The sequence below is a fragment of the Dromiciops gliroides genome, chromosome 4 (genome assembly GCF_019393635.1).
Source record: "Dromiciops gliroides isolate mDroGli1 chromosome 4, mDroGli1.pri, whole genome shotgun sequence".
Lineage (NCBI taxonomy): Eukaryota > Metazoa > Chordata > Mammalia > Microbiotheria > Microbiotheriidae > Dromiciops > Dromiciops gliroides.
Window position 1 is genome coordinate 167,253,893 of NC_057864.1, and position 229,830 is coordinate 167,483,722.

A 229,830-nucleotide genomic window follows, 5' to 3' on the forward strand; every position below is an offset into this window, starting at 1 on the left:
CAGTGGATAAATCACCAGCCTTGGATTCAGGAGTACCTGAGTTCAAATCTGGCCTCAGACACTTGACACTTACTAGCTGTGTGACCCTGATCAAGTCACTTAACCCCCATTGCCCTGCAAAAAAAAATAAAAGAATGATGAAAAATACCCTTACATGTAACTGGAAAAAATAAAATAGATGTTTGTTGCTAAAAAAAAGAAAGTATCCATAGCTTTTGCTTTTACATCAACTTACTCTAAACATACTCCTCTTCCCTTTTTCTCCCCAGAAAGCCATTCCCTATAACAAAATACAAAAGGGAAGGTACCTTCCCCTCTCAGGTTACCTTGCATCTACTCTGTGTATATCATGTATGTACCTAGTTGTTGACATGTTGTCTCACTCATTAGAACATACTCTCCTGTCCGGGCAGAGACTATTTTTTTTCTTTCTCTGTGACCCCAGCACTTGGCACAGTGCCTATCATATGATAAATGTTTACTAAATGCTTGTTGACTGACTCCATCTCTTAGCATGCCTAGTTTCCTTCAAAACTCAGTTCAACTGTGTGACCCTGGGCAAGTCACTTAACCCCTATTTCCCTGAAAAAAAAAAACAACCTCAGTTCAAGAACCGCCTTCTACATAAAACCCTTCCTAACCATCCAACCCTACTCCAGCTACTTGTACCAAATTTACCTTTTATTTATTTTCTTCTTTTGGATTTACTAATATATGCATACTGTATCATCCTATAGAATATGAGCTCCTTGAAGGAAGGGATAATATTGTTTGTTTGTTTGTTTGTTTGTTTTGGTGAGGCAATTGGGGTTAAGTGATTTGCCCAGGGTCACACAGCTAGTAAGTGTCAAGTGTCTGAGGTGGGATTTGAACTCAGGTACTCCTGAATCCAGGGCCGGTGCTCTATCCACTGTGCCATCTAGCTGCCCAGGAAGGGATAATATTGTAAAGCACTTAGCATAGTGTTTAGCACATAGTAAATGCTTAACAAATGCTTGTTTCTTTCCTTTCTTAGGATCACCAGTGCTTAGAATGGTGTCTTGCATACAGTAGGCACTTCATAAATGCTTGTTGATTAAGTGGCCTCTAATGGCTTGTGTTCATCGATACAAGTATACACAGAGAAGTATAACCCAAGGGAAATTGAGGAAGGAGAGTCTATTATTGATTGAGGAGATCTGAAATAGCTTGAGGGAGGAAGATATAGCACCAAACTGAGTCTTGAAGGAAGACAAGGATCCTGAGTGACTACAATGGGGAGAGGAGGAGGAGAGAAGAGCTTGTTTAAATATCTACCTGGAAGATATAGAAAATGCTTTGCTATAATGCTAGCTATTGTTGTGGAAGGCCTCATTTGCCAGGCTAAGGAGTTGCTTTTTATCCTGAGGAAAATGGGGAGGCATTGAAGGATTTTGAGCACAGGAGCAACAAGATCAGATCCATGCCTTAGGAAAATTATGTTTGCCAATGTGGAGAGGATGAATTGGAGAAAGAAGAGAGTGGAAGCAAGAAATCCCACTAAAAAGCTATTACAGGGGCAGTTAGGTGGCACAGTGGATAAAGCACTAGCTCTGGATTCAGGAGGACCTGAATTCAAATCTGACCTCAGACACTTGACACCTACTAGCTGAGTGACCTTGGGCATGTCACTTAACCCTCATTGCCCTGTACAAAAAAAAATATATATATATATATGTGTGTGTGTGTGTGTGTGTACATAGAAATGAAAATAAAAGGCTATTAATGAATAAATAAATTAATTAATTAATTAAATTAATTAATTAATAAAAGGCAGTTGTCCCACACTGTGGGGAGGGGGGGTGGAGAAGGGGCAGAGAGGCAGCTTAGTAGCACAGAGAGTCTGTGATCTGGATAATCCATGTACAAATGTTGGAAAAACTCTTTACATGTAACTGGAATAAAACAAAATATTATTAGTATTGGAAAAAATTAAGTATATTTGATCTGCATTCAGGCTTCACCAGTTCTTTCTCTGGAGATGGATAAATGTTATTCTTCCAAAACACCTCCAAGTGATTATCACTGACAGGCAGATTCTGGAAATACAGTACATAGAAGTCATTGATAAACAGTTCCCCAGATCTAGTAACCCTTCGCAAATTCCACATGTTCACCTCAAAACAAAGTCATCTCAGAGGTAGAAGGCTACCTATCACCTCATCGTGTATCACATTGTGATACACAATACATGAGAGCTGTGAGAGCTGGACCAAAAGCAAGTGAAAGGATTTGGGTCAAGAAAACTGAAACCTTCTATTATAGGAAGAGTACAAAGGAGTCTATAATATCTAGGTAGGGTAAATAGAGATGAGGCAACTAGGTGGCTCAGTAGATAAGAGTACCAGGCCTGGAGTCAATAAGGCTTATCTTCCTGAGTTCAAATCTGGCCTCAGACACTAACTAGTTGTGTGACTCTGGGCAAGTCATTTAACCCTATATGCCTCTGTAAAATAAACTAGAGAAGGAATAGCAAACCACTAGTATATTTGCCAAGAAAAAAATCCCAATGGGGTCACCAAAAGTCTGACATGACTGAATAACAAAATAAATAGAATTCTAGGTCTCTCAGAAATACCCCAAAATCACTTCAATGGGAAATACAAGGCATTCCTCCCATTTCTCACTATAATATCAGACCTGAGGGGGCGGCTAGGTGGCACAGTGGATAAAGCACCGGCCCTGGAGTCAGGAGTTCCTGAGTTCAAATCCGGCCTCAGACACTTGACACTTATTAGCTGTGTGACCCTGGGCAAGTCACTTAATCCCCATTGCCCCGCAAAAAAAAAAAAACACAAACAAAATATCAGGCCTGAGCTTTATATAATGCAAAGAGCACTGCCTCTAGAATCAAAGGTTCTTAACCTGGGGTAGGGATGGAAAGTGGTCTATGAACTTTAAAAAAATATTTTGGGGGCAGCTAGGTGACATATTGGATAGAGCACCGGCCCTGGAGTCAGGAGGACCCGAGTTCAAATCTGGCCTCAGATACTTAACACTTACTAGCTGTGTGACCCTGGGCAAATCACTTAACCCCAATTGCCTCACCAAAAAAAATATATATATATATATATATATATATATATATATATATAACCATATTTCACTATAATTTATTTCCTTTTATTTTTTTTTAAATAGGGCAGCTAGGTGGTGCAGTGGATAGAGCACTGGCCCTGGATTCAGGAGGACCTGAGTTCAATTCTGGACTCAGACACTTGATACTTATTAGCTGTGTGACCCTGGGCAAGTCATTTAACCCCAATTGCCTCACCCAAAAAAATTTTTTTTAATTATTTCCTTTGTAAATCTATGCATTTATTATTATTATTATTATTTTGAAGGGCAATGGGGGTTAAGTGACTTGCCTGGGATCAAACAGCTAGTAAGTATCAAGTGTCTGAGGCCGGATTTGAACTCAGGTCCTCCTGACTCCAGGGCCGGTGCTTTATCCACTGCACCACCTAGCTACCCCCTAAATTTTAAACATTTAAAAACATTGTTGTGAGAAGGGGCTTTGCCAGATGGCCAGATAGATGCAGGACACAAAAAAAGGATTGCTCTTGAGTCAGAACACCTGGGTTCAAATTCCCCCTGACAGTTCTACATGTGTGACTTGGGGCAAGTCACTTAATCTCTCTAGGTCTTGGTTTTGTTACTTATAAAATGAGGTGGTTGGATTAGACAGCCTCTGAAGTACCTTCCAGCTCTAGTTGTAGGTCCCAAGAGGGGAAATGGGAAATGCCCAGGGCAGAAATTGCATGGAATGATGTCCTGTTCAATAAAAAATGTTCTACTGAATAACAAGATTTGTGTGAAACTGGCCCCAGATGCAGTCTGCCTACTTATCCTGGTCTTTTGCTTAGTGAATTTCTGGGAACACTTTGCTAGGTAGGTGTGTCTAACACAGTATAGAACAAAGAAGATTAGCTCTGGAGAGAGATAAGGAATAGGGAATGGACCTTTAATTCATTCATAAAGTCCCCCAGATGAGGGCTCTCTTATCAGTACAGGTAAGCACCTGAGTCACCTAGAACATTACGAAGTTAAGAGATTTGCCCAAGGATCACATGGACTATTTGTGTCACAGGCAGGATTTGAACCCGTGTCTTCCTGGTATCAAGGTCAGGTTTCTATCCACTACTGGCCACACTGCCTTCCTATGTCAGATGACCCAGTTGCACATTCCACATGTGCTATTTACTGCTCACTTAACTGGGCAACTCACTTTGGATAGCTAAGCTTCCATTTCCTGCTCTATAACTGAGGAGGTTGGACATGATGATGATGATGATGATGATGATGATGATGATGATGATGATGATGATGATGATGATGATGATGATGATGATGATGATGATGATGACGACGACGACAACAGCAACAACTGGTATTTACATGGTGCTTTAAAGTTTGAAAATGCTTTACATATATTAAATCATTTGATCAGCCCTTGAAGGTAGGTAGTATTATTATCCTTATTTACAGATGAGGAAACTGAGGCTGAGAGTAAGTCAATAAACATCTATTAAGCACTATGTGCTTATGTGTCAAGCACTGTGCTAAACCCTGAGCATGTGAAGGCAGAAAATAGTCTCTGCTCTCAAGGAGCTTGAAGTCTAACTAGAGAGGTAACATGCAAATAACTATGTATATGAGGCAGCTAGGTGGCACAGTGGATAGAGCACCAGCCCTGGATTCAGGAGGACCTGAGTTCAAATCCAGCCTCAGACACTTGACACTAGCTGTGTGGCCCTGGGCAAGTCACTTAACCCTTATTGCCCCTTGCAAAAAAAAAAAAGGTACAAACAAGTTCTAAATAGGATAGTAGGATAGACTGGAAATGACAGAAGAATGGCATTAAAGTAATAGGGATCAGTATCACACAGTAATTATGTGAGGCAAGACTGGGACTCAGGTCTTCCTGACCCTAAGCCCTGCATTCTATACATTGTGCCACCATACTAAAGCAAGACTTTCTACAAATTTTCTCTTATAGGTTTAAAAAGGGGGGGCAGAGTTTATGAAAACTTTTGATCATTGAAGAAAAACAGGAAATACTGAGTTATGGGTGAGTTATCTTGTTTGACTGGCTAAGTTAGACATAACAAGCAGGTGCTGTACCTTTTTTGACTTCCTTGGTGACTGACTGTGATCATTGTTATGGTGGCTGGTCAGAGCTTAAGGGTCAGTCTGTCCCGAGAAGTTAACAAGTTCACAGGAGAACCAAACCCCCAGCCTTCACTTCCTTGGCAGGGCTTTCTCACTCACTGAACTTACCAGGGCTGGAGAAACCATAGCCTCAACACAGGAAAGTTAGAAATATAATCTGAAAGAAAATGAGGAGAGAATGTATTCTGCCCAAATCCCCTGAATGGTATTACATCAGCTGATCATGGGGAAAACTAATTGGAAAAATTACTAATGTCAAATTCATTATTTCTAGTTTCTTCTTCTTGTTGTTTTTTATAGTAACTTTCATCCAAGGATCTCCAAGCACTTAACCATTCATTCATTCATCCTCTCAACACCACGAGGAGACAAATTCAATTTACCAAAATTCAACCAACATTCTCTAAGCACTTAGTATGCATGAGGTCCCTTGATTTCAATAGAACACAAACCTCAAAGAGCTTACATTATTTTGTTTGGTTTTTGTTTTTTGTTTTTTGCAGGGCAATGAGGGTTAAGTGACTTGCCCAGAGTCACACAGCTAGTTAAGTGTCAAGTGTCTGAGGCTAGATTTGAACTCAGGTTCTCCTGAATCCAAGGCTAGTGCTTTATCCACTGTGCCACCTAGCTGCCCCAAACTTACATTATTTTTAAAAGTGTTTCATTTTATTTATTTTTTTAATCATAAAAGTATTTTATTATTTTCCAGTTACATGTAGAGATTGTTTTGAACATTTTTTAAATAAGAGTTCTAGTTCCAACTTTTTCTCCCTTCCTCCCTTCCCTCCCCAAGACAGCAAGCAATCTGATATAGGTTATATATGCACAATCACATTAAACATATTTCTGCATTAGTCGTGTTGTGAAAGAAAAATCAGAACAAAAGGGGAAAACCTCAACAACAAAAAAGTAGAAATAGTATGGTTCAATCTGCATCCAGATTCCACAGTTCTTTTTTTCTGGATGTGGAGAGCATTTTCCATTATGTGTCCTTTGGAAATATCTTGGATCATTGTATTGCTGAGAAGAGATGATCACAATTGATCATCATACGATGTCGTTGATACTGTGTACAGTGTTCTCCTGGTTCTGCTCATTTCACTCAGCATCAATTCATGTAAGACTTTCAAGGTTTTTCTTAAATTTGCCTGTTTATCATTTCTTACAGGACAATAATATTCCATTACATTCATATACCACAACTTGTTCAGCCATTCCCCAACTGATGGGGATCCCCTCAATTTCCAATAATAGGACACAATCCTTACCCTTAAAGAGCTTACATTCTTTTTTTTTTTTTTTAGTGAGGCAATTGGGGTTAAGTGACTTGCCCAGGGTCACACAGCTGGTAAGTGTTAAGTGTCTGAGGCCGGATTTGAACTTAGGTACTCCTGACTCCAGGGCCGGTGCTCTATCCACTGTGCCATCTAGCTGCCCCAAAGAGCTTACATTCTAATGGGAGAGACAACAGATAAATAAATAGGTATACAGAAGGTACATCCAGAATAGATAGAAGGTAACCTTAGAGAAGGCACTAGGAGCTGAGAAACCAAGGAAGGGATGTGTGGTATTTGAATTATCCTGAGGGAAGCCACGGCTTCTAAAATGCAGAAGTGAGAGGCAGAGCATTGCATTCATGGAAACAGCCAGTACAAAGGCCCACAGACAGAAGATGGAGCAACATGTGTAAAAAACAGCAAGTCAACCAGTATGGCTGAACCATAGGATGAATGGAGGAGAGCAATACATAAGAAACTGGAAAGATAACAAAGGGCCAAATTGTAAAGTTTAAAATGCCAGACAGAAGGGTTTATTCTGAACCAAGAGCTGGGATCCTTAACCTTTTGTTTTTCATGGACCACTTTGGTAATCTCGTAAAGCCTGTGGACTCCTTAGATATGTTTTTAAATGAAAGTACTTCAAAGGAAAACTTTCAAAGGAAACCAATTATACTGAAATAAAAATAAATTTTTTCCCATTCAAGTTCTTGGACCCTCTGTAATCTATCCACAGACTGTTTTTGGGGGGGTGTCAATGAACCCCAGGTTAAGAATCCCTTTTCTAGAGATAATAGGGAGCTACTTGCCTTTATAGAGTAGGGGATGTGTGTGATATGGCCTTAATAAAGTCACTTTGACTGCTGTGTGAAAGATAGAGGGTAATGGGGAGAGCCTTGAGGTAGGGAGGCCAATTATAGTGTAGTTATTGCAATAATCTAGGCAAGACATAATGAGGGGAAGCTAGGTGGCGCAGTGGATAGAATACCGGCCCTGGATTCAGGAGGACCTGAGTTCAAATGTGGCCTCAGACACTTAACACTTACAAGCTGTTGTGACCATAGGCAAGTCACTTAACCCCAATTGCCTCACCCCAAGAAAGAGACATAATGGGAGCCCCAACTAAGATGATGGTTATAGGAATGGAGAAAAGGGAATACATCCAAAAATACAAAGGACAAGAGAGAGTTAAAGATGAAACCAGTTCTTTTGAATCTAGGTGACTAGAAAGATAGTGGTGTCCTTACCCAAAAAGGAGGTGTCAGAATGATGAATAAAATTTGAGAAAGGATAATGAGTTTTATTTTGGACTGGTTATGAGAGAATATTCAGATTGAAAGGCATAAATGCAGGCAAGATGTCATGTTGGAAATAGAGATCTGGGAGTCAACCACATAATTATGACAGTTCAAGTAAGCCAACTCATTGAGAATGCCAAGGGAAAGTGTTGAAAGAAAGGTGTTGAACAAAGAGCCTGGGGGAACACCTTCATTTAGGAGAGAACAGGAGCTGATGAAGAGAAGGCAAAAAAGGAGAAGGAGAACTGTCGTGGAAGAAGCCAAGAGGAGTGTGCAGTCAGAGGACTTACTTTATATTATGGAATGCTATAGAGAGATCAAGGCAGATGAAAGGGGCGAAGGTCAATGGATTTGGGCACAGATACCATAAATTAGATGATGGGGAGACTGTAGAAGGGAAGGGTGCCAAGATATTCAAAGAATCACAGAATATTAAGAGGTGAAAAAGATGTTAGAAATCACGTGGTCCAGTCCTCCTTTGACAGATAGGGAAACTGAGAGGAAAAAGAACTTGAATGAATACCATTGAAATAGTTGATCAGAAAGTTAAGAAATTTTGAAATGAAATTGACATAAAACCAAAAGATATCAATTTTTAAATTTAAGCATTTAACCTTTTTTTTCTTTTTAAAGGCATTCAAATAATATACAAGTGACACCACCTTTATCATTTTCAGTCTCATCAATTGTGCTCTGGATCTCTGACCTCAGACTCCAGAATAAAGGGGAAATCAGCAGCTCCCTTTGCTCAACTTGTTACTTTGATTACTGGCCAGCCAGGGCCCCAAATGAATGTGTTTTTTTCTTCTCTAGTCAAGCCCTACAAGAGAGGCCTTAGCCATTGTGGGCAGACTTATTCTAAGCCTTTGGAGTAGCATGAACCTCTCACTCCACTGCATTCCCATTTCCCTCTTCCTGGGTCATGAGGCCCCTGTGTCCTTAACATAACTCCCCTCCCCCACCCCACCCCCCAACACACACACTCTGGTTCCAAAGCCTACTTATTACAGAAGGAAAAAAGGGTCAGATAAATACATCAAGATAATGGGCCATGATTATTTCACACAAAAGAAAACATTTTACCCATGCTGAGCATCATAAGAGGCTTACAGCTATCTTAACTCTTTGTGAAGCAGGTTTTATTTAGCTAATCCCAAATCTGGGATTAATAACACCATCTGAAATGTTTAAACCCAGAGGACTCTATTTTTCCCCCCAAGAAAAGAGACCAACTGCTATGACTCCACATGTCACAATAGTTACTCCTTTCTTGCAGTTCTTTCTCTCTGCATATGTGTTTAAATATTGCGGCATCATGAGGAGAAACTAGAACTGGTTGAGTCTGCTCTATACCTCAGAGGAAAGAGTCTCAGCAGGCTATTCATAGAATCAGGGATCTAGAGATAGAAGGGAAGGCCGAGACTTTCCAACCCCTTGTTTTACAGAGGTCTGAGAAGATGAGGTGATTTGCTCAGAGCATGCTGGCAATAAGCATTAGAATGGGGAGATTTGAACCCAGGTCCTCTGATTACAGAGCCAGTATACTTTTCACTGTACTGAACTGGTTTTACTATCAAAAGCTCCAGTACTTCAAAGTCTTGTTACAAATGGAATAACCTCAAATAATCTCATGTAAGCATTTAATTGGTGACATGCAGAAATAGAAAAAAAACAGCAGTCAACAAATTTAAAAAGTTAGACCGACCTTTCTTTGTATCCCCAGCTCTTAGCTGTGATGTTTAAAATCTAAATTGTGGTTGCCTTAAATTAGAAGCTTTAGCACCAGTCCTTGGGCATTAAACATTTATTAAAGCATACAGATATTCCCATGGAGTTCAGAAAGTTAAGAAAAAAGCCTATTTAGCCTAGAGTTCCAGCCTGGTCTGGTTCTTCCTCAAGTTCTCTGGCACAAGCCTGCTTTAATCACGAACTCTCTCCAGCAAACTGATTGTGGAAGCTTTTTATAGGTCTGGAACAGAGGCGGTCCTTACACAAAGCTTCAAGCTGATTGGTTGGCGTCATCCAAATCCATTGGTTCTGAAGGTGTTCTCAAGGTGTGATTACAATCCAGTTAACTTGAAGTAGGCTAATCAGCAGTTAATCACTCTCACTTGATTCAAACAGTCTTGATTAATCTCCAGGTGGGTCTTTGAGTATCTGCTAAATCCCATTATTTCATCACATAGCACAACACTTGACATATAGTAGGTGCATAATAAATGTTTATTGAAAGACTGACTATACAAAGGAAGGAAATATTTTTAAATGAGTCAAGAAACTCCCCAAGAACTTCCCCAAGTAATATCAATTCTTTATAATTATGGGGTACCACAAGAGATTGGCCAGGTTCAGTATCCCACCACACATATCATGCCTTTCTATCTTTATTTGGGGCAATAACGTGGCACAGTATATAGAGCTCAGGGCCTGGACTCAGGAACACCAAAGTTCAAATTTGGCTTCAGACACTAGCTATGTGACCCTGAGCAAGTCACTTAACCCTCATTGCCCTGCCTCCCCCGCCCTGCCAAAATAAAATAAAATAAACATACTTCCACATTAGTTGTGTTATGAAAGAAGAAACAGAACAAAAGGGAAAGACCATAAAAAATGGAAATAGTATGCTGTGATCTGTACTCAAACTCCATCATTCTTTCTCTGGATGTGGATGGCATTTTCCATCAATGCATCACTTTCTTAAGCATGCTTTCCCTGACTAAACAAGCTCTTTCCTTTACTGTACATTCCCTCAACACTTGCCTTATGTTTTATCCTCATCTCTTGTCTTTGCTTACACTTTCCAGCTTTAGCATATGTATGTATATCTTGTCTCCCCCATCTAGATCTAAAACTTCATGAAGCCAAAGACTGTATCTTTTTCTTTTTGTGTGTCCCTTTTAAAACATTGCCACCCTGGGCCATTGCCAGTCGCCTTGACCTTTGTCTTGCTTCTGAATTTCAGTGACTCAGGAAGAGAGAGGGAGGCTGACAACCCTATGAAACTCTGCTTCGCTTAAATCCTATTCATGGCAAGTCAAGACTTTATCCATCAAACATTGAGATACAAGGGGCCTACAGATCATAGATCATAGAATGTTTAGGCTGGAAAGGAACTAAGAATGCAGAATATTCAAGCATAGGCCATGGAATGTTGAAGCTGGAAGGGACCTGAAAGATTATCCGGCCTAACCTTCTCATTTTACAGATAAGTGGGCCCCTTTGAAACAAAACTAGAAGTAGAGGAAGAAGCCAATTGGGTTGGATACATAGAAGATATTCAATAGGTCTATTGAATGTATGAATGAATGAATGAATGATAGACTTGCATTTCTTTTTTAAAGTAATAAACAGGTATTTATTCATATATTCATTCACTTTTCCTTTATTTATTTATTCATTTATTTATTTATTATTCATTCATCTATTTGTTTATTTATTTACTTGTTTTGGCAGGACAATGAGGGTTAAGTGACTTGCCCAGGGTCACACAGCTAGTAAGTGTCAAGTGTCTGAGGTCAGATTTGAACTCAGGTCCTCCTGAAACCAGGGCCAGTGTTTTATCCACTGTACCACATAGCTACCCCAACATTTTTTTTTGTGGGGCAATGGGGGTTAAGTGACTTGCCCAGGGTCACACAGCTAGTACGTGTCAAGTGTCTGAGGCCGGATTTGAACTCAGGTACTCCTGAATCCAGGGCCAGCGCTTTAACCACTGCGCCATCTAGCTGCCCCCCACCAACATTTTTATTTATAGTTTTGGGTTCCAATTTTATCCTTCCTTCCCTCCCTCCCTCCCTCCTTTCTTCCCTGAGGTGGTAAGCAATCAGATATAGGTTATACATGTATGATTATGTAAAACATTACCATTTTAGTCATTTTGTAGAAGAAAACTTGAATAAAAGAAAAAAATGAAAGTGAAAAATAGCATGCTTCAGTATGTGTTCCATCAACATCAGTTCTTTCTTTGGAGGTGGATAGTATGTTTCATCAATAGTCCTTTGGAATTGTCTTGGATCATTGTATTGTTGAGAACACAATTCTTTCACAGTTCATCAAACAATATCGTTGTCTCTGTGCACAAAATTCTCTTGGTTTTGCTCACTTCACTATACATCAGTTCATACAAGTTTTTCCAGGCCTTTCTGAAATTATCCTGCTTCTAATTTCTCATAGCACAATAATATTCCATCACCATCATATACCACAGCTTGTTTAGCCTTTCCCAAATGGATGGGCATTCCTTTGATGGGCAGCTATTTGTACAAATAGGTCTTTTTTTCCTCTTGGGGATTAGACTTGCATTTCTAATGATTAAATCTAAACTAAAGATTACTAGGACAAACATTAGAACTATAGTTTAATTGCTTGACCTAATAGCCACTGACAAGAGATAAATCAGTCCTAGAAGAGGCTGCTGATAACTAAATAGGGAGAAGAGAGATCATCTCCCTCCAGATCTATCCCATGACAGATCAAATCCTAGCATTTTTCATCATGAATTCTTTGTAATGGCTTAGACAATTATTTATAATCTCAATGGGTCCCAGTTTTCTTACCTATATAATTAATGATTCCAGGAATGTGCTGAAGTCAGCTTGAACCAGCTCAGGAGAGCCAATGCTACAAATCAGGATTTGGTTTATTGTTTTGTTGGGTATCTCAACCTAAGAAAGTGATTGAAGGGGCAGCCAAGTGGCACAGTGGATAGAGCACTAGCCGTGGAGTCAGGAGGACCTGAGTTCAAATCCAGTCTCAGACACTTGATACTTACTAGCTGTGTGACCCTGGACAAGTCACTTAACCCCAGTTGCCTCACCAAAAAAAAAAAAAGAATTGAGAATATTATAATAATAAAGATTACACTTACAGATGTGTCCCTTGTACATTCCCACCCCACAAAGTGCCAGTTGTTACACGTGTATCAGCACACACACCCCTGCTTCTAGGTCCTCTTCCCATTCTGAAGCTATGATTATATGATCCTACTTATAAATTTATAAATGGAATTTGCTTTTTTAAATGTCTTTAATTTTTATCACAACTGCAACTCTGATGATAGTCTGGATGGCCTTGTCATCAGATGAGAGATATCCAGCTGAGAACCAGAGGAAGTTATTTCAAACTATCCTAGCAGGTGTGCCAGCCTTATAGTACTAAAGAGCCAACCAATAAATAGCCTGTATGTTTCAATGGTATCCATGCAATGTCAGAACACTTACTAGTGTCTGAGGTGAGATTTGAACTCAGGTCTTCCCAACTTCAGGGCCAATGCTCTACCTACTGCACCACCTAGCTGCCTCCCTCTTCAACATTAAGCAAATATTGGAAGAATGTGGGGTTTTTGTTGTTTTTTGTTTGTTTTTTAATTTTTTTTAGTGAGGCAATTGGGGTGAAGTGACTTGCCCAGGGTCACACAGCTAGTAAGTGTTAAGTGTCTGAGGCCAGATTTGAACTCAGGCACTCCTGACTCCAGGGCCGGGGCTCTATCCACTGTGCCACCTAGCTGCCCCAAGAAGAATGTGTTTTAATTTTTTTCTTTTCAAATGTATTTATTTTAATACTAACTTAAAAAAAGTTTTGAGTTCCAAATTATCTCCTTTCCTTCTACCCCTCCCCCACCCATTGAGACTAGAAATATGTCAATTATAATGTGAAATCATGTAAAACATATTTCCATATCAGCCATGCTGCCAAAAAAAAAAAAGGCAAGAAAAATATAAAATGAAAAAAATTTGCTTTGATCTTCATTTAGACCCCATCAGTTCTTTCTCTGGGGATGAATAGCATTTTTCATCATAAGCCCTTCAGAATTATTTTGGATAGTTGTATCAATCAGAATAGCTGTCATTTACACAGTTGATCAATCATACAATATTGCTGTCATTGTGTATAATGTTCTTCTAGTTCTGTTCACTTCACTTTGCATCAGTTCATTTAAGTTTTCTCAGGTTTTTCTGAGAGCATCCCGCTTGTCATTTCTTAAAACACAATAGTATTCCATAACAATCATATACAACAACTTGTTCAGCCATTCCCCAATTAATGGACATCCCCTCAATCTCCAGTTCTTTGCTTTTCAATTTTCTTTGCCATGACTAAAAGAGCTGCCATAAATATTTTAATACATAGAGGTCCTTTCCCCTTTTTTCTTTTCTTTTTTTTTTTAATCTCTTTGGGATACAGACCTAGTAGTGGTGAAGAATGAATTTTCAGAGAAGGAACATAAGAACATTCCTCTCCTCAATCATTAAATACAATTTTGGCCAAATGGAATTTGTCTGTGTGAGGGAAAAACCATCCTCTTCTCAATAATTCTCAGAACTCAGCAGCGATGTGACAAAGGCTGTTTATTTCCTTCTCATGAGAAGGAGGTACCCTAGTGTCCAGCTAGTGGGTTCAAAGAAAGGGGGCTCACAGGCCCTGTTTTATACCCTAGTCCCTAACGCAAATGGACCTTCCCCTTTTTCATCATTGGTCTGATTACTCAAGGGTTACAATCTACGCACAAAAACTAGCTAATCGGAACACAGTATTCCCACACCTCTTCCTTGTATGGGCATAACCCAGGAGTGGACCTTATACTTCCTCATATGGACACAACTCTGGAGTGGACCTTTTTGAGACCAGGGCTCCTTGAACCATGTGACCTTGCTAGCCTGAAGGGCAGGAGGGGATCTGAGACTTTTGTCCTACAAATAGGTCAGAAGGAGTATGATTAACTGTTATACCTACATTGAGAGGAGACAACTATCCATTTTCTCACATCTGGTTGATACCTAGTAGTAATTTCTGCTGCTCCTGAGCAAAGCTTAATTTTTATTACCTTCTAATTCTTATTACTTTCACAGTTGTCTGATAGCTAAAAGTTTTCCCCAAACTGATATCAACTTTTCTATTCTTTCCCATGTTAATTTATTTCCTGATTTGGGTGTGAGTATTTCTTTTTTTTTTCCATAAAAGTATTTTATTATTTTCCAGTTACATGTAGAGATAGTTTTGAACATTTGTTTTAATAAGATTTCTAGTTTCAAATTTTTCTCCCTCCCTTCCCTCCCTCCCCTCTCCCCAAGACAGCAAGTAATCTGATATAGGTTACATATGTACAATCACATTAAACATATTTCTGCATTAGTCATGCTGTGAATTAGAGCAAAAAGGAAAAACCTCAAAAAAGAAAAACAATAACAATAACAATAGAAACAGTATGGTTCAATCTGTATCTAGATTTCATAGTTCCTTTTTTTTCTTGATTTGAAGAGCATTTTCCATCATGAGTCCTTTGGAACTATCTTGGACCATTGTATTGCTAAGAAGAATCAAATCTATCACATTTGATCAACACATAATGTTATTGATAACTGTGTTCAATGTTCTTCTGGTTCTGCTCATTGGGTGTGAGTATTTCTAAACAAAGAACAATTCATTTTATTTGCACAAGATGGGGGAAAATAAAGTGGGAGAGAAGCAAAAGGAATATGAAATTGTTAGTTAAAATCGAGGGATGCTTGTTAAGATCTCTGACTTATACACACACGCACACATATGCAGGAGCATCCAAGCATCATAGAATATTCTATAGAAAACTCTTTGTCTTACCTTTTAGGAATCACAACACAGGCAATCATTTTCAGTAGCAAATATGTGAAAATAGGTTCATCTCCATTTAGAACTGCAAAGGTCCTTAGGGGTCATTGAGTCCAGCCTCTTCAATTTATAGGTGAGAAAACTAAGACCCCATGAGTTTAAGGGCACTTACCCAAAGTCACACAGGTGATAAACAGCAGACCTGTGATTTATACCCATGTCCTCTGATTCCAAGTCCAGTGCTCTTTCCATTGTATGGAATCTTAAGATGAACATTTTATTCATTGTTTTTTGTTTTTTAGTGAGGCAATTGGGGTTAAGTGACTTGCCCAGGGTCACATAGCTAGCATTTTATTCATTGTAAAAAATAATCATCCAGGAAGATCTGGGTTCAAGTCACAACTCCGACTCATGCTGGTTAAGTCAATCAGCTTCTCATTGTCATTATATACAGGTATCAGTTTGAATTGGCAAAGGAAGTCTCCTTCACTAATGAGATCGCAGGTCTGGTCAAATAAACAAACACAGAAAACCCTCAGGAAAAGAATCTCAACATTTAAGAATTTTCCCCTTATAGTTCCCTAGGCTATCATATAGTACCTACTCAGTTTCCTCATCTGGAAAATGAGTTGGAGAAGGAAATGGCAAACCACTCCCGTATCTTACCCAAATAGGGTCATGAAGAGTCAGAAATGACTGAGCAACAATATGCACCAGGCATTGCACTAAGTGCTTTCTACAAAACAACCCTGTGGAGCAGGTGCTATTATCATGCCCATCTGACAACTAAGGAAACTGAGGCACAGAAAGTGACTTGCCCAAGATCACACAGCTAAAGTGTCTGAGGATTAGTCTTCCTGACCTTGTTACCCACACTAAGCATTCATTTATTTGGCTTGTTGTTGTTGAAGTCTTCAGAACACTTGGGCTCTTCATTTTTAGTCAATGACATTTGATCTATAAGATCATGGGAGACAGAAAAGGCAACGTTCTCCTGTAATGCTTTCTATAATCTTTTCCCTACCCCCTCACCATGAAAAAGCACCACTCTTCAAACCCAGAGATCCAGGTCCAGCCTTCCATTCCCCCCACCCTCCAATATCTGGTCTTCCTTAACCCTGGTAAGAACACTATAAAAAACATGGAGTTTAACTGAAACCCCCTTCCTCTGGGAATTCTAGTGGGACCTGACCTGTTTCCATTCACCCTGGTGGCCCTTTCTTATTATGGGTATTTCCCTTCAATAGAGCTGGCTTGTGGGACTCTGCTGTGCTTTGTCTTGTGGCACACCATCCTTCCTTGTACTGCACCTTGCAATATGAGTACAACCTCATTCAGACACTACATTAAAATATGAACCTCCAATAGGTATTTTAAAATCAAATCCAAGACTCAACTCAAGCTCTTCCTCCTTCTACTTTTGTTGTGGATTCCTTGAGAGCAGGAACTGATTTTTTTTTTTTAATTTAATTTTAGGGCAGCTAGGTTGCACAGTGGATAGAGCATCGGCCCTGGAGTCAGGAGGACCTGAGTTCAAATCCGGCCTCAGACACTTAACACTTACTAGCTGTGTGACCCTGGCAAGTCATAACCCCAATTGCTTCACCAAAAAAAAAAATTTAATTTCTTTGTATCCTAGGCATTTAGTACGGTGTCTGGAACACAGTAGGCACTTAATAAATGCCAGTCAATTGACTGACTACTTCAAGATTTTCCTGATCTTCTCAGCTACCAATGCCCTTCCTCCCTTATAGTAATTTTGTATTTTCTTCTGATTATAGTATATATGTACATATTATTTCACTCAAGAGAATATAAGGTCCTTTAGGACAAGAAAAGTTCTATTTATGTCTTTTTTTATCCACGAAGTCTGGCATAGAGAAGGCACAAATAAGTGTTTCTTGAATGATTGAACGCAATCCCAATAGTGCTTTCCTTCCTCAGGAGACCTGTTTTTTTCTAAGCAAACTATTAGAATAAGGAAGTGAGAAAACCACCACTGAATGACATTTGGAAGAGACAAACAGAGGAACCTTCCACACATTTTCAGATAAGAAAAAAATCTTACTGGAGATGGGGCTGTAGAGTGTGTTGTAAATGACACATGAGTCAGTTTGATCATAAACTTTCTCTGCTCTGTCCTAAGAGGGGAGCATGTAGGAGTTAAAGGGGTCTGATTTTGAGCACCTTCAGGTCAGGAGCAGAATATTCTCCACCTGTAGCTCTCAACACCCTTTATTCTAAAGCTTTTGATAACCACCTTGCTTTGGCTTGGGGAGGAAGAGCTGTTCAGCTACTCATTAAGAGGAAGGACAGGAGCAGCTAGGTGGTGCAATGGATACAGCACTGGCCCTGGATTCAGGAGGACCTGAGTTCAAATCCGACCTCAGACACTTAATAGGTAGGTACTAGCTGTGTGACCCTGGGCAAGTCACTTGATCCTCATTGCCCCGTCAAAAAAAAAAAAAAGAGGAAGGGCAAAGATGAGAGGAGATATAAATCTCTGGAATAGGCTTACAGGAGAAACTAGACCAGCCTCAATGGAAGACTTTACTTGGATATATTGAAGGGTCTGTAATTTCATCAGGGTGGGTCTTGTCCCTGTTTCCCTATAAACTTCCTTGTGACAGGGATTGATCAGGCATGCTGTGAGTCACTTCATTGACTGGTTGCCAGTGACTGGGTCTGTCTCCAAGATAATTGGTGACTGGGAGGCAGAGAGGACAGGCTCTCACCAGAAGATCTTTTTACTAAACAACCCTGTGAGGTAGGTGCTATTATTATGCCCATCTTACAGCTGAGAAACTGAGGCGCAGAGAATAAGTGACTTGCCCAAGTATCTGAGGATTAGTCTTCCCAACTTTGTTACCCACACTAAGCACTGCATATGGACTCATTGAATTGGCATATAATCCCTGTGGCATACAGAGAAGCTGAGACTTGTTTTTACTTTGTCTCATGGTCTTTCTCTCTCTGTCTCTGTCTTTCTTTCCCCTCCTCTTCCACCACCACAACTGTAGTCCTTCAGAACAAAGTGCATGAGAAAAGAGAGAATTTTTCTCCTTCTTGCCCCACTTCTCCAGGAGCAGAAAATGACAAATAGCAGAAGGATTTGACAAATTGCCTATGTTTGTCCACGTGGCCTAAGAGTGCGGTTCTGTTGCATTTTTTTGAACACAGGTCAGCAACTAAAGTTCCAGGGAACAGTCTTTCCATGGAATTTGGAGAAATCCCAAGACATAAAGAGTTCCTGATGATTTCAGTCCTTGCCTTCTAGAGGGAGACAGGCATTTAAGACTAAAGCCATGGGGCAGCAAGGTGGCGCAGTGGATGGAGCACCGGCCCTGGAGTCAGGAGGACCTGAGTTCAGATCTGGCCTCAGACACTTAACACTTACTAGCTGTGTGACTCTGGGCAAGTCACTTAATCCTAATTGCCCTGCCAAAAAAAAAAAAAAAAAGACTAAAGCCATGCTATGATGGAGCAAGAGATATGGCCTGACTAACTTTGGGCTTGTTACAAGTCCCTAGGATGATGCAGATTTCATGTGAAGGGAGAATTGTTTGTTCAACAGCTTCACAAAGTATGACTCCCTTCGGGGATTGGTGGAGGGAGTCTAGTTAGTTTTAAAGGGTCATTTGAGTACTTTATATTTCTGTATTTTTTTTATGGCTTCCTAAGAATCTTCTGAGTCACCTGTTTTCTATAGGGGGTGAAATTAAGGTTGATTAAGTACTTATGCAGGTCTTAGAGATTCAATTACCTACTTCTGGGGAAAACTAGTTGCAAACTATACCTAACCTTTTATTCAGGAGATTTCCCCAGAGTGTCTGAGGTAGAAGCAAAAGCTACAGAAAAGAGCTGACCACTTGTGGTCAGCACATAGGATCAAACCTGGTCTAGGGGTTGAAACTCTGGGTTTACTCTGAAAGCTCTGTGACAAATCTCTATGAGTACCTTCCTTTCACACCCTTTCAATAAATGTGAGTCCCCCATAAATCGCCCACAGAGGAGACAACATGCAAGATGGAGGACTTCTGGCTCTTCTAGTATCTTGGAAATACCATTGCACCACTTGAGCTTGCCTCATTTTTTTTTTTTTTTTGGTGAGGCAATTGAGGTTAAGTGACTTGCCCAGGGCCACACAACTAGTAAGTGTCAAGTGTCTGAATCAGGATTTGAACTCAGGTCCTCCTGAATCCAGGGTCAGTACTCTATCCACTGTGCCACCTAGCTGCCCCTAGGTTGTGGTGGGGTTTTTTTGAACTTGCCTCATTCTTGACCTATGACCATGTCTTAAAACACAATTTTTTAAAATCCAGGAAATCTTGGCTTTGCTACCCTGGGTGACAGAGGCAACGCCATGGTATAGAGTGCTACATTGCTATTTCAGGACCATGAGGGAAAATGAATGGGCATTTATTACCTAAGAGGAACAGGAAAATAAGTAAATATGGCAGCAGTTTGGGGCAATGGAAATTGGAGGTGAAGGACGTGGGTCACTTTGTCTCTATGGTCCTCAGTTTCCTCATGTGCAAAATGAGGGATAGGGACAGCTAGGTGGCACAGTGGATAGAGTACTGGCCCTGGATTCAGGAGGACCTGAGTTCAAATCTGGCCTCAGACACTTAACACTTACTAGCTGTGTGACCCTGGGCAAGTCACCTAACCCCAATTGCCTCACCAAAAAAAAAAAAAGCAAAATGAGGGGTGAGGACTAGATGACCAGAAGTCTTTTCTAGCTCTAAATTTATTATACTAACACCTGATCTCTGGTCCTGTTTCGGATATATATGCACTGGGTAAACATGAACAACTTACTTAACTTCTCAATGCCTCATGGAAAATAAATAAGTAGTTGATCTCCATCAGTGGAGGGAGTTTCCATGTTGGAAGTCCCCTACACAAAATTACAGGTATGGCCTGACAAGGAACAAAAACATCGAGCAATGGTATCATTTACTCATGGGAAAGTTACCATCTCCAGAGGGTGAAATTCATATTCTCTGCCATTTGAATTACTCTCTTCTTCTTCTTCTTCTTTTGCAGGGCAATGAGGGTTAAGTGACTTGCCCAGGGTCACACAGCTAGTGTCAAGTGTCTGAGGCCGGATTTGAACTCAGGTCCTCCTGAATCCAGGGCCAGTGTTCTATATACTGCACCACCTAGCTACCCCCCCCCATTTGAAATATTTCTTCCATGTTTGTTACTTATTTATCTGTCTATCCATTCATTCATACATTTATTTGTTTGCTTGTTTATTTAGAAGCAATATGTCAATTGAATTGATTAATAGGCAGTGTTAGGAGTCACTTATGATGCTTTATAGACAAATGAGTCCACTGGATTTGGAGTCAGAAGGTGTAGGCTTAACTCCCTAACACTTGCCTGCTATATGACCTTGGGCAAGTCACAGCTATGCACAGATTTTCAGCATTTTTCTTAGTACCAGCTTATACAACAAAACTTTCAAAAGACATAATGAATCTTGCTAAGATCAGGTCTCTAAAGGAATAGTTTGGGAGCAGGCATGAAAATAAAAATCTGCCCTATGAGTAAGTGAGCTTTGTGTTTATTCTATTACCACCTGTGGGAGGGTATGGATTTATTTCCTTCAGGGGTGGGGCATTCACCACCAAGGAATTTGGGAGGTTGTAGGAAAAGTTTAAAGAAGTTGAGTCCCTGAAACATGGTCAAATGGAGTTCTAAGGCAGATCTGGCTATCCATGCAAATAGGCACTCTGGGGACTGCAGGAAGAGGCATTGTGCCTGCTGATGATTCAGTGGGAGGAGGATGACTGTACCCTGTCCTTTGGGTGTGGCTCTTGAAACCAGGGGTTGTAAAAAGAGCTGATCAATCTGACCATCTTATGAGAATGCTAACAAAATTGTATTGAGACATCCATGACAGATTGGTGAGTGTCCTTCTGCTCAGCCCAAATTTAGGGTATCTCTGAAAGTCCCCACACCACCTGTTTTTTTTTTATTGTTTTTGTTTGTTTTTTTAAGCTGGACAATGGGGGTTAAGTGATTTGCCCAGGGTCACACAGCTAGTAAGTGTCAAGTGTCTGAGGCTGTATTTGAACTCAGGTACTCCTGAATCCAGGGCCAGTACTTTATCCACTGTACCACCTAGCTGCCCCAGCCTTAAGTCATTCTTAAGGGAATTCTGGGATGAGTCTCCCTAAGGCAAAGGCAGAGGTTCCCCCAGGTCTTAAGTCAATCCTAACTACTGTTAGGACCATGAAATCTAATTCCCACATCAAAATGGTATAGAAAATATGTGTGGAAGGGGAAAGGCTTGCCAAATACATAAGGGGTTTATGGATAACAGCAGCCAGATGCCTATATTACTAGGGAACAGCCCCAACTAGTGGGCTTTGGGGGGTGAGGCAGACCACCAAGGGAAAAGGTATACTTGCTTAGGTGAAGGTAAGTGGAAAGTCCTTTTCTGTGTTTCAGTTTTGGTGGCTAATCAGGGTGAATATATTTGGGACATTATGAATGGACATCATGAGCCCCTGAGAGTCAGAATCTGTCTGAGTATTTCCATTGTGAGAAAATGGGTAGTTGTCTCCTCTCAGTGAGAATATAACAATCATACTCCTCCTTACCTGTTTGTAGGACAAAGGTCTCGGATCCCCTCCTCCCCTTCAGGCTAGCAAGGTCACATGGTTCAAGGAGCCCTGGTCTCAATAAGGTCTGCTCCTGAGATGTGTCCATATAAGGAAGAATAAGGTCCACTCCTGAGTTATGCCCATATAAGGATTCCGATTAGCTAGTTTTTGCTCGTAGATTGTAACCCTTGAGTAATTGCACCAATGATGAAAAAAGGGAGGGTCCATTTGAGTTAGGGACTAGGGTATAAAACAGGGCCTGTGAGCCCCCTTTCTTTGCACCCACTAGCTGCACACTAGGGTACCTCCTTTTCACGAGAAGGAAATAAGAGAGCCTTTGACATATCGATGCTGAGTTCTTGAGAATTATTGAGAAGAGGATTGTTTTCCCTCACATCCATTAATCTATATGCTGGGGGAAGTTAGGTAGACAGAACACTGGCCCCGAAGTCAGGAGGATATGAATTCAAATCTGACCTCAGATATCTACCAGCTGTGTGACCCTGGGCAAGTCACTTAACCTCAACTACCTCCAAAAAATAAACTCTATGCCAGTTATTGTAGGTAGGGTCAAATAGAAACCCTTATAGTTACCTGAGGAACCATCCCATATGTAATTAACATCAAATAATACTATGTTCTGGGAAAGTGAAAGGTATTTTCTCCTTAGTGATGAGGATGGGGATTGAGAGGAAAAACAACCCCTGCTCAGTAATTCTCTGGAACTCAGTGGCGATGTGTGGAAGGCTCATTTCTTTTCATTCTCTCAAGAGTGGGCACATGATCAGTGTGAAGCAGGCAGGTGCAGAGAGTGATGGCTGGAAGGCCCAGTTTTAATCCTTAGTCCCTAATGCAAAATGGACCCTCCCCTTGTTCATCATTGATCACGTAAGGGTTATAATCTACTCACAAAAGCTAGCTAACCTGAAGGCAGTATTCTTAACTTTAATTTCCATAATTATTTTTAGAGTTCTTAGGTAATGGAGAGGGGACACAGATACATTCCTTCAATCCTCCTGGGAAAGGACCTGGTTGAGAGCAGCTCAGAGCTACTTGACCCGTCTACTCGGGGAAGGGGAACTGAGACCTTTGTCCTCAAACAGGTCTGGAATGGTGGTGGTTATAGTCTACTGGCAGGAAACCACTACCCATTTCTTTTCTTTTCTTTTTTTTTTTTTTGCAGGGCAATGGGGGTTAAGTGACTTGCCCAGGGTCACACAGCTAGTAAGTGTCAAGTGTCTGAGGCCAGATTTGAACTCAGGTACTCCTGAATCCAGGGCTGGTGCTTTATCCACTGTACCACCTAATAAGTGAAGAGCTCTTGCCTTATTTTTGTTTGTTTGTTTTTTGTGGGACAATAAGGGTTAAGTGACTTACCCAGGGTCGCACAGCTAATAAGTGTCAAGTGTCTGAGGCTGGATTTGAACTCAGGTCCTCCTGAATCCAAAGCCAGTGCATTATCTACTGCTCTACCTAGCTGCCCCCTCCTACACAAAATCCCCTTATAATAACCCTGCCTAACTGATAAAGAAAGCAGATGGCACCTGGAGGTTGTGAGAAATTATTATTATTAATAACCAATATCTTGGGGAGATTCAGAGGCTATCTTCTTCTAAATTCCTCATTTTAAAAGTTCAGTTCTTGGGCAGCTAGGTGGCACAGTGGATAGAACAGGCTGAATAGAGCTTTTGGCAGGCACCAAAGGGTGGCCAGGTCAAATGACCAATAGACTTTTGGAACCACAAGCTTTCCAAATAGACAGTTCTTATACCATTTTTGAAAAACTGCTGCTCAGCTATTACCTGCCCCCATTTGCTACTGAACAAATGCAAAATCATGATACCCTTCACCCAGAGTTGTCTGTTATGTGTTTGATGTAGGAGGTAAAGAAGGGGTTAACAGACAAACCTAAGACTCAAGCTCTAATTTAGATCTGAGCTCTGAAAGGAATTAATGGATAACTTAAGACTTGGGCCCTCATCAATATAAGTCAGGGCCTAGGTTCTTGCTAACCCCATTAATCATCACGCATAACAAAAACATAGAGAGGCAGGTCACAGAGATTTTAACTACAACAAAAACATAGAGACAGATTATGGAAATGCTAACTGATAAATGTTAATACACAGAAACTAGATCTAAGAATGAAAGACACAGGGACACTCTGACCTTGGCAAGTTGAGGTAACATGGGCAGAAAAGTCCAAATTTGTCCCCAGATTCACCTTATGATGGGTAAACCCCCAAAACACACCTTCTCAGAAAAAGGTACCTTCCTTGGGGGTTGGCTTAGCCCCCAGGAATTCCTAAGTAGGATAGACCCTTCCCTGTACCTGCCTAAAGTGGAGATTATTATAATGAAACTGATAATCAATTTATCCATACTTATGTGGACTGAATTTGGAGTCAAATTGATCGTGAGTCATCCCAAAAGAATTACAAGACTCAGTGACTCAGTTTCCCAAGTTTTATTACGATACTGTGAGTGACCACAGGGAGAGAATCAGAATAGTAGAAAGGTATCTCTCAAATAAGGAAAGGAAAGACACTTGTATTTATAGTATGAATAAATTGATTATCAGTCTCATTATAATAATCTCTACCTTAGGGAGATACAGGGGAGGGCTTATCCTAATTTGGAGTTCCTGGGGTCTTAAGCCAACCCCCAAGGTGGGTACCTTTTTCAGTGGAGGTGTGTTTTGGGGGTTTACACGTCATAAGGTGAATCTGGGGACAAATTTGGCCTTTTCTATGCATGTCTCTTTCTGTTTCACATGACTAGTTTCAAAATATCTTCATTTTTCATTTATTTCTAGTCTAAGTTTCTATAGCCTGTCGATTTCTTTATTGTTATAGTCTTAGGCCTTCATGGCCTAGCTCCCTCTGTTCTGTTATGGGCACTGATTTCTGTGGGTAAGAGAACCTAGCATCCTGACTTGTAAATTATCCATTAACTGGGGTCTAACTCCCTTTTGGAGCTAATATCTGAATTAGAGCTTGGATCATAGTTTTTTCTATTAACCCTTTTTTTCACCTCCTATATCACATACTATAAATATAAGTGTTTTCTTTCCCTATTTGAGAGATACCTTTCCATTTTTCTAGTACTCTCTCTGTGGTCAATGGTCTTTCAATAAAACTTGGGAAACTGAGTCACTAAGTCTTGTAATCCTTTCGGGATGCCTCATGATCAATCTGATCAATTTAATCAATTAAACCCACCTCCCACATCAAGTTGAGTTGCAAGATGTTCCATCTAACAAGTTAGGTAAGGGTGCAGGAGGCTCCCACTGTTAAATGAAAATGGTGCATTCAAGGTATTGATTGTCTGGGGTCCACAGGTATTACTGCTGTTTGTGAAGAGTTTGCTATCTTGCCAGAGGTTGAAGCCTTCAGGCTCAGCTCGGAAGTCTTCCCTTCTTGGCTAGTCCAATGTACCCTTAAATATGAAGATCTGGTTCTTAAAGAATGTCATTTAGCCTGGTTCACCTATGAGAGATGTCTATTAATCTGATAATAGAGGAAGGGCATACCTTGACAGATAAAGGTCTTGGCAGCAGCCTGAACTTTGAGCTGCATGGCTGGTGTTTGAGAGTGTTTTGAGAGATGACATGGATAAGAGCTTTATCTATCCTGATTCCCGGGTGGCACAAAAAGAGTAGGATTGGATAATTCAAGACACTCCCTTTTAAAGCCAGCAATAATGAACTTTATTAGTCTCCTATCACACAGTTTTTTGTAAGGCATATCAGTGCTGATCAGAGATGTACATATTCTGCTGAACTGAACAATCAGGTTGATGAGAATAGACATAATTCCAATTGACCTCTTCCCTCTCTCCCCAACCATCCCCTCCTTATTCTGTTCCCTGTGTGGAATAGCATGGATCTCTGGGGTTCTTCTTACCCCCTCAAAGGGCTCCATATAACCCAAGGAAATGGCTCAGGTTCCCCCTTTAATTTGTAATCTGACTTTTCTCCATGATGATTTAGATATCTCCTTCCAAGAAAGAGCTTAGGGACCGTAGGCCATAAAATTCCAATCTGTAACAAAAATCACTGAGAATTCCAAGAATGATAAATCAATTTATTAAGGAGTCTGGGGCTCCTTAATAAATTGGGTCCAAGACCTTCCTCATAATCAGGGACCCCTCCCCTTGAGTGCTACCTACTTTTATACACTTGCTCTCACACTAAAAATAGAAGGCGTTACAATTCACTGATTGATCCATTCCAGAAGTGTATTAATCTTATAGTTGGCTAAGGGAAATGTCCATCAATCATAACCACTTTATCAACAGACCTTTAACGGTCATGAGACCTTCCACAGGACATCAACTTCAGGTCATCTCAGTAAGGACTTTTTTTGGGGGGGGGGGCAATGAGGGTTAAATGACTTGCCTAGGGTCACACAGCTAGTAAGTATCAAGTGTCTGAGACCAGATTTGAACTCAGGTCCTCCTGACTCCAGGGCCAGTGCTTATCCACTGAGCCACCTAGCTGCCCCAGTAAGGACTTTCTAAAGGTCATAAGACCCTTTCAACAATATCTCAGGGCCTTCCACAAGTCATAAGATCCTAGTGTTTGACCAACAGTCTCCTAGGGTCCAAGGAAGTTGTGGGTTTGAAGTAAAGGTCATGAGAGAATGGATAGTAGTGACTCATAGGAGTGAGGGGCTTTGCAACAGCAAATGAACCTTATTACAGAACATTTATAGACTAGGGGGTAGCGAGTGCAACAATTACATTCTTATTACATTTCTAACAATCAATATGAATCTAGCTGATAAATATAATCACCAATATATAGTGGATTAATCATTCATAACTCTTATCCTAACATCATTTACATAATTTAAACTTACTCTTATTCTGCTTAATTCACTAATACAATCACTGATGGCCATCAAATCACAATAAACTAAATAAATACTGATTCATTTGAGTAGGGGATATCAAAATTATCACAGGACTGAGGTGAAATGAGGAGTGGGATGTCTTTATTTTCTAATGACATTGGGGAGATGAAACTTTCTTTGTGAAACTATAAGTGAATTCCACTTTACCTGGAAGAAAGGGGTGTTCCTTTGCCAACTTGCTAGCATTTTGAATCTATGGTGGAAGGTGGGGGAATGTCTCGATACAGCCCCTGCTGAAGGGAGAAGCCCTTTGCCTCTAAAGGGGCAAAGAATTAGCATCATCCCCTGGTGGGACTTCCAGGAAAGGAGAAAAATTCAGGTTGGTGGGCAAGTGATCACCAAGTGGGTGACAGTAGATGGGGAGTCTCAGTAGTGACTCGGACCCCTGGACAGGCTACATACAAGAGTCATATGACCTGTTACCTACCTACCTTATTACAGATGATGCTGACTCATGATGGGGACTGATGACTGGGCTAAAGATGTCTGGCTTTGATAGTCCTGGTACTATTCCTGCTCATAGTTATTGCTCCTTATCAGGATATCCACTATGAATTGGCGTCATGCAATACCTTCTACGTGGATTACATTTTTTCTGAGGGCTGTTACCTTTGAAAATGTTTTATTTGCACTAAGTTCCTTCTCTGGTACTGCCTGTGTCAGGTTTCACCAACCCCTAAAGAGTTGTTCAATAACAGCTTTAAAGCTTTTAAAGTGGCAGAAGGTCCCTTAGACTTTTAGCACCTTGCCTCTAAGGGGTAGGATGTGGCAGGAGAAATATTTGTTTCCCATAGGCTGGGCTGGTTTCTTTTTACAGGGTAGGGAAGTCAACACTGACTTGACTAATCTGAGGGACTGGTGCTTAAGCCACTGACATGGTTTCCTGGTCACGGGAGATATAAAAGGCCAAGCCTTTGAGGATCACATTCCTCAGTCTTAATGGAACTGATACCAGAACCAGCACATTGTTTTGACCAGGTGCTACTGCCATGACAAGTGTGGAGGAAGAACAGGGCTATGTGCACTTTGGCCAGTACTGTATCTCTAATGAGTTTTCTTTCTATTAATAAGTAGACTACTTTTTATAGAAGGTTATGTGGCCTTTGAGTGTTTTGTTGCATCCCAATTTTGAGTCTAAACCACTGATCTGTTTTAAGTTAGGCTGGGCCTATAATACTTCCCTAGACCTACCAAGAGCCTCCTTCTAGACAAATCTAGGGATTTTTAGCCTTTGTATTGTATCATTATCTATAGCAGATAGAATAGAAAACCTTTTAAAAATTTTCTACTCAGGGCATCTAGGTGGTGCAGTGGATAAAGCACCAGCCCTGGATTGAGGAGGACCTGAGTTCAAATCCGGCCTCAGACACTTGACACTTACTAGCTGTGTAACCCTGGGCAAGTCACTTAACTCACATTGCCCCACCAAAAAAAAAAAAGAAAGAAAGAAAGAAAGAAAAATTCTCTACTGTGTTTGTAGCATTGTCTTTTTCTGGTTCTTCTAGCTCAGTGTGTCCTCTTCTTCCTCTGGTCCTTCAACAATGGTAATTTTCCAAGGCTCAGTCCATTTCATTTCTTCCTCACAGGGCTCATCCATTTTCATATCTCTGATCATCAATAAGATGATTATTTAATTGGAAAAACTGGTTTATGGTTTTCTAGAAAATGTTTATATATATGCATATAAATATACATATAAAAATAAACACACACATATGTAGGAGCCATTCTTGATTCCTCACTATCTTTTACCCCACTCCCATTCAATCTGTTTCCAAGGCCTGTCAATTGCACCTTTGAGACATCTCTTAATTATGCCCCCTTCTTTCCTCTGACACCACCCATCACTCTGAGGCAGACCCTCATCATCTGACACCTGGATGGTTGAAATAGACCGCTTGTGGGACTTCCTGTCTTAAGTGTCTTCCCACTTCAATCTATCCTGCATATTTCGTGTGTGTGTGTGTGTGTGTGTGTGTGTGTGTGTCTCTACACACATACACATACACATACTCAATGAATTCCAGTTTATAAATTCCCTTTTGCTTCCAGGATTAAGTACAAAATCCCCCATTTGGCATTTAAAGCCCTTCATAACCTATCCCCCTGCCCACTTTTCAGTCTTCTTACATCCAACCCTTCAATATGGATTCTGATTCGGTGACACTCGGCCCCAGGGAATTTTCTTGGGCTGTCCCCCATACCTGGAATGCTTTCTATGATCATCTTCACCAGCTTTCCTGGTTTTAAGTCCCTACTAAAATCCCATCTACTATAGGAAGTCTGTCCCAACCCCTCTTAATTCTAGTGCCTACCCTCTGTTCATTATTTTTCCTGTACATAGTTTGTTTGAACATCTTTTGCTCGTTTGTCATCTCCATGGCAAGTACTGTCCTTTCTGTAGCTCCAGAGCTTACACAGTTCCTGGCACATAGTAAGCACTTCATATTTATTGCTGATATATAGTATCCCAAAAGTCTTATTGTCATTTTAAGCTGTTAAAGCTACACACACACACAGTTCGTGTGTGTGTGTGTGTGTGTGTGTGTGTGTGTACATTTTGGACCTGAGACTTCTTCAAAAGTTATTCTGGAAAATTCTGGGACAAAGAAGCAGGAAAAAGGGGAGTCAGAAATGCAGAATTTGTGAGTTGGTGGTCTGAGAGTTTGTTCTGTATCATAGACCCATGTGGGTAGGTACCAGGGGGTTTGAGTCTACAGTATCTCTCTGATATCAGAGATCTGGCCTTGGCCTTCCTTACCAACAAAGGAATGATATTTTCAGACTTGAATGTGACTTTCAGTTTTTCTGTGGGGATGCTTAAAAAAAAAAACTCAGTAGAGTCCCCCTGCTTTCATAAGCAGCTCTCCCAACTCAGAAGAGGGTCAGCTTATTAGTTCCCAGGCACTATCTCCTACTCCTAGCCCATCATGAATAGATGAATGATCAAATAAGTCAGGTTATTCACAGAGCAACCCCATCTGGCTTGAGATCACTATATGTTCCTTTGCAGTACTCAAAGTCTTTTCACATTCTTTTGCTACATTTTTAGAGTATCTTTAGTATCACAGTCTGAATCAGCTCCTAACATTGGGAGACCTCTGTGATATTTATTGCCTGTAATATGACAATAAATTTCAATGACATAAGCACTCATCCTTCTAAGAGATGACTCTATGTTTAAGAGATTCACCAAGACCAGTAATTGTTACTTAAGAAGAAAATATGTAGGGTTATACCATAGTATTATAACAAGCAAGATTATATATAATTGATGCCCAGTACATAAACATTAAGACAATATGAAGGGGCTGCTAGTGGCAAAGTGGATAAAGCACCAGCCCAGGATTCAAGAGGACCTGAGTTCAAATCTGTCCTCAGACACTTAACCTTCATTGCCCCATAAAAAAAAAAAAAGACAATATGCAAAACAATATCAATGCAACAAAACAACACTGAAAATCAAGGTATCACATATAGCAAGTAGCCATGCAAATATACCACCAAAAATCTGCTCATAATTATATAATAGTAATTTAAATAATCAATAAACAATGTTTTCTTGTTAGCAGCAGATAGAATATGGGAAAAATCAAAATGATATTGGAAATAAAGGGACTTTCCTGGAATAAACAGTGTAAAAAATTATAGTAGATAACTTGAAAGTATAATAAAGTCTGTGAACCAAAAGACCCCACTGATACCTCCCCTCCTCCCCAACTAAAATTTTTTTAATGTATTCAAAAGACACATGAGAAAATTCCACTAATAGTGAAAAAAAGAATTACAAAATAAAATACAATTTTTCAGGCTGGGGAAATACATCTCTTTTGGAGGCAAAGTAAAACAAAGTTTAAAAAATACAAAAATGCAAACCCATACAAACCCAAACCACCAACAACAATGCAACCCCTTTGGACTCACTCTCCCACTCTCACATTGATAGTGTGATGTTTAAAATCTAAATTGTGGTAGCCTAGAGTTCCAGCCTGGTTGGGTTCTTCCTGAAGTCCTCCTCCACAAGCCTGCTTTAATCAGGAACACTCTCTAGCAAGATGTTTGTGGAAGCTTTTTATAGATCTGGAACAGAGGCGGTCCTTACACACTCCTTCAAGGTGATTGGTTGGTGTCATCCAAATCCATTGGCTTTGAAGGTGTTCTCAAATTGAGTTCACAGTCTAGCTTCTGAGAACAATACCTTCTTAAGGGATAGCCAGGTGTGATTACAATCCAATTAACTTGAAGTAGGCTTAATCAGCAGTCAATCACTCTCACTTGATTCAATCAGTATAGATTAATCTCCAGGTGGGTCTTTGAGTATCTGCTAAATCCCATTATTTCATCACAACCTCTAGCTCTGACATTTGCTTCTCCTGAGAAACTTTCCTGGGCTCAGGGCTGTGGTTTTATAGTACTATCAGTCATGAACCTACATCTGATAAATTCCCTTCTATATAGACTTAATTAACTTTTGTTGTTGTTGTTGTTGGTTTTTTCGGGGCAATGGGGTTAAGTGACTTGCCCAGGGTCACACAGCTAGTAAGTGTCAAGTGTCTGAGGCCGGATTTGAACTCAGGTACTCCTGAATCCAGGGCCAGTGCTTTATCCACTGCGCCACCTAGCTGCCCCCTGACTTAATTAACTTTTAGAAAAGAGGTATCTACTAATGTGGGGCAGCAAGGTGGTACAGTGGTTAGAGCACTGGACTTAGAATTAACTCATCTTCCTGAGTTCAAATCTAGCCTCAGACACTAGTTGTGTGTTCCTGGGCAAGTCACTTAAGCCTGTTTGCCTCAGTTTTCTCATCTGTAAAATGAGCTAGAACAGGAAATGACAAACAACTGTATCTTTGCCAAGAAAACCCCAAATAGGGTCACAAAGTGAGACACAACTGAAAAACAACAAATAATAAAAATAATTGGTACAAAAACATGCTCCTCAAAATCTACTCCTCCTGGGGGCAGCTAGATGGCGCAGTGGTTAAAATGCTGGCCCTGGATTCAGGAGTACCTGAGTTCAAATCCGACCTCAGACACTTGACACTTACTGGCTGTGTGACCCTGGGCAAGTCACTTCACCCCCATTGCCCCGCAAAAAAAAAAAAAAATCCACTCCTCCTGGGGAGGGTGAGCTCAAGATTAGGAAGCATAGGTAGTAAAGGGATCATTCAGAAGGTAGCTTCTGTTCTCTGCTTTTATAGTTCTCATGAAGTTCCCCTCTGGAGTGTGCATGTTCTATACTGGGCTTCTTGGGCTTGTAGAATCCTGAAACTATTTTTACTTGGTTTGTCCAGTTAGTTCTCAGACCCCAAAACAGATGCTGCAGTCAACAACTGTTATGCAGGTAATGCTACCAACAGACACTGATGGTAAGTCCAGATCTTTCAACCTTTCCAAATTCACAAGGTCATTTTCTGGTCAAGCATAGAGAGGGTGGTTCAAGAGCAAGGAGAGAGAAAGTCATCTTTCCCATCCAGATTGATTCCCTTTCAGGGGCTTGGCTGGTGCTGGTCCACTGCCAGGATGGCCTGCCATTGGAACATTGGATTATGAATTGGCTTGCTGTTCAATACAAGCCCTACTAAGTATAAGTGACATTTTCAACCAATCATATTTCCTCTAATGTGGTCTATCTGCCTTCAAGCAGTTGGTACTTACTTTAGACCAAAGAGGTTTCTAGAAATTGTTCACACCAAATTTACCTGTGAGAGGCTAAAATTAGCCCTAGACTCTCAGGTTTTTTTCTCTGAGCGGGGCTGGTGCCCCTCCCTCTCTGCTTCAGCGGCCAATCTGAGAAGCCCTGTGGGCCTTGGAGCCTTCTGGGCACCCGGCCTGGCTGGACAGCTGTGGAAAGCCCTAGCTTGCTCTGCCCTGAGGAGATCCCGGGCTCTACTGCCCCAGCCCCTGGCATAGTCAGTGTGGATGCGCCGGGCGCGCAGCAGGGGGCACGGTTCCTTCGAGCCCTGGGTGTAGTACGCATAACTCCCTCAAGCTCCCTGGCTTTGGCTCTAGCACGGCCAACCAATTAGCTTGGTGTGGGGGGGGGGCTTAGCCCCGGGGTTCCCAATGAGAAAGGCCTTTTATATACCAGGGAAGTTGGATGGTCAGGGGGGACTCTTCAGAGATGCTACAGAGACACAGAAAGGAACGGAGCAGTGAAAGCAAAGAGAAGCTGGAGATGTTGGGGGGGGTGGTGTCGCTACAATGAAAGAGGGAAGGTAGTGAAAGACACGATGGAAGAAAAAAGTGCAAGCAGTGAAATAGAGAGGGGGGGTCACTTCAGTGAAGCAGGGATCACTACAGAGAGAGAAGTTAAAGAGTGAAAGGGAGAGGACTGAGAAAGTTGGAGAGGACTGAAGGCAACTGGTCGGAGCAAGGCATGGCTGCAGGCCCACGCTGCAGCTGCCAGCATAACCTCAGGTGAGAGACGTGCAAACAGCAGGAGAGAAAGTTTAAAACACAGGTTGTATTTCTTTTCTTTGTATTTAACTATAAGTTTATCCATATAAATAAACTCCTGTGCTTTAATTGAAAAAAAAAAAAAAGGTTTTTGCTTATCAATTTGGGAGAAGCAGTTGTGGGAATTTATAAATGGCCCATATTAATTTAAAAGCAGTCAGATAGCCAGCCAGGAGTTCACAGATTAGGCCCCCCAGTTAATACAATTTTTTACCCCCAATTGCCTCAATAACAACAACAACAAATATATATATATAAAATTTTTTACAACCCCTTTGATTGACTGGGGCAATTAAGGCAAGGTGACAACTAAAAAGGCACCTTCTGATAAAAGTTATCAGGAGGTACCAGAATAAAATATATTTTATTAGGCATATTAATTGGGATCGAGGGGTGTGGAATGTCTCTCTTACTCATGGAAGAAAAGGCCCAAAACACCATTTGAAATGCCCCACTAAAACAATTAAAACAATGCATAAACAAAGATATTTTAAAAGTTAAACAACTGAGGAATAAAAACAGAAATTAAACTGTCACTAATAAACCCAATAGGTTAAAATGACCTTAAAATTAATAAATCATAAACACCAATAACAGTAGAGAAAGCAATAAGGAAATTTAAAACAACACACTTTCAAAAGTTTGTTGGACAGAACCAAGGACAGCATATACAGGTAATTACAGATGGGCAATGAGGTATGCCTAGATGTGTGGGTAAGGTAGTATGGCATAGTGTACATACAGCACCGGACCTAGTCAGGAAGACCTGGGTTCAAATCACACTTCAGACACTGAATAGCTGAAGAAAGATATGTCTGTCTCTCACTCTATCCAAGCCCAAACATTCCCCAAACTTCTCTTCAGTAACCAGCAATTTTCTTTTATGCAAAAGACAATAACAATAGAAACATAGAGCAAAGAGCAAAGGAAGGATGTAGTTTGTTGGTTAACAGCAGCAGCCAGGGCCAAATGCTGTTAGCCAGAACAAAAATGAGCTTTTCTTACTTTATACTCTTCCCTTCTGCCCCCCACTTTTGTGTTAAGAAGGGAGACAGAAAACTCAAGAATTATTTCTCAGTTAATGGGAGTAATTTCCTTCTCTACTGGGAAGCAAGGAAGGAGGAAATTGTCTGAGGAGTAAGAGGGGTGGTAGCAGTCAGGAATGCCTTATCTCACTCACCATCATTAGCGACATCCTCATCAACTACAGCAGAAGCTGCAACAATAGTAATTCATCTTAGTCTTTTAGAAAAGGAAGGCTGGGCAACAAAATACCAGGACACTTGGGCTCCTGCCCACAGGATCCCAAGAGAGAAAACAATCTCTTGGACCATTAACTCACAACTCTACACTCCTGACTCCCCATTCTGGTTTTTTTCTCCAAGGAATCTTCACAAAAACCCTTCTAGAAGTCTGTATGAAAATATTACTAATTGGCGGACTTCCAAGGTAGTGCTTGAGCATCTCATGATTCCATGGAAACAATAGTGGTACAATAATAAATTGTATATGTATATACATACACAGGCACACATATATATAGATAGATACATATATACACATACCCATATACAATTTTTACACATACATTTACATATATATTTACACATGTGTATACATGTATGAATGTATGTATGTATGAGCTAGGAATTTAGAAACTCAAAGCTTCTTGTAGAGAAAGGTCAGGCTTGTATCAAAGATCAGGCTGTAAAAACTGAAGAGGAACTAGAACTATTCTCTAAAGGACTTAATTATATGATCATTTATAGAGATCTGATGGGAGACTGAGAGAAAGCGGATGGGACGTGGAAGCCAGCTGCCAAGAAAGTGCTGATTAGAAAAAGACAACCAAGGGCAAATACTGGATTATTCACAATGAAACCTTGGGTTAATCTGCTTCCTTTCTTCATTTACAATACAATACAGGGACCATTTAAAGGGTTCCCTTGCTGAGATCTAATTCTCCCCAAAGAGCAGTGAGAATGTTGCAGCCACTAACATTGAGTGGGCAATGTTTATATTTCTACAATAGCCAAGAGTCTTATCTAGTCGCCAAGTGCAAAATGGTCTCTTTCCTAGAAAGGAAAATAAAGGGTTTCAAGGGATACTTCTTTACACTCAAGGTTAGGAGGATCAGTGAATAGAAAGGATGCTTAATTTCAAGTCAGAAGATCTGTGTTCATATATATCACAGCTCTGCCATTTGATATAATGCTCATTTCTCTGGGCCTTGGTTTCTTCATCTGTAAAATATTGCTTGACTAGATCCCCCCCCTTTTTTTTTGGTGAGGCAATTGGGGTTAAGTGACTTGCTCAGGGTCACACAGCTAGTAAGTGTCAAGAGTCTGAGGCCGGATTTGAACTCAGGTACTCCTGAATCCAGGGCCAGTGCTCTATCCACTGTGCCACCTAGCTGCCCTGGACTAGATGCCTTTTAAAGTTCCTTTAAAGACTTTTCTGAGGCAGAGCCAAGATGGTGGAGTGAAACCAGGAAGCTGCCTGAACTCTCCCAAATTTCCCTCAGAAACAATATTAAATCAAGCTTCTCAACAGATTCTGGAGCAGCAAAACCTGCAAAAATACAGAGTGAAACAATCTTCTGACTTAAGATAACCTAGAAGATCTTCAGGAAAGGTCTGTTTCATCTGGGTAAAAGAGAAACACAGCTCAGTGCAGAGAGTACCTGGGCAAGCCAGCAAAAGGCTCTTACTCACAGCACAGATCAGCAGCTAAAGACCCTTGGTCCTAGTTCAGCAAGCTAGTGGCACAGCAGGTCAGTTGTGAGGCCTTCAGTCCCACCACACAAGGCAATCTGCCAGTTGCCAACAGGCCCAACTAGGCTGGGCCACTCCAATGCAGTAAGCAAGCTGCAAGCAGCTGAGGCCTCAGAGCAGAAAGCCAGTGACTAGGCTCCTGGCCCCTAGGAAAAGAAGCTTGGGACAGTACACACTGTACCCCAGGAGCAGAACTCAACTTTAAAAGGCACAAAAGAGGCTAAAATATGAATAAGAAACAGAAAAGAACCCTCACCATAGAAAATTACTATGGTAACAGGGAGGATCAAAACATAAACTCAAAGGACGACAATATCAAAATGCCTGCATGTGAAGCCTTAAAGGGGAAGAGGAATTGGTCTTTAGACCAAAAGGACTTTCTGGAAGAGCTCAAAAAGGATTTTATAAACCAAATAATAGAGGTAGAAGAAAAATTGGGAAAAGAAATGAGAGTTATGCAAGAGAGAGTCAATAGCCTGGAAAAAGAAGGTGTGGTAAAATATGAAAGTTTTTAACAGTCGGTTAGGATAACTGAAAGACGCCAGTTTTTCAAGGACCACCCTTTTGGGGAGGAGATGAACAGTCCGCCTGCTGCGCATGTCAGACTGCCTGCCGGGTACAGTCCGCCTGCTGTGCATGTCAGACTGCCTGCCGGGTTTTTTGACTTCCGGGGTGGAGAGAACGAGAGTAGCCTTTTTGCCGGCTTGGCGGGACTCCTGGCGGCGCGGCACAGACGGTCTCCTGCACTCCAAAGGTGGCTTTTTTCGGTTTGGTGAGTTTTTATAAGGAATATAGACTAAGCCTAGATTTAAGACGATTTGTACTGTATTTCTATTTTCCTATCTTTCTAATCAACAACACCTTATATACAATAAAGGCTCTATCTAGAAAACCAGAAGCTTCTTCCATTTACTAGTCTGGGAGATAAATTAAGGGAAGGGTTAAGTAGGGGAGATTTATGATCTAATATCCAATTTTAAATCTCACAAAGGACAAAAATTGACTAAGGAAAACAATTCATTAAAAAAAATGCAATTGGCCAAATGGAAAAGGAGGTGCAAAAGCTGACTGGGGAAAATAATTCCTTAAGAATCAGAATTGGGCAGGTAGAAGCTAATGACTCTATGAGACAACAGGAAGAAGTAAAGCAGAATCAAAATAATATAAAAGTAGAAGAAAACATAAAATAGCTCTTCAGAAAAACAACAGCTCTGGAAAATAGATTCAGGAAAGACAATCTAAGAATAATTGAACTAACTATCTGAGGACCATGATCAAAAAAAGAGCCTGGACAGTATATTTCATGACATTATCTTTTTTTTGGGGGGGGGGCAAGGCAATGAGGGTTAAGTGACTTGCCCAAGGTCACACAGCTAGTAATATGTCAAGTGACTGAGGCCGGATTTGAACTCAGGTCCTCCTGAATCTAGGACCAGTGCTCTATACACTGCACCACCTAGCTGCCCCAATTTCCTGACATTATCAAGGAGAACTGCCCAATATCTTAGAACCAAAGGAAAAAATAGTCATTGAAAGAATCCACCAATCACCTCCTGAAAGAGACCTCAAAAGGAAAACTCCAACAAAGATCATAGCCAAATTCCAGAATTATCAAGTAAAGGAGAAAATAATGCAAGCAGCCAGAAAGAAAAAACTTAAATATCAAGGAACAACAATCAGGATTACACAGGACCTGGCAGCTTCAACATTAAAGGATTGGAGGGCCTCAAATGATATTCTGGAAGGCAAAGGAACTGGGATTACAACTTAAGAATGTACTACCCAGAAAAATTAATCATAATCTTTCAGGAGAAAAGTTGGGCATTCAATGAAATAGGGGACTTTAAAACTTTCCTAATGAAAAGTCTAGAACTGAACAGAAAATTCAGTCTATAAATACAAGACTCAAAAGAAAGGGGCAGCTAGATGGCACAGTGGATAGAGCACCGGCCCTGGATTTAGGAGTACCTGAGTTCAAATCTGGCCTCAGACACTTGACACTTACTAGCTGTGTGACCCTGGGCAAGTCACTTAACCCCCATTGCCCTGCACAAAAAAAACCCAAAGAATTAATTGTTATTTGAGGTTTTTATGCCTTGGTGAGCAGTGGCCTAGGGCTCCGCAAACCATACGGTGCTCCACCCACTGGTTGTAGCCGTTGCCAGGGCTCTGACATCTCATGTCATCACCACCCGCCGACACCTACATGGGCCTGGCAAAATTATAATGATTGGAAGCCTAGTGAGGGCAGTCATGTGACTGTCAGAGCGGCCATCCCATTGGCTGGGACTGTGTGGGGTGTTTCTAGGTTTGGGGGAAGAGAATTGGGCATTCTAGGTGGAAGCTGGAAAGCTACAGGCATTCTGCTGCGTATTTTCAGCTGATTCCTGGGCGGTGGTATTTTTCAGGTATTAAAATTTCCCTTTCCCCATTTTTATTTCCTTTCCCTTGATCCTACTGATCCTGTTTGTGTTTGGTTTTTTTTTAAGTTCGTTCTTGTTAAAATAAATCTTGTTCTGTTTTGAGGGAGGCTGCCGGTTCCCTTCCTTGCCCCAATATTGCGGCGAGCTGCTTAGCTAGCACTCCCCAATTAAAAATTGGTCCCCACACTAGCTGTGTGACCCTAGGCAAGTCACTTAACCCCAATTGCCTCACACACACCAAAAAAAAGAAAAAGAAAAAAAGAATAAATTTAGGGGTAGCTAGATGGAGCAGTGGATAGAGCACCGGCCCTGGAGTCAGGAGTACCTGAGTTCAAATCCGGCCTCAGACACTTAACACTTACTAGCTGTGTGACCCTGGGCAAGTCACTTAACCCCAACTGCCTCACTAAAAAAAAAAAAAGACTCAAAAGAAGCAAGAAAAGGTAAAAGGGGGGGGGGGAACCAAAACATGTTATTCAATAAGGTTAAAATATTTACATCCCTACACAGGAAGAAGATACTTGTAACTCTTGAGAACGGTATCTTTATTAAGGCAGATAAGAGGAGTACACACAGACAGAAGGTGTGGGTATAAGTTGATTCTAGGGGCAGCTAGGTGGCACAGTGAATAGAGCACCAGCCCTGGATTCAGGAGGACCTGAGTTCAAATCTGGCCTCAGACACTTGACACTTACTAGCTCTGTGACCCTGGGCAAGTCACTTAACCCTCACTGCCCTGCAAAAAAAAAAAAAAAGTTGATTCTGATGTGATGATATTTACCTTAAGAGGTAATACCAGTCTGTGGTAGAAAAGGGTAGGCAGACTGGGGTAAATCACATCACATGAAGAGGCACAAAAGACCTATTACACTAGAGGGAAAGAAGGGACAGATGAGCATTGTTTCAACCTTACTCTCATCTGATATGGCTCAAAGAGGGAACAGTGTACAAATAGAGTTGGATATAGAATTTTATCTTACCTTATAGGGAAATAAAAGGGGAAAGGGGAAAGAAAAGGGTGGGGTGCTGATAGAAGGGAGGGTAAAACTAAGAGGTGAAAGGGGAAAGGACAAAAAAGAAGTGAGACTGATAGAAGGGAGGGCATAACTAAGAGTTGAAAGGAGAAAGGTCAAAAAGGAGTAAGGGCTGATGGAGGGCAAAGGGAAAAAGGGAGGTGGGGCTGATCAAAGAGAAGGTACACTGAGGGAGGCAGTGGTCAGAAGCAAAACACTGGTGAGAAGGGACAAGGGGAAAGGAAAGAGAAAAGTATAAACAAGGGGAAAAATACACAGGGAAATACACAGTAACCATAACTGTGAATGTGAACTAAATGAACTCACCCATAAAACAGAAGCAGATAACAGAGTGGATTAAAAACCAGAATCCTACAATATGTTGTTTACAAAAAACACATTGTGGGGGGGGGCGGGGTGTCAATGAGGGTTAAGTGACTTGCTCAGGGTCACACAGCTAGTAAGTGTCAAGTGTCTGAGGCTGGATTTGAACTCAGGTCCTCCTGAATCCAAGGCCAGTACTTTATCCACTGCGTCACCTAGCTGCCCCCACAAGAAACACATTTGAAGCAGAGATAAACACAGAGTAAAGGTAAAAGGCTGGAGCAGAATATCTCATACTTCAGCTGAAGTGAAAAAGCAGCAGTTTATCCTTATCACAGATAAAGGAAAAGCAAAAATAGATCTAGTTAAAGGAGAAAAGGAAAGGGGCAGCTAGGTGGCACAGTAGATAAAGCACTGGCCCTGGATTCAGAAGGACTTGACTTCAAATGAGGCCACAGACACTTGATACTTACTACCTATATGACCTTGGGAAAGTCACTTAATCCTCACTGCCCGCAAATAAATAAATAAATAAATAAATAAATAAATAAATAAATAAATAAATAAATAAATAAATAAATAAACAAACAAACAAACAAATAAATAAATAAATAAATAAATAAGGAAAGAAACTACATTTTGCTAAAAGGCACCACAGGGGGCAGCTAGGTGGCGCAGTGGATAGACCACCGGCCCTGGAGTCAGGAGTACCTGAGTTCAAATCCGGCCTCAGACACTTAACACTTACTAGCTGTGTGACCCTGGGCAAGTCACTTAACCCCAATTGCCTCACTAAAAAAACAAAACAAAACAAAATAAATAAAAGGCACCACAGACAATGAAATAATATCAATACTAAACATATATGCACCAAGTGATATAGCATCCAAATTCTTAGAGAAGTTAAGGGGCAGCTAGGTGGCACAGTAGATAGAGCACTGGCCCTGGATTCAGGAGGACCTGAGTTCAAATCTGGCCTCAGACCCTTTATACTAGCTGTGTGACCCTGGGCAAGTCACTTAACCCCAATTGCCTCACCTCCCCCCCCTAAAAAAAAAGAGAAGTTGAGTGAGCTATAGGAAGAAATAGACAGTAAAACTATATTAGTGTGGGACCTCAACCTCTCCCTCTCAGAACCAGATAAATCTAACCACAAAATAAGAAAGAAGTTAAGGTGGTGAATAGAATTTTTTTTTTTTTAGTGAGGCAATTGGGGTTAAGTGACTTGCCCAGGGTCACACAGCTAGTAAGTGTTAAGTGTCTGAGGCCGGATTTGAACCCAGGTACTCCTGACTCCAGGGCCGGTGCTCTATCCACTGTGCCACCTAGCTGCCCCCTGAATAGAATTTTAGAAAAATTAAATATGCTAGACCTCTGGAAAAATTGAATGGGGAAAAGAATAAAGTTCCTTTAAGCTCCAAAGTGTCCTTAGAAATTGAATAGAAGGGTTTCAATAGGGCTTGGTGGGGGTGGAATGAAGAGGCAGGGCAGAACCTGTGTCAGAAGTTGGAGGGTTATACTAAGATAAAGGAGAAGGATCAATGAGCCTAAAGGAAACAACACCGAGACTTTCCTAAAGAAGAGGAAACTGGATTCTCTGAAGCAGCAACAGCTACTTGCTCTCCAAGGAATAATGATGTGGATACATTGTTTGTTGTTAGTTGGGAGAACAATTAAGAAGGGTCAGAGGAAGAAGAGCCAGGTAGTACTGGTTGGTAGAGGCAGTTATTGGTCAACATGATAACAAGGGAGGTCTGATGTCTTTGAGGACATGTGAAATAGAATGACCATAATCTATGACTGTTGATTCAATTAGGTACAAAAAAATATTTTCAGAAAGAACCTGTTAGGCACTACTAAAATTTATAAAGTTTAAGATAAAAAACTGACATTAGGAATAGAGGTGTTTTCGCCACTGCTACACATTGAAGGCAAAGGAGTCATATGGGAAGTAAACAGTGGATTATGAAAATGGTTGAGATTTGGATTTCTGGACTACAGCTTAAAATATAGCAAAGATGGTTATAAATAACATTACTGGCCAGAGATAGAGTGCACTTAAGAGCTGATAAGAATGTATTTACCTGGAGTTTTAGAAATCTAATCAAAAGTGAAAGGGGAGGGAGAAAAATCCCGAGGCATGTGCGCTGAAAGTATTAAAAAAAAAAAAAAACACCAACCTAGTAAAACAGATTGCTAAATCACTGTTATTGATCTTTAAAAGGCTGTGGCAAGTGATGGTAGTAACAAAGATTTGGGGTAAACAGTATCCCAGTTGTTGTTTTTAAACAGGGAGGGGGAGGGAAAATAGATTTTGCAGACAATAGGCCAGTAAACCTAATTTCAATTCCTGGAAAAATTCTAGAATTTACTATTAAAGACACTGCTAGTGAAAATCTAGAAAAAGAAACAATGATCAAAAAGTGCCTTGTAACTTTATTAGGAGGCATGTTAGACTAATTTTATTTTATTCTCTGACAACTTTACTAAACTGGTCTATCAGTAGAGTTTACTTAGATTTTAGGAAAGTTTTGATAAAGGGGTATTCAGTCCTGACTTTTTTTTTTTTTTTTTGCGGGGCAATGAGGGTTAAGTGACTTGTCCAGGATCACACAGCTAGTGTCAAGTGTCTGAGGTTATATTTGAACTCAGGTCCTCTTGAATCCAGGGCCGGTGCTTTATTTACTGCACCACCTAGCTGCCCCACCACTTGAAGTTTTCTTAGCAAAGATACCGGAGTAGTTTGACATTTCCTTCTCCAGATCATTTTACAGATGAGGAAACTGAGGCAAACAAATTAAATGACTTGCCCAGGGTCACATAGCTGCTGAGTGTCCGAGGCAGGATTTGAACTCAGTGAAAAGGATGGATGGGGGCAGGTAGGTGGTACAGTGAATAGAGCATCAGTCTTGGTGTCAGAAGGATCCTAGTTCAAATCTGGCCTCAGACACTTATTAGCTGTATAACCCTAAGACAAGCTATTTAACACTGATTGCCGGAAAGAAAGAAAGAAAGAAGGAAGGAAGGAAGGAAGGAAGGAAGGAAGGAAGGAAGGAAGGAAGGAAGGAAGGAAGGAAGGAAGGAAGGAAGGAAGGAAGGAAGGAAGGAAGGAAGGAAGGAAGGAAGGAAGGAAGGAAGGAAGGAAGGAAGAGATGGACCAACTGTTTTTCATTTTTTGGATTATGAACCCTAGTTCTTAGTAAAAAAAAAATTCTGAGCAAGTGTCCTCAGTATATTATACATTTTTTCTGCATTGACATAGTTTATATTATAAAACATAAAGAAAAACAGATGTTTTGAGAGGAAAAGAAAATGAAATAAATGTTTTAAAAGGAATGGTATAAAACCTCATTGTTTTTCCTAAAATATTAACATTTTTAGCAAAAACAATGTAATTTATGTTTTTTAAATTCCTATCTATGTCCTGGAGGATAGGAAGGACTTGGACATAGTAGTTGTTATTATTCAGTTACTTTGATTAAAGTGGCTAGTAAAATAGGTGAATCTTTTTTTTTTCCCCAGAGCAATGAGGGTTAAGTGACTTGCCCAGGGTCACACAGCTAGTGTCAAGTGTCTGAGACTGGATTTAAACTCAGGTCGTTCTAAATCCAGGGCCAGTGCTTTATCTACTGTACCACATAGCTGCCCAGGTGAATCTTTTTAAGATTCTTTTTATTGAAAGATGCACAATACAAGTCAGTACATCACTATAACTATTAGTAAACAAAATTTCCAGAAGGATTTTTGTTTTTTTCTGTATGTATTCACTATACAGAATGAAAAAAAAAAAAAGCAAAAGCAAGCTTTCTCTGGTTTCAATTCAGTAGAAAAATGTCAGTATAAATCCATTCTTTAGGTGGTAAGCTTAAGAGGTAGTGTTAAACCTTAATTTTCTATTGTTTGGGTATTTTCATTGTGTTTTTGTACAAAAAAATAAGGTAGACAGTTTGGCTGTATGGTAGCATGCAATTAGTGGAGGGTAACATATAATAAATGCCTAAAATTGGAGTTCATATACAATCCTAGAAGCACTGGGGATGGACACACACACACACACACACACACACACACACACACAGAGTTTGAGGAGGGTAGGGTGGGCTAGGGGTGTGTGACATGGTTGTATTGGCACATTGGGAAAGTAGATCACTTTGGTCATTCCTGAGTGGAGTATGATTTGGAAAAAGGGGAAGACGAATTAGGACACCATTGCTATAGTTCAGGTGAGAGATGATGAGGTTCTGAACCAGGATGTAAATGCAGCAGGTGGGACAGATTCAAGAGATATTGTTCTTTCCATACTTTGGAGATCATTGCACTAAAAATACAAGTAAGTGGATTAGGAAGTGGCTGGAAGTCCAGTTACTTGGTTTGATGTTTATTTCTTTTGGCGGGGGAGGGGGGGGTTCTTTGTTTGGTTTTTGGTGAGGCAATTGGGGTTAAGTGACTTGCCCAGGGTCACACAGCTAGTAAGTATCAAGTGTCTGAGGTCGTATTTGAACTCAGGTCCTCTTGACTCCAGGGCCAGTGTTTTATCCACTGCACCACCTAGCTGCCCCATTTGATGTTTATTTCAACAATGGAGTACACCAGGGAGCTTAACTTAACCTGGAACTATTGATATTTTTCTACTGGTTTAGACACAAGACAGGCAATACAGCTTAGGTAAAGTATCAAGGTATCCTGAAGGAGAGTTAGGAGATATACCAGGTCAAGTCAAACTACCACTACCAACTTGACTAACATTTCCTCTCCCACCCCAATGAAGAAAGACAGCCCAAAACTCTGAACCCAAGAGTCTGGGAAAGAGTAATCAGTCCAGTACCCATGGCCATCATCCTGGGAAACAACCAAACCCTATGGAGATGTAACCTGGCAACTGCTTCTGCAAGGGCTCCAGTCACAGCTACTGAAGACCCAGCAAAGAAAGCTCTTGCCACCAAAATCCTTGCCACTCTCAAATGGCTCATCAAACCCTGATAGAATTTTATACATGGAAATAACCTTCTCTTAAGAAAAGGCATTACCATCTGCTTTGTTATGGGACCTTTCCCTCTAACTTGCAGCTGAAACCTTCATAGGTGTTGTTTCCTCCCGTTAGAAGCTAAGCTGCAAGGGCAGCTAGGTGGCAATGAATAAAGCACAGGCCCTGGATTCAGGAGTACCTGAGTTCAAATCTGACCTCAGACACTTGACACTTACTAGCTGTGTGACCCTGGGCAAGTCACTTAACCCCCATAGCCCCACAAAAAAAAAGGGGGGAGGGAATGGGCTGCCTCTGGGGGTAATGTGTTCCTCCTTACGTTGTGGTCTGCAGTCAAGGGTTGGTTGATCATTTGTAAAACTACTATTTGGGAGTGAGGGAGAGGAACATTTTTTTTTCTTTTTTTATGTATAGGTTGGTCTAAGGTCTTTTCCGATTTTTGATATCTGTGAAACACTAAGAATTTGTAGTGTATGATGCTTGGGTGACCTACAAAGTTTAGACACTCTCCTCGAGGGATGTTGTTTGGAAGTATAGTGTCTGAGGATCAGAAAACCGATAGAGGCATTCAAGATCTCTTGTCCAATCCTCTCATTTTTACCAGTTAGGACACTGGAGCCCATAGGAGGCAAGCAACTGAACATCTTTCACAGTTTTGTTGTTTTTTAAAACAAAGAGCAGGCCTAGAACTGAATTTGCCTTGAAAATCCAAATTTATCCCAACTCTACTGAAAACTGGTTTAGAGGTTTACCCATGATAACTCAGTTCCTACAGGATACTTTCATCTTTTATTCCAGGGATCAGTGGGTCTGCTTAAGTGATCACTAAATATACAGAAGAAAGAGCAATAGATTTGGAGTCCTAAGACCTGGGTTCAAATCACAGCCTCTATTTCATACCTGTACGGCTTGGGGGAAAAGTTAAACCCCTGGGTTTCTCCTCATCTGTGAAGTAAGGGAGTTGAAGTAGGTGACCTTAGATTCCTTCCAGTTCCAAATGCTATATATGTATCCATTCAACCAACAAAATCTAAAAGATACAGGCTTGAGTGAAACTTTTTGTTCCTGTGAATAATTATAGAACTTGAAGTTGGGCATCATTAACAATTTACAACTCTTTTTTTGGTCTTTCTTGATCATCAAAATTAGATGTTCTATAGGATTTCAAACCTATTCTGATTGAGAGCCAACGTCTCTACAAGAAAGTCTATGATCCTTAGAAATTTCCCCTGAGGATTTCATAACTGACACAAATAATAACAATACAAAATAATGCCTGGCTGAGTGCCAAAGAGAAATACAAACAAAATGTTGAGTGTGAGGTCTAAGGGCAGTATAAGTCATTACTGGGAAATGAAGGAAGGCTTCATGGAAGAGGCAATATTTGAGTTGAACTAGGGAAAGTTTCCAGGAATATGAAACAGGGTGTGGAGGCAAGAAAAATGGGGTGTATGCAATGGCAAAGTCTTAGGTTTGCCAGTAGAGAACCAGACAAAGATAAGGCTGTTTGTGTTATCAAATTCATAGGGGCCTTGAATGGCAGGCAAAAATGCTTGAATTTCCCATAGTCTGCACTAGGAGAAGAGGGGATGAGTCTGAGAAGAGGACCAGATCTGTTCATAAATTTAGCTTGGCAGTGGTGGTAGACTGAAGGATGGAAAGTGTGAAAGAAATGGGAAGAGAGTGGAGACAGACCTCTTAGGTAAGATGATGGTTGGGTATCAGTGAAGACCTGTAGCAGTGACGTGATAACAGTGGGAGTAAAGAGGTGGGGAAAGAGTTGAGAGACTGCAGAGGACTAGATGGTAATTCAATGCAAGGGGAAAAGACAATACAGATTCCAAATATGGGAGACTGCCACTGACAGAATAGAGTTTTCCAGGAAAGGCAATAAATTTAGTTTGGGGGAAGCGGATAGTCAAGAGATATGAAATTAGGGTTTGGGTTAGTGATAATATGGAAGAGTCTTTTGTATAAAGAGCCAATGGATATAACAGTGTTGATGAAATTGTCACAGACCCCCAAAAGAAGACTACAGAAAAGCTCATTGTAAATATCATCTTATAGCAAGCTTGACTCATACATATATGACCTGGAAGGGATATTGACAAAACAAAACAAAACAAAAATCAAAAAAGTTCAAGATAAATTAGAAAACTTCTGCTCCAGTCTGAGAGAAAAACAAAGATGAACACAATTCCCAGGTGTATTTCTTGAAACAGTCTATAGGGAAAAGGTTTAAGAACCTTTTGTTTATAGGAGGGGAAAAATCATTGCAGGCAGGTAGAGGTTATAAAATATAGGTTGGCTAAATATATCACCTCATTGTTAATTAGCTAGGCTTGTCAAATGTAATCTTAATTGGAGAGTTGAGTCACTGGGCACTAAGCATGACCCCATGTTTTCTTTAAGGCAGCTTTAAATTGTCTCTCATCTCACCTTCTTTCTGTAAGGATGTGTGAAAGAACAAAGGAGGAAAAAGAGAAGGAAGCAAAGAGGGAGGTAATGGCAAAGAAAAGAACAGCTAATTACCAGGGAAGTTAGTCCCAGAGCTCATTAGGAAGTAAAGATAACATCTTACTCTGAAAAGACAAAGGCTGGAAGAAAGCTGCTCACAAGGTTTTCTCATCTCTGGGATCACTGAGCAGGGAAGGATTCTGACCCTGAGAAGTATCTCAGAGTGAGCTTGAGGCTCCATTTATTAAGTCAGTAGCTATTTTTAAATATTAAGTAGAGATGAAAGCAAAGGCACCACTCTGTGCCTTAGTGTGATGTTTCTTTTAAATCTTGTTTTAATTGGTATTTTCTTTTCATGTTAATAGGTCATTTGTGATTAATCAATATTTATACGATTAAGTTTTCAGGGGCTATTAAAAAATTTTAAAAGAATTTCCAGCTGAATGAGCTACAACTTTTCCTGCATCTGGAGAGGGTTTAATCATTTGGTCAAAACAGTTCACACTCCAAAGTAGCATCATCCAGCTGGTACTGGTTACCTTAATTAGGAGCACACATTCCTGAAAGAAGGAAATTATCTCACTCTAAGGAGTACATCTGCCTTGCAAATCTAAATCTATTTCTAAGAAAAGCCATAGTACTTAATAAGTGCTGGTAGAATGAAGTATTTTGCTACCCCATATTCCTAGTTAAGTTCACTTTAAAACATAATTTCATCCCAAAATAAGAAGTCATTGACTAAATGTGACCAATCTGAAACAAAACACTTAATGAGGATTGCTCCCATAAGTTGGATTACCTATTACACACATACACACACATCTATATAAAACCACACAGGACCAGCTTGAGTACCTACCACACACACATCTATATGGCACTACACCAGACAGTGGGGATAAAAGAAAGTATAAGACTTGGGTCCCTGCCCTCAAGAAGCTTTCAGTTTAAATCGATAATTTCTCATAGAAAACAAAATATTTAAGGAACCCTCTTTTCCACAGTAGATACTGGGGTGGTTTGCCATTTTCTATTCTTGCTCATTTTACAGATGAGGAAACTGAGGCAAACAGGGTTAAGTGACATGCCCAGGGTCACACAGCTAGGAAGTTCTGAGGCCAGATTTAAAGAGGCCCAGCTCTCTATCCACTGTGCCACCTAGATGCTCAAATAATATTATCAGTAGCTAATAAAAAGAGCACTTGTATTTGGAATCCTGAAACTTAGGTTCGGTCCTAGCTGTACCATTTATTTACTGGACAGATGACTGACTATAAGCAAGATACACAATTTCTCTGAGCCTCTATAAAAATCTACACCCCAAGGGCTGTTGTCAGTCTCAAAAAAACAAACATCCACAAATAATAAAATGCTAGCTATAGCAACCTATTTATCCAAAACAGACCTTCAGCAAATTTGAGTCTTGCCTCAGGATACCATTTCAAATTCAAATGAAAAAGGCTGTTGAACAACTCAAATAGTAGTCCCAAGCTTGTACACTAAAGCCAGGTAACTTTAGGCTCTCAGAGGTTTGGTTTGGTTTTTTTTGGGGGTTGCTTCCAGACATATGATTTCATAGGTTTGGGATAATCAGATTCTAGTCCATGGTCTTCCCACTGTGTAAAACTACCTCTCATCACCAACATACAAGGCTTCCAATGAAAAAAGTCCTTCCCCCAATTCAGCTTTCTATTCACTTTCCCACACACTGCTTCATCATTTATTTAATGATTTATCGTTAATTCAGAACAAGCTTGGCTATCTGGCTTTCTGGTCCTCAAGGAGATCAGACACAGCAAACCAGAGGTGCCACAGAATTCGTAGGGATGGGTGTCAGCTTGCAGAAGTGTCAGCTGATAGCTGGAAGATGAGAGAGGTGGTCGAAACACTCTAACCGCACATGCAAAACTGCATTACCACTGAGTTCAAAGACTAGATATTCAAAATGATGACCTTGCAACGCCAAGGAAAAATCAAATTACATTCAGTATCTTCTCTTTTAAAGACATGTTGAAATGTATAATGCATTTCAGAAGGCTCCCTGTCAACAATGCTCATGATAAACCCAGGTGTGGCATTTGAAGTGGTCACAATTGCAACCATGGACAGTTGGACTACTTCACTAGAATAATAACTTTTAAAGCTTGCAAAGAACAACAAATATGTACTTCATTTCATGTGACCCTGACTGACAGTCCTGTGAGATAAATACTACAGATATTAGGATCTCCCTTTCATAGATGAAGGAAACAGGCAGAGAAGTAGTTAAGACATATAGTAAGCATCAGGGGATTGGAGCCCAAGTCCTTGTGGACTCTGGCTCAGGCACCTGTTCCTCTATATCACATTATTATATGGGGTGCTTTGTTACCTATTAGAACAGGGTTGATGAGATATTACTATTCACAAAGACTAAGGTGTCCTTGAGGTCCCATTTTTCCCTTTTCCCCCACTATATCTCCAGTCTTCCCATTAACTAAACAATATTAAGTTATTAAGCATGTTAGTTAGCTACTTCCTCCTTCCCTTTCTTTAGTTTAGAAATAAATTTCAGGTGTATGGGTTCACCTTTATCAATTAATTCACCAACTATTAAGTTCAGTTAAAAATGTCAAAACTTGTTTGGTACTACAACAGTTAAAAACAAACACACCAAGAGACTTCAGCATGTCCTTGGAAAACTTTATTTCTGTTCCAAAAAAAAAAATGCTATTTTTACCCTCATGGGAGAGAGTGATTATCCTTCATGAGAAAATGGTTTACAAATGACAAGTGTCTGAGATCTCACCTGCCCTATTGTAGAGCATGGTCTACTGCTGACCAATGGTCAGAGACCCCAACTGTGACAAATACTCAAAAGGATTAGGAATAGATTTACACATAGTTATAGAAGAAAGGCTGAGAGAGGGAGTCTTAGAATGTTGGGAAATCTTCTTTCCAGCTAACACTCAAAAGGGACTACTTGGTTAGCAAAACAGTGGATACAGATCAGGTGGAGTTATCCAAAAGTATGGAAACAATGATGTCACTTTCTTTAACATAATGAAGATGCTGAAGAATCAAAGTGGTTTTGTACATCCAGAAACAGGCCTACAAAATACAATTAGGCCTTTTTACAAATTGTAATCTTCCGTTTCTTGAGAGGCTCTAGTCTCAATAATAACCTACAAGTCTACTTTGCAATGTTTACAATGAAAACAAAGTTAGCCACAGAGTTGATGGTACGTACATATGTGTACACACACACACACACACACACACACACACACACACACCCCAAAAGACTTCAAAGATTAGTCTCTAACATTCTTATTAACAAAAGTATATAACAACAGCCAAAGAAAAATTAATTCAGTCTACAGATTTTGTTTCTGGTCAAGTGGTGGTATTTCCAATTACTTCTATGAGACTCACTACTGATCTTGTCTTGTCAGACAACTACATCACTGTTGTGTTTGTTTTTTTGACTGCTCCTTCTACTGGTTTCTTTTTCACAGTGCAGGCTAGCAATATGACCAGAAATAAAAAGAATGACTGAAGTTTTCCAATAATTTAGTTTTGCTGATTAACTGTTCTCAGCCCAGTGAATGTCAAGATCCTTCAAAGTCCAGGATTTTACCAAGTCCATTAGTGTTAGTCTGTGATTTGCAAATTGCTTGCAATAGATAGAATGCAGAAATCTTGATCCACAATAGGTAGAATGCAGAAATCTTGATCCCCTATTCATCTTCTACCTGCCCTATCCCAATCAATGTTAGCTTTCTAAACAAACCATGTACAAACATAAAATCTGGAATATACTTTAAAATAAATATACATTATAGTTTCTACACTGTGAATCAGGCTTAAAAATGAGGTAATGAAACTCAATTGATTACATCTTTTACCATTCTAGAAACGGCTTATTTATGTGGTGCTGAAAAAAAGAATATTCCTTAGTCTTCTTCGAATGCCTTTTTTATGTTGACTTATGCATAATTGTGTAAAAATTCCTTAAGCTTTGTTGGATAGTCTGTCATCACCCCAGTTGCTCCCAAATCAAAAGCTTTTTTGTATTCATGTTCTTCATTTAGTACCCAAACATATACCTAAAGGTAGAAGAATAAGAAAAAATGTAAAAACAGAGCATACTATGCCTTCTCGTGATAGCACTTCATCACTGCAATCCCAATGCATTTGGTCAGGAGTCTTATATGAAGTTTAAAAAATTCATTGACCACTTCAGAAAAATTCAACCTTGATCCCACTTACCAAAGGTCAAGATTGGGATCCACTCCCCTTAGCCATTCCTCCCTTTACATATACATGAAAATCTAACTTAAGATAATATATCCTTGAGGGGGGACTAGGTGGCGCAGTATATAAAGCACTGGCCCTGGATTCAGGAGGACCTGAGTTCAAATCCAGCCTCAGACACTTAACACTTACTAGCTGTGTGACCCTGGGCAAGTCACTTAACCCTCATTGCCCCGCAAAAAAAAAAAATTAATTTAATTTAAAAAAATTTTAAAAGATAATATATCCTCTACTCCCAACTGCCCCACCTTCCAAAATAAATTTCCACTGAATTCTTACTAAAAACAAGGCAGGACACCTAAAGCCTTTTTGTGTCATGCATTCAGTGAGCCAGAAGCATTAAAGGCAGAGGCAGGCATAAAAAAAGCTCCTCCCTTAACGCTGTTTGTCTGAAATACAAACTTCCTTTTTCCTTCACGGTCTGACTTCTAAAAAAGCCTGTTTCTACCCCCTCATCAGGCAGCTAGGTGGCACCATGGTGCAGAGTCACTTGTCACAGGACCTAGAGTCAGGAGGACTCATCTTCTTGAGTTCAAATATGACCTGAGACACTAGTTGTGTGACCCTGGGCAAGTCACTTAACCCTGTTTGCCTCAATTTCTTCATCTGAAAGATGAACTGGAGAAAGCATGGCAAACCAAAACCCCAAATGGGGTCATGAAGTGTAGGATGCAACTGAAGATGACTGAACAACACCTCCTTACATGCAATTTACTCGTCAATTCCTATACTCTGGCTTCTATCACCCCATCCCCTTTTTATCTCCACCATATACCAGACCATTCTCTCTGACAGCACCAATAACCTCTTACTTGCCAAATCTAATGGCCTCTTTTGCTAATTACTGTGTTCCTACATGTTCTCTCCTCTCCTCTTCCCCCCTTCATTACTCTGACCTCTCCATCTCTACCTACTTCTTTGATTCCTCATTCTTCTCCTAACTGTGACTGTCCCCCAAGGTCATCTGGCAATTTCATGGCTTTAATGATCCCTAACTGGATGATTCCTCAATTTATAGCTTTAGAACTCATCCTCTCCCTGACTTCCAATCTAGAATTCCCAACTATGAACAGCTCTAGCTGGATGTTCCACAAACATCTATCTTAAACTTAACACACTCCAAAATGAATCCATCATCTTCTCTCGAAAGTCTGTCCCGGTTACCAACTTCCTTTCTTTCTGCAGACAACTGCACCATTTAACTTTGGAATTATCTTTGACTAGTCCCCTTCTACATTTAATCAGTTGCCACTTGTGTCGGTTATATCTGCACTAAGCTGTGAATCGTCAACCCTTTCTTTTCCATTTCCACTGCTGCTAGCCTAGTTTAGACCCTATTACCTGGACTTGTGCAATAGCCTCCCAACTAGGTCTTCCTGTCTCTCATCTCTCCCATCTTCAAATCAGCCTTCACTGCCAAAGTAAATTGACAATGCAAAAATCCCATTGTTCCCTTTTTTGGGTTTGTCCCAGAATCCTCATTTAAGGAAGGCCCTGGGCTGGCCTCTTCTTATTGCTCTCTAGGTTGTACTTCAAGACTTCTCTTCCATGGCTCTGCACCAGGTGTCTTTGTTTAGCACCCCCACCCCAGCCCTGCCTCGGGCTTCCTTTTATATGTTGTATTCCCTCATTAGATAACATGTAAGTATCTTGAGCCCTGGGACTTGCCTGGTTTTCTTCTTGAATTTGTCTTCCCAGCACTTAGATACTGTGCCTGGAACACAACTGTTCCATAACTTACAGTCTTAAGAGAGCTGTGTGGGTCACTCAGAAGACAGGTGACTTGCTCAGGTTCACCCAGTCTGTGTTGCCACATGCTAAAATCCTTTTCTTTCAAGGCTCAGCTTGTCTGTCACCTCCTCCGTGAAGCCTTCCCTGTAACCTTCCTCTAACTGTAATGATATTCTTTCAAATCCAGCCTCTGACACTTACTAGCTGTGTGACCCTGGGCAAGTCACTTAACTCTGTTGCCTCTGTTTCCTCATCTGTAAAATGGGGATAACAATAGCCCTTATTTCCCAGGGTGGTTGTGAGGATCCAATGAGATAATAATTGTAAAGTGCTTGGCAGAGCACCTGGCACACAGGAGGCGCTGCATCAATATTAGCTGTTATCACTACCTTGTATTATAGTTGATTATTTGTATTATGAATTATAGACTCCTTTCAAGGAGGTGTTGTTCTGCATCCTTGTATTCTCAGCACCCGTATTTGCCTTAGCAGGCATATTAATAATTAATTGATATGAGGATTAGCTAGGTGGCGCAGTGGATAAAGCACTGGCCCTGGATTCAGGAGTACCTGAGTTCAAATCCAGCCTCAAATGCTTGACACTTACTAGCTATGAGACCCTGAGCAAATCACTTAACCTTCATTGACCCACCAAAAAAAAAATTAATTGATAAGAATTCCAAAGTTTCTTTTTTTTTTTTTTTTTGCGGGGCAATGGGGTTAAGTGACTTGCCCAAAGTCACACAGCTAGTAAGTGTCAAGTGTCTGAGGCCGGATTTGAACTCCGGTACTCCTGAATCCAGGGCCGGTGCTTTATCCACTGCGCCACCTAGCTGCCCCCGAATTCCAAAGTTCTTAACCCTCACTAAAAGTTCTTGTCTATGCTACAATGAGCTATCCTAAGATCAAGTTTAAGTGAAAAAAATTGCTCTCCTGCTTGTAAGAACAAGACTAGAAAACAGCCTTTGTATATTTTCCAGAAATATACCTGAATGCCTCGGGCAGTGAGGTGGTCAAATAAGGCTTTCCTCATTAGCAACCTATAAAAAGAAAAACAGAATAGCATTTAGGACATGATCTTCCACCCCACATTTCCCTTTGTCTAGCCAACAGCATAAGGTCATCCAAAGAATTGTATTCTTTAAGTACCTGGTATGGATACTAGGGATACCACTGCAGACCACTATGGTACTGGGGATACAAAGACAAACAAGAAAGTTCCCACTTTCAGGGAATTAATATACTATCTGAGGAAACACCATTTGTTCTCAAAAGCAAATAAAACCAAAAAAGTCCCCTTGGCATGGTGAAGGGCAGGAGCAGCTGAGCTTGAAGGGGGCTGGGGGTTCTATGAATGAGGAAAGTGAGGAAGAAGGGTCTTCTACATAGTCCTGATGGAATCTAAGTCCTGACCACCTAGGTTCAGAAAGCTGTCCCAGCTTACACCAGCTTGTCACAGGTGCTGAGACCACCCTCTACTTCAAATCTGGGGAAATGAGGTTTCCATCCCCCAGAGTCTATGCAATCCAGTTCCAGCTATTGTGACTAGATGCAGCACGAGAAAACCAATCCCTCTTCTCCCTACTCCAGCTACAATGGGAAGAGATAGATTACTGGCCTCCCAAGTTTTCAAAGAGAAAATAAGTTATCACATTTGGGGGCATGCCACAATTTGGATCTTCCACTTATGTTTCAATTGGAAAATGTGTTTTCAGTTCCAAACACACTTAAGTTACAAAGGAACTTTTGGAAAACAGCATGTGTCTTTAAAATGAGAAACTTCCTTCACAAGGAAGTATGCACCTGGATTTCAAGGCCAAGCACATTAATCACAGGAAGTGAGTTGCATCACAAATTAACAGTTAAATGAGTATAACATTTGTCATTTATACTTTTCTTGTATCATGCTAATGAAACTGATAAACACCCTGTAACCAATGAGCAAAGAAACCTAATATAGCCTTAGAAAGAGGGAGTCTTTGAGCTCCTTCTTTGGAAAGGGTCTCCAAATGATTCATGCTTGCTTGTTCTTGGGACAAATAAACTGGTACTATGTTTTTCCTGTCTGTCTCTGATCTGGTTTTTCCTGTAGGAGACATTGTGTTCTCTGATCTGGTTTTTTTCATAGGAGGGCAGGCATGGAAAAAAATTGTAGGAGACATTATAAAATTAATTTCTCTGATCTGGTTTTTCCTGTAGGAGAAATTATGAAAATAACTTCTCTGATCTGATCTGTTTTTTTTCTGTAGGAGACAGGTAATAAAAACAATTTTTGACACATGTAAGCAAATAAACTGAGCCTTAGTTTCCCTGTTTTTAAAAAGGAAGGTATTAGATTAGGGGCAGCTAAGTGGTACAGTGGATAGAGCACTGGCCCTCAGACACTTACTAGCTGTGTGAGCCCAGGAAAATCACTTAACCCTGATTACCTCCAGAAAAGAAAGAAAAAGAAAGAAAAGAGAGAAAGAAAAAGAAAGAAAGAAAAATGAAGGCATTAAGACTAGATGATTCTAAGGACTGTTGTAGGTTTCTTTAAAAATTCTATGGGGGCTAGGTGGCACAGTGGATAGAGTACCAGCCCTGGATTCAGGAGGACCTGAGTTCAAATCTGGCCTCAGACACTTAACACTTACTAGCTGTGTGACCCTGGGCAAGTCACTTAACCCCAACTGCCTCACCCCCAAAAAAATAAATAATAAAATGCTATGATATTACAGTTCTCTGACTCATCTAGTAAATAAGTCTTAAAGTGATTCACTTACATCCATTGGCATACACTGTAAATATACAATCCTTAAAATGTTTTCATCAATCGTTTACTTTAAAATCACCTTCCTTTCCAAATGCAACAAATACAAAAATGGTATTTAATACAAAAGTTTTTGAGTAAGCCATATTTTTTAAAAAAAGAAATTAGGGGGCAGCTAGGTGGTGCAATGGATAAAGCACTGGCCTTGGATTCAGGAGGACCTGAGTTCAAATCCAGCCTCAGACACTTGACACTAGCCATGTAACCCTGGGCAAGTCACTTAACCTTCATTGCCCTGCAAAAACCAAAAAAATAAAACAAAAAACAAAAAAGAATAACAAAAAAGAAATTAAAAATTTTACCTGTCAGCCAGCCAGATGAGAAACTTTTGACTTCTTGATATGCTCTGTGGTTCCTTCAGTCTGAGAAAAAAATAATCAAGGTACAAATTAACAACCTAAGCAACTTACCAATGAACTAAACAGCCTCCACACCCCTTATTTCCCCATCCCTTATCTCTGCTCCCAAGAGGTAGCTACAGTTAATGCTGGTTTCAGGTTAACTTTTCTGTTGCCAAGGCCCAGGAGTAAAGCAGGAGTAAAGGGGTTCCTGTCCTTTCCTCACTTTCATTTTTTATTGGCACCCTATTCTTCTAAATGATCTATTATAATTCAGCACAATTCAGGTACTTCATTCCAACATGAGAAAAGTGTGTGCTACCAACTTGGTATACCTTGGTATACTGGTACTTTCTGTTATTTTCTTTTTGAGTATGGGACTCTTTGGGGATCCTCTTCTTGCTAGTTTTTATCTCTTAATTTCCACCATTAAGCCTAGGATAAACTTTCTCTTCCTCTCTCCAAATGCCTTTCTCCAGGTTAAAGAGAGACATATCACCTTCCAAACGAAAGTTACCTGAACTGAGCCAGCCATATCTATCAGTACATCATGGGTTCCATTCCCTAGCCTTCCCCCTAATTCCACTCTTCCTGTTTTCTATCTGTTGTTATTGCACTTTAGAGTCACCTAGACCCTCCTCTCTGGAACAATTCACTTTATATTCTCTTTCTCTATAACTCCAGTTTTTCTCAAATATTCTGTTATTTACAATGTTCACTCTCAGAAATTCCATCATCTCTTGTCCAATTCAACCCACCTGGCCCAAACTACAGCTCTTCTTCCTTTTGAAGGAATGAATTACCCTCCCCCTCTTTAAATGGTTCTGTAGCTCAAACTCAAACCAGCATGTTAAATACAGTTAGGGTCTTGCCCTAGGAAACCCTTATAATTGTTCACGTTTTGAAACAACTAAAAAATACTTAAGGCTCTAAATTAACATTTAGGAACATATTCACTGCTGCTCCCCTCAAAACACAAATCACTTCTTGGAAAGAGGAATCTACCTGTACATACATAAAATTCCTGATCTCCCTAGCACCTGCTTCTAAAAAGAACACTCAGAAATACTTAAAAGAATTAAGATTCTAATCTGTGCTAAAGGAAAGTAGAAGGTTAGAGGGAATTTGTGGCTTAAGTGCCAATTTTAAAAATACATCATCGAGGGAGCAACATTCTTTTGTGAGGAGGGGTTTTTTTGTTTTCAGAAATGCCTACCAAGAAGAAACATGCTAATGAATATGAGTAGAATAAACAAAAACCAAATTAGAAAACTGAAACCATAGTAGGTAAACACAACAGCATCCACTAATATTTTTAAATAAATACTGCACACATAGTATATTTGTTATTTTTATGTTTCTGCTTTGGGTTTGATGCAATATTTAATACAGGTAAAATCCCAACATAATGAATTCTGCAATTGCTCCAAATTCTTTTGTTGCAAGTGAATTGTTATGGTGAATACATGGCTCAATATCACATTCCCAGTCTGCAGGACCTTGAGATAAAGCTGATCTGTTCCTTCAAAAAGCAAGGCTTTGTATTCAGTGGGGGACTTGGGGAGGTATCACATACACACCTTCCCTACCCTTTTCTTTCTCCAAGCTCCAGATCTTTTGGGTAGTTGTTTTGGTGGGTGATTTGAGAGTCTGATAAACTTTTCAGGTGAGGCTGTTGGGATGTTTGAAGTGAAAAAGGATGAGTAACATGGAAGGGGCCAGAGCTGCTTGATGGCAGAATATGACCCCATATTTATACTTAAAACACATCCACCTCTGCCCCCCACAATCGCTTTTGTACACATTAGTAGAATAATAATAATAGTAATAATAACTATTCATTTTAAGCTTTAAGGCTTATAAAAAGGCTTTGCTCACAGAAAGCTTGTGAGACAGGCAAGTAATACAAGTATTATTATCCACATTTTACAGATGATGAAACCAAGTCACAGACAAGTTGAAGTGACTTGACCACAGTCACACCATGAGTATCAGAGCCAGAATTCAAACCCAAGGCTTCTGACTCCAAGGATCAGGTAGTTTTGCTTCAACTCAAGGCATCTCTTCTCCTTTCCCTCTCGTCCTACTTACAAAGTATGCAGCACAGACACACACACACACACACACACACACACACACACAAATGATTGTCAACTTAGAAGCACACTGAGCATTTATTATAGTCATAAAGAATTTACTGTGACTGGTTAAGTAGAGTAACAAAGTATCAACATGAGTCACAGTAGAATGTGGAAATAGGTTTGTATACAAAGCTTTCCTTTGCAATGGTATTGATTTTTATGGGATTTTACCAGCAACTCTCCTGTCATTTAAAATGATAAATCACAAAAACAAAAACAGGGTGGCCACTTACTTCAATATTATAGAAGGCATTGGAATTTCAAAAAACTGCTCACAGATGGGCACAAAGGGCAAGAGGCCAGTGTAGAACAGGCCAAGAATGAGCAGAACACGTTGTAGACTGAAGAGAATGGGGATATCTGAATTCTACAAAACACACATGTATAATATTATGCATTATTTCACAACTACTTAACAAGACAGGCCTAGTAGGTAATCCTTAAAATTTCAGTAGGATACGTATTAAAACTTAATACAAAGTATTTTCCAGTTATAAACAAAACAGTCTTGCAAATATTCATACACATGAATGGCTGGCCCATGGGATACTGAGGTGACCCAAGGCACTGAGTTCCCTTCTCCTGACAGACACAACCTAGAGATGCCTAAGAATGAAGCCACTGCTATGGTGAAAAGCATTCCCCAAGCCCACCATACGTCTGTCTTACTTAGTGCAGGGTGGCCTGCAGGTGCCAATGCTGAGGTCCAATTTAGCGATAGTTATTAAGCATTCATATGGACATTAAGGTTCTCAAGGCCAGCCGGAAAAAGTTTAAACCACAAAGTAACTGGAATACTGTATAATGACCATGAAAATGAACAATTAAGTAGTAATGACCTGCATGCTTATAAAGCCATTGGTGATTGTTGGTCACAAGTAAAAGTTACTGAATGAATTAGAATAAAATATATGATTCAATTACAAAGCAAGCTGACAACTTATTTTACATTTTTTGGGGGGTGGGGCAATGGGGGCAAGTGACTTTCCCAGGGTCACACAGCTAGTACATGTCAAGTGTCTGAAATTGGATTTGAACTCAAGGCCCTCCTGAATCCAGGGCTGGTGCTTTACCCACTGTGCCACCTGGCTGCCCCGACAACTTGTTTTACAATGTAGTCAAGAGGCCAGAAAGAAAAAAGCACAGGATAAATAGTCCACTATATTAGGGATTGTGATTGTTGCTAAAAATTGTGGATGTTTGAGATCTGGGCTTTTTAGTAAGAATTTCCCCAAACCAGAGGCTTCTAGCTCTTAGTAACAGAACTGGGACTGACCAGCTGGGGCTAGGTCGGCTTTCTCTCCCTCTCTTCTCCATGCACTGCAGGGGGCAGCCCTCCCCTCTCTCAACTCATCATGCCCATTTTGTCCCACATTGTATGAGTATCACACTCAATTCAGTAAAGGCCTAAACAGAATTCTAAGACTTTTGGATTTTCACATTACTTTTCTATACAAGGAGGCATTACACAATTGTAATCCTTAGTATTTTAGTATTACTACTTGGGATGGGAAGGTGGGGGATGCACTGGGACATATTCTATTTTGTATACCCAAACATATAACACACTTCTTTTCTGACCAGAAACTATTCAGTTGGTGGAATGCCTTTTCAACTTTATTTGACAAGGCGTAGGAGGAGAAGGAAGAGATACTTAGGCTACAAAGCTTAAATTACAATCCCTCCTCGGTTCCAATTAAACAGGAAATTTCTAATTAAGACAAACATCTAATAGATGCATGTGAACAAGAAAACAGTTCTTAAAAAGTAGGGTCTAGAGTCTCCCTCTATTTTGAACTCATTTTCGATGTCAAGAATTCTGACATAAACTTAAAGATTCATGACCCAAATCTAAGGCCTCCACCATAAAGCAAAATGTCTCAACTGTGTCTGCTGACCCACTGCTTCCACCCAATGTTATGTTTATTGCTATGTAAGTACCAGAACAACCGCTCTGGAACTACAAGAAAAAAATAACCACTGTAATCTTTCATAGGCACAATAACAAAATAACAAAAGAAGTGAATAGTTCTGATTTTGGGAAGGTGCTTACCTCTTTGTGACACTTTTCTACAATTTCATATTTGGCATTGCCCCACACTGTCAAGTGTTCTCGTTTGTACTGAGTTACCAACTCTGAAACCTGCATTTGAAAAATCAAAACCTCGCAAACTTGTCCAATTCCACTCACACTATTTTCATTAAAAAAAAATTCATCCCCACCCAACTATATTTTAAAGTATGTGAGTGATCTAAAATTAAACTACCTTAAATACCAAACTTGAAATTTTCTCACAAACTAAAAATTATCTACATTTCTCACTTTTCTGATGAATTAAATAATGCCTAAACATAAATTTCTTCCTAAAGAGCCGTAAAATGCAGAAACTAGTTTAAAATGGCATAAGTCAATTACTTAAATAGCAAATGGCCAGGCCTTTAATTTGAAAGCTCATTCTAAAGATAGGCTCTCCCATAAAAGGGCTTTAAAACAACACTGACTCCGGACCCACAGTCTGTCTCACTCTAAGAGATCCATTCTAGCTCCATTTGGATATGCTACATTATAGCCAGAGGGAGTAATAAAGTTGATAATAAAAAAGATACCTTCTTAATCAGCAGATTGTTGTTGACTTTGATATCAATGTTTACTGGAGTGTGAGGAAAGGCCTCAAAAACTTCCTTTAGTAATGGAATGCGTTTGTCTTCTCCCTCACTTTGGCTTCCTGAGAAAATAAGAATTATTATCATAATGATTGTATCTGGTCCTACAGATCAGAGGAAAGTAATCCCTCTCAATCACTCAATTATGGAGGATATATTTAAGCTCATCTACCTTAATTATATGAAAGTTAGTTCACCTCAAAAACCCCCCAAAATCAAACACTATACTTGCATCTTCAATTGGTAGAACCATGTCTATTTTCTTACTACTTGGACAAAGGCAGAGCTTTTAAGAGGCTTCCCTAAAATATCTTCATCACCATCACCACCTAAAATTCATGTTCTAAAATGTCATCAATTGGGGTAGCTAGGTGGTGCAGTGGATAAAGCACAGAACCTGGATTCAGGAGGACCTGAGTTCAAATCCGACCTCAGACACTTGACACTAGCTGTGTGACCCTGGATAAGTCACTTAATCCTCATTGCCCCACAAAAACAAAATAAAATAATAAAATGTCAGCAGTTGTTTATTAAGTCATTGAGGCTAACAACTAAATGTTCAGATACAGGGAAGAGATATTTAATCCAGGTTGTTTTGTTGAGGAATCAACCTAGGCCTTATACTCTTCAAAGAAAAAAACAAACACATTTCATGAAAAACTGGAAGCATCTTCCACCTGATACTTGTGTTTCTGAGGGAATATTCTAAGTAGTATTTTCATTTTACTTTCCCAAAGACCTTTGGTCCTGTTCATTTACCCAACCAGTCAGCCAGGTCAATTATATTCCCTTTCCTGTCTGCACAGCCCCTTTTAATCCATCTCAAATCCTAAAATAAATGAACATGTTGGGGTTTCTTTCTGTTACAGATTTACAGAGTGTGCTAATTACTTTTCTTAGGAGAGGAGCACCAGATGAATAAGAAAAGATTGATCTCTATTTTGTAGTTATCTGGAAAAAAATATGCATAATCTAACTTAATAATAGCTAACATTTTTATAATGCTTACAATGTGCTAAATGCTTTACAATTGCTATCTCATTTGATCCTTACAACAACCTTGGGAGGTAGATGCTATTATTATCCCCATTTTACAGGTGAGGAAATTGAGGCAAACAAACTTGTCCAGGGTCACACAGCTAATAAGCTGGGTAAGATGGGTTTGAATTGAAGCCTTCCAGAACAGACCCAGAGCTTTAACTACTGTACCACCTAGCTGCCTTCAATTTAAATTTTCAGTTGATATCCCATAGACATAGATAATATAAAATCAGCATGATAACCAAACACAATTCCTACAGGATGTAAACAATGGTTACTAGAACCTGAAGTAAGGTGCAATCCAGGATGGATATTAGGAAGGGGAAAAAAATGTGAATCAGAAAAAGATTAAATAAGCAAGAATGGCTAGGGCATTAACCTCAGTAGTCCATCAAAGAGAAGAGGTATGTGGGAAGAAAAAGGTGTTCAAATTAGGTAGATGTTAAATTAAGTGATTTTTTTTTTGGGCAGGGCAATGAGTGACTTGCCCAGGGTCACACAGCCAGTAAGTATCGAGTGTCTGAGGCTAGATTTGAACTCAGGTCCTCCTGAATCCAGGGCCAGTGCTTTATCTACTGCACCACCTAACTGCCCCCAGGTAGATGTTAAATTAAAAGCTGTCTAGGCCAGCAGAAAATCTAGGAGAGTTAAGTAAGGGAAGTGGACACACAAGGAATTTGAAGACCAACTTAAAGAGTTTTAGAAGACATTAAGAATATGAAAGAGGGGTCCGCTAGGTGGCGCAGTGAATAAAGCACTGACCCTGGATTCAGGAGTACCTGAGTTCTAATCCGGCCTCAGACACTCGACACTTACTAGCTGTGTGACCCTGGGCAAGTCACTTAACCCCCATTGCCCCACCAAAAAAAAAAAAAAATATATATATATATATATATATATATATGAAAGCAGGGGTAGATCAGAACAGTGTCACGAACACAAAAGCTGGTTAGGAAACTGTTGGTTTTTTTTCTTTAAGTTTGAAAAAGAGGAACAAAGAGGGACAGAACTAGCACTAGAGATCTGGGGAGTGGGAAGGGAGGATGAATAATGAATGAGGAAAGGCAGGGCTACTCAACTTATTTTAATTTTTTTTTTAGGCTAAGCAGAATGGTCCTTGAACTAGAAATGATACAACTACAACAAGAAAAGGCTTATATGGAGTTGAAACTGTTGAGAAAATGGTTAGGTTCCTTGCTATAACGACAGCCCAAAAAGCTAGCAAAGGATACAGAAAGAAAGGAGGTAAGTTGGCCTAGATGAATTCTGCTCTCTACTCCTAAGGTGCTGGCTGTACCCCATTTCTGGAATGCTCTCCCCTTCCCTTTTATCTTCGTCTCCTAGGTTCCCTGGCTTCTTTCAGGTCACAGCTAAAAGTCCCACCTTTTGCAAGAAGCCTTTCCCAGTCCTCCTTAATCTTAGTGTTTTCCCTCTGTGGTTACCCCTATTTTAACTGGTCTGTAGATTCCTCATTTGCACATGATGCTTATGCACGATGCAGACCTTATTAAGGCAGCTAGGCTCCACAGTGGATAAAGTGACAGGCGTGGAGTCAGGAAGGCTCAACAACAGACTGAACAACAAATCAGATTTGAGGGAAGCCCCTAGGTGGAATGCCCCAGTAATCTGCACTTTGCCCTCAGCTATTTAACAGTTAACATTTAGATTGTGCCTTATGTTTAGCAAAGGGCCTTCACCTCATCTGACCCTCACAAAATAGAGAGGTGGATAACAGAGGTTCAGAAAGAAAAGATAGCAGGAAACTGCTCAGACTCCAGGGGCTTCAGCCCTAGGTGGTAGTCAAAGCCCCACACCACATTTTAGCTCCACATGGTGCTTTGTAGGGGGCTAGTGGTTTGAATTATAAAAGGATTAGCCTGAGGACAGGATGGCAGGTGGGAGGGAGTGAAATGGTTTTCTCAAGTTTAAACCACCTGCAACAAGCTTTCTATTTCTGACTTCATAGAGGGAAATTGTGGTTTACGTCTTTTTTATTCTAGAATTCTATCATGAAATTTTAAACTTGAAATATTAGTTTTAATTGGATTTTCATGGTTAAAAGTTCTTGCTGCATTTTAAATGGGAAAAATCTTAGATCTAAAGGAAAAACTAGCAACCAGGAGAATAGGTTAGGTAGCTTGCCCAAGGTGGGACTTGCAGGGGGTGTGCACTGGAAAAAAATTTAACTGATTTCTGGGAAAGCAAAAAATGAGCATACTTTTAGGTTTAATTTGCTTTATTCATATTTTCCTCCATTTTCTTATGTCTGGAGAATCAAAAACGAATAAATCAGACACAGATCTAACCTACAGGCCAGTGCACAGGAACAAGGGTGGGCCAAGATCACAGAATCAGCACCCAGGGCTCTGAGATAGGCCCACAGCTCAAAAACACCCAGAGCAGATCCTAGACTGAACCCCAGGTTCAGGCCAATACCTAGGGGTATTCCTAGAGGCGCCAAGAGCCCAAACTCAGTGCCCAGAGCTCTGAGCTAAGCCTACATAAATCTCAGAGATGTTAAAGATGATGTTGGATTCTGCCCCAGCATGGGCCAGCAGTTTAAGATCTGAGGGACTCTCCTTCCATGAGATCTCCCAGAGCAGATTTTGCTCAGTCCCTCAGTCAGGAAAGCAGCACCAGAGGAAGGTCTCTCAGAAGGGCTGGGATGACAAACTTAGGTCCCAGAGTTCCCAGCTAAGCCAGCAACTTCAGGCTGACCAGACCAGATAACTAGAAGAAGGCTTATAGAAAAAAAGAAAGAACTATTACAAGGCTCAGGGAAGCCTAAGACATAAACTCTAATGAGGAAAATAACTCCAAAATATTTACAAGCAAAACCTAAAAAAAAACCCCTGGTTTGCCCTTAAGATCAAAATAAAATTCTTAGAAAATAAAAATGATGTTTTTGAAAAATGAAACAAGTGACAGAGGAAAGAAACTAAAGGTATGGAGCCTTGGAAAGAGAATTAACAGACTGGCACAAGTACAAAACCTTACTCACCAAATAGCAACCAAACAAGAAGTATTAAAACAAAGTCAAGGGGGCAGCTAGGTGGTGCAGTGGATAAAGCACGGATCTTGGATTCAGGAGTACCTGAGTTCAAATCCAACCTCAGACACTTGACACTTACTAGCTGTGTGACCCTGGGCAAGTCACTTAACCCTCATTGCTCCGCAAAAAACCAAAACAAAACAAAAAAAAAACAAAATCAAAAGATATTTAAAAAAGAAAATATAAGGCATCTCATATCGATAGCAACTAACCTGCAAAACAGATCAAGAAGAGATCATTTAGAATCTCAATTTTAAAATTACCTGAAAGCCATGACCAAAAAAGGAGCCTTGATAACATAATTTAAGAAATTATGAAAGAAATAAGGTAAGCCAGCACAGCTTCATGAAAAACTGTTCAAGTTAGACTAATCTCATTTTCTATTTCAACAGAGTTTCTAGGCTGGTAGAGATCAGAAGAATGATATAAATATGATTTACTTTGATTTCAGCAAAGCATCCAACAGTCAGATGAGGTGAAAAGATGTAGGTGAGAGGTCTACTTGGAACCTATGTCTCTTAGAGCCAAAAAGTAAAGAGAAAAAAGAACGAGTTCACTTTTCTGCTCCTGAAAGAAACCTCAAAATAATAACTCCTAGGAACAACATAGCCAAAATCTGGAACCTTCAGGTCAAAGAAAAAAAAAATACTGCTATTAGGGTGACTGTGATTTTGAAATCTGAAGTTCAATTGAATAACAAAATTCATGTAGCTTTTCTTGAGCATGGATTATGTGGAATGAATGCACAGTGTCAGGACTCAAGTAATATCTAAAGATGTATAATGCATTATCCATTTCCTCATGGAATTTATAATTTAATAGGGGAACAAGGATAAGACATACTCAAATGGATATAAAACAGAGTAAATAAAAGAATTTCAATGTAATATCAGATTTCTTTTTTTTTTTTTTAAGTGAGGCAATTGGGATTAAGTGACTTGCCCAGGGTCACACAGCTAAGTGTCTGAGGTTGGATTGGAACTCAGGTACTCCTGACTCCAGGGCCAGTGCTCTATCCACTGCGCCACCTAGCTGCCGCTAATATCAGATTTCAAAGGAGGGAACTTCACATTTCTGTCTGGGAACCAGAAAACATTTCATGAAGAAAAATACAGTTTTAAGTCCTGAAGGAGACACAAACTTTTATTCCCTTTCTAAAAAAAATTTTTTTTTTGGGGGGGGGTGGGCAATGAGGGTTAAGTGACTTGCCCAGGGTCACACAGCTAGTAGGTGTCAAGTGTCTGAGGCCGGATTTGAACTCAGGTACTCCTGAATCCAGGGCCGGTGCTTTATCCACTGTGCCACCTAGCTGCCCTTCTTTTATTCACCTTTTTTTTTTTAGTGAGGCAGTTGGGGTTAAGTGACTTGCTCAGGGTCACACAGCTAGTAAGTGTTAAGTGTCTGACGCTGGATTTGAACTCAGGTACTCCTGACTCCAGGGCCGGTGCTCTATCCACTGCACCATCTAGCTGCCCCCAAAGAGATAGAACCTTTTTTTTTTTTTGCAGGGTAATGGGGGTTAAGTGACTTGCCCAAGGTCACACAGCTAGTAAGTGTCTGAGGCCAGATTTGAACTCAGGTACTCCTGAATCCAGGGCCGGTGCTTTATCCACTGTGCTACCTAGCTGCCCCTCTTTTATTCACTTTTTTTTTTTTTTAGTGAGGCAATTGGGGTTAAGTTACTTGCCCAGGGTCACACAGCTAGTAAGTGTTAAGTGTCTGAGGCCGGATTTGAACTTAGGTACTCCTGACTTCAGGGCCGGTGCTCTATCTACTGGGCCACCTAGCTGCCACTTTTATTCACTTTTAATAAATTCCTGTCCTCAAGAAGTTTGCATTAGAGAATAGTGGTGTTTTGTTAATATGCAAGTGAACACACACACAAAATAAAGAATATATTGCAGTTATTCAGCATTTCTTCTGTGACAATGTTCACTAAAATAATTAAATATTTTGGGGTTTTTTTGTGGGGCAATGGGGGTTAAGTGACTTGCCCAGGGTCACACAGCTAGTAAGTGTCATGTGTCTGAGGCTGGATTTGAACTCAGGTACTCCTGTATCCAGGGCCAGTGCTTTATCCACTGTGTCACCTAGCCACCCCCTTAAAATAATTAAATCTTAAAAGTTCTATTTTTCTATTATAATTTGTTAATCATTTTTCTGTGTTCTCAGGAATACTAGAACTTATAAACAAACACATTTTTATTGGGGAGATGGTGGAGGGAAATGCAAGTCAGGAATTATTTCCAACATGAAGCCTCTTCTGGTTTCTCCAACTGCTAGTGCCCTCCCTTCCAAACTACTTTATACTAATTACTTTGAATATAAAATTATTTATTTGCTTTATGTTTGTTCTGCATATATTTTTATATGTGCTCATAGTCTCTCCCATTAGAATCTAAGCTCCTCATGGGTAGACATTGCTTCATTCATGTGTCCTCAGGGCCTAGTACAGTGCCCAGCACATGTTTCATACATATGTGATTGTGGACGGATCTCAATTTAGTCTCCCAAAATGCTCCTGCTAGGAAGAGAATGCATTGAATGTCCAACATAACATTCAGTTTATTTGACAATTATGATTCCTCCCTATGAGGTAATAAATTTGGCAAGTGGGTACAATAATCCCTAGGCAAATTTGGATAAAATGAACCCATTCTCTCTGGGCTTAATTACTTTTGGACAAACTGGAAGTTTCAGTCAGAAGAATCCAGAGATCTCAGTTCAATAAATCAGCCAACCCATGAGGCTCCACCCAAAGTCACTGACAACTTATTTATATTACTAGAGTCGAGTCACTACTGAGCAAATATTTGTTTCTGTTTCTAGATACAAAACAACACAATAATTTACGTGGGGCTTAGGATAAATTAGAAGAAGTTTCTCCTGTGAGAAGCAAAAACAAAGATTATCAGATAACAGGACAGACTATGGAGGAATCAAGGGACTATTAAAGTTTACATTGACCAATGAGGGCAACTATAACACAAAAGGAAAATACTGGATGTTGGAGGGGATGTGGGAAAGCTGGCATACGAATTCACTGTTGGTGGAGTTGTGAAAAGATCCAACCATTCTGGAGAGCAATTTGGAACTATGCCAAAATGGCTACAGAACTGTGCATACCCTCTGATCCAGCAATACCACTGCTAGACACATCCCAAAGACATTTCCCAAAAGAGCAAAATACCCATTTGTTCAAAAATATTTATAGCAGTTCTTTCTGCAGTGGCTAAGAATTGGGAATCAAAGGAATGGCCATCAATTGAGGAATGGCTAAACTAGCCGTGGTATATGATGGTGATGGAATATTATTGTGCTATAAGAAATGACAAACAGGATGATTTCAGAAAGGCCTGGAGAGACTTGTATGAACTGATATACAGTGAAGTAAAAAGAACCAGGAGAAAGTTGTGCACAGTGACAGCAATATTGTTTGATGACCTATGAATGACTTAACTATTCTCAGGAATATAATGATCCAAGACAATCCCAAAGGACTAATGAGACTGTCCACCTCCAAAGAAAGAATTGATATTGATTGAACACAGACTGATGCATGCTATTTTTCACTTTCTTTCATTTTTTTTCTTTTATTCGAGTTTTCTTGTATATAATGACTAATAGGGTCATGTTTTACATAATTGCACATATATGACCTATATCCGATTGCTTACTGCCTGGGCGGGGGTAGGGAAGAAGGGATAAAATTTGCAACTCAAAAGTATAAATAAAAATGTTCAAGAAGGTTGACCTACTAGATATCAAGACAGACATACCTAAGAATTAAGGGGAGAGGGGGCAGCTAGATGGCGCAGTTGTTAAAGTGCTGGCCCTGGATTCAGGAGTACCTGAGTTCAAATCCAGCCTCAGACACTTGACACTTACTAGCTGTGTGACCCTGGGCAAGTCACTTAACCCCCATTGCCCCGCAAAAAACAAAAACCAAAAAAACAAAAAACAAGAATTAAGGGGAGAAAAGATTCTATAGAAGGAAAGTCAATTAGGTGTGGCTACTACCTGATCCAGAGCCAGGAGAGAGAGATAACCCCAAAGGTCAGGACCATCATTTCAAAAAAATACTCCTTGACTCTCAGGAATATGACAAGCATCCAAGCTTTCCCAACTCTACCCCAAAAGGGAACTTTCCAGTTTTCAAGTGGACACCCCATCTATCCTCTATAAAAGCTTTCCCCCTGTTCTAAGGGGAGGAGAATATTTCTAAGCCCTCCTCCCTGAGAGGTGAAGAAGTCTTTCACTTCCTACTCAATCACTTTTCCTAGCACCAAATTAAAAAAAAATTTTTTTTTTTAAATTCTAATTGGACAGTGTTCAAGAGTGTAAATCTTTATTGAGGAATACATAAGGACCACCACAAACCTCCCACCCCCACCCCATGACATTAATGAAACAAGGGTTTAAGATGACAGTAGAAAGTATTACCTTTTTGAAATGTTACCTCCAATTTGCCAAGGTAAGGTGGGAGTTCCTTTAAAAGATAAAGAGAATGTTAGCTTTAGGAAAAAGAAACAATTAGTCTTGTCTTCAAATACAATGGAGGGTAATTTAGGAAAATATGAAAAATCTTTAATAAATGATATTTATTGGTACACAGCATCTCTCAGCAAAATTTCCCTAAAGATTACTTCTGTCTACCACTGAAAACAATCTATAGCACTGACAGAAAATGGTTAGTATAAGGACAGAAATTAAAAACAGACATGGACTGCCATTCCCTTAAATGATCCTTTTAATATCAGAATTTCAGTAATGTCCTTACATTCCTATCTTTAAGATTGAGGTGGCTTTCCTTGCCCAGATTGCCAAGGGTCACTGGTGTCTTATGACCTGGCTTTGCTATCTCATTTATCTCCTCCTAAAACCATAAAAACTTTTTCATGGGTCTCTGGTTGGGAAAACCCACTACACATCCCCCAACGTGGCAGGTTTGCTACCCTGATATCTCAATTAAAGATGCTTTATTCCTCAATTCATGGCTTTATTTCAGGATTTGACAGTACTGTTAAAAGTTGGGGTTTTTTTTTAACAATTAAGAACTAAAATTAATAAGAAGTTTCATCTGATTGTTTACTACAGGATGTAACAAACACTTAGATAAAGAAGTTATAAATAAATTTGAGTTTAGAAAACAAGGTAATTTTCATTAAATTATTTTAAAACAATTTTTAAAAAATAAATATGATTTTAGAAAACAGGGCAAGTTTCACTGAATTATTTATTTGTTTTCAGGAGTCTGCATTCACTAAACCTAGGATACCAGGAAGAGGTGTCAGTTACATATTATTTCCTACTCCTATTTACAGACCTTTGTTCTAACATGATCAAGGTCACTCAAGAACCTTCCCAACCTATGTAGTTCACAAGGGTCTGATTAAATTAACCATTTTGGATTCTTAATTCTAACACCTATCTACCTCTATGACATTCTCCTACATTCTTCTGACAACTTTATCAACTTCCTTACCGACACATTTTCATTCCTGTTCCAACACTGTTCTTGGCGACTTCATAACAGCTTCATAACAATCTGAACTTTCAGCTCCTTAACCTCAATTCCCATTCTCCCCTCCACTTTCATCAGTCACCGGAATAGTGCCAACCCTGGACCTTTCCATCACTGGAAACTACTCATCAAAAGAACTTATCTTCCAGCTATCCTGAACAGCCTCTTCCAAAGTCATCATAACCATCAGTCTCTGTGTTCTGGTCCATCCCGGGCTTAATTTTCCCTTTCGTGATGTTAGGATCTGAGATTTAGAGTTAGAGGAAACTCAGAAGGCATCTAGTGAAGCCCCTTCCTGAGGCCAAGAAAGATTAAATGACTTGTCCAAAGACACTCAGGTAAGAAACATCAGGGCAGGTTTTCTAATTCCCAATCTAGCAGTTTCAGCAGACGGCTCTCTCCCTGTCCTCAGGGTCAGCCATTTCAGTGGTATTCTCCTCATCTTTCATTCTCTGCCATTTTAATCTTCCATTATTCCTACCTCACTAGTGTAGGGAAAAACTTTATTATATTTGTTCGTAAAATCTTATTTGTTAAAATTTTTTGACCATAATTTGTTGTGTGGCTATAAGTTGGCTGAACTCAGACAAGCACCCCCCCCCAAGCTGGGATGGCAGCAGGAATGCTTGGATCCCAGCCAAGGTATAGGGTCCACAGGTAAGTTTTGGGTTTCCCGAATTTGAATGTATATGTTTGCTAATATACATCTCAATGGACCTTGCCAGGGAACCACCCTCTCTACAAAACAGCTATCAAGGCTATTAAGTTAACAGTGGGGTTCCAGTGCTAGTACTCACCTCTAAAACCCAATGTAAAGCAAGCCTTGCAGAGACCAGCTTTCCACACATTTGTGTGTGTATCTATATCTATATCTATAGCTATAGCTATAGCTATATCTAGTGGGCTTTACTCACAGTGGGGATTAGTGTTAGTCATGAAAAGGAATCCTAAAATCTGAAATAGTTTTACAAAGAAATTTATTTGGTCCTTTAGAGGCAGAGGTGGAAAGCTAGAAGATAGGTAGATACAGATAGTACAGATAGATATAGATATATCTTTCTTCTCTACTCCTACACCCTAGAGAGATGCCAGAGAAAGGCTTGAAACTGAGCTAAGTACATTACATACTAGGTTCAAGCTTTCAAACCTCAAGGAAGGCTTCATTGCCACGTGACAATCTTCTATATTATTGACTTCCTATCACATCACCTACTGGGTTGTTTCCAAACCTTTTCTCTCAAGGCCCTTTCCAAATGACTGTGCTTCCTATTTCACCAAGAAGCCTGAGGAGTTCCTCCAATATGAGCTCTACCATTCTTGCCTTTTCCCATTCTCTCCTTGTTCCCTCTACTCTGGGGCCCACCTCCTTGCTAAAGTCAACCATCCATCCTATGCTCCATTGCCTTCTCTAGCTCCTTCTTTTTTTCCCTTTTTTTTTTCTTTCTTTTTTCCCCCTAGCTCTTTTTTAACCTACAAACATGCTGAAGTCTACACTGTCTTATAAACAACAAATTTGAAAATCCCTTCCCTTGACCCAATTATCCCTTCAAGGTATCTTCTGTTTTTTCATTTCCCCCTTCCAGGCCAAACTTCTAAAAAGTCTGATCTACACTCACTGTGATGTAGGAGGCAAAAAAGGGGTTAATAGAAAAACCTAAGGTCTAAGCTCTAATTCAGATATTAGCTCCAAAAGGGAGTTAGACCCCAGTTAATGGATAACTTACAAGTCAGGATGCTAGGTTATCTTACCCACAGTGATCAGTATCCATAACGGGACCATAAAGGGTCAGGTCAGATAACAATAAGACACAAGACAGGGTATAGAAATTCTAATGAAAAATGTGAAACTAGCCATGGGAAACAGAAACAGACATGCTTAGAAAAGGCCAAATTTGTCCCCAGATTCACCTTATGATGAGTAAACGCCCAAAACACACCTCCATTGAAAAAGGTACCTGCCTTGGGGGTTGGCTTAGGACCCCAGGAACTCCAAATTAGGATAAGCCCTCCCCTGTACCACCCCAACAAGGAGAATATTATGAGTAGGACAGGCCTTCCCTTGTACCTCCCCAAAGTGGAGATTATTATAATGAGACTGATAATCAATTTATCCATACTATAAATATAACTGTCTTTCCTTTCCTTATTTGAGATACCTATCTACTATTCTGGTTCTCTCCCTGTGGTCACTCACAGTATTGCAATAAAACTTGGGAAACTGAGTCACTGAGTCTTGTAATTCTTTTGGGACGACTCACAATCAATTTAACCCCAAATTCTATCCCACATCAACTGCCTCCATTTCCTCCTAACTCATTTACTTCTGAATCCCCCCAAACCTAGATTCCATCTCTATTCCTCCATACTAAAACTTCTCTCTCCAAGATCTCTGATGCGTTCTGAATTAACAAACCCAATGACCTTAGTTCTCATGTTCCTCTTCCTGCACCCTAAGTGTGGGTACCTCCATAGACTGTCTCCTCAGTCTTGTCTCTCTACACTTTCTTCTTTGGCAACCCACCACAAGAACTTCAAATATTACCTCTATGCAAATAATTCCTACATCTGTATCTCTTGCCTCAAATTCTCCTCTGAGCCCATAACCAGTGTTTTCAATTATCTGCTGGGGAGGGGCAGTTAGGTGGCACAGTGGATAAAGCACTAGCCCTGGATGCAGGAGGACCTGAGTTCAAATTTGACCTCAGACACTTGATACTCAATAGCTGTGTGACTCTAGGCAAGTCACTTAACCCTCACTGCCCCGAGGGGGGTGGGGGTGGGGAATATATATATATATATTTATTTATTTATTTATTTGCTGGGTATCCACACTTGGATGGTTCCACCAGCACTCATTCTATTAGCTTACTAAAGAATAAGGAAGACTGCTTATGGGTAGCAATATCAGCATCCTAGGGTACAGGCTTGGCTTTTTCAGAACATGCAGCTTAGAATACACAATAAGCAACATCCTGTGGCATTTGAATGATACAGCCTGTCCCTAGGGGAGAGTTGTTCTGGAAAGTCCCTAGTTTTCTGTTAGGTAAAACATTTAGGACATTCGTGTGATTGAGAACAGCTAAAGTATGTCTACAGAAAGGTTTTATGTATTCAGCCTAAGTAGGAAGGAGGTAGTTGAGTCAAGTTTTGTTATTCAGTCTACAGCAGAATGGGGGGAGGGGGCAGAAGGGAGGAGGAGGAGTATTTCAGTCAAGGGGCACATTTCCAGAATGAAGATGCTTTTCCTCTACAATGGTATCATGGATTATCTTGGTCACTCCAATTTATTTCAGAATCATCCTTGCTTCTTCTCCTTACTCCCCATCAGGTACATTTAAATCATGTCGATTCAAATTTCACAATAGCTCCAACATCTGTCCTCTCCTATCCACTCACAATACCCTCAAACCTTCATCCCTTCTTATTCTAACTACTTAGGCAAATATAATACTCTCCTGTTTTCCTTCCTCCAGTTCCTTCTCCAATCCATCTTTTCTCTTCACATTGAAATATATCTTGCTAAAGCACAGTTCTGACCATGTTCCTTTCCTGCTCAAACATCTTCTATAACTCTATTGCTTACTGATGAAAATCTAAACCCCTTACCTAGTGATCAGGGGCCCCAGCAACTAGACTTCAACTGAGCTTTGCCATTTTATTTCACATTCTGTGTTCCAGCTTCACTTAACTCTTTGCCATCTACTGATTTCTTCACCTTCCCGCGTGCGTGTATGCGTGTGTGTGTGTGTGTGTGTGTGTGTGTGTGTGTGTGTGTGTGTGTTTAAAAATCCTTTTCCAACCTTTTCACCCAGGCTCACATGCAATGCTTTTTCCCAGATCAAGATTACCCCATCCCCTTCCTAAATTCCTCCAGTCATTCAGCTAGCTCTGAAGCAAGCCACTTAATCCCCTCCTACTTTATGTTAATCAACAATACACATCTCATCCCACTACCCCCTTCCTACTTAGGCTGTGTTCCCTGAGGCTACAGACCTCTCTAATTTTATCTTATCTTCTGCATTAAGCAGGATTTCTTAATCATAACAGGCTGAATTTATTAAGGCATTTAGCCAGATATGGAGAGATACTGAAGATACAGACAGTCCCCACCCTGTCAGAGGGGAATCAGGAAAGCCTTTGCTGAGGACATGGCAACTAAGCTGAATCTAGAAGAAAGAGGGAGATTCTAAAACATAAAGATGAGGAAGGAAGGCACTGAGTGCAAGTGACAAATGACGGTGTAAACACAAAGATACTATCAATGGCCTGTTAAGTTCAGGAAACAAGCATTAGCCCAGTTTGGCAGGAAGTTAAGTGTACAAGTTCCTATTGGACAAAGTGTTTAAAAGTTCCAGATGATCCCCCCACCCCCACCCCCCCTGCCCCATTCGCTGCTTAATGGACTTCACACATGCTAAAATCATGCTATCCCAAAGCATATGCTCCAAATGCATTTTTACTTACACAATACTTCAGGTCAGAGATGTTTACATTTATTCCAGTTGATCTCTTCAGATTCCCATCATGAGACACCACCACTTGTTCATCTTTTGTAATATGGCAGTCCAGTTCCAACATATCAGTTCCCATATTAACAGCACTAGAGACAAAACCAAACAAAATCATCCTGGAAACACTAAGAATTTAAGCAAGCATTGGAAAACACCTAAGGGGTTATTTGCCTCAGAACAACATTCAGAATATTGCAAGAGTGAGTTAAAATGGTGAAAAGTGAAAGAAAATATCACCTCAATAGCCCACAAATTCTTTTAGCTATTTACTTAAAAATTAATTGAATCAGTTCAAATCTGGCTTCAGACACTTGACACTTACTAGCTCATTGCCCTGGCTGTCCCCCCACCACCAAATTAATTGAATCGACAAGAGAGGAATTCTTGAATTCAACTCCATCACTTATTATTCATCTCTTCTTACTATATTGAAAAGGAGAAAAGACCTTCAGTCCTTGCCCTTGGTTAGCTTCAGTTTTACTGGTGGAATAGTATAAACACAGATAAATAAATACAAGGAAATTGAAGCTTGGAGATCTCTGCTGCCTGGCCAATTAAGTCCAATCTCCTATGTAATATAATGGAAAGTGTAATATAATGAAAAGAGTGTCAGTCAAGGCACCGTTCAAATCCAATCTTCCCTGTGATCCTGATCAAGGCACTTAACCTGCCTGGGCCTCAGTTTTCTTATCCATAAAATGAGGTTCCTCCCCATCCCCAGGGATGTTGTCTTGTGGGGAGCCCAGCTCAAACTGGATCTCAGCTCTTAGTGTTCTTCCTTCTTCCACTGGGATTGATGAGCAGGAAGAGCAAAACAGTCAGAATGAAGTGGCTTTCCTTGCTTGGATGGCCAAGGGCCATTGGGCTCTCATGACCAGGCCCTGCTACCTCTCCTTCTAAAAGGTATAAGAAGCTTTTGTATGGGTCTTGAAGTGGGGAAATCCACTGGATATCCTCCAAGATGGCAGGTTTGCTACCTGTTATTTCAGTTAAAGATGCTTTATTCCTCAACTCATGGCTTTATTTCAGCACTTGACACCCTCCAAGTAGGTACCAACCTACATTTTCAGATTTTCCTTCTGGCAAATACTTTCCGGAAGGCAGCTAGGTGGCATAGTGGAAAGGGCACTGGGCTTGGAATTCGGAAAACTCATCTTTCTGAGTTCAAATACAGCCACAGATACTTACTAACTAACTGCGTGATTCTGGGAAAGTCACTTAACCCTGTTTGTCTCAGTTTCATCATCTGTAAAATGAGTTGGAGAAGGAAATGGCAAATCCATTCCAGTAGCTTTCCCAAGAAAACCCCCAAAAGAGGTCATGAAAAGTAGGACATGACTGAAACAACTCAACAACAAACCGCCCTTCCAGTTCCAATTTATGTTGTTATCCTCCATTAGAATGTAAACTTCTTGAGAGATTATCTTTATTTGCTTATATGTATACCCCTCTCTTTTTCTTGTCTCAAAGTTAGGTATTCATTAAATATTCCAGTGGCTTCAATGAAGTCACTATTATGGGTACTCCCTCCATCAGTATGGACTGGAAATGTTCCATACTTTATCCATGATTTTTCATAAATCTATGAAAATTGACCAAATATGCTGTAGGCCCTCCTCCCATTCTTTGATATTTTGTGCATGGCAGTGTGATATGGGAGCAACATCTATCCCACAAAGGCTAAGCTAGTTTTCCATTAAAAGGTAATGAAAGGGGGAAGCTAGGTGGCGCAGTGGATAGAGCACTGGCCCAGGAGTACCTGAGTTCAAATCCTGGCCTCAGACACTTAACACTTACTAGCTGTGTGACCCTGGGCAAGTCACTTAACCCCAACTGCCTCACCAAAAAAAGAAAGAAAGAAAGAAGGTAATAAAAAAAAGAAAAAAGAAGAAGGTAATGAAAGGGGGGGGGCAGCTAGGAGTCACTGTTAATACACTGTTATCTTTCCCTGAAGAAATCTGTGTGTCAGCCTGCTTTTGTTGCAGTTTTACTCTACACAGTGGCCAGAAAGACAAGTTATAAGGACTCCTAGGGGCAGCTAGGTGGCGCAGAGGATAGAGCACTGGCCTTGGATTCAGGAGGACCTGAGTTTGAATCTGGCCTCAGACACTTGACACTAGCTGTGTGACCCTGGGCAAGTCACTTAACCCTCATTGCCCTGTCCCCCCCCACACACACACCCCCCGAAGGTAATGAAATCATCCTAAGGACTTCACTGGTCCAGGGGACTAAGATTAAACTACTGACATAGCTTCCAGGTCACCAAAGAACAAAAGACAATGTGTTGGGAACCAGGATCTTCTCTGAAGCCTGACATAGCTTCTGACCAGCATATCGGTGTGGAAAATGCCACAGAACAACTACCCAAACAAATCAGTGCTGCATGGCTGGTGAACACCCCTTTCAAGCCATTGCTATGTAAACCTCCTTTTGATATTTGTTAAGTGACTCATTTCATTCCAGGTTTGAACCTGAACCAGCCACCATCCTGAGCCAGGCCTGGCCTACAATATTTAGAGTGATTTGGCAGGACTAGATTGGAATAATGACTTCAGGGTTGCGAGGAGGAAAAGGGCAATGTGGAGGAAGGAGAACCTGGTCAGATGCCCTGAAGTAGGAGTCCTTTTGGTAAATATTTTTCGTGGGGAGGTAAGGCAGCAATTGGGGTTAAGTGACTTGCCCAGGGTCACACAGCTCGTAAGTGTCAAGTGTCTGAGGCTGGATTTGAACTCAGGTCCTCCTGAATCCAGGGCCAGTGCTCTATCCTCTGTGCCACCTAGCTGCCCCTAGGAGTCCTTTTAACCTGTCTTTCTGGCCACTGTGTAGAGTAAAACTGCAACAAAAGCAGGCTGAGACACAGTTTTCTTCAGGGAAAGATAACAGTGTATTAACAGTGACTCATAAACTGTTAATAAAGTGGGTAACACTGGCCATCTCAGCCAAAAGGCCAGGGACCCCAAAGAGGAGAGAAAGCACCCACAAGAGGTCTCTGGGCGGTTGAAAATGTCATAATTGGCTACAGCTAGAAAAGGAGGGTTGGCCTTCAGGTGTAGATGATCATGCCCCTCTGTGGCAATAAAGGTGAATTCCTTCATTCCAACTGCCCCTGGCAATCTTGGCTAGAAAAACAAAACCACCCTACTGAGAATTACCCCCCCACCCATCCCAAGCTTGGAAGCCTCAATCACCTCTAACTATCTTTTTTTGTTTTTTGTTTGTTTTTTTTTTTGAGCGGCAATGGGGGTTAAGTGACTTGCCCAGGGTCACACAGCTAGTAGGTGTCAAGCGTCTGAGGCCGAATTTGAACTCAGGTACTCCTGAATCCAGGGCCGGTGCTTTATCCACTGCACTACCTAGCTGCCCCCACCTCTAACTATCTAAGGAAGAGATGGACAAAAGAGTTGCCCCCTCAGCCCAAACTGGTTCTATGTTTGTTTTTTGTAGTTCTTGAAGAGGACCAATAACATGGGGGGGGGGGGGGCGGGGAGAGGAGATATCTTAACTTGCAGGTGAATTGTATTTAAGTGAGGCTCAGTTGTTCAAAGTCATAAGCCTCACTCTCTCCTCCAGTCATCTGAGTTCAGTAGCAAGACATAGGTCAGGATGACTAGAGATGATCCTGGAGGCAATGGGAGACCTTGGCCTTTTTAAGCTAAGGTCTTTTCCATGTCTCAATTTGACTGAGGCAACACTTAGTGATTTAAGGCTAGGTAAGAACTGAAGCTCAAAAGAATCAATCTGGGAGGGGATCCAAGGAGACTAGAAAGATAGATTAAGGACAATATATGCTTCAGTGAAGGCCCAGATCAAGTTAGATAAATGGATTGCACTTCTCACAGTTGTGAGACTTGGGCAGGATCTGGAGAGGTTAGCAAGGTTCCCAATGACCTGGGGATTAGTATGCAATAGCCACCATGATTTGTATCAAGTAGACAAATGTATTTGAATGTACTTTAAAGGTGTTAAAGCTGTTGAGCAATGGAGGTAAAGGGTGAGTCTGAAAGTTGCAGTGAAGAGAAAGGAGTAAATACTTGTAATGTGTGCCTGGGTATAGTCTCATAAATACGAGGATAGTAAGAGCAAGAGGTCCAGGATCAAGTGGGTTGTTCATCATGGATCTCACATTTCTGAGGACACAGTGAGAGAAGTGGGTAGGGTTGGTGTGGGATATGGATGACAGAAAGCAGAGAGTGAGGATGCGGATCATAGAAGAGGTGGGGTAGGGAGCTATGAATTGTTTTCTCTTATATAGGAATGTTATACAGAGGGTACTGGGCTGGGCCTGAGTCTGGGTTTGGCTTAGTCTGCTGTTACAGTTGCTCTTTCTCCAGGGTAGCTGGAAGAGGAGGAAAAAAGATGGGGCATGGGGTAGGTGAGGGAGCCTGCTGGCTGGTGATGGGCAGGTTCTTGGATGGTGGGACAGTGAACACTTGGGAATAGTGGTATAGGACAAGTTCTTGTATTAAACCACCTAACCCTGGGACAAGCTGGATGCAAGAGGGTAATGACCCTAGTTTTAGCTCCCTTACTATAGATAACCCTTATCCATATTGAGGACTGGTGACAGTTTTAGAAGTGTCTTCATCTGTGCTATGACCCTGATATGAAACTGATTAAAAGATAATTACATTTATGATTTATATTTCTTCAAGGTTAGGGACTTAACCACCCAGCTTTCCCATCTTCCCAAGGGTTTGAAACTCAGGGTAAACAAGGAGAAAAACAAGTCCAGTGATTGCTGAACAAGGAGATACTCTTGAAAGTATCTAGATGAATTTATGAGCCCGCAAACTATAGGCCAGTAAGCTTGTCTTCAATTCCTGGAAAAATTCAAGGACAGATTATTACAAGGATGGCCAATGGATATCTAGAAAAGGAAGTGGTGATTACAAAAAGCTAGCAAAGCTTCATCATGAACAGATAATGCCAGATTTATCCTATTTTCTTTTTTAATAGGCTCAACTAGTATATCAGAGGAATGTTGGTTGTAATTTACCTATTTTTCAGTAAAGTATTTGATAAAATATCATATTATTCTTGTAGAAAAGATAGAAATGTACTAAAAGTTAATATAATTAGATGGGTTTAGAGTTGTTTGAATGGCCTAATTGATTGAACTTTTATCCCCATGACTACCATGTGATTTCATTTCTAACTACTAAGAAGATTCTTTTTTTTTTTTTAATATTCTGCTCAATACTTTTTTGGGGGGGGGCAGGGCAATGGGGGTTAAGTGACTTATCCAGGGTCACACAGCTAGTAAGTGTCAAGTGTCTGAGGCTGGATTTGAACTCAGGTACTCCTGAATCCAGGGTTGGTACTTTATCCACTGCGCCACCTAGCCGCCCCCAGAAGTTTCATTTTTAAGTAACTTGAATTTTACTCTACTCTTGTAAATTAATCCATATTACTTAGAGTTTAGTCTGAATTTAACCTCAAGTAAATCATCTATCACAGGGGTTCTTAACTTAATATTTTGATAACTGTGTCAATATAACTGGTTTCCTTTGTAATTCTATGCATTTTATTCTATACATTTAAAAATATCATTTTGATAAAGCTTTAACAGACTGCTGTCAAGGGGTCCATGACACAAAAATGATAAAGAAAATCTTTGACCTATCAACACTTTTTCATAAAAAAGAAAAATAAACTTAACCACCATCAAAAACAATCAAATAAGTATATAAAAGAAATAAATCACACAAAAAACTAAAATATGCAATCACACATTTGAACAACAGAAAATCAGGCAAATTAACAAAAAAATTTGCTGTCCTCATCTGAAGTGCAATTTCTTTCTACCTTGACACTTTTTGAAAATTATTCCCTACTATCAACCTACTATCTTTCTCATTAGCTCCCCTAAAAGATGTACAAATATTAGCTTATGATATTCATTCACTATTACTTTGAAAATTCCATTTCTGACTAAACAACAAAGGAATGCTGTTTGAGCACTTGAACCACTGCTAAAGAAGAATGTATTTTAGCTGAAACAACTCATTTCCTTGGGAAGCCCACTTGGTCACAGAGTTCCTAGTTCAAGTCATGGTTTTCTTTTCTCTTTTTTTTAAGCAGGGAAAAACATACAATTACTTATTTAGGATAAAATTTTGTTATGTTCCTTTCAAAATGTGGGTGTGGGTGAAACATGGGAATATGGAATGCTATTTATCCTACAGTATACAATATTGTATTTAGTGTCTGAATGATATAGTTTTCCAATTATCTTGTAAATTCCTAAAAATATATGATGATGGTGATGATGACAGCCCATATATTTGTGTTTTCCGTCCCCCACAGTACAGGACAGACACATTATAGTTATTCAAGAAAAGCTCATTGAATAAACCAATGAAAGCCAAGTTTTAGATCTCAAATTTTTAAGGTATACTCACAAAAAAGATAGGATTTACTGTCACCAATGTTTTATTAACCAACAGGAGTTTAAGACAGGAATTTAAGCATAAGGAAAACTGTTATTTTCTTTCTGTCTACAGATGGCTACTACTGAAAAATGAAGTCTGCTTATGAAACTCTAGAGACTGATGCATATATTTTTCTAGAAGATCTGTGCTGGAAGAGACCAGAGATATCAACAAATCCAATATTCTCATTTTACAGGCAAGGGAAGAAACTGAGGTATGCTTATACTTTAAAATTCATAGTGTTAGCTAATGAATGCCTAATTGAATTATAAATTCAGGGAAAGTATTAGTTTCTTATAATCACAGAAAATGGGGCAGCTAGCTAGGTGGCACAGAGAATAAATTGCTGGCCCTGGATTCAGGAGGACCTGGATTCAAATCTAGCTTCAGACAGTTGACACTTACTAGCTGTGTGACCCTGGGCAAGTCATTGCCCTGAAAATAAATAAACAAATACAGGAACAGAAAAATTAAAATCACACAAAATTCCCTCAAATATATAACACTTTTTTTAAAAAAAAGGTTCCAATACTTTAGAAAACTGACTATGAAGCAACCCTCTCTCTTTCTCGACCAAGGGGAGAGGGGGAGTATCTGTAGGTGTAGAACGAGTCATGATGTTATTACTACGTTGTCAATTATGCTCAATGTGTTCATTTGTATTGCCTGACTGTACCTTTGTGGTGCAAGGTGTATGTGTGTGGGGGGGGGGAGGGGGGGCGGGGATGGAAGGCAGTAGAGGAGGGGGTCAGAAGTCACTGGGAAGTAATAGCAAGGCTAAAAAAAGTCCACCAATTTTTAAAAAGGTTCCCACAAAGCAGAGATTATCCCTTTTTTTTGGTGTCATGGACCCATTTTGCAATCTGTTTAAGCCTATCAGCCTCTTCTCAAAATGTTTTAAAATGCATATGATACATCAGATTACAAAAGAAACCAATTATACTGAAATCCAGTTATCAACATATTAAGAAAACATTCACATGCCCTTGGTTAAGGACCCCTGCTAGAGATTTATTATTTACCAAAATGGCAGGTTATATGTGGTTCTTTTAAATCTAAATATGATAAATATATTAGGATCTTTATTGTATATAAACTTGCAGTGATATTTTATAAATGCAGCTACATTATTGTGAAGGAACAAAGTCAAATCAGCAGACTTAGTGTGTCTAGGACAGTTTGGGAAGCCAATATAAATTGAGAAGAATCACCAAATCTGACCCCTGTCACCTTCCTACCCATGTAATTTGGGGAATATTACTTAACCTTTCTGGGCCTCAGCTTTTTCAAATGCATATATTTAGTAACAAATACATTTAATATTTAATGAAATGTTTTAATATAAACATATATACCAGATATATGCTAAATCTATTATATATCTAATTTGTGAAGTTGACACTGCTAAAAATGAAACATTAGTATATTTAAGATATACTTTATCACTGTCCTTCATATTGTTTCAGAAATAGCAACAGTATGTGTCTATTCTACCTTAAGAAGCAGATATGTTCTAGCTAAGTTTCCACTGGGTTGTTGATAGAGAATGAGAAAAAAACTTTAGGGAAGCCAAAGGCAAGGGAAGAGCAGTTCCCTGGGGGGGGAAGAAAATCTCTAGTTCTGAACAAAGATGTATATAGTTTCTGAATGAAACTCTATTCAAATGTTATATTGTTACTTTATTAATCAAGTGTTCTCTAGAGGGTTACATAAAATAAACAGATCTATGGCTAGTATTGACTGAAAGCAAAAAACCATCTTCTATTGTTAATAACCTTGATTGTGTGCCAATGTGTAATCCTAGCTGTTAGAAATACAATTTGCTTCCTTCCTTCCTTCCTTCATGCTCAAAGTGAACTACTATAGGGACCAAGGAGCCCTGTGGGTATTCAGATATGATCACCTGCTCTGACAACCTGGTTTTTATTAGCTCTAATGTAACAGGATCCCTGTTACATGATTCCCCTACTTTCCACCTCCAAACTTAGTATGTGTAGGGATCTCTCCTCTTCAACTGCCCTCTGCTAACACCTGACTTTGCTCGTTGGCTCCCAATTGCTTTTTGGGGGGTGGGGGCAAGGTATGGGAGACTGAGTCCTTCTTTATCTTACCCAACCTGGAAGTGCATGGGCACTTCCCAATACTGAGCCCAATCCTTATAATCATGGAAGTTTTAACCAGAGCTCCCTCCCTCTCTCTCCCTCTCCCCACCTCCTGTTTCCATCTCTGTTTCTTCTTCTTTCTTTCTTTCTCTGTTCCATACTGTACCAGTTCACCCCGCCTTAGACAGTCTGGCTGTTCTCCACTCCTAGGAGTTCACAGTCTTTGTGTCAAATGTATTGGACACCCAGTGGGTCTTAGCCCTACTCCAGCTCAGTGCTTCTCTGGTTTCAGCCTCTTCAGCAGCAGGGATACCAGGCACACACTCCCACACCTAACCTCCACGAATTCATTAAAAAAAATTTTAATTAACCTAACTTTTAAGTATCCACAAAACCAATTAAGCATACTTTACACTTTACCACTTTGGCAGGTGAATGGGAAGAAAGACTGTTGAGGGGAGAGACTTGAAGTTGGAAAGTCAATTAGGAGATTAATGCAATAGTCCAGGTGAGAGGTGACAAAGGGGCCCTTATCTAGAGAGAAGGATGTAGAATCAACAAGATTTGGGGGGGCAGCAGTGGATAGAGCATCGACCCTGGAGACAGGAGGACCTGAGTTCAAATCCAGCCTCAGGGGGCAGCTAGGTGGTGCAGTGGGTAGAGCACCAGCCCTGGATTCAGGAGGACCTGAGTTCAAATCTGGCCTTGGACCCTTGATACTTACTAGTTGTGTGACCCTGGGCAAGTCATTTAACCCCAACTGCCTCACCAAAACAAACAAACGAAATTTGGCAACTGTTTTCCTTAGTGGAGAGAAGAGGCTGTTGACTCTGAGATTACAAATCTGGGTGTATAGATGATGACACATTCATGAGAACAGATAAAACTCCTGGAAGTGTTAAGTACCAAGTATCTATTTTCATCACTACTTAGACATATTTACATTTGACTCCAGGAACTCTAACATATAAAGTATCTATAAACACTTGATCAATGACTCTATCTCCTCTTGAACTTTCATTCATTCTTTGTGTGTATGTGTGTGTGTGGGGGGGGGGGGGAGGCAATTGGGGTTAAGTGACTTGCCCAGGGTCACACAGCTAGTAAGTGTCAAGTGTCTGAGGCCGGATTTGAACTCAGGTACTCCTGACTCCAGGGCCAGTGCTCTATCTACTGTGCCACCTAGCTGCCCCACTTTCATTCATCCTTACATATAGGCATATACACAATCACATATACACACACTTTTCTCATAGTTTAACCAATCAAACATTTATTCAGCACTGTGCTAAGTGTGTTGGGGATACAGTGACAAGACACTGAGAGTCTCTGCTTTTAAACAGCTTATAGAAGAGATCTGGGAGAAAGGCCACCCAAACAAGTATATACATAAGTATATACATAATGTAGACAAATTAATTACAAAGGAATTTTGAGAGGGCATGCTCTACAGCTTGGGGAATCAGTAATGGACTTTTCTGGCTCTGATTTTTGAAGAAAGAGCAGGAAGAGAAGAAGGAGGGAGTGCTAGCCAGGCACAAGGAGAGCCAGAAGCAGCACATGGGATGGTGTGTGAAGAAGAGCAAAGCAGTCAGGAAACCAGTAGAATGTACTAAGCAAGGGTGGCATGGTCAGACCTGTACTTTGGGAATGTACCTTTGTTAGCTCTAGAAAGGGTACATTGAAGAGAGGGAGATCTGAGGCAGGGGTGATCAATGAGAATGCCATTGCAATAATCCAGGTGAAGGGAAATAAGGTCCTGATCTAGTCATGAAAGCTATGTAAAAGAAGGATATAGAAACCATAAGACTCGGCTAGTGATTAGATTATGTGAGGAGACAAAGAGATTTGCTATGAGTTGTAACTAAGTGATGACATGTATACATAAGTGTATAAAACTCTCAAAAATAACACTATTATATGGATATTATATTTAGTATATGTTTATTTAGACAGCATATATATCAGCCACTACATAGACTACTGTTGGTCAGTCACCTATTATCATCCAGATTCTAAGCTCTCATAGGCTGATGATTATGCTGCACTTTAAAATTCAGATTACCCATCACCAAAACCCCAGCACCTTTCAATCAACAAATATTTATTACGCATCTACTATGTGAAAGACACTGCACCTGCTCAACCCCCCACCCCCATTCCTGATGACCTGATTGGCCAGATGAGTAGCATAGTAGACAGAGCATTGGGCTTGAAATCAGGAAGATTCATCTTACTAAGTTCAAATCTGGCCTCAGAAACTTATTTGCTGTATGACCCTGGATAAGTCACTTAGCCCATTTTGCCTCAGTTTTCTCATCTGTAAAATGATCTGGAGAAGGAAATGGCAAACCACTCTGTATCTTTGCCAAGAAAACCCCAAAATGGGGCCACTGAAAGTTGGACACAACTGAACAACAAAAATTCCTGATGAAAAGGAGGGGAGCTTACATCCTACTGGGAGAGGCAATATGTATATATAACAAGTTAATGCCTTGCACACAAGGATTCAAAATTTGATTGTTATTCAAAGGTAAACATTGCTTCTACCACCTTATTGTCCTGAAATAACATATAGTCATAGCATGAACTAATAATTCTTCAACTCTCTGTTATACTTTTACACAAATTATCTGGCTTCAAGATTACACCCACTCCCTGTAAAGTAGGTAATTATGCCCATTTTACATAAGAGGAAACAAGCTCATACAAGTTAAGCGATTTAGCCCAATATTACACAGCTAGTAAGTGGTGGAACTGGGGCTAGACCATTTCTTCTGACTCCTTTGGTCCAAGGAAAGGACTAGCTCTTCCCTGACCCAATTCACAGAAAAGTAGACAAAGAGTAAATTAAGCAGGAAGGCTGCTCACCTCCTCTCCTGATATCCTGATCATGTAAAGCTTTTAACTTCCAAGAGGGGAAAAATAATTATATAATACAGGGCCTGTAATTACAGAATCTAGGAGAAATATATGAAATATGCTAAGAAAAATTAAAACAAAACAAAATAGTGGTCAATAAAATGAAATTTGAGGCCAAGACCACTGAATCACAAGGCAAAAAAGATTAATACACAGAAAAACAAGGAAAAATTGAAATTTACGGCCATTTTATATAGAGAATTTTGAAGCCAGTAACTGACAATGCTTCAATTTTAAAAAATGTATCTTCAAAGTCATAAGGAACCTAAAATAGTAACTTCCTTCTTTTGAAATACTAGAAAGATTCAAAGAAAAATTAAGAAATCCAAAAAGCTATATTAAGATTTACGGAGAAGGCTATATATAAAATTATTTTTTATGCTTACTATTTGATTTGAATAACAGTACTGCTGAAGAAGAAAAATGTGTTCTTCTCAAGAAAATGTTCTGCTCCAGAAGTGCTATGTCTAGCAAGAAAAAAAAGCCCACCCAAATTAGATGCTTTTTGAAGACTGGGAAGAATTTCAAACGATAATTTTCAAAGACCAAACCCTAGTCCTTATAACATTTGTTATTTAAAAACCTTCTGTCTTTACAAATGCCTTCTTAACTGCAATGGTTTGGGTTTATATTTCATAGGGATCAGTTTTGGGTAAGAGCTTCAGAAAAATTAGTTTGTAAAAGACACTTTAACAACTTTCAAAGAAATGTCAAAAACAATCTGACACTTAAAATTTAGTCTACACACAAAGGTGCCACTTCTCATCCCTTCCAAGGATAATGAGAATTTAAATACGATAAAGGTTTTTGGGCCACAGACCATCTCATATGAATAAAGGGTTGCAATTTCACAATGATGAAATCACAAGACCTTGAAGTAAATAAATACTGTAAAAAGAGTAATTTAAAACTGTTTTTCAAAGTACAAAGACAAGGGGAAATTTTTCTAATTGCCTAATTTTATAGAAGGAACAGAGAATATAAAGTGTAGGAAAAAAATGTATTTTTCAGAGGAGCCTTGGAAAATAAAAAAGCAGAACCACTGGATCAAGTGAGAAAACAGACATAGAAATGGGGAAATAATTTGCAAGAAAAAAAGGCATTAAATAGGCCAGAGAGAACCAGAAATAAAATCCAGATTTCCTGATATCCCAACCCAATATATCTCCTTGTACAAATACACATATATTCAACAATTATGCAAGAAAAGATTATTCTTCATATAGCCAAATAATTTCCTTTCACAGAGTTTTTTAAATTTTCAATTCACTTTTAGTTTTTAAGGGAAAAGAAAACCTCATTAGATTAATATTAACCATTTAGTCACTTAAGACAAGGGAACAATATACTCAGACTTCATTTCAGTCTCCTTTCAGCTTCCCCTTTAAGTATTTAAAAACATATATACTATGCCATCTTTTCAAAGAAGATAATATTTAATGATAATTTTTAAATGAAGTTTTAAAAACAAGGGATAAAGAAGATCATAAGATATAAAATAACTACATGAAATTAAAAAGCTTTTGTGTGAGTAAAATCAAAGAGACAATTAAAAGAGAAATGGTTAAGAAAAATATTTGAATCAAATCAAATCACTGATAAGTCTAATATCCAAACTATGTAAGGAATTCACGGAATTGTATGAAACCCTAAATCAGCCATTCCCCAATAAAAATGATCAAAGGATATGAACAAATAGTTTTAAAAAAAAAAGGTATGCAAACTATAGAAGACCACATCAAAATATAATCCAAATCGGGGGCAGCTAGGTGGTGCTGTGGATAAAGCACCAGCCCTGAATTCAGGAGGACCCGAGTTCAAATCTGACCTCAGACACTTGACACTTACTAGCTGTGTGACCCTAAGCAAGTCACTTAACCCTCATTGCCCACAAAAATAAAAAAAGCATTTAGTCCTTTAAAAAAAAATACATATATTTGTATATATAAAATCCAAATCTCTCTCTCTCGATATATATATATATATATCCAAATCTCTAGTGTAAGAGAAGCGGAAGTTAAAACAACTCTTGAGATTTCATGCCATGAAAATTAGCAAAGATGAAAAACATTATAATGGTTGATATTCATGAGTTGTGGCAAGAAGGGCACATTGTGGCAGAGTTGTGAAGTATTAGAGCACTTTAGATTTCAAGATGGAGTTGAAGAAAAGTGATTAAATTGTCCATACCCTTTGACTCACCAAACTCAAGGAGGTCAAACATTAACAAAGTTCTAACACCAAAATATCTATAGTGGCAATCTTTGTGGTAACAAAGAACTAGAAACAAAGTGGCTGCTAATCAATTGGAGAATGGGGTAAAAAAACCAAACCACTATGGTATTTTAATATAATGAAATTTTTTTTTCAGTAACAAATAGTGGGCAGCTAGATGGCACAGTGGATAAAGCACCAACCCTGGATTCAGGAGGACCTGAGTTCAAATCTGGCCTCCAACACTTGACACTTACTAGCTGTGTGACTCTGGGCAAGTCACTTAACCCTCACTGCTCCACCAAAAAAATGCTCCTCAGTAACAAATAGTGAATATAAGGTCTTTAAAGAAACAGCAAGATTTCTATAAAATGATGTGGTATGAAATAAGGAGAAGAGAACGATTGTATACAATAACTAACAATTTAAAGATCACTGAAAGAAAGTTGAACTAAGGATTACTAAATAAAGTAATGGAAACACCAATGAAGGTTCTGGAGAAGACATGATGAAACACCTTCCTCTCAAAGAAGGGAAGGGGAGGACTACTGGGACAGAAAACCAATTATGTTGTATGGTCTTTGTATTAGGTATTTTTATTTAATTGTTTGTAACAATGGAGAGGTTAGTAGGGGGAGGGGCAAAATGACTGATATAAAGAAAGACAGGGCATCAATTAAAAAAAAATTTTAAGCAGTTTTATAAAAACAGGGATACTACTACCACTACATAGCTTGTTTTCTCAGTGAAGGCAATTCTCTGCCACTATAAAGGCATATCTAACATAGGAATATCTTTTTAAATACTTACTGCCGAAAGGCTGCCATTGTGTTCTCCAAGTTCTCTCCAGCACCTGTAGAAACATCAAACAAATGATCACCTATTCGTTTTCCTAATATAAAAGTGAGATTCTTGTCTGAATTGCTGTATTTTAAGAAGATAAATCTAACTTGTCTATGAACATCATATAGTCATCAGACTGCAACCTAACTCAAAACACACTCTTTGAAGAGGTTAATGTTTACCAAGCTTTGTTTCTTCAGCTGCCTTCAGGAGCAAGCAATCATTTTTAAATGGCCAAAGCAATACTGGCAGATAGAATAACTAAAATGCCCTCCAATGACCCAGTTACACATTCCTGCTTTCTTACAAAAGAAGGGATGACAAAGAAGATGGCTTACCACAGTATAATTTTAAAGAAACACCAAATGTTTAAATGGAATTAGTTTCTGTTAAGTACAGGTAATGGGGGGGGGGGGTTAGGGAGGAGGAAGTAGTCTAAAACTAAAGTGACTAGGTTCACAGATAATCCAGAAAATAGCCTCATACAATGGAAATTCATTAAAGTTAACAAAATGTATAAAAACTAAAAGATTAACAAAAATTCCAACTGTTAGGATATACATATGGGAAAACATTCTGGCAACATAATAGAAATACGGCACTAATTCCTCCCTAGCAAAGACAGCCTGGACACCTTGAAGAAAGTTGCATCGAATGATTTCATAGGTTATTGCTTCAAAGTACATTTACAAGTGCTTTAAGTGACCATTTTTAACTACTTGTTTTCTGTTGCTTGTTAGTTTAAAAAACAATTTAACAAATAACAATACAGCATTAAAATGCAAGTTTCAACTAATGTACTTGAAGTTAAGTTGTTCATGAAGACAAAATCAGAGCTATTCCAAAAGTGAATAGGATAGGAAATAGAGAATAGGATGAGGAAGGAAGATAATTTCAATCTGAGTCTTCCTCCAATAGACACCAGGAAAGATATATAAAATTAAATGAGAAATATCCCCTTTCTACATGGAATTCAATGTAGTATATTTAGAAATGACACATAAAATGTTTTTTCTTTATTTCTAACATTCATTTAAAAAAATTGTGACTTCCTATGCCCAAAGGGCTATGGGGCTGTGTATAACCTTTGACCCAGTAGTACCACTACTAGGTCTACATCCCAAAGAGATCATAGAAAAGGGAAAAGGACCCACATGTTCAAAAATATTTATAGCAGCTCTTTGTGGTGGCAAAGAACTAGAAATAGAAGGAATGCCCATCAACTGGGGAATGGCTGGACAAGTTGTGGTATATGAATGTAATGGAATACTATTGTGTTGTAAGAAATGATGAGCAGGAAGATTTCAGAAAAACCTGGACAGACTTGATGAACTTGATGAACTGATTCTGAGTGAAGTGAGCAGAACCAGGAGAACATTGTACACAGTAACAGCAACATTGTGTAAAGATCACCTGTGACAGACTTCGTTCTTCTCAGCATTGCAATGATTCATAAAATGCTCTCCACATCCAGAAAAAAAAAGAACACTGGAATCTGAATAAAGATTGAACGTACTCTTTCTACTTTTTTTTTGTTTTATTTTCTTTTTTGAGGTTTTTCTCTTTTATTCTGATTCTTCTTTCACAACATTGACTAATGAAGAAGTATGTTTAATGTAATTGTATAAATACAGCCTATATCAGATTGCCTTCTGTCTTGAGAAGGGGGAGGGAAATGAGGGAGGGAGAAAAATTTGGAACTCAAAATTTTACCTCAGACACTTATTAGCTGTGTGACCCATTTCTTTGGATACAAACCTAGTAGTGGAATTGCTGAGTCAAAGGGTACATACATAGTTTTATAGCCCTTTGGGGGCATAGTTCCAAATTGTTCTCCAGAATGATTAGACCAGTATATAACTCCATTAACAGTGCATTAGTATATCTACTTTTCCACATCCCCACCAACATTTATCATTTTCCTTTTCTGTCATGTTAGCCAATCTGGGGTTTTTTTGTTTTTTGTTTTTCAGGTTAGCCAATCTGACAGATATGAGGAGGTACCTCAGAGTTATTTTAATTTGCTTTTCTCTTTGGAGCTATGCCCGAGGGGCTATGGAACTGTGCATGCCCTTTGATCGAGTAGTGCCACTGATGGGTTTGTATCTCAAAGATATCCCCAAAAGATATTTATGGTGGCTCTTTTTGTGATGGCTAAGAATTGGAAATCAAAGGAATGCCTATCAATTGGGGAATGGATAAACAAACTGTGGTGTATGATGGTGATGGAGTATTGTTGTGCTATGGGAGATGACAAGCAGAATGACTTCGGAAAATCCTGGAAAGACATGTATGGAATGACATATAGTGAGGTGAGTGGAACCAGGAGAACATTGTGCACAAAGACATCAATATTGTTTAATGAAGAACTGTGAATGACTTGACTATTCTCAAGCAATGCGATGATCCAAGATGATCCCAAAGGGACTAATGATGAAGCATACTATCCACCTCCTTTTAATCAAGTTTTCTTGTCCAAAATGACAAATATGGTAATGTTTTACCATAATGTTTTATCATACATGTATCTGATTGCTTGCAGCCTCAGGGAGGGTAAAGGGGAGGGAGGAAAAGAGGGATAAAAATTGGAACCCAAAACTATAAATAAAATGGTTATTATTTTTTTAAAAAAGACGCTTCCTAATTCATCTGCACTGTCTGCCACCAGAGTGTTGTCTATATATGTGAGATTGTTGATATTTCCCTGGGCAACCTTAATTCCACCATTTGATTTATCCAGAGACTGGGGGGGCGAACCAAGATGGCAGAGGAAAGACATTTAAACACACAGAGCTCAATTACCCCAAAATAACATTTGATTCATCCAGCCTGGCATTTTGCATTATATACTCTGAATATAAGTTAAGTAAATATGGTGACAATATAAAAAAAATTTACATTTCTCTAATCAATAGTGATTTAGAGCATTTTTTCATGTGACTATTAATAGCTTTGATTTCTTCCAATGAAAACTGATTGTTTATATTCTTTGACCATTTATCAATGGCTCATTTTTATAAATTTGGTTTACTTCCCTAAATATTTGAGAAATGAGGCCTTTATTAGAGAAACTTATTAAAAATTCATTCCCCCGAAATAAAATTTTTTTAAAAATTGATTCCCCGTTTCCTGCTTTCCTTCTAATTTTGGCTTTATCAGTTTTGTTTGTGCAAAACCTTTTTAATTTAATGTATTCAAAATTACCCATTTTACTTCCTGTGATCCTCTTTAGCTCATTTGGTCATGAACTCTTCCATTATCTGCAGATCAAATAGGTAAATATTTTTCCATGTCCCCCAGTTTATTTATGATATCACCCTTTTTATCTAAATCATTTACCCACTTTAACTTTACTTTGGTAAATAGTGTGAAATGTTGATCCATGAGAAGTTTCTGACAAACTTTCCAATTTTCCCAACAATTTTTGTCAAATGGTGAATTCATGCCCCAAAAGGTAAACCTTAGTATCAATTACTAGCTATAATAATTCCTTCTTGTGTATTGTGTACCTACTCTATTCTACTGATCCACCACTCTGCTTCTTAGCCAGTACCAGATTGTTTTGATGATCGCCACTTCTGTACTATAGTTTGTATACTTTTTTTTTTAGTGAGGCAATTGGGGTTAAGTGACTTGCCCAGGGTCACACAGCTAGTAAGTGTTAAGTGTCTGAGGCCGGATTTGAACTCAGGTACTCCTGACTCCAGGGCCGGTGCTCTATCCACTGCGCCACCTAGCTGCCCCTGTAATATAGTTTGAAACCTGATATTGCTAAACTACTGTCCTTCATATTTTTTAATTGATTCCCTTTATATTTTTTATTTTTGTTCTTTCAGATGAATTTTGTTTTGTGTGTGTATGTGGTTTTTTTTTTAGCTCATACACACTAACTATAATACAAAATTATATCTATTTGCATTGTATGCTCTCTAGGGATAGATACTATGTGATTTTTTCATCTTCCTACTTCCCAATACCTAACACAATGCCTTACACATAGTAGGCTATTTAACATATATTTGTTCTCTAGTTGAGTTTACCAGAATCAGAAGAAGCTAAGGGTGGGTAGTAAGGTTAAGATCAACTTGGATATAAGTTGGGGAATATCAAGAGAGAGGCTTATTCTAGCAAGGCTTTAAAGGATGGGTAAATTTCCATTATGTAGATATGAAGGAAGACAAGAGGTCATTACTGGTATAAGAAATAACCACAGAGGAAGAACATGTGAGAACAGCAAGTCTATTTTGGCTGAACTAGAGCACAAGTTCTAGTATAGGACTCTAATATCTCTCCTTCCTTTTGTAGATTATCATTTGTTATATTGTTTAAATCTAACTTTATGCGACTAGAGATTATTTGAACCCAGAATATTAGCCTGGAATGGCAGAGATACTAAGAATTTTAGGTTATCCCAGGTCCTGGATACACCCAAAACATTCTTCTTTTGGGCCCCCCTCACCCAAGTCTTGTTTGGGGTCCACCCAAGCTTATGTTTTGGATTCCTTTGTGTTCTGCCTTAACCCAAATTTTATTCTTTTTTAATTTTTTTATTGCTGTTTGTATTTTTTTTAATAAAAGTATTTTATTATTTTCCAGTTACATGTAGAGATAGTTTTCCCTTCTTTTTTTGTTGTTGTTGTTTACTTTTTTTTTGGTGGGCCAATGGGGGTTAAGTGACTTTCCCAGGGTCACACAGCTGGTAATTGTCAAGTGTCTGAGGCCGAATTTGAACTCAGGTCCTCCTGAAACCAGGGCCAGTGCTTTATCCACTGAGCCACCTAGCTGCCCCTCGGGATAGTTTTCAACATTTGTTTTTATAAGATTTCCAATTTCCAATTTTTCTCCCTCCCTTTCCTCCCCCCCTCCCCAACAGCAGGTAATCTGATATAGGTTATATATATATATATATATATATATATATATATATCAGCAGGTAATCTGATATAGGTTATATATATATATATATATAAAACATTAAACATATTTCTGTATTAGTCATGTTATAAGAGAAGAATCAGGGCAAAAAGGAAAAACCTCAAAAAAGAAAAACAATAGCACCAAAAAAAAAAAAAAAAGAAATAGGATGGTTCAATCAGCATCCATATTCCACAGTTCTTCTTTTTTTCCCCTGGATTTGGAGAGCCTTTTCCATCATGGGTCCTTTGGAACTTTCTTATACCACTGTTTTGGTGAGAAGAATCTAGTCTATCACAGTTGATCAACACATAATGTTGATGATATTGTGTACAATGTTCTTCTGGTTCTGCTCATCTCATAATCCAAATTTTATTTAATGTTTATGCTTACTAGTATCTATCTCAATCTATCTTTCTTCTAAATTGTCCTCTCTGCAGTGTGTGGGCACATAATAGAAATCTCCCAAAGCCTAGATGAGAGGTAGTACATCTTCTTTCTTGCTCTCTCCTCTACCAAACAACCTAATAAATTTCTTTCTAAAGCTCTTTCAGATTTTTGGCTTTGTTCTCACTAATGACTTCCCACATACACACACACTTTGATATATTTTTATTTATATAATTAAATATTTCCCAATTACATATTAAAAAACAAACCTTGACATTCATTTTTTAAAAATTTGAGTTCCAAATTCTCTCCCTCCCTCCCACACCTTGAGAAGGCAAACAGTATAATATTAATTATACGTGAAGTCATACAAAATATATTTCCATATTAGCCAAATTGCAAAGAAACACACACAAAAAGCAAGAAATATAAGTGAAGAAAATGTTTCAATCTGTACACAAGAGTTCATAAGGCAAATGGCTTTTTCTTGATTGACCAAAATCCTTGCAAAAGCTGTCTACACACTATCCTTCTACTTCTCATCTCACTCTCTGCTCAACACTTTATAGTCTGGCTTGCAACCTCATCACTCTCTCCAAAAATTCCCAATGATTTCTTAATTGCCAAATCTATTTTTTTTTAATGTCTTCACCCTCCTCTTCCTTTCTAATACAGTTGATTGACCATCCTCACCCATGGGATTCTCTCTTCTCTTGATTTTTGTGATAACATTTGTTATTCATCTCTTTGCTCCTCAGTCTTCTTTGTTTGCTCATCATTCGGTTACATTTCAAAGCTGTGGTTTTCTCAAAGTTCTGTCCTAGGCCCTTTCTCTTCTCTTTTCCCTTGATATTCCCTCTTAATCTCAGCAGTTCCAAAGGGTTTGACTTGTCTTTAAGCAGATGACTCACATCTCCTGTCCTACAACACCAATTACTTGTTGGACATTTCAAATTGGATGGCCTTATTGTCTATCTCAAACTCAACGTGTCTAAAATTGAACTTAATATCTTTTCCTCAAACTCAACCCTCTTCCAAACTTCTCTAGTTCTGGAAAAGGCATCCTGGAAGCCTCCCAAGTTCACAACCTTAACAACCTTGACTCTTCATTCTTCCTGAACCCCACCATAGCCAATCAGTGGCCAAATTTCCTGTTTCTACCTTCATAGCATCCTCCCATCTGACCCCTTTTCTCTATTTATACAGCTACTACCTTAGTTCAGGCCCTTATCACCTCTAACTTAGATTTCTACACCAGCTTATCTCTATCCTTCCAGCCTCACTGAATAGTACTTCTACACTCCAAGATTCAGCTAAACTGACCTTCTCCCTGTGCTCTTTACAGGACGCTCCACCTGCATCCCACATGCCTGGAAGGTACTACTCCCTACTCGCCTCTGCCTCTAGAATCTCTCTTCTAAGATGCAACACAAATACAATCTTCTGCATGAAGCCTTAAACCCTCATACCCTGAAATACTGATGCTCTTCCCTCCCAATCTGCCTTGTAGTTAACCTCTTTGTACATACTTATTGCTAAGTTTATTCACTTTATATTTATACTGAATATATTTATATACATACTTATCTCTCCCATTAGAACATAAGCTCCATTCTTTGTATTCTTATTCCTGCATGGAGCACAATGCTTGGCACATAGCAGAAGCTTAATATATACTTGTTCACGGATTCACATTTTAGATGTTCTAAAAATAAGAGTCCTCTTGTTTGGTGATTTTTCAAAAAGTCTTCTTGAGTTTTGCCATTTGTCAAAATGTAATAAAATCATAAATATTAAAAAAAACAACTAAAGAATAGGAAAGAAAAGAACACTAAGATATTTACTACTAAAACAATACTGCTATCAGTGACTGGCTACAATGCTAAATGCCCTATAAAACCAGGGTGATAATACTATCATATAGGTTGGCTTTGAAAAAAACACTCGGTATACTTTAAACTGTAAAAGCATAAGTTATTACTATCTCTATTAGATGCTAATAAGATCCTTGAAGGTAAGGACTGTTGCTGATGCTAAATAAATTTCTCCTGAATAGTTTTAAAATCTCATTTAGCCCCACATATTGTAGTTGGTAGAATCTCTCAATAAAATTTCATTTCTACTACTTTTTCTGATAAAAAAGATCCAACTTCTCCAACTCTTGTTCCATCATCCCTTGCCCCGTGTTCTAATTACTTATTACAACCACCTATAAAGATGCCACTTGACCAGGATGCACTGGTATCAGTTCAATTCAAAAAAATTTCTTCATCAGAATTGGTTCCTCTTATCTCAACTGCCCCATTTCAATCATTGCTACCATTATTTCTCCAATTTTCCAGCCTAGAAACCCTGCAGTTGCCTTAGATTCTAAAGTTAAAACACACACCAATTAAGTACCTACCTACTAAGTAATGTATATTATACTAGGCAACAAGGATAAAAAAGATTTAGGGGAAACAGATGCCTATGTCCTCAAGAGCTAATTTTTTTTTTTTTGCGGGGCAATGGGGGTTAAGCGACTTGCCCAGGGTCACACAGCCAGTAAGTGTCAAGTGTCTGAGGCCGGATTTGAACTCAGGTACTCCTGAATCTAGGGCCGGTGCTCTATCCACTGTGCCACCTAGCTGGCCCAAGAGCTAAAATTTTAAGGTGGGGTGACAACTACAAATCAAGTTATACTGGGTGTCCCAAAAGACTTAGTCCAATTTTAAGCTTTAATAGCTTAAGTATTAGAAGTTTAGAATCATAATGTACAGAAGAGATAGATCATTTAACTAGCTTGTGTACCTTGGGGGGGAGATGGGATAGTCCCTTTCATGGGCCTGAAAGGGAAGGATTTAAACAGACAAAAAACTGGGGAGAAAGCATAGTGTTCATTGAGGTATAGAGAAGAGTGAGTACCAGAAGAGTTTAACTAAAAGTGTGTGAAGAAGAGTCCTATGTACTAACACTAGGGCCAAACTATAGAGAATCTCAAATGATAGCCTAAGGAGTATGTATGCTATTCAGTAAGGAATAGGGAGACTCTAAACAATTTTAGAGGGGCAGTGTTATAATTAGACCCTATGCTTTAGGAACAGTTTAGAAGGGTGTGAAAGAGACTGGAGGCAGGGAAAACAGTGAGGAAATAGATTATGGCTGGAAAGAGAGTAGAAGATGAGATAGTATAGAGGTAGAATCTAAAGGATTTAGCCATTGATTAGATTAGGAAGGAAAATCAAAGATGACTATGTTTTGTTTTGTTTTGAATTTATTTTTAGTAGTCTCAATCAGTCAAGATGTACCTTCTCCCCCACCCTGAGTTGAGATCATGAGAAAAACACAACTCGTTACGAATATATACTCAATCAAAACAAATCGCTACATTGGCCATGTCCAATTTTGCATTCTGAGTCCTTTACCTCTGTCAGCACTTTAATATTCCATTCAAATTTATAATGTAAAGTGTTCATCTTATGTCTATTTTATGCCCCCTTCCCCACTTCCATTCTTTGCCACTTCAAAAGGATTAAATTTTTTTGTACATCCTTAGTGTTTGTTTTGCTTAGGACCAATCCCTCCCTTAATATGTCCTCTCTCTAATTCTCCCTCCCTCTTTTTCCCCTTTCCCCATTTTTCTGTTGAATGAAATGTTTCTGTACACACAAATGTAACTATAAACACAAACTCTATGTCTCTGTGTGTTTATTCTCTTTTGATCAGTTCTGATGAGAATGAGGTTTAAGTGTCAGCTGCTTCCACCATTTCCTCTTCTTTGTATAGACTTCTAACTTGTGCATCATCACTGTGTGAGGCAATTTCCCCTAACTTTTCTTTCCCTGCTTCCTCACTCCACAGTGTATTTCTCCTCCCCTTCTTTGCACTCTTTTCTTTTTTGTTTGTTTGTTTGTTTGTTTGTTTTTGTGGGGCAATGGGGGTTAAGTGACTTGCCCAGGGTCACACAGCTAGTAAGTGTCTGAGGCCGGATTTGAACACAGGTACTCCTGAATCCAGGGCCGGTGCTTTATCCACTGCGCCACCTAGTTGCCCCGAACTCTTTTCTTAAGATCAAGACATTGTCTAATTGGACTTCCTCTTTGAACCCTAAGGACGGTAGGGTTCAGTGAGGGACACACTTATCTCCCCATATTTGAATGTAAGCAGTTTATCCATATTTAATCATTTATCATTGTTTATTCATGTATACCTTTTTGTGATTCTCTTCACTTCTCTATTTGAGCTTCAGTTCCTCCAAAGCTCTGGTCTTATCATCAAAAATGCTTAGAAGTCCTCTATTTCATTAAAGATCCATTTCCCCCCTGTAATATGATATTCAGATTTGCTATGTAAGTTTTTCTTGACTGTAAGCCTAAAAAGCTGTGTGTTTTATCTGTCTGTGTGTTCATGGAGATATATCTAAAAAACTTGTGTGTGTGTGTGTGTGTGTGTGTGTGTGTATTGTGATGTTTAAAATCTAAATTGTGGTCACCTTAAATCAGAAGCTTCAGCACCAGTCTTTGGGCATTAAACATTTATTAAAGCATACAGGCATTCACATGGAGTTCAGAAAGTTAAGAAAAGACCTATCTAGCCTAGAGTTCCAGCCTGGTTGGGTTCTTCCTCAAGTCCTCCACCATGAGCCTGCTTTAATCAGGAACCCTCCAGCAAGCTGATAATGGAAGCTTTAAATCATGCAATGAAAAATCTAATGGTCCCGCCTGGACCATAGCTCCTGCCTCATGGAGTTCACATAGCCTAGTTTGTAATTCCTGTATATAGGAGGCAACAGAAGTATCGCCTCCCACCAGTGATGTATAAACTGGGGATTACCATAAAAGAACTTGAGCAATATAGCCCATGCAGTATGCCAGGCTTAAAATAGATGGATGGGATATATGTCCATGCCACCTAACATACTGGAGGAAACTGAGTCAGGCTAATCAGCAGTCAATCACTCTCACTTGATTCAATCAGTCTAGATTAATCTCCAGGTGGGTCTTTGAGTATCTGCTAAATCCCATTATTTCATCTGTGTGTGTGTGTGTGTGTGTGTGTGTGTGTGTGTGTCCATCCTTTTCTCCTTTGCTTTCTGGAATATCATATCCCAAGCTCTCTCTGCTCCTTTATAGTTTGGTGGTTGCTAAATCATGTGTGATCCTGTGACTCATCAGTACCTGAATTCTTTCTTTCTGGCTACCTGAAGTGTTTTGTTTTGGTTTTTTTTGCAGTGCAATGAGGGTTAAGTGACTTGCCCAGGGTCACGCAGCTAGTAAGTGTCTGAGGTCAAATTTGAACTCAGGTCCTCCTGAATCCAGGGCTGATGCTTTATCCACTCTGCCACCTAGCTGCCCCTGCCTGCATTTTAATTTGTCCTGGAAGCTCTGGATTTTGGTGATCTTCCTGGGAGTTTTCATTCTGGAGTTTTTCAGGATGCAATTGGTAAATTCTTTCTATTTCTACTTTGTGCTCTGGTTCTAAGAGATCTGGGCTGGGTTTTTTTTAATATTTCTTGAAACAGGATGTCTAATGAGCTTTTTTGGACCTGATGTTCAGACAGTCCAAAGATTCTCAAGTTTTTTTCTCCTTGATCTGTTTTCCTGGTCACTTGTTTTTGCTATGAGACACAAACATTTTCTTCCTCAGTCTTTTGACTTTGTTCTAATATTTCTTGTTGCCTCATGAAGTCAGTAGATTTTGTTCAGTCCAATCAAATTTTCAGGGAGTTTGTTGCTTGGGCAAGGTTTTATACCTCTTGTGCCAAGTTGTAAATTCCCTTTCCAATTCTTTCTTCTCGTTTCTTTCCAGTTTTTTCAAGCACTCTCATTCCACTTATAAAAATATTTTTTTATTCTTTTTTTTCCCCTTAACTCCTGCTTCATATCTCTTCCAGGAAGTCTAGATAGTTTGTGTCCAAGCTGTGTTGTTTGTTTTTTTTTTCCCTGAGGCACTGCTGTTAGGTGGAGTCATTATCTTCTGTGGTTGTCTTGAGAATCCCACCACCATGATAACTCATTATGGTGGGGTTCTTTTTTTATCTGCTTATTCTTCCAAGCCTACTTCCTGACTTTGGGCCCAATAACTATATTAATAGCTAACATGTATATAGTAATAGGAACTGTGCTAAGCACTTTTCTGGAGAGAAGGTCTGGGTTGTTCCTATTGCTGCTTTCTTGCAATATTAAGTATTGTATTATTTCAGGATCCCAGGGATTTGCAAGCATTCAGTGCATCCCCATGATGAAGGGCAAAGTCTGATTGCTATCCCCCTAGTCTGAACTGTGCAAATTCGTGACCTGGGTTTAGATCTGAGCAATAGGAGACTATTGCTGGATTCCATCCCTACAAGCCATCTGGAAAGCTTTGTTGGTTCCAAGTGGCAGAAATGTAGGCTCCCCTTTTGTCTGGGTTTCTTGCCTTGGTTATTCCTCTGTAGGCTGGGAGTAAGAACCTGTTCTGAGCTTGGGGTCTAGAGCCACATCGCTGCTGCAACTGGCTTCTGAACTTCTTCTTTGTTCAGTATACCACCCAGGGCCTGCCAACTTGGGAAAGGCAACCTGCTACTTCAAGCTGACCCCTTCTTACTCCTCTCTGGATCTGAAACCAGGAATTATATAGCAGGCAACAAAGGTGTCAGGTGGAATCTATCCCCACAGTAGTGCCCCGGTGTGGGTCTAGAGGGATTCCAAGATACATCTTAGACCCCCTTTTGTGCTAGTGAGCTGCTTCTCTCTGAGTGCAAGAGTGCTCCTGCCCTGACCCCATCCCCAGTGTCTGCAGAACTCTGTATCCCTATGCTGACCATGTCTGGACAAAGAATTCACTGTGTCTTTTTCTCGATTTCTCCATCAGAATTCAGTATGGTACACTTTATATATCTGTTTGGAGGAGTTGTATCCTAGAGTTCAGCTGTACTGCTCCCTACTCTGGCATGTTGGCTCTACTTCCCCATGATTGAAGTCTCAAGCCCAGGTGACTGGGAGAATGGTGGTTCCATCAATAGATACAGGAAAAACTGGCAAGAGGTTAAAATGCTAAATCCTGTTTGAGACATAAGGTGAAGCTTTCCAGAGAATGTTTCGAATTGCTACGTTAGAGCCCAAGGGAGATTTTAGAACTGGAGATAATACTAAAATTGTGTAGGCCTCAGCCTAAAGGTAATAGTTGAAACAATGGGGAGTAGATAAATAAGGTAGACAGTGGAAAGAATGTAGAAAGAAAAGAAGGTTGAAGACAGAAAGAGCCCTGAGAGAAAATTATATATAGGGCACTGTAAGAGAAAACACAGTGAAATCAAAGACAATAAGCATTTATTAACCACCTATTATACGCAGGGTACTGAGTTAAGCAGTGGGAAATACAAATGCAAAAGCAGTCCACGGGGGAAAGGGACCCACATGTACAAAAATATTTATAGCTGCTCTTTACGTGGTAGCAAGGAATTGGAAGTTGAGGGGGTGCCCATCAATTGGGGAATGGCTGGACAAGTTGTGGTATATGAATACAATGGAATACTATTGTGCTGTAAGAAATGATGAGCAGGAAGAGTTCAGAGAAACCTGGAGGGTCTTACTTGAGCTGATGATGAGTGAGATGAGCAGAACCAGAAGAACATTGTACACAGTATCATCAACATTGAGTGTTGACCTACTGTGATGGACTATATTCTTCTCACCAATGCAATGGTACAGAAGAGTTCCAGGGAACTCATGATAGAAGAGGATCTCCAAATCCAAGAAAAAAAAAGAAAGAAAGAACTGTGGAGTATAGATGCTGATTGAACCATATTATTTCTTTTGTTTTGGGTGCTGTTGTTTTTTTTTCTATTTTGAGGTTTTGCATCACTGCTCTGATTTTTTCTCTTGTAACAGGATTAATGCAGAAATAGTATTAATGTTATTATGTGTATATATATGTGTGTGTATATATCTATATCTATATCTATATGTATAGAGATATATAGATATAACCTATATCAGATTACCTGCTGTCTAGGGGAGGGGGGAGGGAGGGGAGGGAGGGAGAAAAATCTGAAATTGTAAAGCTTGTATAAACAAAAGTTGAGAACTATCTTTACATGTAACGGAAAAAATAAAATACCTTATACATTAAAAAAAGAAAATAAATAAATAAATAAAAAGTAAAAAAAAAAAAAAGCAGTCCACAACCCTGAGGAATTTACAGTCTAATAGGAGGAGACAACAGGCAAATAACTATGTACAAACAAAAGTAACCAGGATAAATTGGGAAAGCAGAATCAGGAAAGGTTTCTTGCAGGGATTTTAGCTGTGACTCAAATGAAGCCACAATTCAGAGATGAAGAGAGAGTGAGTGAGTTTAGGCATAAGGATGAGTTAGTGAAAATACACAGAATTGGGAGGTGGTACAGTAGAGAGGTCAATATCAGAGTAAACAGAAGGGAGTAATGTGTAAGAAGACTAGATCCTGGAAGTAGTAAGAAGCCAATGGAGTTTACTGAATAGGTGAGTGACATAGGCAGACCTGTGTTGTAGGAAGATCACTTTGACAGCTGAGTGTAGGGAGGCCAGTAAATGGGTTATTTTTTTATTATAAAAGTATTTTATTATTTTCCAGTTACATGTAAAGATAGTTTTCAACATGTTTTCATAAGATTTTTAGTTCCAAATTTTTTCTCTCCTTCCCTCCCCCCTCCTCAAGACAGGAAGCAATCTGATATAGATTAAATATGTATAAGCCCATTAAACATATTTCTTCATTAGTTAAGTTGTGAAAGAAGATCAGAACAAAAAGGAAAAACCTCAAAAAAGAAAATAAAAACAACCAAAAAGTACAAACAGTATGGTTCAATCTATATTCAGAATCCACAGGTTTTTTTCTGAATGTGGAGAACATTTTCCATCATGAGTTGTTTGGAATTGTCTTGGATCATTGCACTGCTGAGAAGAGCCAAGTCTATCATAGCTGATCATCATACAATGTTGCTGTTACTATGTATAATGTTCTCCCGGTTCTGCTCACTTTACTCAGCATCAGTCCATTTAAGTCTTTACGGGTTTTTCTGAAGTCTGCCTGCTCATTATTTCCAATAAATGGGTTATTGCAATAATCTGCGCATGAAGTGATGAGGGCCTATAATAAGATGGTGGCAGTGTCAGAGGAGCAAAAATACAGAAGATATTGGGGGGGGGGGAAATAAAAGACTGAGGATAATACCTAAGGTACAAGGCTAGTTGACTGGGAAGATAATGATGCCTTTAACAGTAGTAGGAAAGTTAGGAAAAGGACAGGGTTTTGGAGAAATGATAATGAGTTGTTTTGGACATGCTGAGTTTAAGATGTGTGGAAAATTCAGTATGAGATGTCCAATAAATAGGCAGTAGGAGATGCCTCTCTCATTTTAATAGATGAGGAAGGGAGAGAAGGAAGTAAAGGGAGACAGGTGGGCGGGAGGGGGAGAGGAAAAAAGAGTAAAAGTACAGTTAAAAAAAGTAAAGGAAGAGAGACAAAGAAAGAGGAGGGAGAAAAAGGCAGGGAAGGGAAGAGAGAAAAAGAGAGAAGGACTGGGCAGAGAAGGGTAGAGTTTGGGGCTTAAGAGGATAGATAGATAAGGTTTAAATAGTTACAATGGATAAATGTGGTAGGGGAAACTAGGTGATAAATTGGACCTGGAGTTAGGAAGACCTAGATTCAAATCTAACCTCAGACACCTACTAGATGTGTGACCCTGGGCAAGACACTTAACTTTACCTCAGTTTCCTCATTTGTAAAATGAAGATAATAAATAATAGCACCTACCTCCCAGGGTTGTTAGGATCAAATGAGATGATAATCATAAAGTGCTTAGCATAAGTTTCTGGCACATAGTAAGTGCTATATAAATGCAAGCTCTCTTCTCATTCTCTCTCCATACATGGATGTGTCTATGTAATGTGTGTGAATAAAATATATATGCACACATGTGCAAATATATATTTATGTCGGGGCAGCCAGGTGGCATAGTGGATAGAGCACCAGCCCTGGAGTCAGGAGTACCTGAGTTCAAATCCTGCCTCAGACACTTAACACTTACTAGCTGTGTGACCCTGGGCAAGTCACTTAATCCCAATTGCCTCACAAAAAAAAAATTTTTTAATATATATATATATATATATATTTATGTAAACAAGAGATGGGGGAATAAAAAATGGTTGCACTGCTTAATTGATGTTAGAAAGCAGTAGTGGATACTGTTCAGGGGATTTAATGATTTCCACCTGTGCTTGATGACTCCCAAGTAGTTGCAAAGAAGGTAGGTTGTATGGGTTACCCAGGTTTCAGGATTAGCAGAACAAAAAAGATAGAAGGGGAAAGGAAGAGGTAATCAAGTGTGGAGGAAACTGCAGAAGGAAATGGCTATCTAGGCAAGGAGGAAAGTAATGGTAGAAAAAAGAGTGGCTGAAAAAAATTAAAGGAGGGATTGACTAGGAAAAAAAGAAAGGGATCAAAGAGAAGTCAAGTTAAAATCTAGGAAGTGGGAATTTAACAGTGTTATAGAGAAACAATTTGATCGATGTGATCTATTTCTTCTTCCAAAATGTCTCTTGGATTTAATCCTTGGTTCCCATTCATACTGCCATTACTCAATTCCATGTGTTCATCACCTCAAATACACATTACAACAGCCTTGTGGCTGGTCTCCTTGACTCTGGGCTCTCCCTGCCAGAATTTGTGGTTGTTTTTCAATCATTTTCCAGTCATGCGCAACTCTTTATGACCCCACTTTCTTCTCCAACTCATTTTACAGATGAGGAAACTGAGGCAAACCGAGTTAAGTGATTTGCCCAGGTTACACAGCTACTAAGTGTCTGATATCATATTTGAATTCAGAAAGATGAGTCTTCCTAACTTCCTGAAGTTTTCTGGGGTACATCAAAGAACCTTCTCCTTGAGAAACTAAACCAAAGGACAGACACACCTAAAGAGATAAGTGGAACTGGATCAGGACTGAGCTAGCTCCAGGACCATCACCCCTTCATTCCAGTCTCCCCCACCCCTGGGGAGATAAGATTAGGTGTGACTGCTGCCTTTGTGGCCTGAGGAGGAGAGAGATGGCTTGAGAGATCTGCAGCCACCCCTTACCCAATTCCCTCAGCCACCACCAGTGGGGAATGGTCCTCCCTCAATAAGGGAACTTTCCACAGTCAGATGATCACCCCCATCAGTCCTCTATAAAAGTATCTGCCTGTCCCCTGCTCGAGGAGATTGGTATCTCAGAGCCACACTCCGTGCCATGCCTTTTTCCCATGAGAAGTCCAAGGATTTCTCTCTTGGTTTCCCTTCCCCAGCCCCTAAATAAACTATTATCTTTTTCTACTGGATTATTCTATTGTGTGCAAGAGGGTGTAATTCTTTAATGAAGAATTCCTAAGGACCCTTACCCCAACCCCATCCCTTTCCCAAACCCCCTATCCTCTTTTCCCCACAACAAACAATAATACTATATCCTTGTTTTCAAAGTACTTTCACACATATTCTTTCATTTGATCTGTTTGTTTGTTTTGCAGGGTAATGAGGGTTAAGTGACTTGCCCAGGGTCACACAGCTAGTAAGTGTCAAGTGTCTGAGGCTGGATTTGAACTCAGGTCCTTCTGAATCCAGGGCCAGTGCTTTATCCACTGCGCCACCTAGCTGCCCCCTCATTTGATCTTAATAATAACAGGAATACAAGGAGGATAATCACATTGCCTCTATTTTACAAATAAAGAAAATGAGGCCAAGAGAGATGAAACCACTTTCTGAAAGACAACAAGTGCATTATTTATCTCACAGGGTTGTGTGAGGAAAAGTGCTTTGTGGATTGTTGTTGTTTGTCCTTGTTAAGTAACATTGGGGTGATGTCATGACTTGCAATGAACTGGATTTAAGTGAGGGAGGGCTGTGCATGGTCACCAATCTCACTCTCTCCTCTAGAATCATCTGGGTCCAGTGGCAAGATATATACCAGGGTGGCTGGAGATGGCCCTGGATGTTTGAGGAAACTGGGGTTAAGTGACTTGCCCAGGGTCACACAGCTAGCAAGCATCTAAAGTGAGATTTGGACTCAGATCCTCCCAACTTCAGAGCTAGTGCTCTATCCACTACACCACCTAGCTGCTCCTGCTCTGCGGGTATAAAACACAAAGTATTATGGCTTTGTGCCCTCTGTTCCAATTAAATTACCCTTTTATTTTTCTTTTTACCCTCACTCATGCATCATGAGGGTTATTCACCCTTTTTATGAAGCAGGGTGGGGCAGAGGAGGGAGAGCTTGCCCTGGCATCAGGAAGAACTTTGACAGGAACCAGCCACTCAGTTTCCCAATGCTCCAGGTAATTCTCTAAGATGACAAAACAAAAAGAAGCTGAGGCTCTGCTCTGGAAGAGCCAGTCTCCTTAACAGTAAAATGAGGTTGGGCACAATGCCATGCAAATCTTCCTACATTTAGTATAAATGCCCTTGGGACAAGAACCTGTAGCCCTCAGTATGTAGAGCAAAATAGAAGCAGATCAGATTTGCTGAGGAGTGGAATAAGGGGTGGGAAAGGATAAGGTGTTCTGAAACAGATGAATAATTTTTAACTAGAAAATTTACATACCAATTTCTACCTATATTCTCATGTATCTTTTAGCTGACTCATTCAATACATAAGGTACACAAATGCTATTAAGATAGTCCATCCTATTAGTAAGTTTAATGGAAATTTCATAGTTAGCCTCCATGAGGTACCTGAAAAACATGGTCAATGTCAGATATAATTAGTTTCCCTTATTCTCACACACTTATTTACATTTGCAGAGATCATTTTAAAGCTTGAAAAACAATGTTAATGTCTGCAAATTACTTCTTACAGTTACACACTGGGCGTCTGGATCATAACTTGGACACTAATTAAAAGGTCTGCCATTCTTCAAGGAATGATTTGTCTTTTTTCTTTCATGAAATATCTTGGGATTTCCTTCATTCTAAATTATCATCTACAATTCCCAGAAGCAAACTTGCCATAAATAATTTCCCCCCCTTGGAAGTCACAAACAGCACCCATTCTGAAAATGGCAATTACAGTTGGAAACAATGGAGAAGTAACTCCTATTATGGGATGTCCATTGCAGCCATGTAAATTGCCCTCCTGTTCCTCACCTGATTTATACATTCCTGCCTCCATACTTTTGTACATGCCCTCCTCCCTACCCTTTACCTTTTTTGTTTGTTTGTTTGTTTGTTTGTTTTTTAGTGAGGCAATTGGGTTAACCCCAAATCACTTAATGTGACTTGCCCAGGGTCACACAGCTAGTAAGTGTCAAGTGTCTGAGGCCGGATTTGAACTCAGGTGCTCCTGACTCCAGGGCTGGTACTCTATCCACTGTGCTACCTAGCTGTCCCAATAGTTTGTTTTTGTTTTTGTTTTTTGCAGGGCAATGAGGGTTAAGTGACTTGCCCAGGGTCACACAGCTAGTAAGTGTCAAGTGTCTGAGGCCGGATTTGAACCCAGGTACTCCTGACTCCAGGGCCAGTGCTCTATCCACTGCTCCACCTAGCTGCCCCTATCCTTCACCTTTTTAACAAGGTAAAAATGACTCCTTGAGAAAGTCTTCCCTGAAGAGCCCCAATTCTGCTCCCTCATTCACATGACTATCAATGCTTATGTATTTCTACACAAAAGTATCATCCAAAGTGCCCTGGACTTGGAAGCCAAGAGACCAGGGTTTGCTTCTTGCCTCTGCTACTTACTCCTAGATGACCATAGGGAAGCCCCTTAGCAATCTGGAACTCATTTTCCTCAACTGGTAAAAGGGATTAATAATAGTACTTTCTTGGGGGGCAGCTAGGTGGCGCAGTGGATAGAGCACTGGCCCTGGAGTCAGGAGTACCTGGGTTCAAATCCCGCCTCAGACACTTAACACTCACTAGCTGTGTGACCCTGGGCAAGTCACTTAACCCCAATTGCCTCACTTAAAAAAAACAACAACAACAACAACAACAAAAAACAAAACAAAAAAATAATAGTACTTTCTCACCAAGTTGTAAGGAAAAGTGCTCTGTAAATCTTAAAGGACTCTACACATCTGACCTCTTATGCTGACTGTATTTATTTGTGGATGAGTAGCAGACTTATAAAAGACTCTTAGTCTCTTGTATATATTGAGAATCTCCAAACTCGATTTTGATTTCCATTTGAGGGCAGGCACCATATATCCTGTTGCCTTGTATCTCTCACAGGAGTAGAATGGAGGTATTGACTCTTACAAGTTTATTATGAAACTACTGAATATTCAGAAAAAATGTTAATTTATAAGTTATAACTTATAGTCATGCGAACACAGCATGTCACTATCATTTTGAAATATGGAGAACTTCAAATATATGAACATGTTTGTACATAAGGAGCACAATGACTTAGAAAACCGTATATTTACATTATCTATGTAACGTCTTTTTATTTGTCAACTATTTCTGGATTACATTTTGTTTGTTTGGTTTTTTTGCAGGCAATGGGGGTTAAGTGACTTGCCCAGGGTCACACAGCTAGTAAGTGTCAAGTGTCTGAGGCCGGATTTGAACTCAGGTACTCCTGAATTCAGGGCCGGTGCTTTAACCACTGCGCCATCTAGCTGCCCCCTCTGGATTACATTTTAATCTGTTTTGGGCCTCACTCAGGAGTGTTGTCTTTGGCATTATCTTCTGTCTCTCACCTGGCAATCTCTAATTTGTGATGGACAGTCTTAATAGAGCTATTAATTTCATTATAGCATTTTGCTTTTAAGTATCCTTTTAAAATGATCTCTACAGATCTCCAAATCCAGGAAAAAATAAAAAAAGAACTGTGGAGTATAGATGCTGATTGAACCATATTATTTCTTTTGTTTTTGGTGCTGTTGTTTTTCTATTTTGAGGTTTTTCCTCATTGCTCTGATTTTTCTCTTATAACATGACTAATGCAGAAATATGTTTAATGTTATTATGTATATGTATATAACCTATATCAGATTACCTGCTGTCTAGGGGAGGGGGGGGAGGGGAGGGAGGGAGAAAAATCTGAAATTGGAGAGCTTGTATAAACAAAAGTTGAGAACTATCTTTACATGTAACAGGGAAAAAATAAAATACTTTATTAAATGAAAAAATGATATCTACAAATATAAATAACTGTGAGAATAAGGAGAATTAATCATTCATGGTATGTGGGCAGTATGTTAAGACACCTTAGACCTACAAATTTGCCCAGTAGGTGTCCACGATGGGACCTGGATCCAGGTCATCTTGACTCTAAAATTAGCTTTTCTATCCACCACTCCCTACTGCCTCTCTTTTTGTGATAGTAGTATCTCATCTATCTAGAAATAAAATTACTAATAGCATACAAGGTCGGTCAAATACAAAAGAATCCTCCTTTCCATTATAGAATTCTTTATCATTCTTCCAAAACCCACCCCTTTTTCTAACTTTCCTATTTTTCTGGAAAGCACAACAAACTTTCAGTAATCCAGGTTTGCAGTTGACAAACACCATTTACTAAGAACAGATTTTCATCTATTCTCCATTCCCAGGCCAATGAATTGCCTGGGGCTGACCAGATTTTGTCAATTCTAGGTTCTGATTTTTTGCAGAACCTCTCTCCTCCAGAAATTCCCAAGTTTTATGTACTTTTTTGCTTGTTATGTAAAACAACTCACCTAATGAAAGTGAGAAATTTACTCTTCCCAAGGGCAGTCTCATAGCTCTCTCAGTTCTGTAACCTCAAACAAACCCTGTCTTCAGTCCCCATCTTTGGGTATTTCTATCAATCTGCTTTGTGATACCCCAAGTTATGGCTTCTCTGCCCTGATTAAAGACTTGAATTCTGTTATATTGTTTCATTAATTTTCAGGTTGAGAGTCTTGGAGTCAGACTAAAGTCTTCCAAGTCTTATAGAGTCTACCTCCATGATTCAATTTCCTCATCTAGTAAAATGTGGATAGAAATATAACCCACCATTAAGGACAGTTGTGAGATTCAAATGAGATGATATTTATAAAGCACCAAGCAAACCTTACTTACAGTGCTGTACTATATAAATAATGATGCTGATGATTAATATCATCTCTCCCCTTCATGACCACCAACTTAGTTCAGAACAGCCCTCATTAATCTCTTACCTAGGGTCTCCTAATCAGTCTTCCTCTTCTTCAATCCCTCCTCCACTTAGCGGCCAAGTTGATATTTCTAAAGTCCAGGTCTAGCCATGCCTCTAATCTGGCTTCAAAAGCTTTAGTTGCTCCCCCTCACTTCTAGGATCAAATACAAATTCTTTTGTTTGGCATCTAAAGATTTATAACCTGGCTTACAACTGTTCCAGGCTAATTATTCTCCTCAAGCCATGGTGCTCCATCCAGTCAAATCTACCTATTTGCTGTTCCTCATAGGTGGCATTCTATGTGAAACCTCGTCTCCTAATGCTTAAAAAATGTTCTTTCCCTGTCTCTCCCTCTCATAAACCTTAGCTTCTTCCAAAGCTCAGCTCCAGTATCACCTCTTATTTTCACCTCCTATTTCAGACCTGTCCTGACTTACCCCCAACTCCTCCCCAAGGGGCTGCTAGTCCATCACAGCTCCACCCCCCACTAATTTGTATTTACTCTGTATATATTTTATACTTGTCTCAGTACTTGTGGTTCCCCTACACAACAGAATGTTACCTCTTCTAGGACAAGGTCACTTTCATTCTTTTCTGCATATCTTTAATGCCTAGCTCAATGCCTGGCACAGAGTAAGTTTTGTTGTGTTTCGGGGTTTTGGGGGGCAGGGAAAGGCAATCAGGGTTAAGTGGCTTGCCCAAGGTCACACAGCTAGTAAGTGGTCTGAAGCCAAATTTGAATTCAAGTCCTCCTGATTCCAGGGCCAGAGCTCTATCCAACTTCACCACTTAGCTGCCCCCACATATTAAGTTCCTAATATGTAGTCATTGATTTAATTTTTTTCCAGAAAAATATAGAATGGTCTCAGATCATTAGTGTAAAACTGTTTCCTTATACATAGGCATCCCTTGTACATAGGCATTAAAACAGAATCGTCTGAAAAAACAAACACAAGAATGTGAGTTTTTTCTTGAATCTTTTCCAAAGACATCATAAGAAGATCAAAGTCAACAATGCACACATCTTTTGCTGTTTAGTCTAAAGCCTCCCTCTTCTCTGAAATGAAGCTTCATTTTTGGAAACATCCTTAAAATTTTTTTTTTTTTTTGCGGGGCAATTGGGGTTAAGTGACTTGCCCAGGGTCATACAGCTAGTAAGTGTTAAGTGTCTGAGGCTGGATTTGAACTCAGGTACTTCTGAATCCAGGGCCAGTGCTCTATCCACTGCGCCATCTAGCTGCCCCCATCCTTAAAATATTTACAGGCTTCTTTTGGTAAAATTTAAGAAAAAAACATTTGAAAAGGTTGGAAGCATAACATGATTCCATTCTTAACCCCAAAATAAAGTTAAAGCAGATAGACTCCAGCCCACTCTTACAGAGATTCAAGTTATACATTTTACATAGCATGATCAATATTTCAACTTCTTGTGGTATACAACTTCACTTTTACACAGTATAGGAGGCATCTGTAACACAGCAATGAATCAAAGGACAGGATTTTCACAGGACAAGAGAGGTACAGCCTATTCCTGCAAAGTAAATCAAGTCTGTCTTTGGCACTCTTCTAAATCTCTCACCTGGTGATTTCTAATTTGTGATCAAAGTTCTCAGTAGAGCTATTTCTATCCACTGCAGCATTTTGCTTTTAGATCTCCTTTTAAAAATAAAACACTGTGGGGCAGCTAGGTTGCACAGTGGATAGAGCACCGGCCCTGGAGTCAGGAGTACCTGAGTTCAAATCCGGCCTCAGACACTTAACACTTACTAGCTGTGTGACCCTGGGCAAGTCACTTAACCCCAATTGCCTCACTAAAAAAAAAAAAAAAAACCCACTGTTATTAAATCCTGGTTGTGAGTTTCTATCCTGAATGCTCAATGCATTCAGGAGTTTTAAATTACATAGTGTTTTTCAGACCATATTCACTGTATAATTTGGGGCTTCTCAGTATCGTTTAGGAGGAATTCATATGGCATCTTATAATACCTTCAATATCACTGCACAGGGCTATAAATCTATTCTCTAGGTCAGCAGAAATCACATGAAATAGAGATTTCAGTTACTCTTCTTTGAATATTTCTAAATTAAATAAATATGCCTATACCTATTACAAATAAATGAGTGTGGGGCAGCTAGGTGGCGCAGTGGATAGAGCACCTGCCTTGGAGTCAAGAGTACCTGAGTTCAAATCCGGCCTCAGACACTTAACACTTACTAGCTGTGTGACCCTGGGCGAGTCACTTAACCCCAATTGCCTCACTTTTAAAAACAAACAAACAAAAACAAATAAATGAGTACGTATATACTGAGATTTATGTGGGACTTCACAGACATACATGCTCTACATAGCGTCTAATTTAATCCAATCAACACTGTGAATTATGAAGATAAAAAGCATTATAAGTAGTCAGTAGTAAAGCAGGTATTCAAATCCAGGTCTCTTTCCACTATACCACATTACTTTTCAAATTATATATTTTGAAACCAATGGGAAAAGCTTTCATGCTTATGGGAAAACAAAGTTTTTTCAGAAATAATTTACTAGCAGCCTGGGGTCATGGGATGAATAGCAAACTAAAAAGCAGGAAACTTGTTTTCTCGTCCCAGTTCTTTGATTAACTAACTAGCTGTGTGACTAACTAACTAGTTTGGCCAGTTACTCAACCTTCTCTCATGTTTGAGCTTTCTCATCTGTGAAATGAGGGGGAAGAGTGATACCAGTGGCCCAAAATCATATGCACACAACCCATCATTCTCATTATGTACCTTCTCAATCAATGTCATATTAATTGCAGAACTGTTATCAAGTAGGAGGTTTTCAAAATTTGGTATCAAAAGAGATTTTTCTATATTCAAGAGATTAGGATCCACTGGGTGAGGTCACTAGATCTCCAACATACCTTCCAACTCTACAACTTAATGATTATCTTAGTTCCAGAATTTCAAAAAGCTTAAGATTGACTTTGCTAAGTATAAAAATTTAAGGGCACACAAGAGTAGCTGACATTTGTAGAGCCCTTTACAGTTTACCAAGTATTCTGAACATTATCTCATTTTATTCTCATTACAATCTAGTAGACAGTATACCTCTTATTATTCCCATTTTATAGATTAGGAAACAGAGCCTCAGAGAATTTAAGGGACTAACCCAAGTCACAGAGCCAGTAAGTGTGCAACGCCAGAATACCAACAACAGATCTACCGTCTCTAATTTTAGGGATTTTTTTTCCTACTCCATTAGTCAGCCCTGAATGTCTTACATACATAGGACATATATAAACAACAGGAACAAGCATTCATATAGTGCCAACTATGTGCCAGAAACAGTGCTAAGCACTTTACAAATAATCTCATTTGAGCCTCACAACAACCCTGGGAAGTAGATAGTGTTATCCCAATTATACAGTTGAGGAAACTGAGGCAGGCATTGGTTAAGTGATTTGCCCAATGTCATATAGCTACTAAGTGGCCTGAGGTCAAATTTGAATTCAGGCCTTCCTTACTCCAGGCGCCACCCCATTGCCTCAGTTTAGCATGTATGTACACATATGACTTCATTTGATTAAAATGTCTTTGATAGAATTTTAGGTTTAACCCTTTCTTTTTATGTATCAGTGACACATGAGTTAATCATTTTAATTCTTTTCTTCAGATCTTCCTTATCCCTAACTGGATGATCACCAGTGAAAACTGATTATAGAGCAAAAGACACAATCCTAAAGTTTGGTATTTAGTGGAGACAATAGTATTTAACACCCAGCAGTTTAGTCATCAGGTATATAAACCACATCTACTAAAAAAAGAAATAAATCAAGCCAGATCTGGGTGTAGTTAACAACTGGTGAATAGTGAGAAACTTTACCCCCTACCTCAACAGGTATCAACTAGAATAAAGGCTAAATCCATCTTTAGATAAGACTATTTCTCTGCTTTGTATCCTCATTGTTTAACCCAGTACCTGGCATATAATAAGCATTTTTTAAATGTTTTGTTGACTGACAGAGAAACGAGAGATTTCCATCACATTTTAAAGTTTAGGTTTGCCCTAGTCTTTTGGTTGTAAAGGGGGCTAGTAGATTTAAAAATTCGAGTTTTAATGGTAAAGTTCTAGGAGGCAGGCATCATGCCTTAAACTTAATCTCTAAATAAAACAATTTCCTGACTTAAAGGGCTGGGTGTTGGGGGGTGCTACGGTTATATTTGTTGTAGCATCTCCAACAGCTCCGCAGAGACTTTTATTTTTTATCTTTGTATCTTTATTGCCTAGCAAAGTGCCTTGTAACAGAACAGGCATTTTTTAAATGTTTGCTGAATTCAGTATACGTTGTTTCGAAATACAGAGGCAAAGGCTTCTGAAAAAGCTAATTAGAAAATTTTAGAGTTGGAGTACCCAGGCCTGCTTCTATTAGCAAAATAATCTTTTCATATAATAAGATCTTAGAGAGACCTCAGAAGCTGTCTAGTCCAACCCTTTACTTTACAATTGAGGAAACTGGGGACCAGAGAGCTTAAATGCCTTGGCCAAAGACACAGAGGCAGTGTCAAGAGGTGAGATCTGAATCCGGGTATTTTAGCTATCCCCTTACTCCTCCTGCGGGGTTCGTGTTAGGGCTGTATTGAACAGGTGCGAGGGAACCAGAAGACCAAGGGTTCTTTCCCTAGCGCTGCAAAGCTGCAGCTTGCAGTGACCTTGAGAAAGTCATTCCAGCTGAGCCCTAATTTCCCACTCCAAGTTGGTGGTCTGAGTAGCTATTGCAGGAAACCATGGTTACAGGTAGGCGCTTAGGCTGGGCTCACTGCTCCAAGCCTTCGGCGCTGGATTCCTTCCACCGGCGAGATCATCCAAAGAAGCCTGGAGGACCCCGCAAACCAGAAGAGGCAGAGGCCGTTTGAAGATTCGTCAGGCGTTTCTTGCCCCCTTCGCCTACTAGTGACCCCAAGATATCCCCTCCTTCCCAGTCATACCCCTTGATAATCATTTCCAGCACTTCCTTGCAGCAATATCCCCAATTCCTCAAGCGTACCTTACAAGCGTACGACCCCAAGCTTCGGACCCCTACTTTAAAGGGACCCCAGATATGACGTATAGAACGCCCCTGCCGTCCCCTGAGACCCTCGATATAGCGCCCTAATATTTTCCACCCTCGAACCCCGTTACGGGTTTTCTGCATCCCCGACTAGAGTCATCATTATGGCGCCCCGGCATCCCCCACCAGAGACAATTCTTACGAGACCCCCATTACGGCGTCCCTGCATCCCCTACTAAGGACCAAAAACCAACGTTACAGCCCCAGTGTCCGTCTCACGTTGGAGCATGGTTTCGGCGACCCCACTTTTCCACGCAGCATCCCGGTGTGCCCCCAAGCAGGAACTGCGTTACTGTGACCCCGTGGCCCCCCAATCTGGTACCCCGATACAGCACCCCAGTGTCCTCCACGCGGGACCATCGTTACAGCGCCCCTGCGTCCCCGGGGGAACCCTTAAGGCGACCCCGTGCATTAGCACTTGCTTCCCTCTGGAGACCCCAGCCCTTCGTTACAAAGCCGCAGCAGCTCCCTCGAGACCCTACCTCTACGCCCCCGCCTCCCCCCACCCCTCCCAGGCTCCAGCACCTCTCTCCGGGAGGGGTCCGTCACTCCCCGCTCCCCCACCCCCCACGCCGTCACCGCCGCCGCGCTCACCTCCACGGTGTGAGATGTGTTTACTGAGGAATCGCTGCTTCTTCCTCTGGTGCAGCAGGGTCGGGTACTTGAGCAGCAGGAACGAGGTCACCACATAGCCCCCCAGGGTGGACAACAGGTAAATCGCCGCCGAGGACGACATCGCAGACGCTTGGGTGGAGAGGGCCGTCCCCTCCCAGTATGGCCCTCGCCCCTACCCCGCGGCCCTGCGAGCTAGGCGGCGAAGGCAGCAGCACCAACAAGAGACCCGGCAGCTCCGTCGGCTGCTCGAGGTCTGCTCGCCCCCAGCCGGAGCCCGGGCTCTAATACACTTGTCGGCGCAGGACCCACTGCGCAAGCGCGGCCAGGCCCAGCGGCGGGGAGGGGGGGGTAACAAAGGGGTCCCAACGCGCAAGCGCACATGGGTTACTCAAGGGAAGCTTCCCAAGAGGGTCTGTCACCTGCAGGAGTGAAGTCTCTTGGAAGACGTGAGCAAACCCCCAGCCTGGGGCAAAGGTTTGGAAATTTGTCACTTCCCAGATTGGAAAGCATTATTAGAAGGCAGACTAAGATAATTATAAATATCATTTAAATAATCATCATTAAGTGCCTCCCATGCTATAAATACCATCGGCGATATTAAGACAGATCCCAGGGTATACTTCCCATTCTCTGTTTACAAAAGCAGAAGGATTATTTACAGAATCATAGAAACTTGGACCGTTAGAGCTAGAAAGGATCTTAAGAAGATTCTATTACACATGAATAAACTGAAGCCCACAAAGATGAAGAGACTTACCTAAAAGCTAGTTACATTCACACCAGGTTGCCAGACAACCTAGTTATTAGAGTGAATGTGAATTTTAAATTATCCAGTCCAATCATCAATATACATAAATTTCAGAACATGGAAGTAGGCCAAAACATTAAAAAAAAACCAGAAAAGATTGTTTAAAAAAACAACAGGAAACTGCAGGGAATGCTTGGATCCCACTCAGGCCTTGGGGTCCACCCAAAGCTTGTGTTTTGGGTTCCTCGGATATGAATGTTTATGTTTTACATTTCAATCCACCATAATTTGAGTGTTTATGCTTATTGATATAGCCTGGGAAGCTGCCCTCTCTACAAGTTGAGTGAACTAAGTTGACTGGACTGCTACCAGCAGTTCATATGATTTTCTGAACCCGGTATAATGTGAATCTCAAAGTGATTAGATAGGGAGATTCCAGCTTTCTCCTCTACCAAATAACCAAATAAATTTCTAAAACTTAAAAAAAAAAACAGTGGAAGCGCAGGAAAAGCACACCACAGGCATTCAAAAGGTCAGGCATCCAAAAAGCAGAAACTTTACACAAATAACTAATTGGTAATTAAAAAACCACACACACTAGGCTATTTTGACAGAGGAAATGAAATCTTTTAAGATGGAATGATCACCCATCTGAAATCAGATAAGTTAAACAAGTGAAGCAGTTCAGAATTTGAGGAACCATTTACAGCAACTCTAAGCCAGTAATGAAGTTTTTTACACACATCAAAGGAAGGAAAGAATATAGGTACAGACACAGTAGCTAGGAATAATAAATAATCCCTGTACAAAAGGTACACAAAGGGTCAAAAGGCAATTGTAGAGATTCAATGAGTTCTTAATCTTGGGCTTTAATAGGTTAGACATACGGAGTCTTCCACTCATACACTGCCATTTGGAACAGACAAATCTTTAGGCAAAAGCAGTGGCCTGAAATTTAGGACATGGGTTCCAATACCAACTTTGAAAATAATGTACTGTATGACATTGAGCAAATCACCGTACACTTCTGGCCCCTTTTCCTCATCTAGATAATTAAGGATTTCAATTTTTGAGGACTAGGCATTTTTTTAGACTAGGTAGCCCTTTCCTCCAGGCTAGAAAATGTAGTGGCCACACAGGCCTGATCCCACTACTGATAACAGAAGCTTTACCCTGATTATCTCTACCCTATGCCAGTTCACAACTCCTTAGGAAGCCTGGGGGCTTCCATTCTCAGGGGCTCACAATACCGGGTCCAGACAGTGAGCACAACCAATCATCTTCGGTCCCCCATTACTTCAGAACTCCCGGGCTCAACCACTCCATTAGCCTCTGCCTCCCTGGTAGCAGAGATTACAGGTCAGTGCCAACACATCTCCCAGCTAGGCATTTTCTAAGGTTTTTCCATCTTCAAAATTTCTAGTTTTCTACATAGAAATGAGTGCATAGGTTGTTGTAGTTTTAATTGACCAATCCAACATTTTGATCACTATAGTCAGATAGGGTCTACCTCAGAATTTTGTAGTGGCTCCAAATCTGATGTTGGCACGCTTAGGAACAGTCAATATTTAATTCCCAAATGGAAGATACATCCTGTGAACTATAAACAAGGTTAGTCTCACCAAAGTATCTAGCAAGTAGATGAAATAAAAAGCAGCATGATCACTGAAGAACTGAAGTATATAAAGCATCTTAGCTGAAAAAGTATGTGGTTTCTCCAAGAAGCTGCAGATGAGTAATCTACAAGTTGCTGAGGAGAATGTGGATAAGAGGAAAACCAAGGGCAAAATTTAGATTTTAGAAAATGTTATGAATTGGGCAGCTACGTGGGCAGTGCGATAGAGCACAGGCCTGGGAAGTCAGGAGAACCTGAGTTCAAATCCAGCCTCAGACACTTACTAGCTGTTTGACCCTGGACAACTCACTTAATCCCTATTGCCTCCAAAAATGAAAAGAAAAAAAGAAAATGTTGCATATGTGTAAATTTGCAGAAAGACAATTGTTTCAAGCTTAAGGAAATTAAGGCATTTAGGGAGAAAACATATACCTAACACTAGAAGGTATAGGAACTGACACAAATATGATTTTACTTTGAAATCAAAATTTTCATCCTACTATCTCTATTTTCTTTGCCTTATAGATAAAAAAAAAAAAGGTACCACAAGAGTAGACACAGCTCAGTTTTACAAAACATTCTTAAATTCTGGTCCTTTCAGTGTTACTGAATAAGATCAAGAACAGAATTTAGAAGTTATTTTATACTATTTCCTGGAAACATCACTCAATGACCAATGGACAAAAGCAGCAAACAAAACTTGACTGGAAGGGCAAATAAAAAAGAACACATTACCTTAGCCATGTCCTACTCATAAACTCATTGATTTAGTGGTGAAAGGGGTCTTGGAGGTGATCTTATCCAACTCTCTCATTTTACAGAGAAGGAAGCTAAGGTCCAGGAAGACTCAGTGATTTGCTCACTGCTAGCAAGTAGTAGAATCAGGACTTAAACCCAGGGTTCTCACTCTCAAGTCCAGTTCTCTTTCCCCTAGGAGGCCAGTCCTGGAATATTCAGTATAATTCTGATTGCCAAAGCATAAAAAAGACATAAAAACACTGGAGATGGCCTAAAGGGAAATTATAATGGTTAATGGTTTGTAAGGGCAAGTATGAGTTCTAAAATTAGAATGCTTCATTCTATAAACTTTGCAGTAAGATATAAACAGTCTAACTTTATTATCTATTATTTTGTTAGCACAGGTACTTCCTTCCATAAACAGACTACAGTTTCTGCACTTTAGTAAGGTTTTTTTTTTTTTAGTGGCCCATTTCAAACCAACTTTCTGGTGATGAAATCTCTGAATTTAGCTAGGTTAATCCTCATCTGGCACTTGACACATACTCAAAGCCTTTCAAACTTGTTAGAACCTATGTAGTAAAGGGAACCTCTATGCTACAATAAAGCACTAGAGTAAGATACTTTTTTCCCCCCAGGGCAATGATAGTTAAATGACTTGCTCAGGGTCACACAGCTAGTAAGTATCAAGTGTCTGAGAGCAGATTTGAACTCAAGTCCTCCTGAATCCAGGCCTGGTGTTTTATCCACTGCACCACCTAGCTGCTCCCTATAAAATATTTTTAAAAGAAAATTTTATTTAAAAGTATGGTTAGGGTTCACCTATAGGTTTCATCATCAAATCTCAGAATACCAGAACTGGAAATAAGTAAATTTTATATATAATGAAGCTTTTTGTTGTTGTTTTTCAGTCATTTCTGATTCTCCTTGACCCCATTTTGGTTTTCTTGGTAAAGATATTGAAGTGGTTTGCTATTTCCTCTTCCAGCTCATTTTACACATGAAGAAACCAAGGCAAACAGGGTTAAGTGACTTGCCCAGGGTCACCCAGCTAGTGTCTGAGGCCAGATTTGAACTAATGAAGATGAATCTTCCTAACTCCAGGCCCTGCACTCTAAGCATTTTGATACCTAGCTGTCCCATAATAAGCTTAAAGAACACCAAAAGATGTTATAGGTTGATAATGGGGGGGGGGAAAGACAGCCAAATTCATGGTTTATTCTTTTCCTTAAAGATAGAGTAAGAAGTGGCAGAAGTAGGAACAACAGTGGGATAGAAAGAATACTAGCTTTGTTTTTTTATTTGTTTGTTTTGGGGTTTTTTTAATTTTTTAAATGAGGCAGTTGGGGTTAAGTGACTTGCCCAGGGTCACACAGCTAGTAAGTGTTAAGTATCTGAGGCTGGATTTGAACTCAGGTACTCCTGACTCCAGGGCCGGTGCTCTATCCACTGCCGCCATCTAGCTGCCCCAAGAATACTAGCTTTGAACTGAGAAGACCTAGGTTTGGATCCCTGCTCTACTACTTACCACCTGTTTAGGCCTGAGCTTCCTCATCTATAAAATGAAGCAGTTTGTCTAAATAGTCATTCCCTTTAGCTCTAAGTGTGTGATCCACATCTCTACCCTTTTTTGAGTTTGTTATAAACAAGAAATCTCTCACATCTCTAGAAGTCTCTTAGACACAAAACAATTAGATAAAGGAATCATGGTCAATTCTTAAGCTTAACACTTTTCTCTAACCTCCCCCCCCCCAAAAAAAAAGATTTCATTTTACTGAGGGCTTTTGTCTTAGCTCCTTTTTACTTGAGTCTCAGGAAACACCTACTATAAAGTACATAATAAATTAATTCAATTTTCAAAAAAACAATTTATATTCAACTTTAAAGAACACATCTTTTTGTAAATAGACTTCATTTATTATTCTCTCTGGAGGTAAGAGAATAAAGAATGTTCTTATGTGCTGCAGCAACAGAATGTATCTTTCAGTTAATCAACATGCATTTATTAAGCACCAACTATGTATCGGGCACTATGCTAAGCACAGAAGATACAAAGGTAAAAATAGTCCCTGTTCTCACAGACCTCACATTCTAATGAGCAAAAACCATGAAAATAACTAGGTACATGAAACATACAAAAAACAGACAGAAAGTAATGTTAGAGGCACTAGGAGCTAGGGAGATAACAAGAAACATCTGTAGAAAGTGGGATTTGAGCTGACTCTTAAAAGAGGCAGCAGAGGTGAAGAGGGAGTGTATTCCAAAAATGGGGGAGAGCCATTGAAAAGTTGAAGAGACAGAAGATGAATTGTCTCGCAAGTAGGCCCCATAGCTGGATCATAAATGTGTGAAGGGGAGTAAAGTATAAGAAGACTAGAAAGATAAGACTGGGCCAAGTCATGAATTTCATAAAAATAATTAGGTTTTTTTTCTTTCCTTTTTTTTTTTGCTGTCAGATAAGAGAGAAAATTGCAAAAAGTATCATTTTTGTGGGCTCAGTGCACACACAAAAAAACTTGATAAAGCAACCTGTCAAGTCGTTTAAGGATTTTAAAAAATTAATATGCTACTCATTGTTTAAATTTATAATAAATACTGCTAGCCGAATAATCTGGTTTTTTAAAATCCCAAGATAAATTCCCATTATTATCAGAGAAAAAAGCAGAAAAGTTATTTATTAACTTTAAACAGGATTAAGTTCCACTAAATAAAAGAGTAATATCAAAAATGAAAAGGACACTAAGATTAACACTAATATTATTTTCTCAAGAGACACATGCTCCCAAAGAACTTTCACTTTCACTTTATGCAGCTGCTGGCATAAAGAATAAATTTCAAAAAGAAAAACATAATTTGTAGCTGTCCCACAACAAAATCTAGAGCCTAAGAAATGCAGGATGATTTACAGTACAAACTCCCCACCCCCAACACCCCCAGAAATAAGTATACAAGCTGCCAAGACTTTAGAAAACTAATATGAAAAACAATAGATTAAGGTAGGACTCTATGGAGAGGAAGAACAGAAAGAATAATCCTCACCATTCCCATTTACTTAACGAAGCCACAGTAATATAGGCAAAAAAATACACCTAACAAACTTACTGGATGTGAATAAAGTTGCCTGATTAAATATTTTTCTTTTGTAGTTTAAAATGAAGCACTAATAACTGCTTCTCCCTATTCAAGTAAACCTGCTTTTCTTTTTCTTTTTTTTTTTTCATGGGGCAATGAGGGTTAAGTGACTTGCCCAGGGTCACACAGCTAGTAAGTGTCAAGTGTCTGAGGCTGGATTTGAACTCAGGTCCTCCTGAATCCAGGGCCGGTGCTTTATCCACTGCGCCACCTAGCTGCCCCTCTAAACCTGCTTTTCGAAAATGGAAAGAAGCTTGGCAAAAATTAGGGCTAAATCAACATCTATCACAAAGTTCCAACTGGATAAATGACCTAAATATAAAAAAACTACATATCATTTAAAAGATTATTTGCAAATGGAAAGAGGTATCCAGGACAATCTTGGATAGGAAATATATGTAACTAAACCCAGGATAGAAATGATTAGAGGATTAAATGAATGATTTCCATTACAAAAAATATGGGGGCAGCTAGATGGCGCAGCGGATAGAGCACTGGCCCTGGATTCAGGAGTACCTGAGTTCAGATCAGGCCTCAGACCCTTAATACTGGGCAAGTCACTTAACCCCAATTGCCTCACTAAAAAAAAACAAAAACAAAAAAACCCGAAGCCTTTCATGAAGACAACTCTGAGGTCTCATCTTATTTATTATACCCATTAGTTTGGCAGATGACAAAAGAAAAAACGATAATGCTTCAGGCCCTGTGGGAAGGCATGTAGTGATAGTAGAGCTGGGAACTGGGCCCAAAGTTCTGGTAAACAGTTTGGAATTATATGGAAAAAATTCACTTAACCAGAGGCTGTCAAATACTCTCATCCTCACTGGTGATCCACAACACCCTTCCCCTCACCCCCCCAAGGGTGACCTGAACCAGATTAAAATGCAATTGGGAAATATTTAACAAAATAAATAAAACATAAAATATTATTATGTGGTTTTCTAAGTCAATACATAGCTACCAGGAATCCTTATGTACAGTTTGGTGGCCCCACTTTCTACTTCAGCTAAACACCACTGCACTAAACTATACACTATTTAACACAGTAATACCACTACTAAGTATATATACCCCACGGAGGTGAATGACAGAGGGAAAAGTTCCATGTTGGTTTGGGGTGTGTGTGTGTGTGTGTGTGTGTGTGTGTGTGTGTGTGTGTATACATAAAATCACTTTTCCTAATATCAAAGAGCTTGAAGGAAATCATGAATCCATCAATTAGACAGCAAAGGTTATGAGCTAATGGAATATTCATTGTTGTCCTGACTCTTCATGACCTCATTTGGGTTTCTCTTAGCAAAGATACTGAAGTGCTTTGCCATTTTCTTCTGCAGCTCATTTTACTGATGAGGAAACTGAGGCAAACAGGACTTGCCCAAGGTCCCCCAGTTAGTAAGTGTCTGAGGCCAGATTTGAACCCAGAAAGATGAGTCTTCCTGACTCAGGTGACTCCTGACTCTAGAACTCTACCCATTGCGCCACCTAGCTGGCCCCAATGGAATGTTGCTATACCATTAAGAAATGACAAAATCTCACAAAATTGTAAAGATATATACAAACTGATATAGAGCATACCCAAGAGAACAATTTACACAACCATCACAACAATGCAACAAAAAATATTAAAATACCTCAGAACTCTGCAATCAGTGCAGTGTCCAAACATGACTTCAGAGGACTTTATGGAAAGTATGTTTCTTCTTGCCTGGGCAAAGAAGTAGTGGGCAATAGGTGCAGAATAAGGTATTCATTTTCAGATATAGTCAATGTGTTAATTAGCTTTTTCTGACAGTTCTTATTTGTTATACAGGAAGCTTCTATTTTTAGGGTAAGGGAAATATTGGGAAATTACAGTGGGTTTTTTTTTAAGTAAAAAGCATCAATAAAACATTTTTTAAAAGGAAAATATATTTAATTTTGCTGGTATCTAGGGTTGCTCATTTATGCTGAAAAGGTTATCAAATAAGCCTGACATATCAGCACCACTATCTTTATTCATGTCTACCATCAAGAGTTAAGAAGATTCTATGTCTCAATAAATTGTTTCATGGCACATATGTCTAAAAACACAGTTTTATGTTAATATTTTGGACTAATATGATTATTTCAATAAGTTTTGATGCTTATTTTAAAAATTGGTCCATCTTTGGCCCAATAATATAAGTCTAAAAAGAACAAACACAAAAAAAGCCTTAACAGATACAATATTTGATAAATGAGTATTTAAGAAGCCAAACTACCTTTCACTCTTACCAGATTAATCTTATCAAATATTTATCTATTTTGATGAAACTTTTAATAACTACCTCTTAACGAAAATCCCAATCCGAACATCTATTTGATCCAAATACCAGGATTATCTTTCATCTTTCAACATTGTGGGGATGCAAATTCAAGTACAGAAGATAACGTTTTAATGTAGAACACTGAAACACAAGGAAGGAAATAAGAGGGATCAACAGTAATAACTGTATGTTTCTTGTTCCTTTTGAGAACATCCAATTTTTATTAGGAAGGTGAATCGTATTCCCAATAAATAGCAACAATATTCCCAAATAATGGAACAATTACTGTCCAGATGTTAACACTTATAATTAAAAGCCATGTTGAGCTGAAAAAGCAGTTCAAGAATAAGATTGATCTGTTTGGAATACACTACTGAGTAACTGCTTTAAGAACCCCTCGGATGACCTTGTAGCTCATTAACTGCACATTTTCCTTGGGAGGAAAACAAGGTCCACGATCAGTCACATAAGCGTAAGGGAACCGTAGTACCCAGAGTCCATCAGGTGGAAGGGTGATTTCCTGCTTCTCAGGGTAGAATACTGGACAAGGTGGTGGACCTGGTTGAACCTGGAAAAAATGTAAAAGAAAAAATACCTTATATTTCTCAAAAAGATCATTTAACAATATACATTAGTGGCACAACATCCTAAAGAGTTATTCATTAGGTTTGAATTACATATGCCTAAGCAGATACATTTGTATCTCTAAAAATATACATATCCGACCTATCTGCTTTATAATAGTCCATCTGGCCTATCTAGTCTATAATAAATTTCAAATAGCAATAAGTACAGTCTTTCCCTAGAGATTTCAAATTTAAATCTCAATCCCTGAATTAAATTGTCATATTTTAACAGCATGAATTGGTTTTACTAATTCAGTTTTACTACAATTGGTTGGGAAAACCAATACACTTTACTTCTCCTTTTCAGAAATCAATGTTGTCTCAAAAAATTTAAGTTTTGCCTGACACTGTAGAATGCATATAAAAGCATTCAGTAACTCGTTGCTCAATGAATTCCTGTTATGTTACAATTTTAAAACAAAATGTTTGTTGGTGTGGTCAAAAGGCACATCAGCATTCTTTTTTTTCCTCCCTTACCTGAGGCGTTAGTATTATCTGTAAAGGAGCATCAGGAACCACAATAAAAAGCCTCATAAGTTGAGCATAGTGTGGTTTTAGTCCTCGACCCTGAGATGATGACAGAATATATAAGGGCATATCACTATTAAGGGCTTTGATTGCGGATTCCTTTGGCCCGCTTCCCATTACTTTCATCACTTTGTCAGGGCCAGAACACATGAACCTCCGACCACGAGAGTCTTCATATTCAAATCCCACAAAAGCTCGAGCTATGTCATCTCGCCGTCTTCCTCGTCCCATGACAACTGAACTTCTCTTTCCAGGAACAGCCTTATTTGGAGCCGGCCAAGAGTTTGTGTCTAAGTCTCCCTCATCTTCAGATCTTGTCCGAATGACAATGTCCCAAGGCATAAGATAATTTGTTCCTGGAATGAAACCCTGCTGGTCTAGGCCAGTATGAAAGTTATAAGACTTAGCAGGGCCAAGTTTGACCAAAGACCAGCTGGAAAATTTGGGTAAAAGACCTTTAGGGCAATTTGAATGTAGCATGCCTGGGAGGTACTCAACAGTGGATGCCTGACGATCAACCAAATTTGGACGTTTCTCAGTTTTAACTTCCCCTTGTCCATGAGCTTCAGGGTTGTCCCCTCCTGCTTGTGGATCAGCTGGATATGTGCCTAAGCTGTCAGTGGACTGACCAAGGCTCAATGCTAAACTCAGACTTGTGCTGTCTCCTTGGGTTTGAGGTTCTTTTTCTTTAAGTTTCTCAGCATCTGTATCTGGAGGGGCAGGTGATGATTCGTTTTTGGCAGGAGCAGGATCAGGGGTACTTGGCTCAAATATCGGGAAATTGATATGATCCAGTTTTCCACAACATTTTTCTTCTAGAAGCTATGAAAAATATAATACAATCAATCTTTTATTTCAAGCAACGGGCTTAAAAACAGTATCAAAATCCATCATTTAAGCCTAATAACCAACCACTGTAACTTAACATGCATGAAAACCAGTGTCAGATCATAATGAGCCCTTTTTACTGTAAGCATACTATAAAAATATTTTATCTAACTTTCTTGCCTGGGCCCTAATCTGTTGACTTTTGACTGGTTGGCTATCTGACTGCTATTAATTTAATATGAGCCGTTTATAAAATTCCCCCACACTTGCTCTTCCCAAATTGATAAGCAAAAGATTAAGAAGCCTCTTAATTAATCAAAGCAGAGTTTATTTATAAAAATCAATGTAGGGGCAGCTAGGTGGCACAGTGGATAGAGCACCGGCCCTGGAGTCAGGAGGACCTGAGTTCAAATCCGGCCTCAGACACTTAACACTTACTAGCTGTGTGACCCTGGCCAAGTCACTTAACCCTCATTGCCCCACAAAAAAAAATTCTCTATATATACCAATGTAAAAGGGTAAAGAAATGCGAATTATACAACCTGTCTGCTTTTAATATAAGATGGGCCATTGCAGCCTCTTGCCTGAGGGTATGTTGCTTGGACCTGTGGCCTCCAGTCCTCTCCAACTTTTACTCTTTTTCTCCTTTACTCCAGCTCCCCTCCGCTTTCACTGTTCCCCTCCTCTCTTCTAACTCCAAGCCTCCCTCACTTTGTTGACCCTGCTGTGTCTTCTCTACTTGCTCCATCAGTCCACCCCACTCAGTGTCTCTAGCATCCATTTTTATTAACTTTCTCAGGTGAAACCCGGGCTCACAGCCCCCAGGGCTGGCCAAGCTGGGGGCTGGGCAAAGCAAACCCTAGTGTCTCTCCTGTTTTTCGTGGTCTCTCCACTGAGCGCACAAGGTCAAGGCTGAGCAGTGCCTTGCCTGGAGGTTTTCGTCCACACAGCTTAGCCTGGTTCAGGGGCTCCCCCCCCACCAACTGAAGCAGAGGGGGAGGAGAAGCTCTGCTTGGGGAGCCTGAGGCTATTTTTCTTTTCTTTTTTTGTGTGTGTGAGGCAATTGGGGTTAAGTGACTTCCCCAGGGTCACACAGCTAGTAAGTGTTAAGTGTCTGAGGCCAGATTTGAACTCAGGTACTCCTGACTCCAGGGCCGGTGTTCTATCCACTGCGCCACCTAGCTGCCCCCTGAGGCTAATTTTAATGCCTACAATACATAACTATACCAACATGGTTATCACATCTCTCTCCTACAGTAGGTATTTTCTGTGGAAAATATGGTTCACTAAGACAATATAAAGGAAAGTGAATGAAAATGGGTAGACAAAGAGATGAATTCTTAGAGGGAGTAACTGAAAAATTGGTATGATGGTTCACACTCAAATGACCTATGATCAAATCAATTTGGATATTCCCTAGAAACATGCAGACTGCAACCCATCCATGCCTACCCATCCTGTATGACTCCTGTCCTCCCACAATACTTTTTTAAAATCAAATTTTTATTGTTATCTTTTAATATCACCTGAATTTCCTTTATATCCCTTCCCATATCAGAGAGCCATCCCTCACAAGATGCCTTTTTTTTTTTTTTGGAAAAAAGAAAAAAAGGGAAGGAAAAAATGTTATCAAAACCAATCAATACTTAGGGAAAAAAAGCCAGCATTGTATGCAATGTTCCATTCCTTAGGACTCTTCACAACCTCTACAAAAAAGTAACCAAAGATACTTTATATGCTGACATAATTTAATTTAAATATAGTTAATAGGCTATATTGTAGTTTCAATGTTAATTCTTTTAAATAAAGCAAACAATGACTTCAATTACCTGGTATTCAGAAAACAAATGAAAATGAATATTAAGTAACTACCTGATAAAAGTCATAATTTGCTGCTTTGATATCAAAAGGGTCATCTCGAGGTGCTTGCTTCCTTCCGCAGTTACAGGCCCCAGTGGATCGAGCTCTGCTGTTATGATATAAGACAGGAGGATTTCTATCAGCTTCTGGCTTTTCTCCTATAATAGAGAAATGGGCATGATTTACTTCACAAATACCAAGAGAAAGGTAACCTTAATCTACATTCTACTATTTCCAAACCCAGAATTTATCTGAAAAATTCTCTGAGACAGAAGTCTCTTAGACTTCTATATGGCAAAAGAAACGGAAAAATATAGTAAAAAACAAAACTATTTTTTAACTTTAAAGATTTAAGAATTTTTGTAAATCTCCCCTGTTGCTTACCAACATCACAATGACCAAACAGTATCTAGGATAGTGCCTTGTTAGAAGTATGTGCTCACTAAATATGTCTTGAACGATTACACCTACCTATAATCAAATCAAGTTAAAGTTCAATATGTCCTTTACATAGTTACGGATAATATTTAGTTTAAAATTTTAAATTCCATTTCCTGGTTATAATTTGCCAATCCACTGATATTCATAAAATGAGTTTCTCATATTTTAATATTGGTGAAAACTATTGGTGGACAAACTAGGTTTTGTTTGGAAACAAACCTGCCTTTTTCTAACTATGTAGGATTCTCATATGAATTCAAAACAAAAACTCAGATGAAACAAAATGACCAATACAATTAAGAAAATTTCAGCTACCTGATTTAGGTAGTGAGTGAAATTTATGTACACAGTGTTGATCTGTTAAGCTCCTCTCCTCACAAAGTTGGTGACCATTGCTCCAAAATTTGTAGCAGTCCTCATGCAACTGCATGGCATATTTGTGAAAGGCAGGACCCCGGGCATGTTGGCTATATACCCGAAGAGCCTGGGCAAGCTGATTCTTATGGACAGTCATTGTGTAATTATGGGGCAGATTGGATTGGTAGGCACTGTGAGCCATGGGCAATGCTTTCTGACAACGGTTTTCTGAGAACTTTGTGTCAATATCCAAAAACCCCTCCAGAACTTTGACACTGCTTAAAATCTTGGAGGTTATTTCTCCTGTGGGAGAAGCAGGGTCTTCTTCTTTCCCATCAATAGCTACTTCATATAATTTTGAAGCAGCTGCAATCCACTTCTGATAGGTAGGGAGTTCAAAGTGAGAAGGCTGTGGGTTCCTGCCCACACTGTCATCAAAACCTTTCTTGCTTAGTACCAGCTCAACATGCTGCCACAGAAACTCTCGGAGGGTGAAGTCCACAAGCTGGCCTGAAGAAGAGCTGGAGCTACTGCTGTTCTCTATATGGAAGGAAAGCTGTTGCCGACTGTGCTGTCTCATCACCTGGTATCGCCTAGGTCCAGAAAGGGGTGTAGGGACCAACAGAGACTCAGAGTCTTTCACAGTGCAGTGGCTCCGAAGCTGGTCCAGCAACATGCCTACTGGATCTTCCTCTTGCCCTCCAGGGACAATGTACACAAAAGCCTGGTTAGCAGGAACAGTGAAGAGGCAGTTGATACTCTGATTGGTCAGGACCCGACTCTTTCGAAAGATGCGGTAGATCTGGTCCTCTAAGGCATGCTGGAGCCTCCTTTTGGGTGAGTGCTTCTTGGGCTTATCCGGATGGGCTGGGTCTTGGTTCCGAGGAGGGTCCACCTTGAGAGCCCCATTGAGTTGAAAGAGAAAGAGGAGTCTGGGGGGGCAAGGCCGGCAATTTAGCTTCCAGTCTTTGCCTACTGGGCAATCCTTGATGGCAGTCTTGAGGAGGGGCAGCACCTTCTGCCTCAGCCCATCCAGAGCCCGGAAGACCCGGTCGTAAGTGATATCAAAGGAGCAGGTAGGGTGGACCAAGAGAAGGATGTGACAGACAGAGAAGAGGTAGAGGAGGCTGAGGCACTGCAGCTTCTCTTGGTGCTTCCAGAATTCATGGGCTTCGGCGTGAGGAAGAGAGGAGAGGCCCCCTCCGACCTCCCCATTTTGCAGGGCTCGGCAAGCTCGGAGCAGCTGCGAGTTGTCACAGATGGACGTGAGCAGCAGGTACAGGACTTTGCTTTCTTGGTTGTAGTAGGCCTGGAGGAGGCTGTAGTCATGGGAGGTCGGGTCCTCCTTGGTCGCTTCTGGGGCTGTCACGCTCGCCCGCGCCGACTCCCCACCGCCGGCCCCGGCGTCCCCGGCTCCGCCCGCCTCCCCCACGGCTCCGGCCTCGGCGCCCGACCCTGGCCCTGGTTCCGCCGGGTCCTGGCAGCGAAACAGGGGGAAGACCTGCCGGTCGCACACGGTGTTCACCAGCGAGAACTTCTCGGAGCTGAGGCGCAGCGCCGTCTTGCCAAAGATTCCCACCACGCAGATCTCATCCTCCCGCCACGGCGGCTCCGCCCCGCCCGCTCCTCCGCTGCTGCTGCCGCCGCCGCCGCCGCCGCCCTCCGCCGGCGACCCGGCGGGGCTCGCAGCGCCGGCCCCCGCCGCTGCCCCGAGCAGCAGCTCCCGGAGGCTGACCGGGCCCGCCATGATGCCGCGCTGCTCGCCCGCTTCTTCCGGTCCCGGTCCGTCCTGCACACCCTTCCGGCAGCCAGAGCGCTGTCAACCCCACTTCCGGTCCGTCCTTCATAGACCTCCCCTGCGGCTGCTCCTCGGCACTTTTTTTTTTTTTTAATGGCTCGATTTCTGTGTTGAGGATCTCTTCCCCCTTTTATTCGTCTTTCGGCAATCACTTGAGGAAATCCATTTCCCTCCTGGACTGCTGGGCATGTGACTGTAACCATTCATTCCCAGGGTGTTTGCCTTACTCTCTATGCTAAGCCAAGGAAAAGCGATCTTTGGAAGAAATGATGGTGATGATGTAGAGTTTTTAGGTTTACAAGGTATTAGCCATTTTATAATAATAGCCAACATTTATATAGTGCTTACTATGTGCCAGGCACTGGGCTAAGAGCTTTGCAAATATTGTCTCATTTGATCCTCCCAACAATCCTGGAAGGTAGGTGTTATTATGATCCGCTTTTTACAAATGAGGAAACTGAGGCAGACATTAACTGACTTGCCCAGGGTCACACAGACAGTAACTGTCTTTGGTGTTTGAATGTAGGTCTTCCTGACTCCGGGCCATTCGATCTATGCACAGCAGTCCTGTGAGGTAGGTGTTTTCCCCGTTTCACAGATGAGAAAGGGAATGCTCAAAGAGGCAAAGTGACTCGTCCACACACACAGCCTCAATAAGTCAATAAACATTTATTTGTTAAGTGCTTACTATGTACCAACTGTGCCAAGCACTGGTGTTACAAAGAGTGGTAAAAGACACACCCCTCCCCCCCAAAAAAAAAGACAGTCCCTGCTTTTAAGGAGTTCACAATCTTATTGGGGAAATCACTTGAAAATAAAATCTGAAGTAGGCTTCAAAATCCTGTCTTTTAGAATTCAAATATAGTACTCTGTCAACTGATCTACCTAGCTAGCTGTCAGCCAGTACCCTGGTGAAATTGGGCAAAGGGATAGATCAGAAAATGCCTGATCAAACAAAAGATGTCCCAAAATTGACCTAAGATTAAATAGGTCATGGTCCTATTTAATCCTCAAGCTTGGTGAATTGGAAAGCTCACTAATTCAAGCCAGAGGATCTAGCTTCAAACTCCTCCTCTGCAATTCACCACTGTGTTGGGCAAGACCCCAAACCTTTTTGGACCTCAGTTTCCTCATCTATAAAAGGATGGGATTGGATTAGCTATCCTCTTAGGTCCCTTGCAGCTCTAGATCTATAATCCTATATGTAATTTTGGGTAAGCCACTGAGTCACTTCAATACCCCAGTTTCTTCACATACAAAATTATGCAGTTGAATTTGATGGCTTCTGAGGTTCTTTCCAGCTCTAGAACTGAGATCCAAAGATCAAAGTGACTAGTTCCTTACAGGGAATTTCTTCTGATTGTCTGAGAATCAGCCACCCCCTCTCCTTGGTTAAAAAAAAAAAGTTGATTATACTTTTTCAAGGCTCTCTCAACTCTTAAAGACTTACTCTTCACCTTTTCTATTGTGCCTTCTTTCTTTCTTTCTTTCTTTCTTTCTTTCCTTCTTTCTTTCTTTCTTTCTTTCTTTCTTTTTTTTGCGGGGCAATGAGGGTTAAGTGACTTGCCCAGGGTCACACAGCTAGTAAGTGTCAAGTGTCTGAGGCTGGATTTGAACTCAGGTACTCCTGAATCCAGGGCCAGTGCTTCATCCACTGCACCACCTAGCTGCCCCCTGTGCCTTCTTTCGAAGGGGAAAAATGAGATTTTTTTTCTTCCTTCTCCCCTCTTTCCTCCCTCTGCCCCCTCTCCAATGAAGCTCAATGGAAAAGAAATTGATCCATTAGGGTTAAGTTCCTAGAATGCAGCACAGTCCATGTAATCCTAGAATTCTTGGGAGACAGGGTGGAAAAAGGTTATATTATATTAAAGAAACTGTTCATTTAACCTTTTTAAGAGGACTCTTAAAAGTCAAATAGTCAGGGGCAACTAAGTGGCACAGTGGGAAGAGCACCAGCCCAGGAATCAGGAGGACCTGAGTTCAAATTTGACGTCAGATACCTGATGCTTACTAGCTGTGTGACCCTGGGTAAGTGGCTTAACCCCAATTGCCTCACCAAAAAAAAAAAAAAGTCCTAGCCTCTAAGAATTACAATGGCAATTTAAGTCAAAAACATATTACAGTGTGAGACCAGTGCTTTATGGGTTTGAGGGTGGAGATCAAAGACACTCTGTGCAGATTTTGAATTTCCTAGGAAGATCTCCAGAATCTAATTTTCTAGGAGAAAAAGGAGATTTCCTGGGGAGCATCAGCTTTGAAAATTGCCCAGTAAGTAACCTCAAGTTCAAGAGTTCTTGAGTTTGAGAGGTGGGACGCCAATTCTTCTAGAAAGAAGATTTTCTTATGAAGCATGCTCCATGGAGAAAGGAGAATACAGTCCATAGGGTTTCTACAAAGTATCGTACTTGGAGAGTATTACCAGTGAACAACTTGAGCCACATAGGTTTAATGAAAAGAAGTTTGCTTACTTAGCAAACTCCAAAGAATGGTTACTTTTCAGGGGAAGTCTAACCCACAAGGAGATACTATGAGATTTGGAGAGATTCTGTAGGAAAGAGAGACTCACTCAGATGTGATAGGACTGCTCTGATAGAAACCCTTGGGATGAAGGTTGGCAATGAAATATTTTAATGTTTTATCTTTCTTTATTTGTTCATGAGCTCCAGTGAGTCCTCAACATTTAGCATCCTGTGCATTTTCTGTGAGATATGATAAAAGGCTGTCCCTTATCCAATAAACATATCATGTATTGAATATATATATACAAGATTTGGGGACCCTGTCACCCACTCTTAGGACTTTCTAGACCTAAGTTATACCTAAGTGTTATTTTGGATACTTTTCTGTACTGTAACAAGAAAATTTCTAACTCAAGTTTATTGTTACCACTATGCTGAAAAAACAACAACACTGCCCCAGTTTCTGTGAACTTCTTGAATTTCCACACATTGTTCCTGGAAGCTAGGTCTGAAGTCTGCAAAAAATCAAGGCTGGGAAACAAATTACATCTTCAGTTTTTACCAGATGGTTCCATGACCTTTCTGATACAAACATCCTTATCTTCCTTTCTGGCTTTCTGTAAAATTCCATTGTATCCATCCTTTGTATTCACATTGTATATAAAATTGCTGAAATTGATGTTCTGTACTCATCCACTCTTGTATAAAATCAATTGAGCCTGCACTCTGAGTATGATAAAACTGGAGTTCACTATCTCTGCACAGTTGATTTGGTGATTGACAGCAGCACTTACCTAATCAATGGACCCTGAGATAATATATTAATACAGGTGGAAGCAATGAACCAATGGAAAAGAAATTGATCCCTTAGTGTTAAATTCCTAGAATGCAGCACAGTCCATGTAATCCTAGAATTCTTGGGAGACAGGGCAGGAAAAGGCTATATTATATTAAAGAAACCATTCATTTAACCTTTTTAAGAGTCTGAATGACTCTTTAAAGTCAAATAGTCAGGGGCAACTAGGTGGCACAGTGGTAAGAGCACCGGCCCGGGAGTCAGGAGGTCCTAAATTCAAATTTGACCTCAGATACTTGACACTTACTAGCTGTGTGACCCTGGGTAAGTGGCTTAACCCTAATTGCCTCACCCTCCAAAAAAGTCAATTAGTCATAAATCATTTATAAATCACTTGCTATGGGACTGGCTTTATGCTAAGCTAAGCAAAAACGTAGTCATATACCTTTGAGGAGCTCACATTCTAATAGGAGAGGCATGACAGTAACTAGATACATACGAGATATATGCAGTGTAAATGTAAAGTAATCTCAGAAGGAAAGGGAACCAGGAAAAGCTTCCTTCAGATGAAAGGATTTGATCTGAGTTTTGAAAGAAGTCAAGAAAGCTGAGGCAGAGGTGAGGAGGGAGAGCATTCCAGGCATGAAGGACAGTCATTTCAAGGTATGGAGTTAGGAGACAGAGTGTCATTTGTGAGAAACAGCAAGCCTATTTGTTGCTAGATCCTAGAATGTGTGGAGGGGGTTAATATGTATGAAGACTGAAAAGGCTGGAAAGGGCCAAGTTAAAATGCCAAAGAAGGGACTTCATATTTAATCCTGGAGGTAAAAAGGAGCCCTTAGAGTTTGAGTGGAGGGTAGAAATGGACAGACATGGAGGTTTGGGAAATCACATTAGTAACTAACTGAATGAAGTGCAACAGGGAGAGACTTGAGGGAGGAATACCAATTAGGAAGCTATTGCAATAGTATAGGAAAGAGATGATGTACTTGGGTGTACTTGGGTGATAGTAGCTATGTACATGGAGAGAAGGGGACATATTCCAGAGATGTTACAGAGGTAGAAATGATAAGATTTGACAAAATATTGATATGTGGGGTGAGGGATAGTGAGAAATTGAAAATGACATTGAGGTTGCAGTCCTTCGTGACAGGGAGAATCATAATGCTCACAACAGAAAAGCTGGGAAGAGGGGAGGATTTGGTGGAAAAGATAATGAGTTCTGTTTTAGACGTGTTGAGTTTAACAAGCTTATGGGGACATCCAATTCAAGATGTCAAAAAGGCAGTTGATAATACAGAACTGAACTTTGGGAGAGATATTAGGCTATGTAGATCTAAGAATCATCTACAGAGATGATAATTAAATTTATGGGAGCTGATGAAATCACAGAGTGAGGTAGAATGGAAGGAAAAGAGAAAAAAGCCCAAGACAGAGTATTGGGAGACACTGGTGGTTAGTGGAATAAATTGGATGAAAAAATAGAGCAGAGGAGACTGAGGGACAGTCAGACGGGTAGGAGGAAAACCAGAAGAGAGCAGTGATGAAACCTAGAAAGGAGAGAGTATCCAGGAGATGATATCAGAGGCCAAGAATTTAGAAAAGGCCATTAGATTTGGCAATTAAGAGATCTTTTTTTAAAAATTCATTTCTCATTTCATCCTGTCCCCATTAGATTTATTGATGAAAAAATTTATTTTTAGGAAATGATTGCTATAGTGAAAAGAATGCTGGATTTCTGTGAATTTGAACAAATTAGTTAACTTCTCTTGGCCTCAATTTTCTTATCTGCAAAATGCAGGATAATAGGATTATACATTTAGAGATGAAGTAGACTCCATGAGCTCTCAGGTACCTCTCATCTCTAAATCTATGATCCTATGATTTTCATCAATTAAGAGACAGAAACGTCATTAATATTTAGTGAACATACAGGAAATGTCCAGTGATTAATGCTTAAGTAAGGTCATTAACCTAATGCTTAATTCAATTTTCAGTTTTTGGGGCAAGTGTTCTATACAAATTATATGAATAAGGAAACTGTATGTTTTATTTGTCTGATTTTTTTCTTCTTTTTCTTGCTATGAATAATAGGATTGAAATGTAAAGTCCTTTTTCTATTCTTTCTGATCATTTAAAAATATGTGTTAAGGGGCAGTTAGATGGTGAAGTCGATAGAGCACCGGCCCTGGAGTCAGGAGTACCTGAGTTCAAATCCGACCTCAGACACTTAACACTTACTGGCTGTGTGACCCTGGGCAAGTCACTTAACCCCAATTGCCTCACAAAAAAAAAAGTATTATTTTTTTGTGTTAATTCTACTCATTAGTGTAACAAATTTAGAAGTTACCCACTTAAGTTTTCTCAACAAATTTTCACCAAATTTTTGTAATGGCAAAGAATTGGAAATTGAGGGGATGCCCATCAATTGAGGAATAGATAAACAAGCAGTGATATATGATTGTGATGGAATGCTATTGTGCTAAAAGAAATGACAAGCAGGATAGTTTCAGAAAAACTTGAGAAGGCTTAAATGAACTGGAGCAGAGTGAAGTGAACAGAACCAGGAGAATATTGTACATAGTAGCAGCAATATTGTAAGGATGATCAACTGTGAAAGACTTAGCTACTCTGATCAAGACAATGATTCAGGACAATTCCAAAGCACCCATGATGAAAAAATGTCATCTACTTCTAGAGAGAAAACTGATGAATTCTGAGTACCGATCGAAGCATATTTTATTTTGTGTGCATGTATGTGTCTTTCTTTTTGCAACTTGGCTAATATGGAAATGTTTTGCATGACTTCACATGTGTAATTGGTATATTGCTTGCCTTCTCAATGTGTGGGAGAGGGACAGGAGGAAAAGAATTTGGAACTCAAAATTTTTTAAAAATCGAATGTTAATTTTTTACATACAATTGGGAAGTATTTAATGAAATAAAGAAAAGTATATTTTAAAAACACAAAGGGGCCGCTAGGTGGCGCAGTGGATAGAGCACCGGCCCTGGAGTCAGGAGTACCTGGGTTCAAATCCGGCCTCAGACACTTAATACTTACTAGCTGTATGACCCTGGGCAAGTCACTTAACCCCAATTGCCTCACTAAAAAACAAACAAACAAAAACCCACATATTTAGGCTGTTGTGATACTGCTGAACATTATTCACATGAGAGACAATGAATTGAATTAGACATGTGTTCAACTTTTAAAATCAACACATTATGCATAGGCCAACATTTTGCTAGTTTCCAACATAAAGCAGCAGATATTATGACTGACTTATTTTTAGTAGCTATATTTCCATTCACCTTAATGTAGCCAAATAGGATTCAGGAGGCTGGATGTGATCCTAGAAAACTGAAAGCAATCCAATATCAATTATTACCAATAATAGCCAATGCGATATCAATTATTACCTAACCACTTTAGAAAATTTCCTAATGATTTACAATACTAATGTTTGTTTAAATATCAAATACTTCCAACAATCCTTTGATTATTTATTTTTTATTTATTTATTTTTTGGTGAGGCAATTGGGGTTAAGTGACTTGCCCAGGGTCATACAGCTATTAAGTGTTAAGTGTCTGAGGCCAGATTTGAACTCAGGTACTCCTGAATCCAGGGCCAGTGCTTTATCCACTGCACCATCTAGCTGCCTCAATCCTTTAATTTTAAAAGAAAGTGTATGTACTAACTCCTCAGAATCATAGCAGAATCCTCAGAATTCAGTATAAGCCAAATATGGAAAAACACCCAGAAGTCCAACATTTATAATAAAATTTTTATTGTTAAAACACAGCTAAGTGGCCCCAGGATTGTTGGGCTGATTTTATTATCACTCAATCTTAATAACAAGACATACAGTACACAGTGGTTTTAAGGAACCCTAGGTTTACAGAATTATGAAAAATACAAAGCAAGCTGTGATAAGTGTTTAGTAAAGGCTGAAAAGTAAACCTGGGGAGTATGTAATATATCTTAATACTGGTATGATGGCAGTAGCAGCTTTATAAATCTATGTATTTGCATACACTTATATAGTTATCAGATGCATATAGAACCTTCCCTCTGAATACCTATGATAGAATTTGTTCATTTGTTTGGTAACTAAAGAGGTACAACAGTATTCATCCTTTGTGAATTATCAAGTTATCTGTAAAATGAATACAGTACATAGTAGAGCTATCGTAAACTTCATTTATGCCTTGTTAAACACCATTTTGCAATAAGAAATGAACTGTTTTCTCTATGAGCATTCCCTTAGTTCTTGACTTTTACCAGAGTAGCCAATGGGTTTTGTTTTTTTAATCTACATTTCGTTTTTTACACGTGTCTTACTGTCACTTCTGTATTTATCCATTGTGAGTTTTAAGACACCTGCATGTGTATCTCAAAAATATGATTGTCTAGAAAGGGCCTAGGTTAAATAGACAGCCTCAGAGCTCATATGGGGATTTTCTAGGGCCATTGTACTTTGACCAAGGTTTGAATATTACTAGATATTTTAGGAAACTCCCTAAACTAGATTTTTGGCTTAGGAACTTTCCAAGCATCCTATATTTGTCTCACATTTCAGCTTTTCCCAGAAAGACAGTAAGCTTACTGAGGTTTTGTAACGCTGTGGTTCCTACCCCCCTGGTCCTCATTGATTCATTGACTGCTGTCCTCATTCTTAGGGTAGCAGATGAATTTCTTAAATAGCCCCAGACCTGGTTTTGGCTTAATAACAGCTCCTTCTGCTCTATAGTTAGAAGCAGAGGAAAGAGCACCTTGTGTCTAGAGCCAGCTATAGATCTCATGCAGCCCTTGAGTGGAAGCACAGCAGAAGAAGCATGGTCCCTATTAGCACCATCAGTGAAAGTTAACTTTGGCTTCTTGAATATGGAATATGAAAAGAGACTGCGAGGGCATGATGGTGAGCTAGAAATGGCCACAAAAGATAGTGGAAAGTGTGTTCTCTACATTTTAAGGCCATCAGGCCCCCATTTCTTACTTGTTTGAATACAGATAGGTAGGGCTGCAAACCTTATTATCTATTTATTTGTTGGGTGGCAAAGGTCCCAATTACAAATGACTATTCTTCAAATGAATGGCATCCAAGTCACTCACTCAAAATAACCTATCATGCCAGATTAGAGAAAGGATGTGACAGATATTTAGTTAAGCTTGATCATCTAGACAACCAATATCTTATTTGGACATGTTTACCAATTAAAACAAGTGGACAACATTTGGATTTATACTTTTTGCTGTGTAGATACACAGTAGATGAATTATGAGTTTCTGGAATCCTTCAAAATGATTATTTGATCACATCTATTTAATATTCATCTTCAACATTATCCATCATTGAGATCAATTTTGCTCATCAAAGCTGTTTGCAGAACGTAATGGAGCTTGGGATGGGCTCTTTGGATGAGCTAGCTGTAGAAATTAAAACAAGGTATGAATTAGAATTTGATTTATGCTGATAAATAAAACAGTACGATGGGCTAAAGGAAAGAGGGGAGAGTGTCCAAAAATATATCCAGTGGCCATTAGGAGAATTCACTCATGTTCAGCAGGTTTTAAGATTAGCAAAGGGTTTTTTTGAGAATTCAAGAAGTCACAGGCTAGATAGGCTTCAAGAGATCAAGTCCAACCCCTACAATTTTACAGATCAAGTAACTGAGGCCCAGATAGGGGGAATAACTTGCCCAATATCAAACAGCCAGTGGAACTAGGATTTCCGGTAAGGCACTGTCTCCAAATCATCTCCATTTACCATGCTGTATCACAATCTGTTATCTCATTCCTAATGATTAAGTGACTAAAAGATAAACTTTTCTCTCTCTTTTTTTTTTTTTGTGGGGCAATGGGGGTTAAGTGACTTGCCCAGGGTCACATAGCTAGTAAGTGTCAAGTGTCTGAGGCCAGATTTGAACTCAGGTACTCCCGAATCCAGGGCCAGTACTTTATCTACTGTACCACATAGCTGCCCCTAAAAGATAAACTTTTAAAATCTTATTTAACTGGTCCTTTCTGAGAAGTCATTATGTAATCAGATCTTAGCTTCCAAAAGCCTTCTATCAGTGTTAGATAATTGAATACTTATGATTAGAACAAGTAATCTTTATCAATTTTAGGTGAAAACAGAAAGGATCTCTATCATATACATCTAATAAAATGAAAACAATCCTTTGGGAAGAAGAGTTACTCTGATTTATTTCTAAGACCACATTCATGGATAATTTCTAGAGAATGAGGATTGTTTTAAGAGAGTAAGGGAAGATGGTTTATCTCTGGGATATCTCTCCACTCATCTCCACTACTATTTTCCCTAAAACCAATTTGTTTTGTTTGGATAAAGATTGTCACAGGTAAAGGGATGTTCTAAAAGTCTCAGTACAGTTTTAAGTTTTAAGCTATTAATGTTTACAACTGCACTAAGACTTTGGGGGTACTTTGTACAGGGGTGGGCCAAAAGTCAAGGATATTTAATAACTCCTTTATTTTTTGTTTTTAATTTATGATACCATAGCATCGTATACAGTACATATAGGAAATGAATTTACATTAAATGTGAAAAATAAAATCTCGAAAATGGAAAAAAACAAAAAAAATAATTTTCAAAAAGTTACTAAACATCAGACCCCCTCATGACTTTTGACCCACCCTCTGTTTGCACAAACATTTATGCATCATTTGTATAATCTTATTTGAATGAGTTGCTTTATTCTCTAACCTTCCCTAACCCTTCTTGGATAAAAATGATTTTTTCATCAAATTTCTCATAGCTCTTTTCTCAGCTTCCTTCACACTTTTCAGGCTCCATTATGTCAAAACTGCTAATGAAATTCCTATGGAAATTATTTTGTATTTTATTTTCTATGTACATGGAAGTTTCTTGAAGGCAGAAATTTGTTGAGTGTTTCTTTTTCCTTTGTATCACCCATGCCCGGGCACATAATAGGCATTTAATAAATGCTGGTTGATTTGAGGTTATTTGTTCTCCCCCTAACCCCCAACCTTAGGAGCAGCTAGGTGGTACAGTGGATAAAGTGCTGGTCCTAGAGTAAAGAAAACTCATCTTCCTGAGTTCAAATCTGGCCTCAAGTAACTTACTAGTTGTGTGACCGTGGGCAAGTCACTTAACCCTGTTTTCCTTAGTTTCTTCATCTGTAAAATGAGCTGGAGAAGGCAACGACAAACTACTCCAGTATCTTTGTGAAGAAAACCCCAAATGGGGTCATGAAGAATCTGATACAATTGCACAACCACAACTCCAACCCCCACTTATGGTAAGGTCCTTAAGAGCAAGGCCCATGGCATTACTCTCTCAGTATCCCTAAAACCTAGTACAATGTCTTTTTTTTTTTTTTTTGCAGGGCAATGAGGGTTAAGTGACTTGCCCAGGGTCATACACCTAGTTAAGTGTCAAGTGTCTGAGGCTGGATTTGAACTCAGGTCCTCCTGAATCCAAGGCCAGTGCTTTATTCACTGCACCACCTAGCTGCCCCCCTAGTACAATGTCTTACACCTATTTAGTCAATTTACAAGCATTTACTAGGTGTTTACTGTGTGTGAGGCACTTGCTGAGTGGCTAGATTTTGAAAAAAGGCAAAAAACAGTCATTGCCCTCAAGGATCTTACTTTGTAATGGGATAGACAATATGCGCATAACTAAGAGCTATTAAATGTCCAAGGCAGGAACTGAAGTTAGATCTTCTTGACTCAAAGTCCAGGCATACCAGGAACATTTGCTGAAATGAATATTTAAATTGTTTTATTATTGCTATGCTAAATTTCTTTCTTTTCTTTTTTTGGTTTTTAGGTATTTAGTGAGTACTTATTGTGTACCTCCTTCTTAGGACCATCTGAAGACATGGAAGTCCTACACAGGGGCCTAGAGGTTGACTAAGGCACTGTTTAGAAAATGGGTTGTAAATCTGAGTAAATTAGTTTAACAGAAAAGGGGGAGGGAATCAATATTTCCAAAAGCTTGCCTGAAACTTTCTCTTTAAGGCCTTGGTCATGATTGGGGTCAATCCTGTTCCATTTTCCATATTTTCTTTATTGATAAGAGGGGTTCCTCCTGGGCTCCTGCAAAGGAAAGGCATTAAAAACATTAAAGACTATTTTTTTAAACTAACATTTCATATGTATTTTAAAAGCACAAAGAAATCATGAAGAGTGTTACCTATCTATGTCAACTTTCCTAAGAAGTCTTCTTAGATCCATTTGGCCTTTGCTGGGAGTGCTGATAAAACAAAATCTTAGTGGTTAGGGTCTAGTAAGTTATATCCTCTTTTCTAAAGAAAATGATTTTTTCCTCCACCTTTCATAGGACAACTTTTTCAAAAGTGTGGTGCTTTTTGTTACATTAAAAAGTAGCAGTTTGCTGGAAAAACTGGAAAGCAGTTTGGCAGAAATTAGGTTTAGACCAACACCTTACACCATAAAACCACAATACATTCTAAATGGATATATGACCTTATTATTAAAGATCATACTATAAAAAAATTAGAAGAGAAGCAGATCATATATCTCTCACAACTATGGATAAGGATATATTCTTAACCAAGCAAATGATAGTAGCAATTACAAAATAACTTTGATTACTTGAAACTGAAAAGTTTCTACACAGACAACATTAATGCATCCAGGTTAAGAAGGGAAGTGGTCAAGTGGAGAAAATCTTTGTATCAAATTTCTCTGATAAGGATTTGGTATCTAAGATATGTAAACAATTAATAAACATATAAGACTAATAGCAATTTCCCAATAGATAAATGGTCAAAGAATATGAATAAATAGTTCTCAAAAGAACTGCAAAGTATTCAAAACCACATGAAGCAAATGTTCCAAATCACTAATACCAAAGGAAATGCAAATGAAAACAACCCTAAGACTTCACCACACACTCTGCAAATTGGCAAAAATGACAAAAAATGGCAATAGTCAATGTTGGAAGAGTTGTAGAAAGAACAGCATACTAATACATTGTTGGTAGAGCTGTGAAGCAGTACAACCATTTTGGAAAGCAATTTGGATAAGCAAATAAAGTGATTAAAATATCCATATCCTTTGGACCAGAGACTCCATTGCTGGGCTTAGATCCCAAGGAAGCCATTGCTAAGAAAAAAAAACAACAGTATAAAATTGCGCAGGTCCTTACATGATCACATTTGTGACATGAGTTGATGGAAATTTGGACTGAGGTTTCAGGGAGATACTTTGAAGATCAGAGACTGTAACCAGTGGTTTTCGTTCCTTCAGTGATGACAGACTCTTCAAATTGAAAAAGAAAAAATTACCATCAACATGTTGAAAGATAATCTTGCTAATTTTAAATACATCAAAACAAAATTGTTACTGTAGGTCTATTCTGTATGAGGTGCACCAACTACCTCACTAATCAATTTTTACCCCATGCCTGAATGTAGAATGATGCATCTTTGGTCATTCTAGCATAATTGATAATGGATAAAACTGTATTTTAAGTTAGTATTGTCACTAAGTAGGTTCTATGAAGAGATTCAGATTTCTGAGATTAAACACAAAATATTTTTCCTCGATGCCTTCAATGGATAAGGAAAGCTTGGTTGATTTTTTTTTTTTTTTAGTGAGGCAATTGGGGTTAAGTGACTTGCCCAGGGTCACACAGCTAGTAAGTGTTAAGTGTCTGAGGCCGGATTTGAACTCAGGTACTCCTGACTCCAGGGCCAGTGCTCTATCCACTGCACCACCTAGCTGCCCCTGCTTGGTTGATTTTTAATCCAGTGATGGCTGAATTGAGAGCAGAAACCATATATATGTGCAAGCATGTGTCCAGGTGTGCATATGTGTGTATGTTGTGGGGGAGGGGGTAATGCATGTGGTCACTGCTACTTTACCTTACTGCTATTAATAGAACTCTGTGTCTTCTTTAACTTCACAGTGAGCAGATCTTTAACAGTTATATGCATGGGCACATCTTGTTTTAATGGTGCAGCCTAAAAACACAAGGAGAGGTCTGATTTATCAAATATAAGTAGAAACCACATGCAGCTGGGTTTAGGGTTTTTTTTTTGGGGGGGGGAGGCTGTGTTACATCTCAGTAGCAAGATGAAAGGAGGAGTTCATGTTTATTCCAAGAGTTTTTTCAAAAGTTGACCAAGAATGAGATGTTCACTTGACTTGGTGCACAAGTGGATGATAATAAGGCATTTGAAAAGGTACCCATCTGATTTCAAGGCTCCAATGGTAGCCAGCATGTACAGTAGCCACAAGAACAAAAGTCACTTAAGGCTAGAGACATCATTCTGCTCATTCTAATCAAATTATCTTGAAAACTAACTGTATTGTAGGACATTGTGCCACAACAATGACAGGCAAGAAAATGTACATATAGGGCATATATAGTTTGATGTCCTACATTTGACCCAGAGAAGCATCTGAGGAAAAAGTAAACCAAGATCATTTGCAATTAGGAAGCAGCAGATTGAATAGGGATCACTGAGCAGTAGTGAGAAAGAGAGACACAGAAAGAGAAGAAAAAAGGAAGAGAAAGGGAATGGGAAGGAGAGGGAGATAGGGAGAAGGAGACAGAGAGGGAACAGACAGAGAAAGAGATGGGGAGGGGTGGAAAGACAGTGAAAGAGGAGGAGGGAGAGACAGAAAGGAAGACAGAGAGAAAGATCTAATGAGGGGCAGCTAGATGGTGCAGTGGATAGAGCACCGGCCCAAGATTCAAGAGTACCTGAGTTCAAATCCAGCCTCAGACACTTAACACTTACTAGCTGTGTAACCTTGGGCAAGTCACTTAACCCCAATTGCCTCACCAAAAACAAATAAAAAAGATCTAACGAGGCAGGGGAAAGAGAGGGGGGGCGGGGACAGGGAGAGACAGATAGAGAGGGAGGGGAGAAAGAGAGAGGCAGGGAGAGGGAGAGAAGGGGGAGAAGGTGAAAGGGAGAGAGACAGAGAAAGATATTGGATGAGGAAAGAAAATCAGAGTTAAATAGAAGGAGAAGGGGAGAAAAACAGAAAAGGAGAAGGAGAGAGGGGAAAATGGGAAGAAGAGGGAGACAGAGAAGAAAGGGAGATGGAGAGAGACAGAGAAGAGAAGAAAGGAAGAGGGGAGGGAAGGGGAAGGGAAAGGGAAAAGTGGAGGGAGGAGAGAAAGAGAAAGGAGAGAGATGGGAAGAGGGGAGAAAGGGTGAGGGAAAGAGAGAAAGGAGAGGGGAGACAAAAACAGATGGAGAAAGGAAGAGGGAGAAACAGAAAGAGAGACAGAAAGAAGAAGGGAGGGGAGGGAGAAAATCAAGTAACTTCTATTTCAGTCCCATGATTCGCACACAATTAGAAAATAAAGAGTGGAAGAAAGTACCCTGGAGGAAAAGCCAGAAGAAAAATAGTTTCTGTCTTTGTAGATTTTGCTGGATCTCCACCTACTGTATTTTCTTATATAAGAAGCTAGGAAGCCCCAAATAAGTTACGTTGTATTTCGGAATGGTTTCAAACTCAGAATGAATTTTCCTAAGGAATCAAAATCACAACTGATGGCTTGGTTCCAAAGGCTTTTAACCCAAAGTCTACTAACCTGTAATGTGTTGGATTATAAAGGTGGCAGAATTAGCTTGAGTCCACTGGGGTCAGCTACTGGGCAGAACTTTAAAAGGGCATTTCCAGTCAAAGAATTATAGGCTTAGAGCTGCCAGGGATCTTAGAGACTATGTAGCCCAACCTCCTAATTTTATAAATGGAGAAAATGAGGCCTAGAGAAGTTAAGTGACTTTCCCACAGTTACACCTGAAGTAATCGTTAGAAGTAAGATTTGAACCCAGACTCTCTGATTAAATGTTCTTTCTACTGTACAAACACTGTGCTAGGCTCTGTGGGGATATAAAAATCAGGAGGATACAACCCCTGACCTTAAGGAACTTACATTCCAGCAGATTAGAATACCTTCATTTCTATAGTTCCTTAAAAAAGATTTTCACATAATTCCTTCCTTTCTGTAGAGAGGAAGGACTAAAGATGTGGAAACATTATATACACTGCCCCAAAAAAGTGAAGAACGAAGTGAATGTGTCTTGTAACCATCTTTCCTTGTTACAATGGAAGGTTTCACTGGGGTAAAGAGTATATTGAAGAATAACAATAAGTTTTTTAAAAGTGTCAATAGAGGGCAGCTAGGTGGCGCAGTGGATAGAGCACCGGCCCTGGAGTCAGGAGTACCTGAGTTCAAATCCGGCCTCAGACACTTAACACTTACTAGCTGTGTGACCCTGGGCAAGTCACTTAACCCCAATTGCCTCACTTAAAAAAAAAAAAAAAGTGTCAATAGAACAGTAACAAATTTATAAAGACTTCTCACATACATTATCTCATTGGATCAACATAACCCTGAAAGGTAAATAAATCAAATGTTGTTATTTGACAGATAAGGAAATTGAGGCAGAGAAAGGCTGAGTTGTTTGTTTTAGATGAAAAATGACAGAACCAGGACTAGAATTCATTTCTAGTCATGAAAATCCTCCTTCCAATATAGTAATCATTATACCATACCACACTTCCTCCAAACATTCCACTCAGCTGAACAGTTACATCACTACAGTGAAGGAGGGTACATCAGATTATCATAGCTTGACAACATTTATCCCTTAATATCCAACTGTCTTTATTCCCACTCTGTCATTACCTAGCAAAGGTCTGATCTTAATTTCATTCTTAAGTAGGCTTTTCTCCTTGGGAGAGAATGTAGGGACCAACCAACAGAATTATTCTGTTCAACTCTGCAGTTCTGTTTCTCCAGATAGACAAATAAATTGGCATTTTGGTTTATAAGGGCAAGAAATGTGTGGCTCAAACCTTCAGGATGCAATCACCTTTAAACAGATGCTGAAAAAATCAAGTTACTGAATCCAGAAAGCTAGAGAACCTTGAGCTAAGAGTGAATTCCCCCAAAAGGTGCTCTCTTTTGTGACCCAGACCGTTCGAAACAGCTAGCATGAATCATCCCAGTAACCACTGCTGTGAAAAACAGAAGTCGCTGTCATTGCCTCCTACCTGAAGCGTTTTGTTACGATCAGATTTTTTGAGCAACAAAGGTGCCGAGCGGAGTGGCAGAGGCAGAGGTGGAGGTGGAGGTGGTGGTGGAGGAGGAGGAGGAGGAGGAGGAGGAGGAGGAGGAAGAACCACAGGCTGCAGTGTCACAGACGGAAGTACAGATACTGATTCTCTAATAGTGGTTTGGGTTTGAGCAATGTCCTCTGGCAGTTGAGCCCTCAGGTGACATGTTTTATGCCAATCCAGGCAAGATGAATGCTCTGAGGCAGGGGTCTGAGAGATCTGAAAGAAAAAGAGATAAATATGACAACAATGATAATAATAGCAAGAATTAATGTAGTACTTATGATATGCCAGGTACTATGAAAAGTGCTTTATAAATATCTCATTTGATTTGGCAAGTGAATGACAGATTGGCCTAGTTTGAGGCTTTGATTAAAGTTTTAAGAATGGCTACTAGCAGACCTGACTTATCTTATTAATTAATTATGGATTTAGTGCTGAGATGGTTAAATGCCCAAGTGAAGCAAATAGTTAATTGTATCTAATAAAATTTTAACCAGGGTGGGTGGGGAAGAGCATGATTTCAAAGAGATGTCATGTGGTCCCTTGTCAGAGAACCAGAGGACTTTAGAGCAGAAAGGGTCCTACCCCCTCATTTTAGAGATGTTCTATTTTCAGTCCCACTTTAAAATTCTGGAAACTGTGGTAGGATATCGAGGCTTCCCTCAGGTCAATGAGTACAAATTATTTGTTTGTCAGACTGACACTGAGACAAGGACTATCTCTGACTGGGGCCAGAGGCCCAGAGGCATCCCCAGAAATAGACCATACCACCCTTCAGATCTCCCTCCTTCTCTTGCAATTTGTTTATGCATGAAATCAAATTAAAATGAAAATCAAGGGCAAGCTTGAAGGGAAAAAAGTCACAAAAGAGCATTTTTAGGAGTGTATGAAGACAGGTGGCTCCACATATGCAGAAAATATCCATAGCAACACTTTTTGTGGGATAGAACTGCAAGGAGAGTTGGCACCCATCAGTTGAAGAATGGCTGAACAAATTGTAGAATATGAATGGAATAGAACATTAATATCCTGTAAGGATTGTTGAACACAAAGAATTCAGAAAAAAAATTGGGGAAGTTGTATGAACGAGTATAAAGGAAAATGAGCAGAACCAGGAGAACAATTTACACGTAAAGGCAAATAATGTCAAAAGACTTCAGAACTCTCATCAATCCATTGACTGATGGTGAAACACAGTTCCTTGAACATAGTAGGCACTTAATAAATGTCTGTGGTTGTTGACTGACTGAGTTAAATTACACTTCTCCCCCTTCAGCAGGAGAGCTTAGTCCTACTTGTTTGGAGATCAATTACGTATGGACTGATTGTCCAGCTGCCTCACTCAGTCATTGACTAGTCATTAGCCACACTGTCAACAGGCATGGCTATGAGTGGGAAATTATAGAAGAATAGGATTTGTTTAAGCACTTTGATCAAAGCCATGGCCAACCATGATTCGGGAGGACTGAAGATGAAGGTCACAACCCATCTCTTAACAGAGAAGGATGGGCTAAATATGTAGGAGACTCATTTTGGGACATTGCTGATATTAGACTTTGTATTGCTTGACTGTGCATATTGGTTGCAAGGGGTCTATTTTTTGTTTTGCTTTTTTTTGCAATTGGGGCGGTAGGGAAGAAAAAAATAAATGTTTGCTAAATTTAAAAAAGGACAGGAATTGAAGTGGATTACTTATTCTGAATATAATATCTTCTGCAGGTATAACTATATATCGATATTTTCCATTACTTGACTAAAATCTGGAGAGGACAATAGCTCTAATTCTGCAAACAACAGGCAGAAATTTTGTCTTAGATATATGACTTGATACTGACCTTCAGTGCTTCCTGGAGCTTGGAGAATTCATTTTCCAGCTTGTCAACCTGCTGTCTGATCAGGAGCAGTTCCCGGAAGTAGATACGGGATGGAAATAGATGGTCTTTCAACATCTCTAAATTCTAAAGCTCAGAAAGAAAATAAGCCTGAATCCCAGGGGCATAAAGAGGATGCAGTGAAAAGTGAAACAAGACAATAGCCCGCCATACTGAATGTTATCCTACATATGAAAGCCCCATAAACTTTCACAGTTCATATTGTGATCTTACAAAATTAAGATCTCAGAGGATCATTTACCTGAATACACACATATAGGGAAAACTAGGAATGAGGCAGTGTAAAATCATACCTTTGTAATCCTGCTCTGGCAACACGAATAGAAAGACCACACCTTCTTTGCTAGGAATTTCATTGGATTTTTTATGCTGGAAAATGTGATGCTCCAGGCTAATGTTGGCCAGTTTGGGCCACAACCTGTGTTTGTGGGAGGGGCATCTATCATCCTGTAGGGGGGGAAAAGAAAATCCAAATCTATGCTGCCAGATCTGCTGCCTGAACTAAGGGAGCCACATATCGCATGAGTGCTGGGTGCAGAGTGCGAGCCCTGGGCCCTTCCTCTAAGGTAAAAAGACAGATAGCATTATCTGTGCATTGGCAGTGGAATAGGCACAAAGGTTTTCTAAAGGGGATGGGGTGGGTATGGTGGGAAGGACAAGGGAGAAGAGACACGTAATTCTTTTTAGAAGGCTCACATGTCCCTTCCCAAATTGCCTTTAAGCTGACTGCATCCTTTCTCCCATTTCATAGGTGTCAGTTTTATTATCTCTATCCATACCCCCTCTAGAACCCCATCCCAAGCAGGTTTATCCAGTCCCATTGATTAGCCCAGTTAGACTGAAAGCCCTGGACTTTGGCTATTCTCTTAAGTAACACAAAATTCTAATTAAATACCTACAAGTTCCTCTACCCTGCTTCAGGGCTTACCTTTCACGTGGAGGTAGAGTTGTAGATGAAGGAGGGGAAGGAGGAAGAATAGATGGAATAGACTCAGAGGGATTAGCTTTTCTTTTTTTGAATAACATTTTGGCTCTAACTCTCAACTTCCTTCTTCTCCGGTACTTGTGCTTGGTCATTTTTTCTGTGGAGAAATTGTACAGAGATTTAAACTCTTTGGTTAGTGGGGAAGGAAAGGAGGAGGAAAGTCCTGCCTTTTTTGGTCTCCAGTCTTGCTTATGTAGCATTTATTTACTTCTCCAAGTAAATTTCACTCCTCTGACCTCCCCACTGGGACTTTAGGTCCAGAAATACTTAAGTCTTTCATGCTCAGAATTCCTACCCTAGGCTTCCTGTCAGTCTTGACTGCTGCTGATTACCTCAGTTGTTCACCACAACTAGGCCTGGCTCTAACCACACTTCCCTTCAGTCCCTTGACTTAAAGCTGCCAGAATGCTGTGCACCATATTCTCTTTTTCCAGCTCTGGAACCATAATCAGACCAACTCTTTCACTGCTTCAGGAAAGAGTGTCAATCTATTCCCCTATAGCTCTACTAGCTTTGTAATATTCCAAAACAAAATATCCTTCAGGGTCCACACTCCTCTATATGTGTGGCCTCCCTCTATTAGAATGTAAGCTCCTTGATGGTAGGGACTGTCATAGTTTTTGTATTTGTATCCCAAATGCACTTATGTTGTTGTTGTTGTTCAGTCTTGTCCCCATTAGGGGGGGTTTTCTTGGCAAAGATATTTAAGTGGTTTGCCATTTCCTTCTCCAGCTCATTTTCTAGATAAGGAACTGAGGCAAACAGAATTAAGTGATTTGCTCAAGGTCACACAGCTACTAAGTGTCCCATAGTGGATTTGAACTAAGGAAGATGAGTCTTCCTGATTCCAATCCCAATGCTCTATCCACTGTGCCATCTTGATTCATTTAAGTGCTTAATAAATCTTCATTCATTCAAGACTATCCTTTCCATAAACCAAAGAAAATGACAATGCTTGGGTCCATCTGTTATAACCTATAAAAGGGTATTCATAACCACCTCCAAGCTTCAAGTTTTTCTGTGTGCCTTGAAGATGAGAGCGAATTCAAACACCATATTAATTGTATAGTTATTGATCACCACTTTTTAAGTTGCAATTCTAATTTGGAACCATGCAAAGAGTTGAATCATACCAGATATAAGACTCAGAGTATTCCCAAAGTTTTTGTTTTTTATTTTTTTAATCCCAAAGTTTTTAATAAATTTATTTTAAAATATCATTTTAAACCAACATGCTTCTTAGGAAACTCCTGAGTTGAAGCCCAGGAAATTTATTCGAGAGATTTTAACCTACTACAACAAAAGTACCCTTCAAGAACTGCTAGTTGGCATAATAACTAGAGTAGGTGCTTGGAGTTAGTCTAGACCTGAGTTTAAATCCTACCTCAGACACATTGTGGACATGTCACTTAATCTCCCTCAGCGTGAGTTTTCTCAATTGTAAAATGATGATGCTAACAGCACCTACCTCATAGGGTTGTTGTGAAGATCAAATGAGATAACATATATAAAATGCTATGCCAACCTACATAAAGGCTAGATGCTATGATCTTAAGCTCCCAAAGAGCTTTGCTCAGTTTTGCCACAAGCACTTTTCAAACTTTAGAGTGTTGTCCTTCTTATTATTAATGATTGTTACTATATTTATTAATTACTTCTCTTCTAAGAATAGGGCAAATCTAAGAGAAGGAGAGAAGTAATTTGGATTTATGAGCAAGTGAGTGGCAGAACTAGAAATAACCTTGCCCATCCTCTCCTGTTCTGATGACATAAAGGGACTCCTTCCCTCCACACTTGTGTTAGAATTAGAATAACCTGCTGTTAGACTACATACTTTCATTCTGCCTTTGTTCAGTGTTTGGGGGGGGGTGCTCCAGGCACTTGGTATGCACCTCTACACTTGGCTCTCCTTTCAGCTGTCTGTTGGCTCACACAGCACTCTGCCAGGGGATGGGAAACTAGGGAGAGGGCAGGTGCCAAAGGCAGCAATGTGGCAGTGAAGTGGGGTTAGGTGGGGGGAGTGGGCATCAACAGCTACTACGGGGTGGGGGTGGGGAGAGAGGGAGGCCCATTTATCGGCACTTTGCTAGGCAACAGAGGGTCAGGCTTAAAATAGTAAATGATCCACCCTGGTTTATTCTTGGAGCCCTGGAAGATGTACTGGAAAATGGTGTTTGAATTCACTTTCATCTTCAAGGCACACAGAAAAACTTGAAGCTTGGAGGTGGTTATGAATACCCTTTGGTAAGTTATAAGTACAAGAACAGATGTGATGATTTCCCACCTTCCCTCCCTGCACCAGCACATAAACTCTTTCGCCTTGGGGTAATATTTCCTCTTTTTGTTCAGTTTTGTTGTTGTTGTCATTGTTCATTTTAAAAGCATTCTTTAAAATAAATAAATATATTCCAGTTGGAATAGAACAGGGCAATATCATTCTCATTCTGGCTGGTTAGGTTTTCTTAAGAGAAACACACTTGTATCAGAGCAACCCATCCCACTTTGCCCAAGTAGCATTATTTAGTTGCCTGTATTGAAACCCTCACAGGGCTTGCACTGAACAAGTGTCACAGTAGTGGGAAAGTGTTGGGCGGCTGGAGGAGGTGATTTTTTTTTTTTTTTTTAGTGAGGCAATTGGGGCTAAGTGACTTGCCCAGGGTCACACAGCTAGTAAGTGTTAAGTGTCTGAGGCCAGATTTGAACTCAGGTACTCCTGACTTCAGGGCTGGTACTCTATCCACTGTGCCACCTAGCTGCCCCTGGAGGAGGTGATTTTTAAGATGGAAAGAGATAAAGGAATTTAAATGAAGCTGTCCGAATAGATAGACCAGACAACTCTCCTCCCTGAATTTTATACATGAGAGCTGAGGGGCTAAGAGAATGGTCAAAAATCCAACAGGTAAATTAGGAGCAGAGCCCTCTTCCATGGTTCTAAATCCAGGGCTCTTTTTACCTCACTATGTAGCTCTATTAATTTTTTTTTCCAGGGCAATGAGGGTTAAGTGACTTGCCCAAGGTCACACAGCTAGTAAGTGTCAAGTGTCTGAGGCCAGATTTGAATTCAGGTCCTCCTGAATCCAGGGCTGGTGCTTTATCCACTGCGCCACCTAGCTGCCTCTCAGCTCTATTAATTATTTGTGATTTTTAAAATATTTTTTTCTAGTGAATATCTGCCTATTCTTCTTCCCACCACATTCCACCATTCCCATTGAGAAAGAAAGAAAAACAAATTCCCCTGTTACAAACATGTAGTAAAGCAAAACAAATTCCCTTACTGGGCCCCATCCCCCAAAATTTCTCAATCTTAATTTGGAGCTCATCGCCTTTCTTTGAGGAGGTGAGGTGGGTAGGCTTACTTTATCATGAGTCCTCTGGCTCCTCTTTGGAAATTGGGAAAAGCTTCCAGAGTTGAATCTTAATAATAATATTGTTGTTATTATATAAATTATCCTCCTGGAGAAGCTTGATTTTACTACCTTAAACATATCAAAAGGCTGTGGTGGCTTAAGGTATAGACTGTAGGCCTCCAAGAACAAGGGTTCACAGCCTGCCTCCAACACTGTATGATCCTGGGCAAGTCTCTTAGGCTTTCAGTGCCCCCAGGTAACTCTAAACCTCAAAAAGCAAAGCAGGGGCCCATCTGCCTCGATAGAAGGAAGTATTTTCCTACCTCAGTGAACTCCTGGAAAGGAGGGGGGGGGCCCCCGGGAAGAGTGACAGAGGAGATGTTTTAAGTGATTTGCAACAGAGTAGTCCATAAGATACTGTTTCATTTTCCATGAAGTAAACCTATATCAAATTGCTTGCTTTCTCTAGGAGGCACAAGGGGAGGGAGAAAATTTGGAACTCAAAATTAAAAAAAATTTTTTTTTAATGTTTTTACATGTAATTGGGAAAAATACTAAATCATTTTTTATGTAGTAGAATGTAAGTTCCTTGAGGGCAGGGACTGTTTCACTTTCAAATTTGTATCCCCAATACTAACATAATAGCTAGCATGGAGTAGGTGCTTGTTGTCATTTGCTTATAATGAACCCGTGACTATATACCTTCTTTACTCCATCTGAATATATGGCATTCATAGTTTGTGAATCACAAAGTACTTTTCTTCATGTTTCTGAAAGAAAGCATTTGGAAGCTGTTTAAATCTACCTTACTTATTGATTCCCTGGCTACAGATGGAGAATTTTCAGATGTGGGATGAAATAATTTAAGAACTAAAATAGATCATCTAATCCCAGGTTTTTTGTTTTGTTTTGTTTGTGGGACAATGAGGGTTAAGTGACTTGCCCAGGGTCACACAGCTAGTAAGTGTCAAGTGTCTGAGGCCAGATTTGAACCCAGGGTCTTCCTGAATCCAGGGCTGGTGCTTTATCCACTTTGACACCTAGCTGCCCCCTAATCCCAGGTTTCTTAACCATTTTGTGACGTAGATAGATCCCTTTCTTTTGCTAGGTTGGTGAGTCCTTCGGACCCCTTCTCAAAATTATGTTTTTAAATGCATGAATACCTAGGGATTATAAAGGAAACCAATTTATATTGAAATAGTGGTTTGTTTTGTTTTTTTTTAGTGAGGCAATTGGGGTTAAGTGACTTGCGGGGGTCACACGCTAGTAAGTGTTAAGTGTCTGAGGCCGGATTTGAACTCAGGTACTCCTGACTCCAGGGCCGGTGCTCTATCCACTACGCCATCTAGCTCCCCCAAAATAGTGTTTTCAAATATATGTGTGTGTATTTTTTTTTTTACATATAAGGTATTTTATTTTTTTCCGTTACATGTAAAGATAGTTCTCAACTTTTGTTTATACAAGCTTTACAATTTCAGATTTTTCTCCCTCCCTCTCCTCCCTCCCCCCTCCCCTAGACAGCAGGTAATCTGATATAGGTTATATCTATATATCTATATAGATATAGATATAGATATCTATTGTGTGTGTGTATTTTAAAAGTTCACAGACTGGGGCAGCTAGGTGGCACAGTGGATAAAGCACTGGCCCTGGATTCAGGAGTACCTGAGTTCAAATCCAGCCTCAGACCCTTGACACTTATTAGCTGTGTGACCTTGAGCAAATCACTTAACCCCCATTGCCCCACCAAAAAAAAAAAGTTCATAGAACCCTAGTTAAGAACCCTTGATCTAATCCAAGCCCCTTATTTTATAGATAAGAACACAGAGAGAATGGTTAAGTGACTTGCCCAAAGTCCATGGCTAAGTAGGGGCAGAATCTAGATTGGAACCAAGGTCCAGTGTTCTTCCCCCTCAAAACACTGTAACCTCTTAATCTGGATAGAAAGCATTATCCCCGTTTAAAAATTGTGTTCTACAATGCCTGCTTCAGCCACCTGTACTGTTGGAACAAATTGTTCTCATCCACCTATCCATCAGGGGAAGTCTTCACATGCTTGGCTTAGACATCCCCCTAACTCACAGACAAGTTTGAGGCCTGTCAGTTACCCCCAACCTGGTCTCTCATGACAGTTTACCAGGGTAGAGGGTATGGCTGCTGCACAGGCTACAGCTCCTTGAAGCTGCAGGTGAGAGTTGAGTGCCAAGTAGACACCAAAGGTGGATGAGCAACCCTAAAAAGGGCTTGGCAAGTCCTCACACCAGATGTGCTACACCCCACCTCTGAATAGTAAGATCAGATATGATTTATACAGAATTTTCTCTTCTAATCATTGGGTGGTCAAAGTTGTTTCAAAAGTAGGAGATCAAAGTTCCACTCTCAACAAGGCAGAATGCTCAACAAAGATTTGTTTTAAAACCAACTACTTCGGGCAGCTAGGTGTAGCAGTGGATAAAGCACCGGCCCTGGATTCAGGAGGACCTGAGTTCAAATCCGACCTCAGGCATTTGATTGACACTTACTAGCTGTGTGATCCTGGGTAAGTCACTTAACCCTCAATGCTCTGCAAAAACACCAACTACTAATTGGCCCAAACCAATAATTCCTGCTTCTAGTGAGAATGAGGCTTCTTTGTTAACCGAGTTTGGGAGTTCTGAACTGCAGACAATCAGATGTCCACACTAAGTCCAGCACCTATAGGAGGATCCCCTAGCTGTTGTGGGGAGGGGTAGGAGGTGGTTTCCAGGCTGCCTGAGGAGGTGGGAAATAGTACAGGTTAAAGCTTCCATGCTGATTAGTAAAAGAATGGGGTTGATGCACTTCCAGCCTGGGTGAGATAGGGAAATTGAATCTCAAAACCAAATAAAAACCCAGCTACTCTATTATGTCCTTAGTGTAACTAGGAATTTTGCAGAGTAACATTTTCCCAGAAGCATTAAACATTTACAATTGCCATTTTTCCCCAAAAATCATTTCATTAACCCATGAGAGACATGAATCCTACTTGTGGGTCAAGTGGGATTCAAACTGCTAACCTGGGACAGAAACTGATTGTTTCATGACTCTCAAGAGTATTTTTTCCTCCTGTAAAACACTACACAATGAATTATGAATATCTTTTATTTTGGATTATTTCTGATGTTACAATACAATTATTTAAACCAGGAACCATACCAGTTAAAGGTATACATATTGCAATCTAGGAGGACAGGGAAAGGTTGGCAATTTTTATGAATCCTCAGTGCAACTTCCTAACAAAAGGTATTATATGATTCAATATTGAGGCTCATTCGGTGGTTTAGAACTAATGGGTACTTTGGTCTTTGAACTGACATTCCATCTCCAACTTTCATTCATTTGCAAAATGGTCCTCCCCATTTGGGATGTAATCCTTTGTTTCTTCTACTTTACACAATTTCTAACCTCCTTTAAAGCACAGTTCAGATGTCACTTCCTACCTAAGGATATGATGTGGCTGATTCAACAAAGGAGACTGAGAAGGGGGGTGGTCAGTCAGGCAGGAAGCAAATCTCGAGAGAGTAGTATCACAAAAACCCAGAGAGGAGGGAGTATCCAGGAGACAGTAGGCAACAATGTCAAATGCAGCAGATAGTTTGAGAAGGGTTCAGACTAAGGAAAAACCATTAGAATGGGCAATTAATGGAAGTTGAGGGGGTGCCCATCAATTGGGGAATGGCTGGACAAGTTGTGGTATATGAATACAATGGTATACTATTGTGCTATAAGAAACGATGAGCAGGAGGAGTTCAGAGAAACCTGGAGGGTCTTGCGTGGGCTGATGATGAGTGAGATGAGCAGAACTAGAAGAACATTGTACGCAGTAACATCAACATTGAGTGCTGATCTACTGTGATGGACTATATTCTTCTCACCAATGCAATGGCACAGAAGAGTTCCAGGGAACTTGTGATGGAAGAGGATCTCCAAATCCAGGGGGAAAAAAAAAAAAAGAACTGCGGAGTATAGATGCTAAATGAACCATACTATTTCTTTTGTTTTTGATGCTGTTGTTTTTTTTCTATTTTGAGGTTTTCCATCATTGCTCTGATTTTTTTTTCTCTTATAACATGACTAATGCAGAAATAGGATTAATGTTATTATGTGTATATATATATATATATATATATATATATATATATATATATCCTATATCAGATTGCCTGCTGTCTAGGGGAGGGGGGAGGGAGGGAGAAAAATCTGAAATTGTAAAGCTTGTATAAACAAAGGTTGAGAACTATCTTTACATGTAATGGAAAAAAATACTTTATTAATTAAAAAAAAAAGAATGGGCAAACAAGATGTCATTGGTAACTTTGAAAAGAGCAGTTTCAGTTGAGTGATGAGGTTGAAAGCCAAGATTATAAAAGATTGCAAAAGGTTAAAGAGTGAGAGGAGAGGAAGTGGAGGGGCGGGAGTTGGGGGGGGGAAGGGGAAGACAACTTTTTTGAGAAGTTTGGCTAAGAAAAGGAAGAGAGATATAGGATGATTGCTTTAGGGGACTGTAATACGGTCTAATAAAGGCATCGAGGTGGATAGAGCACCCAGAGTCAGGAAGACCTGAGTTCAAATCCAGCCTCAGATACTTAATATCAGTGTGACTCTAAGCAAGTCACTTAACGCTATTTATTTCAGTTTCCTTGTCTGTAAAATGAGCTGTAGGAGGAAATGGCAAACCACTCCAGTATCTCTGCCAAGAAAACCCAAATGGAGTCACTGTTAGTTAGACACAGCTGAAACAACTGAACAACAACAAAGTTCTAATAAAGCTTTTTTTAGAGATGGAAAAGGCTTGAGTATGTTTTAGAGCAATAATGAGGGAACGGTTGATAGTGAGAAATTTGAGAGGGGATAGTTCAGGATGCAATCTGCTGGAAAAGATGAAAGGAGATGGGATCAAGTGCACACGTAGAGGAGTTGACCTGGTCAAGGAAAAGAGCTACTTCTTTGTCAGAGAGGCCAAAAGAAAGAGAAAGTGAGAGATGTCAAGGAAATTTGAAATTAAGAGAATGGGAAAAGAAACAAGTCAAATGGCCTCAATTTTTTCAATATGGAGGCAAGGTCCTTAGCTGAGAGATAGGAAGGAGGAAAAGGCCGGAGGGCCTTGAGGAGAAAAGAGGTTTGGAATAGCTTCTGGTGGAGTGAGATAAGAATCAATTAGAGAGGAGTAAAGGGACAATAGTAGCACTAAAGGCTCACTAGAGTCTAGATAACAGGAATTTATAATGTATTCAGCAACTTTGTGGGAGTTTATCCAGCTTCATTCTGTGGCTGGGATTGGAGCAGAGGAGGTAGAAGGTGGGAGGGAGTAACCCAAGGCTGTGATTAAAAAGAGGACCAAGGATTAAAGAGCAGAGGAAAATGTAGAGTTGAAATTTCTAATTGCTAGTTTCAGTTTGGAGAGGGAGGAAAATGTGGTCAGAATAGGGTTGATGGTATTCTTTCCACCATACCAGAAGGAATCTGGTCTTACCTAAACTTTATATCCCTCCCAACTTCTAACCTATGTTCTTTGTTGTTGTTGTTGTTGTTTTTGCAGGGCAATGAGGGTTAAGTGACTTGCTCAGGGTCACACAGCTAGTAAGTGTCAAGTGTCTGAGGCTGAACTCAGGTATTCCTGAATCCAGGACCGGCACTTTATCCACTGTGCCATCTAGCTGCCCCCTTCTAACCTATGTTCTGCAAGCAGTAGGGCCTTAATAATGTATGTAGAATTAAATTAGAAATCTAGATACATTCCTTTTTTAAAGGACATGATTTCCTTGAGGAGAAAGACTTTCACTTTTGGCTTTGCACCCCTAATAGCACTTAGCATAGTGCTTGACCCATAGAAGACAATTAATAAATGCTAGTTGACTGATTAATACTGTGATTTCTTGAGGGTATTTAAGTATTCAGAGTAACCCTATTAAATACTAAGTCATAGGAAATGACAAAATATTAGGAGAACCCCTGTTTTCCAGAGCTAAGGACCAGCTAGCAAGCTGTGCCCTGAACTTGACAGAACAACAATTCTTTGCAATCACCCTCTGGATGATCTCACCCTCAGGCAAAATCACATAATTCACCTGGTGTTCTCTAAGCTGGATAAGCACAGGACAAACTCAGAAAGTCCTGCAATGAATCAAACTTGTCACATGCTTGCTGCTCCATCATTGTCAGTGCTACAACTCACTGGGCAGCCACTAGTATAAGTATTGAGATCTCCCCACATTCCCAAAAGTCCCCCCACTGGGGGCAGGGCCCTGGCATATGTGTCTATAGCTCTTCCTTGCTTTCTAGCCTTTTTCCTCACTTTGAAAATAAAACTTCTCTCTAATTCCTGACTCACCTGTCTCTAGTCTGCTCTGTTCGGCTCTGGCCACTCATGGGTTAGAGGCCAGTTCCACCCTGTTGACAGAAGATTGTCATCTGTGACAGTGGAGGAGTACCCATTTCAAAAAATGGTCCAAAAATTACCAAAGGGGTATGTGGATAAATTTAAGGGGGCCTATGAACTTGGATAGGGAAGAAAATGACATCTTTATTTTCATTAACCACTAAGTGAAATTTAGCATTTCTTTCAGTTACCAGTATAAGTATCTATAGCTTTCATCCAAGTGCCAAAGGAGTCCATGACACAAAATTAACAACCCACCTCTACTTTAAGGATTAAAGTATGTGCAAAATTTTATGCTAGGCACTTCTTTCAAGGTCAAGACAAAATAACCTGCTTTCAAGAAGTTAACACACTAATAGAGGATAGATAAGATATATAAATTATGACAGGTGAAATGTGATAAGGGCACAGAAAGAGTGTAAAGTGCTATAAGAAACAGATATAGGCACCCAATCTGTGTATCAGGCAGTACATTGCTAATATTACTGAGAGGCAGTATGATCCCATAGAAGATCACCCTGAAAATTAGGAATAAATAGCTATGACAGGTGAAATGTGATAAAGGCGAAGGAAATGGTCCAAAGTGCTTTAAGAAAGAGAGATGCAGGCATCTAATCTATGTATCATACAATATTTTGCTAATATCACTCAAAGGCAGTATGGTCAGATAAAAGGTCCCTTTGGAATTAGGAAAACCTAGGTTGAGTCTTACCTCAAATACACATACTGGTTATGCTATTATGAACAAGTCACAATCTCCCAGCTCCCCATATAACTAACTCTAAAAGCACATGTCACAGATTTGCATTAATGGAAGCAATTTCGGTACCCTAAACCGATGAAATGGCAGGTCCGGTCCAAACAACAACAACAACATTTACTAAAATTACCTTTGCTCTGCTACCTACTCCTCTCAAGCACACGTTGCTTATCAGATAAAGCCCCTTTTCACCACTTACAGCTAATTTTGTTGTGCAGTTATATTTAATTTAATCTTTTCTATTGTGTTGCATTGTTCTGTAACTCACGGGTGTGTCAGTCTTTTCCTCAGCTCGCCAGCACGCACATCGGAGCCACCCAATACGTCCGATGTGGCCTGAATTGCACAGGATACAGCAAAGTGTACGATACAGGCACCTTCTTTTGCTGTGATTGTGCATAGGGAAAACTGAATAGTCCCAGATAATTTGTACCGTGGACGAACGGGTGGAGAAGTGTTGTCAGAAGAAGGGAAAGGCAAATCTTTCTATTGATATCGGATGCCTCCCGAAACCCATCCCTTTTCTCCCCTCCCCACCACCCAAATTAGCCTCCCTCTGCAAGCACGGAAAAGATGCAAAGCAGCACCAAGCGCCTCGGTCCTGGGGGAAAAAAACCAAAAAAAAACCAAAAAAAAAAAAACAAGGGAAGATCTCTCTGCACTTACTAGTATAAGAGCCCCGGGAGGTAAAAAGAGTCTGGGCAATGTCCTCTGTGCCTGCAGCATCTAGGAGAATTCAAAATTAAACCCTTGGCATGGACGGGCCAATCAGAGCCATCATCTCTACTTAATTAACCCTCGTCGGGGGGAAAGAAGAGAACATAATTCGTGATTGGGTGAAGCACCCCGACTCCCTGGCCAATCAAAATAGTGGCGCTTTTTGTATGAATAAGGTTGTAGGGGGGTGTCCCCACTTTCACAAAGCGGTTTATAGAAGCTCTTGTTTGATTGGTTGAAGTTTCTTCTGAGTCTACCACTCAGAAGCTTGATTCTGCAGAAACTCTGCAATAAAATTGAAAGTAGAGAGTAAGAGCAACCAATAGAAAAAAATACAGAATGGGTCCAATCGTTATGCGGCGTTTTGTGTCTTTACCCAACAGGAGGGCCTGTTTCATTCTGAAGGTAGGGACCCAGGCTCCAATGGGCGGGCGGCGGAGAAGCGAGAAAGCCAATAGATGCGCCGCATTGAGTGACAGCTGTCCAATGGGGACGCTCCGTGCTAGCATCGTTTGGGTTCCAGGGCTTAACCACTGTCGCCGCCGACGCCGCCGCCGCCGCCTGAGGAATGTCAACTATTCAACATGGAGGCGGCGGTCACTAAGCTGGAAGTGATGGTGAGTGCAAAACGAAGGAAACAGACTTGTGCACTCCTCTCACTAGGAGGAGGAGAAAGCACGATAGAGTCTCTGGGAACTCTGGGCGACTCGGGCTGCACCGATACTTGATTTTCCCACCTTCCTCTCTCGCTGAAGGGAGTCGCCACCGCCTGGGCCCGTTTAACCGCCGCGGGGAACGAGTTACATCCGGGGAACACGGGAGGGAAATGGCGGGAGATGCTGAGGATTCGGGGCCATGGAATTCCATCTCCCTAGGTGGGGTGCATGAATGGTGTAGCCCGAGCGTTCCCTCCCCTCCCGGAGGGGGCAGGTGGTGCAGCCCGGGTCCCGGGTTTCCCCCTAGAAGGCGTGAATGGATCGGTCGCCGTGTGCCTGGAGAAGGGGCGGGGTTGGTCCATTCACATGCTGGGGGGGGAGGTGCTGTGGGAAGAATCGGGGTCCGGAGGCACGGAATGTCTTTCGGGTTGAACCATTTACCCTCCTGCAGAGGGGCTCCGGTGGGCCAATTAATTTCCAACGTGGCTGTTCCGCTTGCCCAGTTCACACACACCCCCTGGAGGGGGCGGAGGGGGTGGGGCGGGAGGAGAGTTCGTGGATCTGCTCGCGAATCCCACCCCGCGTGGGGAGGAGGGACTGAGGGAGGCGTGAGCGGAACGGCGGGAAGCGGACGGCACTCTCCTTCCCCCCCCGCCCGGGCCGTGGCTGGGTGAGGGTTGGGGGTGGGGAGCGGGTCGTACCATTTGCTCCCCGTAGGTCGGTTTCATTCATCACCAGGAGTGGGAGGGAGGGACTGGATTGGAAGCAACTCCCGCCCAGGAGAGGGGTGACTTTGGGGCGGAGGGAGAGGTCGCCGAGGCGGACTGGAGGGGGCCAAGCTAAGGGCCCTTTCTTTCTTCCTTCCCTCCCTTCCTCCCTTTCTTTCAGGGAGCCCTCCCTTTCTTTCCTCCTTCTCCCTCCCACCCCTCTCCCCGCCCCCTCCCCCCATTTCCTTGTTCCCTTCTCCTTCCCCTCCCCCACGGTCCCCGTCTTCATTCTTAGGCTGACTTCCCTGTGGGGCGGGGGGCGCGCCATGCATTGAGGGAGGGGATCCCAGGCTTGAACTCCCCTCCCCCTCGCTTGCTTCCCCTCTCCATCCGGAGCTTCTCGGGAGAGACGACCTTCCTTCCCCACCGACCGCCATGCCTCGCCTCGCCTCGCCTCGCCTCGCCTCGTCTCGCCTCGCCGTGCTGCTGCTTCGGCAGCTTGGGTGCATGCGCTGCCTGCCCCCTCCGAGCAAGCTGCCCAGGCTTCATTTTGACGCCTTGATTGGCACGAGCCAGGGGGGATCCAGGGAGGAGCAGCACCCCGCTCTCCGCCCCCTCCCTCCCTTCTCTCCCATTCCCTTTGCTGCCCGCTTAGAGCGTTAGAAAGGTATTTAATATAAGACTTTGATTAAGGTGGGAGGTGTAGTGGCGCCAAATGTTTTAACTTTTAGTCCTCAATCTCATGCAGTTTTTCTACAACGTTCACTGACCGAGTAGTTAATTTTGAATAGCTACTGTATCAAATAATTAGAAAACTGGTCAGTGAGTTATTGTCCTTCCCTTGTTTCTCAAACTTTGAAAAATAGTAATAATGAGAATTAGATCAGCTTTATCAGATATATACTGTATTTTTAAAATGCAGCCAAGTTTTGTGGGGCTTATGATTCCCCCCCCCCCCCCCAGTAGCTTCTTTTTGAAACGGAACAGCAGTTTTACTTTGCCACACCAAAGCTCTATCAGCTAATGGATACTTTTTTTCAGTTCCCAATTAATAACAATGTAATGTTACCTAGCTTTTAGAAAACACTAGTGTTGATCGCCAAGTATTGTAGCATAGTTGAGGTACTCATGGCAACACTTAACATAGAGTCGTGCCCGTTGTAGGTCTTTGAGTGTGAATTGAGTCAACTTTAAAACAGGTAAAACCCAAAGATGAAGGACAGGATTGCTGGGGAATCCCGGGGTTTTGTCCGTGACTGAGATTAGGTTGTTAGAATTGAGGCCTTGGGCAGAGCAGAAAACGATTCCTTTGTATGCATTTTGAGAAACTATAGAAAGGAAAGTAATCTGGCAGATGGGAGAGAATTAGACTATTCTAAATTTAGGGTGTGGTTTCGAAGAATGTGAGGAGTTGGAAATGAAAAAAGGGAATGAGGGAAAGGAGTGGATGCTTGGATTGATGTGTGTGAGCTCCAAGCACGAGATAAGAAAAGAGATTAAGTAGTGGAAAGCCTTGCGAATGAATATGTATGATGTGGACCGAAGTGTTGAAACTGCTGATTCCAGTTTCCCTGTGTTGGTACTTCACTTTATAGGGTAAAGTAGCAATTTGGCACAGGAAAAAAAAATCCAGCCTTTTTTGGGGGGCCAATAGTTTCTATTCTACATTTTGTTGTTTTGTTAGGTTTTTTTTAAGGCGCCTGTTGATTTTTACTTCCATCTTAGTGTAATTGTGATCCTTCTTCCTAAGCTATCACTTTTTAAAGTTGTTTATATTCCAGAAAGATATGTTTCTCATCCTTTGTGTATTCATGAAGGACTTCCACTTTCCTTGGTTCTGTATAGGGCAGTGGGTTGATTTCCAATCAGGCATTCTGTAAGCCTTCTGGTTTTTTGTCCTTTCCATTAAAATTAAGTTTATTTTTAGGTCAGTGAAATTATTTTCTTGCAGTCAAAAAGTTGAAAATGTATCTTATGTAATTGTTTTTAGAAATAATGGTGGTTTTTGTGTGTTGAAAAGTGGAATCATTTCTGCATTTTGAGGGATATTTATGAAGGACTCTACAGATATAAATTCTTATTGTTGCAGAAGAATCATTATAGGTGAGGCATCTGAGGCTTCACAACCATGCAACTTTTGGTTTAGCTAGCACAGACTTGTTTGTTTAGTCTTTCCCATCCCAGTTCCTCTTCTACTAAATGTATGAATTGTTAAAGAATTTGCCATAGTTAAAAAGAGCCCCAAACCATGACAATTCACCCTAGCAGCCACTTCGTAAATTTTTAAATAGAAAAGTTTTGGTAAGCCAATTCTGTTAATATTCATCAGTCACCTCACTTCTGTACTATTTCAAGGATATCTTTAGCAAATCCTGCCAGCTGTTAAACTGATAGGCATTTTCATTAGGAGAACAAACATTTATGAGGGGAAAAAGTCACTTGTCTCAGTTTAAGTTGAGGGTATGACTTAATTATACTGCTTAAGTTTAAATTCTTGCCATCTATAAATGTGAATGTTGTTTTCTGTGCTAAACCTTTTTTTCCCCGCATGATTTTTAGTTCCTAAGCATTCTGTAATGTTTAAACTTTACAATTTCTGGGATAAACACACTCAGAAGCAGTCAAACTTGAGGTATACTGATAACAATTAAAATTCTTTTTAACCCAACAGTGTAGTTAGTAAAACCAGCTGCCTTAAAAAATCAAATAGGTCCTGAAATTTAACTGCTAAGCCATAATATTATTTTATTTTTTATAAATGCATAATGTTTTCTTACATTTTACAAATTGTGTAATTTCCAATGTGTGGTGTCTGCATGTTTTCTAATTTCATTCTGTAACATTCTTAAAATAAATTTATCTCACCCAGGTTTTGGGGATAGATGTGTTTAAGGCGGTACTTAACATACTCTTCAAACATAATATCAAACTTTTTTGGTATTATTATTTTAAGAGCTCCATGAGGGCAGATATAATATTTTTGCTTTTCTTCGGATCCCTGGTACATAGTAAGCACTTAATAAATGTTTGTTTATTGAATAACACTTTATTTTAAGGTTAGTAAATTCTTCTCTTCCAAGAGGTATGCCATGTAATGAGTATTTTTAGGTTATCTAATAATACTGACAACAAACATAAATATTAAAACTATGTCCCAATTTTTGTTGCTAGATGTTACAAGTAACGCATTTTCAGTAGCCGCTGGTTTAGTTTAGAAACAAGTCTTAATCCTTTTTTACTCTAAATTAGAGTAAAGGGTCTTAAGTATGTGGATAGAACAGATTTTATTATCTAGGGAAGTATCCTTTATGAGGGTAAGATTGGGTAGTGGGTAGTTTTTTATTTATTGAAAAGGGAAAGAAGATAATATTTTATTTTATTTTTCCCTCCTTAAATTACTTGAAAAAATGTATTTTTAAATTGAGTTGTAGAATCTGAGAAATCAGATTTGGAATTCTGTGGAATCATGATGTATCCTTGCTATCAAGTCTTTCAGTATTTTGTATTTCTTTTTCATTGATCAAATAATATAACTTACTAAAAAATCTTTTTTTTTTCCAGTGGTTTTGAGTATGAATCTTGAAAAACATCATGAGTTTTAAATGTTTTAGTTCCTATGATAAAAATAAATCATGCTTTCATATAAAAAAACTCTGGAATTTTTACTTCACATTACTATAAAAATAGTTTAATTGACACTATGAAAAGAAAATGCTTAGTATTCATGGTATGGTATTATCTCTGGGAAGAAAGGCTCTGCTATAGAGTTGGATAGCCAAGTGACCTGATCTTCCTAATTGATAATAAAACTAATGGATGTTAACATTTGTAATATTGGTGTTAACATTGTTTTATGTACCACAAGATTTAAAGAAACTGCCCAGTTCTGATGCAGTTGTGAACCATTTTATCACTTATTTAACCATATTAAATGCAGGTAATTTCCTTTCTACTGAGTAGACTTTATTCTACACATAGATGGACATGCCATAAAGGGGAGGTTGAGCAAAATTTAGCTCCATTGATTATGATTTCAAAAATGTTTTATGATTTGAAATAAGTAGCAGGAAGGATGAGCTAGTGCTTATTGCATAGTAATATTTGATGTTTCCTTAATCTGTTTTTTCTTTAGTATGATTGGACATCTTATTGATTGAGTGGTATTTGTCTAGTGCCCTTTTTATGTTGTACTACTAGTGATCCTGCACAAGAAGCAGTGCAATGTTAAAAGGGCATTGGCCAGTGATACCGGTCACATTTCTGGGCTCCCACAGCTGCCTTTTGAATGGATTCTTCAGCTTTCCAATTGGGTTAGTTAACCTTAAACAAAGAAAGTAGATGACAGTTACTTGAAACCAGGGTTGTCTCGTGCCCATTATTTTGTTACTTGAGTTTGTGGGAAATGAAAATGCTTTCCTATTATTAAAACTGGGGTGAATGTGGCAGGAATGGCAAGGAGAAAGACGTTTAAAATGTTTAAACTTATTAAAATTTATTTAAAGACAGAAACGTGCAATTCACTAGAGTAGTGATACTGGTTACTCTTTAATACATGTTTGACTCACTAAATGCCAAGGAAACTTACTTACTTTGTTGCTTACAGCAAAGGGACAAGATTGATATTAATTACTCTCACCAGACTCTTAAGACAGAAAGAGGTGAAATGATAAGTACAATGTACTGGAAAGGTAGGCTGAATATGAAGAAACTATGCATCCTAGTTGTCTTAACTATGCATTTGGCTCTTAATTTTTAAAAAGGAAACTCATTGCATAGTAAATACATAGCAAAAAGTCAGGTTGGGTTGCTTTTTGCAGCATTCGGTCACAATAATTTACATCCTAACAGAACTGAAATTTTTTTTTACAATTTCCATTAGTGGTAGTTACCATGTGTACTTTGATACCTTATGACTTTTTTTTTAAATTCCACTCTAAAACGGTGCTTCTGATAGGACATTATTAAGAGTGGACAAATCATTGCATAACTAAGTTGGCATTTGAGTCTAATTTTTATCCAGATTGAGGTGAAGATTTTTTTGTTTGGGCTGTCATGGTAATGATATTTTGGGGTTTCTCATGTCAAAAATGGCAATCTTACTGTAAATGTTATATACCTTAAAAACCTCAACGGGTGCTCCTTGTTCTTTCTGTAATATTTCTTGTGATAATACTGCTAACGAATGCTCTGACTTTATTGCACTACTGTACTTTACAGCTAGCAGTGCAATAGTATTGTCAAAGCATCTGAAAGCAGAATACACAGCAATGTTTTGATTCTTGCCTTATGACTAATGATTCCTTCAAAACTTGTGGGTAATTTTTCACTTAATTTATATATTTCTTAATTGTACTGGAAAGACATTTGTGATGGATGAAATTATAATTTTATGTTACTGAGATTTGTGATATTGCTTTAAGTAGTAAAAAATTTAAACAAAGTATAATTTTAAAATATTAAATTTAAAACTGTCTTATGTATTTATAAATGTAACTTTGGAAAGAATGCTTCTACATCTAAAGCTATAGTCTGGCTAAATTAATGTAACTTTCTCAAAGAAAGCCATGTTTGTGTGGATTAATTCTGTACAAAACTTATTTGTTTTAAAAACCAACAAAAATGCTAATTTATTAAGACACATTGTCTCAATAGCAGTAAAAGGTAAAGGTGGCCTTAATTTGTAAGTCTATAGAGTGTCACCTTCCTAAAAACTGGTATATTGTAAAAAGACTTTATTTTGCTTCCATAAATGTATTTTATCATTTCATTATTATGAACATTGCACCATAATCTTAATCCCTATTCAAACAAGTTTTGAAATTTGATTTTAGATAACTACTGGTTGGATATTTTTCTGAGATGAATTGTTTTCTGTGTTCATTATAAACCTTTCTTTTTCAGCCTGTGAAAAGCTATTATTCTAAATCAGTCTCTTCTTTGAAGTATTCACATTCATTAAAGATTCCAAGATGGATAGAGAAAAATCTTTATTTTGTGTTACTTACAACAAACAAAATATGAGTTAACCTCATTTTAAGTAGTATACTTTTTTTTTTTTTAGTGAGGCAATTGTGGGGTTAAGTGACTTGCCCAGGGTCACACAGCTAGTAAGTGTTAAGTGTCTAAGGCCGGATTTGAACCCAGGTCCTCCTGACTCCAGGGCTGGTGCTCTATCCACTGCGCCACCTAGCTGCCCCCAAGTAGTATACTTTTAAGTAATAATATTACATTTATTAGTGTTTATATACAAATTAAAGTCTGTGAACTCCAGTAATTGCCTCAATGATCAACAAATTTTGTTGGATTGCTTTGGTATTGACAAGTCTTACAGTTCATTTAACCCTGGTTATTCTAACCAGCACCTTTTAGCATATCAAAAGAATATCTTTTTAAAAAAAATACAACCATCAATCTTGGAAGCACTTTGTAAAACATCAGCGTAGTTTGTCCCTTTAAAATTCTCTCACTAAAACTAGTTTGATATTCTAACAGACTTCAGATGAAAATAGCAATTTAAACTAAATCATCAAATTCTTGATCCTGGAAGCCTTAGGAAGGATAGAATTTATTCAGTTGATGAATATTCCTCACTTTACTAACTTTAGCTTTTAAATATTTTTAAATCAATTATCAAAGTATCGAGACATTTCAATAGAAAGCCATTAGTGAAGCATATATGAAGTAATTTCTGACTTGGTTCATTATAATTCTACTTAACTAATTACTGTGTAGTACTTAGACCTTTAGGCATATTGAGAACATTGATAATTTTGAAAAAAGGCAGAAGAGTTTCCCTCAGGGAGGCACTTACATGTTATAATTCAAGTCAGGACTATTTTAGTTTCCGCAAGGCAAAAAAAGTCCCTGTTATGTCCATTTGAGCTCTTTGGCACTATTCCAAGTTTAGGTATGCCATTAGTAAAGGAAATTGGCATATTTCTGCTTATGAGTCCAACAAAGGAGATTACACATGATGTTATCCATAAACTAAAATAATGAGTTGTAAGGGTTGAGGAATACTTTTTAGCTTACATTCAGTTTTCTTTTTTTTTCCCGCTTTAAAAAAAATTCATTTTTTCCCCACTTACAATGTAAAGACAATTTTTTTGTTTGTTTTTGCAGTGCAGTGAGGGTTAAGTGACTTGCCCAAGGTCACACATCTAGTTAAGTGTCAAGTGTCTGAGACTGGATTTGAACTCAGGTCCTCTTAAATCCAAGGCCAGTGCTTTATCCACTGGGCCACCTAGCTGCCCCCATAAAGACAATTTTTAACATTCATTTTAAAATTTTTTGACTTCCAAATTTTTTCTCTCTCTTTCTTACATTCCCCCTCCCTGAGAGAGTAAGCAATTTGATACAGGTTGTTCATGTTCAATTATGCAAAACATACTACCATAGTAATCATGTTGTGAAAAAAAGACACAGATCCAAAGGGGGAAAATACATGAACAAAATACAGAAAGTGAAAAATAGTATGCTTTGATTTGCATTTATACTCTATCAGTTCTTTCTCTGAAGTTGGATGAATTTTTCATCACGAGTCCTTTGGAATCATCTTGGATAATTGAATTGCTGAGAATAGCTAGGTTATTCACAGCTGATCATCCTTAAAATATTGCTGTTACTGTGTACAATGTTCTCCTGATTCTGCTCACTTCACTTTGTATCAGTTCATAGAAATCTTTCCAGGTTTTCTGTATTCTTTTTGGATTAATTTAGAAAATGAATGTGAACTACACAGCCATAGCAAATCCCAATAGTGTTTAGGAATATTGTTAAATTCACAGTCTATTGTGATAGAATTTTTTTTTTTTTTTTTTGCGGGGCAATGGGGGTTAAGTGACTTGCCCAGGGTCACACAGCTAGTAAGTGTCACCTAGCTGCCCCCGTGATAGAATTTTATAAAAACATATTTTGGCATGATTTCATTAATGTAGCACCCAATGTGAAAACCTTTCATGCATTTCTGCAAAAAAATTATACAATCTTTGTTTCATGAGCCACTGTGTGGCTCACATTAGTCTGATTTGACTATAGTACATGTAGAGGCAGGATTTGAACCCAGGTCTTCCTGGTTCCAACCCTCTGTTCAGTACTATTAGAATAGAAAACTTTAAAATGAAGTCATTACCTTCAGTCTTATACTATTCAAGAATAAATTTAAGGATAGCAAATCTTATTCAACAAGCATTGGACCATATGCTAGGCTATGGTTATAGAATTACAAAAGTGAAATAGTGACAGGCCTCCAGCTTGGTTTATTTTGGGGTAACCGCAGGAGCACAGATGAGTAAGTAACTAAAAAAGTAAATATGCAAAGTAAGTTCCCAGACTTCTGGAGGGAACAAACAAGTGTAGGAATCCAGATTAGGCTTTTGAAGGAGTTAGCACTTTAGCAGAGCCTTGGAGGAAGCTAAGGTTTCTAAGAAGTTGAGTACATCCTAGGTAAAATCACTGATGTGACACCCTGCCTGTAAGAAGAACAAATAAGCCATTTTGGCTAGAATGAAGAGTGTATGGTAAGAAAGCATTGAATCTGGGAAAGTAGACTGGTGTCCGATTCTTTTAGCCTTCAATGCCCAGTAAAGACATTTGTATTTTATTCTGGAGAGAAGTGGAAGCACTGCAGCTGCCTGAACTGGGGAATGCCATGGTATTCATAGGACAACATTAAAATACTGCTGCATTTACCATTGATCCCTTTTAATTTTTATCATTACCATTTTCCCAACACACTGAGGTATAATGAATATTGTTGGCTCAAATCTTCCAGGAGACCCTGGGCAAGTCACCTGGCATTATAGCTTTAGATCTGGTAGGGACCTCAGAGGACATCTAATCCAAACCCTCCTTATACAGATGAGGAAACTTGAGGCCCAGAAAGGCTTCAGAATAATTTAGATCACAAAGGTAAGTAATACCCCAGAGATGAGATTTGAACCCAGGGCCTCTCACTTCAGAGCCAGTGCTCTTTCCATTGTACCATACTTTGGGCAGTTCTAAGATTTAGCTATCAAGTCAAAGGTTGGGATTTGCTTTGGTGTTTCAGAAAAGAAATTGCAGGTCTTTGACATAGTTTTATCATTCCATAGTTCCTATTTTTTAGTTTACGGGGTACTTTCCTCATAGCCATCTGAGGTGGTTAGCACATCCCATTTTATAGGTGAGAAGACTGAGACTTAGAAATGTTATTTGACTCCCCCAGGTTAAACAGTAAATAAGGGAATTGAACCAAAAAGCAATATGACTTCAGGGCTTGTGTTCTTTCCACTCTATCACATACCTCTCCATTTAAACACAATGCACTGGCATGAGTAATACCTGTAAATTGCTAAATAAGCATGGTTATTCATATTCAGTTATAAAACTGACAATCTTTCATAGTTGTTACTGAATTCATACTTCTTTTTTCATTAGTTTTAAGAATGAATATTTATTTTGTAAGCAGACTTTTATTAACAGACTCTTATAGAAGAATTCTTTTTTTTTTCCCCCCCTCGGGGCAATGAGGGTTAAGTGACTTGCCCAGGGTCACACAGCTAGTAAGTGTCAAGTGTCTGAGGCCAAATTTGAATTCAAGTCTTCCTGAATCCAGGGCCTGTGCTTTATCCACTGGGACACCTTGCTGCCCCCAGAAGAATTCTTAATTGGTACTTTTCTCTCAAATAGTAACCTTATCTTTTACCTATCAATATCTATCTCCTTTAACAACTTAATGGTATTCCAACCACATTCCAACTTACAAATATTCTGGTTCCCTAATTTTATTGTTAAATCAGGGCTCACTAGAAACTTTTGTTTCGGTTTTTGTAAATGAAAATGTTTTCTAATATTAGTATACATTCTCATTGTGTAATTTGCAACTCCTCATTGAGAATTCTCATCTTGTAAGATCAATACTCTTGGTCCCTCTAATTGGATAGTAGAGTCCTGAACTGCATTTAAGGAAGGGAATAGAACTGACATCTCCTGAGGCATCTCATTTCCCACATGGCTGCCCTCATTTTGTACTTATTTAGCTCCTTAACCCTCTCCCACCTCCTACCTTCCTTTTTAGCTTCTTTTTTTGTGTGCTTTCTCACACTTCCCCTCCCCCACTGCTGTATCTTTGTCAAGAATACCCCAAATAGGGCCAGGAAGAGTCTGACATGACTGGACATCAATAACAATTTCCCTCATTAAATTGTAAGCTCCTTGAAGGCAGAGACTTTATCTTATTTGTATCCGCAGCACTTAGCACTTCCTGGCACATGGCATGTTTATTGACTGTTGGTTAACTATTATTATACTTTCATCCCTTAACAGGCTTAGCATGTTGAATGTAATTTTTACTTTTATGATTCAAGATATTACAGTGCCTTCCTTGGTCTTTTAATAAACATTTAAAAAATTATTTTAAAATGTTTTATTAACTTAAACACTAAAAAAGATGAGCACTTTCACATGTAAAGAACATATAGTTGTACACGAAACTGAATCTATTACATATAGCTTGCTTTTAAGTATATGATAAAATAAGCCTCATCTCATTGTGTGTGATGTAGAAAAACTGAAATGACTGTAGTGATGCCAGACCATATCCTAAAAATTTATCTGTATTTAAAATAAATTGCTGATACCAGCTTATTTTCGTGTTATTTGCTTCCTCACAGAAGCAGGGTATGTGGGTAGCTTCTTATTTAACTGAAAGTTCTTAATAATTAAAGTTTTACTGGAATAATCAGTAGGATACTTTTGTATTGTTAAGCTCTTTGTCAGACTTTAAGTAAAATAAGATCGTTGCTTGAATAGATCTTGTTAATTTGACTTTTGTTAGTGTTGATTTGTTAACATAGAATTTTATGTCTAAGTCAGCTATCTTTTAAAAAATATTTTGTATAGGCTTTTTCACATTAAGTTTTTCTTTCCTACTGAAACAATATGAAACACTGATTTCAAACTGAGTTTTGTTATTTAAAAATACAATGTTGTATAGGAGTTCTTTGACTGGAAATTTCTTAAAACATTTTTATGTCATATTTGCTTATATGATACTACAGTACCATTTTTTTTTGTTGATGCTTTTATTTTTGAAGGAAGATTATGAATATTTTATATCTAAACCTGAGAAATACAGCAGAAACATTCATGGCATGGATTCTAATGGACGAGTTTACATAACATTTAAAAACTGCTTTAAAAGATACCAGAGATCTTGGGCATGGATCCAAGGACATCATTTGTAGGGAATGAGGATGATAATAGCTCATCGAAAAACCATTTCACTTCTAATGCCAAAATATACTGTTCCCTTCCTGAACCCCCCCCCCCCTTGGCCTCAAGTGTAGCCGCATTCCTTTTCTTTGACTTATTTCTCACCATTCACGAATGGTCTAATTGGAGCAGTGGGTGGAGTTGTATCTTGGAATGGATTTTAACCTTGGGAAAAAAGCCTCAATTTATTTTCTTCTGTGAAATGAATTTCTCTTGCAAATGTAATATATATTTCTTTGGTCCCTTACAAGGATAGTCTGAAGATAAACACCAAGGGGCCACTTGCTTAGTCTTGTTGCCTCCAAAATGCTTATGGAGTTGCACAAGGTTTTTAATGTCCTCAGGTAAAAGGTTACATCATAGCCTAAGGATACGAGGCATCTCTGGTTTGGGAAGAAAGGCCTTAGTGTTACCCCTCTGTATCTCACTTCATATTATCTTTTAAAAATTAAATTAAATTTTTATTTTTGGCAGGGCATTGAGGGTTAAGTGACTTGTCTGGGGTCACACAGCTAGTAAGTGTCAAGTGTCTGAGGCTGGATTTGAACTCAGGTCCTCCTGAATCCAGATCCAGTGCTTTATCCACTGTGCTACCTAGCTGCCCCACTCACTTCATCTTGAAACCAGACTCAGAAAACTAGGGAAAGCCAGCCATTTTTGACCATACCCTAGAGATACGATGTTATATGGAGAGGAGGGGAACGAAGGGAAAGGAAAAGAAGGGAAGTTTTAGGAAAGAGTAGATTTCACCTCTGTAGGGGCTATGATTTGTTTCATGTAGGAGTGTATTCTTTGTGTTACTCTTGGAGAAATTGCCTAGATTAATTAAAAGGGCAAAAAAGGTGACTATTCTTTGTTCATTTACACAGGCAAGAGCTCACCTAGTTTATTCTCTTTAGGATGGAGCCAATGTTCCGAAAATAGAAGTGGGAAAGGTTATGTTATAAAATATCTGTCTCCTATGTTTGGTAGTTAAATCTACACTTACTATATACATTCCATGGAAGGTTAGAACTAGAAGGGGAACAAAGGAAACGGGTCCAGAGAGATAAAATGCCTTGCTCAAGGTAAAGCTAGGACTAGAATCCAGGTTCTGTTTGCTAGGTAAATGTTCTTTCTGCTATCCCATATTTTTTAAAATGTTGAAATAATCTCTAATGCATGGAGAGACCAGTTTGGCTAATGTACCTCAAATACTTTGTTTAGCAAACAAAAAGTTATTTTGCCTTATTCCTTAATTCTTTGGGGATGATTATTGATTATTCAAGTTTTTTTTTTTCCTTTTCATAAAAAAAAACAAAAACATTTAAAAGATTGCTTTGCAAAGTTAGGCTAGGTAATTTAGGATTTATAAGGAGGTGCCACAAGAACATAGGAAATATTAATCAGGAACAAATCAGAAGTCCATTCACACTAGTATTCTCTCTGAAAATGGCAGTAAGGATATTCTATGAGAATTTTGCTTTCCATGCCATGATTCTTTTTTGGGGGGGGAGGCAATGGGGGTTAAGTGACTTGCCCAGGGTCACACAGCTAGTAAGTGTAAAGTGTCTGAGGCCGGATTTGAACTCAGGCACTCCTGACTCCAGGGCCGGTGCTCTATCCACTGCGCCACCTAACTGCCCTATGCCATGATTCTTAATGGATAAGAATATAGCCCACATACCTCTAAATTTTCCTTTAATAAGTGGTTATAGATCTGTCATAAAACTTAAGGTTTTTTATATGTTGATTTTATTCTTGTCATAGCAAGTTCCATCTATTTACTCCAAGGTAGGGCTTCTTAAACTTTTTCCATTTGCTACTTTTTCACCCAATAATTTTTACATGACCCCAAGTATATAGGCATATAAAATAGATATTACAGTTGCAACCCACAGTTTAAGAAGCTTTGCTCTAAGGTACTCACCAATTTGGGGGGAGGGTTAAAAATATTTTTAAGGATCTTAGCAAATTCTATTTTTCCTAATTTGCATGTGAAAAGATGGAAGCCCTAGTTCACTATTGAAGTAGGTAAACTGAAAAGGCCTTTTCTATTTTCTTCACAAAATCTGAATTCAGGATCTAAATTTTTAAAACTAAAAATTCTCCCTACAATTCCCCAGTTGAAGTTTTCGGCCAAGTATTTGGTGAGAGAAAATGAAATTAACTGGTACTGATTCAGCAAGAATTTTAAGCCCTCTGTGTTGGACATAGGTGTTTATTTAGTATAAAAATGAGATGGAAAAAAAGGAGCTAGATTTGTTTAAAATATTATTGTGAAAGAATTCCTATATAATTAATGTGTTCATACTTTTCATACTTTTTTCTTTTATTATGGCATATTTTCATTAACAAATTTGTGTCATATAAGAATATTACAGTTAGTGATTAACATGACAAAACCTGTGATCAGAACTAGAGGGAAAAGAAACATTGGTATCATCTAGTACAAATCCTTTATTTTACAAATGAAGAAACTGAGGCTCAGGGAAATTATAGGTATATATCATTTTCACAGTATAGTTAAGGCTATACAAATGCATATACATATACAGTCAAAATATCTTGAAACGTAGCTAGTAAAAAATGTAGTTAGTAAATGCTAAACATTTAAAAATTTATTTAGAATACATTATTATCTTTGTTTTTACATTGTCTTAAGTTTTTCCTGGCATCCCTTCCTTTCTCCCTGCCCAAAGAGCCATTTCATATGACAAAGACTTTTTTTAAAGCCAGAGGAAGAGGGGGAAAAAATCAACAAAACTGATCAATACACCAAAAAAAAAATTTTTTTTTAAGAATCTGAAAATATATTAATGTTTCACAGCTGTGGACCTTTTACTTCTACAAAGGTGGAAGAAGTGTCTTTTCATATCTCCTGCTTTATAATTCTGCATCATTCACTTTGTGATTGTTATTCTTTCCATTTTCATTACTACAATCATTGTGTATATTTTTTCTTTGCTCTGTTTACTTCATTCTGCATCAGTTCATGTTAGTCTTTCCATGGTTCTCTCTATTCATTACATTAGTCATTTCTTTTTTTTTTTTGCTTTGCGGGGCAATGGGGGTTAAGTGACTTGCCCAGGATCACACAGCTAGTGTCAAGTGTCTGAGGCCGGATTTGAACCCAGGTACTCCTGAATCCAGGGCCGGTGCTTTATCTACTGTGCCACCTAGCCGCCCCCACATTAGTCATTTCTTAAAGCACAGTAATATTCCATTATGTTCATGTACTATAATTTATTTAGCTATTTCCCAAATGATGGTAAATATGTTATTTCCTATTCTTTGCTATCCCCAAAATGCTGCTATAAATATTTTGGTATATATGGAGTTAAAACCATGCTTTAGGGGGGCAGCTAGGTGGCGCAGTGGATAGAGCACTGGCCCTGGAGTCAGGAGGACCTGAGTTCAAGTGTGACCTCAGACACTTGACACTTACTAGCTGTGTGACCTTGGGCAAGTCACTTAACCCTCATTGCCCAACCAAAAACCAAAACAAAACAAAAAAAAACCATGCTTTACAGGGACCTCATCTGAATGATTACATATGTGTAAGATGTGTGCCATTACATATATTGCCTATTTTATAGAGACATATAAAATGAGAAGAAATAGCACAATTCATTGGAAGTGAAACTCAATGATAAAAATACATTATAGACACTCCTTCAATCTGCCGGTTTCTTTTGCTTTAGTTTGTGTGTAATTTCAATTTTAGTGTCATTAATTTACAAGAAGAGAAGAGAGTGGGGGAAAATGATGTACCCACGGGTCAGCCAGCTGTAGATCCTTGCTCTGGTGACCATTTGGAGATTGGTTATGTGTTTTTTGTACACTCACTTAAGTAATGCATAGTTTCTTCATAGTAGGTCAGAAGAATAGAAATAAAAATAGAGAGTGTCTATAGGGATGGAAAGGTTTGATACTTCCCAGCAATTTTATCAGTTTGTAAATATTGAGTGTCTAGTATGTGCCAGGCACTGTGCTAGGTACTAGATAGACAAATACAAGAATGTCCTTGCCTATCAGGACTTGGCATTCTATCTGGGGAAGCTGGGCAGTTTTTTGAAGGGGAATCTACTCAAAGCTGGAGTAGTGAGATGGAGATCAAGAAAAGCCATTGTAGCTTTGCTTTATGACTTAGTACCTAAATCTGGTGTCATGTCATTATCAGGTTAGCTATACCTTTCATTATTTGCTTATAAGAAATTTAGGCTTTTGGCTTAAAAGTGGGGGGATTAGAAATGATAACTTTAACTTAGAGTTTGGAACTGAAAATTCTGATAATGTTTCAAGCAATTTCATTTGAACCATCATTTTAGCAATATTGATAATATAACAAATATTGCTAAATGTTGTTGAAAAGGCATATAATTTCTCCTGAAGTAAATTATTAGGGAAAAATATATGTCCTATGCAACTTAATTCCATTCTGATTCATGTTTCAGTAAGCCATGTCATTGCTTTTATGCTTAGTTTCAAGACTTGGAAAGTGCTAAACAGGCCTAACTTCTATGCTGTGTAAATTTTGATATACTGTATCAATATATTCATTAAATAACTATGTTATACAAATTCCTGGGTACCTTCTCTACATTTGAATTTTGAAACCCACGCACAATAAGGGCAGCAAACATGGCAGAATTTTTAAAATTTTAAAGCAATAACTTCCTTGTAAGATGGACTACTACAAGAAGAATCTACAATAAGCATAATTTATTTTCAAGGAGTTTGGCATAGTTTTTTGTTCTGTTTTGTTTTAAATATATCAGTTTTCCTAAAGCTATGGCATAATTTTTTTCTATTTTTCAAAAATTTGTTTATTTATTTATTTAAGTTTTTAGCCTTTGTTTAGATGAGATTTCCAATTTCAAATTTTTCTCCCTCCCTGCCCCCCTCCCCTAGACAGCAGGTAATCTGATATATAACATTAAACATATTTCTGCATTAGTCATGTTATACAAGAAGAATCAGAGCAAGAAGGAAAAACCTCCAAAAAGAAAAACAAAAGAGATAGTATGGTCCAATCGGCGTCCATATTCCTTTTTTTTTTTTTTTCCCTAGATTTGGAGAGCCTTTTCCATCATGAGTCCTTTGGAACTTTCTTGTACCATTGGATTGGTGAGAAGAAACTAGTCTATCACAGTTGATCAACACACAATGTTGATGATACTGTGCACAATATTCTCCTGGTTCTGCTCATCTCACTCATCATCAGCCCATGCAAGAGCCTCCAGGTTTCTCTGAACTCCTCCTGCTCATCATTTCTTACAGCACAATAGTATTCCATTACATTCATATAGTACAACTTGTCCAGCCATTCCCCAATTGATGGGCACCCCCTCAACTTCCAATTCCTTGCCACCACAAAAAGAGCAGCTATAAATATTTTTGTACATGTGGGTCCTTTTCCCTTTTCCATGATCTCTTTGGGGATATGGCATCATTTTAAGTCCATTGCAATACCTAGACAAGAATGCCGTCTTTTATTCACATCAACATTTCATCTTATCCCTTAAAGTACAATTCTTGTTAGGACACATCACTGCTTTGTATTGTAGTTATTTGTATATACCTTTCTCCTCTGCTGCATTGTAAGTTCTTAGAGGGCAGGGACCATGACATACTCATCTTTGTATCTCTCACTCCTTTAGCCAACCCTTCACCCCCAGGCCTTGCATATTGTCAATAAATAATTTAATGAATGAAAAAATTAAATCCCTTCCTGAGAGTTTAAGCATCTTGTCCAGGGTCACACAACCTCTGTGGATCATCATGGGTTTTGAACCTAAGTCTTCTTGGCTTTGAGACCTGCTTTCTATCTAGCACTCCATGTTTTCTCCGTCTTTAACCTACTGTTAAAATTTGACACCCTTCCTCCTGAGTCAAGACTCCTTTGTTATTTCAGTGCCTAGCACACCGCTTTACTTGTCATTTATGCTTAGTTTTTATTGAAGTTTTGAGGTTTTGGCAAATACAACAAATCCAGTTTTGATGAAGCAGTTCATAATTAGACAGTTTAGCTATTTCTTTTCAATTTTGTTTGTTTTTTGTTTTTGCTAAGCACTTTATTGCCACCTCAGAGAAGGAGCAACAGAAGGCATTTAACCCTGTAGCAATAACTTCAGAAAGTCTGAAATCTACTTGGAGGTTGAATCCATTGGAATGTAGCCCTACACTTCATCTCTGTTTATAACCCTGATATAAACAATCACTTGGCTTCCCTATTTTAAAAAACCTCTTAGCCCAGCAGATAAGTAACACTTACTGTCCTCTAAAAAGAAAAGGCATCTGACTTAAGTGCTTTGTAACATTTTTGTCCTCCAGAGCCAGTATGGAATAGCAGTTTTGTTTTTTACTTGTTTTAAAAAGCTATTCTCAATGAATATTACTTCTTTAGATAAATATCCTTCCATCTATCCATGGCCTGAAGTGCTAAAGCCTAATTTATATATGGAAAATAGTCACTATTCACACTGCTTCTCATAATTTTCTTTGGTTTTGGAATATGGTTGGCTATGTAAATGTGTTGCTTCTCCTAATTTAAGGTTTTGGGGGTGTGTTTTTTCTGTGTTAACTGTTATGGATCTCTCAAAGAAATTAATAAGTGATTAAATACAAGTATACATAAAATCTGAGTGAGAATGGCATGGAGGCAGAGATGTTCACAAAGATGTGTACTACCCAGCTAATATCATCTAGATACATTGAGACCTAATAAGATGTGTTTGCATTTAGGCTGCCCAAGTCAAGAATTTGGCCAGAGATTACCAAGGACTTATTTTGAAACACACTACATTTATGAATTACCTACTATGTGCCAGACACTGTTCTAGGCTCTAGAGAAACACAGAAAACCAAAAAAACAATCCCTTCCCTTAAGAAGCTTATTTTTGGGGGGCAGCTAGGTGGCACAGTGGATAGAGCACTGGCCCTGGAATCAGGAGGACCTGAGTTTAAATCTAGCCTCAGACGCTTGACACTTACTAGCTGTGTGACCCCAGGCAAGTCACTTAACCCCAATTGCCTCACCAAAAAAAAAAAAAAAAGAAGAAGAAGCTTATTTTGTTGTTTGTTTTTAAAATGTTTTAAAAATTTTATTATTTTTTTCTTGATGGTATTTTATTTTACATTCTAATTACATGTAAAGATTGTTTTCAACATCAATTTTTGTAAGACTTTGAATTCCAAATTTTCCTCCCTCTCCCCAAGATGGCAAGGAATCAGATATAGGTTTTATATATATACAATTGTGTTATACATATTTCCATATTAGTCATGTTATAAAAGAAGAATCAGAACAAAAGGGGAAAACCGCAAGAGAAAAAATAACAAGTAATGTAAAAATAGTATCTGCATTCAGACTCTGTAGTTCTTAATCTGGATGTGGATAGCATTTTCCATCATAAGTCTTGGAATTGTCAGATCACTGTATTGCTGAGAAGAGCTAAGTCTTCATAGTTGATCATTACACAATGCTGCTGTTACTATGTACAATGTTTGCCTGGTTCTGCTCATTTCACTTAGCATCAGTTCAAGTAATTCTTTCCAGGTTTTTCTGAAATCTGCCCATTCATCTTTTCTTATAGCACAGTAGTATTCCATCACATTCATATACCACAACTTCATTCCCCATTCCCCAGCCATTCCCCAGTTGATGGGTATCCCCTCAATTTCCAATTATTTGCCCCCATAGAGCAGCCATAAATATTTTTGTATATGTGGGTCCTTTTCCCTTTTTTCTGATCTCTTTGGGATATAGACCTAGTAGTGGTATTGCTGGGTTGAAGGGTATGCACAGTTCTATAACCCTTTGGGCATAGTTCCAAACTGAAAACACTTATATTCTAATGGGGGAGGGGATTGTGAGCCAAAGGTGGTGGGTTTTGAGCTGAAAGAGACATTTTTAGAAACCATCTAACCTAGAAAGTGACTTGCCTAAGGTTCCACAGATAGAAAGTAGTGTTAAACCCTGGTCCTCTGACGCCACATCCAGTTCTCTTCCAACATGTCTACAGGTAAATAAATATAAAATGTACACAAAGTAATTTCTGGAGGGAGCACTAAAAAGAGTGGGTTTGTCAGTTTCTTGACATGTGGAACACAGGATAAAATGGAATATGACATTTCAAAAGGTTTGATCATGTGAGAAGAGGGAGATCTTGAAACAGGAAGATGCTCAGGTAGATAGGCTTAATTGAAAACCATTTGTCAAAGACAAGTAGAGACTAATGTGCATATACTAAACAGCTACAATTTTATACATCCTGTGTAAACACAGAATTTGAAATACAAACTCATTCCCTTTGGCTATAAATTTTAGTGGGAAGGAACCTCTGCCCACTCACTTCCACTTTGGCAATACCATTTATCTGAAATGGCATGCAAGAAGCCCTCTGCACCTGTGTACTTCACTGCTTACCATTTCAGGTTAGCACAAAAATGCCTCTTGTAGATTTGAAAGACATAGATTTTATTAGAGGCAAAAGATGAAATTATGTAGGTAATATGTACCCCAAAATTAGCTACATTGAAACTATAACAAGTGTATGATTTATCAATATCAAATGCATTTTTCTTAAAAAGAGTAGTTAGTTGCCCAAGGCAGGAGACAGAACTCTACTTGCACTCCCATATAGTAGAAAGAACATAACTAAAGTCCACAGGTCTGGATTCTAATTTCAATTCTCTTACTATGTACTGTGTGACAATATGTAAGTTGCCAAAACTCACTTTTCTCTTTATAAATAAGTACCGGCCCTGGATTCAGGAGGACCTGAGTTCAAATCTGGCCTCAGATACTTGACATTTACTAGCTGTGTGACTCTGGACAAGTCACTTAACCCTCACTGCCCTGCCCCCCCAAAAAAAAACAACAACAAAAACACGATGACCTTTATAGTTCTAATTCGTGATTCTAGGGTCAAATCCATAGTATAGCTCTGAACTCTAGCAACAGGGAACTAGCTCTCTCATTTCCATGAGAAAATTCTAAGTGGGGAGAGCTTTCTTCCCTCCTTGTAATCCCAGTAACCAAAAAGTCCATATCTCTACCATACCTTTACCCCAAAACCTAAAGTTTCAGGGGAAACTCCTGCTATTCTGCTTTATCAACCCAAGAGGAACTTGGGCTAGGGACTTCAGGGTAATGGAAGAGAGGGGAATAAAGGGTAGATGAGGGGAAAGAGGTTTTCTGACAGTTCAGATTTGGGAGCAGAATCATTTCCAAAATGGTACATAGAAGAGACCCCCTCAGAGGCTGGGGTTTGGGGGAGGAGGAGTGCAGCTAAGTCTCTAGTAATTGTTAACATTGGGAAAGGGAATAAGAAAGGGGGGGAGTTCCTCCAATGATGGGCTTCAAGAGCAATTTTTTCGGTTGACCATCAGCTTCAGTCTCTAGACAATAATAAGGGAAGATGAGAGCAGAGGGAAGTAGTTCCACTAGAAGAAAAGACAACCTTTGTTTTTTAAATTTACTTTTAAGTTGGATTGATATTAGGCTATACCTATTCTTTGTTCCCAAGTTGAATGCTGGCAAGCCAAATGTTGCCCCCATTTTCTCCATCTGACCACCTTTTCTCACAGTTAGTTACTACATATTTTAGTAAGCAATGTACTGTATACATTAAGTATATTTAAAGCTTGACATGAAATATATAAGCTTATGAAATATGCATTATACTCTTAACATCTACAGATCTCTTAACTGATTTTCCTCAACTATCCTGTTACTTGCAAGATAATTACTTTATATTTTACAAAAATTCATTACTATCCCAAAGTAATTCATAAGATAGAGGTAAGAGTTGCTAAATCTTAAAGTAGGTAATCTCTGGGGCTCCCTAAATTTATTATTTCAATGAATTTTGTTCTCTAAAGATAAACTGCTGCTTTTTATCCCAGCTTTACTAAAACACACTCATTCCTAAATCACATTGTGAGGTTTTGTTGGTATTACTTTAGCTATTTTAATGTACTGTGAGGGTTTTTAAAGGTCCTAATAGTTATTAAAATGGAGAACTAAAGTTAATTAAGCAGTAACTGCCATCTCACTGTTTTACAAGGCAATTATCCAGCTCCCAAGAGTCTCATTTATACCAGAGAGGGATATTTGAATGAAGTGCGGTGGCAGTATCATTAGTTCAATCCACTAAGCAGTCTGAATTATTATGTATTAATCAGTTTGGGGACCATCATGATTGATCAATTATAAAATTAAGTTTCCTACTGTGTAATTTAAAAATGCATTTCCTGTTGATACTACCAGATCCTAGAACCCTATCGATATTGTCTCTGCTGTGTACATAGCTGTGAGTAGTGCAATATTGCTTATAGGGTTTTAGTGTTTGGAAAGAACAGTGGCCAGGCTGAAGAACTGATTAAAGAAGATGCAATCATTCTTGATTAGGGAAAAAAACCCAGAATCGTAGCTAGCTTATTAATACAAATCAAATTAAAGAGAATGTTGAATACTTGTATTTTTCTTTTGGTTGAAGGCCACAGAATCACAAGATCTATGAATTGGTTGGAAGGGCCTTCACCATCCATCTAGTACAGCCCATGTCTGAAAAATTATTTCCCCCACTACATATCTGACAAGTGGTAAATCTAGCACTTGTCTGATGAGCTCCAATTAGGGGCAGCCTACTACTTCCCAAAGTAGCCCACTTTATTTTGGGGTTCATCTAATTACAAAGAAGTTTTTCCTTACATCAAACCTAAATTTACCTCTTAACGACTAATACTCTTCTCTTAGTTCTCCCGTCTGGAACCACACAGAACAGGGTAGATAGATAGCCTTTCACAAATTTGAAGATGACTATCATATGCTTTAACCCTCATTTCTTCAGCTTAAACATCTCCAAGTATCTTTACCCAGTCTTCATATAGCACAGATTCTTGATCCTTCAATGTTGAGATTGCTTTCCTCTGGATGCTCTCCAGCTTATCAGTGTCCTTTATGAAGTATGCTCAAAACTGAACACAAAACTACATATGTGGTCTGCATAGGGCCTGAGGTCTGACCATAGTACATCAGGATTAACACCTTATTCTTGGAAGTTATGCTTCTCAGTGCAGCCCATATAATCATCATTTTTCATTATATATAAAATTCTAAAAACAGTTAAACTTTGTATATGCTCATTTGCAATACTGATTGTCAAAAATCATAGAATGTTACTGCTAGAAGTAAATTAAAGATAATTTATAACCCTGTCATTTAAAAATGTATTGATAACTTCTGTTTTTATATCACCTACATTTCCCAATAAATCCCTGAACCTTCCTTCTTCCAGAGAGCTATCTCTTTTGTTTGTTTGTTTGTTTGGGTTTTTTGTGGGGTATTGAGGGTTAAGTGATTTGCCCAGGGTCACACAGCTAGTAAATGTCAGGTGTCTGAGACCGGATTTGAACTCCAGTCCTCCTGAATCCAGGCCTGGTGCTTTATCTACTAAGCCAACTAGCTGCCCCGAGAGCTATCTCTTTTAACAGAATTTTTAAAAAGGAAAAAAAAAGTTCAGCAAAACAATATCAACCAAATCCTATATTATATTAAATGTTCTCATCCATAGTTCCCCACTTATTCACTGAAAGGAGTAAGATGAATGTATCTCCTTGAAGCCAAGTTAAATCATTATACTTTCACAGCATTCAGTTTTAATTGTTTTGCTTTTCCATTTGGATTGTGATAGTAACTATATAGTCTTTGATTCTGCAACACTTCTCTTAATTTTTCATTTCATTTTCTTAGAGCATGTTAATATTTAAAATTTTTCTTTTAAATCAAAATAGCATATATATAGTACTTTAAGGTTTGCAAGGTGTTTTATAAATATTTTATCCTCACAACTCTGGAAGGTAGATGTCATTATTCCATTTTACAGATGAGGAAACTGAGGTAAATAGAAGTTAAATGACTTGCCCAGGAGTCATACAGCTAGTGTCTGAGGTTGGATTTGAATTCAGGCTGTGGAGACTTCAAGGGTGGAGCCAAGATGGCGGAGGAAAGGCAGTGAGCTCCTGAACTCATCACACAATCACTCCAAAAAACATCCAAATAACACCATAGGAAAATCCCCGGAGCAGCAAAACTCACAAAAGAATGTGCTGAAATCATCTTCTAAGCAAGAACAGCTTGGAAGGTCAGAAGGAGGGAGCTGCTGTGCTGATACAGGAGTCGAGCCCAACCCCACAGTCACCCTGACACAGGCGAACTCAGGCTGTTAGAAAAAGAGGATTGTATATGAAACTGCACTTCTCTTACATAATTTGGATTTTTAAAAAGCATATACCATAGTTAACACAGTAGCAAAATTATTATCTAGATCTCCTTAAAAGCTTTCTTCTGTTTTCTTGGAATTAAAAAAAAATATTCCTTTAGTTTTTGGTTTTTAATCACTATTCCTACCTAGAAGTCCTCCCTTCTAACACAGTTATAGTCAAATAAAACAAATTCACACACTGGCCATTTCTGAAAGTGTATGAATAATTCTGTACCTCTAGTCTATCACATCTCTGCTAAGAGGTGGGAAACATGCTTCATTATTAGTTTTCTAAAGTCATGATTGATGATTAGATTGTTCTGAATTGTTGTTTTCCTTTACATTATTATACTTGTCGAAGTTGTTCTCCTGGTTCTGCTCCTTTCACTCTCATTTAGTTCATACAAATCTTCTCAGGTTTCTCTGAATTTGTTATTTTCGTCATTTTTTTATAAGGGCAGTAATATTTGATTATATTTGTATGCCATGATTTGTCCTGCCATTCCCCAGTTTATGGGCATCCACATTGTTCTAGTTCTTTGCCACAACAAAAAGTGCTCCTATAGAGTTAGAATCTTGGATTGACTTCTCAGCTATTTGCCAACCAAGTTTATTGCCAATGAGAAGCATTTGTTAGTCACATTGGACTTCTTTGAGATTTTGTAATTATAGAGTTACTATTTTATTTTTTAACTTCAACAGTTTTTAGTTTAGTTTTAGTTGCTGACTTCTAGCTTTATCCACTTCACTAGAAATGTAAATAAACTTCATAAACTTCATTGCCAGTATCATAATTAGGGTTTGCCCAAATTGAAATGTTTCTTTAATCACCTCTTGCTACTCTCTTGTCTCTTGAGATAACTATAGTCAAATCAAACAGTTCTGCATTTCTCCATTCTTAGCTCTAGTTTATTGCCCCAATTCTTGCCATGATTTACTATTCCCTGTCTGATTGCTTCTCATTCTGTCCTTCAAAGTCTGTTTGTAATTCTGTTTTCACTGTGAAGTCTTTTCTCAACGCAAGTGTAGTAGAGATAATAAGACCAGTTCAATAATTAAATGCAAGAATAAATCCATTAAAAGGAAACTGTCAGTGTTGGTCCTTCTGGTCTTAAAGTAAATGTTCCTGCCAGACAAGCATTATTTCTTGATTCCTGTTGAATCCTTATATGCTGTAAGTGCCTACCTAACAACTGCAGATGACTACAGCTGAAACTACTCACTTCAGAGAGAGATCAGTGGTTATTAAGTTTATTCTTTTTGAACTTTAAATAGAACTATTATTATTATTCTTTTTTTTTTTTGCAGGACAATGAGAGTTGAGTGACTTGCCCAGGGTCACACAGCTAGTAAGTGTCAAGTGTCTGAGGCCAAATTTGAACTCAGGTCCTCCTGAATCCAGGGCCAGAGCTTTATCTACTGTGCTACCTACCTGCCCCCTAAATAGAACTCTTATAATGCATTAAGATTTATTTTTTTTTGTCAGTCTATGTGACTGCTTCATAGCTTAATTTGAAGGAAGCTTAAAATGGAAGTGGTAGTTTCAGATACCTTTGGAAGTCCTAAATCCTAATCTGTCAGAAGGTTTGGTAGTTTGTGAACAAACAATACCACTTAGAAAGTGTTTGTTTAAAAATCTACCATAACTCAAGTCTTAAAGTGCAGTGGAATGCATATGACTTTCAGTTATGTATTATTTTGACAGTAGTTAAAAATCCAAGGGAAAACTACTATTAGACTTTTAACTCACCTTAAAGAACTGTGACATAAGAAACTCACAAAGTTGAAGACCCTGAACACCAAGCCAGGGCTCTACACCTCCTACACACAAGGATAAAACACTCATTTAAAGGCTATTGAGGGGGCAGCTAGGTGGCGCAGTGGATAGAGCACCGGCCCTGGAGTCAGGAGGACCTGAGTTCAAATCCGGCCTCAGATACTTAACATGTTCTAGCTATGTGACCCTGGGCAAGTCACTTAACCCCAATTGCCTCAAAAAAAAAAAAAAAAGCTATTGAATGGTACAAGAAAGTTCCAAAGGACTCATGATGGAAAAGGCTCTTCAAATACAGAAAAAAAAAAAAAAGAAACTGGAATACGGATGCTGATTGGACCATACTATCTCTTTTGGTTTTGGTGCTATTGTTTTTCTTTTTTGAGGTTTTTCCTTCTTGCTCTGATTCTTCTTGTGTAACATGACTAATGAAGAAATATGTTTAATGTTATATATATCAGAATACCTGCTGTCTAGGGGAGGGAGGGAGAAAAAATTTGAAATTGGAAATCTTATCTAAATAAAGGCTGAAAACTTAAATAAATAGATAGATAAATAAATAAATAAGGCTTTTGAAGGGGGCAGCTAGGTGGCATAGTGGATAAAGCACCAGCCCTGGATTCAGGAGTACCTGAGTTCAAATCCGGCCTCAGACACTTGACACTTACGAGCTGTGTGACCCTGGGCAAGTCACTTAACCCTCATTGCCCCACCAAAAAAAAAAAAAAGGCTATTGAAGGGCATCCAGAGGAAGTGTCCTTCAGAGGTTCAGAGTGCTCTGGTTCTACAGCATCTGGAGCTCACCGAGAGTTTCATCATCCCCCTGGAGCACTATATGCCAAGCCTGATGCCCCTGCAGAGGGGAGTCATGCCCTGGAAGACACTCTCAGATCCTTCCTTTCCACCAAGATGATTTCCTAAATACCCTGGAGTATATTGGCCCACAGCTCAACTGTGTCTTCAAGGGTGATTGGCTAGGCCTGTATAGGCAATTTTTCAAATCCCCTAATTTTTATAGCTGGCACCATCAGAAGCAGAGGGAGATACCTCTGAAGCTGGAGACCCTGCATCTAGAAGTGATCTGCATGTGAGGCGAACATCCTGATCTGGATGAAGAACAAGTCTGAAGTTGAGATCCTCAGTCTTGTCCTGAAGCTTCAAGAAAAGCTCATCCAAGCTCAGACTCACTGGCTCCAGGTAAAGGAGAAGACACTGCAGCTGGTGGGTCTGCATAAACAACAACAAAGCAACAACAAAAGTGAAAATAGTATGCTTCAATCTTTTCAGACTCCATAGTTCTTTTTCTGAATGTGGAGAGCATTTTTCATCATGAGTCTTTTCCTGCTTGATATTGTGAGATTTAAAATTGGATATTAGATCATAAATCTCCCCTACTTAACTTTTCCCTTAATTTATCTCCCAGACTAGTAAATGGAAGAAGCTTCTGGTTTTCTAGATAGAGCCTTTATTGTATAAAAGGTGTTGTTGATTAGAAGGATAGGAAAATAGAAATACAGTACAAATCGTCTTAAATCTAGGCTTAGTCTATATTCCTTATAAAAACTCACCAAACCGAAAAGGCCACCTTTGGAGAGAGGGAGACCGTCTGTGCCGCGCCCCCAGGAGTCCCGCCAAGCAGGCAAAAAGGGCTACTCTCGTTCTCTCCACCCCGGAAGTCAAAAACCCGGCAGGCAGTCTGACATGCGCAGCAGGCGGACTGTACCTGGCAGGCAGTCTGACATGCGCAGCAGGCGGACTGTTCATCTCCTCCCCAAAAGGGTGGTCCTTGAAAAACTGGCGTCTTTCAGTTATCCTAACCGACTGTTAAAAACTTTCATATTTTACCACAATATTCTGCAGGCTGTCCTGGCACCCCCTGAGATCACCCTACCCCTCTGGCTTCCAGCAACTCCCAGTTTGAAAGAAAGGTTGCCTAGTCTTGCCAAATGGGCAGCTAGGTAGCACAGTGGACAGAGAGCACTGAGTCTGGACTCAGGAGGACCTGAGTTCAAATCCAGCCTCGGACACTTACTAGCTATTTGACCTTGGGCAAGTCACTTAACCTTCTTTGCCTGTTTTCCTCATTTATAAAATGAGCTAGAGAAGGAAATGGCAAACCACTCCAGTATCTTTGTCAAGAAAATCCCAAATGGGGTTGCAAAGAGTTAGACATGACTGTAATGACTGAACAACAACAAAAACATTTATTAAGCAACTATTATGTGCCAGGCACTGCATTAAGTGCAAGGTTACAAAGGTAAAGCATAATACTTGTTCTCAAGGAGCCCACAGTCTCTAATGGATGGGACAACATGCAAATACCTATATACAAACAAACTATGGCAGGATAAATTGTAGATAATCAACAGAAGACACTATAATTAAAAGGGAATGGGAAAAACTTCCTGTTAGAGGTGGAATTTTAGCTGAAACTAGAAGGAAGTCAGGAAAACCAGGAGGCAGAGATGGTAAGGAAAAGAGCATGGGAGACAGCTAGTGAAAATACTCTGAGACAGGAGATGCCCTGTCTTGTTCAAGGAACATCCAGGAAGCCAATGTCACTGAATCGCATAGTATGTGGTGGGGTATAACGTAAGAAGACTGGAAAAATGAGGGGACATAGTAGGTTATGAAAAGCTTTGAATACCCAAGATATTATATTTGATCCTGGAGGTGATAGGGAGCCAGTGGCATTTATTGAGTAAATGGGTCATTGTTTTTTATTTTAGGAAGATCACTTTGGCAGCTTGAGTAGAAGATGAACTGGAGTGGGGAGAGACTTGTAGCAGGGAGACCAAGAAGCATACTATTTCAGTAGTCCAGGTATGAAGTGATAGGAATCTGTACCAAGGTGGTGGCAGTGTCAGAGGATAGAAAGGTGTATATACAAGACATATTATGAAGGTAAAATTGACAGGCCTTGGCAACAGATTGCATAAGGAGGAGTATGTGGGGAGTAGAGAATGATGCTTAGGTTGCAATCCTTGGAGACTGAGTATTGTAATTCCCTCAACAGTAACGGAAGTTAGGAAAAGGAGAAGGTTTTGGGGAAAACATATTGAGTTCAGTTTTAGACATAATGTGTTTTGAGTTGTCCAATTGGCAGCTGAAGAAGAGAGACTGGAGGTCAGCAGAGAGGCTAGGGCTAGATTAACTAGATTTGAAAATCAGCATCTGGATGAAGATTCTAGCAAAGGAGCAAAAAATTGATAAGTAGGAGCAGAACCAGGAGAGATTAGTGTAAAAAAACCAAAAAAACAACAAAACAAAACTAGAAAGAGTATCATGGAGTAGAGGGTGATCTACAATGTCAGAAGTTGTAAAGAGGTATAACGTTTGGAATGATGCCACCTGCTGGAGACTTATTGTAGGAAAGCTCCACCATGAGGAGAAGGCCTCTGAGGGCAAGGCCATGCGGCTTTTCTTTGGCGTCAGGAAGTGACGTTTGCTCGTGGGTACTGTCTATCAAGGCTACCAACCAATCAACTTGAGGAGCCTCCCATTTTCTGGGAGGAGGACACAAAGTAGGAAGTGGACAGAGGCTGAGGGGTTCTCTCTCTTTTGGTTCCTGACCTTGCCATGGTGGGTCAGATGATGGGGTCTCTTAGAAATAGTTAGATTTTTACCTTTCTCTCTGATCCTAATGCTCTGTAATAAATACTTAAACACTTAAATATTCTTGCTAAAGCTTATAATTTATTGGTGACTACTCATTAGATTTTAGATAGTATAGCTAGAATTTCAGCCCCTTACAGAGGTCAAGATGGATGATTTTTTAAAAAAATAAGTCATTATATTTGGCAACTGAGAGATCATTAGTGACTTTGGACACAACAATTTCATTTGAATGCTGTGGTCAGAAACCACACTGTAGAGAATTTAGAACAGAGCAACAGGAAAGGAAGTGGAGATATTGATTGAAGATACCTTTTTATTTATTTAACATTTTTTCCAATTACATGTAAAAACAATTTTTAACATTCTTAAAATTTTTTTTGTTTCAAATTCTCTCGCTTCTCCCCCCCCATTGAGAAAGTAAGCAATTTAATATAGGTTATACATGTGCTGTTGTGTAAAACATTTGCATATTAGTCATGTTGTAAAAGAAAACATAAGCCAAGGAAAATAAAGTTTAAAAAAAAGTATGCTTCAATCTGCATTCAGATTCCATCATTTCTTTCTTTGGAGATTCATAGTATTTTTCATCATAAGTCCCTTGGGATTGTTTTGGATCATTATATTGCTGAGAATAACTAAATCATTCACAGCTGATCACTGTACAATATTGCTATTACTTTGTACACTGTTCTCCTGGTTCTGCTCACTTCACTTTGCATCAGTTCATGTAAGTCCAGGTTTTTCTAGAAGCATTCTGCTTGTCATTTCTTAGACCACATAGTATTCCATCACAATCATATGCCACAACTTGTTCAGCCATTCCCCAATTGATGGGCATCCCTTCAGTTTCCAACTCTGCCACTACAAAAAAAAGAGCTACTATAAGCATTTTTATACATATAGGTCATTTTCCTTTAAAAAAAAAAACTCTTTGGGATACATAGCAGTGCTATTCCTTGGTTAAGGGGTAGTCACAATTTTATAGCCCTTTGGGCATAGTTCCAAATTGCTCTCCAAAATGCTTAGATCAGGTCACAACTCTGTTAGCAGTGCTTTAATGTCCCAATTTTCCCACTTCCCCTCCAACATTTGTCATTTTCTTTCTGTGTCATGTCAGTCAATCTGAAAGGTGTGAGATAGCACCACAATTATTTAATTTGCATTTCCCTAATCAATAATGATTTATAAAAAAAATACAAACAAATAATGATTTAGAGCATTTTTTCATATGACTATAGATAGCTTTGATTTTTTCATCTGAAAACTGCATGTTCATATGCCTTCACCATTTATCAATTGGGAAATAGCTTATATTCCTATAAATTTGGCTCAGTTTTTTGGGTTTTTGGGGGGGGGGGCAGTGAGGGTTAAGTGATTTGCCCAAGGTCACACAGCTAGTTAGTGTCAAGTGTCTAAGGCTGGATTTGAACTCAGGTCCTCCTGAATCCAAGGCTTTATCCACTGTGTCACCTAGCTGCCCCTGACTCAGTCCTTTATGTTTTTGTTGTTTGTTTGTTTTAGTGAGGCAATTGGGCTTAAGTGACTTGCCCAGGGTCACAAGTGTCTGAGGCCGGATTTGAACTCAGGTACTCCTGAATCCAGGGCCTGTGCTCTATCCACTGCACCATCTAGCTGCCCCGACTCAGTCCTTTATATGTTTGAAAAATGAGCCTTATATCAGAGAAACTTGTCAAAAAAATTTTTCACAATTATGATTACTTTGTATTTCCTCCCATCCTATTTTTTTTTCATTTATCCTTTTTGCTCTCTCTCCTTTCACCCTGTCCCTCTTCAAATGTGTTTGGCTTCTGATCATCACCTTCCCTGATCTCCCTTCCCTTTTATCGGCTCTCCCCTTCTTTTAAAACCTTTCCCTGCTATTACCTTGTAGGGTGAGATTGATTTCTCACTCCAACTGAGTATGTATTTTATTTTCTCTTTGAGCCAGCTCTGATGAAAGTGAGGTTCAAATGTTGTCCACCACCTTTCCAACTTCCCCCTTACTGTAAAAACTCTTTTGTGCCTATTTTATATGTGATAATTTACCCCCATTCAAACTCTCCCTTCCCTCTTTTCCAAGTGCATCCCTCTTTTTCACCCTGTCATTTTCTTTTCATCTCTAGTCTTTTCTTCAGAAATGCTTGAAAGTCCTGTATTTCATTAAATATGTCCATTCCCCACCCCCCATCCCGACCCCCAAAGGATTATACTTAATTTTACTGGGTAGGTGATTCTTGATTTTTTTTTTTTAAGTGAGGCAGTTGGGGTTAAGTGACTTGCCCAGGGTCACACAGCTAGTAAGTATTAAGTGTCTGAGGCCGGATTTGAACTCAGGTACTCCTGACTCCAGGGCCGGTGCTCTATCCATTGTGCCATCTAGCTGCCCCCAGTGATTCTTGATTGTAATCCTAATTCCTTTGCCTTTCAGAATATCAAATTCAAAGCCCTATGATCCTTTAAGGTAGAATCTGCTAAGCCTTGTGTTCTCCTGACTGTGGCTCTATGATATTTGAATTGTTTCTTTTTGGCTACTTGCAATATTCTGTCCTTGACTTGGGAGCTCTGGAATTTGGCTATAATATTCCTGGGTGTTTTCATTTTGGGATCTCTGGTAGGAGGTGATCAGTGGATTCTTTCCCTTAGTTCTATATTACTAGGGTTGTTTTACTTAATAATCTCTTGAAATTTGATATCTAGGTTCTTTTTTTGATCATGACTTTAGGGGAGTCCAATAATTCTTATATAACCTCTCCTACAGGTATTTTCCTGGTTAGGCATTTTTCCAATGAGATATTTCACTTTTTCTTATTTTTTTAGTTCTATTTTATTGTTTCTTTGTGTGTCACAGTATCATTAGTTTCTACTTGCCAAATTCTAATTTTTAAGGAATTATTTTCTTCAGCGAGCTTTTGTGCCTTCTTTACTAAGCTCTTGACTCATTTTTCATCATTTTCTTGCATCATTCTCATTTCTTTTCCCAGTTTTTCCTCTACCTCTCCTATTTGATTCTTAAAGCCTTTTTTTGGGGAGATCTTCCAGGAATTCATTTGGGGCCAGAGTCCCATTCACATTATTCTTTGAGGCTTTGGATGTATCTGTTTTTAAATTGTTGTCTTCTTCTGAGTTTGTGTTTTGATCTTCTCTGTCACCATAATAACCTTCTTTAGTCATGTTCTTTTTTTGCTGTTTGCTCATTTCCCTCCAGTCTATTTCTTGACTTTTAACTTTATGTTAAAAGCTGAGCTCTGTTTCCAGGGAGGAGCAGGCACTGTCCCAAGCTTCAGGTTTTTTATGCTGCTGTTTTCAGAGTTAATTCTGGGTGTCTGAAAGTTTTCAGTTCTTCCAAGGTAGTATAATCTAAGGAGAAGTGTGGTTGCTGCTCTCCTGGCCTATGATCTGGTCAGTAATTGACTACAAGCACTACAAGTATATTTTAAAAGTTCATAGATCTCAAGAACCCCTGATTTAAACACTATGAGTAATAAAGATCTCCTTCTCAGGCTATCCCATTGATACCCAAAATTTTATCTGTTGGGCTACATGTGTAACATGCAACTCTTTAATACTTTTCATTGTTTATATCAGGGCTTCTTAAACTTTTTCTACTCACAACCCCCATTTTTCCTGAGAAATTTTTACATGACTCCAGTTATGTAGGTATAACCCCAGTTATATATAGAATTCAGTAGGTATGATTTTTCTTCTCTGCTCCCTTTCTCCTTTTTCTTGTGATTCTCCCTAATTCAGTTATATAGGTATTTAAAATATACATTTTATATAGGTGTTTAAAGTATACATAACCTTTTGTTTGTTTGTTTTTGTGAGGCAATTGGGGTTAAGTGACTTGCCCAGGATCACACAGCTAGTAATTGTTAAGTGTCTGAGGCTGGATTTGAACTCAGGTCCTCCTGAATCCAGGGCCAGTGCTCTATCCACTGTGCCACCTAGCTGCCCCTATACATAACCTTTTACTGTTGCCAGATTTCTCACAGCCCCCACATTCAGTTACATGACCCCATATGGGATAGCAACCCACAGTTTAAGAAGCTTTGATTTATATTACAGCATTACACTAGGCTCTTTTTATAAAAGAGAACAAGTTAATAGTAGCTTTCTTGGTTAATAATAGTTGTACATCACAAATAATTTGACAGAATCATTGCTATTAAATCCATTTTGAATTTTTTTAAGTCCCCATTATGAAAAGTAGCTTTCCCCTTCCTCTTGACTCTCTCATTACCCCTACTTCAAAAGATAATATTTGCTCTGTCTGAACAATTTATTTTCACTTTTTGTCCTCTTAAAAGAGAAGACATAATCTGCTCTTGTATTCCATGTTGATCTATTCTAATAACATGTTGCCCATAAATTTTTTCAGGTCCTAAACATACTGCATAACTTAATGATTTAAACTTGGAATGACTGAGGGATAGGCTTGTTTCTTAACCATGTATTGTTCCAACAAAAACAGCATATAGTTAGCTGGATAGTTTCAGTATTTCTTGGGAACTTTTGAGTTCCTTCCTAGTTCACAGGAAAAGGATATATATAAATACAAAAATGCGTAACCTTACAGTGACTCCTTATACCACATTGTTTGATCTTTTCAGTCATTGCTTTTCTCTGATGACCTTTCAATTATATATAATATTTTGACCTTAGTTAAAAATCCAAGGGAAAGGGAGCAGTGGGCAATAAAACTATCAAGCTGTGTTATGGTTATGTGTTTATACTTCATAAATTAATACCTTTTTGTCTACTCTTGCATGTCTTAGTTCCAGAAAGCAGAATCTGATTTGGATTACATTCAACACAAGCTGGAATTTGAAGTTAAGAAAAGTCTTCCTGATGATTCTTCAGAAGAGGTAACCTATACAATAAATGCATTATTTTGAAATAAGATATTACTTTGTGGTTGTTAGGTCTTATGGTATATATTTTGTGGTAATATTGGCTGTGTAACAAGCTAGTTGATCTTGTGAGATTGTAATTAATAGTAACTCAAATCACTGTATTTTTTTTTCTTTTTTTGCGGGGCAATGGGGGTTAAGTGACTTGCCCAGGGTCACACAGCTAGTGTCAAGTGTCTGAGGCTGAATTTGAACTCAGGTACTCCTGAATCCAGGGCCAGTGCTTTATCCACTGAGCCACCTAGCTGCCCTCAAATCACTGTATTTTATTATTGTGGATATTCCTTCCAAAAAACCCAATAATACCAATAAATAATACCAGTAAAAATACCAAAAATAACAATCTCAGTCTGTGTGACTCTTGTCCAAATCTTCCAACAAGTTCTCCAAAGAAAATCCATCTAACATGCAGGAATCTTTTTCACTTTCCTGTGAGAGGAAAGAAAACTGATTCTGGAGTTAGAGGACTGAGGTTTCTAATCCTATCTCTGTGATCTCAAGCAAGTCACCTCAACTCTCTGCGCTTCTGTTTCTTCATCTCTAAAATGAGGGGGTTGGTTTAGATGGTTTCTAAGCTCCCTGGCTGCTCTAAATTTATGATCTTGGGTCATGAGAATACCAGTGGGACACACAGGGCATTTGTTCTTTTTTCAAGTATGCTTTTCTTTGACAACATCCTTTACTCCATTTCTGCTTTAATAGTTCATTATTCTAGAGCTGTGTCCTTCAATATATTCTTGGATTTTGAGTTGTAGTTAGTAATGGAGAATGATAGGATTTTTATAATTGACAGAAGATATTTTCTAGAGCTATCCAGAAATAAGAAAATCTGTGAGTACTGACTTGTACCCTCAATGCAGAAATAACAGGGATTAGAAATGCAACCTCTGAGATAGACAGAACTCTTGAGATTTTTAGAAAGCAAGCACCCATAAGAATTCTTAGAATTCAGTAGGTATGATTTTTCTTCTCTGCTCCCTTTCTCCTTTTTCTTGTGATTCTTCCTAATTCATCATCTAGTTGTCTTTGATGAGTGGTGGCACCTTAAAATTAGTATAGTGAAGGCTGTATATTATAGTAGAAAAAACACTGGATTTGAAATCAGAGGATCTGAATTTAAGTATGAGCTCTATTATTTATTACCTATATGATTGGATAATTCATCTCTGGGGCTCAGTTTCCACATCCATAAAATGAAGTTGGATAAGATGATCTTCTAAGGTTTCCTGTAGCTTTGAGTGATCTGGCCCGTCCTATCTTCCCTACTACCTTCTTTCTTCTAAGAGTTAGTATGTATTCAATGTTTCCCCCTCTTCTTTCACCGACTAAGCAATATCATTCTCATTCATAGACACACATCCTCTTGTTCCTTCTTTCCCACCTGTTGCCCAGTTATCTCAGGAAAATCTCTTCATTATTCTGCCTTCTCATCATTGCATTCATGAGCTAAAAACATTACTTCCAAAGAACTGTTAAGTGTAAAGAGTAGTGTTTAATGACACAACTGAATCAAAGAGGGGAAAAAGCTATGTGTTCTCAAGTGAACTTAGACAAGATTTAAAAAATCAGTTCTGTTGACATGAGAGGCTCTTGAACATATCCAAAAGACCTCTTCAGAATCTCCACAAAACCCTTTCCATCCAGATCTAATTAAATCCACTTCCTCCTTCCTCTCTAACCTCTTCTACCCTCCAACCCGCTCCTTTGCAGAAGTAGGTAACCATGGTTATAGAATACTGCATGTAATGTCGTCAGACTTTTAAAAATACTTTGTTCAGTTTTGTGAAGTTTTTTCTTGCTTCCTTTTTTCAGACTCTTACAAGGGATGGCTCTCTGGGCAAAGGGGAGATGCAGTGGGAATTCTATGTGATATAAAAATGATATCAATAAAATCTATTTTTAAAAATCTCAGGCATCAGTATTTAACATATGTTAAAAATTTTGATTTGAGGTTTTATTTAATTACTAGTATATCAACTATTGTTCCCTACCAATCTCCATTGAAAGTATATAATATTTTTTAAAAATAAAATTAAAATTTTTTTGAAAAGAAAGTATGTAGTATTAGGGGCAGCTAGGTGGCACAGTGGATAAAGCACTGGCCCTGGATTCAAGAGGACCTGAGTTCAAATCCGACCTCAGACATGTGACACTTAGTGGCTATGTGATCCTGGACATGTCACTTAATTGTCATTGTCCCACAGGAAAAATAAAAAAGAAAAACCTGAAAAGACTTGTATGAACTGTGAGGGCTGAAATTTAATATACGGAGCATTAATTGGGTGACTCACCAAACTGTTGGGGTCCTGGAAATAATAAGGGACCTTTAGGTTCAAAGCTCCCTCCCCTCTGAACTGCCCTTTTAGATATTTCTCCCTGGCCAGTAAGAAAGGAGGCTTACAGCTTCTTTTCCACAAAAGGATCAGATTTTATTACTTGGGAATTAATTAAACAACAAAGGTAAAATTAATAAAAATCAAAGATATGGAAGTAGGAAAAAGAAAATACAGATAAATTTTCTTAACTTTAAACTAAGTCTATGCAATCCCCAGATTGTTTCCAATTAAGCTAATTCAAAGGAATTTGTGTTCACTCACCACACTTGGGATGTTTAACGTTCTGGAAGTGCCTCGGCTTCCCCTCAGGGAGCATTCAATCTTCCTTCCCCCAAAAGGGGAGGTCCTTTAAAAACTGCCTATGGAGAGTTCTCCTTCTGACCTCAGTAGCATACATAACTTCAGGGTGGGCCAGGTATGGCCCCTCCCAAATGAGTCAGCTATTGCTATTGTGAAACTCACTGCTCTAAAATATTTTTTTATATATGAGACCTTTCCCTCATTCTTCAACCTTCTTTAAAGTATATGTGTGAGAGGTCAGCTAGGTGGCACAGTGGATAAAGCACTGGCCCTGGATTCAGGAGGACCTGAGTTCAAATCTGGCCTCAGACCTTGGCAAGTCACTTAACCCTCATTCCCCTTCCCAAAAAAGTAAAATAAAATAAAGTATATGTGTAAGTAAAAGGGTTGCCTTCTGTTTAGTGACTTTTTTAGTATAATTCTGCATTCAAATAGGACTTTAGAAGAATTATGTTTGTTTTGTATATATAGATACACATGCATATGGTTGTGTATATATGTATATACACATGTATATATCAGGCTACATTATAACTGCTTTGCAGGGCCTCTCCTCACACTGAGGAAAACAAAGTATATCTAAATAATATCTTATATATATTTGGTAGTGAATAAATACCAATTGAAATGACTAAAAATATGCTATATTGTGACTTGAATATATTCATTTTTGAATTAAACATGTAATTTCTCCTTTCTGTGTATGTTTTACATCTGATATAGGAAAATCCACTTACACTATTAAAGGAATTGTCAATGATGAAGTCTCGATATAAGACTTTGTGTGCCCAATTGGAACAAGTTGCTGTTGAACAGAAAGAATCTATGAACTGTATTCGTGCTACTTTGAATAATACTATGAAAATGGTACAACAACTAGAACAACAAGCAGATCTGGAGGTAATGCTTCTGTTTGGTAAATGGGAACAGTCATTTTAAGTTCTCAGTGTCACAAAGAAGAGAGGACAAACAACTCACTGAAAATGTTTAAATGACTTTTGCACTTGGGTTTATGGCAGTTGATCTGACATATATCCTTGGCTTCCTAAAGTCACAATTCAAATCATCATCATCTTTTTCCCCTCTAAATTCAGGTCCTATAATATGTAGCTAGCCCTTGGTATAGTGTGCTCCATTTGTGGGAAGAAATTAAGTTATTACTTTGTGAAATAGAAGGAATTTACCCAAACACTAGCAATTTGATCCTTGTTTTAGAAACAACGCTATCAAGATTTCAGAAGAACTTTTTTTTTTTATACTGGGACTATTTTCAGATCCCCCATATTAATTTTTTTTTGATGAGGCAATTGGGGTTAAGTGACTTGCCTAGGGTCACGCAGCTAGTAAGTGTTAAGTGTCTGAGGCTGGATTTGAACTCAGGTCCTCCTGACTCCAGGGCTGGTGCTCTATCCACTGCACCACCCAGCTGCCCCCAGAAGAACTTTTTGTTCCTTTTATCTGCGACTGAAAGAAACATTTTCCATTTTCTTCAAACCTTATACTCCTGCTGTCAGCAAGTGACTTTACTTCTTACTTGACAGAAAGATTGCAGCTAACTGAACTCTTCTTTCAGTTCCCATTCTCCACATCCTAAACCTTCTTTTATCTCCCCCCTTTCTTCCTTCCTTTCTGTCGAATAAGAAAAGATAGTTTATTTTTTTCCCATGTTAACCCGACTACATGTATCTTCTATCCCATCCTTTCCTGCCTTCCCAAAGTACATCCCTTCTTTCTCCTGCAAGTTCAATCTTACCATTTCCACTGATTCCTTCTTTGACTTAAAAAAGATCTAGGGTGCAGCTAGGTGGCACAGTGGATAAAGCACCAGCCCTGCATTCAGGCAATCATTGTGGACTTATTGTCTGCTCTGTGCCATGCACTAGGGATACAAAGTCAAAAAAGAAATAACCCCTTCCTTCAAGAAGCTTGTTAGGAAAAACAGCATGTAAATATGTTAACAATGAAAGAATGAATATTATAATGAGAGGTAGGCTTATTCTAATCTACCTAGTTGCAGTTCATCATATAGGAGACTCCTTCTCCTGCCTTTGGGTGTTTGCCCAAGTTTGGAATCCCTCAGGAGCAGAGGTGAACAGAGAGGGATTCCAAACTTGGGCAAACACCCAAAGGCAGGAGAAGGAGTCTCCTATATGATGAACTGCAACTAGGCCAGTGTTGCAGGAATGGAGACTGTAAGAAGAGTACTGGTATATAATCTACCTGGAAAGGTAAGGTGCAACCAGAGTGTGATTGGTATAAAATCCAAACAGAGGATTTTGTATTTTCAGTTAGTCAATAGGGAGATATTTCAGCAGGGAAATGTGCTTTAGGAACCTCACTAGCCCCTGTGCAGAGGATAGATTGGCAAGGAGAAAGACGAGGTACAGGGAAGCCAATGAGGGGGTTATTGTAGGAGTTCGGGAAATGAAGACCAAGATTATGATAATGGCTATGTGAATGGAGAGGAGGAGGAAGATGAGGGAGATTTTGAAAGAGTAGCATCAACAAGAATCAACAACTGATTTCTAACTACTCGCTTGCTGGACATTTCACTCTGAAGTCACATCATCATGTATAAGACATGATTTTTCTTTCAAAGTCTACCTTTCCTCCTAAATTTCTATTTCTGGCCAAAGCTCTGCCATAATTTTTCTACTCAGCCAAGTGTAATGATTGGATTGACGCCACTTGCTGGAGAGTTACTGTAGGAAAGCTCCACCATGAGGAGAAGGCATCTGAGGGCAAGCCATGCGGCTTTTCTTTGGCGTCAGAAGTGATGTTTGCTCTTGGGTACTGTCTATCAAAGCTACCAGCCAATTCGCTTGGAGCTGTGTGTGTGTGTGCGTGTGTGCTCATGTGGAGGGGATGGTCCCAGTTTCACAGGAGGCTTGTGGGATGAAGAAGGGGTAGTTCTCTCTCTTTTATCAGGACACTCGTGGAGAGTGGAGCTAAAATGCACTCTCCCTTTGATAGATAGATGAATCTAGGCCACTTTCTCTCTTCACCAAATTCTTATTCTCCTTAATAAATGTTTAAAAGTCAACTCTTGCTAAAGCTTCTAATTTAATGGCGACCACTCATTAGATATTTTAGATAGATTAGCTAGAATTTTAGCCCCTTACACAAGTTCAAAACCTAAGAGTCCTCTTCAACTCTTCATTCTCACTCATTGCCCCATATCCAATTGGTTGTCAAATCTTCTCAATTCCACCCCCTCAACCTCTCCCACTCCAGTCCCCATTTCTCTAGTCACAGAATGCCCATACTAGTTTAGACATTTCCTGAACTGTTGCAGTAACTTACTAAATGACCCCTTGCATCCAGTTTCTTCTCTTTCCAATCCATCTTTTATATAGTTGTCAAACTTATATTCCTAAAGTACAAGGAGTCTTCATTTCCCTTCTCAAAAAGATTTAGTGGCTCCTCATTGCCTTTATGATAAAATACAAACTCATTTGTTCAGCATTTAAAGTCTTTCACAGTCTGACTTCAGTTCACATTTCCATTTCCATCCTGATGATACATTACTCTCCTGTGGTACTCTTTTTTTTTTTTGGTGGGGCAATGAGGGTTAAGTGACTTGCCCAGGGTCACACAGCTAGTAAATGTCAAGTGTCTGAGGCTGGACTTGAACTCAGGTCCTGAATCCAGGGCTGGTGCTTTATCCACTTTGTCATCTAGCTGTCCCCTCCTATGGTACTCTTAACTCCAGCCAAATGCTTCTGGCCTGTTTGCTGTCCCCATAATAAACAGCATTTTGTCTCCTGTTTGAACACAGGTTAAACCCTTGCCTGGAATGCTCTCTTCTTCACCTCATGAAATTCCTAGTTCCTTTCAAGGTTCAGGGCCCTTTCCTGATCCCAATGTACTCTCCTCTCAATCAGCAGCTAGGTGGCACAGTGGATAGAGCACTGGCCCTGGATTCAGGAGGACCTGAGTTCAAATCTGGCCTCAGACACTTGATACTTATTAGCTGTGTGACCCTGGGAAAGTCAGTTAACCCCAATTGCCTCACCAAAAAAACCAACAAAACAAACTATATATCTAAATATCTATCTATCTATCTATCTATCTATCTATCTATCTATCTATCTATCTATCTATCTATCTATCTATATCTTCTGTTCATTTCTCTCTGGAGACGTCAGATCTCTGTAGTAGAATCCCTTGAAGTCAAGGACTGTCTTACTTTTGTATTCATAGCCCTTCTTCTATCCCAGCACATAGAAGATGATTAATCAGTGCTTGGTAGTTGAATATCATTGATTTTAAAAGCATTGTAGTAGGGCATACAAAGACAAAATAAAACAGCCCTTGCCTTAATAATGTCACTTCTCTTGACTTCATAACAATGTACTCATATGTTTCTGCTCCTGCCTCTCTAACCACTTCTTTCCAATCTTTCCCATCTCTTCTTCTACCTGTTTCCTTATTGTGAAGCTATTCAAAGACTGTCCCTGACCCACTTCTCTGAGTTCTTCTCCTCCTTGGTAATCTCATCCATTTTCATAGCTGCAGCTTTCACATCTATGTGGATTACAGCCAGATTTGTATACCCACAGACAGACACACCCCTGGACACACACACACACACACACACACACACACACACACACACACACACACACACACACACACACACACCAGACTTGAATTTTTTAGCTGCTTCCTGGGCATCTATCTATACCAAGTTGTTTTCCCAGCACTTCGACTTAAAATCTGTTTCTGACTTATTTATTTCATGTGATTATTAGTCTAATTACCCTGAATCAAAGCAGTGCTATCTTAGATTCCTTATCTCTTAACTCCTCCTCACCCCCTTACAAGCACATTCAGGAAATCATTGGATCCTTTCAGTTTTTCTTCCACTCCAACCTTAAACATCAACTCTCAAAACTCCCCTACTCTCTGGCTGTCCAAATTCTATTCATCCTTCCAAATCCAGTTCAATCTATTTTTCTCTGTGAAATCTTTTTAGCACACAGTAACCTTTACATCTTCTAAACTTCTTTAGCACTTATTAGCTATGCAATTCATTTGGCATTTACTCATGTTCTATTCTGGTAAATCTTGGCTTATTACCTAAATGATAAAATTACCTGTCCCTCTAATCTTTTCCCCTCCATCGTCAACTTAGGACAGTGCATTGTACAAAGTACATATGTTCAATACATTTTTGTTGTTGATTTCTGTTCATGTTCACCTAGGTGACTAAGTGGCATAATGAATAGAGTGCCAGGCCTGGAGTCAGGAAGACCTGAGTTCAAGTATGGCCTCAAACACTCACTAGCTTTGTGAACCTCACTGAGCCAGTCACCTGACCTCTGTTTCCTCAAAATGAGAATAATAGCACCTACCTTCCAGGGTTGTTGTGAGGATCAGATGAGGTAATAATTGTAGAGTTCTTAGTGCAGTGCCTGACACATAGTAAAGTGCTAAATAAATGTTGGCTGTCATTATTATTATTATTTTCATACAAATTTGATTTGCTCTTTTCTACTTTTTTTTTTTGTGTGTGTGAGGCAATTGGGGTTAAGTGACTTGCCCAGGGTCACACAGCTAGTAAGTGTTAAGTGTTTGAGGCCGGATTTGAACTCAGGTACTCCTGACTCCAGGGCTGGTGCTCTATCCACTGCGCCACCTAGCTGCCCCTGCTCTTTTCTAAAAATGAGTTTATGAGGTTGTGAAGAATATGAAATGAGACTGAAAGGGAGAGATGTGGATATGAATGTGATACAACCTCTCTTTAATAACTACATAATATAATATTTTTAATTGATTTATCTTTCTCTTCCATCATTTGAGATCTTGTAACTAGTAAAACCATAAAAATGTATTTTACTATAAAACTTAGAAGCCTAAAGAATATGAAATAAAGACCTTGTTGTATTCTTTTTTATCTAGTTGTCACCTCTGACTAAGGAAGAGCAGACTGCAGTACAGCAACTACAATCCCATTCAACATGCCAGACTTCCGAAGACATTGACTTGCATAAGACAACTCTAATGTAGTTTTCTAGCATGGGTTTTTGTATGTACGTGTTTAATATTTTGTTTTCTGTTTGTATGCTCTCTTTATTTTGAAAGGAGAAAAGAACAGTTAGCACTATTAAATCTAGAAGGAAACCTGAAATAATATATTTCAAAGAACTGTTAGGTTATATGTATGTTGTGTGAATTTCCATTTACATAATTTGTATAAGTCTGTATCAGCTAATTAAGATTCAGTCCAATTTTAAAAATACATGCATACCATTCTAATTCATGGTAAGAAAACAGGTTAATGAGGGGCAGCTAGGTGGGGCAGTGGATAGAGCACCGGCCTTGGAGTCAGGAGTACCTGAGTTCAAATCCGGCCTCAGACACTTAACATTTACTAGCTGTGTGACCCTGGGCAAGTCACTTAACCCCAATTGCCTCACTAAAAAAAAACAACAACAAGAAAACAGGTTAATGGCTAAGATAGTATATATGGGAATTCTGAGGGGGAAATGGAGGAAGATACAGAGGGACCATGTGGAAGTTCATAGGACAAAAGGCTAAGAAATCAAGAGATGATCAAACTTTAAAAGTATCTGTGGATGAATAGTTTTTGCTCCAGGTGAATCTTTCCATCTGCTTTCAGTCATTCAACAATAACATTTATTAGGCACCTAGTATGTGTGTTATTATGCTAGATGTTTTCCTGATTTTATGTACACACACATTTTTAGGAAAGTATTATTCAATAGTGATATTAAATAGTTTGATGGAAAGGCCATTAGACCAATCTGATTACTTGAGTTATATGCCCAATTTTGCCCTGACTAGGTTTGTTATTTCTGGGCAGTCACTTAAGATATCTGTGCTTCAGTGTCTTCATCTGCATAATGAGAATAATATACCCGTACCAGCTTACCTCACTAGGATATTGTGAGAATAGTCATTCAATCAAGAGAAAGCATGGATGAAGGTACTTCTGAAATTAGAGGAAAAAGGATATTTATCATCTCTATTATTTTTTATGCTTAGATTTCACTGGTGCAAATAATTGTTTGTACCCAAGTGGCTGATTATGGCCTAATTGTGACTTAGCGACCTTCTTGTGTAATACAAAGTATAACTGAAAAGATATATGAGGTATATCTGAAAAGATATCAAACTGACTTCTTCTGTGACCCATGAAATTTCATTTTGGTCACCCCACGTCTAGCCTGGCTGCTGTTGTTTCCCATAAGCTGGTGCCCATGGTCTCTATAATGTTTCAGATCCTTGCTCTTAAGGAGACAACATAAACATATATGAAAATATACAGCACAGGGGGCAGCTAGGTAGTGCAGTGGATAGAGTACCGGCCCTGGATTCAGGAGGATCTGAGTTCAAATGCGGCCTCAGACACTTTACACTTAATAGCTGTGTGACCCTAGGGAGTCACTTAACCCCAATTGCCTCACCAAAAAAAAAAAAAAAAAAAGGAATTTTGCTTTGCTTTATGTAGCTTTTTGTGTGTATCATATAGAAATAGAAATACCAAATAGAAAACAGTTACTGTGCAAAGGAATGGATGAAAGTCAAGTCAGATCTTAACTATTGAAACAAACTGACCAAAAAAACTCATTTTCCACCTTCTCAGCCCAGCATGTTAATGGAATTAAGGAGGACTACATGTAGACATTAAAGTAAAAATAATTTTCTGTACTCACCACCGATGTAAGACAGTGGCCAGGGTTAAGTAATTATTACATTAAAAAGACTCTTGTGATGCTTAACCACAAGGGGGCATCCAGAGCAGGGAAAATACCAATCCTCCTTTGCTCTTCCCTAAACAGAAGCCAAATATCCTCCATGGTTCTTTGGTCTTCCATCTGCCCTGGTTTCTGGATCTTGTAAAGGACAGAGAGGTCCCTGTAGGCCTCTAACACTACGAAAACTTTTATTTGAAACCATTTCCTTTCCCCTAAACTCACTGAAGGAAAAAGGGCTGGGAAATGACCTATTTGTATTTATACCTTATAATTATCGGAGCCCTCAACTGATTGAGCATTCATTTGAGGGGTTTCATTTGGAGTAAATTTGTGCAGTGAAGCAATGTAGTTGAGATGGATATTATAGGCAGATAATGGCAAAGGGAAGCTGGGTTAGCAGTGGATAATTTTTCACTTTTATGACATCAAGAACATCAAGCTTTATTTAAGAATTAGAAAAAATAATCAACATCTGTGCTAAAAATCCACTTTGAAATATTTAAATCAAACATTTCTTTACATAAAAAGAAGAGTAGAACTATTATATCCTTGCTATGGGGCAGACTGCCAAGAGAACCAAGGCCACAGAACTGCTCCAGGTAGATCCTATTAAAAATAGATTTCATATTGCTCATTACAAGTTATCAAGCCTTTGTAGTAGTAGGGAAACTCAGATCATCAACAGATTAGTACAAAAACAGTATAGTGTAAGAACTGAGAAACGAATGTAAACAATAACAAAGTACAGAGAAGGTACAATGGTTTATTGAATTCATTACTGGGAAGTGATTGACTATGTCAAGTTTCATCGACAATGGGCTAAGGTTTTATCAAATCTGAAATAAAGATATTTGTATTGATAACCTATAGATTTAGGATATATCTAGATATACACTCACATACACATATGTATGTATATTTGTATGTATGCACATGTGTGTTTTGTATGCTATATATTTAGAATATACACACAGACATCTACTCAATCAGAAATCTAATTACAAAGAATATTATGTAAATGGAAGGAAAGACACAACTAATAAAATCTACTACCTTTTCAGCTTCTTACTATAGTTTCTTACTACAATTCTTGATGATTATTTGGTCTGGTGTGAATGTCAGTGTTTTGTTGGAGTGGATTTGTTGAGGTTGGAGTAGAGGGGTGGGGCTGCCTCCTGTTCAGGCAGCCATCTTGGCTGGAAGTCATCTTTATAGTGTAAAGATTTACGTATGTCATCTCCAGAACCAAATTTTAAGGTCCTGGAAATTTGGAACCGTGTCCTATACTTCTTTGCATTCCCTAATGATGAGCGTCTCTGAACTCAGCCACTCTGGTCTTCAGGTGAGCTGGTTCTCAGGTGATGGTCCATAAGTGGGCCATAGCAAAGCTGGTTTGGCTTTGTAGAACCTGCCAGAGCTTGCACTCTCCTAGCATAGGTTTCTTGATCCCCTTTACCTTCTCATTCTTATGTCTCTGAAACATCAGAGAAAGACTTTAGTGTGGGATAGGCTTTTGATGAGTCTGATAAGACATAAGGCTATTGATTAACACAAGTTGAATGTCAGCATCCCAAGGGAATAAGTTTTTCCAGGTCAGCAGTTTTCTAAATGTCTACTTTATTTTCTCCTCTCATCTGCTTTTTTTTTTTTTTTTTGGTGGGACAACAAGGGTTAAGTGACTTGCCCAGGGTCACACAGCTAGTAAGTGTCAAGTGTCTGAGGCCAAATTTGAACTCAGGTCCTCCTGAATCCAGAGCCAGTGCTTTATCCACTGTACCACCTAGCTGCCCCCGGAATAAGCTTTTCAATAATTTATACCTTACCCTCTTCCAGAAAGATTTGAGACAGCTTGAAAAATTAAATATCTGAAACAGGACAACTTGAATTTTCTCTTTTTGGGGGGGGGGCGGGGCAAGGGGGGTTAAGTGACTTGCCCAAGGTCACACAGCTAGCAAGTGTCAAGTGTCTGAGGCCGGATTTGAACTCAGGTACTCCTGAATCCAGGGCCAGTGCTCTATCCACTGCGCCACCTAGCTGCCCCCTACAACTTGAATTTTCTAAAAGCACATACACATACACACACACACACGCACACACACACACACACACCCCACATAATAAAAATAAACAACAAAACCAAATAGCCTGAGCAAATGTTACCAGGTACCTGAAATTGGTTCATTACTGAAGCTGAGCACTAAATTTAGTTCTGAGTATTCTGGCAGCTAAGATAAAAAGGGATACATGTTGACTTATATATTTCTTACTGTCTGATTAAAAGAAAATGTGCAAGTTTTCTAATAATATGCAGCCCACTGGGATCCTTATTTCTGGACTGAGGAGCCCTGTTTCTATTTGAATTTGATGACATTGGTGTAGGTAGAGTAAAGGAAAATTTACTTATCTGTTCAACTGTCTCTTTCAAATACCAGACATCTCTAGGGAGCTGTTGAGAAGTATAGGATTACAATCAATTCATAATGAGTTCCTGAAGTGTTGATACTCTATGTTGCTAATTAATGAAGAATCTATGTGCTTTGGAAATCAGCTATGCTAAAGGCAGAAGAAAAATCCTGTTATGAAGGTTTTGAAGCACGACTTGCTCTTAATTGAAGCAAAGTAACAGCCCACTTCCATGTAGAAGTGGAATACAGGAGTACCTGTGGATAACATTAAATACAAATACAAGTGCTCTGTTTGGCATTCAAAGCCCTTCTTAACTTAGCCTTCTCCTGCTTTTCCAGTCTTACACCTTACTCCCGAACACATACTCTCCAGTCCAGTAACATTGGCCTCTTCCATGAACAAGACACTATCTCTTTGCTCTTGGCATTCTCTCTGGCTGTCCTTCAAGCCTGGAATGCTCTCCCTTCTCCTCTGTCTTACTGACCTCAGTGGCTTCCTTTAAGTCTCAACTAAAATCTTATCTTTTATTGGAAGCCTTCTCCAAACTTCCTTAAATCTAGTGCCTTGTCTCTGTTAATCCCTATTTATCCTGTATATAGCTTTTTTTGTATGTATTTGTTTACACATCTTCCCCATTAGATTATAATCTCTTGAGGGCAGGGACTGCCTGTTGCCTCTTTTTCTGTCCCTAGTATTTAGCACAGTACCTGGCACATAGTAGGTGTTTACTGTTTGTTTATTGATTAATATTTTTCCTCAAATGGCAGCTTTGAATCTGCTCCATAATATAGACAGTATTTGGTTGAGATATCCAAGTACTATAACAGTATGTAACCTGGTTCAGAATTTTGAGCCCTGAAAAGATTTAAGGGAAAGTGCTAATGATCTTCCATATCAATCACAAAAGAATCTCAACATAGCTCTGTTACAGCATCTAATTTTTAAGTAGAATTGCACCTCAGTGGTTCCACCAAGAAAAAGTAGCATAATGAATTGACCTAAAGGTTTTGGTTATTTAGTATTGTTCATTTAAATAGAATGGGGGCAGCTCATGGCGCAGTGGATAAAGCACCGGCCCTGGATTCAGGAGTACCTGAGTTCAAATCTGGCCTCAGACACTTGACACTTGCTAGCTGTGTGACCCTGGGCAAGTCACTTAACCCCCATTGCCCCGCAAAAAAAAAAAAAACAACAACCAAAAAACAAAAAACCAAACCAATCCAAAACAAAAAACCAAAAAAAATAGATAGAATGTTAGATTTTAGGGGCAGTTAGGTGGTGCAGTGTATAGAGCACTGGCCCTGGATTCAGGAGTACCTGAGTTCAAATCTGGCCTCAGACACTTGACACTTGCTAGCTGTGTGACCCTGGGCAAGTCACTTAACCCCCATTGCCTCACCAAAAAAAAAAAAAGAATGTTAGACTTTGAAATAGTCTCAGAGATAAACCAGGCCAGTCCTATATATCAAATACAATGATTTTAGTTTTGATATAGTTGGTGCTTAGCCAACAGGTATGACTGCTTCTTAAGTCCATTTCTAGTTAAACCTAAAATTATCCTCTGCATTAATAATATATGTCTTTCTTTTTCCACAACTGTAAGACATACATAGATCAATGCATTTCAGAGCTATACCACATAAAAAGGAGATGCAGCTTATTTGTACATTCTGAGATTCTAATTTTATGTCATTAATTCCTGTCCATTTAGATTTTAGCAATAGTACATGCCAGACTTCAAAAAAGCAGTAATAGCTCCACTTCCATGTAGATTTTGTCCTGTAGCTATTTCCTATCCAAAGACTTAAAAACTAATGAAAGAATAATAAAGAATTACTGTCTTATGCAGTTATTTGATACCCCCACCCTAGAGATAGAACAGAGAATAACAGTGATCAGTAATTGAACACTTATGTTTTCAGACTTCCTTGCTACTTGAGAAAAATATTAGATGAAAAGACTCAATTTGTTAAAATTGTTGAGGAAAGTAGTATAGAGTTTTACAGGGACATCTAGCTAGCAAGTGCAATGGTTCTATAATTTGGGAGAAAATTGAGAGTTTTCATTTTGGGTGTGATACACACTTGGAGTCTATCCTGAAGGAACTATACCTATGAAGTTATTTAAGCTAAATAATTTAGCAAGGGTTGGTTAGGGTTGTATCATTTGGTACACGCAAAAGAACTTCTGCTGGAGACTTTTTCAGCTTTATGTTATTTGACTGGGTGTTAATGGAGTGAAGTTATTGGATCCCAACTAGGAAGAAGTCTGAGATCTACAAAATACAGAAATTGACCCAAGACCACATAGTTAAATGAAATAACTTGTTTGTGGTGACCTTTGTATTTGACAAAAGCCTTAGATCTCTTGAAAGCAAGTTTAGAACAAACCCACCTACCACGAATTTATATTAAGGAAGCCAAAAATTTAAGAGCAAGGAAGTCTGGTGAGGGACTTAAGGGATAAGGCTAGCAACAAACTTCATGTAATCATGTGACCCTAATGAAATTCGTTTTGTTTTGTGTTAGGGACTCGATATCGATGGCTCATTTTAGTTAAATTCCATAAACATTTATTGAGCTCCTACTGTGTATAAGATACTGATCAACATAGTTACTTTCTTTTCAATTCTGTATACCCCTTTGTCAGCTTGTTAGGAGATTGCTACACAGTGGAGGGTACTCAGTGTATTTTGATAATGAGTCTATGTGAATATGGAAACCCTGAGGAACTATAATAGTCTGTAGTCCAGCTCCATTAGTCCTCCTGTGAGTAAGACTTCTGGGCCTCAACTACTGGTCCAAGGAAAAACTTCATCTTCATGGGAAAAATCTTGGGACCTTGTTCAACTGTCAGGAATAGACAGGGTTAGGGAAAGTTGCTCTGAGGCTATAAGGTTGCTAAGGACATCAGTTGCTAATAAGAATATGTCTAGGGTCAGCTAGGTGGTGCAGTGGATAGAGCACCGGCCCTGGAGTCAGGAGTACCTGAGTTCAAATCTGGCCTCAGACACTTAACACTTACTAGCTGTGTGACCTTGGGGCAAGTCACTTAACCCCAATTGCCTCACTAAAAAAAAAGAAAAAAAGAATATGCCTAAGACTACTCTACTTAAATTCAGCTTGTGACTCAACCTTCCAAACACTGAGGGAATGATGGTACCCTCTCACTGTCCATTTATCAGTGGAAACTTGTTCTAGAATTCCTCTTTTAACCATATTGTGGGCAACAGTGTTCCCAAATTTATATTCAGTATTGTCTCTGCTTGCTAAAACCATAGCTTCTCAGTGGGATCTATTATTTATTTGTTTATTTTTGTGGGGCAATAAGGGTTAAGTGACTTGCCCAGGGTCACACAGCTATTAAGTGTAAAGTGTCTAAGGTTGGATTTGAATTCAGGTCTTCCTGAATCCAAGGCCAGTGCTTTATCCACTGTGCCACTTAGCTGCACTCAGTGGGATCTATTATAATAAAATAAATGTTAAGGGATGTGATTTGTACATTTATTTACTGGAATAAATGGAAACAGGATAATGAAATTTCATTTTTAATTGCTAAGTTAAAATTTTTAATTAACAAATTTGAGTTTTCGGGCAGCTAGATGGCACAGTGGTTAAAGCACTGGCCCTGGATTCAGGAGGACCTGAGTTCAAATCCGGCCTCAGACACTTGACACTGTGTGACCCTGGGCAAGTCACTTAACCCCCATTGCCCTGCAAAAAAACAAAACAAAACAAAACAAATTTGAGTTTTCATTCAATATTAGCAATAGATGTCTACATCTGAAAGGAAAATTTGACCAATATTCCTAATCTTTTTTTAATGATTTTTCCCTCATTTTTCTAGAACTGTACTCAACATGATACTGATCAAGAGATAATGCAGATGAATGTGAAAGCCACAAGCCTAAGCTATGGAGTTGGAAAGAGCTGAAGTTAAGAAAAATGGAAATAGTAAGATGTACAAAACAGGTCTTGTTTAATTTTGATGCATGGAATGGGCTTTATCTCCTCCATGTGCCTGGAAGCTGTTATTTTGACAGTGGTGACATGGTAATAAATGTGTTGTAAAAGTTAGCTATTTGTAATGTGTCCATTAAAACTTAAAAAAAAGAAATCTGTAAGCCATCTAAGTACTGTTTTTAACTACATCGTGTTTTACTTTTGTTTCCTGGGAATTGATCTAAGTTTTTTATTCAATTAAGTAGATACTCAAATGAGAAAAGAACCTGAAATGTTTCTTTGGACCTTGAAGTCAGAAGGCTTTAAGAGTTTAGTAGCAATATTAGTCCTTAAGTTACAATATTTGAGAAATACATTAAACCTCCCCAGTCTTAATTTTTCCCTTAGGAAACTGCAATTTAGTTGTACCCATCTCCCAGGAATAAAGGAAATATTGTATCCATAGACAAACAAATTCCCCGGGGGTGGGAATTGTTGGCAAGTGAAGTTTTATTATCATTGCTTGATTTTAAAATGTTTCTAGACTGATGACTTATACTTACTAATTGTTTTAAATGCCTGCTTTTATTTTCTTAACATAAGAAAGAAAAAATAGGTGTCCACAGTGTCCACATGACTCATAGAGGAAGATAAATATTAATGTGTGTTTTGAGAATTAAGAGTACAATATAATTTTAATGGGAAAAGCTAAAGAGCTTTTTGTGTATTTCCTTTTGCTTTTTTATTTGGTGTGCTATGATGGTACTAACTACTCTTTGGTTTCTGTGATCCTGATGGTCATTTTAAGTATTTTATTTCAGATTTTGTATATAAATCCATTATGTTAATCATGTCCTGGAAGTGCAATATGCTAATTAATATCATTGTAATAATTTGTTAAATTAAAATATTCCAATTCCTTTAACAAGCAAAATTGTTATCTTTTTATTTGAAAAGTGTTTTTAAGGTTAAAACATCATCCTAATAATCCATATAAAATATTTAAAATTAAAATAAACAAAAATAAAAATTATACAACAAAATCATACAGTGTGGTCAGAGGCACTAATTCCATTACTCTACATATAATGCTTACATCAACAACTGTTGTCCTTCAATTTATGGGTCTAAATTAAGATGTGAATTTTCAGTAATGTAAAATGTTTCAGTAAAGTAAGATATCATTTTTATGATATGATATGATATGACGTTATCAGTGGAAATAACTTTGAAGAAGAAGCATTACCAACTGCTTTGTCACTGCACCTTAAGGACCATGGAATTTGCAGCTGAAACCCTCCATATGTGTTGGGTTTCCCATTAGAATGGGAAAGTAGGCAATGTCTTGCTTTTCTGTTTGTATCCTGAGTGCTTTACATGTAGTAAGCTAAATGCTCTATTCATTTACTCACTCATTGTTCGTATAATCAATATACAATTTCTCTTAAAACCAAGTCTTTATAACAAGGCCTCATTAATTTGTGTGTGTTTTGAGTTCCATTAATTTGAGTTAAACAGTAAGGCCAGCCTGAATCAGTAAAGGGTGAATCATAGAAATGAATGTAATTGAATCTATGATCTCATCTATGTGGGTACCCTTTCCATTTGTTTAAATACAACTCATCCATACCTCAACTTATGTCATTCTTGTCCATGTTCTCCTATAGTCCTTCTATAGAAGATCTATCCAAAGTGTGGAAGGAAGGCTGCTTTCTAGGTCTTTTTTATATTCCATAAATAGCAATACAGCTCTCAGACTGTCCATCTAGTACCCTTAACCTTTTCTAGATGGTTAGAAGAAAAGTTCTAAGTACCTGTGGTTTGAGTTTTTTTGGAGGCAATCAGGGTTAAGTGACTTGCCCAGGGTCACAAAGCTAGTAAATGTTTAAGGTCAGGTTTGAACTTGCGTTCTCCTGACTCCAAGGCCATTACTCCATGCATTGCACCACCTAGTGGCTCCAGAACCTGGTTTGAAGAAGTAAAAAAAAAAATTTTTTTAAAGGAGAATCTTTTTTTTTTTTTTTGGTGAGGCAATGGGGGTTAAGTGACTTGCCCAGGGTCACACAGCTAGTGTCAAGTGTCTGAGGTCAGATTTGAACTCAGGTCCTCCTGAATCCAGAGCCGCTGCTTTATTCACTGTGCCACCTAGCTGCCCCCCAGAAGTAAAAATTTTGAAGAAAGAATTTAGCACCTGTATGGAGTGTGGGGCCCCACATGTGTAGCAAGGCCCACCTATAGGGAGGAAGATGCTTTCCTTATTTGGCTCAAAGGGAAGCAAAATAGACATCTCTAGCTTCTTCCTTCACCCTTCTCCAAGGGAGATTTTCATTCTTGCTAGAAGTTTAGAGCCAGAAGTTTAGAGAGAGGGAGTAGAGAGCTAGAAGAGTATCTGTTGGGGCAGCTAGGTGGCACCGGCCCTGGATTCAGGAGGACCTGAGTTCAAATCCGACCTCAGACACTTGACACTTACTAGCTGTGTGACCCTGAGCAAGTCACTTAACCCCCATTGCCCTGCAAAAAAAAAAAAAAAGCATATCTGTTCCCTTAAATATTGTTCACCTAGGGTTCCATTTAACTTTTTCCATCTAACTTCCATCTAACTTTTTATTGCTTTATCATTTTGAGGGGAAGGGAAACCCCAAGGTCTATATCCAAGGCTTAACCCCTTCCCCATCAAATACCAGTTTACAATGAACACACAGAATAGAATAGCAAAAAAAATCCATTTATCCAAATCATGGCAAAACAAATCAGAAAAGGTATGTGTGTATACATATTTATGTGTGTGTACATGCACACATGCACAAGCATACATACATACATACATACATACATACATACATACATACATACATACATACATAAAAACATCTCATTTGGAAAATCCCCAAAGCGAGACTGTCTTAGATCTGAAGCTCTTGCCCCTCTCCAACTCTGCCTTGCCTCATCAGGGCAAGACCTTCATCTCCACAACTAAGGAAAGAGTTCTATATCAAAGGGCATTGAGACATGGATATACACCTGAAGCTAAATTTCAATCCAGAACATTCCTGAATAATTGCAACTTAATTTGCCTAAATATCAATTTATCAGCAACACTTTTATTTATTAAGTGCCTACTGTATTCCAGGTATCATGCTAGAAGCTTTGGATAAAAAGGCAAAAGTGAAAATTTCTCCTCAATGAGCTTACATTTTATAGGAGGGACAACATTGTTGTTCAGTCATTTTCCATTTATATCAGACTTTTGGTGACCTCATTTGGGGTTTTCTTGGCAAAAATACTGGAGTGGTTTGCTATTTCATTCTCCAGCTTATTTTAGAGATGAGAAACTGAGGCCAACAGGGTTAAGCAACTTGCCCAGGGTCATACAGCTATTAAGTGTCTGGGGCCCAATTTGAACTCAGAAAAATGAGTCTTCCTGACTTCAGGTCCAGCACTCTATCTACTGTGCCACCTAGCTGCCTGAATATAAATACATATAACTATAGTAAAATAGGGTGGGAGGGGAAGATATTAGCAGCTAGGGAAATGAAGAAGGGCTTCAAGTAGAATGCTTTGTTTAAGTTGAGTCTCTGTGTGTGTGTGTGTGTGTGTGTGTGTGCATGCACACACACACACACACACACACACACACACGTGAGCGTACAGAGCAATGAGGGTTAAGTGACTTGCCCAGGGTCACACAGCTAGTAAGTGTCAAGTGTCTGAGGTCGGATTTGAACTCAGGTCCTCCTGAATCCAGGGCCAGTGCTCTATCCACTGTGCCACCTAGCTGCCCCCTAAGTTGAGTCTTGAAGGAAACTAAGGGAGTGCATTCCAGGCATGGGGAATGTCAGGTGTAAAAGCAGAGATGGGGAGCAAAGGGCCATGTAAAGCAACAGTAACAAGGCAGATTACCTGGACCAAGAAGAGCAAATTTATAATTAACTTAGAAAGATATTTTAAGGTCCAGTTATAATGTGCATTTAATGCCAAAGAGCCATTTGTATTGTTTCATAGAGTTGTTAGCTGCCCTTGATGGATGCTATTTCATTTTTCACATAGCTCATTTTAAAATGAAAACAGTGAGTACCTTTAGTGACTTGTTTCCAGCTTGTTCTGGGTCCCAGAAGATAGACTTGGCCTGAATCGGGAAAGGTGAATTTAGAGCAGACTTTTCACTGAACAATATTTAGAAGGGACAAGAGGCTAAACAGACAGATGGTGTTTCCTACAAGCAACAGAGAACTATATCAATGTATTTTGATTGCTTTTTTTCAAATCACACTGCAGTTTTCATCCTAAGAATTAAAAAGCTGAATGAAGCTCATACAGCTTTAAGAACTCATAAATAACCAAAGCATCAGGTTTCTCAAATAGAACTGCCCCATAACCCTCCTTTCTCAAGTTCTTCATCTCTTTTGTGTACTATATGTATAGTGTCAGCAGAAAACAAACCCAGAATAAAAAAAACTTAGAAGTTTATTAAGTTGTCCAGCAGTGGGAAAAGCCAGGAAAAATACAGCCTGTTCACTCCCCACCCCAAAATCGTCTCCCTAGTCTCTTTAAGTTTTACATCATGTACGAGTTCAAACAAAGGAACAAGGAAACAGTCACTGATTGGCCAGCATAGAGAGTTCCCAGATAAGTAGGTTGCTTGAGATGGATAAACTGGAGGAAGTTCCTTATATTCTTTGTATCAATCTTTTGATCTGATTCCCCTGGAAGGTTTTGTTTTTTTTTTTTTTTGGAGGGGTGGGAGGATGGAGAGGGGAGTCAGCATAACTTGCAGGCCTGAGTTAAACATTAAACAAATCTGGTCTCTAAGCAATAGGCCTGGCCTCTCAGCCACACAGTGCTAGATTCAAACAATGCAATAGTTTTCCCACAGTAGGGGCATGAACCATCATTGTTGCAATTCAAGATTTTATTTTAATGTGGAATAAATTTTTTTCTCTTGATTTGCTAGAGGCAAACTCTATATCTTAGTTCTAAGATGTCATTAACTAGGCTTATTTTAAATCTTTGTAAAGTCCCCAACACCCTGAATAAGAAATAAGTGCATGGATTTTTAAAAAATTTTATCGGGGCAGTTGGGTGGCACTATGGATGGGGCACTGGCCCAGGATTCGGGAGGACTGGGTTCAAGTCTGGTCTCAGATGCTTGACACTGGCTGTGTGTCCCTGGGCAAGTCACTTAACCCTCATTGCCCCGAAAAAAAATTATCATATTTTATTGATATTTTGCATTCATTGCTGCATCTCTCTCTCTCCCTTTTCCCCTCCCCAGAGGGCCAACCCTTGTAACAGAGATTATAAAAGGAGGAAAAGAAAAGTTTGGTAAAACTAATACATTAACTGTGTCTAACAATATATGAAATATTCCACACCCACAGTCCTCCTCTTCAGTGAAGGAAAAGGAGGCACATTTTCTTACCTCTTTTCCAAGACCAAAGTCTCTGGGTAAATCAATTTCTCTGGACTTCAAAGCTATCTTGGACCTGTGGCAAGTTCATCCCAGTTGACAGAACTTTTACTATGAAAGATGCTTACTTATTAAAAGAGATCTATAGCAGTGTGGTCCAATGGAAAGAGTGTTGCATTTGGAGTCAAAGGACCTGGGTTCAAATCCTGTCTCTGCTATGTGATTTCTGTCAAGTCATTTCTATGGACTTCTGTTTAGATCTCTTCCATTTCTACATCTATGATCCTTTGATCCCCAAATACTTAAAGGACAGCCCCTTAAAATCCAACATGTATGAATCTATTCTCTTTTGCTCTAAACTTGCTTCTCCTCTCCCTTGACCCCTTCCTTTACCTCATCTGTCACATCTAATCAGTTCCATGTTAATTTAGTATCTCAACATCTCCTAGATCCACCCATCCTCCTCTTCCCCATTCTCATCACAAGCCTAGTACAAGACCTCATTACCACCTGCCTGGACTATAATGATAGCCTCCTCTTACATTTTTTTTGTATGTGTGTGGGGGGCAATTGGGGTTAAGTGACTTACCCAGGGTCACACAGCTAGTAAGTGTCAAGTGCCTGAGGTCAGATTTGAACTCAGGTCCTCCTGAATCCAGGGCTGGTGCTTTATTCACTGCGCCACCTAGCTGCCCATGATAGCCTCCTAATGGGTCTTCTTTCACTCTCCTCTCCTGTGTAATGTTTAGTTCAATGTCATGTCTGACTTCTTTACAGGTTTGGTCATGTCAATCTGCAAAAAAAACCCAAAATCAAAAACTTAATTAGCACTTCAGTTTACCAAGAAGATTCAGATTCCTTTGCCTGCCATTCAAGATCTTCCAGAATACGGTAACCTCCTACCTTTTCTGACTTAAATGACATTTCCCCCCTTCACACATGCTTTCCTCTAGCCACAGAGAGCTATATCTCTGGCATACTCAGTGCTTTCCCACTTGTCTTTACTCCTGCTGTTCCCTAGTCCAGGAATGCTCTCCCTCCTCTCCCTTTTCATCTTTTGATTTCCTACCTTCCTTTAAAGCTCAAATGTCACCTCCTCCATTGCTCATTCTTCCAGTTGATTACAAACTTGCCCGTCACTTAATATTTTATCCATGTAGTTATAAACTGCTTTAGAGTTGGGATGTTCTTATCTTCATTCGAGTCCCAGGCTACTCCCCAGTTCTTGGTGTTTTGTATCATCAGTTATGTAAGCCATAGTTTGAGCCCTTTTCTGGTGTATTCTCCATTCACAAATCATGCAGGAATGAAAGTACTTAATTAAGACATTATAGGGGCAGCTAGGTGGTGCAGTGGATAGAGCACTGGCCCTGGAGTCAGGAGTACCTGAGTTCAAATCTGGCCTCAGACACTTAACACTTACTAGCTGTGTGACCCTGGGCAAGTCACAACCCCAATTGCCTCACTTAAAAAAAAAAAAGACATTATAGCAAGGTAACTCACAGGAAAATAAAGGCATATTTTGTCAGACATGCCCAATGTATTGAATTATTTTGTTTAACTCTAATTTGTTACAAGGAGGGTTCTATTTGGTGGTAGGTTGGAAGGTGGGAGAGGCAAATCATTGGGAAATGATAGCAACATTTAAAAAGGCATTCAAAATAAAGCACCAGCCCTGGATTCAGGAGAACCTGAGTTCAAATCCAGCTTCAGACACTTAACACTTGCTAGTGGTATAACCCTGGGCAAGTCACTTAACCCCAATTGCCTCACCAAAAAAAAAAGGGGGGGGGCATTCAAAAAACTAAAAAAAAAAAAAAAAAAGGAAAAAAGCAATAATAATTATTATTATCCCTCTCTTTTTTACACAAAATAGGTACAACTTCCTCCAGGCCTTGATGAGAAAATAACTCCCAGTGAAAGTCAGGGGGCAGGGAGAATTATCCTTCCTGATCATGGGAAGGAAATAAGCATTTATATAGTACTTAGTATGTATATATGTATATATATAAATAAATATATAAATAAAATTTTACCCTCACAATGACCCTGTAAGGTAGATGTTTTTATTATTCCCATTTTACAGTTGAGGAAACTGAAGCATACAGAGATTAAATAACTTGCCCAAGGTCACACAGCTAGTAAGTATCTGAACCTGGATTTGAACTCAGGTCTACCTGATCCCAGTCACAGTGCTCTATCTACTGAAACAACTAGCTGCTGTAGGTGTCATGGATGGACTGGATATGGAAAGTGTCTCTTGTTTCTTTTCCCTTTCCCAATCCATTCTCACTTTAGTCTTTATAGCAGCAAGCATGGCTTGCTCCTCTGGCTCCTGGGTCTTCAGGGTTCTGTCAAGACTTCAGGGTTTGGAGATGCCATGGTAGGCTCAACTAAGTAGCGATTGTTCCTATTACTCTAGCAAAGGACTTTTTTACAGTCAGAGCAGGAGGTAATCTCTGCTTCTTAAATCCCTCCATTTATTTTCAGCTACTGACAAACTGACATCATGGATTGCAGCTTCTCCCGACCCTGAGCTCACCACCACCATGAATACCTTCCATGTATAGCTTTCCCTCTTCAACCCAACCCATATCTTCTGGCTCAATCCCTGCAGATGAAACAGAGACAAACAGGGTTAAGTGACTTGCCCAGAGTCACACAACTAAGTGTCTGAAGCTGGATTTGAACTCAGGTTCTACTGACTCCAGGACCAGTGATCTATTCATTGTGCCACCTAGCTGCCCCTTAACATAACTAATAATATACCTAATAATTATAACTGCAACTAGTCCCAGTGATCTGGGGGGTCTCCCATTTTTCCCTTTCCCTAAAGGACTTTTCACTGGACTCCCAATTCTGGGGGATCCTGGGCCCTGGTTAGAAGGGTTATGCCCCTTTTCTCACACTTTGGCTCTTTACATCTCCGTCCTGGTGTGCTGGGAAAAATTTACTTATAGCTTAGGTTTGGCTCTTGTCTATGGACCCCTAATGAGAGGAGTACCCCTAAAGAAAAGTACTCAATGTAAAATGTAAACTAGGTATGAGACGGGTATTTATTTCCTACACACACAAAAAGGCTTTCACCAGTTTGAATGAATAGTGTGGATAGAACTATCCTAACCCTATTCCCCCCTGAAGGTTATGCTAATTTTTCCTTAAAAGGTATTGAACATTTTTAAATAAAATATTAGCAAAGAGATTATTAAAACAATTTATCACCAGGATAATATACTATGACCAGGTGGGATTTATACTAGGAATGCAGGGCTGGTTCAATATTAGGAAAACTATCAACATAATCAACCTCATCAATAACAAAACTTACTGAAATCATGTGATTATCTCGATAGATACAGAGAAAACTTTTGACAAAATATAGCACCCATTTCTGTTAAAAAAAAAACAAAAACACTAAAGAGCATAGTGATAAATGGAGTTTTCCTTAAGATAACAAGTAGTATCTATCTAAACCCATCAGAAAGCATTATATGTAATGGTGATAAGTTTGAAACGTTCCTAATAAGATCAGGGGTGAAGCAATGTTAGTTTTAGTAATGTATGGAGCAAACTGCCTCAGTTTACCCAAATAACTCGAGGAGACCACCAAGTCAAGCAGAGACATATTTATTACATTCCCATAGGAATGGGCAAGCTCAATGCCCGAGCTGCGCCAGCTAATACACGCCTTGACCTTATATAGGAATGCTGGTCAGAGGGGAAGTCCCCACGCACACTAGGTCGAGCTCACAATCTAACATCCAATCCTGTCTCACCCAGGGTGCGTGTTCAGCTTGTGATCAATGTATGGAGACATGCATACGTGTTCCAGGAGCAAGGGGGAAAAGGGGAGGGGGAACAAGGTCAAACCAAAGGAAGAGGAAACAGGGGAGTGACAGTCAGATGTTTCAGATCTCACAGTTCCCACTGACTCCCCTCTCCAGGCCCCTGTCTCTAAAGATATTCAACCTGAATAACAGGAAGCGTCACTCAGGTGCTTCAGCATTGTTAAGGATGACAGGGTTAAAATTTATCTTTGGTTATGTTGGGAAGTCAAAGAAATAGAATAAAGAATAAAAGAATAACACATTGTTGGGACCCTAGGGTCAAGGGGATTCTTCTCTGAGAAAAAGAAACATGTCACTTAACATCTGATCTCAACTCAATTGCTGCATCCTGTGCCAAGCCCCGTCCTTTCTTCTTGAGTCCCGAGTATTGAATTGGTGGGCTAACTCCCTGACCCACTGACTGGGACTGGGATTCTGACACATGATGGATTGCAGACAAAACTAATATGTAGCTGACAAGTGGGGAGACTGAGCAGAAGTAAAAATACTGTTAATTGGCAATAAAACTTAAAGGAGACAGTGAGAATTTGACAAGCAATAAACTTCTAAACTAACTATACTGGGGCAGGGCTGGGTACCTTCCAGACCCCATCCTCAGAGTTTAATCTGACTCAAATCCATAATTATATCATACAGTAATAAGAAGAGAAAAAGAAATCAAGGAATTAGAATTGGCAAGGAGGAAACAAAACTATCACTCTTTGCGGATAAATTGATGGTATAGAGAATCCTAAAGAATCAGCTAAATACTACTTGAAATAATTAACAACTTTAGCAAAGTTGCAGGATATAAAATAAACCCACATAAATCATCAGCATTTCTATATATTACCAACAAAGCCCAGCAGCAAGCGATAGAAAGAGAAATTCCATTTAAAATAACCATAGACAATATAAAATATTTGGGAGTTTATCTGCCAAGACAAATCCAGGAACTATATGAACACGATTACAAAACACTTTTCACACAAATAAAATGAGATCTAAACAATTGGAAAAATATCAATTGCTTGTGGGTGGGCTGAGCTAATACAACAAAAATGACAATTCTACCTAAATGAATTTACTTATTCAGTGCCATATCAATCAAACCAAAAACTATTTTATAGAGCTAGAAAAAATAATAACAAAATTCATCTGGAAGAACAAAACGTCAAGGATATCAAGGGAATTAATTTTTAAAATGCAAAGGAAGGTGGCTTAGCTATACCAGATCTAAGACTATATTATAAAGCAGCAATCATCAAAACTATTTGGTAGTGGCTAAGAAATAGAGTGCTGGATCAATGGAATAGCTTAGGCATATAAGACACAGTAGTAAATGACTATAGCAATCTACTGTTTTTTGACAAAAACTTCTGGGAAACTGGAAAATAGTATGGCAGAAATTAGACATAGACCAACATCTTACACTGTATACCAAAATTAGGTCAAAATGGATACATTATTTAGACAAAGGATGATACCATAGGCAAATTAGAAGAGGAAGGAATATTTTGCCTGTCAGATTTATGGAGAGGAGAAGAATTATGATCAAAGATGAGATAGAGATTATTATGAAATGCAAAAAGAATAATTTTGATTACATTAAATTAAAAAGGTTTTGCACAAACAAAACCAATGCAACCAAGATTAGAAGGAAAGCAGAAAGCTGGAAAACAATTTTTACAGTCAGTGTTTCTGATAAAGGCCTCATTTCTCAAATATATAGAGAACTAAATCAAATATATAAGAATACAAGTCATCCCCCAATTGAAAAACGGTCGAAGGATATAACAGGCAGTTTTCAGATGAAGAAATTTAAACTATTTATAGCCATATGAAAAAATGTTCTCAATTACTACTGATTGGAGAAATGCATAATAAAACTTCTCTGTGGTGCCACTTCACACCTATCATATTGGCTAATATGACAAAAAAGAAAAATTATAAATGTTCGGAGAAGATGTGGGAAAATTGGAACAATAATGAGAGTTGTAAACTGATCCAACCATTCCAGAGAGCAATTTGGAACAATGCCCAAAGGGCTCTAAAACTGTGCATACCCTTTGACCCAGTAATGCCACTACTAGATCTATATCCCAAAGAGATAAAAAAGGGAAAAAGACCCATATGTACAAAAGTATTTATAGCAGCTTTTCTTGTGGTGGCAAAGAATTGGAAATTGAGGGAATTCCCATCAATTGGGGAATGACTAAACAAGTTGTGGTATATGAATGCAATAGAATACTGTTATGCTATAAGAAATAATGAGCAGGCGATTTCAGAAAAACCTGGGAAGACTTACACGAACTGATGCTAAGTGAAGTGAGCAGAACCAGGAGAACATTGTACATAGTAACAACAACATTGTGTGATGATAGGCTTAGTTCTTCTCAGCAATACAATGATCCAAGACAATTCCAAAATATTTATGATGGAAAATGCTCTCTACATCCAAAAAAAGAACTATGGAGTCTGAATGTAGATCAAAGCATATTATTTTCACTTTATGTTGTAATGGAATTTATTAATTTGATTGTTGACAATGCTATGCTAAGGTTTAGTAAAAATGCAGCAATTCAAACAGTTAAAGAAGAGAATCCAGCTTTCCAGACCAGAGTCCAGAATCCAGTTTTTCCAGACCAGAATCCAGACCAGAGTCCAGAATCCAGTTTTCCAGACCAGAATCCAGTTTCCTCCTGATGACATCTTACCACTTCAAGAAGACAAGAGAACTCAGAGACTCTATATGAACTGTTTTGTTTTGTTAGTTTTTACTATCTCCTTTCTGTTATTATATGCCATCTGTAACATGTACTCTCTGCAGAGGCCCTCTCTTTGCAAGACTAATATCAAAGCATTGGTTCATGAGGACAAAAAAACCCCGCCCCTCTGGACAAAACTTTCCTCTCTTCCTTTTCTATATTGTTGTTAACATATTATTAGTTAGCATAGATTATTATATTCTGTTATTTTTTACTGTTCTGTCAAGGAAACATTTCATTTCTTGAGGAAGCAAAGGGGTGAATGTGGTAAAAAAAAGTAAGCCAGTTTTTGAAGGAGGAGACCTTTGGGGAGGAGACCGTGACAAACGGCCGTGCATGGGCTATGCATTCCATGTCCATCTGCTAAGCACTCCACTTCCAGGGAATGAGCTTAAAAGGCAAGGAGAGAACAGAAGTGAGGTCTTTTGTCCGCTCTCCTCATCCGCTGACTGGCGCTGCACACACAGACGCTGACTGAAGTGCGACTCAGCCCAGTTCACAGTAACAGCATGTGCTTGACATGGCTCTCAGCTTCAGAGGTAGCCTTGGGTTTTTGGTGAGCCCTATACGGGTTTCTAGTGAGTTTTATATGGAATATAGACTAAGCTTAGATTTAAGACTATTTGTTTGTATTTCTACTTTCCTATCTCTTTAATCAACATCACCTTGTAATTTCCAAACAATAAAAGCTCTAACTAGAGACCAGAGGCTTCTTCTACTTACTAGTCTGGGAGATAAATAAGGGAAAGGTTAAAAGGGGAGTTTAATGCTCTTGTATCCAATTTTAAATCTTACAATGTGTTGTTTTTTGTTTTTTCTTTCTTGTTGTTTTCCCCTTTTGTTCTGATTCTTCTTTCACAACATGACTAATGTGGAAATGTTTAACATCATTATACTGTATAATCTATATCAGATTGATTGCTGTCTTTGAGAGGCAAGGGAGGAAAAGAGAAAAATTTGGAATTCAAAATCTTACAAAAATGAATCTTGAAAACTATCTTTGCATGTAATTGGAAAAAATAATATAAAATACTACTTTTAAAAAAAGAAGAAATATCACTGCTAGGTTTGTATCCCAAAATCATCCCCCAAAAGAGAAAAAGACTTATTTGTACAAAAATATTTATAGCAGCTCTTTTTGTGGTGGCTAAGAGTTGGAAATCAAAGGAATGGTCATCAATTGGGCTAAACAAGCTGTGGTACAAGATTGTGATGGAATATTATTGTGCTATAAGAAATGACAAGCAGGATGATTTCAGAAAGGGCCTGGAAAAACTTGTATGAACTGATGGTGAAGTAAATAAAACAGAAGAATGTTGTGCACAGTGACAGCAATATTGTTTAATGAAGAATTGTGAATGACTTAACCATTCTCAGCAATATAATGATCTAAGACAATCCCAAAGGACTAATGATGAAGCATACTATCCACCTCCAAAGAAAGAATTGATATTGACTGAACACAGACTGAAGCATGCTATTTTTCACTTTCTTTCTTTAATTTTTTCTTTTATTCAAGTTTTTTAATACAAAATGACTAATATGGTAATATTGCACATGTATAACCTATATCTGATTGCTCACTACCTCAGGGAAGGGGGAGGGGAGGGAAGGAAGAAAAGGTAGAATTTGGAACTGAAAACTTTAAATAAAAATATTTATTTAAAAAAGGAATCATAAAAAAAAAATGGTATTGCAGCCATGCTCAAGACTTGGGTGGTTCTGCAGATTAAAGGGTTAGGCTGTTGACATTATTTCCTCATCATATGAGTGCAAAATAGCCACGAGGAACTCCAAGCCCCCTCTCTCTGATACTTGGCTGGTGGATTATGATCAGCAAGAGAGGCAAGGGAATTTCAATCAGTTGAATCAACTTGAGGTATCCTTAATGTGATTGTTCTGCGATGACTAAGTAAATCTCCTTTTGTTAACTAATGACCTATGAGTATCTCATTTTGTCCCAATATTGAAGAAGATAAAGCAAGAGTAGAAATACAAAAATATCCCTGAGAACTGGAACATAATCTGCTTTACCACCTCAGTCCCTGGGTATGGTTGGATCAAATGTAAAACAGTTGTGACAAAGCATTCACCCCACCAAGTTCATTTCTGAATGCTGCATAGCTATTAGATGAATCATTCCCTTTCTGCAGGAAACAGTTTCTGAGCTATTGGATCAATCCACTGCTGTGCTGAACCCTGTAGCCCTTGAGACTGGGCTGGCACATTTACCTGGCTCAACAGCTGGCAAACCGTTGTGGCCTTTATTTCTAGATCTGTAATGTTCCTCTGACTTTTCAAAGGTCAGAAGGTCACAGGATCAAAGCCTTCCATTTCACTTCCAATACTTTGCCATCTAAGGCAGGAAAGAACAGGCACAATAGGGACAGAAATGATACCACTGCCATCATGTGATAATGGATTTATGTCAAACCTCTGCTGTATTGTTCTGTACACAGTAAGCACTCAATAAAATATTTGTTGAATTGCTCTAAGGTTCTTCCTAGTTCTCAAATTCTATGAATTTTAATACTGTAGGTACCATAGTAACCAAGAATCTAATTTTGTTTCTTAGTCTAATAAAAATGCCTGGACCAGAACATATGAAATTCAACTACCATTTTCAGAAATAATGTGATTTCTCCCATAGCAACAGAAATCTAAAATTATTAAGTACTAGATAAATATAACATCTAGTGTTTCAAAAAGTTGGATTAAGGAAGTCATTTATAAGAGCATTTGAACTTTTAAATTCAGTGCTATTTAATCATTCTGTTGCACTAAACATTATTTCAGAAGAGTAGTTACATAAAAATCACTCTAAACGATTGTAATTGCAATATAGATTGAGACAATTTCTTTAAGAATCATATTAATATTAATTTGTAAAATTAAATGTTTTGCTAAAGAGAACAATTAAATGTTAAAACTCTTAATCACACATACACTCAGATTTTGCTAAGTAGAACTATTAATGCACAAAACAAAAGGAAATCCAATTATACAGATACCAACCTTCTAGAATGTCTCAAATTCAGTCATCACTGGAACTAAGGGGTGAGGGTTGGGGGTGAGAAATGACCTTTTTTTTGTGGGATTAAGGAGAAGGTAAAGAAGAAAGTAATACCAGCAAATATAGAACTCGTAAAAACCAAAAAATACAAAGTTTAGACCCAAATGCAATAACTGATAATTTGTAAACACAGGCATACCTACAGTGGGGAGATCAGGGCTTTGTTCTAGGGCACTGAAATTTAGGGGGCAAAACTATTTTAAATAATGTTTGTTAAAGACTGGATAATTATAAAATGTTATTACGTTTGCATTTTTATAACACTTGTACTCCTTTGTTGTCGTTTAGTCATTTTAGTCATGTCAAACTATCTATGACCCCATCTTGGAGTTTTCTTGGCAGAGATACTAGAGTGGTTTGTCATTTCCTTCTCCAGTTCATTTTACAGATGAGGAAACTGAGGCAAACAGGGTTAAGTGACTTGTCCAGGGTCACACA

General features: G+C 39.2%; 4 protein-coding genes across 5 annotated transcripts; 1 reads left to right on the plus strand and 3 right to left on the minus strand.

The window, feature by feature from the left end:
* Positions 1 to 49,983: 49,983 nt before the first annotated feature.
* GDPD1 (glycerophosphodiester phosphodiesterase domain containing 1) lies at positions 49,984 to 117,314 on the minus strand. Of its 2 annotated transcripts, XM_043964005.1 has the most exons (11): positions 117,009 to 117,314; positions 89,901 to 89,943; positions 75,375 to 75,510; positions 69,830 to 69,875; positions 61,237 to 61,355; positions 60,683 to 60,772; positions 58,863 to 58,996; positions 56,453 to 56,512; positions 54,330 to 54,381; positions 51,744 to 51,784; positions 49,984 to 51,403 (listed from the first exon to the last, which is right to left on the minus strand). In XM_043964005.1, the coding sequence occupies exons 1-10, from the start codon at positions 117,148 to 117,150 to the stop codon at positions 51,770 to 51,772; spliced, it is 837 nt and encodes a 278-aa protein (XP_043819940.1). In that variant the 5' UTR covers positions 117,151 to 117,314; the 3' UTR covers positions 49,984 to 51,403; positions 51,744 to 51,769. The 2 variants fall into 2 exon arrangements, with proteins under 2 accessions (XP_043819940.1, XP_043819939.1); XM_043964004.1 differs by lacking the exon at positions 51,744 to 51,784 and having other exon boundaries at positions 117,009 to 117,313.
* Positions 117,315 to 125,733: 8,419 nt separating this feature from the next.
* Positions 125,734 to 131,934, minus strand: SMG8 (SMG8 nonsense mediated mRNA decay factor). Its single transcript, XM_043963293.1, has 4 exons — positions 130,146 to 131,934; positions 129,402 to 129,547; positions 126,651 to 127,523; positions 125,734 to 126,115 (listed from the first exon to the last, which is right to left on the minus strand). The coding sequence occupies exons 1-4, from the start codon at positions 131,932 to 131,934 to the stop codon at positions 125,918 to 125,920; spliced, it is 3,006 nt and encodes a 1,001-aa protein (XP_043819228.1). The 3' UTR covers positions 125,734 to 125,917.
* Positions 131,935 to 139,012: 7,078 nt separating this feature from the next.
* PRR11 (proline rich 11) lies at positions 139,013 to 162,460 on the minus strand. Its single transcript, XM_044005458.1, has 10 exons — positions 162,391 to 162,460; positions 151,164 to 151,317; positions 150,529 to 150,682; positions 150,179 to 150,301; positions 148,278 to 148,559; positions 145,121 to 145,219; positions 144,403 to 144,515; positions 143,425 to 143,484; positions 143,231 to 143,327; positions 139,013 to 140,669 (listed from the first exon to the last, which is right to left on the minus strand). Exons 2-10 carry the CDS (start codon positions 151,310 to 151,312, stop codon positions 140,601 to 140,603), a joined length of 1,146 nt encoding a protein of 381 aa, XP_043861393.1. The 5' UTR covers positions 151,313 to 151,317; positions 162,391 to 162,460; the 3' UTR covers positions 139,013 to 140,600.
* Positions 162,461 to 162,864: 404 nt separating this feature from the next.
* On the plus strand, positions 162,865 to 214,354 carry SKA2 (spindle and kinetochore associated complex subunit 2). The gene is given in 6 exon segments (XM_043964172.1): positions 162,865 to 162,979; positions 162,982 to 163,058; positions 197,476 to 197,565; positions 200,970 to 201,146; positions 206,151 to 206,281; positions 214,223 to 214,354. Coding segments are annotated over 5 exon segments (567 nt in total). The 3' UTR covers positions 206,259 to 206,281; positions 214,223 to 214,354.
* Positions 214,355 to 229,830: the final 15,476 nt, after the last annotated feature.

Excerpts from the sequence above, each read along its gene's own strand:
- GDPD1 (XM_043964004.1), bottom strand. The coding sequence starts at position 117,150 with ATGTCGTCCTCGGCGGCGATTTACCTGTTGTCCACCCTGGGGGGCTAT. Across the intron at positions 89,944-117,008 it reads ACACATCTCACACCGTGGAG|GTGCTGGAGAGAACTTGGAG; the intron begins GTGAGCGCGGCG and ends ATGTTTCTACAG. Across the intron at positions 51,404-54,329 it reads TCACTGCCCGAGGCATTCAG|GTATATGTTTGGGTACTAAA; the intron begins GTATATTTCTGG and ends TTCTACCTTTAG.
- SMG8 (XM_043963293.1), bottom strand. The coding sequence starts at position 131,934 with ATGGCGGGCCCGGTCAGCCTCCGGGAGCTGCTGCTCGGGGCAGCGGCG. Across the intron at positions 129,548-130,145 it reads TCACTCACTACCTAAATCAG|GAGAAAAGCCAGAAGCTGAT; the intron begins GTAGCTGAAATT and ends TCTCTATTATAG. Across the intron at positions 126,116-126,650 it reads AGATAATACTAACGCCTCAG|GTTCAACCAGGTCCACCACC; the intron begins GTAAGGGAGGAA and ends CATTTTTTCCAG.
- PRR11 (XM_044005458.1), bottom strand. The coding sequence starts at position 151,312 with ATGACCAAGCACAAGTACCGGAGAAGAAGGAAGTTGAGAGTTAGAGCC. Across the intron at positions 148,560-150,178 it reads AGCTCCAGGAAGCACTGAAG|ATCTCTCAGACCCCTGCCTC; the intron begins GTCAGTATCAAG and ends TTTTTCTTTCAG. Across the intron at positions 143,485-144,402 it reads CATGTCACAAATGTGATCAT|CACTCCCAGCAAAGGCCAAA; the intron begins GTAAGGACCTGC and ends TTGTTTTATCAG.